Source organism: Hemitrygon akajei, chromosome 16 (assembly GCF_048418815.1).
Source record: "Hemitrygon akajei chromosome 16, sHemAka1.3, whole genome shotgun sequence".
Taxonomy (NCBI): domain Eukaryota; kingdom Metazoa; phylum Chordata; class Chondrichthyes; order Myliobatiformes; family Dasyatidae; genus Hemitrygon; species Hemitrygon akajei.
In genome coordinates this window covers 57,215,663-57,479,885 of record NC_133139.1, presented here as the reverse complement: position 1 = coordinate 57,479,885, position 264,223 = coordinate 57,215,663, and the positions used below count along the sequence as shown (strand labels likewise).

The 264,223-nt window shown below is 43.6% G+C and overlaps 2 protein-coding genes across 2 annotated transcripts; one reads left to right on the top strand and one right to left on the bottom strand.

The window, feature by feature from the left end:
* The first annotated feature begins 48,642 nt into the window (after positions 1-48,642).
* Positions 48,643-71,839, top strand: LOC140740071 (uncharacterized). Its single transcript, XM_073068937.1, has 3 exons — positions 48,643-48,691; positions 69,609-69,805; positions 71,123-71,839. The coding sequence occupies exons 2-3, from the start codon at positions 69,615-69,617 to the stop codon at positions 71,598-71,600; spliced, it is 669 nt and encodes a 222-aa protein (XP_072925038.1). The 5' UTR covers positions 48,643-48,691; positions 69,609-69,614; the 3' UTR covers positions 71,601-71,839.
* Positions 71,840-94,141: 22,302 nt separating this feature from the next.
* On the bottom strand, positions 94,142-255,359 carry LOC140740070 (adhesion G protein-coupled receptor E3-like). Its single transcript, XM_073068936.1, has 20 exons — positions 255,303-255,359; positions 182,661-182,750; positions 175,405-175,548; positions 174,721-174,867; positions 166,693-166,839; positions 164,999-165,148; positions 156,197-156,337; positions 155,666-155,733; positions 149,202-149,336; positions 143,238-143,415; positions 139,419-139,538; positions 138,155-138,327; positions 135,252-135,422; positions 127,501-127,704; positions 122,526-122,746; positions 110,045-110,111; positions 108,907-108,998; positions 106,667-106,835; positions 101,346-101,474; positions 94,142-95,315 (listed from the first exon to the last, which is right to left on the bottom strand). The coding sequence occupies exons 1-20, from the start codon at positions 255,325-255,327 to the stop codon at positions 95,283-95,285; spliced, it is 2,604 nt and encodes an 867-aa protein (XP_072925037.1). The 5' UTR covers positions 255,328-255,359; the 3' UTR covers positions 94,142-95,282.
* Between the last annotated feature and the right edge of the window lie 8,864 nt (positions 255,360-264,223).

The following is a 264,223-nucleotide window of genomic DNA, read 5'->3' as shown; positions in this document are numbered from 1 at the left end:
GCTACATGTAAATATCCAGGAGTCTCTTAAAAGACCCTTTCCTATCCGCCTCCACCACTGTCGCCAGCAGCCCATTCCACGCACTCACCACTCTCTGTGAAAAAGACTTAGGTTGATATCTTCTTTGTACCTGCTTCCAAGCACCTTAAAGCTGTGTCCTCTCCTGCTAGCCATTTCAGCCCTGGAAAAAAGCCTCTGACTATCCACATGATTAATGCCTCTCATCATCTTATATACCTTTATCAGGTCCCCTCTCATCCTCCACCGGTCCAAGGAGAAAAGGCTGATTTCACTCAACCTATTCTCATAAGGTATGCTCCCCAATCCAGGCAACACCCTTGTAAAACCCCTCTGCACCCTTTCTATGGTTTCCACATCCTTCTTGTAGTGAGGAGACCAGAACTGAGCACAGTACTCCAAGAGGGGTCTGACCAGGGTCCTATATTGTCATGGGGGGGGCATTGGGAACGGACCCACATGCAAGATACAGACACTGAAGTACCAGGGATAGGACTTGGTGTGTCAAGAAAGTAAGGGAATAAACGACGCTGGACAAGACACAGGCCCTGGATGAGTAGGTTACAGGGCCTGGGCAAGGACTTGACTAGGATAGCAGAACCAGGACAAGACGAGAACACAAAGCCATGGCTTGGACAGGACAAGGTGCTTGGACATGGCTAGGACTGGACGAGACCCCGAAGCCTTGACTTGGTCAAGGAAGAGACAGGAACATGAAACACAGAGCTGGGGTCCGTCCCAGGAAACAAGACATGGGGCTGGGTCTCATTACACAGCATGCAGAATATGACGAGACAGTTTCCAACACAAGGTAGCGGCAGATGGTTGGACCTACCTAGCGAAGGCAAGGACACAGAGATGGTTCCCAACACAAGGTAGCGGCAAATGGCTGGACCTACCTAGTGAAGGCGTGGACACAGAGGCAGTTCAAAACAACAAAAGACAGTGCCTTATCTTGCTCTGGTGGTTGAACTTGACAGCAGTGAAGGCAAGGCGCCAGGTGAGGCAAGACAAGGCTCCAGGCGAGGCATGGCAAAGCAAGGTTCCAGGCGAGGCAAGGAGAGGCAAGGCAAGGCTTCAGGCGAGGTGAGGCTCCAGACGAGGCGAGGCGAGGCAAGGCGAGGCGAGGCTCCAGGCGAGGCAAGGCGAGGCGAGGAGAGGCAAGGCGAGGCAAGGCAAGGCTCCAGGCGAGGCAAGGCGAGGCGAGGCTCCAGGCGAGGCTCCAGGCGAGGTGAGGAGAGGCGAGGCGAGGCTCCAGGCGAGGCTCCAGGCGAGGTGAGGAGAGGCGAGGCGAGGAGAGGCAAGGCTCCAGGCGAGGCGAGGCGAGGCAAGGCTCCAGGCGAGGCGAGGCAAGGCTCCAGGCGAGGCGAGGCGAGGCAAGGCTCCAGGCGAGGCGAGGCGAGGCAAGGCTCCAGGCGAGGCGAGGCGAGGCAAGGCGAGGCAAGGCTCCAGGCGAGGCGAGGCGAGGCAAGGCTCCAGGCAAGGCGAGGAGAGGCGAGGCGAGGCGAGGCGAGGCGAGGCGAGGCGAGGAGAGGCAAGGCGAGGAGAGGCAAGGCGAGGAGAGGCAAGGCTCCAGGCGAGGCGAGGAGAGGCAAGGCTAGGCAAGGCTCCAGGCGAGGAGAGGCAAGGAGAGGCAAGGAGAGGCAAGGCGAGGCAAGGCGAGGCAAGGCTCCAGGCGAGGCGAGGAGAGGCAAGGCTCCAGGCGAGGCGAGGAGAGGCAAGGCGAGGCAAGGCTCCAGGCGAGGCGAGGAGAGGCAAGGCGAGGCAAGGCTCCAGGCGAGGCGAGGAGAGGCAAGGCGAGGCAAGGCTCGAGGCGAGGAGAGGCAAGGCGAGGCAAGGAAAGGCTCCAGGCGAGGCGAGGAGAGGCAAGGCAAGGCTCCAGGCGAGGCGAGGAGAGGCAAGGCGAGGCAAGGCTCCAGGCGAGGCGAGGAGAGGCAAGGCGAGGCAAGGCTCCATGCGAGGCGAGGAGAGGCAAGGCGAGGCAAGGCTCCAGGCGAGGTGAGGAGAGGCAAGGCGAGGCAAGGCTCCAGGCGAGGTGAGGAGAGGCAAGGCAAGGCAAGGCAAGGCAAGGCTCCAGGTGAGGCAAGGAGAGGCAAGGCAAGGCTCCAGACGAGGCAAGGAGAGGCAAGGCGAGGCAAGGCTCCAGGCGAGGCAAGGCGAGGCGAGGCGAGGCGAGGCTAGGCTAGGCTAGGCTAGGCTAGGCTAAGCTAGGCTAGGCTAGGCTCCAGGGGGAAGGGATACAGACAGGAGGTTTGGACGGGAACAATCCAGCAGCCAGAGGCTGAATCCTGAAGCTATTTATGAAGCCAGCCCAAACAAGAATCAGCTGCCTCAACAAAAACTGGGGAAAACCAGAAAACCTGGAATAAGGAGCATGGACCGGACCATGAACCGGAATGTGGATTTCACGGACTGGGCCATGACATATATAGCTGTTACATTACCTTAAACTCAATCCGATGGTTCATGAAGGCCAATGCACCATATGCCTTCTTAACCACAGAGTCAACCTGCACAGCAGCTTTGAGTGTCCTATGGACTCGGACCCCAAGATCCCTCTGATCCTCCACACTGCCAAGAGTGTGCCATTAATACTATATTCTGCCATCATATTTGACCTACCAAAATGAACCACTTCACACTTATCTGAGTTTAACTCCATCTGCCACTTCTCAGCCAATTTTTGCATCCTATTGCTGTCTCTCTGCAACTTCTGACAGTCCTCCACACTATCTACAACACCCCCAACTTATGTGTCATCAGCAACTTTACTAAGCTATCCCTTCACTTCCTCATCCAGGTCATTTATAAAAATCATGAAGAGAAGGGGTCCCAGAACAGATCCCTCAGACACACCACTGGTCACCATCCTCCATGTAGAGTATGACCCATCTACGACCACTCTTTGCCTTCTGTGGGCAAGCCAGTTCTGCATCCACAAAGCAAGGTCCCTTTGGATAGCATGCCTCCTTACTTTCTCAATAAGCCTTGCATGGGGTACCTTATCAAATGCCTTGCTGAAATCCATATACACTACATCTACTGCTCTACCTTCATCAATGTGTTTAGTCACATCCTCAAAAAATTCAATCAGGCTCATAAGGCATGACCTGCCTTTGACAAAGCCATGGTGACTATTCCTAATCACATTATGCCTCTCCAAATGTTCATAAATCCTGTCTTTCAAGATGTTTTCCATCAACTTACCAATCACTGAAGTAAGACTCACTTGTCTATAATTTCCTTGGCTATCTCTACTCCATTTCTTGAATAAAGGAACACCATCTGCAACCCTCCAATCTTCCGGAACCTCTCCTGTCCCCATTGATAATACAAAGATCATTGCCTGAGGCTCAGCAATCTCTTCCCTTGCCTCCTACAGTAGCCTGGGGTACATCTCATCTGGTCCTGGAGACTTATCCAACTTGATGCTTTCCAAAAGCACCCACACATCTTCTTTCTTAATGTCTATTTGCTCAAGCTTTTCAATCCACTGTAAGTCATCCCTACAACTGCAAGATCCTTTTCTGTAGTAAATACTGAAGCAAAGTATTCATTAAGTATCTCTGCTATCTCCTCTGGTTCCATACACACTTTTCCTATTCTCTCACGTCTTCTTCACGCACTTGTAGAATGCCTTGGAGTTTTCCTTAATCTTGCTCGCCAAGGCCTTCTTATGGCCCCTTTTGGCTCTCCTAATTTCTTTCTTAAGCTCCTTCTTGCTAGCCTTATAATCTTCCAGAACTCTATCATTACCTAGTTTTTTTAACCTTTCTTAAGCTTTTCTTTCCTTCTTGACTAGATTTTGAACAGCCTTTGTATGCCATGGTTCCTGTACTCTACCATCCTTTCCCTATCTCATTGTAACGTACCTATGCAGAACGTCATGCAAATATCCCCTGAACATTTGCCACATTTCTGCTATACATTTCCCTGAGAACATCTATTCCCAATTTGTGCCTCCAAGTTTCTGCCTGAGAGCTTCATATTTCCCCTTACTCCTATTAAATGCTTTCCTAACAGACGTTCCTATCCCTCTCCAATGCCATGGGAAAGGAGATAGAATTGTGATCACTATCTCCAAAATGCTCTCCCACTGAGAGACCTGACATCTGACCAGGTTCATTTCCCAATGCCAGATCAAGAACAGCCTCTCCTCTTGTAGGCTTATCTATATATTGTGTCAGGAAACCTACCTGAACACACCTAACAAACTCCACCCCATCTAAACCCCTTGCTCTAGGAAGTTGCCAATCAATATTTGGGAAATTAAAATCTCCCACCATGACAACTCTGTTATTGTTACACCTTTCCAGAATCTGTCTCCCTATCTGCTCCCTTGATGTCCCTGTTACTATTGGATGGTCTATAAAAAACACTCAGTAGAGCTATTGACCCCTTCCTCTTCCTAACCTCCACACACAGAGACTCTGTAGACAATCCCTTGATTACTTCCCCTTTTTCTGCTGCCGTGATACTATCTCAGATCAGCAGTGCTATGCCCCACCTTTTTTGCCTCCCTCCCTGTCCTTTCTGAAACATCTAAAGCATGGCATTCGAAGTAACCGTTCCTGTCCCTGAGCCATCCAAGTCACTGTTATGGCCACAACGTCATAGCTCCAAGTACTGATCCACATTCTAAGCTCATCCACTTTGTTCATGATGCTTCTTGCATTAAAATAGACACATTTCAAACCAACGGTCTGAGCGTATCCCTTCTCTATCACCTGCCTATCGTCCCTCTTGCACTGTCTCCAAGCTTTCTCTATTTGTGAGCCAACAGCACCTTCCTCTTTCTCTTCAGTTTGGTTCCCACCCCCCCAAGCAATTCTAGTTTAAACTCTCCCTGATAGCCTTAGCAAACTTCCCTGCCTGGTTATTGGTCCCCCTTGTATTCAAGTGCAGGTCCTTTTTGTACCTGCCTCAAAAGAGGACCCAATAACCCAGAAATCAGAATCCCTGCCCCCTGCTCCAATCCCTCAGCCATGCATTTATCCTCCATCTCATTCTATTCCTAAACTCACTGTCGCATGGCACAGGCAGTAATCTTGAGATTACTACCCTTGTGGTCCTGTTTCTCAACTTCCTTCCTAACTCCCTGTAAGTCTGTTTTCAGGACCTCCTCCCTTTTCCTACCTATGTCGTTGGTACCAATATTAGGTACGTCCTCTTGCTGTTCATCTTCCCACTTCAGGGTATCGTGGACATGATCAGAAACATCCTGCACCCTGTCACCTGGGAGGCAAACTGCTATCCGTGTTTCTTTTCTGCGTCCACAGATTCACCTGCCTGACCCCCTAACTATAGAGTCCCCTATTACTGCTGCCTTCTTTTTTCCCCTACCCTTCTGAGCCGCAGGGCCAGACTCTTGTGCCAGAGGTGTGGCCACTCTTGCTTCCCCCAGGTAGGCCACTCCCCCCACCAACAGTACTCAAACAGGACTATTATTAAGGGGGACAGCCACAGGGGTACTCCCTAGTATCTGACTCTTGCCCTTCCCTTTCCTGACTGTTACTGTCTCTCGAGGGTTCATCAGATACGTGAAGGGGGGAGCTTGCTACAAAGGCAAAGGCTTGCTCTCCATATCGTACTGCCCAGGCTTGCATATCTGGATATCTAGGACACAATATCCATAGGCAACTCTGACCAACGGAGGCCTCAGACTGAGACCACATGCTAGCTCAGAGCAGAGCAATGCCATTGGTCATCCTTCCCTTTAACACAAGAGATTCTGCAAGTGGTAAAAATCCAGAGAAAGACACAGCAAATGTTAGAGAAACTCAGCAGATTAGGCAGCATTTATGGAGAGAAAAAAAAACAGTGAATGAATAAACAATGAACTCCCTTACTTCCTTTGACCACTGAGAGATCAACCTCAGTGACCAGTGAGCTTGTTCATCCAGACAGATTGTTGGTGCTAGATAGTGTGGTTTGAATATCTCAGAAACTGCTGGTCTTCTGCACAACAGTCTCTAGAGATTATAGAGAATGGCGTGAAAATAAAAAAAAATCCAGTGAGCTGCAGTTCTGTGGGTGAAGATAGCTTGTTAAAGAGGAAGGTCAGAAGAGTATGTTCAGACTGGTTCAAACTAACAGAAAAATTACAGTAATTCAAAAACCACGTGTTGCAACAGTGATGTGCAGAAGAGCACCTGTGAATGCATAACACGTTGAATCTTGAAGTGGATGGGCTGAAGCAGCAGAAGACCATGAACCTACACTAAATGGCCACTTTATTGGGTACAGGAGGTACCTAATAAAATGGCCACTAAGTGTATATTCTCTGTCCATGTTCTATATGCTGCATTCTGTGTTCTGGCATTAAACATAATCTCCTTTTTGTCTCCACTTACATAGGAACCTAGGGCTTGCTAACCTGCTACATTCCAAATCCACCCAGTTAGAGCATTAGAGGTTACGCAGTCAGGGATGATAGTGTTAGGTAGTAACATGGTCAGGGGTGAAGGGTCAGCTAGTAACAGGATCAGTGGTGAAGGCGTCAGGGGATGACAGGGTCAAGGGTGTCCCTGCACACGTACCAAGGATTCTGCTGACTGATTTCAGCCTCCAGGACACTGCAGTCTAGAACTTGGACTGTAACCCCGTACAGGAAGAACAGGTTCAACTGATGAGAGGGAACTCCACAGGTTGAGCAGTGTCTGTGGAGTTAAAACAATGGCTGACATTGTGCTGACGCAGTGTGCCATTATGAAATCAATCATTTCACTTCTTCTAGCTGTTCATTTCTCACTGGATCCCAAATCTGCTGCCTTTTGTGTCCCCATTCAGTAATGTTACTTGAAAGAAAGCAATACACTCAAAATCTGGGATTGGGAATAAAGGCTAAAACATGGGTGGGATGCAGCCTACACTACACTGTCCCATCCCATCCTCCTGGGGATGGCAAAGGAGGTCCTGGAAGTGGGTAGTGGAGAATTCCACTCAGGTGAACTACCTGGTCTTGGACCAAGTAACCATGGAGAGGGAAAACACGTTGACTAGGGGTACCATGGACATGTTCTTAGACCATTGGGCAGGGGATAAATGTCATCCTAGATCAGGAAGGGGACATTTTCATTTAATTTATTTTTGTCTTAGTGATTGTGTTAGTTACTGTTATTGTCTCTGTGTTTGTTGTAATATTGTAGAATGTAATTTGTAATAAATATATTTTTGTAAAAGAAAAGGGATTAGGACAGGGTGGGTTAGACCAATATAATGCTCCATCTATGCACTGAGAGTGAGTTTGAAAGTGTGGCTCTAACCTCAGGAGAGGACATGCTTATACTTCTCATACTTCATGGTTTTCTATGTTAGAATCTTAATTCAGTTTAACAAGTTGGACTGTGAACCTATACACACACACTAGGAATTGAAATCAGTCAGTTTCTTTGCATACAATGAGACAATGTTATCTGTTTCTGATAACCTGTTGTTGAACTATCTCAATATTTATGCCAAGCTGTGATAAGCAGCTCTCCATTTTCTCCATACTTTGTGACCTTCAGTCAGAAGGCAACTTCTCCAGAACCACACCACATCTTTTTTAAAGAAGTTTAAAGCACTTTACCAATATAAGCTGCATTTAATTGCCAAATTTCATTGCTGGTTTGTTAGTGACAATCATAAGAGAATGCAGATGTTGGAAATCTAGAACAGAATTAGGAGGTGCTGGAAACACTCAGCGGGTCAGCCCGCATCTGTGGAAGTGAAACAGAAGCAACATTTCAAGCTGAAGGCCTTTCATCGGAACTGTGGAAGGGAGAAAAAGGAAGTTGTTTCTGTCAGGCTAAAGCTGAGGTGATCATAGGTATGAGCTGTAAATCTGGTGATCTGATCAATGCATGAATGGTGGCATTTAGAGAATGAGAACATGGCCAAATGGACATAGACAAAATAAGACCCAAAAGACTGTAGATGCTGGAATCTGGAGCAAAGTAGTCCAGATGCAGAGTCTGATCCAAAACGTTAATTAGTTTTCAGCTATGACTCAGTTTGGGCTTTTTTCTGTCCTTGATTATTGTTTATTGGTGTCTGCACAGCTGGATTTAAATTGGTCATATGCTCAAAACTATATAAACTGACTAACCTTATCCAGTATCTACTAAGTCACCTCACTGCAGCACAGAGTGATGTATCCTTGAAACAATGAATGTGTAGCCTATAATACATTCTGAAAACCATGAGAGTCTTTTAATAGCAGGAAGTTGGCTCCAGCTCCACTTCCATAGGCAAGAAAAATGAAACTGGTAATCCTGTTACTGTTACTGAAGGTTATTCAGTAAAATAATGGCATTTCAGAGTGTCTTCTCAATTGTAATTATTTGGCAGTGGAATGTTGTACCCCAATATAGCATCCAAACAGTGGACTGTCAGCAGTGTAGCACTCCCCACTGCTACACTGCTGAACCTTTGGAGTTGGAGTTCAATTGGGTTGGAGAAATTACAAATGGCAGGCATAAACTTGTACCTTAAAGCTAAACAGGTTAAGAAAAAGAAAAATACGCCAAAGAATTTTTAAAAACTTTTTTAAATTTTTATTGAACACAAATAAAAACAGAAACACTAAACGTATGCTAACAAAGCCAGGGAATCACACATAAGCAGCAACAAATATATAACTATTAACTTTAAACATACAAACAAACAAGAAAATCCACTCTAAATACTGTTGGACAGAAGGAACTATATCTAAATGGAGTCACAAAACAGAAACATTTACAGAGATAACCCAAAATGTTGACAGATTTGTACAGTCTTTATAGCTTTTTGGTTATGGGAAGTTTTCAGAGTATTAACGTATAGTTTGAAGTCTGACGTAAAAATATAAATGAAAGTTTTTTATTGCTGTATTTGCATTTAGGGATATAAAATTTTGCTGTAAATTAACAAAAGATTTATGATAAAGAAATGATCCCTATGAGATTTGGTATTATTAGTAAACCCAAATAAGACATTTTCAAAACAAAAAGTAAAATCCACTTTAATATATTGATCTACAAATTGACAAACATCAATCCAAAATGCTTTAACATATTCACAATCCCAAAACAGATGAATTAAATCCCCTGGATTTAAACCACAAAAAGAACAGTTAGTTTCAATATCAGAATTAAACCTTTTCAAATATACATTGGTTGGATAATATCTATGTATAATTTTAAATAAAATTTCTTATATTTTATTCCTCAATGAAAATTTATAAAATAAGCCCCAAATTCTCCTCCACCTCAGATTCCCCAAGCGACTATTCCAAAAACTAACAGCCGTAGGAATAGAAGTAATGTCTTTTTGAAACAAACTTCTAATACCTTTATTTTTTTTTAAAGACGCAGGAAAACAAATCTTTCCTACAGCTGTACTGGATGGATCCAAGTTGGGTAATTCAACCACCAAATATAATGTATTTCTAAACAGCATAATTACACCAGAGGAAATTGCATCCATAACAACAGCAAATTCTTGTGGAGTCACAGGAAGTTCAAAGGTGGATAAAAACTCAGTGAGGGCAGAGGTGCGTGAAATACGGGAGATGCGATGGAGGGCAGAGTTGATAGTGGATGAAGGGAAGCCTCTTTCTTTAAAAAAGTAAGACATCTCCTTTGTCCTAGAATGAAAGGCCTCATCCTGAGAGCAGATGTGGCGGAGGCGGAGGAATTGAGAGAAAGGGATAGCATTTTTGCAGGAGACAGGGTGGGAGGAGGAATAGTCTAGGTAGCTGTGAGAGTCTGCCCTCACCCCATCCCCCTGCCAGCCCACCAGGGATAGAGTCCCCCTGGTCCTCACCTATCACCCTACCAGCCTACAGATCCAACGTATAATCCTCTGTAACTTCTGCCACCTCCTATGGGATCCCCTCACCAGACACATCTTCCCCTCCCCCCACTCTCAGCTTTTTGCCGGGATTGCTCCCTACGTGACTCCCTTGTCCATTCATCCCCCCCATCCCTCCCCACCGACCTCCCTCCAGGCACTTATCCTGAAGAAGTGCTACACCTGCCCCCACACTTCTTCCCTCACCACCATCCAAGCCCCAGACAGTCCTTTCAGGTGAGGCACCACTTCACCTGCGAGTCAACTGGAGTGATATATTGTATCCGGTGCTCCCGATGTGGCCATTTATACATTGGGGAGACCCGCCGCAGACTGGGAGACCATTTCGCTGAACACCGGCACTCAGTCCTCCAGCAGTGGCGGGATCTCCCTGTGGCCACACACTTCAATTCCACAGGCCACTCCCATTCCGATATGTCTGGGAGTGGTCACACTCCCAGTGGTCACACACTCCTCTACCGTCAAGATGAGGCCACACGCAGGTTGATGGAGCAATACCTTATCTCCGGCCTAGGTAGCCTCCTACCTGCCGGCATGAACATCCAACTCACAGACCTCCGTTGTTACCCCTGCCCCCCCTTACCCCATCCCTATCTATAATTTTAGTCTGGTTCTCTTTCTCTCTCTTTCCCCCCTCACTATAATCTCCCCCCAGCCCTACCTTTCTTTCTCTTTTATTTCCCTAATTCTCCACCTTCCCCCTAGCCCATTTCCCTTCAGCCTATCACTTCCCAGCTCTCTACTTCATCCCTCCCTCCACTTCTTATCCCCCTTCGACCATCCCATGTTACTTCACTCCTGATGAAGGGTTTTGGCCGGAAACATCGTCACTACCTCCTCCCATAGATGCTGTCTGGCCTGCTGAGTTGTGCCAGCATTTTGTGTGTTTATTGCTTGAATTAAGTAACTGTTTAACTAACAAAATATTATCAAACCAAACTTTATAAAGCAAAGAATTATTCTTATAAGTTATGTTGTGGTTATTCCAGATAAAGTAACTATGTGGAGAAAAATTGAGTTTATAAATCAAAGGCCAAGATAAAAGCATCTGTTTATGAAACTGAGAAAAACGGAGAGGAACCTTGTCTATTTTGTAATTACATAAAAGAAAAAATTTCAATCCACCAACCTGGGAAAAGACAAAAGAAGGAATACAATTCCATATAGAAGTAGGATTATGTAAAAATTGTTTAATCCAATTAATTTAAAAAGTATTTTTAAGACTGTCAAAATCAAGAAAATTTAGACCCCCCTTGTCATAACTATTCATGACAGCAGATTTTTTAATATAATGAACTTTGTTTTTCCATAAAAAGTTAAACAACATGGTGTCTATCAATTTACAGAGTTTTTTATTGACGTATAAGGGGAGAGCTATATATATAATCCTGGAAAGACCTTCTGCTTTACAAAGCAAAACCCGGCCTTTCAAAGATAAGTCCCTTTGAAGCCACTGGTTAAAATATGCCAAAGAATCACTCGAGGAAGATAATCAATCTGATAAAGTCAACACGTAATTAGTTCCTCAAATATATAGTACAGTTTGTAATTACTCGTGACTTATTTATTTTTAAAGTTGGTAATTATGGTATCATGTTTAGTATGAGTTCCCATGTCTATAAATTTAAACATGACCAAAGACTAGTAGAAATGGAACTGGAGCTGGAGCCATCTCCCTGATATTGAAATAAATAATAGCTTCTGATCAAAAACAAATTTTGCCCACAGAAACAAAGGTCAACAGCTCATTGATGAGGTCAGGTCCCCAGGGTAGGACCAACTGACTGAGGAAATACCCCAGTGTTTCATACCACTGCCTCAAGGGACACTGCACCTCCAGAAAATTGTTCAGACTGTATTGCAGGGGTTTTATCATTGCTTAGGGGCCTTGTGATAAACAAAAAAAAACCCTCCCAGAAATACCAGCAGAATTTACAAACCACTAAAACTGTCATCTATACTTGTTCATTTGCAAAGAGGAACTCCTTTTCTTGTATTCAGTTGTGGTAACCATTGTAGCATGAAGCTGCTGAGAACGTGCCCATACTTGGTTAAACAATACACCTTCATCTCAAGTATTGTCTCCAGTATGAAAAGAGGGTTTTAAAGATGTTGAGATGTTTGCATGTTCACAGCAACCTTAATGTTCAAAGTCCATGTAAATTTATTATCAGAGTACTTGTGTATATGTCACCATATACTAGCTTGCGATTCATTTTCTTACAGGCATTTACAGAAAATAAATGCATTAGAATTTATGAAAAACTATACATAAACAAAGACCGATAAACAACCAATTCAAAAGAAGGTAAATTGTGCAAATAAAATAAATAATACTGAGAACAGCAATCTTTGGAAGTGAGTCTAGGTTGTGGTTAATGAAGTTATCCACGTTAAGCTAATATCATGTTGTCACCAAACAGTGGAGACAACCAGAACTCCCCGTCTGGAAGTAGTGAAGAACTCCTAGGAAACTGGAGGTGATGGGGGAAGTGAGTCTGTCTTTAAACTCTTACACAGAGTAGTTTGAGAAGTTGGGTGTGATATTACAGTAATGTTAACACTGGTGACAAAGATGTGAAAGACACAGTTTTGAAGGAAGGAAGGAGGGAGAGTGAAGAGGTTTACAAAACGTGGGTAGAAGGCCTGGTTCCGGAGGACTGGAAGATTGGAAATGTCACTTCGCTATTTAAGAAGGGGGCAAGGAAGCAAAAAGGAAATTATAGATCTGTTAGCTTGATATCGGTGGTTGGGAGGTTGTTGGAGTCGATTGTCAAGGATGAGGTTACGGAGTACCTGGAGGCATATGACAAGATAGGCAGAACTCAGCATGGTTTCCTTAAAGGAAAATCCTGCCTGACAAACCTAGTGCAATTTTTTGAGGAAATTATAAGTAGGCTAGACAAGGGAGATGCAGTGGATGTTGTGTACTTGGATTTTCAGAAGACCTTTGACAAGGTGCCGCACATGAGGCTACTAAACAAGAAGAGAGCCCATGGAATTATGGGAAAGTTACATATGTGGATAGAACGTTGGTTGATTGGCAGAAAACAGAGAGTGGGAATAAAGGGATCCCATTCTGGTTGGCTGCTGGTTATCAGTGGTGTTCCACAGGGGCCCGTTTCTTTTTATGTTGTATATCAATGATTTGGATTACGGAATAGATGACTTTGTGGCTAAGCTTGCTGATGATACAAAGATAGGTGGAGGGGCCAGTAGTGCTGAGGAAACAGAGGGGAATGGGCAAAGAAGTGGCAAATGAATTACGATGTTGGAAAGTGTACGGTCATGCACTTTGGTAGAAAAAATAAATGGGCAGACTGTTATTTAAAGGGGGAGAGAATTCAAAGTTCTGAGATGCAACGGGACTTGGGAGTCCTCATGCAGGATACCCTTAAGGTTAATCTCCAGGTTGAGTCGGTGGTGAAGAAGGTGAATGCAATGTTGGCATTCATTTCTAGAGGAATAGAGTATAGGAGCAGGGATGTGACGCTGAGGCTCTATAAGGCGCTGGTAAGACCTCACTTGGAATACTGCGTGCAGTTTTGGGCTCCTTATTTAAGAAAGGATGTGCTGACATTGGAGAGGATTCAGAGAAGGTTCACTAGAATGATTCCGGGAATGAGAGGGTTAACATATGAGGAACGTTTGACCGCTCTTGGACTGTACTCCTTGGAGCTTAGAAGAATGAGGGGGGACCTCATAGAAACATTTTGAATGTTGAAAGGCATGGACACAGTGGATGTGGCAAAGTTGTTTCCCATGGTGGGGGAGGCTAATACGAGAGGACATGACTTGAGGATTGCAGGGTGCCCATTCAGAACAGAGATGTGAAAAAAAATTTTTAGCCAGAGGGTGGTGAATCTATGAATTTGTTGCCATGGACGGCACTGGAGGCCGGGTCATTGGGTGTATTTAAGGCAGAAATTGATAGGTATCTGAGTAGTCAGGGCATCAAAGGTTATGGTGAGAAGGAGGGGGAATGGGACTAAAGGGGAGATTGGATCAGCTCATGATGAAATGGCGGAGGAGACTTGATGGGCCGAATGGCCGACTTCTGCTCCTTTGTCTTATGGTCTTATGGAGAAGTAGGATATGGGTAGGAGCTCACTTGGGCTTGGGTTCTGGTAGATGTCACCCCTGGCCAACATCAGGCAGGCACTGGAGGAGCTGAGCACTGTGATTAGTAGTCACAACAACAGTACACCCTGACGTCTTCCCGATCACTGGAGGGGATTTCAACTGTGCCAGCTTGAAGCCTTTGCCCAACTACCACCAACATATCACCTGTGGAACCAGTGGCCAACACACTTGATCACTGTTACACCACCATCAAGAATGCTCACCATTCCATCCCACAGCCAGAGTTTGGCATGTTGCATCACTTGGCTGTACTTCTACTTCTGGTGTACAGGTAGAGACTGAGTACTGCAGCAGCAGCGGTGAGGACCACGAAAGTCTGGTCAAAGGAGGAGAAGTGCTTACTGGACTGCTTTGCATTGGTGGCTGGACAACATACAGGAATTTATCTTTGAATATGAATGAATATGCACAGTTGCCATTGACTTCATCATGATGTGTGTGCCTTTGAGAACATACAAGAAATACCAAACCCAAAAGCTGTGGGTAAACCCAGAGGTTCACAGCTTAGTGGGGGATAGATTTGTGGTGTTCAAGGCCGGTGCTGCAGAACTATACAAGAACCTATGGAAGACCATTTTATGAGTGAAAAAAACAATTCTTGTTGAAGTTAGAAACAGAATTGGATGCACAACAGCTTTGGCAGGGTTTGCAGGCACATCACAAGGTGAAACCTAACATTATCAATGGCTGTGATGTTTTATTCTTATGATAATGCTTTGGCGATTATAGAGACTTGGTTAAGAGAGGGACAGGAATGGGTGCTTAATGTCCCAGTGTTTTGATGTTTTAGAAAAGTTAGGGAAGGGGTAAAATAGTTAGGGGAGTTGCACTACCAATCAGGGACAATATCAATTGCACTCAGAGGGGACATAGTAGTCCACTAAGTCGATAGGGGTAGAACTACAAAACAAGAAAGGTGAATCACTGATGGGATTGTACTACAGACCCCTCAAGAGCCACCAGCACATTGAGGAACAAATATGCAGGCAGGTTAAAGAAAGGTGTAAAATCAAGAGTATTGTTATCGTGGGGGACTTAAGCTTCCCTAATATAAAGTGGGAATTTCTTAGTGCAAAAGGGGCAGAATTTATTGGATGCACCCAGGAGGGGTTCTTGAATGAATATGTAGATAGTCTAACAAGAGCAAGGGCTGTACTGGAACTGGTTTGATAATGAGCCATGTTAGGTGACTGACCTCTCAGTGGGTGAGCAGCTAGGGAACAGCAATAACAACTTCTTAAATTTTAATATATCTGTAGATAAGCATAAAATGGACTTTGCAGGAAAGTATTAAATTGGAAAAGAGTAAATTATGAGAGGATTAGGCAGAAACTAAGGAGAGTTAGAAACATAGAAAACACAAAGCACAATACAGGCCCTGCAGCCCACAAATCTGTGCCAAACATGTCCCTACCTTAGAACTACCTAGGCTTTACCCATAGCCCTCTATTTTTCTAAGCTCCATGTAGCCATCCAGGAGTCTCTTAAAATACCCTTTTGTTTCCACCTCCACCACCACCGCTGACAGCCCATTCCACATTCTCACCACTCTCTGCGTAAAAAAAGCTTACCCTGTCATCTCCTCTGTACCTACTTCCAAAAGTTGATTGGGAAGAGTTGTTTTTCAGTTTTTTTAAAGAGTGTTAAAGTGGTTATAGCCCCAGTTCCTGATAGGATATACCTCAGGATGTTGAGAAAAGCAAGAGAAGATATTTCTGGCATTCTCCATTAAGGAGAATGTGTTGATCCAGAATCAGCCTCTACAATCACCTGAGGATGCACCAATATACACCTCTTTAGGGGGACATCAAAGTTGACTAGAATGATTACTCTACCAGACTTTATATTTAGTGGAGTTGTTACCCCATGAACTTGTGCCCACCTTCATGCTCCTTTCTGGGATGTCGTATATCTCTCTCTCTCTCTTTTGTTCTCTCATATACCTTCTAGGAAAAGATACAGGAGTCTGGAAATCCAGATGTTTGGACTCAAGAACAGCTTCTACTCCACCTCAGTCAGACTCCTGAATCAGTCCCTTCTTTCACGTCTCCTTCCCGGTGAGGCTGCTACTTTTAAAATAATGTGAGGGAGAACCCATTGAAACCTACAGACGTTGAAAGGGTGGATGTGCAGAGGTTATTTCCTATGGTGGGGGTATCCAGAACTAGAGACTTTAGAACAGGGGTAAAAAGGAATTTTTTTAGCCAGAGAGTACTGCATCTGTGGAATGCTCTGCCACAGACTGAAGTGGAGGCCAAGTCCATGGGTATATTTAAGGCAGGTATATGGGGTTGAGTGGGATCTGGGATCAGCTATGAATGATGGAACAGACTTATGGGCTGAATGGCCTAATTCTGCTCCGATGTCTTATGGTCTTATGGTTCTCGAATTCTTAACTTTAACTTTAACTCAGTTACTGCAGGTGGATACAATAGGGACTTTTAAGAGGCTCCTGAACAGGTACATGGAGCTTAGAGAAATAGAGGGCTCTGGGTAACTCTAGGTAATTTCTAAAGTTCATGTTCAGCATAGCATTGTGGGCTGAAAGGCCTGTATTGTGCTGTAGGTTTTTCTATGTTTCTATTATTGCCACTTTAGTGTTTGTGATTACACTAAGTCAGACTTTTCTCTTTTTACAGCTTTTCTCTTTCTGCTGTATTATTTGTTGTATTTGAACAAATAATTTGATTTCATGCTGGTGTATATGATAGTAAACCGACTTAAATCTGAAACTGAATCTTGCAGTTTGGTTTAGCTTTGGGTTTCCACTGGGAACTTGTGCTGAGCAGATCTGGGTGGGGTAATGCTTGGGTTGAGCAAGACGTGAGCAGGCAATCATGTGAAAATTAACATGGGAAGTAACTTCTGTGGGAATGTGCTTTGCCTTGAATGCAGAAGAGGAGAGGGTACCATAGCAGGAGTCCGTGTGCAAAGAAATGTGCTTTCCATTGTAGCTCCCATTGTTGCCCTCAGCTCAGGGCCCCTTGGACCACTCCCTGTCACTCTCCTTCTCTACAGGTGTCACAGTAGCATTGCTGTTAGCACAACTCTGTAACAGCTTGGGGCATTGGAGTTTGGAGTTCATTTCTAACGTCATCTGTAAGGAGTCTGTATGTTATTTGCAAGGAGACTTCCATGTGGAATGGGTGGGTTTTCTCCAGTTACTCCCACAGTCCACAGACATACCGGCTGCTAGTTACTTAGTCATTGTAAATTGTCCCGTGATTAGTCTAGGGTTGAATCAGGTGTTCTGGGGTAGTGGCGCGCAGGGCAACAGGTGTCCACTCTGTGCTTGAAATAAAATTTATGAGACATTTTTTGCAGAATGTATTCCTTACAAGTTTCCTCTATGACCAAATTTTCCTTGCCTCTCTTAATATCTTCCCAAATGGTTAGTGTCAAATACTGTGGGATATTTTGCTATGCTTGGGAGGATTAACATAGAACAGAATACACAGACCACAGAATATAGAATTTAAAACAATGAATACAAAACTTGAAACTTAGAATAGTACAATAATAAATGCAGGGGATGGGGTGAGGGCAAACTCTCACAGCTACCTAGACTATTCCTCCTCCCACCCTGTCTCCTGCAAAAATGCTATCCCCTTCTCACAATTCCTCCGCCTCCACTGCAGCTGCTCTCAGGATGAGGCCTTTCATTCTAGGATAAAGGAGATTTCTCCCTTTTTTAAAGAAAGGGGCTTCCCTTCGTCCACTATCAACTCTGCCCTCCATCGCATCCCCCGTATTTCACGCACCTCTGCCTCACCCCATCCCCCTGCCAGCCCACCAGGGATAGAGCACCCTGGTCCTCATGTATCACCCTACCAGCCTACAGATCCAACGTATAATCCACCTCCTATGGGATCCCACCACCAGACACATCCTCCCCTCCCCCCCACTCTCAGCTTTCCGCAGGGATTGCGACTCCCTTGTCCATTCATCCCCTCCATCCCTCCCCACCAACCTCCCTCCAGGCACTTATCCCTGCAATTTAGAGCGGCCCTCTTTACTTTCTGTACACTCTCGACCATGCGTGCCCAATTCTGCACTAACTCTACTTAAATTATGCAAATGATATCACGATTGTGGGTTGTCTTCAAATAATGATGAGTTGGAGAACAGGAAGGAGCACTTAGTGACATGGTGTCATAACAACAACCTTTCTCTCATTGTTTGTCAAAAGAGGTAATGATTGACTTCAAGAAGGAAATGGTGCATTGAATTTCAATGCCATTTTTCAGCTCATCTTTCCCACCGGTCCAGATCCTGCAAGCTTTGACAGCCTTCCTTGCTGTCACAAATCTTGGTGTCATTCACAAATCATTAATACAGATAGAACATAGAACATAGAATAGTACAGTACAGTACAGGCCTTTTGGCCCACAATGTTGTGCTGACCCTTAAACACTGCCTCCCATATATCGCCCCACCTTAAATTCCTCCATATACCTGTCTAGTAGTCTCTTAAATTTCACTAGTGTATCTGCATCCACCATTGACTCAGGCTGTGCATTCCATGCACCAACCACTCTCTGAGTGAAAAATCTTTCTCTAATATCCCCCTTGAACTTCCCTCCCCTTACCTTAAAGCCATGTCCTCTTGTATCGAGCAGTGGTGCCCTGGGGAAGAGGTGCTGGCTGTCCACTCTATCTATTCTTCTTAATACCTTGTATAACTCTATCATGTCTCCTCTCATCATCCTTCTCTCCAAAGTGTAAAGCCCTAGCTCCCTTAATCTCTGATCATAATGCATACTCTCTAAACCAGGCAGCATCCTGGTAAATCTCCTCTATACCCTTTCCAGTGCTTCCACATCCTTCTTATAATGAGCTGACCAGAACCGGTCACAGTACTCCAAGTGTGGCCTAACCAGAGTTTTATAGAGCTGCATCATTACCTCGCGACTCTTAAACTCTATCCCTCGACTTATGAAAGCTAACACTCCATAAGCTTTCTTAACTATCCTATCTAACTGTGAGGCAACTTTCAGGGATCTGTGGACATGTACCCCCAGATCCCTCTGCTCCTCCACACACCCAAGTATCCTGCCATTTACTTTGTACTCTGCCTTGGAGTTTGTCCTTCCAAAGTGTATCACCTCACAATTCTCTGGGTTGAATTCCATCTGCCACTTCTCAGTCCACTTCTGCATCCTGTTGCACTCACTGTTAATGCACTCTATCTATAGAGGTATTTGGGATTTTCACTGCCTTGGTGAAGCAACTAGCATAATCAAAGACCCTACCTCCCTCTCTTTCACCCTTTCCCAATGGGAAGAAGCCTGAACACATGAACCACCGGCCTCATGAACAACGTTGACCTCACTGCTATAAGACTATTGAATGGTCTATGTAGGAGATGCGGGTGGGGGCAGCATCGGTAGTGGTGGAAGGGAAACCCTGTTCACTGAAGGAAGATATCTCAGATGTTCTAGGATGGAAAGCCTCATCCTGAGAATGTGTGACAGAGATGGAGAAACTGAGACATGGGAATAGTATTTTTACAAGTGACAGGGGAGGAGGGGTACAGTCAAGATAGCTGTGCGAGTCAGTAGGTTTATAAAAGGTTTCAATAGACAGTTTGTCAACAGAGATGGAGACAGAGAGACTGAGAAAGGGGGAAGAGGAAAGAAGAAAGAGGTATCAGAGATGGGCCAAGTAAATTGGAGGACATGGTGAAGTTGATGAAATTCATGAGAGCATGCATGCAGGAAGCAGCACCAATGCAGTTGTCACTGTAGGGTAGAACAAGTTTGGGAGCATTACCCAGAAGCTTGGAACACGGACTCTTCCATGAAGCCAACAAAAGAGCAAGCATAGCTGGGGCCCTTGAAGGTGCCCATTGCTACACCTTGGATTTGGAAAAAGTGGAAGAACCTGAAAGAGAAATTATTGAGGGTGAGAACTATTTCTGCCAGAGTAAAGTGGTGGTGAAGTGGAACTGGTTAGGTCTGTTGTCTAAAAAGAAGTAGAGAGCTTTAAGGCTTCTCTGATGTGACAATAGACAATAGACAATAGGTGTAGAAGTAGACCATTTGGCCCTTCAAGCCTGCACCGCCATTTTGAGATCATGGCTGATCATCTACTATCAATACCCGGTTCCTGCCTTGTCCCCATATCCCTTGATTCCCCTATCCATAAGATACCTATCTAGCTCCTTCTTGAAAGCATCCAGAGAATTGGCCTCCACTACCTTCCGAGGCAGTGCATTCCAGACCCCCACAACTCTCTGGGAGAAGAAGTTTTTCCTTAACTCTGTCCTAAATGATCTACCCCTTATTCTCAAACCATGCCCTCTGGTACTGGACTCTCCCAGCATCTGGAACATATTTCCTGCCTCTATCTTGTCCAATCCCTTAATAATCTTAAATGTTTCAATCAGATCCCCTCTCAATCTCCTTAATTCCAGCGTATACAAGCCCAGTCTCTCTAACCTCTCTGCGTAAGACAGTCCAGACATCCCAGGAATTAACCTCGTGAATCTACGCTGCACTTCCTCTACAGCCAGGATGTCCTTCCTTAACCCTGGAGACCAAAACTGTACACAATACTCCAGGTGTGGTCTCACCAGGGCCCTGTACAAATGCAAGAGGATTTCCTTGCTCTTGTACTCAATTCCCTTTGTAATAAAGGCCAACTTTCCATTAGCCTTCTTCACTGCCTGCTGCACTTGCTCATTCACCTTCAGTGACTGATGAACAAGGACTCCGAGATCTCTTTGTATTTCTCCCTTACCCAACTCTACACCGTTCAGATAATAATCTGCCTTCCTGTTCTTACTCCCAAAGTGGATAACCTCACACTTATTCACATTAAACGCCATCTGCCAAGTATCTGCCCACTCACCCAGCTTATCCAAGTCACCCTGAATTCTCCTAACATCCTCATCACATGTTACACTGCCACCCAGCTTAGTATCATCAGCAAATTTGCTGATGTTATTCTCAATGCCTTCATCTAAATCGTTGACGTAAATCGTAAACAGCTGTGGTCCCAATACCAAGCCCTGTGGCACCCCACTAGTCACCACCTGCCATTCCGAGAAACACCCATTCACCGCTACCCTTTGCTTTCTATCTGCCAACCAGTTTTCTATTCATGTCAATGTCTTCCCCCCAATGCCATGAGCTTTGATTTTACCCACCAATCTCCTGTGTGGGACCTTATCAAATGCCTTCTGAAAATCGAGGTACACTACATCCACTGGATCTCCCTTGTCTAACTTCCTGGTTACATCCTCGAAAAATTCCAACAGATTAGTCAAGCATGATTTACCCTTGGTAAATCCATACTGGCTCGGCCCAATCCTATCACTGCTATCTAGATATGCCACTATTTCATCTTTAATAATGGACTCTAGCATCTTCCCCACCACCAATGTCAGGCTGACAGGTCGGTAGTTCTCTGTTTTCTCCCTCCCTCCTTTCTTAAAAAGTGGGATAACATTAGCCATTCTCCAATCCTCAGGAACTGATCCTGAATCTGAGACAGATTTGTCAAGAAAGAAGCAGAGAGCAAAATTTTTCTGCACCCTCCCCAACTGCCCCCACATCCTTCCTGTGTTGGGGTGTCCAGAAATGTACACGATACTCCAAGTGTAGCTTTATACAACTGCACCCACACTCAGTGCCCTGCTCAATGAAGGCAAGCAGGATATAAGCTTCTACTATCCTACCTACTTATAGAATCATAGAGTCACATAGTCACACAGGCCCTTTTGCTCAACTGGTCCTTGCCGACCAAGATTTCTACCTAAGCTCATCTCGTTTGTCTGAGTTTGGCGCATATCTCTCTAACCCTTTCCTATTCATGTACTTGTCCAAGTACCTCTTACTGTTGTTAATGTGCTTGCTTTAACCACTTCCTCTGACAGCTCATTCCATATACATACTGACCATCTTTTGGGTGAAAAAGTTGCTTCTTTGCTTTCTTATTAAATCTCCTCCCTCTCCATAAAAGTATTTCCTTTAGTTTTTGCTTCCCAACTCTGGAAAAAATGCTGCACATCCACTTACAGGGAATTGTATGCTTGGACTTCCAAATTCTTCTGAACATCATAAAGATAAAATTCAAGCTATTGTTTTTGTAATGAGACAAAGGATTGTTGTGGATCATGGTGGATGGTGTACAGAGACTGGCTTGTGTGTGAGGAGTTTATGAATTTGTGCCCTTTCTCCCAGTCCTGGGGATAATATGTACATGGTTTCTCCCTGTTGGTGGAGAAACCCTTTTGTCCAGACATCACCATATCTCAATGGCCAGTGTAAAGGTTTTGTTGATGTGCCTCTCAGCATCTGTCACACTGGATTCCTTTCCAGGGTAAGATGAAGGGACACATGCTAGTCCTCATAGAGGGATCAGAAGTGGAGAGAGTGAACAGCTTCAAGTATCTGGGTGTTAAGATCTCTGAGGATCTAACCTGTAGTTATAAAGAAGGCAAGACAACAGCTATACTTTATTAGGAGTTTGAAGAGACTTCGCATGTCAACAAGTACACTCAAAAACTTCTATGGATGTATCGTGGAGAGCATTCTGAAAGGCTGCTCACTGTTTGGTATTGAGGGGCTACTGCACAGGACTGAAAGAAGCTGTAGAAGATTGTAAATCCAGTCAGCTCCATCTTGGGTACTAGCCTACAAATTACCCAGGACATCTTTAGGGAGCGGTGTCTCAGAAAGGCAGCATCCATTATTAAGGACCTCCAGCACCCAGAGCATGCTCTTTTCTCATTGTTACCATCAGGTAGGAGGTACAGAGGCCTGAAAGCACACACTCAGCGATTCAGGAACAGCTTCTTCCCTTCTGCCATCTGATTCCTAAATCGATATTGAATCTTTGGACACTACCTCACTTTTTTAATATACAGTATTTCTGTTTTTGCATGATTTTAAAATTTATTCACTATGCGTAATTGATTTACTTGTTTATTTATTATAATATTTTTTCTCTCTGCTAGATTATGTATTGCATTCAATTGCTGCTGCCAAGTTAACAAATTTCACGTCACATGCTGGTGATAATAAACTTGATTCTGCTTCTGATTCTGATTTTTCAAAAAGCTTCTAAGCAACTTTCCATTGGCTGCCCCCTCTGCTGCTCAGGACAATTCTCAGCCCAGGATATTCCTGGTCACTGTGTAATACTATACCATATTGTCGGGGTTAGGGGCACAGATTCAGTGCTATTGCTGTGTGATGGTGCATGGAGGACTGTCTCAGAGGAATGACTAACTCTGGACCACGTGGTGCACATCACAACCTCTGCTAAGTCCTTTAGAAAATTCCAATGTTACTCAGCCTGTTCTTGCATCTCTATTAAATTACTTCTTTATGCAACATGCATGAAAATAGGGTTCAGAAGGAAACACAAATCTCCACAAAGTATTTATCTGAGGTATACACTTATAGAAAAGAGTGGAAAGAAAAAACAAGCAAAAGGAAAGAACTATGTACAAGTAGGGAATGATTTTTTTTTACAACAGATTCATTGATTTGTGAGAATAAAATCAGGCCTATGAGGCATTATGTAGTTAAACCACTTTTCCCAGTATGAATCAAATTATTCTAGCTTATGATTAACAGATGCTGTTATCTTCTCCATTTTGTAAATGTCCATTGTAATTTCCATCCATGTATTTAAAGTTGGGCTCTCCTGTGATAACCATTTCCTAGTAAGAGTCTTTTTACCAGCCACCAACATTAAATATTTATCTCTTTTCAATCATTCTTGAGGTACATATCCAAAATATATGGTTTACTCTCTAAGGGTATTTCTCATTTAAAGATGTCTTGTAGGGCATTGTGTATCCCCTTCCAATAGTCTTTGATAACAGGGCAGTCCCAAAAAATATGATAATGATTTGCATTTTGATTTCCACAATTTCTCCAGCAAACAGGGAGGTTACTATCATAATGGAATTCTCTACTCCCTTTCTTGAATAATGGAACAACATCTGCAACCCTCCAATCCTCCGGAACCTCTCCCGTCCCCATTGATGATGCAAAGATCATCACCAGAGGCTGAGTAATCTCCTCCCTCACCTCCAACATCCCATCCAGTCCCGGTGACTTATCCAACTTGATGCTTTCCAAAAGCTCCAGCACATCCTCTTTCTTAATATCTACATGGTCAAGCTTTTCAGTCCTCTGTAAGTTATCCCTACAATCACCAAGATCCTTTTCCGTTGTGAATACTGAAGAAGTTGTCAATATTACAAGCCTAAATCCTGCATCAGGACTGATACAGGGTTCCAGTCCTGATACAGATTTTAACGTGAAACAGCAACAATTTCTTCCCTCCTACAAATGCTGCTCGACATGCTGAGTTCCTCCAGCAGATGATTTGTGTACTCAGAGAGGTCCGATCAACTGCAGTGAGTCAAAGCCGTCAACACTTCAGAATAATACTGAGGAATAAATAATTGTCAGTACTCAAAGTAGATTGTGCCTCATCTTGTCTTCATTAGTGCTGGATGGAGAAGATCCTGAGATGCAGGATTTATGAACATTTGGAGAGGCATTATATGATTAGGAATAGTCAGCATGGCTTTATCAAAGGCAGGCCATGCCTTATAAGCCTGATTGAATTTTTTGAGGATGTGACTAAACACATTGATGAAGATATAGCAGTAGATGTAATGTATATGGATTTCAGCAAGGCATTTGACAAGTTTTTTCTTTTGTGATATTTTTATTGATTTCTTATAAAAAAGAATACACAGGATGATATATATCATATATCAATTACAATATATGTGAATTACACTTATAGTCTCATTACCCCATATTCATGTAAATTAAATTGAATCGTAATATTGAAAAGTAATAATTTTACTAGACAAAAAAAATCTAAACCCACTACCAAGAAAAACTGTTCGGTAAAGAAAGAAAAATGGAAAAAAATCCTTATCATATAGTAAAACATATGTTTTTTATTCATAAAACATAAGTTTGAAATACTTCCTTACAGTATTTTTCAAGACTCAGACATGTCCAGAACATATGAATTAATAAACCCTCTCCATTATTACATCTATCACAATAGGGAGATATATCTGAATAAAAATGAGACAGCTTGTCTTTAGGCATGTAGGACTTTAGTAGGACTTTATTCCCTGGAGCATAGAAGAATGGGGGGAAACTTGATAGAGGCATATAAAATTATGATGGATATAGATAGAGTGAATGCAAGCAGGCTTTTTCCACTGAGGCTATAGGGGAGAAAAATAACCAGACCACATGGATTAAGGGTGAAGGGGGAAAAGTTTAAAGGGAACATGGGGGGGGGGGCTTCTTCACACAGAGAGTGGTGGGAGTGTGGAATGAGCTGCCAGATGAAGTGGTAAATGTGGGCTCACTTTTGATGGTGTAATGTTCTATGGTTCTATGTGGGCCCTATGGACCACTTTAAATTGTAGGAGGGAGTGATTTTGTCTAAAGGAACGTTTCTCATTCCCAAATACATACCATAAATATTAGATATTGATCCATTATGAGAGGGTTTCAAATTAAAAATTACATCTAATAAATTTTTATCAGGACTTTTAGGAAATGTATGTAATTGAGATTGCAGAAAGTCTCTAATTTGTAAATATTGAAAAAAGTGGGTTTTTGGTAAGCTATATTTAGTTGACAACTGTTCAAACGAAAACAGACTTCCTCCAACAAATAAATCCTGGAAGTATTTAATACTCAGTCTATCCCAATCTTTAAAAATTACATCAGTCATAGAAGGTTTAAAAAAAAGTTAGAAAATATGGAACTTGAAAGAGAAAATCTCAATAAACCAAAATATTTTCTAAATTTTACCCAAATCCTCAAAGTATGTTTAACTACAAAACTATCAGTTAATTTACTTAAAAATAAAGGAATTGAGGATCCGAGAAGAGAGATAATAGAAAATTTATTAACAGAGTTAGCTTCTAAAGAAACCCAAACCGGACAGTCCTCTCAGTTAATATAACCAAAACGTGGGATTCCATATATTGACTGCCCAGTAATAAAACCTAAAATTTGGTAAAGCTAAACCTCCATTCTTTTTAGCTTTTTGAAGATGAACTTTATTTAGTCGAGAGTGTTTATTTTTCCATATAAATGAAGATATGATAGAATCAAGAGAATCCAAAAAGGATTTAGGAATAAAAACGAGTAAGGCCTGAAAAAGGTATAAAAATTTAGGCAAGATATTCATTTTAATAGAATTAATTTGGCCAATCAACGATAATGACTATTTTGATAGTGCCCTTTTTACATAATTCAGCAAGGTAAAAAAAAATTCTTTAAATAAGTATTTATAATTCTTAGTAATTGTTACACCCAAATAAGTAAATTGGTTTTTTACCATTTTAAAAGGAAGGTTAGTATTAATTGATACCAAATTATTCAAAGGAAAAAATTCACTCTTATGAAAATTTAGATTATATCTTGAAAACTGACTAAAACAGGAGAGTAAGGAAAGAACGGAAGGTAATGAAGTCTCAACATTAGAAATATAAAGCAAAAGGTCATCAGCATAAAGCGAAACTTTGTGAGTAATACCTCTCCTTAAAACACCAGTGATATCATTAGATTCTCGGAAAGTAATAGTTAAGGGTCCTTAAGCCAGATCAAAAAGCAAAGGGCTTGTGGAGTTCCGCGTTGAAGTTTAAATGGTTTGGAATTCTGAGAGTTAGTAAGAACCCGAGCAGAGGGAGATAAATAAAGTAATTTAATCTATTGAATAAAACTGGGCCCAAATTTAAATTTTTCTAAGGTTTTAAATAAGTAATTCCATTCAACCTGATCGAAAGCCTTCTCAGCGTCTAAGGATATCACACATTCCGATATTTCTTTAGAAGGAGAATAAATAACATTAATAAACAATGAATATTAAAATGGGAATATCGATTTCTAATAAATCCAGTCTGATCGTCAAAAATAATAGATGGTAAAATGTTTTCAATCTTATGAACCAGAACTTTGGATAGGATTATAGTGTCAACATTAAGTAAGGAAATTGGTCTATATGATGAACATTCAGTTGGGTTCTTATTCTTTTTAAGAATTAGCGAAATAGAAACTTCATAAAAAGATTCTGGCAACCTACCCAACTTAAAGGAGTCCGAAAGGACTAAATATAAATGAGGTATAAGCAATGAGGAAAAAGCCTTATAAAGTTCTCTAGAAAAACCGTCAGAACCTGGCAAGGCTTATTGAGAAAGCAAGGAGGCGTGGAATCCAAGGGGACATTGTTTTGTAGATCCAGAACTGGCTTGCCCACAGAAGGCTACGAGTGGTTGTAGATGGGTCATATTCTGCATGGAGGTTGGTGACCAGTGGTGTGCCTCAGGGAACTGTTCTGGGACCTCTACTCTTCATGATTTTTATAAGTGACCTGGATGAGGAAGTGGAAGGATGGGTTAGTAAGTTTGCTGATGACACTAAGGTTGGGGGTGTTGTGGATAGTGAGGAGGGCTGTCAGAGGTTACAGCGGGACATTGATAGGATGCAAAATTGGGCTGAGAAGTGGCAGATGGAGTTCAACACAGATAATTGTGAGGTGGTTCAATTTGGTAGGTCAAATATGATAGCAAAATAGAATATTAACAGTAAGAATCTTGGCAGTGTGGAGAACATAGAACATAGAACATAGAATAGGACAACACATTACAGGCCCTTCGGCCCACAATGTGGTACTGACCCTTAAACCCTGCCTCCCATATATCGCCCCACCTTAAATTCCTCCATATACCTGTCTAGTAGTCTCTTAAACTTCACTAGTGTATCTGCCTCCACCATTGACTCAGGCTGTGCATTCCATACACCAACCACTCTCTGAGTGAAAAACCTTCCTCTAATATCCCCCTTGAACTTCCCTCCCCTTACTTTAAAGCCATGTTCTCTTGTATCGAGCAGTGGTGCCCTGGGGAATAGGCGCTGGCTGGCCACTCTGTCTATTCCTCTTAATATCTTGTACACTTCTATCATGTCTCCTTCTCTCCAAAGAGTAAAGCCTTAGCTCCCTTAATCTCTGACCATAATCCATACTCTCTAAACCAGGCAGCATCCTGGTAAATCTCCTCTGTACCCTTCTCAATGCTTCCACATCCTTCCTATAGTGAGGCGACCAGAACTGGACACAGTACTCCAAGTGTGGCCTAACTAGAGTTTTATAGAACTGCATCATTACATTGCGTCTCTTAAACTCTATCCCTCAACTTATGAAAGCTAACACCCCATAAGCTTTCTTAACTACCCTATCTACCTGTGAGGCAACTTTCAGGGATCTGTGGACATGTACCCCAAGATCCTTCTGCTCCTCCACACTACCAAGTATCCTGCCATTTACTTTGTACTCTGCCTTGTAGTTTGTCCTTCCAAAGTGTAGAACCTCACACTCTCTGGGTTGAGCTCCATCTGCCACTTCTCAGCCCACTTCTGCATCCTATCAATGTCTCTCTGCAATCTTCGACAATCCTCTACACTATCTACAACACCACCAACCTTTGTGTTGTCTGCAAACTTGCCAACCCACCCTTCTACCCCCACATCCAGGTTGTTAATAAAAATCATGAAAAGGAGAGGTCACAGAACAGATCCTTGTGGGACACCATTAGTCACAACCCTCCAATCTGAATGTACTTCCTCCACCACAAACCTCTGCCTTCTGCAGGCAAGTCAATGCTGAATCCACCTGGCCAAACTTCCCTGGATCCCATGCCTTCTGACTTTCTGAATAAGCCTACCGTGTGGAACCTTGTCAAATGCCTTACTAAAATCCATGTAGATCACATCCACTGCACTACCCTCATCTATATGCCTGGTCACCTCCTCAAAGAACTCTATCAGGCTTGTTAGGCATGATCTGCCCTTCACAAAGCCATGCTGACTGTCCCTGATCAGACCATGATTCTCTAAATGCCTACAGATCCTATCTCTAAGAATCTTTTCCAACAGCTTTCCCACCACAGACGTAAGGTTCACTGGTCTATAATTACCTGGACTATCCCTACTACCTTTTCTGAACAAGGGGACAACATTTTCCTCCCTCCAATCCTCTGGTACCATTCCCGTGGACAACAAGGACATAAATATCCTAGCCAGAGGTTCAGCAATCTCTTCCCTTGTCTCGTGGAGCAGCCTGGGGAATATTCCATCAGGTCCCGGGGACTTATCCGTCCTAATGTATTTTAACAACTCCAACACTTTCTTTCCCTTAATATCAACATGCTCCAGAACATCAACCTCACTCATATTGTCCTCACCATCATCAAGTTCCCTCTCAGTGGTGAATACCGAAGAGAAGTATTCATTGAGGACCTCACTCACTTCCACAGCCTCCAGGCACATCTTCCCACTTTTATCTCTAATTGGTCCTACCTTCACTCCTGTCATCCTTTTGTTCTTCACATAATTGAAGAATGCTCTGGGGTTTTCCTTTACCCTACTCACCAAGGCCTTCTCATGCTCCCTTCTTGCTCTCCTCAGCCCCTTCTTAAGCTCCTTTCTTGCAACCCTATATTCCTCAATAGACTCATCTGATCCTTGCTTCCTAAACCTCATGTATGCTGCCTTCTTCCACCTGACTAGATTTTCCACTTCACTTGTCACCCATGATTCCTTCACCCTACCATTCTTTATCTTCCTCACCGGGACAAATTTATCCCTAACATCCTGCAAGAGGTCCTTAAAAATTGACCACATGTCCATAGTATATTTCCCTACAAAAACATCATCCAATTCACACCTGCAAGTTCTAGCCTTATAGCCTCATAATTTGCCCTTCCCCAATTAAAAATTTTCCTGTCCTCTCTGATTCTATCCTTTTCCATGATAATACTAAAGGCCAGGGAGCGGTGATCACTTTCCCCCAGATGCTCACTCACTGAGAGATCTGTGACCCGACCCGGTTCATTACCTAATACTAGATCTAGTATGGCATTCCCCCAGTTGGCCTGTCAATATACTGTGACAGGAATCCATCCTGGACACACTTAACAAACTCTGCCCCATCTAAACCCTTGGAACTAATCAAGTGCCAATCAATATTAGGGAAGTTAAAGTCACCCATGATAACAACCCTGTTATTTCTGCACCTTTCCAAAATCTGCCTCCCAATCTGCTCCTCAGTATCTCTGCTGCTACCAGGGGGCCTATAGAATACCCCCAGTAGAGTAACTGCTCCCTTCCTGTTCCTGACTTCCACCCATACTGACTCAAAAGTACTGCTACATTACCCACCATTTATACAGCTGTAATGGTATCCCTGACCAGTAGTGCCACCCCTCCTCCCTTTTTTCCCCTGCTCTTTATCCCTTTTAAAGCACTGAAATCCAGGAATATTGAGAATCCATTCCTGCCCTGGTGTCAGCCAAGTCTCCGTAATGGCCACTACATCATAATTCCATGTATGTATCCAAGCTCTCAGTTCATCACCTTTGTTCCTGATGCTTCTTGCATTGAAGTACACACACTTTAGCCCTTCTACCTTACTACCTTTACACCCTTTATTCTGCTTCTCTTTCTTCAAAGACTCTCGATATGATCACAATATTGGAGTGGTTGGAGAAGCTGCAGAAGAAGGTGCTGCCAGCAGAAGTGGTGGATGTAGCTTTGATTTAATACTTAAGAGATGTTTTGAGGAGTAGATGGCTGGGAGGAGTATGGAGGGCTATGGTCCAGGTACAGGTCTACGGGACTAGACAAAATGGGCCAAAGAGCCTGTTGTTGTGTTGTAGTTGTCTACGATTCTTTAAAAGATGTCCATGGGCTGCTGGATTCTTCCTCCTGCAGTTAACATATCCCAGAGTTCTGAACCACACTTCCTGGGATCTGGCCAGTCTGTTGGGTATAAACAATCAAATTTGCTGTTTTGTATCACTGGAAGAGACTTCTGGGTCATGTCTGTGGAATTAGGAAAAAGCTTTGGGAGATTGCTTGGTAATAGGACCATACTTATCCCTTCCACTGATTCTGTGACTGTCTCACAATGTCCAACACTATGGTACCATGATTATCCCAGAAATCCTTCCTTCTGCTGCAGGCAGAGAGCAGAAAAACTGGTCCAATATACAACTATCACCTTGCCAATCATGAAGGACTGTGTATATCTATTCAATTTACCATCATTTTGTCTGTATCCTTTATCAGTGATGATTCAAGTTTAGATACTTCACTGAATCCACATGCTCAGGCTGTATACTTTTGATTCCAACTATCTTCTGAGTGAAAAAGTTTTTGCTCACATCCCTCCCTAAGACCCTTATCTCTTCCCTTACAAGTGTGCCCTCAAAATTCAGACTTTTCCAACTACTTATCATCCCTCTCTTACCCCTATTAGTTTCTACCCCATCAACACCTGCACTCCAAATAAACAATCCTGGCCTCTCCAATCTCTCCATGGAACTGAAACACTCTATCTTAGACAACACCGAGCAGAATCTGCACAGAGCAGAATCTCCAATACAGCCACACTCTTCCATAGCAGCTGAACATGACTCACAGAGTCCTTTAGTTGTAGTCTAACTCACACTGGGTAAAATTTTACCCTTCCTTCTACACATTGCATTACTGCCTCAATACTTCTCAGGACCTTACCATTTGCTGTGTTGGTCCTACCCATAGTTGACTTACCAAAGCACATTGTTCCACCCTTAGAACATAGCACAGTACAGCCCCTTTGCCCTAAGATGTTGTGCCAAACATCATCCTAATCCAAAATCAATCTAATTCTTCCCACCTGCATAGCCTTTCATTTTCCCATCATCTATGTGCCCACCTCAGAATTTCATAAATGCCTCTAATGTATCTGTCTCTTCTACCATCCCTGGCATGGTGTTCTATGTAACCACTACTCATAAGAACATAAGGAATAGGAGCAGGAGTAGGCCATCTGGTCCGTCGAGCCTGCTCCGCCATTCAATAAGATTATGGCTGATCTGACATTGGCTCATTTCCATCTACCTGCCTTTTCTCTATAACCCTTAATTCCCCTACTACGAAAAATCTATCCAACCTTGTCTTAAATATATTTACTGAGGTAGCCTCTTCTGCTTTATTGGACAGAGAATTCTGCAGATTCACTACTCTTTGGGAAAAGCAGTTCCTCCTCATTTCTGCCCTAAGTTTACTCCCTTGAATCTTGAGGCTATAACCCTAGTTCTAGTCTCACCTACCAGTGAAAACAACCTTCCTGCCTTGATCTTATCTATCCCTTTCATAATTTGATATGTTTGTATAAGATCTCCACTCATTCTTCTAAATCCTAGTGAGTACAGTCCAAGGCAACTCAATCTCTCCTCATAGTCAATGGAGGGTTATGGGCTGAGTGCAGGTCAGTGGGACTAGGTGAGAGAAAGCATTCGGCACGGACTAGAATGGCCGAGATGGCCTGTTTCCGTGCTGTAATTGTTACATGATTATATGGTTATAGTCTATCCCCCTCATCTCTGGAATCAACCTGGTGAACCTCTTCTGCACCACTGCCAAAGCCACTATATCCTTCCTCAAGTGAGGAGACCAGAAATGCACACAGTACTCTGATGCAGCCTCACCAGTGCCCATCCTGCTAACATAACCATCCTGCTCTTAAATTCAATCCTTCTAGCAATGAAGGCCAACATTCCATTTGCTTTCTTGATAGACTGCTACACCTGCAAACTAGCCTTTTGCGATTCATGCTCAAGCATTCCCAAGTTACTCTGCACAACAGCATGCTGCAATCTTTTACAATTTAAATAATAACCTGATCTTCACTTTTTCCTTCCAAAGTGGATGACCTTGCTTTTACTAACATTGTACTCCATCTGCCAGACCCTTGCCTACTCACTTAACCTACATATATATCTCTCTACAGACTCTCCGTTTCCTCTGCATAATTAACTTTTCCACTCAATTTAGTGTCAGCAGCAAACTTAGATACACTTAGATACACTATACTCGGTCCCCTCTTCCAGATCATTAATGAATACTGTAAACAGTTGTGTGCCCAGCACTGTCCTCTGTGGCATACTGCACATCACTAATTGCCAACCAGAGAAACACCCATGTTTCCCAACTCTCTGCTTTCTACTGGTTAACCAATCCTCTATCCATGTTAATACATCACTAACTCTATGCTTCCTTATCTTATAGATAAGTCTTTTATGTGGCACCTTATTGAATGCCTTCTAGAAATCCAAGTAAATAACGTCCATCTGTTCCCCTTTATCCACTGTGCTTGTTATGTCCTCAAAGAACTCCAGTATGTTTGTCAAACAAGACCTGCCTTGCTGAATCCATGCTGCATTTACCTGATGGATTCATTTCTTTCCAACTGCAGATGTTAAACTAACTCACCTATAATTTTTGCCTACATACTTTTTTGAACAGTCACATGACATACGCCTTCTTCCAATTCACCAGGACCTGCCCAGAGTCCAAAGAATTTTGATAAATTATCACCAAAGCCTCCACAATAATCTCTGCCATTTCTTTCAAAACGCTGAGATGCATTCCATCAGGACCAGGGTACTTGTCTGTTTTTAGGCCCACAAGTTTGCTTAGCACTACCTCTTTAGTGATAGCTATTGTATTGTGGTCCTCACCTCCCATTGTGTCCATAACATCTCTCTTTGGCATGTTAGATGTGTCCTCCACCATGAAAACTGACAGAAAATAGTCATTCAAAGCCTCAGCCATTACCCCATTACCCAATATCAATTCCCCATCCTCATCCTCCAAGGGACCTACAATCACTTTAGCCACCCTTTTCTACTTTATATAATTATAAAAAAATAACTATCCATTTTTATATTTTGTGCTAGTTTATTTTCATAATCTATCTTCCCTTTCTTTATTGCTCGCTTAGTGGTTCTTTGGTATTTTTTAAAGTTTTCCCAATCTTCCAGGTTTCCATTACTTTTTGTGACTTTGTACACATGCCTTCCTTTATTTCTTTAGTTATCCATGGCTGGCTCTCTCCACCCTTACTGTCCTTGCTTTTAATTGAAATATATTTTTGTTGAAAAGTATATTCCACTGTGAAAAGCACCGTGAAAAATCTCTTTGAAAGTCTTCCATAATCATCCCACCTGCGTTCCCAGTCTATCCTATCCAACTCCTCCCTCATCTTGTAGTCTCCCTTGATTAGGCATAATACACCAGTTTTAGATCAAACTATTGCACCCTCTATTAGTATGAGAAACTCAATCATACTGTGATTACTTTTTCCAAGATGATCCATAATACAAGATCGTTAATTTTTCCTGTCTCATTGCACAGGACGAGATCCAAGATAGCACATTCCCTCATAGGTTCAGTTACATGTTGTTCAAGAAAATGATCATGTATGTATTATATGAAATCCTCCTGAAGACTGCCTCAATCAACTTGATTCATCCAATCAATGTGCAAGTCAAAGTCCTCCATGATAACTGCTATTCCATTCTTACATTTTTGATTCATTGCCTGTGTTACTGTAATGTTATTATTCAGTGGCCGATAGACAACTCCCATCAGTGACTTTTTTCCCTTTAATATTCCTAATCACTACACAGCTGGATTCAAGATCCTTAGGTCTTATATTGTCTCTCATGATCACCCTGATCTCATCCTTAATTAGAAACACTACCCCACCTCCCTTGCCTTCCTGCCTTTGCTTCCATATTGCCTGATATTCTTGGATACTTAATTCCCAACCCTCTCCACCCTGCAACCATGTTTCTGTACTCTGTATAAAGAACTTACCTCTGATTTTCCCTCTATACTTTTCTTCAATCGTCTTAAAGTTATGCCCCCTTGTATTAGCCATTTTTACATTGGGCAAAAAGTCCCTGGCTAATCACTTGATCTATGCCTCTTATCATCTGGTACACCTCTATCAAGTCACCGCTCATTCCCATTCACTCTGAAGGGAAAAGCTCAATAATTTCCAGGACCTTAGTCCATAAGACCATAAGATATAGAAGCAGGAATTGGCCATTTGGCTCATCGAATCTGTTCCACTATTTCTTCATGGCTGATCCATTTTCTCTCTCAGCTCCAATTTTCTGCTTTTTCCCCATATTCCTTCATGTTCTGATTAATAACAAATCTATCAACCTCCACCTTAAATATACCTAATGACTTGGCCTCCACGTGTGACTGTGGCAACAGATTCCACAGATTTACCATTCTCTGGCTAAAGAAATTCCTCCTTATCTCCATTCTAAAAGGATGCCCCCCTATTCTGAGGCTGTGCCCTCTGGTCTTAGACTCCCCCACTATAGGAAACAACCTCTCTACATCCACTTATAACATTGGATAGGTTTCAATGAGGTCACCCCTCATTCATCTGAATTCCAGTGAGTAGAGGCCGAAGGTCATCAAACGCTCTTCATATGACAAGCCTTTCAATCCTGGTAGCATTTTTGTAAACCTCTCCAATGTCAGCATATCCTTTCTTAGATAAGGGGCCCAAAACTACTCACAATACTCCAAGTGAGACCTCACTATTTCTTTATAAAGTGTCAACATTACATCCTGGCTTTTATATTCTAGTCCTCTCAAAATGAATGCAAACAGCATATTTTCCTTCCTCACCACCAACACAACCTGCAAATTAACCTTAAGGGAATCCTGCACAAGGACTCCCAAGTTTCTTTACCATTTGTTGTGTTGGTCCTACCCTTATCAGTCCTCCCAAAGCACATTGCCTCATACCCATCAGGATTAAATTCCACTCACATTGTCCTGCCCATGTTACCCAGAGATCAACTTCACCCTGTGACCCACAATTGCCTTCCTTCCCATCAACAACACCACTGATTCTGTTTTGTATCTCACTCTACAGTTGACGGTAGCATAAGTAAGTTAGTGGGTCATGTTGCATCACTGTCAATCTGCTCAGCAAATCTGCATTGTGCAATCACCATTACATTCACTCTCTGATAAAGTGAATTGTGACACCAGAGTCAGAGAGGAAATGAGTTCAAAGGAAAAATGGGTTGAAAAATTGCAGATTGAATTTAATGTGGACAAGTGTGAGGTTTTGCACTTCAGTAGGACCACCCAGGGTAGGTCTTACACAGTGAACAGTAGAGCACTAAGATGTGTGTGAAAACAAAGGGATCTGGGAATACAGGTCCATAATTCATTGAAAGGGTAGATAGGGTCGTAAAGAAAGCTTTTGGCACTTTGGCCTTCATAAATCAATGCACTGAGTTCAGTAAATGGGATGTTATGTTGAAGTTGTATAAGGTGTTGGTTAGACCTAATTTGGAGTACTATGTGCAGTTTTGGCACCTACCTACAGGAAAGATGTAAACAAGTTTGAAAGAGTGCAGAGAAAATTTACAAGGATATTGCCGGGTGTGGAGGACTTGAGTTATAAGGAAAGATTGAATAGCTTAGAGCTGTATTCTTTAGAACATAGAAAATTTAAAGGAGATTTTATAGAGGTATACAAAATTATAGATAAATGCAAGCAGACTTTTTCCACTGAGGTTGGGTAGGACTACAACCAGAGGTCATGGGTTAAGGATGAAAGGTTAGAAATTTAAGGGGAACATGAGGGGAATCTTCTTCATTCAGAAGGCAGTGAGAGTGTGGAATGAGTGGTCCATGCGAGCTCGATTTCAATGTTTTAGAGAAGTTTGGATAAATACATGGATAATAGGGATATGAAGGATTATGGTCCCAGGGCAGGTCGATGTGAGGAGACAGTTTAAGTGGTTTTGGCGTGGACTAGATGGGTCAAAGGGCCTGTTTCTGTATTATGCTTCTCTAGGACTTTATGACTCTATGACCAAGAGACATTCAATAACAGCTGGCGAGCAATCACACTGAACATCGAACACAGCAGAACTAGGTTTGGAAAGCACTTTTCATATTATCATCAGGGTTGGTCTTTGCATGTTGTAGGTGTTAAATAAACGCCTTTCAGTTATTTATTTTTGGAAGCTTTGAGGTTGATATAAAAACCTAAGAACCATATTAGACAAGAACGTCAGATCAATTGTTGACTTAAGGTTAACAAACATCTGACAAAGATTGAGCAAGAGGTTAGTGGAATTTATAGCTGCAGTAAAGTAAGTGAAGTGATTATGGACAGATCATTACATAAGTGCATGAGACCTGAGAACAGGAGAGAACCTTTGGGTTCGCTCCAGCATTCATCAGGTTCATGACTGATCTCATGTTTCATGGCCATTTTCCTGTCTTGTCCCCTGCAAATATCCAGAAGTTATTTCTATTCTGAATGAACTCTGACCAAGCTGCAGGTAGAGAATTTCAAAGATTTACCAGCCTTTGACTGAAGGAATTTCTCCTAAAGAGCCCAACCCTTACTCTACAACTGGTTCTCAACTTGTCAGTGGAGGAAAACTGAAGCACCTTAAGAAAATTTAAGTTTCAATGAGTTCACTTCTGATTCTCTCAAAGCAGGTCTCAATCTCTCTGACAGCAAATCTGGCTCTCTTTCTTCAGCAAGCATATTCTTTCTTGGGTAAGGAGGCTAAAACTGGGCACAAGGTTCCAGGCTTGGTCTCATGCTGGCCCAGGTGCATCTTTCTTCCTGCACCAAAACAAAAGGCAATATGATATTAGGTCTTCTGAATTGCTTTCAATCTTGCAGTAGCTTTTTCACAGACACACCTCGGTTCTTGTGAACATCAGCATTATCTAATCTCTCACCATATAATTAAATACTGTGATATTCTGTTTCATGCATCCACACTTTGGTCAGGTCAGGAGTAATGTGTGCAGTGTGCAGTGTACAATATACAGATGGGCTTATGATATGATGTGATGGGAGACTACACCCAAGGAAATGTGGAACACTGGCCAAGTCTCAGGGGGCTCTTCATTTGTGATTGTGTTTGTTTCTGTCTTTGCTTTCTGCACTCATGTCTTGCTTTGCAAAGTATTTTTCTTCAATCTCATTCTTATGTATTCTAAGTTATGATTTTTTTTGCCTCTAATGTTGCTGCAAGTTTACCTGTGGCTCACCATACCTGTGCACATGATAATGAACTTGACTTGACCTGACTAAAATGTAGTTTCATGATGAAATTCAGCATCACCTTCAATGAGGCAGTGAGAAACGGAGTTCAAGATGGCATGACCCATAAGCTCTGCCCTCCTGTAGAATTCTGAGGAGCCTGTTGCTTACATTTACTGTGTGCTGCCAAATGAATTCCAAAAGAGAATAAGACATAGGAGCAAAATTAGGCCTTCTCCTCTGCCTCTTCATGGCTGATCCATTTTTCCCCTCAGTCCCAGTCTCCTGTCTTCTCCCCGTATCCCTTCATGCCCTGACCAATTTCAACTGACTGCAGAGATCCCATAGGATTGTCAGTAAATGACCAAATAAAATTCTCTCGTTGGTTGTGAAATGCCTTTAACAAAGGCTGACTGATTACAATAGTCTCTGTGTAACAGCAGAGACCAGAAAATCCTTTTCTTGCTCCCCAAGAGCTGAACCCTGTGTGTTCTCACCACCCTTCTGTAAAAACCTTGGATCATTCCAACAGGACAACACTCACGACAGCAGGTTACCCTCCCATGAGGGCAATACCATTAGTTTTAAGGCAAAACCTCACTTACATGGAAGATTTTAATTGTGATTTCCTTTTGGTTTAAGGCAAAGTTTCATAATGACCCGCCTGAAAAAGCAGATTCCAGCTCCCTGTATCTCTCCTTTTCTTGAGTGTTGGTACAGACTTTAAAACATTACTGAGTCAAAATTTCTGAGCTTGATTCCAAAACTCTGATGGTGTCTGGGATTAAAAAGTACTCAGGCACCTGTTCTCTCCTGTTGGACCAGGCCAACCATATGTTGACATGAACAGCTGGATATACGCGATGAACACTCAGCCAACTTCTCAGGTCTCTTATCTAACTCAGAAGTTTTTAATTATTAGCACTTCTTCAGTTAGAAGTTTTAAAAATTATATCTCTCTAGGCACTCAGATACCACAGAGGTTTAAGCATATGGCCCCCTCAAGAGTCTGATTGCTTGTATGATCAGGCAGTTGTCAGGAGGTACACGCTGTATTTGTACAATTTCTGATGAATCACCAACTTTCCTCTCCCACACAGTTACTGAAGTTTGGTTAACCACTCTTCCCTGGATATTGTTAAACTTATTACCTGCAGGAACTACAATGCTCCAGAAATCACCAACAAGTCACTACAGAAGCCTCTGACTTGAGACTACAAATCATGAATGATTGTTTGGGTCCTTGTCCAGGCACTGAGGTCAAGTTCGACTCAGTTAGTTCTGGTTTGAAGGTGTTCTACCCTAAACAGCATCACAGCAAGAAACGACCACATGGGCCAAGAAATCACATAATTCAGTCCACCATGTCCACCAGCAGAAAGCAGCTGATTGGGCAATTGAGGTCAGGTGACCAAGCAGTTTGAAAAGCTCAAACAAATAAATAGAGGGTTACCTCAAGCGGAGTGGCCTGTGGAAGGCGGCCAGTGAAGGAGTGGAGATTTGAGGCTTTGACTCGAGAGGCTTCAATGAGAAGAAGCGGAGGACGAGCTTCACTCCAAGTGAGGTAAGACCGAGTAAGTTCCTTTCAAAGGAGAAAGTTTCAAAAGTTGAGGCAAGTATTGGGTAGGTCATAGCAGCTGAGATCCTTTGTTCATCCTGCAGCATGTGGGAAATCAGGGATACTTCCAGTGTCCCTGATGACTATGTGTGCAGGAAGTGTGTCCAACTGCAGCTTCTGGCAGACTGCATTGAGCATCTGGAGCTGCGATTGGATTCATACTGGAGCATCCGTGATGCTGAGAAAGTCGTGAATAGCACGATCAGTGAGTTGGCCACACCGCAGGCAAAGGCTACACAGGCAGAAAGGGAAAGGGTGGCCACTAGACAGCATAGCAGTAGGCAGGTAGTGCAGGAGTCCCCTGAGGTCATCTCCTTCCTAAACAGATATACTGTTTTGGATACTGTTGGGGGAGATGTCTCATCAGGGGAAGGCAGCAGCAGCCGAGTTCATTGCACCATGGGTGGCTCTGTGGCACAGGAGGGAAGGAAAAGGAGTGGGAGAGCTATAGTGATAGGGGATTCGATTGTAAGGGGAATAGATAGGCTTTTCTGCGGCCGCAAACGAGACTCCAGGATGGTATGTTGCCTCCCTGGTGCAGGGGTCAAGGATGTCTCTGAGTGGCTGCAGGACATTCTGGAATGGGAGGGTGAACAGCCAGAGGTCGTGGTGCACATAGGTACCAACGATATAGGTAAAAAACGGGATGAGGTCCTACAAGGTGAATTTAGGGAGTTAGGAGATAAACTAAAAAGTAGGACCACAAAGGTAATAATCTCTGGATTACTACCAGTGCCACGTGCTAGTCGGAGTAGAAATAGAAGGATATTTCAGATGAATACGTAGCTTGAAAATTGGTGGAAGGGGGAGGGATTCAAATTTCTGGGGCATTGGAACCAGTTCTGGGGGAGGTGGGACCGGTATAAACAGGACGGTCTGCACCTGGGCTGGACTGGAACCAATGTCCTAGGGTTTGCTACTGCTGTTCAGGAGGCTTTAAACTAATGTGGCAGGGGGATTGGAACAAGTGCAGAGAGACAGAGGGGTGTAAAATGAGGGTAGAAGCAAAAAGTAGTAAGGTGAAAAGTAAAAGTGGCAGGCAGGCAAATCCAGGGCAAAAAGCAAAAAGAGCCACTTTTCAACATAATTGTATAAGGGCTAAGAGTGTTGTAAAAACAAGCCTGAAGGCTTTGTGTGTCAAAGCGAGGAGCATTCGTAACAAGGTGGATGAATTGAATATGCAGATAGTTATTAATGAATATGATATAGTTGGGATCACAGAGACGTGGCTCCAGGGTGACCAAGGATGGGAGCTCAACATCCAGGGATATTCAATATTCAGGAGGGATAGACAGGAAAGAAAAGGAGGTGGGGTAGCATTGCTGGTTAGAGAGGAGATTAACGCAATAGAAAGGAAGGACATTAGCCTGGAGGATGTGGAATCGATATGGGTAGAGCTGCATAGCACTAAGGGGCAGAAAACGCTGGTGGGAGTTGTGTACAGGCCACCTAACAGTAGTAGTGAGGTTGGGGATGGCATTAAACAGGAAATTAGAAATGCGTGCAATAAAGGAACAGTAGTTATAATGGGTGACTTCAATCTACATATAGATTGGGTGAACCAAATTGGTAAGGGTGCTGAGGAAGAGGATTTCTTGGAATGTATGCGGGGTGGGTTTCTGAACCAACATGTCGAGGAACCAACTAGAGAGCAGGCCATTCTAGATTGGGTATTGAGCAATGAGGAAGGGTTAGTTAGCAATCTTGTCGTGCGAGGCCCCTTGAGTAAGAGTGACCATAATATGGTGGAATTCTTCATTAAGATGGAGAGTGACATAGTTAATTCAGAAACAAAGGTTCTGAACTTAAAAAAGGGTAACTTTGAAGGTATGAGACATGAATTAGCTAAGATAGACTGGCAAATTATACTTAAAGAGTTGACGGTGGATATGCAATGGCAAGCATTTGAAGATCGCATGGATGAACTACAACAATTGTTCATCCCAGTTTGGCAAAAGAATAAACCAGGGAAGGTAGTGCACCCGTGGTTGACAAGGGAAATTAGGGATAGTATCATGTCCAAAGAAGAAACATATAAATTAGCAAAAAAAAAGCGGCACACCTGAGGACTGGGAGAAATTCAGAGACCAGCAGAGGAGGACAAAGGGCTTAATTAGGAAAGGGAAAAAAGATTATGAGAGAAAGCTGGCAGGGAACATAAAAACTGACTGTAAAAGCTTTTATAGATATGTGAAAAGAAAAAGATTGGTCATGACAAATGTAGGTCCCTTACAGTCAGAAACAGGTGAATTGATCATAGGGAACAAAGACATGGCAGACCAATTGAATAACTACTTTGGTTCTGTCTTCACTAAGGAGGACATAAATAATCTTCTGGAAATAGTAAGGGACCGAGGGTCTAGTGAGATGGAGGAACTGAGGGAAATACATGTTAGTAGGGAAGTGGTGTTAGGTAAATGGAAGGGATTAAAGGCAGATAAATCCCCAGGGCCAGATGGTCTGCATCCCAGAGTGCTCAAGGAAGTAGCCCAAGAAATAGTGGATGCATTACTGATAATTTTTCAAAACTCCTTAGATTCTGGATTAGTTCCTGAGGATTGGAGTATGGCTAATGTAACCCTACTTTTTAAAAAAGGAGGGAGAGAGAAACCGGGGAATTATAGACCGGTTAGTCTGACATCGGTGGTGGGGAAAATGCTCGAGTCGGTTATCAAAGATGTGATAACAGCACATTTGGAAAGAGGTGAAATCATTGGACAAAGTCAGCATGGATTTGTGAAAGGAAAATCATGTCTGATGAATCTTATAGAATTTTTTGAAGATGTAACTAGTAGAGTGGATAGGGGAGAGCCAGTGGATGTGGTATATTTAGATTTTCAAAAGGCTTTTGACAAGGTCCCACACAGGAGATTAGTGTGAAAACTTAAAGCACATGCTATTGGGGGTATGGTATTGATATGGATAGAGAATTGGTTGGCAGACAGGAAGCAAAGAGTGGGAGTAAATGGGACCTTTTCAGAATGGCAGGTAGTGACTAGTGGGGTACCGCAAGGCTCAGTGCTGGGACCCCAGTTGTTTACAATATATATTAATGATTTAGACGAGGGAATTAAATGCAGCATCTCCAAGTTTGCGGATGACACAAAGCTGGGTGGTGGTGTTAGCTGTGAGGAGGATGCTAAGAAGATGCAGGGTGACTTGGATAGGTTAGATGAGTGGGCAAATTCATGGTAGTTGCAATTTAATGTGGATAAATGTGAGGTTATCCACTTTGGTTGCAAGAACAGGAAAACAGATTATTATCTGAACGGTGGCCGATTAGGAAAAGGGGAGGTGCAACGAGACCTGGGTGTCATTGTACACCAGTCATTGAAGGTGGGCATGCAGGTACAGCAGGCGGTGAAAAAGGCTTAATGGTATGTTGGCATTCATAGCAAAAGGATTTGAGTACAGGAGCAGGGAGGTTCTACTGCAGATGTACAAGGCCTTGGTGAGACCGCATCTACAATATTTGGTCCCCTAATCTGAGGAAAGACATTCTTGCCATAGAGGGAGTACAGAGAAGGTTCACCAAATTGATTCCTGGGATGGCAGGACTTTCATATGAAGAAAGACTGGATCGACTAGGCTTATACTCATTGGAATTTAGAAGATTGAGGGGGGATCTTACTGAAACGTATAAAATTCTAAAGGGATTGGACAGGCTAGATGCAGGAAGATTGTTTCTGATGTTGGGGAAGTCCAGAACGAGGGGTCACAGTTTAAGGATAAAGGGGAAGCCTCTTATGGAAAATGAGGAAAATGAAGATGAGGAAAAACTTCTTCACACAGAAAGTGGTGAATCTGTGGAATTCTCTGCCACAGGAAACAGTTGAGGCCGGTTCATTGGCTATATTTAAGAGGAAGTTAGATATGGCCCTTGTGGCTAAAGGGATCAGGAGGTATGGAGAGAAAGCAGGTACAGGTTTCTGAGTTGGATGATCAGCCATCATCATACTGAATGGTGGTGCAGGCTCGAAGGGCCGAATGGCCTACTCCTGCACCTATTTTCTATGTTTTTATGTTTCTCTGTCAGTGCCAACCCTAATCCCATCTGCTTGTACATGATCCATATCACTCCATTCTCTGCTTGTTCTTGTGTCTGCTTCCACCACCTTCTCTGGCAGCCCACTTTATAAAATGTAACTCCGTAAATCTCCTTTAAACTTTCCCACTTCACCTTAAACATCTGCCCTCTGGTTTTTGAGAATTACTCCCTGTGAAACAGACACTGATCATTGAAAAATATGATAACCCCCTGAAAACATGCAATCCCCCTGATCCACTCTCTCAACCACCCCTCCCCAACCAATTCATGGAAATTCATGACCCCAGCCAGCTTCTAGAGCCAGAATGGAGAACAAGTCACAGAATCACAGAGAATAGAAACAGGCCCTTTGGCCCAACTGCTCCTTGTCTGCTGCAGCATCCTTCCAGCCAGATACAGCTGCTCGTGTTCTACCCTAATTATCCAAGCTCTTCCCCTCCATGTACCTCTCTAAATGTTGCTTAAATGTTCCAATTGCACCTGCCTCGACCTTTTCCTCTGGCAGCTCATTCCTGGTATTCAGTGTAAAGAAGTTACCTCTCAGGTCTCTTTAAATCTCTCCCCTCTATCCTGTATCGGTGTCTTCTAGTTTTGGAGTTTTGGAGTCCCCCAATCCTAGGGAAAAAGCTTCCATCTTATCCAAGGAAGAGTCTTGAACAAGAGCTGAGAATTTAAAATTGATGAGGTGAATCCCTAGAATTCTCTGTTCCTGGGTGTGTATGGCAGCTGGAACATTGGGTCTGAGGCTAGGGAAATATTTGATCAATTGGGAACAGAGGGGAGAATGGAAAGCTGGCACAAAAGAGGGGTTCAGGCTGGTGGAGATAATTGATCATCACCTTGAAGGCAGGGCAGGCTAGAAGGGGTGAGTGGCCTCCACCTGTTCCTATTTCCTTGTTTTCTTGACCCAGTTCCATGTGCTGACAACAACACACACAAAATACTGGTGGAACACAGCAGGCCAGGCAGCATCTATAGGGAGAAGCCCTGTCGACGTTTCGGGCTGAGACCCTTCGTCAGGACTAACCGAAAGGAAAGATAGTAAGAGATTTGAAAGTAGTGGGGGGCGGGGGAAATGCGAAATGATAGGAGGAGACTGGGGGGGGTGGGATGAAGCTAAGAGCTGGAAAGGTGATTGGCGAAAGTGATACAGAGCTGGAGAAGGGAAAGGATCATGAGACGGGAGGCCTCAGGAGAAAGAAAGGAGTGGGGGAACACCAGAGGGAGATGGAGAACAGGCAAACAACTAAATATGTCAGGGATGCAGTAAGAAGGGGAGGAGGGGCATTAACGGAAGTTAGAGAAGTCAATGTTCATGCCATCAGGTTGGAGGCTACCCAGCTGGTATATAAGGTGTTGTTCCTCCAACCTGAGTTTGGATTCATTTTGACAATAGAGGAGGCCATGGATAGACATATCAGAATGGGAATGGGAATGGGACGTGGAATTAAAATGTGTGGCCACTGGGAGATCCTGCTTTTTCTGGTGGACCGAGCGTAGGTGTTCAGCGAAACGGTCTCCCAGTCTGCGTCGGGTCTCACCAATATATAAAAGGCCACACCGGGAGCACCGGACGCAGTACACCACACCAGCCGACTCACAGGTGAAGTGTCGCCTCACCTGGAAGGACTGTCTGGGGCCCTGAATGGTGGTGAGGGAAGAAGTGTAAGGGCAGGTGTAGCACTTGTTCCATTTACAAGGATAAGTGCCAGGAGGGAGATCGGTGGGAAGGGATGGGGGGGACGAGTGGACAAGGGAGTCACATAGGGAGCGATCCCTGCGAAAAGCAGAAAGGTGGGGGGGGGGGGGGGAGGGGAGGGAAAGATGTGCTTGGTAGTGGGATCCCGTTGGAGGTGGCGGAAGTTACGGAGAATTATATGTTGGACCTGGAGGCTGGTGGGGTAGTAGGTAAGGACAAGGGGAACCCTATCCCGAGTGGGGTGGCGGGTGGATGGGGTGAGGGCAGATGTGTGGGAAATAGGAGAGAAGCATTTGGGAGCAGAGTTGATGGTGGATGAAGGGAAGCCCCTTTGTTTAAAAATGGAAGACATCTCCTTCATCCTGGAATGAAAAGCCTATGATATTGTGGCCATTACAGAGACTTGGATGGCTCAGGGTCAGAAATGGTTATTTAGAGTGCCAGGCTTTAGATGTTTCAGAAAGGACAGGGAGGGAGGCAAAAGAGATGGGGGCATGGAACTGTTGATCAGAAATAGTGTCACGGCTGCAGGAAAGGAGGAAGTCACTGAGGGATTGTCTCTGTGGATGGAAGTTAGAAACAAAAAGGAGTCAATAACTCTACTGAGTGTTTTCTATAGATCACCCAATAGTAGCAGGGACATCAAGGAGCAGATAGGCAGACAGATCCTGGAAAGGTGTAATAATAACAGGGTTGTCGTGGTGGGAGATTTTAATTTCCCAAATATTGGTTGGCATCTCCCTAGAGCAAGGTGTTTAGATGGGGTGGAGTTTGTTAGGTGTGTTCAGGAAGGTTTCTTGACAATATGTAGATATGCCCACAAGAGAAGAGGCTGTACTTGATCTGGTATTGGGAAATGAACCTGGTTAGGTGTCAGGTCTCTCACTGGGAGAGCATTTTGGAGATAGTGATCGCAACTCTATCTCCTTTAACATAGCATTGGAGAGGGATAGGAACAGATAAGTTAGGAAAGCGTTTAATTGGTGTAAAAGGAGATATTAAGCCGTCAGGCAGGAAATTGGAAGCACAAATTGGAAACCGATGTTCTAGGGAAATGTACAGCAGAAATGTGGCAAATAGTCAGGGGATATTTGCGTAGCGTTCTGCATAGGTACATTCCAATGAGACAGGGAAAATAGGGTAGTGTACAGGAACTTTGGTGTAAACAAGGCTGTTGAAAATCTAGTCAAGAAGAAAAGAAAAGCTTACAAAAGTTTCAAAAAAATAGGTAATGATAGAGATCTAGAAGATTATAAGGCTAGCAGGAAGGAGCTTAAAAATAGAATTAGGAGAGCCAGAAGGGGCCATGAGAAAGTCTTGATGAGCAGGATTAAGGAAAACCACAACGCATTCTACAAGTATATGAAGAGCAAGAGGATAAGACATGAGAGAATAAGACCAATTAAGTGTGACAGTGGAAAAGTGTGTATGGAACCAGAGGAGATAGCAGAGTTACTTAATGAATACTTTGCTTCAGTATTCACTACAGAAAAGGATCTTAGTGATTATAAGGATGAGTTAAAGCAGACTGAAAAGCTTGAGCATATAGACTTTAAGAAAGTGGATGTGCTGGAGATTTTGGAAAGCATCAAGTTGGATAAGTCTCCAGGACCGGATGAGATGTACCCCAGGCTACTGTGGGAGGCGAGGGAGGAGATTGCTGAGCCTCTGGCAATGACCTTTGCATCATCAATGGGGACAGGAGAGGTTCCGGAAGATTGGAGGGTTGCAGATGTTGTTCCTTCTTTCAAGAAAGGCAGTAGAGATAGCCCAGGAAATTATAGACCAGTGAGTCTTACCTTAGTGGTTTGTAAGTTGATGGAGAAGATCCTGAGAGGCAGGATTTCTGAATATTTGGAGAGGCATAATATGATTAGGAATAGTCGCAAGGCTTTGTCAAAGGCAGGTCATGCCTTACGAGCCTGATTGAAATTTTTTTGAGGATGTGACTAAACACATTGATGAAGGAAGAGCAGTAGATGTAGTGTATGTGGATTTCAGCAAGGCATTTGATAAGGTATCCCATGCAAAACTTATTGAGAAAGTAAAGAGGCATGGGATCCAAGGGACCTTGCTTTGTGGATCCAGAACTGGCTTGCCCACAGAAGGCAAAGAGTGGTTGTAGATGGGTCATATTCTGCATGGAGGTCGGTGACCAGTGGTGTGCCTTAGGGATCTGTTCTGGGACCCCTATTCTTTCTGATTTTTATAAATGACTTGAATGAGGAAGGGGAGGAATTGGTTAGTAAATTTGCTGATGACACAAAAGTTGGGGGTGTTGTGGATAGTGTGGAGGGCTGTTGGAGTTTACAGTGGGACATTGATAGGATGCAACCAGGTCTGAGGTACCTCAAGAGATCCAGTAAAGAAGAGTTGGTTAATTTCAGATGTCTATCTGCATCCTTCTCCTCTCACAGCCAGGAGGTTTGCTGTGCTCTTGATTGTCTTGTGATATCCTGCAGTACTAAATTTTAGTCATTTCCTCATTCTGGGCCTTTGGAGATGGATGCTGCTTTCTGGTGGGAGCGCTCCATGTAAATATGTGAGGTGACCGATATGGTTACAGGTGGAAGGGTACAGGCTTACTCTGTGGACTGGTATAGTCTTGATGGGCTGCATGGTCTTCTCTGTTGTATGGAACTATTCACCCTTTGTCCTGAGAACCAAGCATTGCCTCTCTCACTGGGGAAGTGAGTAAATACATCACCAGCTTGATCAACACGACAGCTTGTCGCAATCCGTGGCTTGTAGTGACTTTCATGTGAACTGGATCTGGGTTCTGCTTAGAACAAAATACAAAAACACTTCTCTATTTAACATAACTTTCCTACTTCCTGGAGCTGTATTTACTGTTTGTACATTTCTTCTTTTACTTGTGTTTTCATGTGTGGTCACTTGACAAATTTTAGAAATAAGAAACAGCTCAGCAGAGAAGGGGTAATGTTGCTTGAGATACTCAATTGCAACTGCACTGAAGAAGGAATTCTTTTCAGTTCCAGATACTCTGCTGAGTCATGTTTACATTGCAAGTCAAATAGATAATTCATAATTTATTGGTTTGTTGTTTTGCATTGCCATATGTACCAAGGTACAGTGAAAAGCTTGTCTTGCATACTGTTCATACAGATCAAATCATTATATAGTGTGACAAGATAAAACAATAACAATGCAAAAAAAGTGTTAGTTACAGAGAAAGCACAATGCAAATAAACCATAAAATGCAAGATCATAATGAAGTAGATTGTGAGGTCAAGAGTCCATTTGATTTACTATCCTAACTAATCACTTATATTAAATCACAAGATTCACACTTTGGACTTAAACACCTCCTGTATCAGGTGAGACTGGACTGCAGAGAAAAAACTCTTCTTGGCCTTCCAGCTGTTTACAGGTATTGATTATGTAAAGGGGGTTTCTTCTTTTTCTTTGTTACTGCGTATGTTAATCAAAATGGCTTCTTTGTTTTGTTAAAAGTAGGAATGCTTCTTTGTTATGAGAGAGAGGGCTGGGAGATTGTTTGGGTTAAAATTTACTGATAACAAGAATTGTATTCCTTTGTAAACCAATTGGGATTAATGTTGTTCTTTCTTCTGAGTCTGTAAGCTATTGTTGGCGGGCTTTTGGGGAGATCGGCGCGAGGGGATGAGAGAGAGAGGACGCGATGCTGTAAACTGGGCAAGGAACAGACCCTAGGCAGGGGTCCGAGGCCAGGAGGTACCCCGAGGAGAGGAGACAAAGATAGATGTGCTTGGTTGACCACTTCGGGTGGTCCTGAGCTGCGAGTCGAGGAGTTCGGAGGGTATCAAATGGTGGCCAGAAGACTTCAGTAATTGAGCTCCAACAGTTGTGCATGAAGTGGTTTGGACTTTGATGTTTAGCGCCTTTTCTTTATTTTCTTTTCCTTCATGTATACTGTATCATTATTAATTACTTAGTTATAGTAATTGTTATAAACTGTAATCATTTAATCGCATATGGTGTCCTGTCTGTTTTTTGGTGAGGCGGGGACATCGCACAGCGTCCACACAAGCTGATTACCCAGTTTGGCGGGGCTGAAAGCTGCTCCCCCTAGACGAGAATGAGCTGAGCGAGCCTGAGGAGTACCGGAAGGGATGTATTGTGGGGGCTCATCCGGGATTGCTTTCTGTGGAAGCTGTGTGATCGCCCTCTTTAAATTATGTCTGTGGTGAAGAGCTGGTGTGCCTTTGTGGGTGTGCGATTGCTGGTTATCGCTGCACGTGTGCTGGGTGGGCTGGCTGCTGTTGGTAGCCCGGAGATCGTTGTTCGAGTTCAGACTAGTGCTGACGAAATGGTGGTGGGACTATGGGTTGTTCATACTGTTAGGCGAGTGAGGAATGACATATTGGGATGTTTCAGCAGTGGTAGGCTCTGCCCGGTTGTGGGAATAATGTCCAGCGCTAAAGGGGCGGAGCGGACCTCTCAGTTGTTGGATGAGTGACAGTGCTTGGCTGAGGGAAAGCGACAGAGATTGGTTGAAAGTTTGAGTAGGCGGGCTGGTGGCATTGTTAGAACTGTCTGGTACAATTACCTCGGAGTGACAGCTGCCAGTTTGTTTTACAACTGTTATTAGAAGCAGTTACCCTTGATGACATTGAGGTCATTGGAAATTTGGGGTACCAGTGCTGATGATTATTCAGACGACGGTTATTGGTCAGAGAAAATGGAGTTCTCAGAGGCCAACGTGGGGGTGCGTGAGGTTCGTGGATCGTTAATGCTGATGTGTCCAGACACTGTTGAGACAGGAAGCGTTTCGGTTCTGGAGAGGGCCAATACCCTGCTGATGCACTTGGGGGCCTGCCTGGAGGAGGTGGCTGAGTGCTGTTTGGAGGCATTGTCGATGCACCCAGAGTTTCGAGCTGCTTGTGTGGATATTTGTAGCAGCATTGAGCCGGTACTGAATTTAAACAAGAGCCAGTGGTGGTACGGCCTGGGGGAAGAATCTGAGGGTGGGACCCTCTTAGTGGATGCTGTGAATATACCACAAGGGAGGGTAGTTGACCGCTGAAGACACCTCAGTGAGAGAGAGGTTGCAGCGACTAGCCCCTACAGCCGTGGGAGACATAGGCGTGTGTGTGGATTATATTTCGCTGAAGAGGCGCACTGTCAGTGACCAGAATACGGCCCTGAGGGCCAAAGAGGCAATGGCTTGTCTGAGTGGTGCGAAGTGCTTTAAGGTGCTGGATCTGAGGAGTGGATGTTGCCAGATCCCGATGAGTGGGGCCGACAAGGAGAAGATGGCCGTTATAAGTTCCCTAGGATTCTTCTGGTCCGAAAAGATGCCACAGGGCATATCTGGAGCCCTTGCATCCTTCCCGCGGGGCACGTGGAAGACCATGGGGGATGTGGAGGTGTTTGGAGTTTTGGCGTATGTGGATGATCTCCTGGTATTTGGATTTGCCTCGAGAGAATATGAAGTGAGGTTGTTGCAGGAGTGGCTGAGAACTACAGAGTTAAAGTGTTTTCTGGATATGTGCCAGGGCTGGCAAAGGTCGCAGCTCATGAGTGACTGTCTCTACGGAATCAAGTTTGAAATGAAGATGGAGAGACTGGAGAGAGTGATCTGGAACCAGTGGGAAGACTTACAAGTTGGAGAAAACGAAGAAAGTTGTCTGACTGAGGGCAACAGAAAACTGAGAGCCTGGAGAGGGGAGTTTGTGGAGGTGAAGCAATTGTGGACAAATCTCGGAAGAGGGAAGCGGAAGCTTGAAGGGAACCTGAAGATGACCATCGACAGTTCAAATGAAGTGCAAAGCCTGAAAGTTGATCTGGAAGAAGTCATGAGGAAGAAAAAGCTGAAGATAAGTGCAGTGAATACTGAACTGGAGCTGACCAATCTTTAACTGCTGCTTTTCAGGTCGGGGTGGAAGAAGCTGTTGGAGTAACTGCGTACCAGATTGAGTGAGTCAGAACTGCTGAGCCTGCTGAGCCTGTGGCGAGAGTTGGAGGGGCCAGAAGAGAAGCTGATATCTCGATTGCAGGAGGCTGAAGAGACTGCAGGAGCAGAGCAGCCCATGTGTTTCTGTTTGGAGAAGATCAAACAGCAGCTACCGATCGCAGAAATAAGGAAGGTCCACAGGTCCACAACCTGTAATGTTTGGATCTATTTCTTTTAGTGCAAAGACTCCCCTTAACACTAATTATTGACTGATAGCTTATGCATGCACATTGATTTGTTGCGTTCTCTGGAAAGTGAATATACATATTAACTTCACCCCTGAGTGTGTGCCTTTATTTATTTGATATGTATTTGTACAGACACAACAATACCAAGCTGTTTTCAGATTTCAAAGGGTTAAATTCTCCATACCCAGGATTGTTCCAGTAAAGTTTCTCTGAATCACATCCAAAGTAGGGAAGAGGGAGGAGGAATAGGAGGGGTAGGAGAGACATGGGGTATGAGGAAGAAGAAGAATCACAGAATATAAGTCCCATTACTCTAGCTCACCGCACACTCCCATGGCAGGATGTAACTGGTTAAGCACAAAGTCAGTCTCCATCTACATTGGTTCTTTAAGGAAAGGTTGTCCAGGTTGGACCCAATCTCTTTGGATTTTAAAAGAATATTGTCATGGTCTGGATCGGTTCCCCTTTAAATTTAGTTAGGTTGCGTTATGATCCGGACCATTGACTCTTTGTTCCCTTCTAATTCCGTTTCACATGTCCCTTGACCTTGGCAATTAAGGTGATCTACTCTTGACCTGAACCAGCAGCTTATAAGCCCCTGGCTTTAGCCGTTCGGGGCGAGAGTGTTAAGAAGCCTTCGCAAGTCGCAGCCGCTACAACAAGCCAGAGTTATCCAGCCCGCATCGGAGTACCAGCAATTCGCCTTCCTTCACCAGAGTGGGTCTGGGCAAGGTCAATCTGCCAGGGGTGAGTTGAAGGTGGAGTCCTGACTCGACGTTCATGCCCATTGTCCGTGTCTACCCCTCGAAGAGTCCCGGCTCGGTGCCTGAGTGGAAGGCGGTGTCCTGGCTCGATGTTCATGCCATTGTCATGCCCTCGAAGAAGAGTCCTGGTTCAGTGCCTGAGTTGAAGGCAGAGTTCCGGCTCGATGTTCATGCCCAGTGTCTGTGTCTATCCCCTTGAAGAAGAGTCCCGGCTCGATGCCTGATCTGAAGGAGGAGTCCTGGTTCAAGGTTCCTTGTCCTGTGTTTTGGTGTCTACGTTCCTGGCTGCGGCGATCCATGGTGTCCACGTTCCTGGCTGCGACGATCCAAGTTCCCTGTTCCCGGCTGCAGCGATCCATGGTTCCCAGTCTCCAAGTCCAAGGGCCATGGCAGTCCATGTTCCCACTATCCAAGTCATGGCCGCGGCGATCCCAGTTCCCAGTTTCCAAGTCCAAGGTCTGTGGCGATCCAAGTCTCTAGTCCCCTAGTCCAAGTTTCGTGTTCCTCTTTGTCCTCCTTGATTTCCCAGTTCTCTGTGTAGTGAGTAATAAATGCTGTTTTATTGAACCTAAGAAAGATGTGTTTGTGTCCTGCTTGTGGGTCCTCTCCCAGCACCCTTGTCCCCACCTTGTGACAAATATACCAAAATAATATTCTTATAGGATTGACCGGGTGAATGGCATGAGAAGTCTTCCCAAGTGGGAATATCCAAAATAAGGGATTTATTCCTAGAATAAAGGATCATCTCAGGTGAAATGGAATTTCTTCTATGGCAGTTGTGAATTTTTGGAAGTCTATATCCCAGAGGTAATGGAGAAGCAATCATGAGAACCTTCTCAACAGGTCTTTGATTTATGGGGAACAATTGTTATATGGCCAGGCATGAAGAGTGGTCAAGGCCATTGAGAGATCAGCTGCTGGCTTAAGGACTCATTGCCTTCCTGGTGAAGAGAGGAGAAAATGAGAGCAAAGATAAAGAGACACACATCACCACATTTGCAGGAATAATATCAACAGACTCTGTGTATGATAGTGAGGCTCAGTGGCTGCACAATGATGGCTGTTTGTGGTCCTATATTCGGGACTTGACTAAAGTTTAATACCACAGCATATCACAAGGCAATCAAGGGCAACTATCTCAGCTGTAAGAGGAGAGGGACATGGTCAGACAAGCAGACCTGTGAAATTAACCAATTCTTCCTCCCCAGACAACACACACAAAATGCTGGAGAAACTCAGCAGGTCAGGCAATATCTCTGGAGAAAAATCAACAGCTGACTTTTTGGGCCAGGACCCTTTCACTCCAGAGAAAACATGCTAGTTTGTCCAAATAGTCCTTCTAGCTCATGCCCGCTGATCCAGGCAAACCCTTAGTCAACATCAATGCAGTTAAGGGCTCTGCCATTAACTTTCAGTTTACATTTGACCTCCCAAAGTGCAATATCTCACAGATGTCCAGATTAAACTTAGTCTGCAATTTCTCAATGCTTATCTTTAACTGAACTATATCCTGCTGAATATCTTTGGGCAGCCCTCTAACTGTCTACAAATCTATCCATCTTTGTGTCATCTGCAAGTGTACTAACCAACCCATCTAAATTTTCATCCATGTCATTGATATATTGACAACATTGGTGGCATGGAGAGGGGAGACTTGCAGCTTGGGCAACTGCTGGCCTTCCAAAAAAAAAACCTTGCCTAGGCTTGCACCCTGGAAACTTTCCAAGGTCTATCCATGGTCTATCGAGACTAATGGAGGCCTACTACAAATCCATGGTCTATCAAGACTAACAGAGGCCTACTACTACATATATAACAAGCAACAGAGGTCCAAAGACCAATCCTCACAGAACCACAACTGGCCAGAATAACATCCTCACAACACTACCCATGCCAGTCTAATATATGCTCAGAGAGCAGTCAAGGTCAGAGCCAGGAATGTGCAGCAGAGTCAGGAGAATGTGAATAAAAGGTAGGGTGAAGGTTTGAGCAGTAGTTGAGCAGATGAGGTTACACAGGGAGGAAGAAGGTAATAGACAAGGATCAGTATGGACCAGAGCTCAGCTCCTAGAGGTGGTGGTGGATCCAAATATGATCATAAGATCATACGAGTCTTCTCCACCATTCCATCAGGGATGATTTATTATTCCTTTCTACCCCATTCTCCTGTCTTCTCCCTGTAATCTTTGATGCCCTGATTAATCAACCACCTATTAACCTCTGCCTTAAATATACCCTACGACTTGGTTTGCATAGCTATCCATGGCAATGAATTCACAGATTCACCACCTTCTGATTAAAGAGATATTTCCACATCTCTGTTCTAAATGGACATCCTTCAATTCCAAGGCTCTGGTCCTAGACTCCTCCACTACAGGAAACAACCTCTATCTAGGCCTTTCAATATTCGATAGATTTCAATGAGATCTCTCTCCATTCCTCTAAATTCCCGCAAGTACAGGCACAGAGCCATCAAATACTCCTCATATGTTAACCCTTTCATTCCTGGGATAATTCTCATGAACCTCCTCTAGATTCTCTTCAATGCCAGCTCATCCTTTCTGAGATAAGGGGCTCCAAACTGTTCACAATACTCCAAGTGCTGTCTGACCAATGTCTTATAAAGTCTCAGCATTACATTCTTGCTTTTGTACTCCAGTCCTTGCAAAACAAATGCAAACATTGTATTTTTCTTCCTTACCACCAACTCAACCTGTAAGCTAACCTTTAGGGAATCCTGCACAAGGACTCCCAAGTCCCTTTGCACCTCTGATTTTTGAATTTTCTCCTCTTTTAGAAAATAATCCACATCTTTATTCTTTCTACACAATATTCCATCTGCCACCTCTTTACCCATTCTCCCAATCTGTCTAAGTCCTTCTGCAGATTCTCTGCTTCCTCAACACTACTTGCTTCTCCATCTATCTTCATATCATTTGCAAACTTGGCTTCAGCCATAAATTCCTTCATCTAAATCATTGACATATAATGTGAAAAGAAGTGGTTCCCACACAGACCCCTGCACCACACTATTAGTTAACAGCTGCCAGACAGAAAAGGCCCCTTTTAATTCCACTCCTTATCTCCTGCCAGTCAGCTAATTTTTTAATCATGCTAATACCTTTCCTGTAATGTCATGGGGTCTTATCTTGTTAAGCAGCCTTATGTGGAGCACCTCGTCGAAGGCTTTCCGAAAATCGAAATGAACAACATCCACTGACACTCCTTTGTCAATTCTGCCTGTTATTTCCTCAAAGAGGTCCAACAGATTTGTCAGGTAAGATTTCCCCTTTAGAAAACCATGCTGACTTTGTCTTATTTTATTATATACCTTCAAGTACTGCGAACACTTATCCTTAAGAATGGACTCCAACATCCTTCCAACCACTAAAGTCAGATTAACTGATTTATAATTTTCTTTCTTCTACCTCCCTCCCCTTTTAAAGAGTGGAGTGACATTTGCAGTTTTCCAGTCCTTAGGAGCCATTCCAGAGCCTAATGATTCTTGAAAAATAATTTTTATTGCCTCCACAATCTCTTCAGCTACCTCTCTCAGATCCCTGGGGTGTAGTACATCTGATCCAGGTGACTAATCCACCAACAAATTTTTGGCTTCCCAAGCACCTTCTCCTTAGTAATAGCAATGAAATTCACTTCTGTCCCCTGAAATGCTTGCATTTTTGGCATTTTGCTAGTGTCTTCCACAGTGAAGACTGATACAAAGTACTTATTCAGTTTATCCACCATTTCTTTGTCCCTATTTCTATCTCTCCAGTGCCATTTCCCAGTGGTCAGATGTTCATTCTCATCTCTCGTTTACTCTTTATATATCTGAAAAAAACGCTTGTGTCTTCTTTTATATTATTGGTTAGCTTCATCTTTTTGCTCCTTATTGTTTTTCTAGGTTTTTAGCTTCTGTTGGTTTTTAAAAGCTTCCCAATCCTTCACCTTCCCATTAATTTTTGTTATATTATACACCTTTTCTTTTCCTTTTATGCTGTCTTTGGATAGCATTTATCCCTTTTATTCCTTTAGGATGTCTCTTTCCTGCACCTACCAAATTTCCCCCATAAACACACACCATTGCTGTTCCAACGTCAACCCTGCTAGTGGCCAGCTCTTTTCCCATGCCTCTGTAATTCTTTTTATTTCATTGTAATACTGATAGATTTGATTTTACCTTCTCCTTCTCAAACCGCAGGAAGAATTCTATCATATTATGATCACTGCCTCCTAAGAGTCCATAATTAAATCTGTGTAACTATACAACACCCAAACCAGAATTGACATTCCCCAGTGGGCATTGTCACTGGTTACAAGCTGCTTTAAAATCTACTTGTATATTGAAATCCTCCATGGTTATTGCATCATTGTCTTTTTTACATGCCTTTTCTATCTCCCATTGTGATTGCAGCCTGCATCCTGGCCTCTTCGGAGGCCTGTACATAACTCCTATCATGGTTTTTTACCCTTGCAGTTTTTTAACTCCACCCACAAGGATTCTACATTTTATGATCTTATGCCACCTCTTTCTAAGGATTTCATTTTACTCTTTACCAACAGAGCCACCCTTCCCCCTTTGCCTACCTGCCTGTTCTTTCAATACAATGTGTATCCTTGGATGTTAAACTTCCAACTATGATTTTCTTTCAACCATGACTCAAAGATATCCACAAGATCATACTTACCAATCTCTAACTATGCTACAAGATTATTTACCTTATTCCGCTGATAGAGGCATCTAAGAGGCTATTAGACATACATATCAGTAGGGAATGGAAGGAAAGATAGAAGATATTAGTTTAATTAGCTGTCATTAGATGAATTAGTTCAGTACACTGTGGGCAAAGGGCCTGCTTCTGTGCTGTATGCTTCTATATTCTTTGTTCTAATTTCCATTGTCCAGGATTCCACTAAAATCTCAGAACTGATCTATCTTTACCTTCTCATCTCTTTGGGGAGAGAATTTCAGATATCCTCAGCCCTCTGAGAGAAGAAACTGCTGCTCATCATCTTCAATGGGTGATCCCTTATCCTGAATTTAAATCCCTTTGTCCACTAGATGAAACATCATCTCAGTATCTACCCTGTCTAACCCTCTGAGAAAAACTGTACATTTCAATTAAACTGAATAAAATCCAGTAACAAGTAGCATTGCTACAAGAAAGCTGCATCCATCATCAAGGTCCCCACCATCCGGGCCATGCTGTCTTCTTGGGAAGAAAGTACAGGAGCCTTAGGTCCCATATCACCAAGTTCCAGTATGATGGTGGTACATTCGAATACAGCTGCCTCTTGGGGCCTAACCAAAGGTGCACTTTTCTTTTTAAAATGCATTTTATATGATTGTAAGACTCTAAGGCTATAAGACCATTCAGCTCATCGAATCTGCTCTGCCATTCCATCATGGCTGATCCTGGATTGTACTATATTCCAAGATCAATGAGTACCGCAGGTCTACTGCATCAGCGATCCATTCATTATTCAGTGCCACTGGCTGGGATGTCGAAGAAGCCAGCGGACAAGTCAGAGAAGGAGAAGCTGGCAGGCAGCTGGGAGACGGAGAAGCCGGTGGTCAGCCAGGAGAAGAAGACAGTGGGTGGTCAGGTGATAGAGAAGCCAAAGGGTGGCAGGGAGGAGAAGATGACGGACAGACCAGGAGAAAGAGAAGCTGGCGTTGGGCCAGGAGAAGGAGAAGCCGGCAGTTGGCTGGGAGAAGGAGATGCTGGCTGTCGGGTCAGAGAAGAAGAAGTTGGTGATTGGCCGGGGGGAGGGAAGCCAGTAGTCAGCTGGGAGAAGATGAAGCTGGCGGATGGGCCGGAGAAGGTTTGGAGGAACTGACCTGGATGTAAACTGTGCTGCTGCCAAAGATATCAGAGTCGGCATGTGAAAGCAGTGTGCAGTGTAACCATTAGTCCTGGATATTTCTTTTGTGATTGCAAGGCCCTGTTGGACATTGATAATGTGAGATGTTGCAGGCCTGTTTCCCTTGCTTGCTGGCAAGGGAGGCAATGAGTGGCAACAGTGTGGTTGTAATGAGAATAAAGCCTCATGCAGGCTTTCCTGGTCCTGCAGCCCAGGTGAGACAACACTGGAGGCAGTATCGTGTGGAGTCTGTGCTGAGTAGAGACTTTGCTTTTGCTTGTTTTTTTTGAGGAATAGAGAGCATGTCTGTAGGGTTAGTACTTTGCTCCGGGTGTATGATGTGGGAATCCTGGGAATCTTCCAGTTTTCCAGATGGCCACATCTGTGCCAGGTGCATCGAGATGCAGCTTCTGAGAGATCCTGTTAGGTGCGGCCCGATGACCTACAAATTATTAGGAAAAGTGAGCAGGAGATAGGTTGGAGCTACAGGAAGTTAGTCACCCCAAGGCTGCAGGAGTTAGCTAACTGTGTGACTGTCAGGGAAGGGAAGGGAAGAGCTCAGATAGTAGAGAGCATCCCTATGGCCACCCCCCTCAGTAATCGTTTTCTTGTTTTGGATGCTGTTGGGGTAGGGGGAGAATGACCTGACAGAGGACAACCTGATCGAGTCTCTGGCACTGAGCCTGGTTCTGTGGTGCAGAAGGGAAAGAGGAAGATGAGGACTACAGTAGTCATAGGGGAACAGTGAGGGGAACAGACAGGGGGTTCTGTCAGCCTGATAGAGCTACCCGCATGGTGTGTTGCCTCCCAGGTGCCAGGGTATGGGATGTCTCGGATCGGCTGCAGAGTATTCTGAAGGGAGAGGGTGAACAGCTAGAAGTCTTGGTACATGCTAGTACCAATGATATAGGTAGAAAAAAGGAGGAGGTCCTGAAGAGAATTCAGGGAGTTAGGTAGGAAGCTGAAAAGTAGGACCTCTGGGGTAGTAGTAGGATTACTGTCTGTGCCACATGCTAACAAGTGTAAGAATAGCCTGATCAGGGTTATTAATGCAGGGCTGAGAGACTGGTGTAAGAGGCAGGGCTTCAGATTCCTGGATCACTGGGGCATCTTCTGGGCATGACCTGTACAAAAAGGATGGGTTACACCTGAACCCAATGGGGTCTAATATCCTAGCAGGCAGGATTAATAGAGCTGTTAAACTAATTAGGAGGGGCGGGGGGATGGGAATTGGAGTGATAGGGCTGAGGGAGGGGAAAACAGAAATAAATCAAAGATAGAGTGCAACAGAGATGATAGAAAGGATGAGCAGGAGATGAAGCAGAATCACAGCCAGTGAGATGACTTACAGGGCAATAGAGGTGTCAGAAGTTAAAACAGAAAGCAACAAATACTGGACTGAAAGTGTTGTATTTGAATGCACACAGCATAAGAAATAAAATAAACTTTTATGGTTTCTTGAAAGGAAAATCCTGCTTGACAAACCCACTGCAATTTTTTTGAGGAAATTAAAAGCAGGGTAGACAAAGGAGATGTAGTGGAAGTGGTGTACTTGAATTTTCAGGAAGTCTTTGACAAGGTGCCACACATGAGGCTGCTTAGCAAGATAAGAGCCCATGGAATGACAGGGAAGTTACTAGCATGGGTGGAGCATTGGCTGATTGGCAGAAAACAGAGAGTGGGAATAAAAGGATCCTATTCTGGCTGGCTGCCAGTTACTAGCGGAGTTCCACAGGGGTCAGAGTTGGGACCGCTGCAGTTTATGATGTATGTCAATGATTTGGACTATGGGATTAATGGATTTGTGGCTAAATTTGCTAATGATACGAAGATAGATGGAGGAGTAGGTAGTGTTGAGGAAACAGAGTCTTCAGAGAGACTTAATTTAGGAGAATGGGCAAAGAAGTGGCAAATGAAATACAATGTTGGAAAGTGTATGGTCATGCACTTCGAAGGAAGAAATAAATGGACAGACTATAATTTAGATGCCGAGAGAGTTCAAAATGCAGAGATGCAAAGGGACTTGGGAGTCCTTGTGCAGGATACCCTAAAGGTTAACCTCTTGGTTGAGTTGGTGGTGAAGAAGGCAAGTGCAATGTTGGCATTCATTTCTAGAGGTATAGAATATAAGAGCAGGGATGTGATGTTGAGGCTCTGTAAGGCACCCATGAGACCACATGGGTATTGTTTGTTGGGTTGGGCTCCTTACTTTAGAAAGGATATACTGACATTGGAGAGGGTTCAGGGAAGATTCACAAGAATGATTCCAGGAATGGAAGGGTTACCATGTGAGGAATGTCTGGCAGCTCTTGGGCTGTATTCCTTGGAATTCAGGAGAATGAGGAGGGATCTCATAGAAACATTCCAAATGTTAAAAGGTCTGAACAGATTAGATATGGCAAAGTTATTTCCCATGGTAGGGGAGTCTAGGACAAGTGGGCATGACTTCAGGATTGAAGGATATCCATTTAGAACAGAGATACAGAAAATTTACTTTAGTCAGAGGGTGGTAAATCTGTGGAATTTGTTGCCATGAGCGGCTGTGGAGGCCAAGTCATTGGGTGTACTTAAGGCAAACTTCAACTTAAGGCAAATATCAACTCTCTGGTGATAGGTTCTTGATTAGCCAGGGATTCAAAGGGTATGGGGAGAAGGCAGAAGAGTGGGGATAACTGGAAGAAATGGATCGGCCCATGACTGAATAGCGGAGCAGACTCGATGTGCCAAATGGCCTACTTCTGTTCCTATATCTTGTGGCCTTATGGGAGGATTCTGGTCTCTCCTGACAGTGCTGCCCTCCAGTGTTCAACTGGTGGAAGGACAGGCTGGATTACTAGTAGCTATGCCGTCAAATTGCATGTCTCTCAGGGACTTAGATTTTACATGTTTTCTTGTGTGATGATATGTATGTGGACCCAGAGGAATGCTCTTGTTCAACTGTATCCATGTATGGTCTGAATGATAATTAAACTTGATTTGATTTGATTCAGGAACTGTTATTACCCTTCAGCCATCAGGCTCCTTGAACCAGTGTGGATAACTTCACCCAGCTCAATATTGAACAGATTCCATACCCTATAGATTCACTTACAAGAACTCCACAACTTTTGTTCTCAGTATCATTTATTCATTAGCTGTGATTTGTCTTCTTTTTGTATTTATGCAGTTTGTCTTTTACACGTTGGTTTTTGTCAGTTTTTGACTGTGTCCAGCATTTTGTGTGTGTTGCTTTGATGTGTGTAATTTTTCACTGATTCTACTATATTTCTATGTCCTACTGTGAATGCCTGCAAGAAAATGAAACTCAAGGTAGTATACGGTGACTTTGATAATAAATTTACTTTGAACTTTGTATTTGTGTAATGAGATGAGAAAAAACTTCTCAAATTTTCCTGGTAAAATAACTCTACCTCAAGAATGAACTAATGAACCACCTCTGAATCATCTGCACTGCAAGGACACTCTGCTTAAATGAGGAGACCAAAGCTGTATAGTCCAGGTATGGCCACACCAGCGTCACCCTATCACAGGTATGGCCACACCTTATCATAATGCTTCATCCCTCCGAAAAGGCTGGAAGTCCATTTCCCTCCTTCACTCCACTCACTGTACCTGCTCACCAAGATTCTGTGCCAGGGCTGGGGCACAACTCTCTGGTGATTACAGCATTGAAACAATGTTCTATGGTGTTTCTGTGAGCTGAAACCACCAAACGGAAGGGAACAGATTCAATAGTAACTGTCAAAATGATTTGGAGAAAGATTTGGCCCACAGGACAGGTTGGAATAGGAGTAATTGGGTAATCAATCGACAATTAGTCAAATGGATGTTTCTATTTCACCATGATCAGCTACTATGTGATTGTGAAAAGATGATTTAACCAACAGGAACTGGTGACTGGGAGAGATAACATCACTCCATTCTAGTTTAAGAGCTTATTGGATGTGTGGATGTGGTTTAATTATTTATGTACTTATTGAGATACAATGTGGAAAAGGCTTTTCCGGCCCCTGAGCCGCACCACCCAGCAACCTTCTAGACCAATCACAAGGTAATTTACTATGACCAATTAACCTACTAGAATGTGGGTGGAAACCTGAGAACCCGGAGGAAACCCATACATTCCATGGGCTTGACGTACAGACACCTTCCAGGTGACACTGGATTTGAACTCTAGAAGATTATAAGGCTAGCAGGAAGGGGCTTAAGAATGAAATTAGGAGAGCCAGAAGGGCCATGAGAAGGCCTTGGCAGACAGGATTAAGGAAAACCCCAAGGCATTCTACAAGTATGTGAAGAGCAAGAGGATAAGACGTGAGAGAACAGGACCAATCAAGTGTGACAGTGCAAAAGTGAGTATGGAATTGAAGGAAATAGCGGAGGTACTTAATGAATACTTTGTTTCAGTATTCACTATGGGAAATGATCTTAGCAATTGTAGTGATGACTTGCAGTGGATTGAAAAGCTTGAGCATCTAGATATTAAGGAAGAGGATGTGATGGAGCTTTTGGAAAGCATCAAGTTGGTTAAGTCACCAGGACCGGATGAGATGTACCCCAGGCTACTGTGGGAAGTGAGAGAGGAGATTGCTGAGCGTCTGGCAATGATCTTTGCATCATCAATGAGGACAAGAGAGGTTTCAGAGGATTGGAGGGTTGCAGATGTTGTTCCTTTATTTAAGAAAGGGAGTAGGGATAGCCCAGGAAATTATAGGCCAGTGAATCTTACTTCAGTGGTTGGCAAGTTGATGGAGGAGATCCCGAGAGGCAGGATTTATGAACATTTGGAGAGGTATAATATGATTAGGAATAGTCAGTATGGCTTTGTCAAAGGCAGGTAGTACCTTACGAGCCTGATTGAATTTTTTGAAGATGTGGCTAAACACATTGATGAATGTAGAGCCGTAAATGTACTGTACATGGATTTTAGCAAGGCATTTGATAAGGTACCTCATGCAAGGCTTATTGAGAAAGTAAGGAGGCATAGGATCCAAGGGCAAATTGCTTTGTGGATCCAGAACTGGCTTGCCCATAGAAGGCAAAGAGTGGTTGTAGACGGGCCATATTCTGCATGGAGGTCGGTGACCAGTGGTGTGCCTCAGGGATCTGTTCTGGGACCCCTGCTCTTTGTGATTTTTATAAATGACCTGGATGAGGAAGTGGAAGGATGGGTTAGTAAATTTGATGATGACACAAAGGTTGGAGGTGTTGTGGATAGTGTGGAGGGCAGTTAGAAGTTACAACGGGTTATCGATAGGATGCAAAACAGAGCTGAGAGGTGGCAGATGGAGTTCAACCCAGATAAGTGTGAAGTAGTTCATTTTGATAGGTTAAATATGATGGCAGAATATAGCATTAATGGTAAGACTCTTGGCAGTATGAAGGATCAGAGTGATCTTGGGGTCCAAGTCCATAGGACACTCAAACCTTCTACGCAGGTTGACTCTGTGGTTAAGAAGGCATATGGTGCATTGGCCTTCATCAATCGTGGGATTGAGTTTAAGTGCTGAGAGGTAATGTTGCAGCTATTATATAGGACCCTGGTCAGACCCCACTTGGAGTACTGTGCTCAATTCTGGTCGCCTCACTACAGGAAAGACATGGAAACCATAGAAAGGGTGCAGAGGAGATTTACAAGGATGTTGCCTGGATTGTGGAGCGTGCCTTATGAGAATAGGTTGAGTAAAATCGGCCTGTTCTCCTTGGAGTGATGCAGGATGAAAGGTGAACTGACAGAGGTGTACAAGATAATGAAAGGCATTGATTGTGTGGCTAGTCAGAGGCTTTTCCCCAGGGCTGAAATGGCTAGCACGAGAGGACATAGTTTTAAGGGGCTTGGAAGTAGGCACAGAGGAGATGTCAGGGGTAAGTTTTTTACACAGAGAGTGGTGTGTGGAATGGGCTGCTGGCGGCGGTGGCGGAGGTGGAAATGATAGGGTCTTTTAAGAGATTCCTGGATGCCTACATGAAGCGTAGAAAAATAGAGGGCTATGGGTAAAGCCTAGGTTGTTCTAATATAGGGAACACAAAGTACACTGCAGATGCTGCGGTCAAATCAAGACGTACAAAAATGCTGGATGAACTCAGCAGGTCGGGCAGCATCCATTGAATGGATGCTGCCCGACCTGCTGAGTTCATCCAGCTTTTTTGTATGTCTAATATAGGGACATGTTCGGCACAGTTTGAGGGCTGAAGGGCCTGTATTGTGCTGTATGTTTTCTATGTTTCTATGTACGAACTCCAATCTTCAACATTGCAAGTTGTAATAGCATTGTGCGAAGTGCTATGTGACCGTGGTGTGGTTTGCAAACTCAAGACTATAAATGAGTTTATTAGTGAAATAGGCCACACTAACCCTAGCATACAGTTCCTGCTAGACTGTATTGTACTCCATGGCTAGATCTTTCCCCTTCAATGTTCCTTGCCCAGAGACACATGGTGACTATGTAAACACTGGGGTTTGCAAGAGAAAACCGTTGCTGGCAGGGCCAGATTTCATTCTCAACACTGGCTCCTCACTGTCCTCAGGAAGTGCTGGTGAGCTACCTTTGCAAATTGCTGCATTCTCCTTGGTGATGGTGAACTCACAGAACCTCTGGGCTGGATTTCTTGGGGACAGTTATCTGGGTTACACTGGGGAGGTTTTCCAGGCTGGATTAATGAGGAATTTGTATTTGAAGTGTCACTGGTTAATCTGTTCCATATCTTACAATACTTAATATTAATTTGTAATTTATGTGTGATTCATCTGTAGATTTTATCCTTATCTTCACAAGTTATCATGTGTTATGTGTGTTATGTGCTTTACACCCTGGTTCGAAGAAACGCTCTCTTGTTTCTATATACATTATATGGCTATATATGTTATATACCCTGTAATAATATAGTTAAATGACAATGAACTTGATTTGACTTTGGCTTTAAGGGCCTCTGGGCTAGATTATTGGAGGAGTTGTCTCTGGACTGACTTTCTGGGGTGAGTTCTCTGGATTTGGATAGTGGGAGTCGTCTCTGGATTAGAGCACTGTGGAGAGATTTGGGTTTGGACACTGGGTTACACTGATATCTGTTCCATTTCATCACAACGGTGACCCTTCCACTAATTCTGATCTCAGTGCGTGATGCTTCAGTGTTTCAATGCTCCCTTCATGGCGTAAATTGGGTTCCTGTTCATACCGCCATTTTCTGCATGTTTGTACATATCTGAAAAGCCAGCTCAGAAAATCTGAAGGTGTTGTTTCTATCATTGAGCAGATCTATCTATAGCCACTGAGCAACCAGTCAGGTCTGTGTAAACAACAACTTTCATGGCATATGCCAGTGACAATAAACCCGATTCTGATTCTGAAGTACATGGCCTAATTCCAAGAATATGTGAGTCATGTGATTGGCTGCTGTGTAACATTGCAGCTGCTGTTCTAATCCAGTGACCTCTCTGTTAGCACTGCCCATAACTGCTACACCATAAAAATGTAGTTACAAAGAATGTAACAACAAAGTACAGGCTTTTCAGACCACAATATTGTGCTGACCTTTTAACCTACTTGAAGAGCAAACTAACACTTCCCTTTCACATAGTCTTTTGATATATTCCTATCTAAGAGTCCCTTAAATGTCCCTAATGTAGCTGTCTCCACCACAGGGCATAACATGCATCCATCACTCTCTGTGAAAGAACCTACATCTTACATCATCCTTACACTTTCCTCCAATCACCTTAAAATTTATCCCCTCTTGTATATGCCATTTCCACCCAGGGAAAAAGTCTCAGACTGTCTACTTGACCGATGCCTCTCATCAGCTTGTAAACTTCCATAAAATCACCTCTCATCCTTCTTCACTTCAATGAGAAAACCCCTAGCTCACTCAACCTTTCCTCTTAGAACATGATTTCGATTCCAGGCAGCATCCTGGTAAACCTCCTCTCTAAATCCTTCACATTCTTCCCAAAATGAGACAACCAGAACTGAGCACAAGACTACAAGTGTGGTCTAATCATTTCTCTGATATATTAATGGGAGGGTTTTGTAGGCTGACTGTCCATTGTTATTCATGGTTCCTGTTCTGACTGCATTGTCTCTGACAATGTCTCCCTCCTCCTTAACAAGGGTCTGGGTTTGGAGATGTGTGCATCACTGGGAGAGCTGGTGCCAGGATTCTCAGAAATATAGAAACATAGAAAACCTACAGCACAATACAGGCCCTTCGGCCCACAAAGTTGTGCCGAACATGTCCCTACCTTAGAAATTACTAGGCTTACCCATAGCCCTTTATTTTTCTAAGCTCTATGTACCTATCCAAAAGTCTCTTAAGAGACCTTATCGTATCCACCTCCACCACCGTTGCTGGCAGCCCATTCCACACACTCACCACACTCTGAGTAAAAAACTTACCCCTGACATCTCCTCTGTACCTACTCAAGATTCAAGATTCAAGATTCAAAAACTTATTGTCATTCTAACCGTACATCAGCTCTGCAGGGCAGAATGAGACAGTGTTTCCCAGGAGCAGTGCAATCATAACATAACAAACGCAACACTAAATAATAAACATAACAATAAATAGTCAAACACAACAGCCACATGTCAGTTAAAAACAAGTTATAAGTGTCCAGTGCAAGTTAAAAGTGTCCAAAGCAGAGTCAGGTAGAGCAGCTATTTAGCAGTCTGACTGCCTGTGGGAGGAAGCTGTTTAGTAGCCTTGTGGTTTTAGTTTTGATGCTCCTGTAACGTTTACCTGATAGCAGAAGAACAAACAGTTCATGGAGAGGGTGTGAGGGGTCTTTAATGATGTACCGTGTCTTCTGAAGACATCGACTCTGAAAGAGGTCTTTGACAGTGTGGTAAACTATGTGTACCTGTCTGGACACGCCCCTCTGCTGACTGCTCCTGTGGCTTCTCCCACAGACCCCTGTATAAAGGCGTTTGGAGGCACTGCTCCTCCCTCAGTCTCCAAGATGTTGTGGTCACATTTGCAGCTAATAAAAGCCTATCTTTTGCCTCCCATCTCCGAGAGTTATTGATGGTGCATCAATTTTATTAGCTGCAATTTTAAACCATGGAGAGCATTTTCCGACCGGACCGGTTGGACATTGATCCTCAAGCTCCTGAAGCAGCTATTGCCTTTGAACTCTGGCTTGCATGCTTCCAATCGTACCTGGAAGAGATTCCTGTGACTGAGCCTGCTATCATGCACAAAGTTCTGCTCTCCAGGGTCACTCCGTGGGTATACTCCCTTATCAGAGACCTGCTGACCTACCAAGGGGCACTGGACACCCTCAAAAGACGGTACCTGTGGCTGGTGAACACCGTCTACGCAAGACATCACTTAGTGATGCGGCGGCAGCAGGTCGGCGGGTCGAGCGCTGAGTTTCTCCGGGCCCTACAGACACTCGTGCGGGCCTGCGACTGCAGGGGACTGACGGCGGAACAGCATGCGGAGCTCCTGGTACGAGACACCTTCGTTACGGGAATCAGGTCAGTGTACGTGCGCCAGCGGCTGCTGGAAAACGTCGATCTTACCTTACATTTGGCGATCGAGCTGGCCGATACGCTGGAGGCTGCTTTGCACAATGCTGACGCTGTCCAGCCACGCAATATCCTGGTCGCTGCAGACCCCGCCACCCGCCGGCAAATCGACCACAGCTGCTGCCACTCGTGAGTCCGTGAACTCCCCGCCACCCTCCGGCGAATCGACCACAGCCGCTGCCACTCGCGAGTCCGTGAACTCCCCGCCACCCTCCGGCGAATCGACCACAGCCGCTGCCACTCGCGAGTCCGTGAACTCCCCGCCACCCTCCGGCGAATCGACCACAGCCGCTGCCACTCGCGAGTCCGTGAACTCCCCGCCACCCTCCGGCGAATCGACCACAGCCGCTGCCACTCGCGAGTCCGTGAACTCCCCGCCACCCTCCGGCGAATCGACCACAGCCGCTGCCACTCGCGAGTCCGTGAACTCCCCGCCACCCTCCGGCGAATCGACCACAGCCGCTGCCACTCGCGAGTCCGTGAACTCCCCGCCACCCTCCGGCGAATCGACCACAGCCGCTGCCACTCGCGAGTCCGTGAACTCCCCGCCACCCTCCGGCGAATCGACCACAGCCGCTGCCACTCGCGAGTCCGTGAACTCCCCGCCACCCTCCGGCGAATCGACCACAGCCGCTGCCACTCGCGAGTCCGTGAACTCCCCGCCACCCTCCGGCGAATCGACCACAGCCGCTGCCACTCGTGAGTCCGTGAACTCCCCGCAATCGACCACGGCTCCTGCCAGCCGCAAGTCCGTGCAGTGTTACTTCTGCGGACTCGAAAAGCACCCCCAAAAACGCTGCCCGGCCGGAGAAGCGACCTGCTCCAGCTGCGGAAAGAAGGGCCACTTTGCCAAGGCCTGTAAGTCTAAACCACGAGCGGGGTTGAGCAGCGCCGCATGCGAGGCATGGGGGTCACCATCTTGCCTGCCCACCGCATGCGAGGCATGGGGGCGGCCATCTTTGTTGGCGCCACCTCGCCCCGCCTCCGACCCACGGGTGCTTACCAGGAACCAAAATGGCGATTCAACTCTGGCCTCCGTAACCTTCGACCAAAGTGCTCCACACCAGCTCGCAAGGTCAATGATGGACATCCTGGTGGAGGGGCACAGGACTAGCTGCCTGTTTGACCCGGGCAGCACTGAGAGTTTTATTCACCCGGACACCGTGCAACGCTGTGGACTCGTGACACGGCCGGTAAGCCAGAGGGTCACCATGGCTTCTGGGTCGCATTCCACAGACATCCGGGGGGGGGGGGGGGGGTGGGTTGTGTTGCAACATTGGTGGTGAAGGGCACAAAATATCGGAACTTTGCGTTACTGGTCATGCCTCAACTGTGTGCCCCTGTGCTATTGGGGCTCGACTTCCAGGGCCACCTGAAAAGTGTGACAATGAAGTATGATGGGCCCCTCCCACCAATCACTGTCAGAAATCCTCAGTTTTGTGGGACTTCATCAAATACCCCGCTACTTATCACGCACACACACCGACCCACACATCCCACCCAACACCATGCCAACAGCTGCGCTACTGACACCACTTGCAGCCTCTCCACCCTCAAGATCCCTCCCCCACCGCTGTTCGCCAACCTGTCCCCCGACTGTAAACCTGTGGCAACCAAAAGCAGGAGGTACAGCGCGGGGGACAGGGCCTTCATTCAGTCGGAGGTGCAGCGGCTGCTCAGGGAGGGGATCATTGAGCCAAGCACAAGTCCTTGGAGGGCCCAGGTGGTCATTATTCAGACCGGGCAGAAAAGTGGGATGGCCATGGACTATAGCCAGACCATCAATAGGTTCACGCAGCTTGACGCGTACCCACTACCCCGCATCGCGGATATGGTCAACCAGATAGCTCAGTACAAGGTGTACTCAACCATAGACCTGAAATCCGCTTACCATCAGCTCCCCATCCGCCCGGAGGACCGCCCCTACACCGCCTTCGAGGCGGGCGGCAGGCTCTATCACTTCCTGCACGTCCCCTTCGGTGTCACGAATGGTGTCTCTGTCTTTCAGAGGGAAATGGACCGGATGGTGGACCAATGCCAACTGAAGACCACATTCCCATATTTGGATAACATCACCATCTGCGGTCACGACTGGCAGGATCACGACACCAACCTCCAGCGATTTTTCCAAGCGGCCAAAACTCTTAACCTCACCTATAATAGGGACAAGTGTGTGTTCGGAACCACCCGACTTGCTATCCTTGGGTATGTCATGGAGAACGGGGTCATTGGCCCTGATCCCGACCATATGTGCTCCCTATTGGAATTCCCTCTCCCCACCACCCTCAGAGCCCTCAAACGGTGCCTGGGCTTCTTTTCCTATTACGCCCAGTGGGTCCCCCACTACGCAGACAAGGCCCGGCCCCTGGTCAAGTCCACCGCATTTCCCCTCTCAGCCGAGGCCCGCGCGGCCTTCAGCCGCATTAAAGGGGACATTGCCAAAGCAACGATGCATGCGGTGGATGAGACCATTCCCTTCCAAGTAGAGAGCGACACCTCCGATTTCGTGCTCGCTGCTACCCTCAATCAGGCAGGCAGGCCAGTAGCATTCTTTTCTCGTACCCTTCAAGGCCCTGAAATTCGGCACTCCGCGGTGGAGAAAGAAGCCCAGGCCATAGTGGAAGCTATTAGGCACTGGAGGCACTATCTCGTTGGCAGAAGGTTCACCTTGCTGACCGACCAGCGCTCAGTTGCGTTCATGTTCAGCAACCAACAGCGGGGCAAAATCAAAAATGATAAAATTTTGCGGTGGAGAATAGAACTCTCCACCTACAACTATGATATCCTGTACCGGCCTGGAAGGCTCAATGAGCTCCCTGATGCCCTATCCCGGAGAGCGTGTGCCAGCGCACAGCTCGACCAGCTATACGCCCTCCATGCACATCTTTACCACCAGGGGGTCACCCGATTTTACCATTTCGTGAAAGCCCGGAACCTGCCTTACTCCCTTGAGGAAATCAGGACGATGACCAGGGACTGCCAAGTCTGTGCTGAGTGCAAACCGCACTTCTACCGTCCTGAAAAGGCACAACTTATCAAGGCCACCCGTCCCTTTGAGCGACTGAGTGTCGACTTTAAGGGCCCCCTTCCCTTCACCAACCGCAATGTCTACTTTCTCAACGTCATCGATGAGTACTCACGGTTCCCCTTTGCCATCCCCTGCCCTGATACCACTGCCACGTCCATCATAAAAGCCCTGCGCCAGTTCTTCACTCTGTTCGGATACCCCTGCCATATCCACAATGATAGAGGGTCCTCGTTTATGAGTGACGAGCTGCGCCAGTACCTGCTGGCTAGGGGTATTGCTACTAGTAGGACCACAAGCTATAATCCCCGGGGGAATGGACAGGTGGAAAGGGAGAATGCCACTGTGTGGAAGGCCACACTCTTAGCCCTTAGGTCAAAGGGATTGCCAGTCTCTCGATGGCAGGAGGTCCTCCCTGAGGCACTCCACTCCATCCACTCCCTGTTATGTACATCCACCAATGCCACCCCTCATGAGTGACTCTTTTCTTTTCCCAGGAAGTCTGCCACTGGGACCACCCTACCGGCTTGGCTGACGTCCCCAGGGCCAGTGCTGCTCCAGAAACATGCGAGGAGCAATAAATACTCTCCGATGGTCGAGAGGGTTCACCTACTTCATGCGAACCCCCAGTATGCCTACGTGGTCTTACCTGATGGGCGGGAGGACACGGTCTCCGTCCGCGATCTGGCACCCGTAGGAGCACCAGACCCCTACCCCGAACACTCCACGGTGACTATGAACCCCGTACCCACCGATGTGTGTATATATATATACATATACCCACGAGACCCCGCGCACACTCCCCTCTCAGCCGAGACACCAAGCACACCAAGCCCTACACAGACTCCTCACGACACTCCCATACTGGGCGCCAGGCACACGCATGAGGGATCACTGACGCCTAATGGGCTGGCACCTCAAGTCAGGCTGGAGCCAGCACAACCACCATCACCGGTGCTACGTAGATCGCAGTGACAGACTCGACTGCCTGATAAACTTAACCTTTAAATATACTTGTGAGAAACTTCGCCCGTGGGGACTCTCTTTTAAAACAAAGGTGGGGTGAATGTGGTAAACTATGTGTATACCTGTCTGGACACGCCCCTCTGCTGACTGCTCCTGTGGCTCCTCCCACAGACCCCTATATAAAGGTGATTGGAGGCACTGCTCCTCCCTCAGTCTCCAAGATGTTGTGGTCATGTTTGTAGCTAATAAAAGCCTATCTTTTGCCTCCCGTCTCCAAGAGTTATTGATGGTGCATCAGACAGAAGGTAGAGAGACCCCAATAACCTTCTCTGCTCCCCTAACCACCCTCTGCAAGGCTTTTTTGTTGGCGGCACTGCAGCTGGAGTACCTGGTTGTGATGCAAAAGGTCAGCACACTCTCAACCACTCCTCTGTAGAATGTAATTAAGATGTTAGTGGGGAGTGATGCTTGTTTAAGCTTCCTCAAAAAGTGCAATCTCTGCTGGGCTTGTTTCACAATCCCAGTGGTGTTCCTGGACCAGGGGAGATTGTCCGAGATCTGCGCCTCAAGGAACTTGATGTTTTCCTCTCTCTCCACTGTGGAGCCGCTGATGCTGAGGGGTGTGTGCTCAGGCTGAGACCATCTGAAATCGACGATCATCTCCTTGGTTTTGGTGACATTAAGCATCAAGTTGTTGTCACTGCACCAGCTCTCTAGGTGTTTAACCTCCTCCCTGTACATTGTTTCATCATTTTTGCTGATGAGCCCCACCACTGTGATATCATCAGCAAATTTAATGATCAGGTTCTCCTTGAATCTGGCTGCACAGTTATGTGTTAGCAGTGTAAATAGCAATGGGCTAAGCACACAGCCTTCTGGGGATCCAGTGCTCAGTGTGATGGAGACAGAGATGTTCCTGCCAACATGGACTGACTGTGGTCTCTCTGTCAAGAAATCCAGAATCCAGTGACACATGGACAAGCAGCAACAGTTTCTCCACTAGTCTCTGCGGGATGATGGTATTGAACGCTGAACTAAAATCAATGTACAGGATTCTGGCATAAGTGTCTTTGTTGTCCAAGTGAGAGAGAACTGTGTGCAGTGTGGCGGATATTGCGTCCTCCGTAGAGTGACTTGGACAATAAGCAAACTGTAGAGGATCCAGCGATGAGGGGAGGCTGGCTGTGATATGATGCTTGACAAGCTGTTCAAAACATTTCATCACTATGGGGGTCAGGGCAATGGGACGGTAATCATTCAGACAGGCTACAACTGATTTCTTTGCTACAGGGATGATTGTGGAGGTTTTGAAGCATCTGGGGACAATGGCTCTCAGGATCTTCTCCATCAACTTACCAACCTCTGAGGTAAGACTCACCAGTCTATAATTTCCTGGGCTATCTCTACTCCCTTTCTTGAATAAAGGATCAACATTCGTAACCCTCCAATCCTCCGGAACCTCTCCTGCCCCCATTGATGATGCAAAGATCATCGCCAGAGGATCAGCAATCTCCTCTCTCACCTCCCACAGTAGCTTGGGATACATCTCATCTGGTGTTGGCGACTTATCCAACTTGATTCTTTCCAAAAGCTCCAGCACTTCCTCTTTCTTAATATCTACATGCTCAAGCTTTTCAGTCTGTTGCAAGTCATCACTACTATCACTAAGATCTTTTTCCATAGTGAATACTGAAGCTAAGTATTCATTAAGTATCTCTGCTATTTCCTCCGGTTCCATACACACTTCTGTACTGTCACACTTGATTGGTCCTATTCTTTCACGTCTTATCCTCCTGCTCTTCACATACTTGTAGAATGCCTTTTGGTTTTCCTTAATACTGCCCACCAAGGCCTTCTCATGGCCCCTTCTGGCTCTCCTAATTTCCTTCTTAAGCTCCTTTCCGTTAGCCTTATAATCTTCTAGATCTCTAACATTATCTAGCTCTCTGATCCTTTTGTAAGCTTTTCTTTTCTTCTTGACTAGATTTATTACAGCCTTTGTACACCACGATTCCTGTACCCTATCATAACTTCCCTGTCTCATTGGAGCATGCCTATGCAGAACTCCAGACAAAGATCCCTTGAACATTTGCCATATTTCTTCCGTACTTTTCCCTGTTTCCAATTTAAGCTTCCAATTTCCTGCCTGATAGCCTCATAATTCTCCTTATTCCAATTAAACACTTTTCTAACTTGTCACTTCCAATCTCTCTCCAATGCTATTGTAAAGGAGATAGAATTATGATTACTATCTCCAAAATGCTCTCCCACTGAGAGATCTGACACCTGACCAGGTTCATTTCCCAATACTAAATCAAGTACAGTCTCTCCTCTTGTAGGCTTATCTACATATTGTGTCAAGTAACCTCCCTGAACACACCTAACAAACTCCACCCCATCTAAACCTCTTGCTCTGGGGAGATGCCAATCGATATTTGGGAAATTAAAATCTCCCATCACGACAACTCTGTTATTATTACACCTTTCCAGGATCTGTTTCCTTATCTGCTTCTCAATTTCCCTGTTACTATTGGGCAGCCTATAAAAACCCCCAGTAAAGTTATTGACCCCTTCCTGTTCCTAACCTCTACCCACAGAGACTCTGTAGACAACCCCTCCATGGTGTCCACCTTTTCTGCAGTCGTGACACTATCTCTGATCAACAGTGCCACGCCCCCACCTGTCTTGCCTCCCTCCCTGTCCTTTCTGAAACATCTGAAACCTGGCACTTGAAGTAACCATTCCTGTCCCTGAGCCATCCAAGTCTCTGTAATTCTTGAATGGGGATCTGCCGAATATCAAGGGCTCGTCTCAGGAATGTCTGAGTGGTGAATCAGCCCTCATTTATCCCACCTGAGTAAGGAACATGGCAAAAGTGGGAATGCAATATTCACATGCAAACTCTAGGAACATGCATAAATTGGGGTAGGGTGAGTTGGAATTTTTGGATGGGCTAGAATGGGATGGGATAGGACAGGATGGGTCTGAGTGGGATTGGGTGGGATGAGACCAGGGTAGTGTCAGACAGAAAAGGGTAGGACAGGTTGTGATGGGGTGGGATGGAGTGAGATGGGTTGGAGGTGGACAGGAAGGGAAGGGACAGTACAGGACATGGTGGGGTGGGTTGGGGTGTGAGTCAGATGAGTTGAAACCAAGACAGCTGGGACATGGTGGGATGTCAGACGAGGTGGAGTGGGCTGGGATGGAGTTGATATGGATAGGAAGGGATGGGACAGGACCTGATGGGATGTCAGGGATGGATTTCCCTTCTGTTTACATGTCAGACTCTCTCCTCCTCAGCTGTTGGTTGCAATAAAGTGTTTGGTGATGGAAACATTTCCATTCTTCTTCAATGGTGCGGTTTTTTTCTCTGTGATGTGAATTTTGGTTTCCTTTAATCCACCTCCTCGCACCACTAATGCAGCCATCCTCAAACCATGAGGCAGGTCGTGACAAAGATGTTACTTAGAATGATGCTGATCAGTTAACCACAAAGAGCTCAGCAATGACCGATATTGCATTCTGGTGAATATTGAGGTCACAAAGCATGGGCCTTTTGTTTGCAGAACAATCATCTGAAAAGCATCTTAATTTTCATTAAAATCCCGAAAATATCAAGATAGGCAGAATTAAAGGTTTTAGCCTCTGAGCTGTTGGTAACAAATGCACCTGCTGAATTGATATCCTTTGATTTGTTCTGCACATTTCACTTGTGATGAGCAACCCTCTTCTCCAGCCCCCTCTGCTCACAATCTCCTGGTAAGAGGCAGAAAGAGTGATGTGCAAACTGCACCCAAAGAGCATTCAGTCCCTGTGTTAGTACCAACCGTCCATCAAGCTTTGCCCCTCACAGATATTCACCCAGATGAAGGCAAAGTCCAGCACCCATTGTGGACACCCTGAATTTCTCCTTGAAGCAGTTCCCACTACTGATGTCACTTGAGGTACAGGTGCAGCACTGAAGAAGTCATTTTGTCCATGGATCCTTAATCCCACTTCTCACCAATGGGTCTGTAGGCCAAAGCTCATCACACACATGCAGTTGCTCCTATTTAAAGGTGAGAAGGGTGTATCTCTCTGTCACCCTTTCAAGTAGTGAGTTACAGACCCCTACCCCTACCACCCTCTGGGTGAAACCATAATACAGGCAGTCCATCATAGGAAATGCCTGCTCTACCATTGAGCAGTTCTACAAGGAGGGCTGTCTCAAGAAGGCAGCATCCATTATCAAGGACCTCCCATTATCCAGGATATACTCTCTTCTTGCTGCTGCCATTGGGAAGGAGGTACGGGAGTTTTAGGTCCCATGCCACCAGGTTCACGAACAGTTATTACACTTCAACTATCAGCTCCTGAATCAATGTGGATGACTTCACTCACCTCAACACTGAAATGATTTCACAACTGGTGAGCTCATTTTCAAGGACTCTACAACTCATGCTCTCAGAGTATTATTTATTTATTATTATTATTTTGTATTTGCATGTTTTTTGTCTTTTGGATGTTTGTCAGTCTTTGTGTGTAATTTTTCATAGATTCCATTGTATTTCTATGTAATACTATGAATGCCTGCAAGAGAATGAATCTCAGGGTAGTATATGGTGGCATATACATACTTTGATAACAATCTTACATTGAACTTTGAACTTCAAATGGCGAGAACTTACATAGCTGTGAGAAGCATGGATGGGGATGCCTGACTGTGGTAATTTAACTGAAGTTGGCATTAAATTTGGATAAATGTGAATTGTTGCATTTTTGGGAAGACAAATAAGGTTTAGGAATTTCACATAGGGGCCTGGGGAGCATTGTAGAACACAGGGACCTAGTGAGACAAGTAGCTGGTTCCCAAAAGTGGTGCCGCTGATATACAAGGATACAGTTCTACAAGACATTGGTGAGGCTACTGTATTTAGTATTTAGAACGGGTGAACCCAAACACAGGACACTGGCACAGAGATAGAGTTAGGATGCAGATGAGGGTGCGAGCATGGCTGGAGCTGAATGGCAAACTGGAGGGTGAACAGAAAAGTAGGAGGCAGGCAAAACTTATCTTGGCATGGGGTGTAGCTGGAGCTGAATGGCAAATAGGAGGCAAACGGCAGGCAATCCTTATCTTGACCCGGAAAGACAGATTTACACAGGTAAATTTACTTCGGTACTGAAGTAAAACTTAGAATACACAGTCCTAAGTGGCCGGGAATATGAATTACCACACTGGCTAAAACAATGATCTAGTGATGAGAGGATGCAAAGCTGGGATATTTATGCTGCAGGTTTAGGTGAGAATCAGCTGTGCTGTAATCAAAGGGAATTAGGAGAATATGAGGAACTAATGGTTGGGACCGTGACAATAACCACCGCCCCTCAATGGGAGCCACCAGGCGAATCACCAGGCTTGCCTGGATTGTTATGATGGAAGTCTCGGATGAGGGAAGGGTCTAAGACAGTGGTTCCCAACCTTTTTTTGGCCATGCCCCACCTAATCACCTCTAAAATCCTGATGCCCCCTGTGGTGATATATAATTCTTATTATTCAAAAAGTGAACTCCTATTCACCTGGAGGAAGCCTAAAAGACCATTAACTTGGTTTAAACAAGCTTCCAAAGAACATGGCATTCATGAAAGAGAAAAATAAAAGAACCAAAGGACTGTTAAAGTTCTGAGGAAGAAATTACTAAGAAATTGTAAAAAAAAGAACATTAAGTGATATTAAAATAATAATAATAATAAATAAATAAAACAATGCTGATTTGTTTCTACAGCATACAAAGACAGATGCACTGTTTAAAAGAGATGACGCAATGTACACACCTTCACACCACCAAGAACTGGAAGCTATTGCAAAAAGCAGCATTGGCGCGACCTCGTACGAGTTTCTTACGCATTTGGACTTGTTCATTCGTTCCTTCCTACATCAGTCAATTCATTAATTTAATTATGAAAGCCATTTGATGGTTGTAATGATGGTGATACACTATATATACAGTACATATGCAATTACACATGTACATACACACAAGTATTTTTATGTATGCATACTGTATATACACATATGTATTAACTCGCACACACACTCATACTCACACAGACTTACTAGAAAAAATTCACTGTTAATAACTCATTCTCGAATTGCCCCCCTTAAAAATCAAATTACCCCCCTGTGGGGCGTACGCCCCACGTTGGGAACCACTGGTCTAAGATGAAGGAGTAGGGGATCCAGTTGCGCTCCTCAGGACCGTATCCCTCCCAATCGACCAGGTTTTGGAGATGCCTGCCGTGGCGGTCCACATTCAGTATTCACCGGACGGTGTAAGCTGGGTAATTGTCGAAGACCCGGGCAGGTGGCTTTGGCGGAGATGGGCCTGAACTGAAGGCAGACAGACAGACAGACATACTTTATTGATCCTGAGGGAAATTGGGTTCAAGGCACAGCAATGTCGTCTTCGTGGGCAGGAAACAGAGGGGTTGATAGCCTAGAGAACATTCAAAAGGTGACATTCCGGTAGCGGCACTGACCAGGGAGTTGTGGGCATGTTCAACCCAAGTGAGATGGGTGTTCTAGGACGACGGGTTACTGGCAGAAATGCAGAGCAATGCTGCTTCCAAATCCTGATTTTCTCACTCTGTTTGACCGTTAGTCTATGGATGGAAACGGAAGACAGACTTACTGAAGCTCCAAGGGCTTGACAGAAGGATTTCCAGACTTGGGAGATGAATTGGGGCCCCGGTCAGAAACAATGTTGGAAGAAATTCCATGAAGAGGGAAGACGTGTTGAACAAGGAGGTCGACTGTTTCACGGGCTGTAGGGAGTTTGGGAAGGGCTATGAAGTACATGGCTTTGGAAACATGGTCCACCAAGGTGAGTATAGCTGTGTAACCATGTGAAGGGGGTAGTCCAGTGACGAAATCCAGTGCAATGTGGGACCCAGGGTGGCCAGGAACAGCTAGCAGGTGGCTGATGGGAGGCTTTTCCGTGGGCACACACAGTACAGGCAGAGACGAAGGAGCGTCAGTATCCATGGTGGGCAACCAAAAATGTCACTTCAAAAGAGACAGTGTTCGACTGATTCCAGGATGGCAGGTGAACTGGGAAGTATGCCCCCACTGGAGAACCTAAGAACAGACCGAGTCAGGCACGAAGAGGTGACTGGGGGGTGGGGGTGGGGGGGTCCATCGCCTGGGTCAGGTTGAGTCCGTTGGGCCTCTTTGACTATGGATTTGATCTCCCAGGTGAGGGCAGCCACAATACAGGATGGTGGAAGGATGGTATCAGGATTGGAAGAGCCTTCCTCGGAGACATACTGATCAGAGAGACAGCATCTGTCCTACCAGGACAGTAGGTGAGGATGAAATTAAAGAGGCCAAAAAACAGTGCCCAACGGGCTTGGTGGGAGTTAAGGTGTTCAACTGTCTGAATGTATGCCAGGTTCTTATGTTCTGTCCAGATGATGAATGAGTGCTCTGCTCGCTCAAGCCAGTGCCTCCACTTCTTGGAGGCAAGTTTGATGGGTAACCAGTTCCCAACATTGTAGTTCCGTTCAGCAGAGGGGATAGACGGCGAGAGAAGAAGGTGCAGGGATGGAGATTTTGGTCTGGGACGGAGCGTTGAGAGAGGACCGCTGCAACCCCAGAGTCGGAGGTGTATACTTCCACAATGAACTGGCGAGATGGGTCAGGTTGGGCCAGGAGATGAAACACCTCTTTAGCTCAGGGAAGGCTAAGTCTGCTTCAGTGGAAGGGGGTGGCAGGAGAGGTGAGCTGAGTAAGGGGTGCTGCCACCCGGCTGTAATCCCTGATGAAGCAATGGTAGAAATTGGCAAATCCCAGAAATCGCTGGAGCTGTTTAAGTGTCTTGGGTTTGGGCCACTCTGCCACCGCCTGATCTTTTCAGGATCCGCCCTTACCTGCCTGCTCTCAATGATGTACCCCAGGAAACTGACAGAATGGGCATGGAATTCGCACTTCTCTGCCGTAACAAATAACTTGTTCTCCAAAAGCCTCTGAAGAACCTGGCGGACATGGTGGGTGTGCTCCTGGAGATTACGGGAGAAGATTAGGATATCGTCCAGATAAACAAAAACAAAATGGTTAAAAAAAATCCCTAAGGACGTCGTTGACCAGAGCCTGGAACACCGCGGGAGCATTGGTCAGGCTGAAAGGCATCACCTGGTATTCAAAATGACTGTGGGGGTTGTTAAAAGCTGTCTTCCATTCATCTCCCTCCCGTATCCTGACCAGGTGATAGGCACTCTGCTTGTCCAATTTAGAGAAAACTGTGGCTCCATGTAGGGGCTTGAATGCTGAGTTGATTAGGGGCAGGTGATACTTATTCTTTATGGTAGTGTTGTTTAGGCCACGGTACTTGATGCAAGGGCATAGTGAGTCGTCTTTCTTCCCCACAAAGAAGAAACCAGTACCGGTTTCCATTAAGCTGGATAGAGTGCAGAGACTTATGAGGATGTTGACAAGACTTCAGGGACTGAGCTTTGGAGAGTTAAAAAAAAACAAATTATTTTTTCATTTCACTTCATTTGAATGTAGGAGAATTAGGAATGATCTTTTACAGATGCATAAAATGATGAAGACATAGATAATATGATTGGTCACTGTTTTTTTGCCCCCCAGGATTGGGAATGAAAAACTAGAAGACATAAGTTCAGGTTGAAGGGGAAGAGTAGGAAGCTGAGGGGCAACTTTTTCACCCTGTGCATGGTCAGTATATGGAATGAGCTGCCGTAGAAACATCAGGTACATTAAAAGTGGTACTTCTGTAAGTGCCAACTGATAACCAGTATTTTATGGTTCTTAGTTTTCCCTTTCAATATTTTTATTAACTTCTACAAAGAAGAATGCAGAGTACAAGAAGATATATGTCAAAAAAAGGATAAAATATTATCAAATACATTATACTTAAGTCACACTTAGAATCTTATTAACCTATATTCATGTAAATTGAATTAAATAGTAATATTGAAATGTGATAATTTTATTATACAAAGAAGAACTAAGAATGGCTCTTAGTTTTAAATTGGTTAGAAAATCACTCAGAGCAAACACAGACTTCAACCTTCACAGACCTGCTTGTAATATCTAACCAACGAGCACCTCACAAATAACTTCTTATTTGGAAATGATCTCTAGTCCAGCATTTTACCTGGAGCATTATTGTGTCTATTTTAAAATACCGAAAACCAAGCAACTCCAGTTCAAAAAATGGAGAATGTAGAGCAGATTCAGAAAATGGCTGCCTCCTTTCCTTTGACTTGTTCTTGACCCATTCGAGTTTGACGTTTTCTTCCATATTTTACGTTTGTAATTCCACCATGTCCAACATTCCGAAGACCACTCATCAGACATTTCTGAATCCAAAATCAACATGAGAACAAACACGAGGAAATCTGCAGATGCTGGAAATTCAAACAACACACACAAAATGCTGGTGGAACACAGCAGGCCAGGCAGCATCTATAGGAAGAAGTAGAGTCGATGTTTTGGACCGAAGGGTCTTGGCCCGAAACGTCGACAGCGCTTCTCCCTATAGATGCTGCCTGGCCTGCTGTGTTCCATCAGCATTTTATGTGTGTTGTTGTTTCAACATGAGAACCATGTTGAAATGCTAAAACTTACTATATTTGGGACAATGAACCCAAATGAGGAACTTCTATTTAAGAGTATATCTGAACATGATGTGGAACATGATATAATTTTTCACCTTCATCCCTGGTATCATCCTTTACCCATGAACACAGATACAACGTGAAGTTATTTTGTCACCCAGTTGATCAGAGGACAATATGAAAGAAACTGATATTTGTGCCATCAACGTGATCAGGAAACTGAAAGCACCTACAACTACTGAAGCAGTGCTGAAGTGTGGTCATTACATTGTGGGTATCGTTGGCTACCTTGTGAATTTCAGGTGGGACAATTATTTTCTGTCTGCAGCTGAAGTCTTGTAACTCATTCAATTGTGTAGCCATGCAGATGGGGAAGTGGAGAGTTTGCCTGAGCCAGAACATCTGCAAGTTGCGAAGCTTGAACCTTTGAAAAAAGAGCCAAGTTTGAGGTATACATAACTTAAGCTTCACACTTCACACCTAGCCAATGATGAAAAGGACTGGACAAATGGTGCAGAGTTTGCTTGTTCACTTTGCAAAGCAACAACCAGCAAAACCCACAAGAAAGGAAATCAGTGTTTATGATTAGATCTAGACCAGAGGAAGAGGTTAAAGAAATTGCAAATAATTCAGAATCATCAATTTTATATCACTCTAATTAGGTCAGATTGTGTTTTAAAGTGAAAGAACAAAGGTCCATTTGAGTTTGATTTCAAAGTTTAAGAGAAGTTTGGATAGGTATATGGATAATAGGGCTATAGAGGGCTATGGTCCAGGTGCGAGTCAATGGGAGTGGGCAGTTTTAATGGTTTCAGCCTGGACTAGATGGGCCAGAGGGCCTGTATCTGTGCTGTACTTCTCTATGACTCTATGAGTATGTTAATGTCAGAATCAGAATCAGATTTATTATTACTGACATTTGTTGTTTTGTTGCAGAACTGCAGTGCAAGGCTTAAAAATACTATGCTAAAATAAAAATATAAAAAAATAAATTAGTTGTGCAAAAAGAGAGCAAAATGCGAGATAGTGTTTATGGTTCATTCAGAAATCGAATGGTGGAGGAGAAGAAACTGTTCCTAAAACATTGAGTGTTTGTCTTCAGGCTTCCGCATCACCTCCCTGATGAAAAAGTCATGTCCTGAATGGTAAGGGCTGTTAATGATGGAGCTGGCTTCTTGAGACATTCATTGAGTTTTGCAGACATCATCAATGGTGGGGAGGCTAGTTGACTGAAACCCCATCATGGGTGGATGTTTAACTAAGCAGAAAATACCCTGCTCCTCCACGGTGGCCTAGTCTAAATAATCTTTCTCCAGTCTGCCCTGCTTGTCCATGTCAGATGTGTGATCAAGGGGTGGACTGAGTTGGCAGCTGCACCTGAGGTTTCTCTGTAGATTTTCACCAGGCTGTGGCAGGCAGAAGCAGAAATCAGAAGTGCATCACCAACAGGATGAGGGTCGTTGTTCATCCCTCACTGTTGTAAGATTCAGGAGTCTGAAAAACACTGGTGGGTCCTGCTGTGCTGGAAATCAAGATCGACTCATGAAATGGAAACCATCACTTGATCAGTGTTTATCTTTCATCTGTGCTGAGGTCTTGGAGGAAGTAACTGATTTTGTAGATACTGTTAGATGAGCTTTAATCAGACTGCTTCAATGCCACCTTTATAGATAACAATTTTAAATGAAAGGGGTAGCACAGTTATTTTCATGAAAACCTTAATATCCAACATTGTACATGTCAGTCAAGAGAGTAAGTGTGTACCTTTACTGAAGCTGGTGAGACTTTTGTCAATTATTAGGAGACAGGTGGACACTCCACCCTTTGAGTTCACAGTGGTCTCAGCAGCACAGATCCACAGGTCCCAGGGCTTTAGATGCTGATTTGGGAATGTTGTAAGTCAGTCACCAATCTGTTACATTGACTTTTGTAACTCCAGCTCAACCGATGTCTCACACTGAGACTGGCAGCACAGAGCAGTGATTGTCTACATTTCCAGCTCCCATTAGGACATTTCCCTTCTTGTTTTCTAGAATATTTTCATCCTCCTTCACAGCTTTGTACTACAGTAAAAATTTTCATCCGATTGTATCTGTTAATTGTTTTTGAGAGTAGATGAAGCCTAAAGAAGTTTTAAACAAAAAAGTGGGAGACCAAGATTGAGTCTTCTGGTGACTCTTACTTTCCCAGGGAGATCACATTGTTATTCCATGCCTGTCCAAAGGGGATGGGTACTGTGCATGACTGGGAGTGAGGGATTTGGTCCTTGCTGTCCTGCAACTACCTCTGATCATCTTGTCCAGACTAACAAACATACAAAAGGCGGATGAGCAGAAAGACCAAAATGAGTTAGCCTACTGCTCTACTCTCTCCACACCCATGATTGTTAGGCTAGGCCTAGCTCAAATGCATTCTATAAATTTGCTGATGATACAATCATTGTTTGCAGAATCTCAGATGGTGGTGATAAATACCAGCTAGTTGAGTGATGTTGCAGCAATAATCTTAGAAGGATCAAAGAGCTGATTGTGGACTTCAGAAAGGACAGAATGAGGGAACACAAATCAATCCTCATAGAGGTATCAGAAGTGGAGAGAGTGAGTACTTTCAATCTCCTGGGTGTTGATATCTCTGAAACCTAACCTGATCGCCACACATTGATGCAGCTATAAAGAAGGCAAGACAGCGGCTATATTTCATTAGAAGTTTGGAGAGATTTGTTTTGTCACCTAAAAGACTTGAAAATTTTTATAGATGTACAGTGGAGAGCGTTCTGACTGGATGCATCACTATCTGATTGGTGGGGTGGGGGGGGGGCTATTGCACAGCATTGAAGTAAGTTACACAAAGTTGCCATTAAGGACCTCCACCACCATTACCATCAGGAAGGAGGTACAGAAGCATGAAGGCACACAGTTGTTGATTCAGGAACAGCATCTTCCTCTTTGCTATCTGATTCCTAAATAGACATTGAACCCATGAACACCACCTCACAACTTTTAAAAAAATAATTTCTATTTTTGCACTACTTGTTTTAACTCAACTATTTAATATACATACAGTATATATACTTACTATAATTCAGTTTTTACTGTATTTATCATATACTGCTGATGCTAAGTTAACAAATTTTGCAACATATGCCTGTTTCTGAGTTAACAGAGGAGCAAGTATTTCTTGGCTAGACTTTTCACTGTTGGAGTGCAGGTTAAGAATGAAAGTAGGAGAGCCAGAAGGGGCCATCAGAAGGACTTGTCAAGCAGGATTAAGGAAAACCCTAAGGCATTCTACAAGTATGTGAAGAGCAAAGGGATAAAATGTGAGAGAATAGGACCAATCAAGTGTGACAGTGGAAACGTGTATATGGAAGCAGAGGAGATAGCAGAGATACTTAATGAATACTTGGCTAAAGTATTCACTATGGAAAAGGATCTTAGCGATTGTACGAATGACTTAAAGCGAATTGAAAAGCTTGAGCATATAGACATTAAGAAAGAGAATGTGCCAGAGCAAATTGGATAATTCTCCAGGACTGGTTGAGATGTACCCCAGGCTACTGTGGGAGGCGAGGGAGGAGATTACTGAGCCTCTAGCGATGATCTTTGCATCATCAATGGGGACGGGAGATATTCCGGAGGATTGGAGGGTTGCAGATGTTATTCCCTTATTCAAGAAAGGGAGTAGAGATAGCCCAGAAAATTATAGACCAGTGATTCTTACTTCAGTGGTTGGTTAGTTGATGGAAAAGTTCCTGAGAGGCAGGATTTATGAACATTTGGCGAGGCATAATATGATTAGGAATATTCAGCATGGCTTTGTCAAAGGCAGGTTGTGCCTTATGAGCCTGATTGAAATTTTTGAGGATGTGACTAAACATATTGATGAGGGTAGAGCAGTAGATGTAGTGAATATGGATTTTAGCAAGGCATTTGATAAGGCACCCATTCAAGGCTTATTGAGAAAGTAAGGAGGCATGGGAACTAAGGGGATCTTGATTTGTGGATCCAGAATTGGCTTGCTCACAGGGAACCAAGGGGACCTTGCTTTGTGGATCCAGAATTGGCTGGTTCACAGAAGGCAAAGTGTGTTTGTAGACAGGACATATTCTGCATGGAGGTTGGTGACCAGTGGTGTGCCTTAGGAATCTGTTCTGGGACCCCCCCCTACTCTTCGTGATTTTTATAAATGACCTGGTTGAGGAAATAGAGGGATGGGTTAGTAAATTTGCTGATGACACAAAGTTTGGGAGTGTTGTGGACAGTGTGGAGGGCTGTCAGAGATTACGGTGAGACATTGATATGATACAAAACTGGGCTGAGAAGTGGCAGATGGAGTTCAACTCAGATAAGTGTGAGGTGGTTCATTTTGGCAGATCAAATATGATGACAGAATATAATTTTAATGGTAAGACTCTTGGCAGTGTGGAGGATCAGAGAGATCTCGGGGTCTGAGTCCATAGGACACTCAAAGCTGCTGTGCAGGTTGACTCTGCAGTTAAGAAGACTTATGATGCATCAGCCTTCATCAACCATGGGACTGAGTTTAAGAACCAAGAGGTAATGTTACAGCCATATAGGGCCCTGGTCAGACCCTACTTGGAGTACTGTGCTCAGTTCTAGTCATCTCACTACAAGAAGGATGTGCAAACTATAGAAAGGGTGCAGGGGAGATTTGCAGGGATGTTGGGGATTGGTGATTGGATTGGATTGGGGAGCATGCCTGATGTGAATAGGTTGAGTGAACTTGGACTTTTCTCCTTGAAGTGGAGGAGGATGAGAGGTGACCTGACAGATGTATAAGATGATGAGAGGCATTGATCATGTGGATAGTCAGAGGCTTTTTCCCAGTGCTGAAATGGTTAACACGAGAGGGCACAGTTTTAAGGTGCTTGGAAGCAGGTACAGAGGAGATGTCAGGGGTAAGTTTTTTATGCAGAGAGTGGTGAGTGCATGGAATGGGCTGCTGACGACGCTGGTGGAAGCGGATACCATAGGGTCTTTTAAGAGGCTCCTGGATAGGTACATGAACCTTAGAAAAATAGAGGGCTATGGGTAATCCTAGATAATTTCTAAAGTAAGCACATGTTCGGCACAGCATTGTGGGCCAAAGGGCCTGTATTGTGCTGTAGGTTTTCTATGTTATGCTTAAAGAAAGACCACACACACACACACTATTTCAGAGTTTATTACTTTCTGTGCAAGTTGGAGTTACCTATTTCCTCTGGGAGTTCCTCTGCTGTCAGAAATGAGCCAGGTGTTTTCAATGTCACTAGCAAGTCCCTGCTTTTGCTTGTTAAACCAAACCCCAGGGATAGGTTAGGGACAGGGATGTACTTAATCATGGCTTCTGTTTCAGGTATGGACAGGGAATACAGGCAGCCCCTTGGGGGAGATAGGCCAGGCAAGAGGTCAATGGCGCAATCATATGGACAATGAGGCGGTAGGAAAGCAGCCCGGGACTTGCTGAACACAGCCTTGAGGTCCATGTATTCAAGAGGGACGGCACTGAGGTTCAGAAATTCCTCAGGGGGTATCTGGGCTTGGAGACAAGGGCATCTGAACATGGCAGAGACAGTGGGAGTGACAGAATGGGCTCCAGCCTACAAATCTTGTGACTGAGCCACTCAATGTGGGGGCTGTGTTTAACTAACCAGGGATGGCCCAGGACAATGGGAGCTTGAGGAGAGTCAGTGACATAAAGTGTTAACTGTTCATGATGGTTGCTGGATAAACTGAGACTCACTCGTGATGTGGGTGATGTTAGCTAGTCTCTGACCATTCAAGGTGTTGGCCATTAATGGTGACTGGAGAGCAGATGTGGGTAATCCCCACTGGGAAGCCAATCTGGAATCGATAAAACACCCCTCCGCACCAGAATCGACCAAAACGGAGACTGCTCGCCGTTGGATGCCCCACTCCATGGAAGCAGGTATGAGAGTGAGTGGTGTCAAGGAAGGATGGACAGATCACACTCACCAGTACTCTGCATTCTATTGGTGAGCGCTTGGCTTTTGCTGGGCCGGTGGAGACGAAGTGGTCTGTTTGGTCACAATACAGACAGGACCAGGTGCTGATTCTCCTTTGTCTTTCAGTAGGCATCATGCGGGTACAGTCAACCTTCATAGCTTTGGGCTCTGGAACAGGAATTGTAGATGGGGGCAAACAGCAGGGCAATGTAGACTGATGAGGAGCTTGGAACTCACCCAGTGCCCTCAGGGACCCTCTGGAACCCCTCCCTCTGCAGCACTGCTGAAGGCGAATGTCAATACAGATGGCCAAATCCACCAGGGCTTCAAAGGTGGCAGGAAGGTCCTGGGTGACCAGCTTATCTCTGATGTCTTCGGAGAGGGCATTCAGGAAGGTGTTGTACTGTCCCTCTGAGTTCCAGCCACTGAAGGTGGCTAGGGTCCGGAACTTGAATATAGATATGTGCCCCTGGTGCATGTGCAGCATTTCACAGGCAGCCTCTCTCCCATGTTTGGAGTGATTTAATTCTTTTCTCATCTCCTCAGAAAATAACAAAAAACTGATGCAGAAAGGTGAGCCTGCCTCCCAGATGGCTGTTCCCCATTCTTTCACCCAACCTGACAGTTGAGTGATGATGTAGGCCACCTTGGCTTGATCAGTCAGAAATGTTGTTGGTTGTAATTCAAAAATGAGGGTGCACTGGGAAAGAAAAGAGCGGCAGGTACCGGGCTCACCTGAGTACTTTTCTGGAGGAGGCAGACGGGGCTCTTGGACAGGAGGAGCATGTGAGGACGTGGAGGGTGGGGCAGAAGATGCAGTCACAAAATGTTGATGGGCACTCTGGGACAGTTGGAGAGACTGAGTCTGGGCCACAAGATCGGCTACATTGGCAGAAAGCGACTCCACTGCCCTGAACACGGAGTCCAGCTGGTTCTGCTGTCTCCCCAGCATCACTCCCTGTTGTTCCAGGCAGCTCTCAGATGACGGGGGTCTGCTGGATCCATGGCTAGATTACACTGTCACTGGAGCACTGATCCAATCGCAGACCCAGTACTGTACATACTGTGATATTAATTGAGTAACAAATCCAAAGGTGCAAACAAAGTTGGCATCAAAGTTCAGGCAGAGATCAAACCATCCAGAGAAATCCAAAAATAGAATTGGGAAACAGGTAGAGTTGATATTCAGACAGACAGGGTACAGATACGAATGCTGGAAAGGCTCAGAAAAATTCACTGGCACAATCTGGCAACAAACATGTAAAAACACAGGATTAAAATGCACTGAGCAATAAACAGAGAGGCAGATGACAGGTGGAGCACAATGAGACAGAAGTGGCAGCAAAACAGGTAATAATGAGAAACAGGTGAGAGACGGAGTACTCACTAATAAAGGGGTCGGAGTAGAGCAGGAGTGGGGACAGGAGCACATGGGGTATGAAAACAAACAAGAGCACATGGCAATACAAAACCACAGACTGACAGCTAGGGGGAAAACACACAAAAAGACAAAGTTCAACTGCAGGTACTGACAGTACCCCTGCCCCCACAGATGCCTCCTGGTGTCACAACACGTACAGCTGGGTGCTAGTGATGAGAGAGGGGTCCAGGTTGTTACAGGCAGGGACCCAGCACCTCTCCTCAGGACCATAGCCTTCCCAGTCCACAAAGTACCAGAGGCCACGGCTCCAGCGACGAATATCCAGCAGTTGACGCACTGTGAACGCACTGCCCCATCGATGAACCGTGGAGGTGGGGGGGGGGGGGGGGTTGGGGACAGGACACGGGGTGGCTCTTGATGCGGGACACATGGAAGGTGGGATTAATGTGGCAGAGAGAGGAGAGGAGCCTGAGGAGGAGGTGTATTGACATACTCAAATGTTACTTAATTATTAAATGCACAACAATTATTATTTCTTTTTGTATTTGCACAATTTTTTTTTTCAGCACACTAGTTGAACACTCAAGTTGGGTGGTCTTTCATTGATTCTATAAGGTTATTATTTCTATAGATTTATTGAGTATGCCTACAAAAATGAATCTCAGGGTAGTATAAATGCACTTTGATAATAAATTTACTTTGAACGTTGGACCTTCTTCACCACCCTAACTACCTCTAGCTTTGGATCTTTCTGTTCTGCCAGAGACTCCAAGGCCCAACCATTAACTGTAAAAGCCCTGCTCTTATTTAACAATGCAACAGCTCACACTTATCTGAATTAAATTCTATCTGCTATTACTGTGCCCACACCCCCAGTTCATATAGATCTAGTTGGAATCCGATATTATCTTTTTTTGTGATGACAGGTGCTGGTTCGAGGACAGAGTATCTAATCTGATCTCCTGACATCCTTGTTACTGTTCAGACACCCATATATAACTCCCATTGGTGTCTCTTTAACTCTACCAGTAAGGAATCTACATCTTCAAATCCATTGTCATCTCATTCTAAGGATATGATTTGATTTTTTTTTTACCAACAGAGCCCTACCTTTTGAAAAAATGTGTATCTATGTCTTCTTTCAGCCATGACTCAGTGACACCCACAATGTCATACTTGCCATTCCTTTAACTGCACTGCAAGATCACCTACCTTATTCTGTGTACTGTGTGCATTCAAATGTAACACATTTGGTCATGTATTCATCACCCTTTTCAATTTTGTCTCCATGTTGCAGTTCAACTCAACCCACTGACTGCAATTTTGCCCCATTATCTGCTTGTCCTTATAGTCCCATTACACGCTACATCTTCTTGTATACTAATTGGCTCACCCTCAGCCCTATCACTCAAGGGCTGCCAAATTAGTTTAAACCCTCCAACGGCTCTAGCAAACGTACCTGCAAGAATATTGATCCCCCTTGAGTTCATCTGTAACATATCCTTTTAGTACAGGTCATACCATCTAGGAAAATTTCTCAATGATCCAGAAATCTGAAACCCTGTCCCTTGCACCAATTCATCAGCCATTCATTCATCTGCCAAATCATCCTATTCTTACCCTCACTGATGCATTGCACGGCTCATAATTCATAGATTACTATCTTTGAATTCCCTATGTTCTCCTTTCAGGATCTCATCCCTTTTTCTACCTACTGTATGTCATTGGTACTAATTGGTACTCATCAGCTCCATTTAGAACGCTGTGGGCCCCATCCAAGCATCCCTGACCTTGGGACCTGAGAGACAACATAGCATCTGGGTGTCTCTTTCACTCCCACAGAATCTTCTGTCTGCTCCTCTAATTATAGAATTCCCTATCACTACTGCACTTCTCCCCTCTTCTCTTCTGAGCCACAGAACCACACTTAGTGCCAGAGACTCTGTCACTGTGGCTTCCCCTGGTTGGTCATCCCTCTCAACAGTATCTAAAGTGGTATACATTATTGAGTGGACAACAACAGGGGTACTCTTCACTGGCTCCCTTTCCCTCTCCTGATGGTCACCAGGTACCTGCCTCCTGTAACTTAGGGTCGACTACCTCTCTGTAGCTCCTATCTATCACTTACTCAATCTGCCCTATGAGCTAACATGATTGCTAGGAACTGCAGCTCAAAGCACTTCATGCATCTGCAGTTATCAGGGGGGCTGGAGTCCCAAACTCTCACATGCTACTAACCCTGTATCAAGTCTCAGTTCACTAGTTAGGTACTAATTGGCAGAGAGAAAATAACTTACTAGAAACTTACTTTAGAGCTTCCCTCCGACTGTTCTCATTGAAGTCTGCTAAGCTAAAGCCTCCTGCTCTAACCCTGGCCAATGGATTTAAAGTTACTGACACTTTCCGTCTCCAATCCCCCAATGAGGACTGACTCATGAACTTCAGCTTCTTCCTCCTATAGTTGATAATCAGCTCTTTGGTTTTGCTATCATTAAGTGAAAGGTTGTTATTGTAACACCAGTCAACCAGATTTTCAATCTCCCTCCAATATGCTAATTTTTCACCATCTTTAATATGCCCAACAGGTTCTGTTTTGTTCTGTTTTGTTCTGTTTTGCCGTAGGAGACTCATCAGCAAACATAAATACAGAATTAGGGCTATGCTTTGCAATACAGTCATAGATATACAGGAAGCTAGATACTGTACAGTCATCAAGGATGGAGTGACTAATGTGTAAAACACTGATATAGGTCTGTACAGGTTCAATGATCAAACATGAATCACTTTTCTTTCCTACTTTTTAAATAACTTCTAACAATGTCACCCTGTTCTGTTTTGAATAATTACTGGAGTTGGCCTCATTTGTAACTTATTTTATTCTGAACGGCAATCTCAACAAACTCTAACAGATTGAGGATTTCCTTTCTAATATTATCCTTACACCTAACTCATGGTGCTCACTGTTCACCATTCACCATTCAATGTATGTCCCTTTAATAATCAGAACAGAGCAAAATAATCTGGTTTATAGATCCTTCAATACTTCAATTTGTCTTTAACTTTCACAGCTGGGTCTGCCTTTTCAGAAGTGCACCATTCTCAGCTCTCAGTCCCATGGTTTTAGAAGTGGTTTCAGTGGAACCCAGACAACAAGAGCAGCACCTGGTGATGTGAGATGGTGGGTCTGAGTAACTGAAGGAAGTTGCACCTGAGCTGAGGCACAGCTCTCACACACCCACCCTTTGCTCTCCCCCACCCCTGCTAGGCAAGGTTACAACTGAGTTCCCTGAGAAATGTTATTTGGTGCTTTTGTTCATTAGAGTTGGTTTAACACCAGTATAAACTTCATAGCACAAACAGCCAAGGCAGGAAATCCCACTGCAGATGTATAACACAGATCTTCCTGTTCTCTATCCTGCTGGCCTTGCTGCCCCTCCACAACCCATGTGAACTTTACAGCAATGGTTGGGATGTTGTTGGAGATTCTGCTGGATAGGATTTATGTTGACTTTGACAGATGGGGCTGATTAGAACACAGCATAGTTTTGAGCAGGAGAGATCATTCCACAAATCTGAATGATTTTTTTGGAGGAGGAAACAAAGGATGAAGGCAGGACAGTAGATGTTGTCTATATGGAGCTCCCTGATCTGGAATTCCCTCCTTGAATTTCCTTGCCTCATTCTCTTCCTTTAAGGTATTTCTACAAACCCTGCTCTTTGAAAAGCTTTTGGTCACTGAGTGTGGGTATGTTGCAGCTATCTCACCTCAATACTTGATATACCTTCCTCCAGTTTTGGTAACTTCTTTTCTTGGTTAGAATTGGAACCAGCTATTTCTGCTATCATCTACCCTTGCCAGTAGCTGACGTTTTCTCTGTAAGTCACCCTGAACAATTGTTGTGTCCACAGTCCTGCAATAAAAATGCAATACACACAGATAGAAAACCACCCTGAGTCATTAATCCATTTGTCCAGACTATATTCGGTCTGCAACAGAGACCTCACCTGCTTACAGCTACTCCCTTTGACCTAAGCATCTCTCCCTCTGCTGTTTCTGTAACCACCTCCCAGATTTGACAAAGGGCCTTCACCTTATGGAATAACTTGGCACATCTTACAATTTAAAAGATTCTTCGAAGCTTGCTGTGTCTGCACTGACTCAACCTTTTTGCATGTATGAGAGGTTGGAAAGATCCCTTCATATTTTATAATTCTGGCATAGGTTTGTACTAACTATTGCCTAGATAAATGGTGTTGGAAACATTATTCAATGTTATGATTAACTACAATGCACTTTGAAAGCATTTTGTACATAGTATGGCTTACCTGAAGCCACAAAATCCCCCATTTCCAAGAATGAAATGGGGTTAGTTGGATTTTGACCTCAGCAGTGTTTACCTTCAATTCATACGTAGATCAAGGGTTTCTCTCAAGTAAAGTTCACACTTCATGTCCTCACTTGTGGGAATATGGACCTCAGCAGAGAGGGCAGCATTCATTGCTTACCTCTAACTGCCCTTGAAAAGCTGGGGTTGAGTATTCAATCACGTTCCTTATAGTGCCTTGTGGAAAGATCTGGGGATTCACTCACCCCAGGATACCCAGTCTCTGTCTTGTAGCCACCATATGTGTGTGTAATTGTCCAGTGAATTTCTAATTTAAAAAATCACTGGCCTTTCCAATGTGATCCGAAGAGTAAGATGTTGGCAAGTCTCTATGTGTGAGTAGGTGTCTGGGTGGGAGAGAGGAAAGGGGCTTGTTTTTTGTTGCTCTGTTGTAATTGCTGTTGTTTCTTGCTTTGTTCTGCTGAACATTGTGGAAATACCATATTGGCTATTGAGTGTGTTGATTGTTAATGCAAATGACATATTTCACTGTATATGATAAATAAATGAATCTGAAAGGCCCTCGTGATATCTGTAGATTGTGATGGTCTCAGCAAAAGTAAAACAGGCAAGCAAGTACTGCAAGTCAAGCAATGGTTGCACTTTACAGGGGTTTACACACCTGAAATCTCATGCCTGAAGCAGCAATGAGTGACAGTGCAGTTGGGACAGGATACACTTCACCCTGACACCTGCTGATGTGGCTCTAACAAACTTCCTCAGCAAGCAAAGCAAAATTCTCACCAGTGGTCTGAAGCTCTGAACTTTCAATTTACTTTAGGGAAGGGTATTAAGAGTAATCTCGGACCAAGAGCTCTATTGCTCTCTGTGCAGAGAGTGGATATCATTGGAAAGGCCAGTGATTTCCCTAACTGACCCAAAGGTGAGTGGGCTTTAGGGCCATTTCAAAGGGTCTGTAGGCACCACACAGCTGATTGACCCTCGCAAGCGAGGTTAGGTGGTGTTCTGCAACAACCTGTCTGTTTGGAGTCACGAACCTGTGATTCTGTATTTACTTTCATCTTTATATTCTGCTGATTTCCGTTGACAATTATCACAGCTGTATATGATTTTAGTTATTTTAAATGTCCCTGATATTCACAGAGATTTCAAAGACAGTAAAATTTAAATATATTTTGAAATTTTTAAAATTAAAAAAAACTTGAAGCTCATAATTAAGTTACTCATTACACTAAAGAGAACTCATTAATGAAAACCATCACCTTTCCTTATCTCCTGACCAGTGCAACTGGGGTTCAGATCCTGCACCATATTCCAGCACAACAGTGTGACTGTGGGAAACTTAACTCTATCCTCAGTCCTCATCAAGTCTCATTGTAAACCCCTTCTCCCTCACTCCCACAACCAACCCCACCCACCACTGGCCCATTCTCCTGGATCCTGAACCTGACAGTCTGGGAAGTTGGGAAGAATGTTGGGTGTGTTCCATTAGTGAATCCTGAGCATGCCTGATTCCTAATTACTAATAGTTAAAAAATGTGATTAACTACATATTTAATCAGTTTTATTAATTCAACTAGGGTGGGCTTTGAACACATTTACACCAGGATCATGGACCCATTTTGTTTGTGCATGGCTGGAGGTGTCCAGCTACAGCTCCATAAGGAGGAGAGGACTTCTAGTGATGGGTCTGGGTGTTATTGTCAAATCTGAGTACTCCTTATGTCCAATCTGTGGGGGAGACTACCTCCCGAGGACTAGGCCAGATCTGCCCTTGACCTTTCAGCACTAGATACTGGCATGAGCTTTAATTAATCTCCAGGTATTGTCATCACTGCAAAGAAAATAGCTGATCTCCACAATGGCCAGAGCATGTTGTACTGGTTCAGCTTTGGATGCAAAGTTGCAATAAGCAGTGCCAGAAACTAAACACAAAAGGTCTGGACAACATTGGTAAAACTGCCTTCAACAGCACAGAACTTGTTGGGTTCAAGCAATTAGGTGTTGTTGATTTTTTTTGGAAGAGCCATTAACTTTCTGTTGGTCTTGAACTGTTACAGTACAGCATTTGACTGTCTGTGACACAGGGGAACAGCAGCAGAACGTCCTTGAGGAAAATACTTTAAGGCACAGTGGAAACATCTCCAGATTTGAACTAACACCTTCTTATCATTCAGAACTGCCTCAAGCCATATTGCAGTTCATCCAGAAAGCCCAGAACTGAGTCCAGTGTGTGTCTGCAATGCTCCTGGCCATTAGGAACAAACATAAAACAGAGTCTCTGGCAGCTTCCAGCCGAGGTTCCTCATGGTGGTCTGTGCAGATTCTTCCATTCACACAATGATCACAATGTCCTGTCCTGGCAGAAGATTGTCAGTTTAGCTCTCTGTGGCAAGGTTATTGTTTGGCTTCTGAAACAAGTGAGAGAGAGTTTTAGAAGTTAGAGAACACTGAAGGTTTTCAGCTCAAACTCTTTTTTATCCTTGTTTCAAATTCGAATCTTAATCACAACCAGAACAGCAAGAGCTGTGATCACTGGGGGAATGGGTGTTTGGGGTGTGGAATATGATGGGTGCAGGTGAGGGAGGTGGGATATGAGGGATGTGGAACATTTGGGGGGTGGGGTATTGTGGGTGGAGGGGTATGAAGGATTGGGTATCAGAAAGAAGGGTGTGGGGATTGAGGGAGGTTGGATATGAAGGCCAAGGGTGAGTGGTGCTGCAGGGGAGTAGGGGTGTGAGGGGTGTTAGGGACTGGGTATCAGAGTATAGGATGTGGGGTGTGGGGTTAGGATATGAGGAGTGGGGTGGACTGTAGAGAGGTTGGCAATCTTTACTCAGGTATAGAACTGGGATTCACACCAAGTCCACAAAGTGTGAAGATTCCCAACGTGCTGGCACACTGCAGAGACAGTGTAGCTCACTGAGGTGGAATTGCCAGTGTTCCAGGAACAAAAAGAACCACATACAACATTCAAACTAGCTACAGCCACAATAAAATCACTGTGAGACCATTCAGCCCATGAATTCTGTCAGCACTGGCTCCCTAGCCCTGCAGATCACAGCACCTCAGGACACACCAGCACTGTTTCAATGAGGAAGGGTTTCAATCTCCCCAACTCTCAGGTAGTGAGTTCCAGACCCCCATCCCAACCTTCCCCTTCCAATGCAAATATCTTTTCATTTCCTTCTACTCACTACAATAAAATCCAAAAATGTTGGAAATGCTCATCAGATCGGGCAGCGACTACGGAGTGATAATCAAAGTTAGTGTGCCAGGTAGCAGGCATCACATGTTGATTTTATCATTTATACCCAGTATTTTATCATTTATTTGATAGTTTCAACGTGCTTCACTTTAAATGCTCACCACTACTGGAAACAGGTCAGTACATGGTACACACTTTGCTGATAGTCAAGGAGCCCCATGATCCAGGCCATGCTCTCTTCTTGCTCCTGCCATCGTGAAAGAGGTACAGGAGCCTCAGGTTCAGGAATAGTTATTATCCCTCAATCATTAGGCTCTTGAACTGGAGGGGATAACTTCACTTACCCTAACACTGAACTAATTCCACAACCAACTCTTTCACATTCCAGGACTCTACAACTCAAGTTTTTGATATTTCACAGTTTGTTGTCTTTTGCACATTGATTGTTTGTTAATCATTGTTGCATGCAGTTCTTCATTGACTCTGTTGAGTTTCTTTGTTTTTACTGTGAATGCCCTCAAGAAAATGAATCCCAGGGTAGTATATGAGGACCTATATGTGCTTTGATAATAATTTTACTTTGAACTTTGAACTTTGATTTTTCTTAAATTTAGAGATACAGCCCTTATCTTTCTCTGTCCTAAGTATACCTCATGATTTAGCTTCAACCTGCCTATAGAAGTCCCAGGGATTCACTACTCTTGAAGAGGAGAAATTTTTCTACCAGTTTTAAATGGCCCCGCTCTTGTAGCTTATGCTTCCGTCATGGAAACTACATGCCTTTTAAACACCAAGAGATGGGTATTACTCTCTGAGTATCTGTGGGCATACTTTCCAGTGTCCCTTTCTGATCAAAAGTCCTTGTAATCCATGATCCAGAGCTCAGGAGGAAATCAACTGCACCCTCCTCAGAGGGAAAACAGTGTAAACCATGAATCAAGCACCATCGCTGCTCTGTATGACAGAGTTACACAATACAGAAACATGCCCTGTGGTCCATTTCATCCTCAGACGGGTGTGGTATAGACCATGACTCAAACCCTGTCACTGTTCAGTCTTTCAGAGTTACATAGAACAGAAACATGCTCCTTGGCCCATCTGGTCCATGCTGACCAAAGTATCTTTCTGAGCTGGAGCAATGTGCCTGCATTTGGCCTGTATCCCTCTAAACCTTTCCTGTTCGTCTACCTGTCCAACTGTCTTTTAAACATTGTCATTTTCCTCTGGCAGCTCATTCCCTGATGACTGCATGGGTGCATCTCCCAATAAATGCCATGGTTCTGGTTCTGGTGACAAAGCTCGCATTCAGTGAAATCAAACCCACGCAAGTACCATGCTGTGTATATTCCTTTTGTTTGTTGCATACCCCAAGTACCTCATACCAAATTCATGTAGAAAACCTCATCTCCAACCTGCCTCAGCCATTTGCGTGCATTGGATGTGCCAAGAACAGTACACAGGACTGTGGGAATATGAACATGATTCATGACTGTGGAAATACTGCATGTCTTCAGATGAGAGCCACTTCCTTGGTCTTGAGGGGATTTCTGGCACTGTAGTTACTCACCAGCCAGAGTTCCAACCAGGAGCAGTACGACATGAGCAGAAGTAAACTCAACATACAACTCACATCTGTCCAGTAGATGTCACTAACACACTAAGAACCACTAGGAATATCAGGTTAATACCCGGCATTCAGAATTGGGGTCCTGGCATTAGATAGGGATTCACTCCTGGAGAAAGGTTCTGATCCAGGTGTGAACTGGTATGGCCAATCTCCAATCTCCTACTAGCAGATCCCTGGTGTGCATCCACATCCCTGAATGGCAGTCAAGTAGCAAAACCTTTTGCGTTTCTGTAGCACTTTTCACGCCAATAAAACAGTTTTGCAGTACTGCCACCATAGTGAGAGAAATGTGCTGTCACTTCACAAGCAGCAAGATATTGGCTCAAGCAGCTTTTCCAAATATTACATAGTACATTGGGTAGGACAAAGAAGTGGAACAATGACATGGGTAGGAAGAGTGTAGAGGTGCTTCAATGAGTTCAGGGAGTTAGGTAGAAAGTTAAAGGGCAGGGCCTCCAGGGTTGTGATCTCAGGATTACTACTCGTGACACGTGCTAGTGAGGCCAGAACTAGGAAGATTATACAGCTTAATTTGTGTTTAAGGAGTTTGTGTAGGAGGGAGGACATAAGATTTTTGGATTATTGGGGTCTCTTCCAGGGAAGGTAAGACCTATACAGGAGGGGATGTCTGACACTACAGTTACTCACCAGCCAGAGTTCCAACCAGGGCAGTATGACACAAGCATGATGATCTTTGCATCATCAATAGGGATGGGAGAGCTTCCAGAGGATTGGAGGGTTGCAGATGTTGTTCCTTTGTTCAAGGAAGGGAGTAGAGATAGCCCAGGAAATTATAGACCGGTGAGTCTTACCTCAGTGGTTTGTAAGTTGATGGAGAAGATCCTGAGAGGCAGGATTTATGAACATATGGAGAGGTATAATATGATTAGGAATAGTCAGCATGGCTTTATCAAGGGCAGGTCATGCCTTATGAGCCTGATCAAATTTTTTGAGGATGTGACTAAACACATTGATGAAGGAAGAGTAGTAGATGTAGTGTATATGGATTTCAGCAAGGCATTTGATAAGGTGCCCCATGAGAAAATATCCAAAAGTCTCTTAAAAGACCCTATCGTATCCGCCTCTACCACCGTTGCCAGCAGCCCATTCCACCTGTGTCCTCTTCTGGTAACTATTTCAGCCCTGAGAAAAAGCCTCTGACTATCAAGGGCTTATTGAGAAAGTAAGGAGGCATGGGATCCAAGGGGACATTTCTTTGTAGATCCAGAACTGGCTTGCCCACAGAAGGCAAAGAGTGGTTGTAGATGGGTCATATTCTGTATGGAGGTCGGTCACCAGTGGATTGCTTTAGGGATCTGTTCTGGGACCCTTATTCTTCATGATTTTTATAAATGATCTGGATGAGGAAGTGGAGGGATGGGTTAGTAAGTTTGCTGATGACAGAAAGGTTGGAGGTGTTGTGGATAGTGTAGAGGGTTGTCAGAGATTACAGCGGGACATTGATAGGATGCAAAACTGGGCTGAGAAGTGGGAGATGGAGTTGAACCCAGAAGTGGTCCATTTTGGTAGGTCAAATATGATGGCAGAATATAGTATTAATGTTAAGACTCTTGGCAGTGTGGAGGATCAAAAGGTTCTTGGGGTCCAAGTCCATAGGACGCTCAAAGCAGCTGCACAGGCTGACTCTATGATTAAGAAGGCATACGGTGTATTGGCCTTCATTAATTGTGGAATTGAATTTAGGAGCTGAGAGGTAATGTTACAGCTATATAGGTCCCTGGTCAGACCCCACTTGGAGTACTGTGCTCAGTTCTGGTCACCTCACTACAGGAAGGATGTGGAAGCCATAGAAAGGGTGCAGAGGAGGTTTACAAGGATGTTGCCTGGATTGGGGAGCATGCCTTATGAGAATAGGTTGAGTGAACTTGGCCTTTTCTCCTTGGAGCGACTGAGGATGAGAGGTGACCTGATAGAGATGTATAAGATGGTGAGAGACATTGATCGTGTGGATAGTCAGAGGCTTTTTCTCAGGGCTGAAATGGTTGCCACAAGAGGACACAGGTGGAATGGGCTGCTGGCAACGGTGGTGGAGGTGGATATGATAGGGTCTTTTAAGAGACTTTTGGATAGGTACATGGAGCTTAGAAAAGTAGAGGGCTATATGTAAGCCTAGTAATTTCTAAGATAGGGACATGTTCAGCACAACTTTGTGGGCTGAAGGGCCTGTATTGTGCTGTAGGTTTTCTATGCTTCTATGTTTTGGCGCTTGGCCAAGTGGTTAAGGCGTTGGTCTAGTGAGCTAAGGGTCGCTAGTTCGAGCCTCAGCTAAGGCAGCCCGAGCAAGGCATGTAACCACACATTGCTCTGTGATGACTGCCGGTCTCCCATACAACCCTGCCCAGGCCTGCGCCCTGGAAACTTTCCAAGGTGCAAATCCATGGTCACTTGAGACTAATGGATGCTTATTATGTTTCTAAACTCAACATACCGCTCACATCTTTCCAGTAGGTGTCATTGAAACGCTAAGAACCACTAGGAATGTCAGGTTAACTCCTGAACTGGAAGGGGACTAATATCCTAGCAGGAAGGTTTGTTAATGCTGCACAGTGGGGTTTAAACTACAGTTGCAGAGGATCGGAACCAGAGTGCCAGGACAGCTAGTGGAAAGGATGTGGAGGCAGAAGTTGGTAATACCTTAGACAAAGTTAAGAATCAAAAGGTTGAGCATGGTGCAACTGGTATCCTAAGCTGTGTGTATTTTAATGCAGGAAGTATCATAGGAAAGGTGGATAACAGTGCTGAGATGAGGTCTACATAGAGCATTGTGTAGTGAGGAACGGCTGTTGATAGGGCAAAATTGCAGTCAACAGGATAAATTGCAACGTAAAAGACAGACTAAACTGAAAAGGGTGTGGACAGCACAGACAAGGCTAATATCCCACAACTTACCTATGTTAAGAAAGAGAATTTGTTTACTTATTTAGAGATACACATGAAATAGGCCCTTCTAGTTTTTGAACCATGTTGTCAGTAGCAACCAATTTAGCCCTAGGCTAATCATAGGAGAAATTACAATCAGCAATTAACCTATTCACCATTCATATTTAGAATGTGTGAGGAAACCAGAGCACCCGGAGAAAATTCTCACATTCCACTGGGAGGACGTACAGACTCCTACAGAGGATGCCGGGACTGAACTCTGAACTCCGACACCGCGAGATGTAATAGCATTGTGCTAACTGCTCTGTCACCATGGCAATCCTGCTGGAGCTTTTTTAAAACGTTAGGATAAACATTGCTAAGAATTTGTTTTATTTTCATCTGGCAATACAGATGTAATTGAGCACATCACCTAACATCAGCACCCCAGAACCTCCGTCTGTCCCTCTCCACAGCATCAGCCCAAACTCAGGAGTAGGAAACTGAACATTCAATTTTCTACTCAGAGACCAGAAGACCATAAGACAAAGGAGCAGAGACCATGGCAAGGCTAACACTGAGGACTGGTTTGGAATACAGTTGAACAATGACCCATGGTGCAGAACTCAGAGAAACCCTCCAGTACCTTCAGGGCAGGAAGTGCTGTGCGGGTCCTTGCCTTAAACATATAGTGTAGACCTGCCATGTTAGAACCAAGAAACTGACCTGCTTGGCGGAGAGGTGTCTCTGTTGCAAACTGGTCATTGGCAAGGTGGAACTGGCTGCAAACTCTGAGTACCACGGGCCCGTTAGGCTGAGGTTTCCGTTGAAACACTTCCTGTATTCCTCCCTCACCTTTAAAATCAAAATACAAAGTATTGTACATATACTGTCAAAAGGTCAGGATTTGCATTTTCCTTCCTTCCTTGTGTTTAGTTATGTGTCTGAAACAATGTGGGGGGTTAGTTCACAACGGAGACCATAACAAGGAGGACATTCAGCCTGTGTACTGACTTTCCAGAACTTCCCAATCATACTTTATCCAAACTTTAGGCTTTTACCTTTTTAGTTATGATTTAACCTGTTTCAGAGACTCTGTGGGCCAGCATAGACTTGACAGGCAGAATATCTGCAGTTACTGTCAGAAGGAAATGTGAAAACAAGCAGAAGGGTGTGGATCAAAAGGTTGATCATATCAGGAAAATGCAGCCTTGGCAACTGCAGAACAGGGAAGGGAAAAGGTTTGGGGATACTGCAAATAAATTCCTGGGAGAGGCACGAATGATGAATTTCGCTGGTGCAGAAGGGGAGGGAGTGGGCAGAGTAAGGAAAGGGGTGAGGGGCAACTGGCAGAACAGAGCAAGGGAAGCTGAGAAAAAGGGATTGGACAATTCAGACAAACTAGGCCCTGGTCTTCAGATGAGTTCATCAGATATAGATAGAGTGTTGGGAAGTGTATGGTCATGCAGTTTGGTAGGAGGCATAGAGTAATTCTAAATGTGAAGAACATTCAGAAATCAGAGGTGCATTAGGACTTGGGGTCCATGTGCAGGATTTCCTAAAGGTGAACTTCCAGGTTGAGTCAGTGGTATGGAAGGTGAATTAAATATTAGAATTCATTTTGAGAACACTAGAATAAAAAAAAAACAAAGAAATAGTGCTGAACTTTATAAGACATTGGTCAGATGCACCTAGAGAATTGTGAGCAGTTTTGGGCCCCTTATGTCAGAAACAATTTGCTGGCATTGAAGAGAGTCCAGAGGAGGTTCATGAGGAAGATTTCATGAATGAAAGGGTTAATGCATGAGAAAAGTGTTTCATTTCTCTTTGTCTAAACTTGCTGGAGTTTAGACAATGGGGGGGGGGGAGATGTCATTGAAACCTATTGATTATTGAAGGGCCTAGATAAAGTGGATTGAAGAGGATGTTTCCTATAGTGGGTGAGTCCAGGACCAGAAGGCACAGCTTCAGAACAAAAGGACGCCCCTTTAGAATAGAAATGGGAAGGAATTACTTTAGCCAGAGGGTGATGAATTTGTAGAATTCATTGTCACAGATGACTATGGAGGCTAAGACATTGGATATATTTAAAGTGGAGGTTGATAGTTTCTTGATTAGTAAGGGCATCAAAGGTCAGGAGAGAAGGCAGGAGAATGGGCTTTAGGGGGATAACAAATCAGTCTTGATGGAATGGTAGAGTAGATCCGATGGGCCAAATGGCCGAATTCCACTCCTATTGTCTTATAGCCATATGCATCATGACCAGGTTTGGAATAACTCAAACATGACAACCATGGCCAATGGATGGAGGTAGAGGAAACCAAAGAAATATTGCTTGTTGTTTATTCTGATACATATCTTTTAAAATCAATTTGATACTTTGATAAAAAAAATACTTTGAACTTTGAACTATATGCAGTAAAGTCATGGTAGAAGGGGACAGTACAAGGGAGTTAGAGTAACGGGCTTGTGATGCGTGGGTGTTAAAATGAAGGCAGGAGGGTGTTGATGTTAAAGTGAGGGTGTGGGGTGAGTTGGCAATACAATGATGGTGTGGGGTGAGTTGGTATTACAGTGATGGTGTGGAGTGAGTCGGTGTCGCAGGGAGGGTGTGGGGTGGGTCGGTATTACAGTGAGGGTACCAGGTTAATCGGTGTTACTGTGAGGGTGTGGGGTGTGTCAGCATTGCATTGAGGACGTTGGTATTACAGTGCGGGTGTGGGGTAAGTCAGCCTTACAGTGAAGGTCTATGTTGAGGCATTATTACAGTAGAGGAGGGGTGAGTCGGTATTACAATGAGAGAGTTGGGTGAGTAGGTATTACAGTGAGGGTGTAGGGTAAATTGATATTACAGTGCAGGTCTGTGGTGAGGCATTATTACAGTGAGGATGTGGGGTGTGACCATATTACAGTGAAGAGTAGAGTGAGTTGGAATTAACGTGAGGGTGTGGGGTGAGTCAGTTTTACAGTGCATGTGTGGGGTAAATTGGTATTACAGAGAGGCTCTGTGGTGAGGTGTTATTACAGTGAGGGTGTTGGGTGAGTTGGGATTACAAGGAGTTTGTGGGGTGAGTCAGTATTACAGTGCGTGTGTGGGGTAAGTCAGTATTACAGTGAGGGTGTGGGGTGAGTCGGGATTACAGGGGGAGTTTGTGGGGTGAGTTGGAATTACAGTGAAAGGGGGGTTAGTCAGTATTATAGTGAGGGGGTTGGATGATTCGGTATTACAGCGCAGGTGTGGGGTAGGTCAGTATTACGGTGAGCGTCTGTGGTGAGGTGTTATTACAGCGCAGGTGTGGGGTAGGTCAGTATTACGGTGAGCGTCTGTGGTGAGGTGTTATTACAGTGAGGGTGTTGGGTGTGACCATATTTCATTGAGGAGTGGCGTGAGTTGGAATTACTGTGCTGGTGTGGGTGAGATAGTATTATAGGGAGTGTGTGGAGTGATTCACAGTTACAGTGAAGGAGGGGTTGAGTTCGTGTTATAGTGAGTGTGTGGGGTGGGTCGGTATTACAGTGAGGGTACCAGGTTAATCGGTGTTACTGTGAGGGTGTGGGGTGGGTCGGTATTACAGTGAGGGTACCAGGTTAATCGGTGTTACTGTGAGGGTGTGGGGTGGGTCGGTATTACAGTGAGGGTACCAGGTTAATCGGTGTTACTGTGAGGGTGTGGGGTGGGTCGGTATTACAGTGAGGGTACCAGGTTAATCGGTGTTATTGTGAGGGTGTGGGGTGTGTCAGCATTGCATTGAGGACGTTGGTATTACAGTGCGAGTGTGGGGTAAGTCAGCCTTACAGTGAAGGTCTATGTTGAGGCATTATTACAGTAGAGGAGGGGAGAGTCAGTATTACAGTGAGAGAGTTGGTGAGTAGGTATTACAGTGAGGGTGTAGGGTAAATTGGTATTACAGTGCAGGTCTGTGGTGAGGCATTATTACAGTGAGGATGTGGGGTGTGACCATATTACAGTGAAGAGTAGAGTGAGTTGGAATTAACGTGAGGGTGTGGGGTGAGTCAGTTTTACAGTGCATGTGTGGGGTAAATTGGTATTACAGAGAGGCTCTGTGGTGAGGTGTTATTACAGTGAGGGTGTGGGGTGAGTTGGGATTACAAGGAGTTTGTGGGGTGAGTCGGAATTATAGTGAAGGGGGTGAGTCAGTATTACAGTGCGTGTGTGGGGTGAGTCAGTATTACAGTGAGGGTGTGGGGTGAGTTGGGATTACAAGGAGTTTGTGGGGTGAGTCGGAATTATAGTGAAGGGGGTGAGTCAGTATTACAGTGCGTGTGTGGGGTGAGTCAGTATTACAGTGAGGGTGTGGGGTGAGTTGGGATTACAAGGAGTTTGTGGGGTGAGTCGGGATTACAGGGGGAGTTTGTGGGGTGAGTTGGAATTACAGTGAAAGGGGGGTTAGTCAGTATTATAGTGAGGGGGTTGGGTGATTCGGTATTACAGCGCAGGTGTGGGGTAGGTCAGTATTACGGTGAGCGTCTGTGGTGAGGTGTTATTACAGTGAGGGTGTTGGGTGTGACCATATTTCATTGAGGAGTGGCATGAGTTGGAATTACTGTGCTGGTGTGGGTGAGATAGTATTATAGGGAGTGTGTGGAGTGATTCACAGTTACAGTGAAGGAGGGGTTGAGTTCGTGTTATAGTGAGTGTGTGGGGTGGGTCAGTATTACAGTGCGGGTGTGGGGTGGGTCAGTATTACAGTGTGGGTGTGGGGTGGGTCAGTATTACAGTGCGGGTGTGGGGTGGGTCGGTATTACAGTGAGGGTGCGGGATGGGTCGGTATTAGAATGAGGGTGTGGGGTGAGTCTGTATTACAGTGCGGGTGTGGGGTGGGTCGGTATTACAGTGAGGGTGCGGGATGGGTCGGTATTAGAATGAGGGTGTGGGGTGGGTCGGTATTACAGTGCGGGTGTGGGGTGAGTCTGTATTACAGTGAGGGTGTGGGGTGATTTGGTATTACAGTGCGGGTGTGGGGTGAGTCTGTATTACAGTGAGGGTGTGGGGTGATTTGGTATTACAGTGCAGGTGTGGGGTGGGTCGGTATTACAGTGAGGGTGTGGGGTGATTTGGTATTACAGTGCGGGTGTGGGGTGAGTCTGTATTACAGTGAGGGTGTGGGGTGATTTGGTATTACAGTGCGGGTGTGGGGTGAGTCTGTATTACAGTGAGGGTGTGGGGTGATTTGGTATTACAGTGCGGGTGTGGGGTGGGTCGGTATTACAGTGAGGGTGTGGGGTGATTTAGTATTACAGTGCGGGTGTGGGGTGGGTCAGTATTACAGTGCGGGTGTGGGGTGGGTCGGTATTAGAATGAGGGTGTGGGGTGGGTCGGTATTACAGTGCGGGTGTGGGGTGGGTCGGTACTACAGTGAGGGTGTGGGGTGGGTCGGTATTACAGTGAGGGTGTGGGGTGGGTCGGTATTACAGTGAGGATGGGGGTGATTCTGTGTTACAGTGAGGATGGGGGGTGATGCTATATTACAGTGGACATGGGGTTGTGTCGGTATTTAGTGATGAGGGGGGTGTGTCGGTATTACAGCGAGGATTGGGGTTGTTCGGTATTACAGGGAGGACGCGGGCATGATTCTGTATTACCGCGAGGATGGGGGTTGGGTCAGTATTAAGTGGGGGGTGTGTGTCAGTATTACAGTGAAGATGGGGTGATTCTGTGAGGATGTGAGGATGGGGGTAGGTTGGTATTACAGTGAGGATGGGGTGTGATTCAGTATCACAGTGAGGATAGGGGTTGGGTCGGTATTACAGTGAAGATGTGGGGTGATTCAGTATTACAATGAGTATGGGGCGTGATGCAATATTACAGTGAGGATGGGGGGTGATTCGTTATTACAGTCAGGATGGGGGGTGATTTGGTATTACAGTCAGGATGGGGCATGATTCTGTTTTACAGTGTGGATGGTGGTGATTTGTTTTACATTGAGGAAGTGGGATGGGTCAGTATTACAGTGAGGATCAGGTGTGGGTCAGTATTACAGTGTGTACACAAAGTATGTGAATGCCTGGGTGTATATAGCCCATACCTGTTTGTTCAGGAGGCAATGCAGGATAAAGATGAACATTCCTTGAAAGCTGTTGATAATGGCGAATATATAAGCCATGGCAATCGTTTCCTTTCGAAAATGAAAAATCCCAAATATCCACGTGCATCCCAGGAGGATCAGCTGAGCGAATGCTGCCAGCGTGAATGATCTGGTCGCATGTAGGGAAAGGAAAATGTTCGTGAATGAGCCTGTCTGAAGCACACCATGGAGTACCAGAGAGTTAACTGTAGAGCCGATAAGCAGCAATGTAGGCCTTGTGGTTAGTGGACTCAGGTGTTTTCCAACATTGCATCTTGGAATCTAAGCAGCAAATATGATAGGGCTGTAGGCGTGCCTGGTCGTCTGCAGATGGGGACCTTGGCAGGAGGTGTTTCACAGGGCAGCACTGTGTCATTGATTTCTGAGCAGGTTCTCTGTCTTTTCTGTGTTGGGAGTAGTCAGTGTACCATGCCTACATGGAGTGTGAGAGGCTGCAGCCCCTGTGCAAGTATCTGATGGGGATGCTTCTCAAGTTCTGGCTGCACTTCCACCCCATGCTCCTGGCTTTGCGGGGTGTGTGGTTTGGTTGCTCAGAAGATATCCTAAGTGGGCTTTCTCTTGGGCCTGGCCAAGATGGCCATTCACGAGTCCAGGCAGTGAGCTGTCAAGGGCTCTGCCTGTGCTGAATGCCTGCCCCTCTTCCGGAGCTATATCTGTGTGAGGATTTCCTTTAGAGGGAACAGGTTATCATTATGTGTTCAGTGGGGGATTTCTGGGAGTAGTGTCCCCACTCCACAGTAAAATGAGTGCATTACAAATGCCAATAACTATATTTTAATTTGAATTTAGTAACTGTATTGTAACACCTAACTTTTACAGGTCTTTTGCATTTGAATTAATTTTTGTATGTTTATAAAATAAACAAAAGCGTGCACCTGACCGAACTAAGGGCATCAAAAACAGGAGAAAATCTGCAGATGCTGGAAGTCCAAGCAATACACACAAAATGCTGCAGGAACTCAGCAGACCAGACAGCATCTATGGGAAAGAGTAAACAGTTGATGTTTTAGGCTGAGACCCTTCGTCAGGACTAAGGACATGTCTGATAGGGCTAAGGGCATACCTGACAGGGCAACAATATGCTTCACAGGGCTAAGGACGTCTGACAGGTCTAACGACATGTCTCACAGGGCTAAGAGTGTATCTGACAGAGTCAGTGGTGTGCCTTACAGGGCATGTCTAACGACATGTCTGACAGGGTTAACAGCTCCAGGAGAGAGAGGGACACTGATGACCTGGAAAAGAATTTAGCTCAGTAACAGACAACAGAGGTTGCTTCCCCAAATAGAGGAGGATGAATCAGAGTCTGTAATCAGTATTGGGCCCATCACTTTTATTGATCCAAATTAATGACCAAAGCTCGGGGTGCTTGACATAATTTCTAACAAGGTTTGGGAGTGCAGTGATAGATTGCAGCAGGCTATAAACCCACTGGTGGAATGGACATATGCAGCAGACAACATTAAGCGCAATGCTATGTGAGCTGATACATTTTAGTAAGAACAATAACAAAAGGCAGTAGTGAGTAAAGGATAGTGTTGTAAGGGATTTCAAGTGAGCATGGACCTGGGATTGTTTTATGTACAGGTCAGTGAAAATGATTATTCTGGGTTGTATCAACAAATACAAAGGTAGGGAATTTATGCTAAATCTTTATAAAACATCTTGGCCAGGCCCAAGAGAAAGCCCACTAGGATATCTTCTGAGCAACCAAACCACACACCCCGCGAACTGTTACAGCTTCAACTCGAGTACTGTGTTCAATGACAGTCACTGCATTATTGGAAGGATTTGAAAGCATTGGAGAGAGTTCTGAATAAACTTACAGGATCAATGAGGGAGGACATGACAGGTATAGATCAGAGGGACTGGGATTATTATCTGGACAATATGAAGTGAAAAACTGTCCCTGTCGTTGGAGGATCATGGATTAGGGGGTCACAAAAGAGATGAACATTAAGCCATTTGCGGGTAGAATCTGACCACACTGCCTGCTGTATCACTGGAGGCAGGCTTCACTACAACCTTCAAGAAGGAATTAGATACAGTACATGTTGAGGAAAAATATACAAGGTTACAGAGATAAGACCAGGGATGAAACTTTCAAGTTGCTGTGTTTGCAAGTTAAATGGCCTCTGATTTTACAAGAGAATGCAATGTTCCCTGCTGGAATGTCATACCTAATCTTCTTCAGTGCAGGCTTATTTTTCTTCAGAGTTGACATCCTCTTTGCCAGTTTACCCAGAGTTATGCAATAAAACACGATGTTGATCTGAAGATGGAGAGGTTTTGTTACATTCAATCTGAGATGATATCAGACATTTGAAGTACAGTATCAGGATCCTGGGGCACACTGTGCAAACATTTAATGTCTCCCAGACCAGATACACTGCAGACAAGACAAAGCTTGGCTTCCCATATTTGGTGCAGCTTAACACCGATTGGAAGGAGTGTTCATTTTGCATGTGTAGACTTGCACTGTTTGTCAACAAACTTTTCCATGCATGAAATTTTAATTCTTTCAGAAATATTGCACTGCTCTCAACTAACACCAGTCTAATTATTATGGGGTACAATTTGCACGTATATTTCAATTATCACAATATTGAGGAAAGGAGTAGTTATATCTTGCCTTTTCCAAGTCTATGATGCAGCTTCTCCTTACACATCAGATTGATGAATTAGATCCTGCAACAGGACAAACACTGGAAAGTGCTAGGGCACTTTAGCTAGACTTATCCATGCTGAATTTCAATTCTTAATAGCAATTATCATCCATCATCTTTCATTCTCACTCCATTCCCCTATCCCCTTGAAATGCATTTAACAACTGTATTTGCTATAATAAACACATGACAAAAATATCACAAAGACTGTTAACATGCTGAACAACCAAAGCCTATAATTCTGCCTTTTTTTCATTTATTTAGCACACTAGCTTGATCTGATCTGAATTTTGTTGTCAGTGGGAAGTACCTCGCCACACCTGTCCCAAACACTAAGTAGAACAGGAACAAAACAGAAATAGGAACACTCCATCACATGTAATCTGGATGGATCATCAATGGTGAAACACAATATGGAACAGGAAAAGTGCTCCTGTTTTCAGAACTCACCAGTGAATATGCTGCTTGATCCAGAGAACCCCCACAACCCTTTTCCTGGTAAGTTACACCACACTCAAATACTCACATTCCTAGTTGAAATATTTTCTCAGTTCTACTCATTTTTCACTTATGATTCTGATGAATCCAACATCTCAATACCATATAACTTCACTATTCCCCAAAGGCATATGGTGCCCCACAGGGTCCTCACCAGGATAATGGCACACACTGGCCCCAGGAAACTCCATAGGAAGTGTTTTTCCAGAGAGAGCCAGCAACTGCAAGTGGAAGGAAACAGATAGTTAGCAGGTACTTCTCCAGAGAGCCAGGTCACACTGTGGAGAGTTCATTAGGAAAGTGTCTGTATATACTGAATGGTAAAATAGGCATAAGGGGCTGAGTAACTTGTGGATTTTTTGTAGCTATGCAACCATACCTGAAGTTATGGTGTCAAGGTTTACCTGTGCTTCTGGTAGCTGAGGGGAAGGATCTAGATGCACTCAAAACTTCATCTCCCAACAAGGACACAAAGACCGGTCAGATGCCTGACTTTTAGAGAGCGGTGAATCAGACTAGGAATCTACTCAGTTCCCACCATTCCATTCTACAGTGAGAAACCAACTACTCAGCTCCACTGCCAGATTTAGTCTGTTTGCCATGACTTCCAGCAGAAACACACCACTGAAAAGAAGAGATTCTGGAGGATAGTAGGAGGTGAATGACCTTACCGTGGCTAAGGAGGGCATTAAATTGGAAAACATACAGAAGTTGATAACAGTGATGAACCTAAAGGCTGGCAGAGATGCAAAATCAACAGAAGAGGACTAAAAAGTAATGAAGGCAAATATAAATTTGAAGGGCAAAGAAAAAACATAGAAACTGACAGTAACACACACAAAATGCTGGAGGAACTGAGCAGGCCAGGCAGCATCTATGGAAAAGAGTACAGTCGACGTTTTGGGCCAAGACTCTGCTCAGGATATTTACTCCATATCTCTCTGTGTCCTGTTCATATGTGTAAATGCCTCATAAATCTTGTTCCCATCTCTGACTCCACCACTTCCTCTAGCAGCTCATTCCAGACACCAAACACTCTTTGTAAAGAAATTAGTCCTTTGTTTCCCTCTGAACCATTCAAGACATTCTTCTTCACATTGCTATCATCAGGAAGGAGGTACAGGAATTTGAAGTCCACGCTAAAAGTTTTAAGAACAGCTACATCCTAGAGGAGATTTACCAGGATGCTGTATGGATTACAGAGTATGTATTATGAGGAATGGTTGAGAAAGCTAGGGCTTTTCTCTTTGGAGCGAAGGAAGATGAGAGGTGACTTGATAGAGATGTGTAAAATGATAAGAGGGATTAAGAGGGACATAGAGGCTTTTTTCCCAGTTTCCCAGGGTAGAAATGGCAAATATGAGAGGGAAAAATATTTAAGATGATTGGAGGAAAGTGTAGGGAGATGTCAGAGGCAACTTGTTTAACACAGAGAGTGCTGGGTGCATGGAACACCCTGCCAGGACTGGTGGTGGAGGAAGATTCAGTAAGAGCATTTAAGAAACTCTTAGTTAGGCAGATGGAAGATAGAAGAATGAAAGGCTATGTGGGAGGTACAGGTTAGATTGATATTGGAGTAGATTAATGGGTAAACACAACATCATGGGTCAAAGGGTCTGTTGCTGTTCTAATTTTAAAAGCAGTTCAAGGTAGCTGATTGTAAATAAAATAGTTCAGAACATGCTGAGGCCACATCTGCTGCTAAAAGTAAAACACAGATAAACAATGATCAAAGTACCAGTTTTGAATGAATTGAAAAACAGCCAAGTTGTATTTATAGTCTTCAGTTAGAACACAATATGCAAAGTCACACAATGGCAGAAAGGACATATAGGCAATTTAATAAATGCACAAAAGATTGACCCTAACCCTAAAATTAAATATGATTTTCATCACCAGGAAAGATCATTCTGGGGCTATGTCAGGGGATGGCCTGATGTCAGGGCTGATTAGGGCCTAGCTTCAAATATGAGTGTCATTGGAGGAAGCATCTCACAATCTGTGAGTGAGGTAATCACAGCATAAAATCACAGCTAAATCCAATGAGGAATTCAGTAAAAATATTATATAGAGAGGAAAGAGAGTCACTCACATCCCAACCCCCCACAGCTCCTTTGCCACATCGGAAATGACAAAGACACAAAGACAAAAGGAAAATGATGATGTGGTGAGTGAAGAGGTTGTTGGGAGGAAGCGTGTCTTGAGGCTAAATCACAGAACATATTCTGGAATGAGTTGGACATATTCAGACTCCTGAGTGCCTGGAGCCATGTAGAACAGACAGGAAGTGAAGCCAAGGCCAAGATCTCATCAGCCTCTAATTGAGGAGATGGTAGAGCAGAATTGAGTGGTGCTGGGGCTAACTCCAACTCTTGATTGTCATACTATTAGCAACATCAGTAATGGTCTCTCAGCCTGACTGTGTGCTTAACATGCAACATTTCTACCTAATATAAATGGAACAACACAAATCAGCACACAGCTGAGAGATGAGTGAGCTGGGTTTGCTACATCTGGATGAACAACCCACAAGCACAGGTCACACATTTGTGTTAGGGTGACATATCTTGGCACAGGAATAGCCAAGGAACTGGAGACTTGTGCACTCATGGCCGTGTAGTTCACTTACAACCTGCTAGAAAGGAGGTGCTGACAGCAAGAGCAAATATGCGAGCCATTGACCCCTTCTAACCCCAAGTAGTTTCTCCCTCAGGTTTTGACATCTGAAAACTCTGACATTATGCTCTATGCCTTTTCTCTCACTGATATTGCAGATGGTTGGTTACAAGGATATTGGACCCTTTGGGTTCAGGTGTAAAATCTCCTTTTTGTACAGGTTGTAACTTCCCCAAAAGTGATCCCAATGATCTAGAAATCATCTGAAACCCTGCCCCCTGCACCAATTCCTTAGCCATGCATTCATCTGCCGTACTAGCCTATCCTTATTCTTACTGGCATGTGGAAATAGTAATCCAGAGATGAATAAATGGATGTTCTGCTTTGTAGCTTTCTACCTAACTCCCTATATTCTCTCTTCAGCATTTCCTCCCTTTTCTTACATGTAGGACGTTGTTGGTACCAATATGTACAATGACTTCTGGCAGCTCACCCTCTCCCTTTAGAATGCTTTGGACCCAGCCCAAGACACCCTGACCCTGGCATTTGGGAGTCAAAATATCTGGATTTCCTTTCAGGTCCACCGAATCTCCTGTTGACTCCTCTTACTATGGACTTCTCTCTCAGTACTGCACTCCTCTTTTCCACCCTTCCCTCTGAGCCACAGAGTCAGGGAATCTCCTACACTCTACGGATTGAAGTCCTAAGCTATTTGACCTTTCCCTATAACTCGGGTCCTAAAAATCCTGGTGAAATCCTTGTAAATTCCCTCTGCACTCTTTTAATCTTATTGATATCTTCCCTTTAGTTCGATAAGCAAAAATACACACAATACTCCAACTTAAATCTCGCTATAGAAACATAGAAAACCTACAACACAATACAGGCCCTTTGGCCCACAAGGTTGTGCCAAACATGTCCCTACCTTAGAAATTACTAGGCTTACTATTACATAGCCCTCTATTTTTCTAAGCTCTATGTACCTATCCAAAAGTCTCTTAAAAGAACCTATCGTATCCGCCTCCACCACCGTTGCTGTCAGCCCATTCCACACACTCACCACTCTCTGTGTAAAAAACTTACCACTGACATCTCCTCTGTACCTACTCCCCAGCACCTTAAACCTGTGTCCTCTTGTGGAAACCATTTCAGCCCTGGAAAAAAACCTCTGACTATCCATATGATCAATGCCTCTCATCACCTTGTACACCTCTATCAGGTCACCTCTCATCCTCTGTCGCTCCAAGAAAAAAAGAGAGTTCACTCAATCTATTCTCATAAGGCATGCTCCCTAATCCAGGCAACATCCTTGTAAACCTCCTCTGCACTCTTTCAATGGTTTCCATATCCTTCCTGTAGAGAGGCGACCAGAACTGAGCACAGTACTCCAAGTGGGGTCTGACCAGGGTCCTATATAGCTGTAACATTACCTCTCAGCTCCTAAATTCAATTCCATGATTGATGAAGGCCAATACACCGTACACGTTCTTAATCACAGAATCAACCTGCACAGCTGCTTTGAACGTCCTATGGACCTTGACCCCAAGATCCCTCTGATCCTGCACACTGCCAAGAGTCTTACCATTAATACTATATTCTGTCATCATATTTGACCTACCAAAATGAACCACTTCACACTTATCTGGGTTGAACTCCATCTCCCACTTCTCAGCCCAGTTTTGCATCCTATCAATGTCCCTCCACAACCTCTGACAGCCTTCCACACTATCCACAACACCTCTAACATTTGTGTCATCATCAAACTTACTAACCCATCTTTCCACTTCCTCATCCAGGTCATTTATAAAAATCACAAAGAGTAGGGGTCCCAGAACAGATCCCTGAGGCACTCCACTGGTGACCCGACTTTCATGCAGAACATGACCCGTCTACAACCACTCTTCGCTTTCTGTGGGCAAACCAGTTTTGGATCCACAAAGCAAAGTCCTCTTGGATCCCATGCCTCCTTACTTTCTCAATAAGCCTTGCTTGGGGTACTTTATCAAATGCCTTGCTGAAGGGGACTTCTGGTTATGGCGCTGTGTTGAGCAGACGTGTGTCAGAGCCCCTATGAAAAGTTTTGAAATTACACAACTAAACAACTTTGAAATACCTGAACAGTTCCAGTTTGATCTGATTGGAAATCGAAGGAAAGCCAAAATGCCACCGAAGGCAACAAAGCAAACGCAAAAGTCTCCGAAATTGGGCTCCTCTTGTAGCTACGCGGTGCAGACCATCGACAATACCGGCGAGGAAGAGGCTTTAACAGGTCAAAGCCAAATCCTAAATGCCATTCAAGTAATGAAGGATGACTTTGTGTTGAGATTTGAAGGGCTACTGAGTGCAACACAAGGAATACAAGTGGATTTGAAAGCTGTTACAGGAGGACATCCTGACGAAGGGTCTCGGCCCGAAACGTCGACAGTGCTTCTCCCTATAGGTGCTGCCTGGCCTGCTGTGTTCCACCAGCATTTTGTGTGTGTTGTTGTTTTACTACTTTGAAAGCAGCTTTGTTAGTGCTTAAACTGGACGATTTGGAAAACTGTAGCCGCCGTTCGAACCTTCGCTTGGTGGGACTTCCAGAGAGGGCGGAAGGGTCGAATATGGTCTATTTTTTGGAAAAATGGATTCCCGAGGTTCTGGGTGCTGAAAACTTCCCTGGGCCCTTGCTAATTGAGAGAGCACACAGAATAGGCAGGGCAAACAAAACTGAAACAAAGTTGGTCAAGTGACCCAGGGTAGTGATAATGAAATTTTTAAACTACACCGATAAAATTCGGGTTATGAAGGCAGCCAGACTGAAAGAATCTGTACTTTTCAATAATCAAAGAATCAGGTTTTTCCCGAACGTCTCTGCCGAATTACTTAAGCGAAGGCGTGTATTCGACTCGGTGAAGAAAGAGTTGGTCTCGTTCTCGATTTTGGACTTACGATATGGTCTGATTTATCCTGCTACACTGCTGGTAACTCATAAAAGAAAACGCTACACCTTTGACAATGCACTGGCAGCAGATAAATTTGTGCAGGAGTTGAAGAACTATAACTTGGAGGCTGCAGACAAATAAGACAATATAGCAGGTTTCTCTTTAACTTTTTGCTTAAATAGGCATGTTCATAGTGCCTAAGGGACATAAATGAAAGCTAACGAATATTAGCGGTGTGTTTATCAATGCATTATTTAGGCTAATGAATTTGCATCGGTTCTCACCTTCTACAGTGGCAATGTAACTATGATGAAGTTAAATCTGATAAAGTCTCTTGGTATAATATAGTTATAAGATTTTCTACTACTGATAGCGCTGCTGACCTGGTTGCTGGTTATGCTGTTCCTCAACATGATAACATGGGAGGACCAGTTAAGCTCCATAATTAGGCCCTCCCTCAGGGCCGTCAGGAAGCTTTCATTATGGGGTGGGTAGGTGTATTTCAGTTTGGGAAATACACTCAGTTATGTTCACATTTTTTTGTTTACTTTTCAGGGTTTTTAAAAAATTTTTCTTTTTTGTCACGTTGTTATCCCAGTTAGCAGTCATTCTAAACCAATTCAGCTCAACATGATTGAAATTATAACTAATAGTCTATGTCCTGTGGACTTCAGTTTACCTCTTGGAATGTAAGAGGATTAAATAAACTTGTCAAGTTAAAGCAAGTAATGAGAAGGATAAGACAGTTAAAAGCCAAAATAGTTTTTTTGCAGGAGACCCATTTAACCCCTGAAGATATAATTAGAGTAGGGAAGAGATGGCCGGGACAGGTTTTTTCAGCATCTTTTAACTCACACTCAAGGGGGGTAATTACCCTTATACATAAGTTGGTGCTTTTTCACCTTGTTAATGTTACTGAAGATCAATCTGGCAGATACCTTATTATTCAATGTGAAATTTTCTCAACCAGGCTTAATTTGGTCAATGTATATGGGAAAAATGATGACAATCCAGCTTTTTTCAGACACCTGTTTTTATCATTAGCTGCTCTGCCAGGCTACCTTATTATAGGTGGTGATTTTAATTGTGCACTTCAACCTGAACTAGACAGATCTAAGGGGAAAGATACCTCTCACAATCAAACAAGAAAAGAGTTATTGCAATGTGTTAAAGACTTTAATTTAGTTGATGTGTGGAGAAGGAAGTACCCAGATAAACTAGCTTTTTCTTGCTATTCTAGCACTTGCCAGACCTTTTCCAGAATTGATTATTACTTAGTTTCAGCTACCTTAATATCTACAATTTCAAGCTGCTGGTATGACAGCATATTAATTTCAAATCATGCTCCAGTTTCATTTACTTGGAACCAGCCTAACGCTTTACATTATCCCCAAGGTTGCGGCTTCAAAATATATGGCTTAGGGATCCAGAATTTATAAAGTTCATTGGAGAACAGATAGACTACTATTTTGGAATTAATACGGACCAGACATCTGCAGCTATAAGATGGGAAGCCTTTAAAGCTTTTCTTAGAGGTCAGATGATTAGCTTCACCAGCTTTGAGGAGAGATCTTTTAGATTTGAAATAGAACAGCTCGAGAAAAGAATAAAAGAGACTGAATCTGAAATTTTTCAAAATCCCTCTCAGCAGCTATTTGCAGAACTTAACAAACTGAGAGCTAGATATAATGTATTGTCCATTGATAAGGCAACAAAAAGTTTGATGAGATTGAAGCAATCCTATTATGAGCAGGGTGAAAAGGCTAGTAAACTCTTGGCCTGGCGTATCAAACAGATACAGACAGAAAGGACAATAAACTCCCTACAATCAGATGAGGGGGTGACAACTGCTGACCCAAAAGAAATAAATAATATCTTTTTGCGATTTTACCAAAATTTGTATACATCAGAATATTTGGATTCAACTCCACAAGTACAAAAGGAATTTCTGGATTTGCTAGAATTTACACCCCTGGATGAAACGTCCTTGACCTCACTGGAGTATAACTTAGAGGATAAAGAATTGTCTGAAGCCATAACTAGTATGAAGGGAGGGAAAAGTCCTGGGTCTGATGGCATTCCGATTGAAATATATAAAATCTTTAAAACTAAATTAATACCACCTCTGTTTGATATATATTAGGAGTCATTTGATACTGGATCCCTTCCCCCCTCTCTTAACATGGCAGTAATTACACTACTACTAAAACCTGGAAAATCACCGTCCCTATGTGGATCTTATAGACCAATTTCACTTCTGAATAATGATCTCAAAATTCTTTGTAAGGTATTAGCTAGGAGGCTGGAGCCACTCTTGCCGAAGATGGTCCACCCTGACCAAAATGGTTTTGTTAAGGGAAGACAGGGCTTCCACAACATCTGAAGAGTGTTTAATATACTCTACGAAAAGTCTGGAAGCTCTGATAGTGCTATTCTGTCCCTGGATGCCGAGAAAGCTTTTGACAGAGTGGAATGGCAATATTTGTTTAAAGTTTTAGAAAGATTCGGTATAGGGGGAAATTTTTACGATGGATACAGCTTCTTTATTCTAACCCACAGGCTGAAATTTTAACTAATGGGCTTTTTTCGGCATCTTTCAAACTCCAAAGGGGAACAAGACAGGGCTGTCCCCTATCTCCCCTCCTGTTTATCCTGGCCATTGAGCTGCTTGCTATGGCAATTCGAAAAGAGGCTACAATAGGAGGAATAACTATAGGAGATATAGAACATCACATAGCCCTGTACGCGGATGACGTAATTTTGTTTTGTTCTAACTTGAAACAAACATTACTTGCCTTAAATGACGCGATAAGTACTTTTGGTACTTTTGCAGGCTACAAAATAAACAACAATAAATCTGTAATATTATTCATGGATAAAGATGAGAGACTCAATCCCTCATTCCAAACTCCATTCATGGTGTCAGTACAGGGTTTTACTTATTTGGGTGTTAAAATCACTCCTACTATTGATGAAATTATCCCAACTAATTATAATCCTCTCACAGACTCAGTTATTCAACTTATAAACAGATGGTCGAAATTGTCCATATCTCTGATTGGATGCATAAACATTCTAAAAATGTCAATTTAACCGAAGTTCCTGTACCTTTTTCAATCTATCCCACTTTCTCCTCCATCATCTTTCTTTTATTTATTAAAGAAAGTTTTTTCTAACTTTATCTGGAATAATAGGCGTTCAAGACTCAGGCTTTCCCTATTATATTTGCCGTATGATAGAGGCGGCCAACAGCTACCAAATCTTATATGGTATTTTTGGGCGGCCCAAATTAGAGCAGGAATGTTCTACTTTGTTAAGGATCACCCCCCTACTTGGATCTCAATGGAATCCCAGTCGATCAATATCCCTCTAGATCTTTATTTGTATTCAGCAGATAAGAAAAAACTGATTAAGCAAACTAAAAATCCTTTTTTAAAATATACAATGATGATCTGGCATGATGCTGTTGCATATTTGGGAGAGACATCACAGTTGTCCCAGTTTACCCCCATCTTTGGTAATGACGGCTTTAGGCCCGGCAGAGCAGACCCTGGTTTTAAAACTTGGTCGACCCGAGGCATAGTAAAGGTGTCTGATCTTTATAAAGGCAATACATTTATGTCATTTGAAGAACTCAAGGCCACATATGGAATTCCAACAAAACACTTCTTTAAATACCTTCAGTTGCAAAGTTTTATTATGTCCAGGCAAGGCAACAGTTTGAAATTCCCTCCTTTATCTACCCTAGAAGACATTACTCTGAACTTATCTGAAGCTAGGGGACATGTTTGTGTATTATACAATTTATTTGCAAGCAAATGCAAAGAGTCATCGAACAACATACTTCAAGCATGGAGAATTGATTTGAATGAGAATCTATCTCAAAAAGAATGGTCAGAAGCTTGTTCCTTAGCTCAAACCCAATCAGTGAACACTCACTCTAAATTATTACAATATAAATGGATAACCAGACAGTACATTACTCCAGTCAGATTGCATCATTTTAACCCCAACATTCCAAACACTTGCATTAAATGTAACCATCAAAAGGGGTCTTTTTTCATTGTATGTGGGAGTGCCCCTGGATAATCTGTTTCTGGAAGAAGGTACTGGATTTGATTGGTCAGATTATTGAGAAAAAGGTGGCCCTCAATCCTAAATAATGTATTCTGAATATTTATCCAAATGACTTTGTAACCTCCAAAAATGTAAGGTCTCTGCTTAACATTTGTTTTTTGGAAGCTAAACGCTGCATAGCCTATTCATGGAAGAAACCATCAACCAGTGGACTCTCACAATGGTTGAAAGGAATGACTTCTTATCTTGCTCTGGAAAAGATAAGCTACATTACAAAAAACAAACTTGACAAATTTTGAGAAATATGGAACATTTTCTACAAGTTCCTGGAAAATAATGTTCAAGATGATGAAAGTAATGAACTGAATTGACTGCCTTTTTTTTCACGGTGGGATGGTTGCGTCTTTTTTTTGATATATTTTTTTCTCTGTTTTGTTTTTCAATATTTTTTTTCTTCTTAAATTTTGTTATATTTTCAACTTATGAATGATATATATTGTGTTTTTTTCTTTTTATTCCTTAAAAACAATAAAGAAATGTTTAAAAAAATGCCTTGCTGAAATCCATATACACTACATCTACTGCTCTTCCTTCGTCAATGTGTTTAGTCACATCCTCAAAAAATTCAGTCAGGTTCGTAAGGCACGACCTGCCTAGGATAGATAAAGGGGGTGTAGTGGACGTTGTATAGTTGGACTTTCAGAAGGCCTTTGATAAGGTGCTACACATGAGGCTACTTACCAGGTTAAGAGCCCATGGTATTACAGGAAATTACTAACATGGTTAGAGCATTAGCTGATTGGTAGGAGGCAGTGAGTGGGAATAAAAGGATACTTTTCTGGTTGGCTGCCAGGGACTAGTGGTGTTACACAGAGGTCAGTGTGGGGACTGCTTCTTTTTATGCTGCATACCAATAATTTAGATGATGGACTAGATGGCTTTGTTGTCAAGTTTGCAGGTGATACGAAGATTGGTGGAGGGGCAGACAGGGTTGAGGAAAGAAGTAGGATGCAGAAGGACTGAGACAGATTAAGAGAATGGGTAAGAAAGTGGCAAATGAAATACAATGTTGGTCATGCATGCATGGTCATGCACTTTAGTAGTAGAAAATAAAACTATTTTCTAAATGGGGAGAAAATCCGGGAATCTGAGATGCAGAGGGACCTGGGAGTCCTTGTGTAGAACATCCTGAAGGTTAACTTGCAGGTTGAGTAGGTAGTGAGGAAGGCAAATGCCATGTTAGCATTCATTTCAAGAGGTCTAGAATACAAGAGCAAGGATGTGATACTGAGGCTTTATAAGGTACTGGTGAGGCCTCATCTTGAGTATTGTGAACAGTTTTGGGCTCCTCGTCTTAGAAGAGATATGCTGGCATTGGAGAGGGTCCAGAGGAAATTTGCAGGGATGATTCCAGGAATGAAAGGTTTATCATACGAGGAATGTTTGATGGCTCTGGGTCTGTTCTCACTAGAATTCAGAAGGATGAGGGAGGACCTCATTGAAACCTTTTAAAAATTGAAAGGCCTAGACACAGTAGATGTGGAAAGGATGTTTCCCAAGGTGGGAGAGTCTAGTAACAAGAGGGCATGACTTCAAGATAGAGGGGCACCCTTTCGAAACAGAGATGCAGAGAAATTTCTTTAGCCAAATGGTGGTGAATTTGTGGAATTTGTTGCCACATGCAGGTGTGAAAGTCAGGTTGTTTGGTGTATTTAAGGCAGAGATTGATAGGTTTTTGATTGGACATGGCATCAAAAGTTACTGGGAGAAGGCCAAGAACTGGGGTTGAGGAGGAGAAGTAAAAAGGATCAGCTATGAGTGAATGGTGGAGCAGATTCAATGGGCCAGATGGCCTAATTCTGCTCCTATGTCTTATGGTCTTTTGATGGAAGATGATGTGCTGTCCCTCAGGTTCTTTCCCCCTTGAATTCTACAACTTCTGATAACTTAAATTTGTTTGGTATCAGTTGCCTGTCTGTGATATTGACTCACCTTGTTTGTGGTTTTCCTCTCTCATGTGGAGGATGTACCCAGCCAGATCTGCCAGGCACAACCACATACTCGGCATTTTGCAATTCTTTTCCAACCCTTCTTTCTCTGCTATAACTCTGGGCCTGCTGCCACTTGCAAGGGGCTTGCTCTGGACTGGAAATATTGACATACACATTTTGCATCCATGGGATATTGTTTGCCCCACTGTCTCCTCCCAATGTTTTGTTATTTATTCCAGATTCCAGCATCTGCTTTTGTCTTCACATAACTGTGTTTACAGTTTATCCCCATGGTCACCCTTGCTTTCCTCTTTTTTCCCTACCCCCACCCTCCCATTACACACTGCTCCTTCCTCCTTCATGAAATGTTGCCTCGTCCCATATCTGCTGAGGATTCCAGCATCTCCTGTTATTATATATTTCCAGCATTAGCAATGATTTTGATTTTCACATACATTTGTTACCTGTATAGTAATGTTTTAAAAGCTAGACACTGCTCATTTATTGTCACCCTTTCTAACGCAGTTTCACATTGTACCAGTGTGTAATGAACATTGATCAGCTTGGCCTGATCATTTACTTTGTACCTTCCCCCTCACTGGTGAACTGCTCAAGTGAATCACTGCAATCCCAGAGGGAGTATGGCAGCCCTATGTGTACTCAAATTACATGAACTGTGACATATCATTAAGCAGCATAACTGGATCATATGATCTCAGGAACTAATGCCACATGGTGTATGGAGACAAGCTGATGTCCTATCTAAAGTCAGCCCACCAACACCATTTGTCCTCAGCACTACATGGGCTAGCCTCAACTTCTGACACAGCTTGCTGCTGTGAGACTTGCCTCAGGTCAGTGTGCTGACAGCACAGAGCTCTGACAGCTGCCTGCTGACATCTGACATACGCAAGGGACTGCTTAAGGAAATAAAACTGGGTGGGGCTGGTGCCTGGGAGGAGAGAGGTAGGACTAGTGCACTTGTAAATACTGTTGCTCAGCCCTACATCAGGGCTATGGTACTCACTATTTGGGTGTCCCATAGCCCTTCCTGAACACAGCAGCCGAGATTCCAACGATGAGAAGTGGAAGGCCATAGCCAACTGGGAACATATGGCGTTTCCCCAGACAGCCCGTGTGAAAAACCTTCACCACCATGAGGTAGAGCTGGATGCCTTCCAGACACATCCAGGCGAACACAGTCAGGAAGAAGTAATGCAGAAACCCAGCGATGACAGCACAAACAACCTGGAAGGCAGAGTGTCACATTACTGGAACGTCCTGAACGCGGAGTGATAGTGTGAACAGAGCACTGGAAAGTCCTGAATACAGAGAGTCACTGTGAGTGGAAAGTCCTGAATACAGAGAGTCACTGTGAGTGGGAAGTCCTGAATGCAGAGAGTCACTGTTAGTGGGAAGTCCTGAATGCAGAGGGTCACTGTGAGTGAGAAGTCCTGAATGCAGAGAGTCACTGTGAGTGGGAAGTCCTGAATACAGAGCGTCACGGTGAGTGGGAAGTCCTGAATGCAGAGAGTCACTGTGAGTGGGAAGTCCTGAATGCAGAGGGTCACTGTGAGTGGGAAGTCCTGAATGCAGAGAGTCACTGTGAGTGGGAAGTCCTGAATACAGAGAGTCACGGTGAGTGGGAAGTCCTAAATACAGAGAGTCACTGTGAGTGGGAAGTCCTGAATGCAGAGAGTCACTGTGAGTGGGAAGTCCTGAATACAGAGAGTTACTGTGAGTGGAAAGTCCTGAATGCAGAGAGTCACTGGGAGTGGGAAGTCCTGAAATCAGAGAGTCACTGTGAGTGGGAAGTCCTGAATGCAGAGCGTCAGGGTGAGTGGGAAGTCCTGAATGCAGAGGGTCACTGTGAGTGGGAAGTCCTGAATGCAGAGAGTCACTGTGAGTGGGAAGTCCTGAATGCAGAGAGTCACTGTGAGTGGGAAGTCCTGAATGCAGAGGGTCACTGTGAGTGGGAAGTCCTGAATGCAGAGAGCCACTGTGAGTGGGAAGTCCTGAATACAGAGAGTCACGGTGAGTGGGAAGTCCTAAATACAGAGAGTCACTGTGAGTGGGAAGTCCTGAATACAGAGCGTCACTGTGAGTGGGAAGTCCTGAATGCAGAGCGTCACTGTGAGTGGGAAGTCCTGAATGCAGAGAGTCACTGTGAGTGGGAAGTCCTGAATACAGAGAGTTACTGTGAGTGGAAAGTCCTGAATGCAGAGAGTCACTGTGAGTGGGAAGTCCTGAATGCAGAGAGTCACTGTGAGTGGGAAGTCCTGAATACAGAGAGTCTCTGTGAGTGGGAAGTCCAGAATGCAGAGAGTCACTGTGAGTGGGAAGTCCTGAATGCAGAGAGTCACTGTGAGTGGGAAGTCCTGAATGCAGAGAGTCACTGTGAGTGGAAAGTCCTGAATGCAGAGAGTCACTGTGAGTGGGAAGTCCTGAATGCAGAGAGTCACTGTGAGTGGAAAGTCCTGAATGCAGAGAGTCACTGTGAGTGGGAAGTCCTGAATACAGAGAGTCGTTGTGAGTGGAAAGTCCTGAATTTTTCCTACACTCTTTCCAGTTTAACGGGATTCTTTCTATAACTGGGTACAGTTTCATCAATGACTTTCACAGTTGCAACATCATGTTTCAACTCCTGTACTCATAGGTCTGACTAATGAAGGCTGTGTGCATACATCTACTGATGCCTCTGGACACATCTTCAGTGATGTTCCTGGAATTATCGGGTGTTTCAGGTCTTTCAACATCATACATCCACCTTCAGATGACCCAGCCGGGGCTGATCAGACTTCAGCTTGTGTCCAGATGGCTAGCTACACATGACTCCATGGCTCCCCTCTCTTGAGCCACAGCCACCTTGAGGCCCTCTCTGCCGCATCGGTGGTACTGCGGATGGCTCTCCTTGTCTCCCTCCCTCAATTCTCAAATTGCTGTAGGCTCTGGCTAAGGAATGGGCTGTGAATCCCCTACAACCAACTTCCACTGGGAGACACCTCACTCTCCATCCAACCTGCTGGCAGTTGCTGACCAGTCCTGCGTACTTCGATAGCTTCCTTTCAAAGGCCTCTTCCAAGTGATCTTCCCATGGGACTGTCAGCTCCAGCATCACCACCTGCTTCGTACACTCAGACACAAGGACAATGTCTGGTCGCAGGGTGGCGGCTGCGATATGGTCAGGGAACCTCAGCTGCATTTCAAGGTCCACCAACAGCTGCCAGTCTCTTGCGGAAGTCAGGATACCTGCCGATGTTCTTTTGGTGGGTATTGGTTGCTCCCCAGCTCTGACAAAGGCAATGGCCTGCTTGGAGGGTCGGGACCACTTCGCCCACTCCACTCCTGCGCTGATGGGTTCAACGATGGTCTTCAGGACCTGATCATGCCTCCATCGGTACCGTCCCTCACCAAGTGCCTTGTGCAGCTGCTGAGGATGTGCTCCAGGGTTCCTCACTTGGAACACAGAGGGCACGCTGAGGACTCTGCCTTGCCCCATGTGTGCAGGTTTGATGGGCTTGGAAGCACATCGTACACCGCCTGGATGAGAAATTGGATGCGGTGTGGCTTGGCTTTCCAAAGCTCAGCCCAGGTCACTTTCCTCTCCACCACATTATCCCATCTTGTCCAAGCTCCCTGTTGCTTCATTCCCACCAACTTGCAGATTCCCCTCTCCTCCACTGTTGTGCTCACTTCCTCCTGAACCAGATAGCGCCTTTCCTTCCCCCTGATGGTGTCCATTTGGGGAGTTGGAAAGGATCCTAGCCCAGCTCTGCCTCATGTAACCACTCCCACCAGCCTCCTGTGACACAGCCTTTCCTCTGCGTCCTGTACAGCTTCCTCTGCCCTCCACTTCCTGCCAGTCCTCAGTTGGATCCCTGCTCTAGCCACCTTTGGATCACTTGAGTCCCTGTACTGTATCACTTCTCTGGCTCTTGTAACTTTGAATTCCTCCTCCAGGGATTTGAAGGGCAGTTGCAGTTTATTGTGGTGTCCATAAGAGTGCGATGCTGCTCAGGCTCCTTGGCAGCCCCAGCCATCTTCTGACATGCTTGCTGACCCTCCTCTCTAAGGTTTCGGCTGTCGAGATCGGAATTGCATAGACGAGGAGAGGCCACAGGATCCTGGGAAGAATGCCATGCTGATACACCCAGGCTTTGAACTTCCCAGGTAGGCCAGACTTGTCCACAGATTTCAGCCAGCCATCCAACTCGGTGCAGGTTGCCTGAATGGATGCCGCGTCCCTTAAAGAGCTGTCAAAAACCTTACATAAGCTCTTGACTGGCTTTTCTGTGATGGTTGGGAAGGCTGAACCTGCAATGCTGAACTGGAACTTGTTTTCCACCTTGCCTTTCCTCAGCACCATTGATCTTGATTTGGCTGGTTTGAAACTTACCAAAGGCCTTCTTCACCCTATCGCCATGTGATGCCACTTTCAGTAAATGATTGATCTGCATCCTTTGCTCTCTTAGTTCTGCAGTACTCTGTAAGACCCTACCATTTACTGTGAAAAACTTGCTCTAGTTTAATGTGCCAATTTGCAGCACTTCTCCAAGTTAAATTCCATCTGCCATTCCTTGGTCATTTCCCCAGTTAATCTAGATCTTGTAATCTTTTCCACCATTTACTACACCAACAATTTTGGTGTTATCCACCAAATGTGTCATTTAGCACTGTTAACATTATCATTCAAATCATTAATATTGATGACAAACACTAAACCCAGCACTGAGCCCTGGGGTATTCCATTGGTCAAATCTGAAAAACAACCCTTCACTACCATCACATCTCCATCAACCAAGCCAATTTTATCCTCACCTTAGGAGGACGATGGTGCCTAACAGCGACTCCTTTGCTTGCATCTTCGGAAACAGCTTTATTTCTGTCTTTAATATCTCTATTTTTCCCTTTCAGAGTTCTTTTGAAGACCCTAACCTGGAGATACACTCTGACTTCAGTTCTTTCCGGGAACGGGACCCGCTCTAAAGGTCTCATGACTGGCTGTTATTCAATTTACCAACTACACAGCCTAGAAGACCAGCATGCCTTCAGGGTTCCAGGATTTCATGGGTTTGGAGGCAGGCAAACTGGAGGTCAGTGTCTCCGCAAGGAAATTGGTGTGTCGTGAGAGTTGGATGATCGAAAGGAACAAGCTGGCTGCTGGCTTTGTGCCCAAAGACCTGAGTTCATTGGGCACAGAGTTCAGAAAAAGTGATGCAACAGACTTTTAACATAGTAAATCACCGAGTTGTTTTTGATATGTTACCCTCTCGCTGTGAAATGTGGACACTTCTTTTTCCTTTATTAGGGAGAGAGAGAGCCTTTAGTATATTGAATTATCGGGTGAATGGGTAGTCCTTAAGGTACTGCAAGTCTGTGTCTTTATTGATGTTTTGCTAAACACTTGAGTGCTCGGTGGGAGGCGCTGACGTTTTTTTTGCTGGTGGTGGAGGGGGGATCGTTGTTTTGCTGCTGCTTATGCATGGGGGGGAGGTGGGGTGTCTTTGAGGTTCTAACATTTAACTGTCATTCATTCTTTGGGGCACTCCTTTGTTTTTGTGGGTGGTTGCAAAGAAAAAGAATTTCAGCATTTATATTGTATACATTTCTCTGACATTAAATGTGCCTTTGAAACCTTGGAATCTCAGGTAATATAAATATCCAGATCATGGAACCTTGTCAAAGGCCTTGCTAAAATCCACTTAGACAATGTCTAGCATTTTGCCTTATCAGTATTCTTCAAAAAATTCTAAGATGTGAAAGCCATGCTGACTAAACCTTACCAGACCTTGCCTTTCTAAATGCAGGCAGATCTATCCCTGGGAACCCTTTACCAACACTACGGTTTGTTTCTGTAGTTCCTTGGATGGTTCTTGCAACATCTGCCTAGTCTTTGCTCAGGAACTCCATCTTGCCATTGCAGTGACATTTGTTCTGACACTGGCATTTTATTCATACACCATACAACTCAAGTGAGATGTTGAGGCAGTGCATTGGCTTACCTTGTTACTGGTCTGAGAAATGCCAATGAGGAACAAGAGTTCCGCCAGGAACAAGCACAGGCACAAGTGGGTGTGGATGGTAGTCCGAGTGCCTTGAATTGCCCGACACACCAAGAAGGTGACAAATGAAATGAAAAGGCACACCAGTGAGATACTGATTCCAATGTATGAAATCAGGTTCAGGTTCAGGAGGTGCCAGGGATCCTGAAGGAACAGTAGGTGAAAATGTTAACCACTGATGATTAAAACTTAACATTAAAACAAAATAGATAATAGAAACCTGAAATAAAAACAGAAAATACTGGCACAGCAGGTCAGGAAACACACGTGAAGAGAGATGAAGTTTCAGGATGAAGACTTCTTGTCAGAATAATTCTGAACAAGCTTCTTTGACCTAACACGGATTCCTTTGTATGTAGGTAGTCTGATCTGTGTGCGTTTCCAGCAATTTTTTCTATAAAAATAGCAAAGGCTGGAATTACTTACAGGTTAGGCTGCACCTTTGGGAAAAGAGCCAGGTTTAATGGTTCAGACTGAAGACCTTGCATCAGAACTGCCTCTTTTTCAAGAGCAGTCCTTGATCTAACTTTGTTCTCTTCTTACTCCTGGTCAGACCTGCTGAGTGCTTCCAACATTTTGTGCTTTTTATTTCAGATTTTCAGCATCTGATCTCTAGATTTTTATTAACAGTAGGAAGCTTGGCAAAAAGCTCTTTGGCCCATTGAGTCCATGTCAGCCATTAGCTACTCAACACTAATCTCATTTTATTTTATTCTATTCACATTCCTATCAACTTCCTCCAGCTTATCTGCTGAGGTGGTCTATGTGCCTACGTCAGTAACTACTGGTGTGTCAACACCTCGGTAGTAACGGCCCAATGCTCACCTCATATGGAGCTTTTAATGGTAAAATGCCAGCCTTTCTACTTACTGAGGGAGCTCAGTGCCATAGTGATTATTACTGCTTACATCACCCCCAATGCTAGCGCTGGGGCAACACTATGGAACCATCTGCAAACTCAAAGCCGCTCACCCCATATTGCTAGTGACTTCAATAAAAACAGCTCTGCCAAAGTTCTACCAGCATGTCAACTTCACAACCAGAGGAGAGAGTATACCTGGTTTATACCAATGGTTATGGATCCTACAAGGCTGTGCCCTGCCCTCACCTCAGATACCTATCCATTTTGCTAATCCCTGCATGCAGACCACTGTTTAAATGAATCAAACCAGTTCACAGGAGGTCAGGACGTGACCAGATTGTGCCACCTCAGTGCTGCAGGACTGCTTTGAAAGCACGGACTGGTGCATATTAAGGGATGCAGCTGCCTACGATCATCACATAAGCATTGATGAGAGTGGTTAAATAGGGATGTGCATTGAGGAAATTACCACTGAGGACATTATACTGCTATGGCAGACCAGAAACTATGGCTGACTGCAAAGGTTCATGCATTGGCTTAGGGATTAGGATGTTGCTTTCAGAGCAGGGGGGACAGGATGATTCTAAAGTCAGCAAGAGCCATGCTCTCGCATGCCATCAGGATTGCAAAGCATGAAAAAACACAGAAAATCCACAGACCCTTTGTGATACCAGGGGCATCTGGCAAATGCATGTGTGGTGAACTACATATACCTGTCTGGACTGCTCCTGTGGCTCCTCCCACTGACCCCTGTATAAAGGCGATTGAGGCCTGAGCCCGGCCTCATTCTCCAGCATGTAGTGTTGTTCATTCTTCCAGTCAATAAAAGCCGATATCTCGCTTCTTATGTCTCAGAGTGAGTTATTGATGGTGTATCAGCATGTCAATAGAAAGTGACACCTTCCTTCCTGCCTTCAATGCACAATTTGATTAATTGAATGATGTAACATTGAGGAAAGTCCCTCGTCCTGAGGAACAGGCATCCTGTCTGGACATAGCCGAAGTGAGGAGGATCCTAGCCAGGGTAAACACACACAAAGCTGCAGAGCCAGCCAACATACCTGGTCAGATGCTGAGGGACTGTGAAGCATAGCTAACGGAGTCTTATCAGATATCTTTAATATCTCTCCAAAACAATCCACTGTTCCTGCCCAAGAGAGTGACAGTAACTGGTCCAAAGAATTACTGCCCAGTGACACTCACTTAAACAATCACAAAGGGTTTTTAGCAGCTGTAAAGGATCATATTAAGTCCCACCTTCCATCTACATTGGATCCTTTCCAGTGCACCTACCGCTCAAATTAATCCTCTGAGGATACCATAGCCTCGGCTCTCCACTCTGTCCTGCCTCATACACGATCCAGGATGCTGTTCACCTACTTCAGCTTGGCATTTAACATGATCATTCCTCAGAGGTTGCTCAGTAAACTGTTCTCATTGGGATTCAACATCCCTCTCTTTAACTGGATAATTGACTTCTTGATGGAAAATCCCCAGTCAGTTCAAGATGACAGCATCATAGAACCATAGAACATTACAGCACAGAAACAGGCCTTTTGGCCCTTCTTGGCTGTGCCGAACCATTTTTCTGCCTAGTCCCACTGATCTGCACCTGGGCCATATCCCTCCAAACCCCTCTCATCCATATACCTGTCCAGGATTTTCTTAAATGTCAAAAGTGAGCCCGCATTCACCACTTCATCTGGCAGCTCATTCCACACTCCCACCAATCTCTGCGTAAAGAAGCCCCCCAATGTTCCTTTAAACTTTTCCCCCTTCACCCTTAACCCATGAACTCTGGTTTTTTTCTCCCCTGGCCTCAGTGGAAAAAGCCTGCTTGCATTCACTCTATCTATACCCATTATAATTTTATACACCTCTATGAAATTACCCCTCATTCTTCTATGCTCCAGGGAGTAAAGTCCTATTCAACCTTTCTCTGTAACTCAGTTTCTCAAGTCCAGGCAACATCCTTGTAAACCTTCTCTGCACCCTTTCAACCTTATTAATATCCTTCCTGTAATTAGGTGACCAAAACTGCACACAATACTCCAAATTTGGTCTCACCAATGTCTTATACAACCTCACCATTACATTCCAACTCTTATACTCAGTACTTTGATTTATAAAGGCCAATGTACCAAAAGCTCTCCTTACAACCCTATCTACTTGTGACACCACTTTTAGGAAATTATGTACCTGTACTCCCAGATCCCTCTGTTCTACTGCACTCCTCAGTGTCCTACCATTTACCTTGTATGTTCTACCTTGGTTTGACCTTCCGAAGTGCAATACCTCACACTTCTCCGCATTAAACTCCATCTGCCATTTTTCAGCCCATTCCTCCAACTGGTCCAAATCCCTCTGCAAGCTTTGAAAACCTTCCTCACTGTCCACTACACCTCCAATCTTTGTATCATCAGCAAATTTACTGATCCAATTTGTCACATTATCATCCAGATCATTGATATAGATGACAAGTAACAATGAACCCAGCACTGATCCCTGTGGCACACCACTAGTCACAGGCCTCCACTCAGAGTAGCAATCCTCCACTACCACTCTCTGGCTTCTTCCATTGAGCCAATGTCTAATCCAATTTACTACCTCACCATGTATACCTAGCGACTGAATCTTCCTAACTAACCTCCCATGCAGGACCTTGTCAAAGGCCTTACTGAAGTCCATGTATACAACATCCACTGCCTTCTCTTCATCCACTTTCCTGGTAACTTCCTCGAAAAACTCTAATAGATTGGTTAAACATGACCTACCATGCACAAAGCCATGCTGACTTTTTCTAATAAGTCCCTGTCTATCCAAATACTTGTAGATCCTATCTATTAGTACTCCTTCCAATAATTTACCTACTACCGATGTCAAACTTACCGGCCTATAATTTCCTGGCTTACTTTCGAAGCCTTTTTTAAACAACGGAACTACATGAGCTATCCTCCAATCCTCCGGCACCTGACCCGTGGATATCGACATTTTAAATATTTCTGCCAAGGCCCCTGCAATTTCAACACTAGTCTCCTTCAAGGTCTGAGGGAATACCCTGTCAGGTCCTGGGGATTTATCTACTCTGATTTGCCTCAAGACAGCAAGCACCTCCTCCTCTTCAATCTGTATAAGTTCCATGACCTTCCTACTTGATTGCCTTGTTTCCATAGACTCCATTCCTATTTCCTTAGTAAATACAGATGCAAAAAACCCGTTTAATATCTTTCCCATTTCTTTTGGTTCCATACATAGCCGACCACTCTGATCTTCATAGGACCAATTTTATCCCTTACTATCCTTTTGCTCTTAACATACCTGTAGAAACTCTTAGGATTATCCTTCACCCTGACTGCCAAAGCAACCTCATGTCTTCTTTTAGCCCTCCTGATTTCTTTCTTAAGTATTTTCTTACTCTTTTTATACTCCTCAAGCATCTTATTTCCTCCCTGTTGCCTATACATGTAATACATCTCTCTCTTCTTCTTTATCAGAGTTCCAATATCCCTCGAGAACCAAGGTTCCTTATTCCTATTCATTTTGCCTTTAACCCTGACAGGACCATATAGACTCTGCACTCTCAAAATTTCTCCTTTGAAGGCCTCCCACTTACCAATCACATCTTTGCCAGAGAACAACCTGTCCCAATCTACGCTTTTTAGAACCTTTCTCATTTCTTCAAATTTGGCCTTTTTCCAGTTTAGAACTTCAACCAGAGGACCAGATCTATCTTTATCCATGATCAAGTTGAAACTAATGACGTTATGACCACTAGAACCAAAGCGTTCCCCTACACACACTTCCATCACCTGCCCTAACTCATTTTCTAATAGGAGATCTAATATTGCATCCTTCCTATTTGGTACATCTGTATATTGATTTAGAAAACTTTCCTGAACACATTTCACAAACTCTAACCCATCTAGACCTTTAACAGTATGGCAGTCCCAATCAATGTTGGAAAATTAAAATCCCCTACAATCACAACATTCTGTCTCCTGCAGTTGTCTGCTATCTCTCTGCAGATTTGCTCCTCCAATTCTCGCTGACTATTGGGTGGTCTATAATACAACCCTATTAATGTGGTCATACCTTTCTTGTTTCTCAGCTCCACCCATATGGCCTCAGTAGACAAGCCCTCTAATCTGTCCTGCCGAAGCACTGCTGTAATATTTTCCCTGACTAGCAAAGCCACCCCCCCCCCCCCCACCCTTCATCCCTCTGCCTCTATCACGTCTGAAGCATCGGAACCCTGGAACATTGAGCTGCCAGTCCTGTCCCTCCTGTAGCCAAGTTTCAGTAATGGCTACAATGTCATAATTCCACGTGTCAATCCAGGCCCTCAGCTCTTCTGCCTTTCCCACAATACTCCTCACATTGAAATATACACACCTCAGAAGATTATTACCACCACACACAACCTTACTATTTGTGACTTTGCATGAACTACTAACATCATTTATTTTTACCCCCATTCCACTATCTACTCTGGCACTCTGGTTCCCATCCCCCTGCAAACCTAGTTTAAACCCTCCCCAATAACACTAGCATCAATAACACTATCACCAACCATCATGTTGAGAATTGGTTCTCCCCAGGGCTCTGTGCTCATCTGACTCTTGGCTCACAACTGCACTGCCAGATCCAGCTTATAGGGCATCATCACGTTTTCCGATGATACTACTGAGGTTGGTCTCATCAGAAACAATGATGAGTTAGCATACAGAGGTAAGTAGGAGAGGATTGTCAAATGGTGTACGATCAACAACCTAAGTCTCAAAGTGGAAAAACAAAAGATATGATTGTGGAATTCAAGAAGGCACATGTTGGCCACTCTCAATTGCACATCAATGGCTCTGGCCTGGACAGAGTGAAGAGCACGATGTTTCTTGGTGTGCGCATAATGGATGATTTAACCTGGACCCATAACACCTCCTCACTAGACAAGAAGGCACAGCTGTATCTACACATTCAGAGGAGACTGAAGCATGTAAGGTGTCCTCGTCCCCATTCTATCAACTTTCGACATGAGCACTTTTGAGTGTGGCTTGGTCTGGCTGCAATGTAGAAGCTGCAAGGCATCAGACCTACAGAGGACAGTAAAACTGCTAAGAGGATCATTGGGGTCTCCCTCACCTCTATTTGTTATACTTACTGGAAATGTTGAGGGTGAAGAGTACAAAGCATTGTTGAGGATCTCTACCACCCATCCCACAATCTCTTTGATGCACTACCATCAGGAAGGAAGTACAGAAGCATCAGAATGGGTAACAGCTGTGAGACTATTGAATATCTTGACACCACTGAGGTCTTTTCACATGGGCAGTGAGCTGTTTACTGTTTACTGTGCCATTTACCTATGCTGTGCACTGCATGCATTTTGAATTGTATTTTAGTGACCTATTTATGGTAATACTTTGGTTTATGTACTGTATATGTGTTATGTGGGCACACTGTGGTCTGGAGAAACATTGTTTCATTCATTTGTATACATGTAAAGTCAGAGGACAGTAAATGTGCACTTAAATTTGAACTTCAATCACTGACCTACAAGCTTGGGGCAATTTACAGCAGCCAGTTAACCCATCAAACCACTTGCCATTGATATGTGTGAGGTGTTACGCCTGTGCCCCCTCCTTTTTGAGAATCGCAAGATCGCTATTAATGCAGGTCAGGAGACCCAGGAAATGAGAGAGAGATGTTTGGAATGTCTTGGCCCCTCGGCGATACAAAGCTACGGGAAACGGCCATTGTCTCTTGGAGACGGAATTGTGTATTGAGTACGGTGCTATTTATTTGAAGCCCTCAGGGAATGACCAAAAGTGGGCTGGTTGAGGGAAGGCATCCCTCCACCTTGATTGACATCTGAGACCCTGTGAGTCAGGATAAAAGAGGGTCTGGGGGAACAGCCCCTTCAGACGCACCAGAAGAAACGCTAGAAATCCTGTAACAGCATAATAGTGAAAGCCGGTGGAAAGTCCACGTGCGTCCTTTTCCATTTGCCTCGGAATTGGTGGGCCTTGCCACGGAAGAACGGCTTTAGCTACCACAAAGGAGAAATCAGCCCCAACGACTCTCGAAGGATTGACATCATAAAAGGAATGGGCAAGTTTTAAACTCTCTCTCTTGACTCCAACCTGCAGCCTGCAGCTTGAATGAACTTGAGTGACTTTTATATTTCCATCGGACAATACATTATCCCCTAGACAATGATAGAGCTATTTCTTATTGATTATTATTATACCCGCACTTTTAGATTTAGTATTGACGATGTATACTATCTGTATGTTTGCATCAATGTTATTTTTGTGTATTTTTATCAATAAATACTGTTAAAAATAGTACCGTCAGACTTCAACGGACCTCTCGATCTTTGCTGGTAAGTGACCCAGTTACGGGGTACGTAACAGAGGAAACCAGCATGTGGAAATCCAGGGTAATATATCCAGGTCTGGAATTGACAGAAAGTTAGGTGACCAAGTGGGCACATGAAGAGGAGGATATGGGCAGGAGAAATGAATTGGTATGGATTCAGCAGATGCATGTGATGTGGAAAATATGAGGTCATTCACTTCAGTAAACAAAACTACTATGCCACTCGATATTCAAGGTTGGACTAAGAGGCCGGGGCAGGAGACGGGTGCAGAGGACCAGTTGGCTCAGTTGTTCACTGAATGAGTTGATTCAAGGAGTTAAATGGTGGGAATACTTCTAACGTTTATTTTTGCTTAGATACTAAATAAGTATCAACACTTGAGGACAATCTGCAGGCAGCTTTATTCCCATTGGTGGTGCATGGACCTCTCCACTTGGATGCAGTGCATTGTACCTCTGTTTCGTAGAGTGCCATCAACACAGCGAAGCTGGTTAGGTGTTTACACTGGCATATGGTGTGTGTGGTGTTAGCCTTCAACAGAGCGCAGTCTTGATGTGACCAGTGGCTCCGACCCACTGTGTGGTTTAAGGCGATACATAGCACCTGAACTTGGGGTTTCTTCGCCTGGAGAAGGAGACAACAACAAACATTACTGACTGGTTTCGGCCAACAGAGAACTTCAGCACTTTTCCACACTTATAAGAAAACAGGAAATGATAATGGATTGGGTTATTATCATCTCAGATACAAAGACACAGCGAAAAAATATAGTGCATCTCTCACCAAACAAATAAAAACACACTGGAGCTCCCTCCACACAGTGAAAAACACACTGTAATTCCCTCCACACAGTGAAAACTACTGCAACTTCCTCCACACAGTGAAAAACACTGTAACTCCCTCCACACAGTGAAAACTACTGCAACTCCCTCCACACAGTGAAAAACACACTGTAACTCCTTCCACACAGTGAAAAACACACTGTAACTCCCTCCACACAGTGAAAACTACTGTAACTCCCTCCACATAGTGAAAACTACTGCAACTCCCTCCACACAGTGAAAACTACTGCAACTCCCTCCACACAGTGAAAAACACACTGTAACTCCCTCCACACAGTGAAAAACACTGTAACTCCCTCCACACAGTGAAAACTACTGCAACTCCCTCCACACAGTGAAAAACACACTGTAACTCCCTCCACACAGTGAAAAACACACTGTAACTCCCTCCACACAGTGAAAACTACTGTAACTCCCTCCACATAGTGAAAACTACTGCAACTCCCTCCACACAGTGAAAAACACACTGTAACTCCCTCCACACAGTGAAAAACACTGTAACTCCCTCCACACAGTGAAAAACACACTGTAACTCCCTCCACACAGTGAAAAACACACTGTAACTCCCTCCACAAAGTGAAAAACACTGTAACTCCCTCCACACAGTGAAAATCACTGGAACTCCCTCCACACAGTGAAAAACACTGGAACTCCCTCCACGCAGTGAAAAACACACTGTAACTCCCTCTACACAGTGAAAAACATATTGTATCTCCCTCCACACAGTGAAAACACATTGTAACTCCCTCCACACAGTGAAAAGCACACTGTAACTCCCTCCACACAGTGAAAAAAACTGGAACTCCCTCCACACAGTAAAAAACACACTGGAACTCCCTCCACACAGTGAAAAACACTGCAACTCCCTCCACAGTGCAAAGCACGCTTCAACTCCCTCCACACAGTGAAAAACACACTGTAACTCCCTCCACACAGTGAAAAACACACTGTAACTCCCTCCACACAGTGAAAACTACTGTAACTCCCTCCACATAGTGAAAACTACTGCAACTCCCTCCACACAGTGAAAAACACACTGTAACTCCCTCCACACAGTGAAAAACACACTGTAACTCCCTCCACACAGTGAAAAACACTGTAACTCCCTCCACAGTGCAAAGCACGCTTCAACTCCCTCCACACAGTGAAAAACACACTGTAATTCCCTCTACACAGTGAAAACACACTGTAACTCCCTCTACACAGTGAAAAACACACTGTAAATCCCTCCACACAGTGAAAAACACAGTGTATCTTCCCCCACTGCATCTTCCATCATTTAGATTCAGATTTCTGGATAACTGAGACCTCTTCTGGTGCAGGTGGGGTCTCTACAAAAGGGATAAGTTGTACTTGACTCTGAGGGGGACTAATATTCTTGTGGGCGAATTTACTAGAGCTGTTGTCAAAGTCAGCATGGTGTCTGTAAAGGGAAATCTTGCAGGTGGAATACCATTTTGGGATAATGGTATAAAGAACAATAGTACAGAGTATTATCTAACTGGGGAGAAGTTTCAAACATCAGAGGTACAGAGGGACTTAAGAGTCTTCGTGCAAGGCTCCCAGAAGGTTAATTTACAGGTTGTGGCTGTGTACAGAAGGCAAATGTAATGTTGGCATTTATTTCAAGGGGAATAGAATAAAAAAGCAAGGAGATAACGCTGAGCCTTTATAAGACACTAGTCAGACTGCACTGAGAGCATTGTCAAGAGTTTTGGGCCCCATTTCTCAGAAAGGATTGTGCTGTCATTGGATAGAGTCCACAGGAGGTTTACGAGGATGATTTTGTGAATGAAGCGTTAACATATGAGGAGTATTTGGCAGTTTTGGGCCTGTACTCACTGGAATTAAGGAGAATGCATGGGGATCTCATTGAAACCTACCGAATGTTGAAAGGACTAGACTGGGTGGATGTGGAGAAGATGCTTCCTATAGTCAGGGTTATTCAGATTTAGAGCGGACAGCCTCAAAATTGAGGGGTGCCCCTTTAGAACAGAGGGAAGGAGGTAAGAGAGTAGTAAACCTGTGGAATGCTCTGCCACAGACTACAGTGGAGGCTAAGCCTGCGTGTATACTTAAGGCAGAAGTTGATAGTTTCCTGATTGGTTAGGACATCAAAGGATATAGCAAGAAGGCAGGTGTATGGGGTTGAGTGGGATCTGGGATCAGCTATGATGGAATGGCAGAGCAGACTTGATGGGCTGAATGGCCGAGTTCTGTTCCTAAGTCTTATAGTCTTATGCAGTGATGTTACAGATCCAACTATGCAGCCACTGTTCTGCACCCAGTTCTTCTGTATCTCCCACCTCTCTGCATCTCTCAATGCTACACAGATTGTGCTGTGTCTCCACCAGGCTGTGACAGTACTATGCACTATGTGGTGACTGTGCTACACTATAACTGCACCTTCTGACACTCAGTGCAGGGTGCAGAATGCAACCTGAGGATCTTCTGGGAGGTCCTGACCTGTGATAAGTTCCTTGGCACGGCACTTGCTTGGGAAACTTCACTGACCTTTTTGTTCTGGAAGGTAATGTTGATAGGTTGGTCCAGTGCCTGATTGCTCTGATGGGTTGATGTTGCAGTCAGGACATGTGAGTTAAGCAGCAGTTCTTCCCCATGATTCACAGAGCTATTCAACACAACATCCATCTGGGAGAAGGCAATTAAAGCTACACCGACAACATCTGCCAAGAGAAACCCCGTAGTTTAGAACTGGGCACCACAGCAGACTGGAATTCTCAGCCTCCTCAGCCAGGGAAACCCACTGGACAGCATATGTCTCAGCCTCTTTTGCCACAGGAACCTACAGCCGCAGGGAAGCAGAGGTCTAAAGTTCCTTTGTACCACTGAGATGGTGCTGATTTGTCTCAGGGAATGTTTAAACATGTCAGAGCCATGATTTCACTGAGAGAGGGGACATAATTTCCAGTATTTTAATCAACATTGATTTCTGCATCAATAAGACCCTTTGGCCCACAATGTTGTGCTGAACCAATTAAATTAATAATCAAACGACCAACCTAACTAATCTCTTCTGCCTACACAATGTTTATATCCTTTCATTTTCTTCACATTAATGTGCCTATCTAAATGTCTTTTAAAAATCTCAAATGTACCAGCCTCTATCATTACCCCAGGCAATGCATTTCAGGCCAGCAGTTTCTGTGTAAAAAGCTTGCCCCTCACAAGTCCTTTGAAATTACTCCATCTCACCTTAAACGCATAACCTCTGATATGAGACATTTCAACCCTGAGAAAAATATATTGTCTGTCTACACTATCTATGCTTCTAATAATCTTATAAACCTCTATCAGATCTGCCCTCAGCCTCTGCCGCTCCAGAGAAAACAATCCAAGTTTGTTCAACCTCTAATCCAGACAGCATCCTGGTAATCCTCTTCTGCATCCTTGTCCAAAACCTCAAGATTCTTCATATAATGCCTGACCAGAACTCTATGCAATACTTCAGATGTGGCCTAACTAGAATTTTATAAAGCTACGACATAACTTCATGACTTTTGAATTCAGTGCTTCAACTAATAAAGGCCTTCCTAACCACCCTATCAACATGTCTAGCCACTTATAGGGAACTATAAATTTTGACCCCAAGATCCCTCTGCTCATCAACACTGTTAAGGGTCTTGCCATCTTGACATCTCTTTGTCAACGTTGGCTCTGTCTGAGGAATGAGGGAAGCTGATGATAAAGGTTGTTCTCAATGTCACCTGTCTTAGCTGTGCATCATACTGTGAGCAGCAGTTGATGTGGGTCTTACCAGGGTCTCCTCTGTCAGTGACTGACTGCCAGTGAATATCCAGCTGGTTCCCTTTTGCTGACAGTGTCACCGTTTCTGCAGCTGAAACATTGCGATTCCGCAGAACTTCCATTTCAACTTCTGGTGAGACAGAGAGAATAGATGATAAAGATGGGGAGAAAACACAGAATGAGGTGCGACGCCGTAGACACCAATCGAGGCCAGGGACATAGTGGCATGACACTGAGCTTCACATGCATTCGGGTTCTTTCTTGTCTGGGATCATCCACTTTTTATGCTGGTGTTTGAGACAAATAATGTTAATTCAGTCACGTATTCCAGCTTTCCTCACCTCTGAATTGGCCCTCGGGAAACATGAATTAGTTGCTAAGTATTTTTTGACCTGTGGAGACCTGATTGGGTGTGAAATTAAAGCATAATCTGTTCTCATCACATAGGTCCCAACACAGTATGTCTCTATCACCTTGGCCCCTCAGTCAGGGCTCTCTGTCCCCTTTCACCCTGACCCCACAGTCAGGGTTCCCTGTCCCCTTTCACCCTGACCCCACAGTCAGGGCTCCCTGTCCCCTTTCACCTTGACCACACAGTCAGGGCTCTCTGTCTCCTTTCACCCCACAATCAGGGTTCCCTGTCCCCTTTCACCCTGACCCCACAGTCAGGGCTCTCTGTCTCCTTTCACCCTGACCCCACAGTCAAGGCTCTCTGTCCCCTTTCACCCCACAGACAGGGCTCCCTGTCCTCTTTCACCTTGACCACACAGTCAGGGCTCTCTGTCCCCTTTCACCCCACAGTCAGGGCTCTCTGTCCCCTTTCACCCCACAGTCAGGGCTCCCTGTCCTCTTTCACCTTGACCACACAGTCAGGGCTCTCTGTCCCCTTTCACCCCACAGTCAGGGCTCCTTGTCCCCTTTCACCCCACAGTCTGGGCTTTCTGTCCCCTTTCACCCCACAGTCAGGGCTTTCTGTCCCGTTTCACCTTGACCACACAGTCAGGGCTCTCTGTCCCCTTTCACCCTGACCCCACAGTCAGGGCTCTCTGTCCCCTTTCACCTTGACCACACAGTCAGGGCTCTCTGTCCCCTTTCACCCCACAGTCAGGGCTCTCTGTCCCCTTTCACCTTGACCACACAGTCAGGGCTCTCTGTCTCCTTTCACCCCACAGTCAGGGCTCCCTGTCCCCTTTCACCCCACAGTCTGGGCTCCCTGTCCCCTTTCACCCTGACCCCACAGTCAGGGCTCTCTGTCCCCTTTCACCCTGACCCCACAGTCAGGGCTCCCTGTCCTCTTTCACCTTGACCACACAGTCAGGGCTCCCTGTCCCCTTTCACCCCACAGTCAGGGCTCCTTGCCCCCTTTCATCCCACAGTCAGGGCTCTCTGTCCCCTTTCACCCCACAGTCAGGGCTTTCTGTCCCCTTTCACCTTGACCACACAGTCAGGACTCTCTGTCTCCTTTCACCCCACAGTCAGGGCTCCCTGTCCCCTTTCACCCCACAGTCAGGGCTCCCTGTCCTCTTTCACCTTGACCACACAGTCAGGGCTCCCTGTCCCCTTTCACCCAACAGTCAGGGCTCTCTGTCCCCTTTCATCCCACAGTCAGGGCTCTCTGTCTCCTTTCACCCCACAGTCAGGGCTCTCTGTCCCCTTTCACCACACAGTCAGGGCTCTCTGTCTCCTTTCACCCTGACCCCACAGTCAGGGCTCCCTGTCCCCTTTCACCTTGACCACACAGTCAGGGCTCTCTGTCCCCTTTCACCCCACAGTCAGGGCTTTCTGTCCCGTTTCACCTTGACCCCACAGTCAGGGCTCCCTGTCCCCTTTCACCTTGACCACACAGTCAGGGCTCTCTGTCCCCTTTCACCCCACAGTCAGGGCTCCTTGTCCCCTTTCACCCCACAGTCTGGGCTTTCTGTCCCCTTTCACCCCACAGTCAGGGCTTTCTGTCCCATTTCACCTTGACCACACAGTCAGGGCTCTCTGTCTCCTTTCACCCTGACCCCACAGTCAGGGCTCCCTGTCCCCTTTCACCCTGACCCCACAGTCAGGGCTCTCTGTCCCCTTTCACCCCACAGTCAGGGCTCCCTGTCCCCTTTCACCTTGACCACACAGTCAGGGCTCTCTGTCCCCTTTCACCCCACAGTTAGGGCTCCCTGTCCCCTTTCACCCTGACCACACAGTCAGGGCTCTCTGTCCCCTTTCACCCCACAGTCAGGGCTCCCTGTCCCCTTTCACCTTGACCACACAGTCAGGGCTCCCTGTCCCCTTTCACCTTGACCACACAGTCAGGGCTCTCTGTCCCCTTTCACCCCACAGTCAGGGCTTTCTGTCCCGTTTCACCTTGACCCCACAGTCAGGGCTCCCTGTCCCCTTTCACCTTGACCACACAGTCAGGGCTCTCTGTCCCCTTTCACCCCACAGTCAGGGCTCCTTGTCCCCTTTCACCCCACAGTCTGGGCTTTCTGTCCCCTTTCACCCCACAGTCAGGGCTTTCTGTCCCGTTTCACCTTGACCACACAGTCAGGGCTCTCTGTCTCCTTTCACCCTGACCCCACAGTCAGGGCTCCCTGTCCCCTTTCACCCTGACCCCACAGTCAGGGCTCTCTGTCCCCTTTCACCCCACAGTCAGGGCTCCCTGTCCCCTTTCACCTTGACCACACAGTCAGGGCTCTCTGTCCCCTTTCACCCCACAGTCAGGGCTCCCTGTCCTCTTTCACCTTGACCACACAGTCAGGGCTCTCTGTCCCCTTTCACCCCACAGTTAGGGCTCCCTGTCCCCTTTCACCCTGACCACACAGTCAGGGCTCTCTGTCCCCTTTCACCCCACAGTCAGGGCTCCCTGTCCCCTTTCACCTTGACCACACAGTCAGGGCTCTCTGTCCCCTTTCACCCCACAGTCAGGGCTCCCTGTCCTCTTTCACCTTGACCACACAGTCAGGGCTCTCTGTCCCCTTTCACCCCACAGTCAGGGCTCCATGTCCTCTTTCACCTTGACCACACAGTCAGGGCTCCCTGTCCTCTTTCACCTTGACCACACAGTCAGGGCTCCCTGTCCTCTTTCACCTTGACCACACAGTCAGGGCTCCCTGTCCCCTTTCACCCCACAGTCAGGGCTCTCTGTCCCCTTTCATCCCACAGTCAGGGCTCTCTGTCTCCTTTCACCCCACAGACAGGGCTCTCTGTCCCCTTTCACCACACAGTCAGGGCTCTCTGTCTCCTTTCACCCTGACCCCACAGTCAGGGCTCCCTGTCCCCTTTCACCTTGACCACACAGTCAGGGCTCTCTGTCCCCTTTCACCCCACAGTCAGGGCTCCCTGTCCTCTTTCACCTTGACCACACAGTCAGGGCTCTCTGTCCCCTTTCACCCCACAGTCAGGGCTTTCTGTCCCGTTTCACCTTGACCACACAGTCAGGGTTCCCTGTCCCCTTTCACCCTGACCCCACAGTCAGGGCTTTCTGTCCCCTTTCACACCACAGTCTGGGCTCCCTGTCCCCTTTCACCCTGACCCCACAGTCAGGGTTCTCTGATCTCTTACATCCTGCCCCACAATCAGGGCTCTCTGTCTCTTTTCACCTTGGCCCCACACCTTGGCTGTCTGTTCCCCTTCATCTTTAATCTTGGCCTCATGGTCAGGACTTCCTGACCATTTCAACACTGGCCCCATGATCAGGGCTCTCTGACCCCTTTCATTCTGACCCCATGGTTAGAGCTCTCTGTCCCTTTTCATCCTGGCCACATGGTCAGGGCCTTCTGTCCCCTTTCACTGTGGCTTCAATGTCTGGGCTCTGAGGTGGTATACTCTATTCTCCTACTTTGTTTACCTATGTTGCCGAAGGACATGTTCCTCTTTTCATGATCCATCAGTGTGAAAACCACAGCCATCACTGACTTCTCCAGCAATTGCAGAGATAAGGCCAGCATTTCCTGTTGTGCACGAGATTCCATTTTCTCCAACAGTGAACTGTTTCCCAGGAGCTGGTTTGTGATCTTTGAGATACTCTATGGGATTTAAACAAACTGATCAGTTCTTTCTGTACCTTCTAAGATTTATTCACTCACCAAGTTCTGCCACCTTTCCTCATGGTGACTCACCTTTCAGCCTCAGGACCATTCTGTGAATCTCTGTTGAAGCGAAGTGCAACTGAAGTGAAGTTCCTATCCTTCCACATTCAATCCAACATTCCTAGCCTACCACATTCAATCCAACATTTCTCTTCTCGCTTTCACTGATGTCCCAGCTAATTAGCTGATGGTATTGACCTCAGACCTCAAATACCTCAATTATCTTCCTTCTCCTTTGAGATCTACAGTCTCAATTCACCAACATATAGCATCTAGTCAATGTTATTTTGCAAAGGAAAAATGTTGTTTTGCAATGTTATTTTACAATTTGAGCAACTTTCTCCTTCGGTCATAGCATCACCATTGAATCCTCACAACCAGTGAGCAGATGGTTGTGGGTTACTAACCAAAAGTAATTGACATCTGGTTGTGTAACAACAAATAAAAATAGAACACAGACCCTGATATTTTTGGTGCCAGGAATGTGACAGATATCTGACTTCAAAACAGTGGGGCTTTAGCTTTGTGCTGCACTCAGACTTCAGGGCCTTGTCCCACTTTAGGCACAGCACACTAACCATGCTTTCTACCTAGTGCACTGAGAGATGAGGTTGAAATATTTAACATGAAATATTAAACCTCTTTTCTTAGGAGTGCAAAGTTTCTGTGATCAGCAGCCCATGGTACAAGTCTAAAGTTCTGGGGAGATCTACTCAGTGTCATGCTCAGGATTTGTTCTTTACAAAGATTAATTACGGTGGTCTTAGTAGGATTTTGCTCTGTAGGGTGGGATGCAAAACAGCAGTGATTACATTTGGAAACACTCTAACAGCTGTGACAGGCTGAGGGACATCCTGAGGTGGTAAAGATGTTATTGGAAACACAGCCATGGCTCCAGTAAATGCTTTGAACTCACCCCTCACTGGCTGCTGACTGATGGAGTCTGTGGTGTATGAGGATCCTGTGCACAGGCACGATCTCCCCTCTCAGTCCCCAGTCTTGATGGAGCCAAGGGTCCCTGGCAATCAGAGCTTGTGGAAAAGACTGTTTTAACAGTTTTAACCTCATGAAGTGGTTGATCCTGTTCGACATTCCATTGGAAGCAGGATTAGAATTTTGATGAAGTTCAGTGGCATTAGTACTTGAGCTCACATACAGGAATGAATGAGGTGCAGGAGCTTTAGGTCTCACATCACCAGGTTCAAGAACAGTTATTACCCTTTAACTATTAGGCTGTAGAACCAGTGTGGATAACTTTGCTTGCCTTAACTCTGAGCTGATTCCACAACCTACAGACTCACTTTCAAGGACTCAGCAACTCATCACCTCAGTATTATTTACTATTATTTGTTTTTATTTGTATTTTAATGGTTTGACTTCATTTGCACAGTAGTTGTTTGTCAGTCCTTGTGCGTAGTTTTTCATTGATTCTATTGTATTTCTTTGTTGTACTGTGAATATCCGCAAGACAATGAATCTCATAGGGTGACATCTGCATACTTTGATAATAAATTTACTTTGAACTTTGAAAGCTGATGAATGGAATGACCCGAGGGACTTGTGGAATTATTAGAGATAAACATTGTGCAGAGGCGAGAGGGTCACTAATAAAGCTAAATTGAAAACTGCAGGAAATCTGAAATTAAAAACAGTAAATGCAGGAATTGTTCAAGCTAGGCAGCTTCAACACAGTTAGGATTTCAATTCCTAAATCCTCCATTAGAGGTGCGAAAGAAGTAAAATAAGTAAGTTTTAGAGAAAATGGGAAGAGAGAAATTGGACAAAGAGATTATCTCCACTAGGGCGAGGACAGGCTAAAAGGGTATTTAGTGAGTGAGTTGATATGCATGGGTAGAGAGAGCAAACAAGGATCAGAAGATATAAGATGAGTGCAATTTGAGAGTGAAAACACAAACAAGAAGACCCAGGATGCTGTAAAATGGAGAGATATGGGATGTGTGCAGCAGGACAGTCAGGCTATGCTGGTGCAAAGAGAAAACCTGACCCATATTGGATGAACATAGGTAGTGTTTGATCATAAGACCATAGAATATTATCCAGTACTCATCCAGTGAGGCCACCTGGTAGAACTCAGGAATAAGAAAGATGTAATCATTATGATGGGATTATGTTATAAACTCTCCAATAGGCAGGGACAGATATGCAGTCAGATCATACCAAGCTGTCAAAACAAGGTTGTTGAGTGGGTGATTTTAACTTCCCCAGTGGCAAAGACTCCGTAGTACCAGGTGTTTAAATGAGGCAAAATTCAAAGTTCGAAGTAAATTTTTACAACACTGAGGTTCATTTTATCGTATACTTAATAAATCCATAATAGAATAAATGAAAGACTGCACTAGGCATTCAACCAGTGTGCAAATACAAACAAAAGTAAGAATAATAATAAATAAAAAGCAATAAATAGCAAGAACATGAGATGAAGAGTCCTTGAAAATGGGAACATCTCCTTTGGTTTGAGTCTGATGGTTGAAGGGTAACAACTGTTCCTGACTCTGGTGGTGTCCTTCTTGAATCACCTGTACCTTCTTCCAGATGCAGTGAGAAGAGAGCATGATCTAGGTGGTGGGGGTTCTTGATGATAGATGCTACTTTCCTGCAACAATGCTCTTTTAAAGGTGCTCAATGGTGGGGAGGGCTTTGCCCATGATGGACTGGGCCATATCCACTACTATTCATAGGATTTTCTGTTCAAGTACTTTGGTGCTTCCATACCAGGCTGTGATGCAGTCCGTCAATATAGTCTCCACAAATCTATAGAAGTTTGTCAAAAGTATAGTTGTCATGTCGAATCTTTGCAAACTCCTACGGAAGTAGAGGTGCTGCTATGCTTTCTTCATAATTGCACTTATGTGCTTGGCCCAGGGCAGGTCCTCTGAAATGATAACACCAAGGAATTTAAATTTGCTGACCCTGTCCAGCTTCTATCCTCTGATAAGGACTGGCTCATGGACCTCTGGTTTCTTCCTTCTGAAGTTAATTATCAGCTCCTTAGTGTTGGAAGAGGTTGTTGTTGTGGCACCATTCAGACAAACTTTTAGTCTCCCTCTTATATGCTGATTTGACCTTCAACAATGGTGTCATCGGAGCCACATAGTCAGAAGTGTAAAACGAGTAGAGCAGGGGGCTAAGCACATAGCCTTGTGGTGCACCTGTGCTGATGGAGATTGTGGAGGAGATGTTGCTATCAATCCATATAACCATATAATAGTTACAGCACGGAAACAGGCCATCTTGGCCCTTCTAGACTGTGCCGAACACTTACTCTCACCTAGTCCCACCAACCTGCACTCAGCCCATAACCCTCCATTCCTTTCCTGTCCATATACCTATACAATTTTACTTTAAATGACAATATCGAACCTGTCTCTACCACTTCTACTGGAAGCTCGTTCCACACAGCTACCACTCTCTGAGTAAAGAAATTCCCCCTCGTGTTACTATGTTTTATGTTACCCCTAAACTTTTGCCCCATAACTCTCAACTCATGTCCTCTTGTTTGAACCTCCCCTACTCTCAATGGAAAAAGCCTATCCATGTCAACTCTATCTATCCCCCTCATAATTTTAAATACCTCTATCAAGTCCCCCTCAACCTTCTATGCTTCAAAGAATACTGTACTCTCTCTATTTTGTTGACATCTTTCCTATAATTCGGTGACCAGAACTGCACACAATACTCCAAATTTGGCCTTACCAATGCCTTGTACAATTTTAACATTACATCCCAACTCTTATACTCAATGCTCTGATTTTCAAAGGCCAGCATACCAAAAGCTTTCCTCACCACATGAGATTCCACCTTCAGGGATTCCACCATTATTCCTAGATCACTCTGTTCTACTGCATTCTTCAATGCCCTACCATGTATGTCCTATTTTGATTAGTCCTACCAAAATGTAGCGCCTCACACTTATCAGCATTAAACTCTATGTGCCATCTTTCAGCCCACTCTTCTAACTGACTTAAATCTCTCTGCAAGCTTTGAAAACCTATTTCATTATCCACAACGCCACCTATCTTAGTATCATCTGCATACTTACTAATCCAATTTACCACCCCATCATCCAGATCATTAATGTATATGACAAACAACTTTGGACCCAGTACAGATCCCTGAGGCACACCACTAATCCAAACTGACTGAAGTCTGCAGGTGAGAAATCAAGGATCCAATTGCATAATGAGGTATTGAGGCCAATGTCTTGAAGCTTATTGATTAGTTTTGAAGGGATGATGGTAATGAATGCCAAGCTGTAGTAGATAAAGAGCATCCTGATGTATGTATCTTTGCTGTCCAGATGTTTCAGGATAGAGTGAAAAGCCAATAGGATGGCATCTGCTGTGGACCTGTTGCTTTGGTAGACAGATTGGAGTGGATCCAAATCTCTTCTCAGGCAGTTGATATGTTTCATCACCAAACTCTCAAAACACTTCAACACTGCATGATTGTCATTGGGGGAGGTTACCATGTTCTTTTTAGGAGCTGGTTAAAGTGAAGCCTACTTGAAGCAGATGGGTACTTCAGACTGCTGAAGCAAGAGGTTAGAGATTTCACTCTCGCCTCTCTTTTACACTTTATGTATCCGAAGAAACTTTTGGTATCCTCTTTAATATTATTGGCTTGCTTACTTTTGTATTCCATCTTTTCCTTCTTAATGACATTTTTAGTTGCCTTCTGTTGGTATTGCTGCTCTACTGTCATCCCTGCCAGTGTTCTTTTCCATTCATTTCTGGCCAACTCCTCTCTCATGCCTTTGTAATTACCCTTACTCCACTATAATACTGATACACGTGACTTTAATGTCTCTTTCTCAAAATTCAGGGTGAATTTGATCATATTATGATCACTTTCCCCTAAGGGTTATTTTACCTGAAGCTCTCTAATTAAATCCGGATCAATGCACAACACCCAATCCAGAATAACTGATCCCCTAGTGGGCTCAGCCATGAACTGTTCCAAAAAGCCATCTTGTTGGCATTCCAGAAACAGCCCCTCCTGGAATCCAGACCAATCTACCTGCATATCAAAGTTCTCCATGACCATTTGTAACATTGCCTTTCTGGCATGCATTTTCTACCTCCCATTGTAATTTGTGGATCACATCCTTACTACAGTTTGGGAGGGGTGGTGGTCTGCACATAACTCCCATCAAGGTCCATTTACCCTTGAAGTTCCTTAGCTCTATCCACAATGATTAAACACCTCTTTCTAATTACTTGCTTTCATTTTTTACTAACAGAGCAATGCCACTCCATGTGCCTTCCTGCCTGTCGATACAATGTGTATCCTTGACTATTAAGCTCCCAGCTATAATCTTCTTTCAGCCACAATTCAGTGATGCCTACAACATCATATATGCCAATCTGTAACTGTTCTACAAGTCCATCTACCTTATTCCATATACTGCACACATTCAAAAATAACACATTCAGTCCTGCATTCACCCTTTTCAATTTTGTCCACCCTTTTACATTGCAACTTGTCCTGTTGACTGCAATTTTGACTGTCATCAGCCTCTCCTTGCTGGGAATCTCACTACAGATTGCCTTTGTTTGTAAAACTAACTAACTCATCCTCAGTACTAACACTCTGGTTCCTATCTCTGTGGGCTGGTTTGAATAGATTACCTCCCCCTGTATTACATATACAATCTAATACATAATGGTGACCAGGTTTCATTGATGCATTGGCATACTTCTCACCTGGAGATGCTGCTCAGGGTCAAAACTCTCGTTGTTGTGTAACATTTCACACACATTGTGGTTATGGAGAATGTTTATGATCCTGCAAACTGGATTGACTGCTTCCTGCCTTGTGTCAGGTCTGGAATCACCCACCTGCAGAGAAAAGTTTGACATGTCACCCATCTTCCACAGGTTTTGGCTACTTGTGACATACAACAGCATTATTGGCAGCAGCATTATACAGGTACTACATTTCTGTCATGTTCCAACGTGCTTCAAGGCCGCCACCGTCGTCCCCGTGCCGAAGAAGTCTTCAGTGTCCTGCCTAAATGACTACCGTCCCGTTGCACTTACATCCATTATCATGAAGTGTTTCAAGAGGCTCGTCATGAGGCATATCAAGACCCTGCTGCCCCCCTCACTGGACCCCCTGCAGTTTGTGTACCGTCCCAACCGCTCAACAGATGATGCCATTGCCATCACCTGGCCCTAACCCACCTGGACAAAAAAGACACATACGTTTGGATGCTGTTCATAGATTTCAGTTCAGCATTCAACACAATCATCCCTCAGAAACTGATTGGAAAGCTGAGCCTACTGGGCCTGAACACCTCCCTCTGCAACTGGATACTAGACTTCCTGACTGGGAGACATCAGTCAGTCCGGATCGGGAGCAGCATCTCCAAAACCATCACACTGAGCACGGGAGCCCCCCAGGGCTGTGTGCTCAGTCCACTGCTGATCACTCTGCTGACCCACTACTGTGCTGCAACACACAGCTCGAACCATATCATCAAGTTCATCAATGACACGACTGTGGTGGGTCTCATCAGCAAGAACGATGAGTCAGCTCACAGAGGGGAGGTGCAGTGGCTAACAGACTGGTGCAGAGCCAACAACCTGTCTCTTAATGTAAACAAAACAAAAGAGATGGTTCTTGACTTCAGGAGGGTACAGAGCGACCACTCCCCGCTGAACATCAACTGCTCCTCAGTAGAGATCGTAAAGAGCACCAAATTTCTTGCTATTCACCTGTCAGAGAATCTCACCTGGTCCCTCAACACCAGCTCCATAGCAAAGAAAACCCAACAGCGTCTCTACTTTCTGCGAAGGCTGAGAAAAGTCCATCTCCCACCCCCATCCTCATCACATTCTACAGGGGTTGTATTGAGAGCATCCTGAGCAGCTGCATCACTGCCTGGTTCAGAAATTGCACCATCTCGGATCGCAAGACCCTGCAGCGGATAGTGAGGTCAGCTGAGAAGATCATCGGGGTCTCTCTTCCCGCCATCACGGACATTTACACTACACACTGCATCCGCAAAGGAAACAGCATTATGAAGGACCCCATGCACCCCTCATACAATCTCTTCTCCCTCCTGCCGTCTGGGAAAAGGCTCTGAAGCATTCGGGCTCTCATGGCCAGACTATGTAACAGTTTCTTCCCACAAGCTATCAGACTCCTCAATATCCGAAGCCTGGACCTTGCCCTATTGTCCTGTTTATTATTTATTGTAATGCCTGCACTGTTTTTGTGCACTTTATATAGTCCTGTGTAGGTCTGTAGTCTAGTGTAGCTTTCTCTGTGTTGTTTTTTTTACATAGTTCAGTCTAGCTTTTGTACTGTGTACTGTGTCATGTAACACCATGGTCCTGAAAAAATATGTACTGTACCAGCAGTTATGGTCGAAATGATAATAAAAGTGACGACTTGACTTGAGTTGATGTGTAATGGTGAAGATCCCTGCAGCAGATGGAAGAATCAGGGGGTTTGCAAAGTATGAATGTTGAGAGGGTCAGAGTCAGACCTACATCTTTCCATTCAATCATTTTATTGTGGAAATGATATCCAATGGTTTGTTGATGCTAAGGTGGGGTAGTACTGGTAGGATGAGGTGGTGGACAGGAGAGAAGAGATGGGTGGGAGGCGGTAATACTGCTATGAGGAGCAAGTAGGAAAGGAGACCAGATGAAATGTTTTGGAAAGACATTTGTGGAGGAAGAAATGAAGGAAGATTTTGGTCATGCACTTTGGTAGAAGGAATAAAGGCATAGACTATTTTCTAAAAGGGGAGAATATTCAGAAGTTAGAGGTGCAAAGGGACTTGGGAGTCCTCGTGAAGGATTCCCTAAAGGTTAACCTACAGGTTGAGTCAGTGATAATTAAGGCAAATGCAATGTCAGCATTCACTTCAAGAGGACTAGAGTATAAAGGTAAAGGTGTAATGCTGAGGCTTTATAAGGCATTAGTCAGATTGCACTTGGAGTATTGTAAGCAGTTTTGGGTCCCTTATCTATGGAAAGATGTGCTGGCATTGGAGAAGATCCAGATGAGGTTCATGAGAATAATTCCACAAATGAAAGGGTTAATGTACCAGAAGTGTTGATGGCTCTTGGCTTGTATTCACTGGAGCTTAGAAGAATGAGGGGGGATCTCATTGAAACCTTTCAAATATTGAAAGACCTACATAGAGAGATGATGTGGAGAGGATGTTTCATATAACGGGAGTCTTGGACCAGAGGGCACAGTATCAGAATAGAAGGCCATCCATTCAGAATAGAGGATGTTTTTTTTTAGCCAGAGGGTGGTGAGACTGTGGAATTCATTGCCACAGACAGCTGTGGAAGCCGGATCATTGGGTATAATTAAAGTGGAAGTCAATAGTTTCTTGATTAGTCAGGGTGTCAAATATTATGGGGAGAAGGTAAAAGAATGGGGTTGAGGGAGATAATAAATCAGCCATGATGAAATGGCAGATCAGATTTGATGGGCTGAATGGTCTACTTCTGCTCCTTTGTCTTATGGTTTTATGAGTTTCTGACAGGTTTCTGGACAACATTAATACATGAATTTGGTTGTGTTTACTCTCAATAGGCAGAGAAGCTAGTTGACAAAAGTTTAATAAAAATCCTGCATAAAATGAGCTTCTTTGTACATGCTAGAACTTTCTGCAGTTAAAGTTTCCTGATTAAACAGTGTTCTTCTGTGAAAAGCCAAATATTATGAGAGAACATGAGCTCCCATGGCCATGCAGACTATCAACTACTTATCATACTATTTCCAATTACTAGCACTTGACCTGTGGACTTGTGTTCCCATGCATCTGAAGTGCCTACCCAGAAACTTGTTAAATGTGAGAGCCTCATCCTCCAATTCCCTTCAGGCAGTGTATTCCAGGTCTCAAACACCCTCTTTTAGTTAAACCTTCAAATCATTTACCCCTTACATGAGATCTACATCTTGTAGTTTCGTATCGCAGCTGTAGGGAAAAGTTTCTGCCCTTTTACCTGATGCTCCTCAATGGTATATATCTATCTGGCTCTCTCTTAAATAAAAACAAACTCAGTTTCTTCAATGTCACCTCTGAACTGGGACACTCCAGCCCAGGCTACCTTCACGATCTGTCCTGCCTCCTTTGGGGAATCTTTGGATTTGTTCCACAAGACCCTATATTTAGGTCCTATCCTTATTAGAACTTAAATAGAGCACTGTCATAAGAAAGCAGCATCCATCATCAAAGATCCTCACCATCCAGGGCATACCTTCTTCTCACTACTACCATCAGGCAAGAGGTGCAGAAGCCTTCAATTCCACAACACCAGGTTCAGATACGGTTATTACCCTTCAACCATCAGGCTCCAGAAGCAGTGTGGATAACTTCTCGTACCACTACTCTGAATTAATTCTATGACCTACAGACTCACTTTTAAAGACTCTCTACAATTCATGTTCTCAGTATTATTTTTATTTGTCTTCTTTTGGACATTTGTTATTTGGTCATCTCTGTCTGTTTATGTATAGTTTCCTTAAAATACTATTATATTTATTTATTCTTGGGATTACCTGTAAGAAATTGAATCGAAGGTAGTATGGCAACATACAGTTTATGTACTTTGATAATAAATTTGCTTTGTTATTTTCTAATGCTCTGTCCATCTTATAACTAATCATTTTGTGTCATTCTAAGTATTTATCTAAATGTCATACTATTGTATCCAAATATCTTCCTATTAATGACACTATTTCCACGTCATTTGCAGACTTACTGAAAATAATTTTTCCATTTACATTCACGTCTGAACAGTAAAACACCCCTGGCCACAAGCTTCCCGACAAACTTCCCTCCACTCTCACCACCACTCTTGTTACCAATTTTGGATCCAATTTGCCATGAGTTCCAGCATTTTGGATCAGCCTGCCATGGGGATTTTATCAAAGGCCTTACTGACATCCATGTGGATTAGATCAACATCACTGGCCTCATCAATATATCCTGTTAAACTTTTTGAAAAATTTCGTCAAACTTATCAGGCTGAATCTGTTCCCAACAAATACATGATGACAAGCTTTGATTAATCCTGGTCTTTTCAAGTGAATATGAATTCTGAACATTGCAATGTTTTCCAAGATATTCCCTACCTTCTTGGGATTGCTTAACACTGCCAGACATTTACCACTCAGCCACTGGCTGATGACGGGAAGCCAATCAACATGGAACTTGAATCCCAAGGGCTCTTCTTCTATTAACATTGATGACCCAGTTGGCCTTTGAGAGAGCAAATAGCCTTTGGTGCAACTTTCACTGCCTATGCCACACACCACCTGATGGATAGCCTTGAAAGCAGCTTTTACTGCCTGTTGGGTGTTTGGATACTGGCCTGCTTCCTGAACTTATCAATCACGCGGGACTCAGTCACCCTTTTCAGTGCAGCTCAAACCAGACAGTACACAAAGAAAATGCCAAACAGCAGTGCTGGGTTTCTGCAACAGGTTGGTGTACTCAGACCATGTGGTGAACTACATATACCTGTCTGGACATGCCCCCCCCCCCCACCCCACTGACTGCTCCTGTGGCTCCTCCCACAGACCCTGGTATAAAGGCGATTGGAGGCACAGCCCCTTCCTCAGTCTCCAGGATGTTGTGTGGTGGTCACTTGCTGCTTGTGCTTTCTTCCAGCCAATAAAAGCCTACCTTAACCCATGTCTCAGAGTTATTGATGGTGCATCAGACCAGTTACATTGTAACTCAGTGTACACTGAGTGAGAGCTCAAGGGTATTCATCCAAAACACATCCAGAAAATTATAGTATTCATGCTGCAATACTTAGATGTAGATTTTACAATTTCACACTAATACATCAGTAATCTATTTTTCTTTGTATCTTTTGAACTTCAGGTTATTTTTCGAATAAACAAGTCCTACACCATGGAAGCAGTCCTTTAGGCCCAACTCATCTATGCTGACTGTGTTGCCCAATGAGCTAGTCCCATCTACCTGTGCTTGGGCACCAGACAGAGTTACCTATTGCTGCTGGACATTTATATCTCTCCATTCTCACAGGTGCTGGTTGCTATAATTTATCGTTTTGTCTTTCTGTTGTGGACTTTGTTTATCCAATGATCAATGATTCTGTATTTAGTCTGAATTCCAACCTCCTTTGTTTATTTCTGCTCCAGCTGGCTACGTCTTCCTATCACTTTCCTCACTTTGCCCTCCCAATGTGATTGATTAATTACCTCCCCTATTGATCTATTTTTCATAATCCTTTTCCACTGCTCTTAAGCTGAACATTTCAAAGTTCAAAGTAAATTCATTATCAGAGTACATACATGTCACTGCATACAACCCTGAGATTCTTTTTCTGAGGGGTATACTTATCAAGACTATAGAACAGTAACTGTAAACTGTTACATTAGGAACTGTTAAACAAACTGTGCAAATGCAGATATGATTAAATAGCAATAAATAACAATACAGAAGAGACCTTAAATGAGTGTAGCAATCCCCTTTTGTTCAAGAGCCTGATGGTTCAAGGGTAGTAACTATTCTAGAACCAGTGGTGTGAGTCCTGAGGCACCCGTACTTTCTACCTGATGTCAGCAATCACAGACCATATTACAGACTTTCTCAATTTTCTGTTTTCACTGTCTTTCCTTGACAACTCTCCTGCCACTCTCCATGTTTGGGAATGTGTCACTACAGTTGAGTCTTCCACTACCTGTGCTGCAGGGATCATCTGGATAAATGCCTCAGTGCTCAGGATTTTGAGGCTTTGAAGAAATGACAATAGATCTCTCAGTCAGGGTGGTGCAAGGTTTGGATGGAGCCTTGGACTGGTTGGTAATGCCATGTATCTGTAGTCTTTATTTTTCTATTTGGTAGTAACTGTCAGTTGTGGAAGAGCTCGACGAGTTTCAGCAATGCACCGCACAGTGGCACAGACTGCTGTAATGTTTTGCAGATGGAGGGAGGGAATGGCTGAGAACTGGAAGAGACTGAGGGAGGAAAGTGATATCGTTTATTAAGCAATTACTGCTGCTCTCCTTCTATGAGGAAAACCAAAGGGCTGCTTGGAGACTCAGTCCCATCACAACAGTAGCATACTTTCTCCTTCTCAGGGTGAATGAGAGAAAGGATAAATGACACTGTTAACGTTAAGTGGTTCAAAATAAAGAACAGTTTTAAAACCTATTAGCCTACCTCTACCGATCCCATATTCACGGTTACAGGTGAACATTTGTGAGCAACAGCATCTGGGCAGTCAAATTCTAGAGAGAAGCACAGCAAAGTGAGAATGTTTGCAGTTCTCTGCAATCAAAATATTCATAACAAAAATTTCACACCCCAAAATGGTAAAATGTCATTAGAATTGATTCTGAGGCAGTGGTGCATTTAATAAAGGTAACATAATAATCTGAGGAACAAAAAGGCAAGTAATATTGCGGAGAATGAACTCATAGACTGAGAGAGAGGTGGTTTCTAGATCAGAGAGCTGAGGAAACAACTGGGGATAGGCTACTGTGAAATGACAGCAACCTTCAACAGGCCTGATGACAAGGAATATTTCAGAACCAGCCAAGGAGGAATAGGGCACTGTTCAGGGAAGGAAGGTAGAATACAACAGTTGTATAGCAAGACAGATGAAGCAGAGTCAAAAATATGCTACTTGCTTTACAAAAGGCAAAAGAGCATCCAGGTTAATGTAGGAGGAGTGAATTGTGAAGTGCTTACCAATGCAAACATCTCCGTGCTGCAGTCTACTGCCTCCTGATGATGAAATGAAGCCAGGGTTGCAGATGCAGGTATAACTTCCCGCCGTGTTGTAGCAGGTTGCATTGGAGCCACATGGTTTCAAATGGCATTCATCAACATCTGTAGCAAAGAGATGAAGCTGATCACACATGGATCTTCAGCACACTGAGCCACTGGGCACCTAACAAACAACTCCACAAACATAGGAATCTGTTTAAATCTCAATCTCTGCTTTCAACATCTGTTTCCTTATTTTTTGACAGATCTATTTTGCATCTTGGAAGAGGCTGAATCAGCAACAGTCTTGTAGTAAATTGGGTAAAATGCAGTTTTCAAAGCCCAACCAGGTGGGAAAAACAGTGGCAGAACTCATTCCAAACTTTTCATTGAAGTACTATTGTAGTATTGAAGGAGTTCTTCACTATGAGAGGTGCAGTACTAAAGGAGGGTCACACTGTGGGAGGCGTACTTCCAAGGGAGCTACTCACTGTGGGAGGGCAGTACTAACGGAGAATCACACGATGAGAGAGGCAATACTAAAGGAGGGTTACACTGAGGTAGGGATGGTATAGAGAGAGAGTCGCACTGTGGGAGGGGTGTCACTGAGGGAGTGTCACCCTACCACAGGAAGGACCAGTGATCCTTGTCATCCAAGACTTGGGAATGCATTGCCTCTGAGAACATCACTTAAAGCAGGACTGGAGGGAACAATGCGATTCCCAGTGCACTCTTGGGGAAGGAGTCATGAACCTAAAACCTCCTCTTCCTCCTCTCAAATTCCAAGACAAGTTTGTCTGCTGTTGCTCTCTGTTCTGATGCGCCAACCCTCTCAGCCTCCACAATGGTACTCCTCCAAGGAAGTGTGGAGAAATGACTCAGTCTCTCATGCAGAAGTTGCATCCTGTCCAGTCTGAGGACACTTTGCAGGGCACCCTGCAGAAGAACCAATTGCTGAGTGGAACCAGACATTTCTGGAAAGCATACTGAGGACACAGCAGATGGAATGTAATGTGGAAAAGTTTGAGATCATTCATAAAAAAAAACAGAAGGATGGAGGGTTTATAAATGGTGAGAGTCTGAAATGCTACGTTGACTATACCTCTTACACCCTCTCTCATGTAAATATGCCTTTCTTTTTTTTCAGTTCCTTTGTCTCTGCCTCATCTGTTTCAAGGATGAGGCTTTCCTTTCAGGACTTCAGAGCAGCCCTCCAAAGTACAGGGTTTCCTTTCCCCCACATGCCATGCTGCCTGCACCTGCATCACCTCCATTTCCTGAACAACCACCCCCAACTCATCTTTGAACCACCTTAACAGAGATCAAGTTTCTCTTGTCCTCACTTACCATGCTCTGAGCCTCTGGATCTGGCACCTCATTCTCCATAACATGTGATATCTTCAATGGGGTTCTACCACCAAGCACATCTTTACCTCCTCATCTTCACTTCCCACGGGGATTGTGCCTCTATGATTCCCTTCTCCATTCATCCCATCCCAGTAAGCTTCCTCCTGGCATATTCACCTGCAAATGGAAGAAGTGTTGTACCTTCCCATTCATTTCCTCTCTCAATTCCATTCAGGGCCCTAAACATTCCTTCCAAGTGAGCAACACTTCACTTGAGGCCTTTGGGACTAACTACTTATTTTGGTTCTCCCAATGTGACCTCTTTGACACCGTTGAAACCTGAAATAGACTGAGGGGACTATTTGTCGAGAACCTTTGCTACGTTTGCAAAAATCAGGATTTCCTGGTGGCCAACCATTTTAATTCCAATCCCCATTCCAATTCAGTGGTGGGCAGGTGGAACAGGTCAAAAGCTTTAAGTTCCTCGGTATGAATATCACAAATGACCTGACTTGGTCTAACCAAGCAGAGTCCACTGCCAAGAAGGCCCACCAGCACCTTTACTTCCTAAGAAAGCTGAAGAAATTTGGCCTGTCCCCTAAAACCCTAACTAACTTTTATAGGTGCACCATAGAAAGCATTCCTCTAGGGTGCATCACAACCTGGTATGGAAGTTGTCCTGTCCAAGACCGGAAGAAGCTGAAGAAGACAGTGAACATAGCCCAGCACATCACACAAACCAATCTTCCATCCTTGGACTCACTTTACACCACGTGCTGTTGGAGCAGTGCTGCCAGGATAATCAAGGACACGACCCACCCAGCCAACACACTTTTTGTCCCTCTTCCCTCTGGGAGAAGGTTCAGGAGCCTGAAGATTCGTACGGCCAGATTTGGGAACAGCTTCTTTCCAACTGTGATAAGACTGCTGAATGGATCCTGACTTGAATCTGGGCCGTACCTTCCAAATATCCGGACCTAACTTGCACTACCTTACTTTCCCTTTTCTATTTTCTAATTATGATTTATAATTTAAATTTTTTATTGTATTTACTTGGATTTGTACTTAGGGAGCACGAAGCGCAGAATTAAATGTGATGATTGTACGCTCTAGTATCATCTGTTTGGTGACAATAAAGTAAAGTAAAGAAAAATTCCCACATGGCAATCCATGGCCTCCTCTGCAGCCAAGATGAGGCTACCCTCACGATGGAGGAGCAACACCTCATATTCTGTCTGGGTAGCTTCCAACCTGATGGCATGTACCTCAGTTACTCTAACTCCTGTTAATTTTATCCCTTCCTCTTCTTGTATTCCACACTCTGGCTCCCCTCTTACCTCTTCTCTTTGCTTCAGCATTTCATCAATTCCTTGTGGTGCCCCACCCCATTCCCTTTCTTCCATGGTCCACTCTCTTTACATCTCAGATTCTTTATTCTTCAGCTTTTCTGCCTTTCAACTCCCAGCTTCTTAGTTCATCCCCTTCCCCCACCTACCTGGCTTCATCTACCACCTTTGGGCTTGTACTCCTTTCCCTTTCCCCACCTTTAAAAAAAAATTTTTTTTAAATTAGTTTTTCTATACATTTTACAAATTAAAAACCCCAAATCCCAATGAGGAACATTAATACAGTGCAAAATTAAGCATACAATGACAATATGCTGCAAAGGAAGAGAATTTGACAAAAAAACACCTAAATTGAAGACAAGTAAACTTAGTATCCTCCCCAAGCCCCACAACACAAAAAAAAAACAACTCCAGACCAACCACAACACAATATAGAGAGTATAAATCAGGACAATCAAACTCCCAGACTGTGACTACACTTAGCAACAGAGGATAATAATGCCTACTACCAGAAAAAAAAGGGAGCTGAAAGCAAGGGACCCAGAAGGAAAAAAAACCCTAGTCAAGAGGAAGGTTATGAAAGTACTCGATGAAAGGTCCCCAGACCTTATGGAACTTTAGATCCGAATTAAGAACTGAATAATGAATTTTTTCGAGGTCCAAGCAGGCCATAATGTCGTTAAGCCATTGAGCATGAGTGGGCGGGGCAACATCTCTCCATCTAAGGAGGATCAAGCGTCTAGCCAGGAGAGAGGCAAAGGATAATATTCGGCATTTGGTCGGACTCAGATATAAATCTGTCTCGCCCCAGAAACCAAACAAAGCAATTAAGGGGTTTGGTTCTAGGTGCTGATTCAGAATACACGATAACGTAGTGAAGACATCTTTCCAAAATTTCTCCAAGCTAGGACAGAACCAGTACATATGGATGAGAGAGGCCACGCCCCTCTTGCATTTATCACAGAGCGGACTAATGTTAGGGTAGAATCGAGATAGTTTAGATTTAGACATATGGGCTCTATGAACAATCTTAAACTGTAAAAGGCAATGGCGAGCACAAAGAGAGGTTGAGTTAACCGATTTGAGAATCAAGTCCCAGCTCTCATCGGATAAGGAAGTATTTAAATCCTGCTCCCAGGCCATTTTAATTTTATCCACAGGGGCCCATCGTAAGGCTGCTAATTTATCTCGATCCCCACCTTCTTATTAAGGCTTCTTCCCATTTCCTTTCCAGTCCCAAGGAAAGATCTCGGCCCGAAACATCAACTGTTTATTCATTTCTATAAGTGCTGCCTGACCTGTTGAATTCCTGCAGCATTTTGTATATGAAAGTCTTAAATGTGTTGTTGTTTGGAGGGAGTTGGAGTCCCTGTACATGAATCAATACAAACAAGCACCTTTATCAAGACACCGTTCTTTTACTACAGCTCTGTGTTTAACACCATCATTCCTACAGTCTTGATCGATAAGTTGTGGGAACCTGGGTCTCTGTACCTCCCTCTGCAGTTGGATTTTTGACTTCCTCTCCGGAAGACCACAACCTGGGTGGATTGGTAATAATACCTCCTCCTTGTTGACGATTAACACTGGCATACCTCAGGGATGTGCTGCTGCTCTGCTCTCTCTATAGCTATGACTGTGTGGATAGGTATAGCTCAAATGCCATCTATAAATTTGCCATTGATACAACCATTGTTGTCAGAATCTTAGATGGGCGTACAAGAGCAAGATATACCAGCTGGCTGAGTGGTGTCGCAGCAACAACCTTGCAGTCAACATCAGTAAGAGCTGATTGTAGACTTCAGAAAGGGTAGACAAGGGAATATGAACCAATCCTCATAGAGAGATCAGATGTGAAGAGAATGAGCAATTTCAAGTTCCTGGGTGTCAAGATCTCTGAGGATCTAACTTTGTCCCAACGTATTGATGCAGCTATAAAGAAAGCAAGGCAGCGGCCATATTTCATTAAGAGTTTGAAGAGATTTGGTTTGTCACCTAAAACTCTCAAAAATTTCTACAAATGTACTGTGTCTGGTATGGTGGGCTGAGATGAAGGGGTCTACTGAACAGGATTGAAAGAAGCTACAGAAAGTTGTAAAATTACCGTAGTCAGTTCTTCCTCTTTTTTTTTGGGCACTAGCTCCTCAAGGAGCGATGCCTCAGGAAAGCGATGCCCATCATTCAGGTCCCTCATCACCCAGGGCATGCCCTCTGCTCATTGTTACCATCAGGTAGGAGGTACAGAAGCCTAAAGGCACACACTCAGCGTTTCTTCCCCTCTGCTACCCGATTTCTAAATGGACATTGAATCTATGAACACTACCTCATTTTTATTATTTCTGTTTTTGCATTATTTTAACTTAACTATTTTATATATATATAATTTTTTACTATAATTGACCTACTTATTTTTTCTATATTATCATGTATTGCATTGTACTGCTCTGTGAAGGTAACAAACTTCATGGCACATCCTGATTCCAGTTCTGACCACTGCATGTCAAGTGCAAGAAAGAGTCAGTAATTCAGAGAAGAAACACTGTGTTAGCCATTATTGCAAGGAGGTTTCAATACAGAAGTAAAGGTGCCTTACTTCAATTACAGAAGACCTGGAATATTTTGTACAAGTAGTCCTCCAAGTGAGACAGAGTACAATGAAGATCTACCCTACCCTCTCCTGGGACGTATGCTTGAAGAGGTTGAATGAAATGGGTCGACATTTCATTGGGAAGAGCCTCGATTCAATCCTGACCTCTGATGTTGTATGTGTTGGGGGGTGGGGAGTCATTTTCTCCCTGTGACCGTGAGGACGTCCCAGGGAGCCAGACTGACTTTCATATCCCAGATACATGCTGGCCACTGTGGAAGGAGAATCATGGGGTGTTGAGGGGTTTGGGAGAGAGAATAGACAATAGACTACAAACAAGACTTACGGATTGTCTCGAGTAGGATTGATGGGATTGCCTCAAGTGGTGTATAAGCTTAGGGTGCAAACCCTCCTCCTTCAATGTTGTGGCAAAAATGAGAAACACGATGAAATCAGAGGGTTAAATAGAATGAGGGGGCTCTCACTGAAACATACAACATTTTTATAGTCCAACAAATTAGATGCTGCAGTGATATTTCTCCTCATTTCCTGTCTAGAAACGGATCACTGTCTCAAAGTGCAGTTTTCATCAATCCAGATTTTCAACACTGTGTCCAAAATTCAATTGGATATTGCTACATTGACACAATATTATGCAACCAACAACTTGTTAGATAATCTTTCCACACAGGATTCATCTGAAGGAGATCTTTAGCTGACATCAGTTTCTAAAGCAGCATTTTTCACCATTGCGTGCTGTCTCTGTCATTTAAAACACCCTGTGAGGTTGTGGGGAGAGTTGTCGATTATTTTGCAACAGCGCACATCAGCTGTGGTTGCACGCTGCTCCTGAGTCAGGAGGCTGTGGTTTTGAGTTCCACAAGCACTTGTGCTGTGGGGCGAGTTGCTGCTCTTTGCACAAGATGCAAACATGCTGCCCACAGTGTTCTGACAATTAAGAACTATATAAACCAGAAACATGAAATAAAAACAGAAAGCACTGGAAACACTCAGCACATCAGACATCATCTGTGGAGTGAGAAACAGGGTTAAGGTTTTAGGTCAAAGAAACTTTGTAAGAACTGTGAAAGAGAACAACGAGTTAGTTTTACGCTGACAGGAGTGTGGAGGACAGATGGAGACACTTTTGCCAGTATTTTGTTGCAGTTATGTAAATCTTATTAATGAAGTGTTATATGTTCCCATTTCCCTTGAAGATGGAATCATCAAGTCACCTCTCATATTTCCATTTCTCTGGAGGATGAATAGAGATTTGATAGATATGTACAAGATGATTAGAGGCACAGATGGAGTAGACAGAGACTTTTTCCCAGGATGGAAATGGTGCATAATACGAGGGTGCATAATTTTAAGGTGACTGGAAGAAAATATAAAGGGGATTTCAGAGGTCAGTTCTTTACACAAAGAGTGGTGAGTGCATGTAATGTCGTGTCATGGATGGTGGTAGTGGCAAATAGATTAGGGGCATTTAAGAAACTTAAACAGGTACTTGGATGATAGGAAAATAGAGGGTTATGTGCTGTGTAGGAGGAAGGGATTAGATTGATCTCAGAATAGATTAAAAAGTTGGCATAACATTGTGGGCCGAAGAGCCTGCACTATGCTGTAATGTTTTGTGTTCCTGCTTGCGAGCAGCTGCTGGTTACAAATGAGCAATCTGGCAATTTCCAAGGCAATTGGACATTAACTGCACCCACAGAAAGGAAGGTTGGTTAAGTTCAGCAGACACCAGTGGAAACCAGAAAAGTGTTCACAGGCTGTGTGTGTCACACTCACGATCACTGAGATCAGATTTCTTTTGATAATTTAGATTAACTTCATGAACTAAGTCAGTTCTGTAATCAGATGAGAACTGATACACGGGGGTCATAGAACAAAGTACAAAGTACAGGCCCTTCGGCACACTACATTGTGCCGATCCTTTAGCCTACTCTAAGATCAATTTAACCCTTCATTTTTCTATCATCCAAGTGTCTATCTAAGATTCTCTTATATGTCCCTAATACATCTGCCTTTCCCGGCAGTGCATTCCATGCATCCTCCACTATCTGTATAAAAAAAACTTACCTCTGGCATCCCCATTATTCTACACACCAATCACCTTAAAATGATGCCCCCTTATATTAGCCATTTCTACTCTGGGAAAAGATCTCTGGTTGTTCACTCTATCAATGACTCTTATCTGGTCAGTTGTCCAGATCTCCAGAACCGTTTCCACATCACAACGACCCACAGAACCCAGTGTTTCAAACTGACTGTGGCATGAGCTCCCCCAACCCCTCAGCCACTCACCATTGACCAGCCAGAGTCTACAACCTAACAGCATTTGTTAGAATTTCATAGGCAGTCTGTAGGATCTCGCTGTGGATAGCCTGGGTACCCAGATGTCATACGTATTAACAGTCAGCGTGTTCTCAACTGCACCTTACCCTGAGTTGCTCTGAAGGCACAGAAAATGCTTCTGAAATGCATTTCTCCACAGTCAGCCTAACTCTGGGAATCTAAAGCACAGCCGAGTGAGATGAGGCAAGAATTGAAGGAAAGAAAAAGTCAAAAGACATAAAGAAAAAAAGTGCTGCTTGGCATCACTGGTAGTAGTTGGTTGGATGCAGGGCAGATTGTAAGTGTTAGTCAGTGCAGGAAATAGGCTGGACTGTCAGAGTATTGCATTCAGGTCTGCTCACCGCATTATTCAAGATTCAAGTTTGCTTAATGGCATTTCCTGTACATATTATGAGTATAAAGGAGAATGGAATAATTGATACTCCAGATCTGATGCAGCATAAAAATACACAAAAGATACAATAATAGTAAAAAACACAATAAATATGAATAAATAAAATAGCTTGCTGAATTTGCATAGAATGATTGTATACTCATAAAGAGTACATAAGGTGACTGGAATGGAATTATAAAGTAGTGGTGGAGTTAGTAGGTGGAGGTGTTGATCAGCCTTACTGCTTGGGGAAAGTAATTGTTTTTGAGTCTGGTGTGGATGCTATGTAGCCTCCTCCCTGATGGAAGTGGAACAAACAGTCCATAATCAGGGTGGATCCTTCATGATGTCACTGGTCCTTTTCCAACATTTTTCTGTATATATGTCCTTGATGGTGAGTATGCTGGTAGTGGTGATTATAGGAAGGATGTAGAGGTTTTGGAGAGGGTGCAGAAGAGATTCACCAGGGTACTGCCTGGAATAGAGGGTATGTGCTGTAAGGAGAGGTCAGAAAAACTTGAGAGTTGTTTTCTCTGGAGCGGCAGAGGCTGAGGGGAATTCTCATAGATGTTTAGGCTGCCATTTTTGGTCTGATTAGACACCAGACAACAAGAACATAAAATATCGGCAACACTAGCATCTGGTTATAGTTAAGAGTTGGCGATGCACTTTATTGAAGGACAGATACAGTTCTGATCAAGTTGTCTTCATTTTTCACAATACTTTTCCATTGCACTGTTCATCAGCACCTGCAATGAGACACTTACCTTCACATCGACTCCCATAGCCGGTAAAATTTCTTTCTCCGGATGGCTGAACAAACCCTTTCTGACAGAGACAGTAAAAGCTTCCCTTGGCGTTGTAACAGTTGGCGTGTTTGCCACAAATTGTTGGACTGGTGTAACATTCATTATAATCTGCAGCAACAAACAGAAACAGGAAGCAACCTTCAAAAGCCACTTTCATTGAATAGTTTATTGTGTATGACTGTTGGGTGGATGTGATTTCAACATGTCAAACATTGAACAGTTTATTGAGTATTACTGTTGGAGAGGCTGAAATGACAATATGTCAAACATTGAATAGTTTATTGTGTATGACTGTTGGGTGGATGTGATTTCAACATGTCAAACATTGAACAGTTTATTGAGTATTACTGTTGGAGAGGCTGAGATGACAATATGTCAAACATTGAACAGTTTATTGGGTATGACTATTGGGTGTCAAACAGAAGGTTCCAGACAATGGCAGGAATATACTAGGAAGTCTAGCCAGTATAGATCCCTGCTACCAAAGCCACAAGCACACTACCATCCTAGTTAGCAGAAGATACTCGACAGGTTAGTGCGGGCGGAACACAGTTTGGGTCTGCAGGGGTCAGAGTGGGACACGGTGGTCTGTCAGTGTGGGACACAGCATAAGTTGTGAAACAGGTTTGAACAAAGGTGTTCACAGGGGTTGGTGTAGGGACTGCTTCTTTTCAGGTTATATGCCATAATTTGGATGATGGAGTTGATGGCTTTGTGGCCAATTTTCAGACAATACAAAGATAGTGGAGGGACAGGTAGTGTTGAGGAAGCAGGGATTGGTCAGAAGGACTTACACATATTAGAATGAATAAAGAATTTGAAAATGGAATACAATGTAGGGAAGTGTATAGTCATGTGCTTCAGTAGACTGAATAAAAGCATAGACTATTTTCTAAATAGGGAGCAAATTCAGAAAACAGAGGTGTAATGGGACTGGAGAGTCCTTGTGCAGGATTCCCTAAAGGTGAACTTGAAGGTGAATCAATGGTAAAGAAGTCAAATGTGTTCATTTTGATAGTCTAGAATATAAAAGCAAAGATATAATGCTGAGGTTTTAGAAGGTGTTGGTCAGACCACTCTTGGAGTATTGTGAGCAGTTTGTGTCCCTTACTTAAGAAAAGCTGTGCTGGCATTTGACATGGTCCAGAGGAGGTTCCTGAAAATGATACTGGAAATAAAAGGATTGACTTCTGATAGCTCAGCCACATCTGCCCACAACGTCTGAATACATTCCCAAACATTTCCGTCTTGTGCCATCCCCAACAATTAATCATGAATGTGCAGAGGGAAGGGCTGTGAGTCAATAAGGGTTTGCCAGAACAGTTGGTCATGACCCATGATAACCCATGGCCATCTGTTTTGGCAAACCACTATTGAGTCACAGCCCTTCCCTTTGCACATTCAAAGAGTTGAGAAGCAGAAGTTGTTGAAGCTGAGGTGATGGTTGTGGAATCACCTCGAACATCAGGCTGAAGTGATTGCAGGATGGGTGATGGAGAATGCAGACTTCTGCCATGGAGCTAGATGCCCAAATTACTTCACAATTGAAAAGATTGGAAGAAAAATTGGGTGATGGGGGGGAAAGTCCCCTAACAGAAGGTGACCCCACATTGTGACTGAGTAGGCAGAAGTCAGTTTACAGCTGCACTCACCTTTACAGATAGACTGAGACTGATCAGTGAACTCGTGATCACCAGATTCAGAGTAAAATCCTTTATCACAAACACAGTAAAAGCTTCCATTGGTGTTATGACAGACGGCGTTGTCCCCACAGGGATTAGAAAGACATTCATCCTTATCTGCAACACACAAACAACAATAACCAGAATGGGGGAATAGGTTACCTGATTAAAAGTAAAAGAAAGATGAGAGTGGATATAGGACCGCTAGAAAATGAGGCAGGGGAAATAATAAGGGGGGCAAAGAGATGACTGATGAAGTAAATGAGTATTTTGCATCAGTCTTCTTTGTAGAAGACACTAGCAGCATGCCAGATGTTGTAGTGTGTGAGGGAGGAGAAATGAGTGCAGTTACTATTACAAGAGAGAAGGAGCTCAAAAAGCTGAAAGACCTAAAGGTACATAAGTCACCCAGACCAGAGGAACTGCACACTGGGATTCTGAAAGAGGTAGTGTTAGAGATTGTTGTGGCATTAGAGATAATCTTTCAAAAGTCATTGGACTTCGGCATGATGACTGGAAAAATACAAAAAATATCACTCCACTCTATAAGAAAGAAGGAAGGCAGCAGAAAGGAAATTATAGACCAGTTAGCCTGACCTCAGTGGCTGGGAAGAATTTCGAGTAAATTGTTCAGGATGAGGTGATGGAGTACTTGGTGACGCAGGACAAGATAGTGTAAAGTCAGCATGGTTTCCTTCAGGAAAATCCTGCCTGATGGAATTCTTTGAGGAGATTACAAGTAGGATAGATAAAGGGGATTCAGTGGATGTTGTATATTTAGACTTTCAGAAGGCCTTTGACAAAGTGCCACATATGTGGCTGCTTACCAAGTTAAGAGCCCAACGTATTACAGGAAAGTTACTAACATGGTAAGAGCATTGTGTGATAGGTAGGAGGCAGCAAGTGGATCCTTTTCTGATTGGCTGCCAGTGACTAGTGATGTTCCGTAGGGGTCAGTTTTGGGACCACTTCTTTTTATGCTGTATATAAATGATTTAGATGATGGAATAGATGTCTTTGTTGCCAAGTTTGCAGTAGCTATGAAGATTAGTGGAGGGACAAGTAGTGTTGAGGAAACAGGTAGGATGCAGAAGGACTTATACAGATTAGGAGAATGGGCAAGAAAGTTGCAAATGAGATGCAATGTTGGAAAACACACAGTCAGGCACTTTGGTAGTAGATATAAATGTATGGACTATTTTCTAAATGGGGAGAAAATCCGGGAAACTGAGATGCAGAGGGACTTGGGAATCCTTGTGCAGAACACCCTGAAGGCTAGCTTTCAGGCTGAGTTGATGGTGAGGAAGACAAATGCCATGTTAGCATTAATTTCAAGAGGTCTAGAATACAAGAGCAAGGATGTGATGCTGAGGCTTTATAAGACACTGACGAGGTTTCACCCTGAGTATTGTGAACAGTTTTTGAGCCCCTCATCTTAGAAAAGATGTGCTGGCATTGGAGAGGGTCCAGAGGAGGTTCACAAGGATGATTTCAGGAATGAAAGGTTTATCATACGAGGAATGTTTGATGGCTTTGAGTCTGTACTCACTGGAAATCAGAAGGATTAGGGGGGAACTCACTGAAACTTTTCGAAAATTGAAAGACGGAGGCAGAGTAGATATGGAAAGGATGTTTCTCATGGCGGGAGAGTCTAGGACAAGAGGACACAGCCTCAGGATAGAGAGCCTTCCTTTCAAAACAGAGATGCAGAGATATTTCTTTAGCCAAAGGGTGGTGAATTTGTGAAATTTGTTGCCACATGCAGCTGTGGAGGCCAGGTTATTAGTTATTTAAGGCAGAGGTTGATAGGTTCCTGATTGGACATGGCTTCAAAGCTTATAGGGAGAAGGCTGGGAACTGGTGTTGAGGAGGAGAGAGAAAAAAGGATCAGCCATGATTGAATGGCAGAGCAGACTCGATGGAACAGATGGCCTCATTCTGCTCCTATGTCTTATGGTCTTAGGATTTCAATCCTTGCCATTCTAAGTGCAACCTTGCACTTCTGGTTAAAATTCTTCATGCTTCATGAATAACATTCTTCATGAATATTAAACTTCAGTAAAAATGAGGGTGTATTCTTAATTAAACCAATAATTGGCAAACTACTACTGAATTGTACCATTAAAGTGACTCCACAATTGGAGTATCGTGAGCAGCTTTGGTCTTAGTTTCTAAGAAAGGACATGCTGGCCTTGAAGAGTGTGCTGAGGAGGTCCATGAGAATGATCCCAGGAACAGGAAGGTTAACATATGAGGAACATTTGATGACTCTGGAAATTTAGAAGAATAAGAGGGCATCTTATTGAAACCTACCAGATATTGAAAAGCCTAGATAGAGTGACAGTGGGGAGGATGTTTCCTAAAGTGTGAAATCTAGGTCTAGAGGGAGCAGCCTCAGAATAGTATGATGTCCCTTTAGAATAGAGATGAGGAGTATTTTTTTTAACCAGAGGACAGTGTATCTATGGAATTCAATGCTATCAGTAGTTGTGGAGGCCAAGTTGTTGGGTATACTTAAAGTGAAGTTTGATAGGTTCTTAATTAGTGAGGGCAGAAGGCTGGAGAATGGGATTGAGAGGTATAATAAATCAGACATGATTAAATGGTAAAACAAACTCAATGGACTGAATTGATTAATTCTGTTCCTATATCTCATGGTCTTATGGTCTTTCAAATACGAAATTGAATGAAAACTCAAAACTCTTTAATGTCAAAAATTATGAAAGCTGTTAAAATAAATTAAAAATTGTCAACCATTATGGCCATTTTGATTACTTAACTGCATAAATTTAACTTGTGTTAGAATTAACATTGTCAAATAACAACAGTCAGCAGTATTGACAGTGGTTAGACATAAATGACATCAGTAAAGCTTTTCAAGATGGTGAAAATGTAAGGAATGAAGAGTAAAGGCCAATAATGTGAACATCCTTGCTGATGACAAACTGGGAGGAAAACAGCTGGAAAGATGCAGGGCTAAAGATGAAGGTATCGTGCCAAAGATTTCAGAACAGATGGGATTTGAAAACTCACACTGCTGGTGCAGGTAACCAAGCAGACAGCACTAGGCACTCGTTATGAAGACTCTGGTCCAGCTTTGGCTGAAGTGAGGCTGAAGGCAGTCAGGGAAGACATGCAGAGATTTAACTCAAATAATATTTCTATTGTGGTTAAAGATAAAAAGATGCAGAACAGCCATGAGATCCTGATTCCTCAGTCTGAACACCTTCAACGCATTTCCACCTGAAAATGTTAGACAATCTGAATATGTTGGACAATCTCCATATTTAGCTAATTCACATTTCCTGCCTGTACCAGAACTGGTCACTTCTACTTGTTTGTAATTTTGGCTCAGATTTTCCTGGACAGGCCCCAAGATGCTGCATGTACCATCCTCAATACTGCCTGCATCTATTCATCACCAATTTACAAGAGATTTACAAGGATGTTGCCTGGTTTGGGGAGTATGCCTTATGAGAATAGAACTATAGAACCATAGAACATTACAGCACAGAAACAGGCCTTTTGGCCCTTCTTGGCTGTGCCGAACCATCTTTCTGCCTAATCCCACTGACCTGCACCTGGGCCATATCCCTCCAAACCCCTCTCATCCATATACCTGTCCAAGATTTTCTTAAATGTCAAAAGTGAGCCCGCATTCACCACTTCATCTGGCAGCTCATTCCACACTCCCACCACTCTCTGTGTGAAGAAGCCCCTCCTTAATGTTCCCTTTAAACTTTTCCCCCTTAACCCATGACCTCTGTTTTTTTTCTCCCCTAGCCTCAGTGGAAAAAGCCTGCTTGCATTCACTCTATCTATACCCATCATAATTTTATACACCTCTATTAAATCATCCCTCATTCTCCTACGCTCCAGGGAAAAAAGTCCTAACCCAATCAACCTTTCTCTGTAACTCAGTTTCTCAAGTCCCGGCAACATCCTTGTAAACCTTCTCTGCACTCTTTCAACCTTATTAATATCCTTCTTGTAATTAGGTGACCAAAACTGCACACAATACTCCAAATTCGGTCTCACCAATGTCTTATACAACCTCACCATTACATTCCAACTCTTATACTCAATACTTTGATTTATAAAGGCCAATGTACCAAAAGCTCTCTTTATGACCCTATCTACTTGTTACGCCACTTTTAGGCAATTATGTATCTGCACTCCCCGATCCCTCTGTTCTATGGCACTTCTCAGTGTCCTACCATTTACCTTGTATGTTCTACCTTGTTTTGACCTTCCGAAGTGCAATACCTCTCACTTCTCCGCATTAAACTCCATCTGCCATTTTTCAGCCCATTCCTCCAACTGGTCCAAATCCCTCTGCAAGCTTTGAAAACCTTCCTCACTGTCCACTACACCTCCAATCTTTGTATCATCAGCAAATTTGCTGATCCAATTTGTCACATTATCATCCAGATCATTGATATAGATGACAAATAACAATGGACCCAGCACTGATCCCTGTGGCACACCACTAGTCACAGGCCTCCACTCAGAGTAGCAATCCTCCACTACCACTCTCTGGCTTCATCCATTGAGCCAATGTCTAATCCAATTTACTACCTCTCCATGTATACCTAGTGACTGAATCTTCCTAACTAACCTTCCATGTGGGACCTTGTCAAAGGCCTTACTGAAGTCCATGTATACAACATCCACTGCCTTCTCTTCATCCACTTTCCTGGTAACTTCCTCAAAAAACTCTAATAGATTGGTTAAACATGACCTACCATGCACTAAGCCATGCTGACTTTTTCTAAAAAGTCCCTGTCTATCCAAATACTTGTAGATCCTATCTATTAGTATTCCTTCCAATAATTTACCTACAACCGATGTCAAACTTACTGGCCTATAATTTCCCGGCTTACTTTTTGAGCCTTTTTTAAACAATGGAACTACATAAGCTATCCTCCAATCCTCCGGCACCAGACCTGTGGATATCGACATTTTAAATATTTCTGCCTGGCCCCTGCAATTTCAACTCTAGTCTCCTTCAAGGTCCAAGGGAATATCCTGTCAGGTCCTGGGGATTTATCCACTCTGATTTCCTCAAGACAGCAAGCACCCCCTCCTCTTTAATCCGTATAAGTTCCATGACCTCCCTACTTGTTTGCCTTGTTTCCATAGACTCCATTCCAGTTTCTTTAGTAAATACAGATGCAAAAAACCCATTTAATATCTTTCCCATTTGTTTTGGTTCCATGCATAGCCGACCACTCTGATCTTCAAGAGGACCAATTTTATCCCTTATAATCCTTTTACTCTGAACATACCTATAGAAGCTCTTAGGATTATCCTTCACCCTGACTGCCAAAGCAACCTCATGTCTTCTTTTAGCCCTCCTGATTTCTTTCTTAAGTATTTTCTTACTCTTTTTATACTCCTCAAACATCTTATTTCCTCCCTGTTGCCTATACATGTTATACATCTCTCTCTTCTTCTTTATCAGAGTTCCAATATCCCTCGAGAACCAAGGTTCCTTATTCTTATTCATTTTACCTTTAACCCTGACAGGAATATACAGACTCTGCACTCTCAAAATTTCTCCTTTGAAGGCCTCCCACTTACCAATCACATCTTTGCAGAGAACAACCTGTCTCAATCTTTTTAGAACCTTTCTCATTTCTTCAAATTTGGCCTTTTTCCAGTTTAGAACTTCAACCAGAGGACCAGATCTATCTTTATCCATGATCAAGTTTAAACTAATGATGTTATGACCACTAGAACCAAAGTGTTCCCCTACACACACTTCCATCACCTGCCCTAACTCATTTTCTAATATTGCATCCTTCCTATTTGGTACATCTGTATATTAATTTAGAAAACTTTCCTGAACACATTTTACATACTCTAACCCATCTAGACCTTTAACAGTATGGGAGTCCCAATCAACGTGTGGAAAATTAAAATCCCTTACAATCACAACGTTTTGTCTCCTGCAGTTGTCTGTTATCTCTCTGCAGATTTGCTCCTCCAATTCTCACTGACTATTGGGTGGTCTATAATGCAACCCTATTAATGTGGTCATACCTTTCTTGTTTCTCAGCTCCACCCATATGTCCTCAGTAGACAAGCCCTCTAATCTGTCCTGCCGAAGCACTGCTGTAATATTTCCCCTGATTAGCAAATAGGTTGAGTGAACTCAGCCTTTTCTCCTTGGAGCAACAGAGGATGAAAAGTGACCTGATAGAGATGTATAAGATAGAACTCTACAGCACAGTATAGGCCCTTCAGCTCTCCATGTTGTGCTGACCCATATAATCCTTAAAAAAAGTTCTAAACCCACACTACCCCATAACCCTCCATTTTTCTTTCATCCATGTGCCTGTCCAAGAGGCTCTTAAATACCCCTAATGTTTTAGCCTCCACCACCATCCCTGGCAAGTCATTCCAGGCACTCACAACCCTCTGTGTAAAAAACTTACCCCTGATATCTCCCCTAAACTTCCCTCCCTTAATTTTGTACATATGCCCTCTGGTGTTTGCTATTAGTGCCCTGGGAAACAGGTACTGACTATCCACCCTATCTATGCCTCTCATAATCTTGTAGACCTCTATCAAGTCCCCTCTTATTCTTCTATGCTCCAAAGCAAAAAGTCCCAGCTCTGCTAACCTTGCTCAATATGACTTGTTCTCCAATCCAGGCAACATCCTGGTAAATCTCCTCTGCACCCTCTCCATAGCTTCCACATCCTTCCTATAATGAAGTGACCAGAAATGAACACAATACTCTAAGTGCGGTACTCTAAGATGATGAGAGGCATTGATCGTGTGGATAGTCAGAGGCTTTTTCCCAGGGCTGAAATGGTTGCCACAAGAGGACACAGGTTTAAGGTGCTGGGGAGTAGGTACAGAAGAGATGTCAGGGGTAAGTTTTTTACTCAGAGAGTGTTGAGTGCGTGGAATGGGCTGCCGGCAACGGTGGTGGAGGTGGATACGATAGTGCCATACAGAAAAAAAGTACGATAAATTACAGTAAAAAACAAATGGTGCAAAAGAGGACTATTTTATTATTTATTTTATTTAGAGATACAGTGCAGAACAGACCCTTCAGGCCCAACAAGCTGCACCACCCAGGAACTATCTGTTTAACAATAGCCTAATCACAGGACAATTTACAATGGCCAATTAACTTCTTGGGAGGAAACCAGAGCACCCAGAAGAAACTCATGTGGTTCACAGGAATAATGTACAAACTCCGTACAGTTGGCACTGGAATTGAACACAAAATGTGGTAATGCCCTGAGCTGTAATAGACAAGTTTAGAAAATTTTCTCTTTGCTATTTTCATTGCTATTCTTCTGTTGTCATTCCACAGATACAGTTCTAATATGGTTAGATGTACAGGCGTCTTACCTTATGTGGCTGCCTTGGGTTAACCTGCTTATAACTTCATCTTTATGGCCAGAAAAATCTATCATCCCAAATCCAACTAAGTCTGTCCAGTTAACTGGATTACTGTCTAATGATAAATAAACTGCACACACCTGTTCTTGCATCTTCAATCACTCAATCGATTGGAAGCAATGGCAATATTCACGTTTTGCCTAAGAAAAGGGTCTTCTCTGGGGAGTATGAGCAAAGAAACTGATTGAGTGTGGGGAGGAGATTGGCCAGTGAGCTGTGTCTTAGCCAGCATCTTGAAGGAGAAAGAGGTGGGGAGGAGAGTGACTCATTCTATATCATTTATGAAGGTCAGACTGAGCTGGACAATCTTACAACAAGCTTTAAAGATAGAATTTCTCAGGGAAGGGTGTAGATAGCAGATACCACAGAGGGGAGAGTGGTGAGGTGAGGAAATAAGCACTCCTGAGGTGGAACCATCACATTCCAGATGAGTTGAGATAAAACTGGTGAGATTTACTGAACAAATGCAGCAAGTAAGATCCAAAAAGCTGATAAAAAAGGCAAACAGTCAGGAAGCAGAGGACAAAGAGAAAAGTACTCCATGAGACTGATGGCCAAAGGTGCATTTGCACTCACCTCTACAGTAGGACTCAGTGAAGCCAGCAAATTTGTAATTTCCAGAATTCGAGTAAAATCCTTTACTACAAGTGCAGTAGAAACTGCCCTGAGTGTTGTGGCAGGCAGCATTGGGCCCACATGGGCTAGAGAGACATTCGTTTGCATCTGCAGAATAAAGGAGATAAACTGGGAGAGCTGCTGGTGCTACAGTCGGTACTGGCCCTTCATACTCCTGAGCAAATGATAGGTAGTAAATGACAAACTTGCCTGGCAAATGATAAAGTGTTACTAGAGTACTATAAGGCCTTGCCTTATGATCCAGAAAGTAATAATTTCAAATCCACCCAGGAATCTAAACTTCATTTAATAAATATTAAAATAAAACATTGATGGTGTGAAACAGTGAGATTATCATCAAACCCTGCAATTCACCAGAGGAATTCATTGTCCTTCTTTATCTGTCATATTAAGACCCACACTCAGGTGAAGGGTCAGTACGAAGGGCAGCTGATGCTGGTTTCCTCAGAAACATACATCCTGAGACTGAAGATAACCTACCTGCTACCCTCCTTCCCAGCTGATCTATGTTAGCTCAGGGCTCCAAGGAACTCATACTTCATGCTCTGCCATGGCTTGCTATATCACAGTTTTAGCACAGTTCCTACCTGACCAAGAAACAGTGAGGTTGGTAATTCGACTTACCTACACAGAAGGTCACTGTCTCGTTATTGATCTTCTGATCGGATACCACATCAAATCCTTCATTGCAGTTACAGCGAAAGCTTCCTTCTGTGTTTTTGCAGACTTCAAAGGGGCCACATGGGATAGCCAGGCACTCATCCTCATCTGGAACAGAGACACAATCTCATGAGCTGGGGGTCAGGCTGCTGTGATCTTGTATATCTAGTTCTCATATACACAGCAATTAAGTTGTAACCTAACCATAATGAATGTGCTTGCTTGATGATTGAGTTTAGTAGATCAAATACAGAAATTCAAAGCTAGATATAGACTAAAGCCACATAGGGCATTCAGCTCACTGTGTCCACCCACCCCATCACATACCCATCTAACCACAACCTATATACCAGCATTTGGTGCATTCTTTCCTCTGCCTTGCTGATACTTACAAGGTACTTTCTGAATACTGTGAAAGAACTTGTCTCCACCACCTTGCTTGCACTGGTGCAGGTGCAAATTGATGGGACTAGGTTGAATAATAGTTTGTCACTGAATAGGTTGATTGAAGGGCATATTTCTCTGCTGTAGTGCTCTAAGACACCTTCTTTGGTAGCACTATCCAGACTGCAAGCAGGATTCTGAGTGAAAGGATTTCTTTCTCATATCTTCTCCAATTCCTCTCCTTGAACCTATGCCCTCTGATTTTAGTCATCTCCATTACTGCACCAAGTTTTTCATTATTCATTCTATTTGCTCAACACTCTACAAGTTCTCACTCAGATGAATCCAATCTGATTCACTGATATCCTTTACGGAGGGAAATCTGCTCCTTCTAGGGCAAACATTTCCATTCTACACCATTCATTCCGAACTATACAACTGCATTTGGTAGGTGTACACTTGTTAACAGGGAATTAGCAGCGGACCAATCGATTCACAGAGAGAACTTCACATGGGTCAGGGAGGAAAGTTTAAAACAGGAGCATGTTTTGCAGGACTTAGTACATTAATGGCAGGCCAATCAATTTGCAGAGAGAGAGAGAGAGAGAGCCTCGCACACTCAAGGAGAAGAGCTTAAAAAGAAACATTGCATGGGGCTCAGTGCATTAACGGTGGACCAATTGATTCACAGTTAATTAGCAGGAGCAAATAAAAGTAAAGCAGGGTCAAAGCAGAATGGCCATTGTGTGAGTGGACCATTGTAGGAGTGGGAACTTGAGCCTTAGGCTCATGAGGCTTCGGTGAGGAGGCACAAGTAAGTAGCAGGTAAGGCTTTTGTAGTGGTTGAATAAAATGTCACTAAATTACAACTAATTAAATAAAGGGATGATGCAAGATCAGGTGATGTGCTGAGGCTGCATGATGTGGGAACTGGTGGACCCCATTGTGGTTCCTGGTATCAAATTCTGTCTGTGGTCAAGGACAAGAGGGTGTGACTGCAAGTGAAGCAGGTAGTGAGATCCAAGAGACAGTACTGGAGAAGCCTCAGCCCTTGAGCTTGTCCAACAGGTCTGAGATTCTTGCTCCCTGTGAGGATGAGAGTGTGGGCTATAGGAAGGATGAACAACCTAACTGTTGCACCATAGTTCAGGGAGCCATTCAAGAGGGGGGAGAGAAGAGAAATGAAGTGGTAGTCAGGGATAGTATAGTCAAGGGAATAGACAGAGTTCTCTGATGTGAGTATAGAAGCATCGTGGAGGCTATGTGCCTGCATGGTGCCCGAGTTCAGGACATCATAACTGACTTGTTGAGGAATTTGCAGTGAGAGGGGAAAGATCCAATGGTCATGGCCCATGTGGGTACCAACAACAAAGGTAAAAGGTGGAAAGAGGTTCTGCTGAGGGAATTTGAACAGCTAGGGACTAAATTAAAAAGCAGAACCAAAAAGGTGATAATCTCTGGATTTCTATCTGAGCCACATGCAGACTGGCCTAGGGTCAAGAAGATTAGAGAGTTAAATGCATGGCTAGAGGATTGGTGTGGGAGAAGTGGGTTTGAATTAATGGGAAATTGGCACCAGTATTGTGAAAGGAGTGAGCTGTACCAAAGGGATGGGCTCCACCTGAACCGTGATAGGACCTGGATCCTGGCAAATTGCACAACTAGGGCTGTGGATAGGGCTTTAATTTAAATTGTAGGGGAGTGGGTTCAACAAATTGGAGAACTATGGATAAGGTAAAAGAGAAAAGTGTGGATAAGATAAAGTAAAAGCATAAGATGAAAAAGAGAAAATTAAGAGTGGAGTGAAGAAAAGTCAAGTGGAAAAGAGAAAGAGATCACAAGAATTTAAAAACACAATGAGTGTAAGGGCACTTTATCTGGATGCCCGTAGTATTCGAAACAAGGTCAGTGAACTTGTGGCACAAATCTGTACAAAGGTGTATGATTTAGTGGCCATTACAGAAATGTGGCTGCAGGGTGGAGAGGTTTGGGAATTAAATATCTAAGGATATCCGGTAATACGGAAGGATAGGCAGGAAGGTAAGGAAGGTGGGGCAGCGCTCTAAATTAAAGATAAGATCAGGGTGATCGTGAGAGAAAATATAAGATTTAAGGAGCAGAATGTTGAATCCATCTGGATAGAGATTAGGAATAGTAAAAGGAAAAAAATCACTGGTGGGAGTTGTCTATCAGCCATGAAATAATAACATTACAGTGGCACAGGCTATAAACAGAGAAATATCTGTGGCATGTAAGAATGGAATATCAGTTACGGGACTTTAACTTGCACGTAGATTGGGTGGATCAAGTTGGCTGAGGCGGTCTTGAGGAGCACTTCATAGAATGTACCTGTGATGGCTTTCTTGGACAGCATGTTCCTGAACCTACAAGGGAATATGTTATTTTAGATCTGGTCCTGTGCAATGAAACAGGTATAATTAGTGATCTCGTAGTTATGGATCCTTTTGGAAAGAGTGATCACAGTGTGATTGAGTTTCTCATATGAATGAAGGGTGCAATAGTTTGATCTAAAACCAATGTATTATGCCTATACAATGGAGAGTACCATGGGATGAAGGAGGATTTGGCTAGTGCAGATTGGGAACATGGGCTATATGGTGGGACAGTTGAAGAACAGTGGTAGACTTTCAAAGAGGTTTTTCATGTGGCTCGACAAAAGTATATTCCAGTTAGAAGCAAAACAGTAAGGACGGGGAGAGCCAGCCTTAGATAACTAAGGAAATAAAAGAAGGCATTAAACTAAAAGCTTGTGCGTACAAAGTTGCCAAGTATAGTGGGAAACTGGAAGATTGGGAAAACTTTAAAAAGCAACAAAGAATCACTAAGTGAGTAATAAAGAAAAGGGAAGATAGATTATGAAAATAAACTAGCACAGAAGTCTAAAAATGGATAGTATAAGTTTATTTAATTATATAAAGCAGAAAATGGTGGCTAAAGTGAATGTAGGCCCCTTGGAGGATGAGAAGAGGGAATTGATATAGGGTAATGAGGAAATGGCCGAGGCTTTGCATAACTATTTTGTGTCAATCTTCACAGTGGAGGACACAACTAACATGTCAAAGAGAGATGTTATGAATGCAGTGGGAGGTGAGGACCTTGGTACAATAGATATCACTAAAGACATAATGCTGAGCAAACTTCAAGATCTGAAGATAGACAAGTCCCTTGATCCTGATGGAATGCATCCAAGGGTACTGAAAGAAATGGCAGAAGTTATAGTAGAGGCTTTGGTGATAATTTACCAAAATTCTCTGGACTCTGGGCAGGTCCCGATGGATTGGAACTCAGCAAACGTCATACTACTGTTCAAAAAAGGATGTAGGCAAAAGGCAGGTAACTATAGGCCAGCTAGATTGACATCTGTAGTTGGGAAAATGCTTGAAGCTATCATTAAAGAAGAAATAGAGAGGAATCTGGGAAGAATTGGATCCATCAGGCAGGCACAGCACGGATTCAGCAAAGACAGGTCCTGTTTGACAAACTAACTGGAGTTCTTTGAGGATATAACGAGTGCAGTGGATAGAGGGGACATTATTTATGTAGATTTCCAGAAGGGGTTTGATAAGGTGCCACATAAAAGGCTTACTCATAGGATAAGGATGCATAGAGTTGGAGGTGATGAATTAGCATGCATAGAGGACTGGTTAACTAATAGAAAGCAGAGAGTTGATATACATGGGTGTTACTCTGGTTGGCAATCAATGGTGAGTGCTGTGCCGCAGAGGTCAGTGCTGTCCCTGCAATTGTTCATGATATATACTAATGATCTGGATGTGGGGACCAAGTGTAGTATATTTAAGTCTGCTGATGGCACTAAATTGAGTGGAAAAGCAAATTGGGCAGAAGATATGGACAGTCACCTCAGGTCAGATTTGACAAGGTACCCCATGCAAGGTTTATTGAAGAGGTAAGGAGGCTTGGGATCCAAGGGGATATTGCTTTGTGGATCCAGAACTGGCTTGCCCACAGAAGGCAAAGAATGGTTGTAGAGGTTGGTGACCTGTAGTGTGCCTCTGGGATCTGTTCTGCGATCCCGACTCCTCGTGATTTTTATAAATGACCTGGATGAAGAATTGGAGGGATGAGTTAGTAAATTTGCTGATGACACAAAGGTTGAAGGTGTTGTAGATAGTGTAGAGGGCTGTCAGAGGTTACAGTGGGACATTGATAGGATGCAAAAATGGGCTGAGAAGTGACAGATGGAGTTCAACCCAGATAAGTGTGAGGTGGTTCATTTTGGTAGGTCAAATGTGATGATAGAATATAGTATTAATGGTAAGACTCCTGGCAGTGTGGAGAATCAGAGGGATCTTGAGGTCTGAGTCCATAGGACACTCAAAGCTGCTAACGCAGGTTGACTCTGTGGTTAAGAAGGCATACGATGTATTGGCCTTCATCAATCGTCGGATTGAGTTTAAGTGTGAGAGGTAATGTTGCAGCTATATAGGACCCTGGTCAGACCCCACTTGGAGTACTGTGCTCAATTCTGGTCGCCTCACTATAGGAAGGATGTGGAAACCATAGAAAGGGTGCAGAGCAGATTTACAAGGATGTTGCCTGGATTGGGGAGTATGCCTCATGAGAATAGGTTGAGTGAACTTGGCCTTTTATCCTTGGAGCAACGGAGGATGAGAGGTGACCTGATAGTGGTGTATAAGATGATGAGAGGCATTGATCATGTGGATAGTCAGAGGCATTTTCCCAGGGCTGAAATGGCTAGCATGAGAGGACACAGTTTTACAGTGCTTGGAAGTAGGTACAGAGGAGATGTCAGGGGTAAGTTCTTTTACTCAGAGATTGGTGAGTGTGTGGAATAGGCTGCCGGCGACGCTGGTGGAGGCGGATATGATAGGATCATTTAAGAAACTCCTGGAAGGTACATGGAGCTCAGTAAAGTAGAAGGCTATGGGTAACCCTAGGTAATTTCTGAGGGAAGGACATGTTCAGCACAACTTTGTGGGCCAAATGGCCTGTATTGTGCTGTGGGTTTTCTATGTTAGTCTGCAAAGAGATATAGATAGGTTAATTGAGTGGGCAAGGGTCTGGCAGATAGAGTATAATGTTGGTAAATGCGAGCTCATCCACTTTGGAAAGAAAAATGGAAGATCAGATTATTTTTTAAATGGTAATAAATTGCAGCATGCTGCTATGCTGTGGGACTTTGGAGTGTTTGTGTATGATTTACAAAATGCATGTTTGCAAGTAAGAACATACAAATATCAGAAATAGGAGCAGGAGTAGGCCATCTGGCCTGTTGAGCCTACTCTGCCATTCAGTAAGTCCATAACGGATCTGGCATGGTCTCATCTCCACCTACCTGCCTTTTCCCCATAACCCTTAATTACCTGACAATACAAATATCTATCCAACCTTGTTTTAAATACATTTACTGAGGTTGCCTCCACTGCTTCATTGGGCAGAGAGTTTCACAGGTTCATCACTCTTTGGGAAAAGCAGTTCCTCATCTCTGTCTTTAAGAGCAGGGAGGTTATGCTGCAACTCTACAGGGTACTAGTGAGGCCACAGCTGGAGTACTGCATGCATTTCTGGTCTCCTTACTTAAGGAAGGATACACTAGTTTGGAGGCGGTGCAGAGGAGCTTCATCAGGTTGATTCCAGTTAGACCATGAGTCGCCTGGGACTGTACTCTCTGGAATTTAGAAGAATAAGGGGAGATCTTATGGAAACATATAAAATTAAATGCGATAGATAAGATAGAGGCAGTAAAGTTGTTTCCACTGGTAGGTGAGACTAGAAATAGGGACATAGCCTCAGGATTCAGGGAGTAGATTTAGGATGGAGATAAGGAGGAACTGCTTTTCTCAGAGAGTGGTGAATCTGTGGAATTCTCTACCCAATGAAGAAGTGGATCCTTCCTCTGTACATATATTTAAGACAAGGTTAGATAAATTTTGGCATGGTAGGGTTATGGGAAAAGTCAGGTAGGTGGAGATGAGTCCATGGCCAGATCAGCCATGATCTTATATGGTGGAGCCAGGCTCGATGGGCCAGATGACCTACTCCTGCTCCTATTTCTTAGGTCCTTATGTTCTTATGGAATGGTTTCCATACATTAGCTTTGTCAAAGGCCTTTAACTATTTACTGGGTTTACCCAAAGTCTCCTTCCTATAAAAACTAAGCATAATCTTCCTTACATTTTTCTTTATAACTCATTTCAACCCTGTTCATGGCCGTCATTTTCCTGTCTCTTTTCAGAGTTCCTATTCTGCTCTCCTAATGCCACTTGTGTCTTTACTCTCCTTTGGTACAGGAATAGTGGGATGATTGACACAGGAATTCAAATACTCTGGTGGATTTAATGAGATTAGCACATATTGTTTTCCCAGGAAGCACCTAATTCTAGATGTTAGCAATGATCAAGTTTGCAAATAACTGTCTATGGCAGAGACAACAGGTGGTGGATTCAGGACAGCTGGATGGTTGAAGAGACAAATCTCTTATCTAACATCCATCACATCTAGCCTGACCCACTTCTGGCGCCAATATCGTTTGCCTGTTTTCATGAGATGAGCAGAAACCATCTTTTGGTCAATCAGAGATGCATTAGATTAGAACCGTGAACAGAGAGAACACCATATAATTGTGGCTCTGGTGTTAAAGAGCAGTCTGGCTAATTTCTATTATATTTATTTTGAATTAAAAGTTAAAGTCCAGATCTCAGCTCAAACAAGGTTAACAACAAGTTAACAAAAATAGGACAAGGGGACGTAGACTTCAAATCTAAAACATGAATATTAAACAGAACAAAGTTAAGTTTTAGGATATCATATATCTTAAAATGCTTATAACTCACCAACACATGTCCCATTTTCATGTAGTGTGTATCCCTGTGGACACTTCAAACAAGTGACATATTGATTCCAAGTGGAACCAACATAAAGCACTAGAGAGCAAAATAAACAATCAGAAATGAATGAGGATTATTGCAAACTTTTCTTAATTGTGTTATTTGAGAATAAACTTCTCTTAAATCAGTCACTGAAGCCAAAATTGCAAGCAGGTTAAGATGGGAAGTAGATGGAATGTAAACGTTGATGTGGACCTGGTGGGTTTGCTGCTACACATGCCAGATAATTAATTACCAATTAAATGCAACTCCTACAAAGGAAAAGCCAATAATAAAATGCAGAATATACTGTTACAGTTACGGAGAAAGTTCAGTGATCGAAAGATCAAGAGTTCACATTTATCATACAAAAGGTCAGTTCAATTGACAAAAATTAAATCTTGTTAAAGGTGATCTCATGGAATCCATGAGCCACATTTCTATTCTCCCAGAAACTTAATCTGGTCACCCATACCAGTAAACTCAATTTCTCCTGAACCTTTCAGCATTGGTATCTTAATGTCTTTACTCCTTTAATAAGGTTATTGATCTGAAATGTTTTTCGGCAGGGAAACTGCTCAAACTGCTGAGCATTTCCTGCCTTGGTTGCAGACTTTTTTTTTTGCTTCTTTATTAGTTCTACAATGTTTGCCTTCAGCTGACAGAAGGAACCACATAAGACAACTTGTCAACCAAGAGACCTTGTGGAGGTAATTCTGCTTGATGTCCCAGGATGTCCTATAATGTCTCATAATCAATAACAGGATCACATCCCAATAAAACAGGTGTTCCCAATCTTTTATATGCCATGGACCAATACCATTAAGCCAAGGGTCGGTATTGAATAGAGAAACATCTGTGATTTATGACTAACACCAGTGACAAAATGAACCTCCATATATAAAAATAGCATCTCTGAGAAATCTTACCACATTTTGGTCTAGACATGTGTCTGAGTTTCTTTTTAATAGTATTATCACCTGCGACCTGGGATGGGACGTGTGCTGGTGTCATTTCCTTTGTTCAGTTTTGAATGCCTGTCCCTAGTTTGTTTGGTTCCTCTGATACACATTAGCTAATGTGAACGATGCTGAGGGGGGTCTCATAGACCTCACACTGCATACTAATCATAAGACAGAAATTAGATGAAAGAGTCCTTTAAAAAAGTATCTGAGGAGTGAAAAACAGTGTCAGTGCTTCAGGTCAAAGACCCTTCACTGGGAACAGGAGAATTCTAAGCTGCAATGAGAGAGGAATGGAAAGGATAGAGGTATATAAGAATGATGAGAGGCATTGATCATGTGGATAGTCAGAGGCTTTTTCCCCAGGGCTGAAATGGTTGCCACAAGAGGACACAGGTTTAAGGTGCTGGGGAGTAGGTACAGAGGAGATGTCAAGGGTAAGTTTTTTACTCAGAGAGTGGTGAGTGTGTGGAATGGACTGCTGGCAATGGTGGTGGAGGCAGATACGATAGGTTCTTTTAAGAGACTTTTGGATAGGTACATGGAGCTTAGAAAAGTACAGGGCTATGGGTAAGCTTAGTAATTTCGAAGGTAGGGACATGTTCGGAACAACTTTATGGGCCAAAGGGCCTGTATTGTGCTGTAGGTTTTCTATGTTTCTAATATTTTAGACAAGGTGAGGTCAGAGTTGTCCAACTTACTCCAGAGTTATAGGAGCTGCCTGATTAATGGACTGAGGGAATTAGAAAGCGAGAGAAAGAAAAGGTCAGTATTAAAGCTGAGAAGTGCATGCTAGAGCTGTTACCTAAACCTGTAACCAAATGGAGAATGCAGGAAATGGCCAACAGGTCAGGCAGTGCTTGAGGAGAGATAAAAATGACTAATATCACAGATGGATAACTGACTACTTTTGATTTCAAAAGTCAGACGATTTCAAATTGTTGGATTCAGTCAAGTCCTCTGTGCTTCCCTAACCCCCATTCCTAGCTGGCCGGTGCCTCAGTCACTATACTTGGGAAATGGGGGACTATATCGCCAAACACTCCCACACGTGTCTGTGGAAGGGAGGTCACTGGTGCTAGGTGGCAGGCAGGACTTGGACCAGATAACGGTGTCCTGGCTACACCCCAGTACTCGGGGCTGGTGGAAATCAGATCAGGGAGGGAAGTGACCAGCTACCTCAGACCAGCATCCAGCAGTTGTCTTCAGCTACTTGGCATAGGGCTGCAGTGGGAATAGCCAAGCGGAGGTGGAGAGAAACAGTCCTCTCAGCCCACCAAGCCCCTCGCCACCCTTTGTACATCTGGCTGAGGGAGCCCAGTGAGAGGCAAAGCCCTGGAAGGAAGGAATTAAATATAACCATCAACACTGGAGAAACTATCAGACAAACGAGTGGGGCCAAGGGCTGATGCGTCCGTGTTGAGCAGCTACCATCAGAGGGCCACATAAAAAGTGGTCACTGAGACACAACTTTCAAAAATCCATACATCCTGCAGAAATTCCAGGGAACTGGAAAACTGCCAGAGTGAAACCCCGATTCAGGCTGGGAGGGAGGAATAAAGAGGAATGAGGAATGGGTGGGTGTAACACAGTTGTTTCCAAACTTTTTTGGGCTTACTGTCCCCTTGGCTCTCAGATCACATCCCAGGCACCCCCTCCTTTTCCAGTCATTGCTTAAACACTAAAAAAAAATAGGAACTGCAAAATTCAAAGCAGTGACAAATAAATGCAAACATTATTCAAATATATTTAAAACTACTATTAAAATTATTTTAATGAATTACAGTAAAACAATTTTCATCAACAAGAGCAGACATTAGTAGTCCAACTATTCACTACTTCATTGCTTTTTTATCTTTCAATGAGATGGATGGACTTGGTGCAGAATCAGAATCAGAATCACAATCTGATTTATTATCACCGGCATGTGACGTGAAATTTGTTAACTTAGCAGCAGCAGTTCAATGTAATACATAATCTAGCAGAGAGAGAAAATAAATAAATAAAATAAAACATAACAATAAATAAATAAACAAGTAAATAAATTACACATATTGAATAGATTATTTAAAAATGTGCAAAAATAAAAATACTGTATATTAAAAAAGTGAGGTGGTGTCCAAAGCTTCAAACTCCATTTAGGAATCGGATGGCAGAAGGGAAGAAGCTGTTCCTGAATCACTGAGTGTGTGCCTTCAGGCTTCTGTATCTCTTATCTGATAGTAACAGTGAGAAAAGTGCATGCCCTGGGTGCTGGAGGTCTTTAATAATGGACCCTGCCTTTCTGAGACACCGCTTCCTAAAGATGTCCTGGGTACTTTGTAGGCTAGTGCCCAAGATGGAGCTGACTTGATTTATAACCTTTTGCAGCTTCTTTCAGTCCTGTGCAGTAGCCCTTCCAGACCAGACAGACAGACAGACAGACAGACAGATTGATCCCGAGGGGAAATTGGGTTTCGTTACAGCCGCACCAACCAAGAATAGTGAAGAAATATAGCAATATAAAACCATAAATAATTAAATAATAATAATAAGTTAATCATGCCAAGTGGAAATAAGTCCACGACCAGCCTATTATGTTAACCATTTACGTTAACGATTTGGATGAAGGCGTAGAAAATAACATCAGCAAATTTGCTGATGATACTAAGCTGGGTGGCAGTGTGACATGTGATGAGGATGTTAGGAGAATTCAGGGTGACTTGGATAGGCTGGGTGAATGGGCAGATACTTGGCAGATGGCGTTTAATGTGAATAAGTGTGAGGTTATCCACTTTGGGAGTAAGAACAGGAAGGCAGATTATTATCTGAACGGTATAGAGTTGGGTATGGGAGTAATACAAAGAGATCTCGGAGTCCTTGTTCATCAGTCACTGAAGGTGAATGAGCAAGTGCAGCAGGCAGTGAAGAAGGCTAATGGAATGTTGGCCTTTATTACAAAGGGAATTGAGTACAAGAGCAAGGAAATCCTCTTGCATTTGTACAGAGCCCTGGTGAGACCACACCTGGAGTATTGTGTATAGTTTTGGTCTCCAGGGTTAAGGAAGGATATCCTGGCTGTAGAGGAAGTGCAGCGTAGATTCACGAGGTTAATTCCTGGGATGTCTGGACTGTCTTATGCAGAGAGGTTAGAGAGACTGGGCTTGTACATGCTGGAATTAAGGAGATTGAGAGGGGATCTGATTGAAACATATAAGATTATTAAGGGATTGGACAAGATAGAGGCAGGAAATATGTTCCAGATGCTGGGAGAGTCCAGTACCAGAGGGCATGGTTTGAGAATAAGGGGTAGGTCATTTAGGGCAGAGTTAAGGAAAAACTTCTTCTCCCAGAGAGTTGTGGGGGTCTGGAATGCACTGCCTCGGAAGGTAGTGGAGGCCAATTCTCTGGATGCTTTCAAGAAGGAGCTAGATAGGTATCTTATGGATAGGGGAATCAAGGGATATGGGGTCAAGGCAGGAACTGGGTATTGATAGTAATTGATCAGCCATGATCTCAGAATGGCGGTGCAGGCTCGAAGGGCCGAATGGTCTACTTCTGCACCTATTGTCTATTGGCTCAAGGTGTCTGGCACTCCGAGGGAGGAGTTGTAAAATTTGATGGCCACAGGTAGGAATGACTTCCTATGATGCTCAGTGTTACATCTCGGTGGAATGAATCTCTGGCTGAATGTACTCCTGTGCCTAACCAGTACATTATGGAGTGGATGGGAGTCATTGTCCAAGATGGCATGCAACTTGGACAGCATCCTCTTTTCAGACACCACCATCAAAGAGTCCAGTTCCACCCCCACAACATCACTGGCCTTACGAATGAGTTTGTTGATTCTGCTGGTGTCTGCTACCCTCAGCCTGCTGCCCCAGCACACAACAGCAAACATGATAGCACTGGCCACCACAGCCTCGTAGAATGTCCTCAGCATCTTCCGGCAGATGTTGAAGGACCTCAGTCTCCTCAGGAAATAGAGATGGCTCTGATCCTTCTGGTAGACAGCCTCAGTGTTCTTTGACCAGTCCAATATATTGTCAATTCGTATCCCCAGGTATTTGTAATCCTCCACCATATCCACACTGACCCCTTGGATGGAAACAGGGGTCACCGGTGCCTTAGCCCTCCTCAGATCCACCACCAGCTCCTTAGTCTTTTTAGCTTAGTTTAGCTAAGGCTTAATCCTTAACCTGTCAGAATGCTCTCTATGGTGCAACTATAGAAGTTTTTGAGCATATTTGTTGACATGCCAAATCTCTTCAAACTCCTAATAAAGTATAGCCACTGTCTTGCCTTCTTTATGACCACATCAATATGTTGGGACCAGGTTAGATCCTCAGAAATCTTGACACCCAGGAACTTGAAGCTGCTCACCCTCTCTACTTCTGATCCCTCTATAAGGATTGGTATGTGATCCTTCATCTTACCCTTCCTGAAGTCCACAATCAGCTCTTTTGTCTTACTGATGTTGTAGCTGTGGCACCATTCCACTAGTTGGCATATCTCAGCCCTGTATACTCTCTCATCACCACCTGAGATTCTATCAACAATGATTGTATTGTCAGCAAATTTGTAGATGGTATTTGAGCTATGCCTAGCCACACAGTCATGTGTATTCAGAGAGTAGAGCAGTAAGCTAAGCACAGTGTTGAGGTGCGCCAGTGTTGATCGTCAGTAAAGAGGATATGTTATCACCAATCAACACAGACTGTGATCTTCCAGTTAGGAAGTTGAGGATCCAATTACAGAGGGAGGTACAGAGGCCCAGGTTTTGCAACTTCGCAATCATGATTGTGGAAATGATGGTATTAACTGCTGAACTATAGTCGATGAACAGCAACCTGACGTAGGTGTTTGTGTTGTCTAAGTGGTCTAAAGCCATGTGAAGAGCCATGGAGATTGCATGGATATTGTGATGATAGGTAAATTGTAATGGGTCCAGGTCCTTGCTGAGGCAGTTCAGTCTAGTCATAACCAACCTCTCAAAGCATTTCATCACTGTTGATGTGAGTGCTACTGGGTGATAGTCGTTAAGGCAGCCCACATTATTCTTCTTTAGCACTGGTGTAATTGTTGCCTTTTTAAAGCGAGTGGGAACTTCTGCCTGTAGTGATATCAGTTTCTCAACATCAGGCTGAATGCCACTCCGAAGGAGTCTCAGACCCTCTCGTTCAGTAATTTTCAGTGTTTTGAAAGAAGTTTGGTGCTCTATTCAATATGATATGAGAGCAATAAAGAAATTCTTGACATTTTTTCCACTGTGCAGGATAGTGATCAGAGATTTCTTTCTGCAACACTTCAGGGGAAGGGGAGACTTGTACAAGAGAGACATATTGCTCCTGAGCTGGAGTGGAACCAATACCCTGGTGTTTGCTGCTGATACTCAGGAGAGTTTAAACTAGTTTTGCAGAGGGCTGGGAATGGTTCCCTTGGTCAGTCAGGGAAGAATTGCACTGGAAGGTAGCTGTCAGGAAAAGTATTGAAAGGGAAAATAAAAATAACAGGTCTGATAGGCAGATAGCTTTAAGTGTGTATATTTTAATGCTAGGAGTATTATGGGTAAAGGTGATGAACTTAGAACATAGATCAGAACATGGAACTACAGTGTTGTAGCCATTACTGAAACTTGGTTGAGAGAGGGGCCGGAATGAGTGATTAATGTATTGGGTTTTCATAGGTTTAGAAAAGATAGAGAAGGAGGTATAAAAGGGTTTGGAGTTGCACTACTAATCAGCGACAATATCACAACTTCACTCTGAGGAGAAATAATGGAGTGGTCAGACACTGAGCCCATTTGTGTGGAACTCAGGAATAGGAAGGGTGCAATCGCACTGATGGGATTGTACAACAGACCCCCTAATAGGTACTGGGATGTTGAAGAACAGATATGTAATCAGATTTAGGAAATGTATAAAAATAATAGGGTTGTTGTCACCGGGGATTTCAACTTCCTAGATACAAACTGGGACCTTCTTAGTGCAAGGGCTTTAGATGGAGTTGAATTTGTTAAGTATATCCAGGAAGGCTTCTTAAATCAATATGTGGATTGTTCAACAAAAGGAAGAGTCACACTGGACCTGGGGTTGAGTATTGAACCTGGCTGGGTGACTGACCTTTCAGTGGGTGAACAGTTAGGGAACTCCTTACCTTTCAGGATAGCTATAGATAAGGATTGGTATGGTCCTTGTGGGAGAGCTTTAAATTGGAGCAGGACAAATTGTGAGGGTATTAGGCAGGAACTAAGAAGCATCAATTGGGTACAACTTTTCTCTGACAAGTCCACATCAGACATGTGGAAGGTGTTTAAAGATCAATTGCACAGGGTACAGGAAAGGTATGTTCCTGTTAGAAGGAAGGATGGGGATAGAAAGATAAGAGAACCTTGAGTGCCCAGAGAGGTGATGAATTTAGTCAAGAAGAAAAAGGAAAAGTACATAAAGCTTTAGAAGTCAGGATCAAATGAAGCACTCAAAGACCATAAAGAAGCCAGAAAAGAACTAAAGAAGGGAATTAGGAAACCCAGGAGAGGGCCATGACAAGTCATTGGCAAGTAGCACTAAGGTCAACCTGAAGGCATTCTATATACAGGTATACATCAAGAGCAAGAGGACAACTAGGGAGAGGGTAGGATGTCTTAGGCATAAAGAGGGAAGCATTTGCTTGGATCCAGATAATGCGAGTGAGGTATGTATGAGTACTTTGCTTCAGTATTTAACAAGAAAAAGGATATGAAGGCCCAGGAGATCAGTGTTGAGTGTATAACTACGTTAGGCCATTCAGAGTTCAAGGAGGAGGTAGTGTTGGTCCTCCTAATGAGTATTAAGGTGAGTATGTCCCCAGGGCCTGATGGGATTTACCCCACATTATTGAAGGAGAGCAACTGATAAATTGCTAGGAAGTTGACCAGCACCTCTGTGCCCTTTCTATCCATAGGCAGGGTCCCAGAGGACTGGCGAGTGGTGAATGTTGTATCTCTATTTAAGAAGGGAACAAAAATAAAACTATAGACCAGCGAGTCTCACATCTGTTGCAGGGAAATTGCTGGAAAAATTCTCATGGATAGGATATATGAGTATTTAGAAACACATATCCTAATTAGGGAGAGCCAGCATGGCTTTGTATGTGGCAGGTCATGCCTTACCATTTGATTGAGCTTTTTGACAAGGTGACAAGAGAGATTTATGACGGTAAGGTAGTGGATTTTGTCAACATGGATTTTAGTAAGGTGTTTGATGAAGTTCCTCATGGGAGGCCAACCCAGAAGATTAAAATGCATGGAATCTGTGGTGAATTGGCTGTTTGGATTCAGAACTGGCTTGCACAGAGAAGACAGAGAGTAATGGTTGAAGGGACCTATTCAAGTTGGATGTTTGTAATTAGTGGTGTTCCAAAGGGATCTGTGCTGGGACTTCAGCTGTTTGTGATGTGTATAAATAACCTGGATGAAAATGTAGATGGATGGGTTAATATGATTGCAGATGATACCATGATTGGTGGAATTGTGTATAGACAATAGACAATAGGTGTAGAAGTAGACCATTCGGCCCTTCGAGCCTGCACCGCCATTCTGAGATCATGGCTGATCATCTACATCAATACCCGGTTCCTGCCTTGTACCCATATCCCTTGATTCTCCTATCCATAAGATACCTATCTAGCTCCTTCTTGAAAGCATCCAGAGAACTGGACTCTACTGCCTTCCGAGACAGTGCATTCCACACCCCCACAACTCTCTGGGAGAAGAAGTTTTTCCTTAACTCTGTCCTAAATGACCTACCCCTTATTCTTAAACCATGCCCTCTGGTACTGGACTCTCCCAGCATCTGGAACATATTTCCTGCCTCTATCTTGTCCAATCCCTTAATAATCTTATATGTTGCAATCAGATCCCCTCTCAATCTCCTTAATTCCAGCATGTACAAGCCCAGTTTCTCTAACCTCTCTGCGTAAGACAGTCTGGACATCCCAGAAATTAACCTTGTGAATCTACGCTGCACTTCCTCTACAGCCAGGATGTCCTTCCTTAACCCTGGAGACCAAAACTGTACACAATACTCCAGATGTAGTCTCACCAGGGCTCTGTACAAATGCAAGAGGATTTCCTTGCTCTTGTACTCAATTCCCTTTGTAATAAAGGCCAACGTTCCATTAGCCTTCTTCACTGCCTGCTGCACTTGCTCATTCACCTTCAGTGACTGATGAACTAGGACTCCTAGATCTCTTTGTATTTCTCCCTTACCTAACTCTACACCGTTCAGATAATAATCTGCCTTCCTGTTCTTACTCCCAAAGTGGATAACCTCACACTTATTCACATTAAACGTCATCTGCCAAGTATCTGCCCACTCACCCAGCCTATTCAAGTCACCCTGAATTCTCCTAACATCCTCATCACATGTCACACTGCCACCCAGCTTAGTATCATCAGCAAACTTGCTGATGTTATTCTCAATGCCTTCATCTAAGTCGTTGATGTAAATCGTAAACAGCTGTGGTCCCAATACTGAGCCCTGTGGCACCCCACTAGTCACCACCTGCCATTCTGAGAAACACCCATTCACCGCTACCCTTTGCTTTCTATCTGCCAACCAGTTTTCTATCCATGTTAATATCTTCCCCCCAATGCCATGAGCTCTGATTTTACCCACCAATCTCCTATGTGGGACCTTATTAAATGCCTTCTGAAAATCGAGGTACACTACATCCACTGGATCTCCCTTGTCTAACTTCCTGGTTACATCCTCGAAAAACTCCAACAGATTAGTCAAGCATGATTTGCTCTTGGTAAATCCATGCTGGCTCAGCCCAATCCTATCACTGCTATCTAGATATGCCACTATTTCATCTTTAATAATGGACTCTAGCATCTTTCCCACTACTGATGTTAGGCTGACAGGACGACAGTTCTCTGTTTTCTCCCTCCCTCCTTTCTTAAAAAGTGGGATAAAATTAGCCATTCTCCAATCCTCAGGAACTGATCCTGAATCTAAGGAACATTGGAAAATGATTACCAATGCATCTGCAATTTCCAGAGCCACCTCCTTTAGTACCCTAGGATGCAGACCATCTGGACTTGGAGATTTGTTAGCCTTCAGTCAGATCAGTCTACTCACACCGTTTCCTTCCTAATGTCAAACTGTTTCATTTCCTCTGTTACCCTATGTCCTTGGTCCATCCATACATCTGGGAGATTGCTTGTGTCTTCCCTAGTGAAGACAGATCTGAAGTACTTATTAAATTCTTCTGCCATTTCTCTGTTTCCCATAACAATTTCACCCAATTCATTCTTCAAAGGCCCAACATTGTTCTTAACTATCTTCTTTCTCTTCACATACCTAAAAAAGCTTTTGCTATCCTCCTTTATATTCCTGGCTAGCTTGCATTCGTACCTAATTTTTTCCCCCTGTATTGCCTTTTTAGTTAAGTTCTGTTGTTCCTTAAAAATTTCCCAATCATCTGTCTTCCCACTCACCTTAGCTCTGTCATACTTTTTTTTTTAATGCTATGCAATCACTGACTTCCTTTGTCAACCACTGTGGCCCCTTTCCCCCCTTTGAATCCTTCCTTCTCCGGGGGATGAACTGATTTTGCACCTTGTATAGTGTAGAAGACTGGCAAGGAATACAGCACAATACAGAAAATTTGCAGATATGGGCTGAGAAATGGTAGATGGAGTTTTTGTGGATGCCTGGAATGGGCTGCCTGGTATGGTAATAGAGGCTTTTAATAGACATTTGGATAGGCACATGGATATAAGGAGGATAGCGGGATATAGATATGGTGTAGGCAGGAGGGATTAGTGTTTGTGTGGTTTTGATTTGATTTTTAGCTGGTTTGGCATGACATTGTGTGTTAATGACCTGTTCCTCTGCCATACTCTTCTATAACCAGAAGTCTTGATATGATTTTTCTGAATCTTGTCTTCAGCTGAAAGTCATTTTGTAGATTAACTCTTCCTCCATCCTGTTAATTCCTCATTAGAAGTTCACAGGAGTGGATTTATTACCCGATCTGGATCGAGGGAAGATCCTGAAATCTCTCTGACATGTCTTTACACAGCTCACCCAAGTGGGCACAGTATACATGAAAATCATCATCTGGTATTCCTTCTTTCTCTTCCAACTCATAGAGGCTCAGCAATTGAAAAGCTCGCAACAGCAAATGTTGCACTTAAAGAAGGTTGCTTTGGATGCAAATGTGGAGACGACTGATTGGACTTCGATAAAATTCACTGTGTTTCTTTGACATTGAAGGATGATTTAATTAAACTTTGTGAATAATTCCCACAAATAAGCAATGTCTTGCTGAATATTCCTGAGTTGATTAGTAAGTAAAGCATTTGAGTCTTCAAAGAACATTACCACAGTTTCAAAAAGCATTAAAGCACCTCAGGCATTTTCCTTCTGAGAGTCATCTGACTTCTGTGTGCAACAGCAAGCAATCAAACTGTTCATCATTCTCAATAGAAAGCTCTGAAAATAGTTGAGAATTGAGAATGTGAAACTTGATTTATTTACCATTGTGATTAACAATAATTAATGATTTGTGCAGCCAGTCACTTAGGTTTTTTGCAACAAGACATCTGTGAATTACACAGTGAATGGTAAATATGGTACAGCTTTTTTCAAGAACATAATAACCTGTGGCATCCTGTATTTGATAGCCACACCTGTTGCACAATCCAGAATATTGATGAGAAAATGTCCTTCTCTTTGAAAAGTTGCTCAATAGCCTGAAATATTGACTCTGCCTCTTTATATCTGTTTCTTGTCCCTTTGAAAATAGCAACTCTTAAACCATTCTTTTGTCTTTTATTAAGCAAACATAACCAAGAAGCAAAGATTCATTGCTGGGAAAAGTTGACTCAACCAAACACAGAGCAAATTCTGTTGTCCTAAGTATATTTCACAATATGTCTTCCATGTTCTCAGATATTTCAGCAGAATAGATTTAATTATTTGGTTGGATGACTTATGCAAAACCTTCTTACTGCTGGCAGAATCATTTCTCTCTAATATTCTATTGTATGGAGTTTTCTATATTCAGCAATGAGCACTGAAATGTTGTATGAAGAAACATTTTTGTTGTGCAGTGCTGGTAAATATGTTTTGAAGTGATTTCCGTTTCTAAATGTTTTCAAGAAGTGAATGAAAATAAGCCAAGTTCATATTTGCTTTATCAGAGTGTATTCTCTTCAAATGTTCAAGGAGCATGGATGGTTTCATTGCCTCTCTTGAAAATATCTTTTCACATAACAGACACATTGGCTGCTGTTAGTTGCTTGGTGTTGGTATAAATCTTTATTTCAGATACTGTCTGCTCTGATTTTTTATTTGGTTTGTTATGGATTAATGACCATGGTCTATCACCTATTGTTTGTCCAACCTCTAGTACCACGATCAATAAAGGGAAAATTGATGATGTCAACATAGCTCAGGCAAAATCTGACTCTTTGTCTGAAAGTACCTAAAGTGGGATACAGAAATCATGTTTGGGCTGTGGGCTAGGGAAATGTAGTCAAGATGGATTCTGAAGGGGCAGATTCTGAAGTTTAACATATTGAATGCCAAACCCTTATTCACAGAAATTGTGCCACAGTGTGATTAGAATATGGGAGTCATACTAGCTAACACTGTACTACAGTAGTGAATGACAATACTGTGGAGAGGCTGGCCTGGAAATAACATGATTTTTTCAGTCCAGATTTCTATGATATGCCAGATACAGAAGTTTCACATTGCCTTTCAACTATAACATGCCTTGAGTAAAATACAAGAGAACAATGGGTTAGAAAGACATGAGGTGATTATGTGATCATTGTAATTAATTATGAGGCACAGAGTTTCAAATGCTTATAATAAGCAATTCATTTCTCAAATTAAGCTTGTAATCCCTCAGACACCCCCTTGCTACCGAGTGCACCCTGCATCACTCCCCTTTATCTTTATTGCCCCCAGGGTTTGACATTGCCTTCTTTGGGAACTCTAATATCTCTTGTAAAACAAATATGAAATTATTAAGGAAGTAATCATGTCATTTTGGAAAATGGTTATCTGATATATCAGAGTACATATAAATACATGAACGAAAGTAGTATTTGACAAATTTCTCAGGGATTTTGCAGGAAAATTCCTCCAGAGTGGATATTTGGGACTTCCAGAATTCATTTAACAAAAATTCTCACAAAAGGTTAAGGCATAATCTCAGAGCCCATGGTGTTGGAGGTCACATATTCAGATAGGTAGAACAATGGCTAGCTAGCAAGAAACAGCAGGTTGGGATAAGGGTATAATTTTTCGGGTTGGTAACCTACAACTAATGGGTAACCACAGATGCAGTGCTGGGACCACAACTGTGTATTGAGTTTATTATCATGTGCCCAATTCAGTGAGTTAAGGTACAGTGAAAAACTTACAGTAACATAGGATCAGACAACATACAAAGTATGAAGTGCAGTATGTACAAACTATACTTCAGTTATACCATATAACCAGATATAACCATATAACAATTACAGCACAGAAACAGGCCATCTCGGCCCTTCTAGTCCGTGCCGAACTGTCACCTAGTCCCACTGACCTGCACTCAGCTCATAACCCTCCATTCCTTTCCTGTCCATATACCTATCCAATTATTTTAAATGACAATATCGAACCTGCCTCTACCACTTCCACTGGAAGCTTGTTCCACACAGCTACCACTTTCTGAGTAAAGTTCCCCCTCGTGTTACCCCTAAAATTTGCCCCTTAACTCTCAACTCATGTCCTCTTGTTTGAATCTCCCCTACTCTCAATGGAAAAAACCTATCCACGTCAACTCTATCTATCCCCCTCATAATTTTAAGTCCCCCAAATCCCCCCTTGACCTTCTAGGCTCTAAAGAATAAAGACCTAACTTGTTCAACCTTTCTCTGTAACTTAGGTGCTGAAACCCAGGTAACATTCTAGTAAATCTCCTCTGTACTCTCTTTATTTTGTTGACATCTTTCCTATAATTCGGTGACCAGAACTGTACACAATACTCCAAATTTGGCCTTACCAATGCCTTGTACAATTTTAACATTACATCCCAACTCCTATACTCAATGCTCTGATTTATAAAGGTCAGCATACCAAAAGCTTTCTTCACCACCCTATCCACATGAGATTCAACCTTCAGGGAACTATGCACTATTATTCCTAGATCACTCTGTTCTAATGCATTCCTCAATGCCCTACCATTTACCATGTATGTCCTATTTTGATTGGTCCTACCAAAATGTAGCACCTCACATTTATCAGCATTAAACTCCATCTGCCATTTTTCAGCCCACTCTTCTACCTGGCCTAAATCTCTCTGCAAGCTTTGAAAACCTACTTCATTATCCACAACGCCACCTATCTTACTATTATCTGCATAGTTACTAATCCAATTTACCACCCCATCATCCAGATCATTAATGTATATGACAAACAACATTGAACCCAGTACAGATCCCTGAGACACACCACTAGTCACCGGCCTCCAACCTGACAAACAGTTATCCACCACTACTCTCTGGCATCTGCCATCCAGCCACCATTGAATCCTTTTTACTGCTTCAATATTAATACCTAACGATTGAACCTTCTTAACTAACGTTCCGTGTTGAACCTTGTCAAAGGCCTTAATGAAGTCCATATAGACAACATCCACTGATTTACCCTTGTCAACTTTCCTAGTAACCTCTTCAAAAAATTCAATAAGATTTGTCAAACATGACCTTCCACGCACAAATCCATGTTGACTGTTCCAGATAATTATATATACCATCACAAAGAATACTTCCATTAATTTACCCACCACTGATGTCAAACTTACAGGCTGATAACTGCTAGGTTTACTCTTAGAACCCTTTTTAAACAATGGAACCACATGAGCAATACACCAGCCCTCTGGCACCATCCCCATTTCTAATGACATTTGAAATATTTTTGTCAGAGCCCCTGCTATTTCTACACTAACTTTCCTCAAGATCCTAGGGAATATCCAGTCAGGATCTGGAGACTTATCCACTTTTATATTCTTTAAAAGTGCCAGAACTTCCTCTTCTTTAATCATCATAGTTTCCATAACTACCCTACTTGTTTCCCTTACCTTACACAATTCAACATCCTTCTCCTTAGTGAATACCGAAGAAAAGAAATTGTTGAAAATCTTCCCCATCTCTTTTGGCTCCACACATAGCTGTCCACTCTGATTCTCTAAGGGACCAATTTTATCCCTCACTATCATTTTGCTATTAATATAACTGTAGAAACCCTTTGGATTTATTTTCACCTTATTTGCCAAACCAACCTCATATCTTCTTTTACCTTTTCTAATTTCTTTCTTAAGATTCTTTTTACATTGTTATATTCCTCGAGCACCTCATTTACTCCATGCTGCCTATATTTATTGTATATCTCTTTCTTTTTCCAAACCAAGGTTCCAATATCCCTTGAAAACCATGCCTCTCTCAAACTTTTAACCTTTCCTTTCAACCTAACAGGAACATAAAGATACTGTACCCTCAAAATTTCACCTTTAAGTGACCTCCATTTCTCTGTTACATCCTTCCCATAAAACAAATTGTCCCAATCCACTCCTTCAAAATCCTTTTGCATCTCCTCAAAGTTAGCCTTTCTCCAATCAAAAATCTCAACCCTGGGTCCAGTTCTATCCTTCTCCATAATTATATTAAAACTAATGGCATTGTGATCACTGGACCCGAAGTGCTCCCAACACATACCTCCGTCACCTGACCTATCTCATTCCCTAACAGAAGATCCAACACTGTCCCTTCTCTAGTTGGTAACTCTATATATTGCTACAAAAAACTATCCTGCACACATTTTACAAGCTCCAAACCATCCAGCCCTTTTATAGAATGGGCTTCCCAGTCCACGTGTGGAAAATTAAAATCTTCCACAATCATAGCCTAGTGCTTACTACAAATATCTGCTATCTCCTTACAAATTTGCTCCTCCAATTCTTGCTCCCCATTAGGTGGTCTATAATACACCCCTATAAGTGTTATTACACCTTTCCCATTTCTTAATTCCACCCAAATAGTCTCCCTAGACGAGCTCTCTAATCTATCCTGCCGGAACACCGCTGTAATATTTTCTCAGACAAGCAATGTAACATCTCCCCCTCTTGCTGCTCCAATTCTATCACACCTGAAGCAACAAAATCCAGGAATATTTAGTTGCTAATCAAACTGTTCCTGCAACCATGTTTCACTAATAGCTACAACATCATAATTCTCCATCTCTTACTCTCTGTTTATCCCTAATGGTGCAAACAACTTTATTATTTTTTTCTTCCTTCTCCCCTACATCTTTGGTCTGAGCATTCCCCTTCTCTATCACCTGCCTATCCTCCCTCACACTGTCTACTAGTTTTCTCTATTTGTGAGCTAACCTCCTCTCTCCTAGTCTTTTCAATTTGATTCCCACCCCCCCCCCCCCAACCATTCTAGTTTAAATTCTCCCCAGTAGCCTTAGCAAATCTACCTGCCAGGATATTGGTCCCCCTAGGATTCAAGTGCAACCCATCCTTTTTGTACAGGTCACACCTGCCCCAAAAGAAGTCCCAATGATCCAGAAACTTGAATCCCTGCCCCCTGCTCCAATCCCTCAACCACGCATTTATCCTCCACTTCATTCCATTCCTACTCTCACTGTCGCGTGGCACAGGCAGTAATCTCAAGATTACTACCTTTGCGGTCCTTCTTCTCAACTCCTTTCCTAACTCCCTATATTCTCCTTTCAGGACCTCTTCCCTTTTCCTACCTATGTCATTGATAACCTCTGGCTCCTCACCCTCCCACTTCAGGATATCTTGGACGCGATCAGAAACATCCCAGACCCTGGCACCAGGGAGGCAAACTACTATCCGGGTCTCCTGACTGCATCCACAGAATCACCTGTCTGATCCCCTAAGTATCGAGTCCCCTGCTACTACTGCCTTCCTCTTCCTTTCCCTACCCTTCTGAGCTACAGGGCCAGCCTCTGTGCTGGAGGCATTTCCACTGTTGCTTCCCCCAGGTAGGCTGTCACCCCCAACAGTACTCAAACAGGACTACTTATTGTCAAAGGGTACAGCCACTGGGGTACTCTCTAGCACCTGACTCTTCCCCTTCCCCCGTGACCCACTTGTCTGCCTCCTGTGGCCCTGGTGTGACCACCTGCCTGTAACTTCTCTCTATCAACTCCTCACTCTCCCTATACAAAATAGCAAAACCAATTTTAATAGATGGGAAGTTGAGTTGGGGCAGAATATAAACAGTTAACAGAGAGATATTGATGGGTTTGGTGAGTAGGCATAGAGTTATCAAATGCAGTACTATCTGTAAAAAATGTGAAGTTGTCAAGTAAGAAAGAAGAACAAGACCATTGTTTAAATGGAGAAACAGTGCAGAAAGTTATGAGTCTTTGGAATTCCTTACCACAGAGAGGTTGGGCAGAGTCCTTGGGTATATTTAAAGTTGAGATACATTACAAATCAAAAGGAATTGGGGGTTATGAGGAAGTAGAATGCCAATCAGCCATAAACCTATTGAATAGCAAAACGAGCTCAAGGGGGCTGAACAACATACACTTATTCCTACTTTTATGTGCTTAAGCTTGCCTTGTCTACAACCATTCATACAATTTGTATTTATTTCCTTGAAACCCCAGACTAGAAATTAAATATGTATCACTTCAATAAATGATGATTAACTTTTAAGGGCACCAAGCTGTGGTGTGAAAATCCCCTTTTAAGTTGGTGGTATTACTCAGAAAAGCTCAGTATGTAGTTTCACTGATGATGCATGGGCAAACTGCAGTCATAATGCAACCACAGTGCTGTAGATGGATGAACAGATGGCCGACTTTCAGAAAAGCGCACTGATGCTTGGAAAACTCAACACTGTACAGCATTGCAAAACTAGTTATGCCTCTCCTGTGTGATCCAGCCCAACACTTGGTCCACAATGAAATTTACATGGAAATAGGCCCCTCAACTCAATTAGTCCATGCTGACCAAGATGCCGATCTAAGTTAATCCCATTTGCCTGTGTTTGTCCATTTCCCACTCAACCTTTCCAATCCATAAACCTACAAATGTTTATAAATGTAATTGACTCTCCCCCTACCATTTCCTCTGGAAGCTTGTTTCATATACCCACCCATCTGAGTGAAAAGCTTACCACTGAGATCTCCTTTGAATTGTTTCCTTCTCATATACGGGGGGCATTTAATACAATTGCTTTACAACATTGGGGATCACTAATTAGGTTTCAATTCCTGCTGCTGTCTGTAAAGAGTTTGTATGTTCTCTCTGTGACCCACATGAGTTTCTTTTGGGTTCCCCAGTTTCCTCCCACATTCCAAAGACATATAGGTTAGGCATATTGAGGTGAGGGCATGCGATATTTGTGTCCATAAGACCATAAGACATAGGTGCAGAATTAGGCCATTCAGCTTATTAATTCTGCTCCACCATTCAATCATGTCTGATCTTTTCTCCCCCTCCTCAGTCCCACTCCCTCTCCTTCTCCCTCTAACATTTGACGCTGTGCCTAATCGAGAATCTATCAAGCTCTGTCTTAAGTGCACCCAATGACCTGGCCTCCACATTAGCCTGTGGTAATACATTCCACAAATTCACCACCCTCTGGCTAAAGAAATTTCTCCGCATCTCTGTTTTAAATGTACGCTCCTCTATACTGAGGCTGTGCCAGCTTTTCCTACTATGGGAAACTCCCCCACCATGGGAAACATCCTTTCTACATCTACTCTGTCTAGGCTTTTCAACATGCAAAAGGTTTTAATGAGATCCCCCCTCATCTTTCAAAATTCCAGCAAGTACAGACCCAGAGCTATCAAACTTTCCTTGTATGATAATCCTTTAATTCCCGGAATCATCCTTATGAATCTCCTTTGAAACCTCTCCAATGCCAGCACTTCTTTTCTTCGATGAGAAGCCCAAACCTGTTCACAACACTCAAGATGAAGCCTCACCAGTGCCTTATAAAGCCTCAGCATCACATCCCTGCTCTTGTATTCTAGACCTATTGAAATGAATGCTAACATTGCATTCGCCTTCCTCACCATGGACTCCAAGTTAACCTAAGTCTAAGTCTAACTGCAAGTTAACCTTTACGGTGTTCTGAACAGGGACACCCAAGTCCCTTTGCATTTCTGATTTTGCGATTTTCTCCCTAATTAAGAAATAGTCTGCACATTTATTTCTCTTACCAAAGTGCTTAGCTATGAAGTTTCCAAGATTGTATTTAATTTGCCAATCTCTTGCCCATCCTCCTAATTTGTCCAAGTCCTTCTGCATCCTACCTGTTTCCTCAACACTACCTGCCCCTCCCCCAACAAAGCTATCTATTCCATCATCCAAGTCATTGATATACAGCATAAAAAGATGTGGTCCAAGCTCCGACTCCTGTGGAACACCACTAGGGACAGGCAGCCAACCAGACAAGGATCCTTGTATTGTAACACTTGCAGTCTGTCCCTAGCAGATCCTTGGACTGAGTTGTCTTTATCACAAAATGGTGCATTTCACTGTATGTTTGGATGTTTCAATGCACATGTGGCAATAAAGTTAATTTTTAATCTTTCTCACCTTAAACCTAGGCTCTCTGCCTTTGTAAAAAGACTGTGGCTGTCAATTTCAGATTTATTTTCAATGATATATCAATGTTATAAATCTTTATTGGTTGACCCCTCAGCCTCATTCAGTGAGAATTAGTAATCTGCATCATTAGCACAGTTGTGTGTAATGTATGCAACAAGTTGCAGTGTGTGAGATTTACAAATGAACAAACCCAGGGCTGTACCATGTGTGTTGCCTATTCTACTTTCAGCTGACTTCTCTTCCATACTCAGCTCAGCACTCACATTCCAAACAGCAAAATCTGAAACCTATGACGAACAAAACTGAACACAGCACTTTCAAGGGCCAGTCTGCTGCCATTCCATTGCATACAAGTGGTACCGATAAAGAATGTAAGAGAGAAGAGAAGGGGTCAGTCATACAGAGCCTTGAGCCTGCTCTGCCATTCAGTAAGGCTGTGACTGACTTGAACTTGGCCTCAACTCCACTTTCCTGCCTGTTCTCATAACTAATTGTTAGCCAGTCTCGGACTTGAATTTGTTCGGTGATGAAGTCTCCGCAGTTCTGGGGTAAGGAGTTTGAAAGACATATAGTCATAGAGTAAAACAGTATAGATACAGGCCTTCAGCCCAACCATTCTATGCTGACCAAACTCCCATCTAACTAGTCTCTATTTCTTGCCTTCAGCCCATATCCCTCCAAGCTCCACCCCTCCATGTGTAAGTGCTTCTTAAATAATGTTTTTATACTTGGCTCAACCACTTTCTCTGACAGCTTGTCCATATATTCACCACCTCTGCTTGAAAAAGTTAACTCTTCAGTCCTTTTTAAATCTTTCCCTTTTCACCCTAAACATATTCCCCATAACTTTGGACTTTCCTACCTAGGAAAAAGACTATTAACAGCCATCTATCTAGGCCTCTTATAATTTTAAACATTTTTGACTTTATGACACAGGAAGAGATTAAATTCCTCTTCGGCTCAATCTTACATGCCCCGTCTCTTCTTCCAAACCTGTCTCTTAGTTCTAGATTATCCCATGGGGGGAAACTTTCTCCCAGCAGCTACTCCATTGAGCCTTTTCAGAATGATGTGTTTCAATAAGATCACTTCATATTCTTGTAAACTCCAGAGAATATAATAGCCCTATCCTGCTCAATGTTTCCTCTTAACACAGCACTGACAATTTCAGTTAATGTACTAGATACACAGAGAGTATAGTAGCAGCAGCCTGTACTGGCCTTTGCTTGTTAACCTAACATCACTGTTAGGAATCTTGGCCCCATATAGTTGAGTGAGGCAGACTGTGAAGCTAAGTACACACTAGAATTCCCAAGCAGACTGTAAGGCTTGGATAGGTTATAAGTCCTGTTAGACTATAAAGTTTTGACTGACTATGGGTATGAATGCATTGTAAAACCCAAGCAGGTTAGATGTACATGGCAGTAACAAGGATTCATGCCAAAACTTTGCTTGGCTGAGATTGTGGGGCTGAAGGGGAGCAACATTCTGCATTTTAATCCACATGTCCCAAGGATCTTTCTCCTCTGTATTTTTAATAATATCGGCTTGTCTTACAGTTCAGTTCTCAGTCTCACAGGAACAGCCAACTGGAAGTTCAGCACTATCATGTTCATTGGGTTCAAATTCAAACAAACTGGAGCAGTCAAAGTCAAAGTAAATTTAGACCATAAAATCATAAGTTATAGGAGCAGAATTAGGCCATTTGGCCCATTGAGTCTGCTCCATCATTTCATCATAGCTGATCCAATTTTCCTCTCAATTGCAATCACCTGCCTTCTCCCCAGATCCCTTCATGCCCTGACCAAACAAGAATCCATAAACCTCTGTCTTAAATATACATAAAAGACTTGGCCTCCACAACTGACTGTGTCAAAAAATTCCACAGTTTCACCACTCTCTGGCTAAAGAAATTCCTCCTCACCTCTATTCTAAAAGGATGCTGCTCTATTTTGAGACTGTATCCTTTGATCTTAGACTCTAACACCATAGGAAACATCCTCTCCACATCCACTCTATTAAAGCCTTTCACCATTTGATAGGTTTCAATGAGGTCACCCCTCATTCTTCTGAATTATAGTGAATACAGGCCCAAAGCCATCAAATGCTCTTCATGTGATAAACATTCGATACTGGAATCATTTTCATAAACCTTCTTTGAACCCTCTCCAGTTTCAGCACATCCTTGCTAAGATAAGGAGCCCATAACTGCTCACAATACTCCAAGTGAGGTCTCACCAGTGCTTTAAAAAGTCTCAACCTTGCTTATATATTCTGGTCTTCTTGAAATGAATCCTAACATCACGTTTGCCTTCCGTACCACAGACTCAACTTGCAATTTAATCTTTAGGAAATCCTGCATGAGGACTCCCAAGTCCCTTTACTCCTCAGTTGTTTGTATTTTCTCTCCATTTAGAAAATATTCAACCCTCTCATTTCTTCTACAAAGTGCATGACTATATAGTTCCTGGCACTGTATTCCATCTGCCATTTTTTTCCCATTTTCTGGATCTGTCTAAGTCCTTCTGTAGCCTCTCTAATTCCTCAGACCTACCTGCCCCTCCACCTATCTTCATATTTTCTGCAAACTTTGCCACAAAGCCATCAATTCCATCATCCAATCCGAACAGGAGAAAATCTGCAGATTCTGGAAATCCAAGCCCCACACTCAAAATGCTGGAGGAACCCAGCAGGGCAGGCAGCATCCATGGAAAAGCGTAAAGTCAACATTCCAGGCCGAGACCCTTCAGCAGAACAGGAGAAAAAGAAACTAGCATTATAATGCTTCCTCTGGTCTACGTGCACTGGTCCACTAGATGTGTATTATAACGAGGGCTCCTGCTCACCAGGCTTTAGATTGCCTGTGTCTCTTTCTTCTCTGCACTTACCTAATGTGTCTAAGTCCTTCTATAGCCTCTTTTCTTCCTCAAACCTACCTGCCCCTCCACCTATCTTCACATTGTCTGCAAACTTTGCAAAAAAGCTATCAATTCCATCATCCAGATTATTGACATATAACATAAAAAGAATCAGTCCTAACCCAGACCCCTGTGGAACACCTCTAGTCACCAGCAGTCAACCAGAAAGGCCCCCTTTATTCCCACTCTTTGCCTCCTGCCAATCAGCCATTGTTTTATCCATACTAGAATCTTTCCTGTAATACCATGGGCTTGTAGCTTGCTAAGCAGCCTCATGTGTGGCACTTCGTCAAATGCCTTCTGCTAAATCCAAGTACATAACATCCACCAATTCTCATTTATCTATCCTGCTTGTTATTTCTTCAAAGAATTCCAAAATATTTGTCAGGCAAGATTTTTCCTTGAGGGAACCATGCTAACTAAAGCCTATTTTATCATTACATCCAAGTACGCTGAGACCTCATCCTTAATAATCGACTCCAACATCTTCCCAACCACTGACGTCAGACTAAGTAGCCCACAGTTTCTTTTATTCTGCCTCTCTCCATTCTCGGAGAGTGGAGTGAGATTTACAATTTTCCAGTCTTCCTGAATCTAGTGATTTTTGAAAGATCATTACTAATGTGTCCACAATCTCTACAGCCACCACTTTCAGAAATCTGGTGTGTACTCCATCTGGGCCAGGTGACTTACCTATCTTCAGAAGTTTTAGTTTCCCAAGAACCTTCACTATTGCGATAGTGACTGCATACTTTATTACCCCTGACACCTGGAACTTCTACCATATTGCTAGTGCCTTCCACAGTGAAGACTGATGCAAAATGCGAATTCAGTTCATCCACCATTTCCTTGTCCTCTATTACTACTTCTCCAGCATCATGTTCCAGTGCTCTAATATCTACTCTTGCCTCTCTTTTGCATGTTATGTATCTGAAGAATCTTTCGGGATCCTCTTTCATATTATTGGTTAGCTGACTTTCATATTCCATCTTTATCTTCTTAATGAACATCTTAGTTGCCTTCTGTTGGTTATTTAAAGCTTCCCAATCCTCTAACTTCCCACTAATTTTTGCTCTATTATATGCCCTCTCTTTGCCTTTCATGTTGGCTTTGACTTCTCTTGTCAGCCACAGTTGTGTCATCTTCCGTTTAGAAATTTTTTTCTTTCTTTTTTTTCTCTCGGTACATTGGGGTGTGGACGGTCTTCATTTGCCTTAATGGGTTCTGCTGGGTTTCTTTGTTTTTGTAGCTGCTTCTAAGAAGGTGAATATCAAGCTTGTATAAAGTATTCATGTTTTGATAATTAATATACTTTGCCCTGACTTTGATTTTGAACACTTCTTCTATATACAGGATGTATATATCCTGTCTCTTTCAAACTGCTTCCAGAAATACCAGCCATTGCTGCTCTGCCGTCCTGCCCAGTGTTCTTTTCCAATCAATTCTGGTCAATTCCTCTCTCGTGCCTCTTTAATTTCCTTTACTCCACTGTTATGCTTATACATCTGACTTTAGCTTCTCCTTCAGGGTAAATTTGATCAAATTGTGATCACTGGATTAATCTATTATCAAAGTATGTATATGCCACCATATATGAGATTCATTTTTTGTAGGCATTTGCAAGAAAATAAAGAAATACAATAATATTTCCAAGCCCAGGCCACTACCTCTTTATGTAGCATTTATATGAATCCTTCTCAATTCTCCTCCTTGAACTGGTTTCATTTCTCTATTTCTGTCTCACTTGTGACAAAAGATGTCACACTGACTGTTTTTTTTATCGTGGGGACTGTGTTCAGTAGGTGCCAGCCTTTGTCTAATTTACCTATACATGGAAAGATAATTGTAAAGCACCTGCTTTCCCATTGCACTACACTACCAAGAAGAGCTGGTGATCCACAGCTGTTGCTTTAGCATTGTTGTTATTTTGCTGTGCTGGGCACTAAGGAAGTCATTTGCAAATGACAATATGAAATGCCACTGGTACCTGTGGTTAGTTGGGTATTCTTGTGACATGCAAAGTTATGAAGTAAGCAAGTGTGATAAGAATATAAGATAACTTCCGTCCAACCAGTCTAGTTTAACATTAAGGTTCATATACTGGACTCAGCTGTATGGAGGATTTTAGCATCATTGACTAGATCTGTCAGCAACTTAAGTTGTTTTCAGAACTGACTGGTTATGTCCACTGTCATGGAATCATAGGGGATCTTTGTTGCAAAGGGAGACCACTTGGCCCATCATGTCTGTGCTAGTCAAAAAAGAACCATGAAGCCTAATCGCAGGAATTAGGTCTGTAGCCCTTAAGGTCATATGCCCACCCAAGACTGTTCAAGTATGCTGAGAATTTTAGCTAGTAAGTTTAAGACCCTGTCATGCTCCTTTGTGATCCCTAATCAAAGCACAAGAAGACCTCCTTATTTACTATATATACTTCCATAATTTATTCTTTTCAACCTAGACTTCTCTCAGCATCCATTTTTCCATATTCAGTCCTTTCCACGTTTCTGATCGAGTGAGTCTTTTTAAGTCTACACTATCTCTGTTCAACCACAACCTTTACGTAATGTGGCGACCAGAACAGTATGCTGTGGTCTAACCAGTGTTGTATCAGTGATTCTGCTTTCACTACTCTCTCCTGCACTGTGTTCCATGTATCTACCACTCTCTGCGTGAAAAAGACTCCTCATATATCCACTCTAAATCTCATTCTCCTTTTCTAAATTCCATATTAACTAGTCTTACCTCCCTGTGATATGGAGAAATGTCTGCATAGATTGAACTGCAGTTTACCTTCATGAATTTAAGTACCTACCTCATGTCCCCTCTTAATCACTTTACTGCAGGGAGAACAGACACTGCCTCTCCAGTTTTTCTGCATAATTGAACTGCCCCAAAACAGGCAACATCATGGTGAATCTCCTCCAAACCCTCTCCAATTTGGTCATACCCTTTCTATACCTGGTTGACAAGAACATCGTGAAGTTCTCCAGCTAGAATTTGACCAAGGTTTCATAAATTTGAAGCATCCTTCCTATTTCTGTTTTCAAGGCCTGACTAACAAAGGCCTGTATCCCACACACCTTCCTATCTTTGCCATCCATCTGTGATGCTACTTTCTAGGATTGATGGGCTTATAGTGTAAAGATACTCTGTTCCTCAAAATCCTCTTAGAGTCAATATTCAGCATTATGTCCTCGCCTCATTTAGTGTTTTCAAAATGTGTCACCTTACATTTGTCTGGATTAAATTATACCTGTCAATTTTTAGCCCATTCCACTAACACCTTGATATATCTCTGCGGATTAAGACTAGCTTCTATTCTATCATCAACTCATCAATCTTCACATCATTCAAGAACTTACTGGTATTACCTCCAGTCCATGTCATTCATGTATTTTACAAACCACAGGTGTCTCAGTATAGATCCTTGTGGGAATGGGGAATGGTGAAGTGGGGGTGGGGGGCATTACCGGAAGTTCAGGAAATTGATATTCATGCCATCAGGTTGGAGGCTACCCAGACGGAATATAAGGTGTTGTTCCTCCAACCTGAGTGTCGCCTCATTATGACAGTAGAGGAGGCCATGGGTTAACATATCAGAATGGGAATGGGAAATGGAATTAAACTGGGTGGCCACTGAGAGATCTTCCATTTTAATTTCACTTCCCATTTCCATTCTGATATGTCGATCTCCCAGTGGCACTCCTTTTAATTGCACTTCCTATTTCTATTCCGATATGTTATACTCCCAGTGGATCCCTATTTTGATTCTTCTTTCCATTCCCATTCCATTATGTCAATCCATGGCCTCTTCTACTGTCGCAATGAGGCCACACTCAGATTGGAGGAACAGCACTTTATATTCCAGTATTCCATCTGGGCAGTCTTCAACCTGATGGCATGAAAATTGATTTCTCAAATTTCTGGTAACAACCCCCCCACCTTCACCATGTTGGACCCTTTTCCCTCTCTCAACCTTATTTCCTTGCCTGCCCATTGCCTCCCTCTGGTTTTTCTCCCCCTTTTCTTTCTTCCATGGCCTTCTGTCCTCTCCTTTCCTATCTTCTGTCCCTTCTCCAGTCCTGTATCTCTTTCACCATTTAACTTCCCAGCTCTTTATCTTTCTCTTCCCAGGCTCACCTATTACCTTGTGTTTCTTCCACCTCTCCACCACCCCCCCCCCCCACCTTTTAAATCCACTCCTCATCTTTTTTTTTCTCCAGTCCTACTGATGAGTCCTGACCCGAAAGAGTCCCGGCCATATAACAATTACAGCACGGAAACAGGCCAGCTCAGCCCTTCTAGTCCATGCCGAATGCTTACTCTCACCTAGTCCCACTGACCCGCACTCAGCCCATAACCCTTCATTCCTTTCACGTCCATATACCTATCCAATTTTTTTCTAAATGACAATATTGAATCTGTCTCTACCACTTCTACTGGAAGCTTGTTCCACACAGCTACCACTCTCTGAGTAAAGAAATTCCCCCTCGTGTTACCCTTAAACTTTTGCCCCCTAACTCTCAAATCATGTCCTCTTGTTTGAATCTCCCCTACTCTCAATGGAAAAAGCCCATCCACATCAACTCTATCTATCCCCCTCATAATTTTAAATACCTCTATCAAGTCCCCCAATCAACCTTCTATGCTCCAAAGAATAAAGACCTAACTTGTTCAACCTTTCCCTGTAACTTAGGTGCTGAAACCCAGGTAACATTCTAGTATATAAATAAGATTCTAGTAACATTCTTGTAAATAAAGCCCTGAAGAGTTCTTCCAGCATTTTGTGTGTGTTGCTTGGATTTCAAGCATCTGCAGATTTTCTCTTGTTTATGGTGGCAGTATGTGTGGTGTTACTTGCTGGCTGCCCTAAACATATCCTTAGGTTGTGTTAGAGTCAGAACAGAAATGGGTGCTTTGATTCATCTAGTCCATGCTGAACTATTAATCTGCATAGTCCAGACCTGCACTTGGACCAGAGCCCTGCATGTCCCTCTCATCCATGTACCTATCCAAATTTCTCTTGAATGTTGAAATTGAACCTGCATTCACCACTTCCATTGACAATTCATTCCACACTCTCACTGCCCTCTGAGTGAAGAAATTCCACCTCTTGTTCCCATAAACATTTCATCTTTTTACATTTAACCCCTGACTTCTAGCTCTAGTTTCAGCCAACCTCAATGGGAAAAGCCTGTTTACATTTACCCTACCTATATCTCTCAATATTTTGTACACATCTGTCAAATCTCCCCTCATTCTCTTACACTTTAGGGAAAAAAGTCATAACTATTCAATCTTTCCCTGTGACTCAGGTCCTCGATTTCTGGCAGCATCCTTGTAAATTTTCTCTGCACTCTTTTAATCTTATTGATATCTTTCCTGTATGTAGGTGATCAGAACTGCAGACAATATTCCAAATTAGTCCTCACCAATGTCTCAAACAACTTCAAAATAACATCCCAATTCCTGCACTCCATACTTAAATTTATGAAGGCCAATGTGCCAAAAGCTTCCTTTACAACCATATCCTCCTGTGATATTAATTTCAAGGAATTATGGATCTGTATTCCCAGATCAGTTTGTACTATGAAACTCCTCAGTGCCCTACCCATCACCATACAAGTCCTATCTTGACTTATCCACCAAAGCACAACACCTCACATTTGTCTGGATTAAATTCTATCTGCCGTTTTTAAGTCTTATTTTCCAGCTGGTCCAGATACCACTACAAGCTTTGACAGCCACCATGCCCCAAATCTTGGTGTCATTGCAAATTTGCTGATCCTGTTTACCTCATTTTCTTCCAGATCGGTGATATAGATGACAAACAACAATGGACCCAGCACCGATCCCTGTGACATACCACTAGTCACAGGCTGTAGTCAGAGAGGCAAATATTTACTACCATTGTCTGGCTTCTTTCACAAAGCCAATGTCTAATCCAATTTACTGCATTATCCTGAATGCCAAGCAATGAAACCTTCTTGACCAACCTCCCATATGGAACCTTGTCGAAGGCCTTGCTAAAATCCACTGCCTTGCCTTCATCAACTTTCCTCTTAACTTCCTCTAAAAACATTATAATATTCGTTAGATGCTACCTTTCACACACAAAACCATATTGGTTATTCCTGTCAATCCAAATACTTATATAACTGGTCGCTTAGAATACTCTCCAACAACATTCCTACTACTGATGTCAGGCTCACCGGTCTATAATTTCCCGAATTATTCTTAGAACCTTTCTTAAACAACACAACAATATTAGCTATCCTCCAATCCTCTGGCACCTCACCTGTTGCTAAGGGCATTTTAAATATCTGTTCTAGAGCCCTTGCACTAGCCTCCCACAAGGTCCACGGAAGCAACTTGTCAAACCTTAACGATTTATCTCCTCTAAATTGCCCCAAGACAGCAAACACTATATATGGTCCATGACTTCCACTGCTGCTATATCTCACTTCTATATACTCTGTGTCCATCTCCCAAGTAAATATAGATGCAAAAAGGAGTTTAAAATCTCACCCAGCTGTTTTGGCTCTATGCATAGATGAACATAGATGAACTTAAAGAGAACCAATATTGTCTCTTGCTATCCTTTTGCTCTTAATATATCTGTGATTCTAGTGATTCTCTTTCTCCTTGTCTGCTAGAGCAACCTCATGCCTTCTTTTAGTCCTTATTTCCTACTTAAGTTTTCTCTTGCATTTCTTATACTTCTCAAATTTCTCATTTGTTCCTTCCTGCTTGTATCTGCTATGTACCTCCTTCTTCTTACCTCTCCAAAACCAGTTTCCTACACCTGTTATCCTTGCCTTTTAATCTGACAGGAACATATAAGCTCTGTGCTCTTAAATTTTCACCTCTGAAGACCTCCCACTAACCAAGCACACCTTTGCCAAAAAAACAAATAGGTTAATGCAAATGACCTATTTCACTATGTTTCAATGTATATGTGATAAATAAAGCTGAATCTGAATTTGTGTACCTCCCGCTTACCATGGAGATTTGCATTAAAGTATTCATCTAGTTCACCGAATTCTCTAACTACAAATTCTGTTAGCTTTGAATTCTGATGAAATCTATTTCCTGTGACTCTTTTAGCATTCTTAATTTCCTATTTAAACACCTCCCTACATTTTTAAAACTTATGTCAAGCCTTTGTCATTAGCTCCCTATTTGCTTCCTTTTTTATCCAACCTACAACGTCCCTCGATATCGCTTGTTACCCCTGGCTTTTTCCACTACAGAAAATATTTGCCTTCAATTCTCATTAATTCTTCTTTGAAGGCTCTCCACTGTGCAGATGTAAAAGTATCGAAGATGCTCCTGATCTGCATTTGCCAGCTCCTCCCTTGTGTTGATAAAATTGGCCTCACCTCAGTTTAAGACCAGTGTGTGATACCCACCACCCCACCACCCCCGTGCAATACCTTCCCTCCAGTGTGATAACACCTAGTGCGATACCCACCCCTCGTGCAATACCTTCCCTCCAGTGTAATAACACCTAGTGCGATACTCACCCCTCGTGCAATACCTTTCCTCCAGCTTGATAACACCTAGTGCGATACCCACCCTAACCTCAACCTCCTGTGCAATACCTTTCCTCCAGTGTGATAACACCTTGAGCGATACTCACCACCCTACCGCCCTGTCCAATACCTTCCCTGCAGTATAACACCTAGTGTGTTACCCACCACCCTCTGTGCAGAAACTTTCCTCCAGTGCAATAACACCTAGTGTGCTACCCACTCACCCCAACCCCTGTGCAATACTTTCCTTCCAGTGAGATACCCAGCTCTACCCCCCTCCCCATGCAAAACCTTCCCTCCAGGCAATACTCCTATTTTACTGGCATCTCTCAGATAGCTGCCTGCATACCTGTTTACCTGTTCCTCTATCTCCTGTTGAATGTTGGAAGGTCTGTATTATATCCCAGTAAAGTTATCACATCGTCTTCTAATCTCTACTCATATGACCTAATTTGAGGAGTCTTCTAGGAAATCCTTTTACAGTATTGACCAAACACAGGCAAATAGGACAAGTTTAGATGAGCATGTTTAATTGATCTAATTAGCTTAGAAGTAGGTAATGGAGGCAGCAGTTAGGGCAAACGAATGCTCCGTTTGCAGTACGTGGGAAGTCAGGTCAAGCACAATTGTCCCTGATGATTACACCCGTAAAAGGTGCATCCAGCTGCAGCTCCTGACAAACCATGTTAGGGAACTGGAGCTGGAGCTGGATGAACTTCAGAACATTTGGGAGGCAGAGGCAGAAATAAACAGGAGTTACAGGGAGATAGTCACCCCTAAGAGTCAGGAGACAGGTAGCTGGGTGACTGTCAGGAGAGGGAAGGGGAATAGACAGAATGAGCAGAGCACCCCTGTGACTGTTCCCATCAACGATAAGTATACCATTTTGGATACTGTTGATGGGGACAACCTACCAGGGACAAGATACAGTGCTTGTGTTTCTGGCACTGAGACTGGACCCTCAGCTCAGAAGGGAAGGAGGGAAAAGAGGAGAGCAGTAGTGATAGGGGATTCGATAGTTTGGGGGACAGATAAGAGGTTCTGTGGAAAAGATTGAGAATCCTGGATGGTCTGTTGCCTCCCTGGTGCCAGGGTCCACGATATCTTGGATCGAGTTCTCAGTACTCTCAAGAAGGAGGGTGAGCAGCCGGATATCGTGGTCCATGTAGGGACCAATGACGTGAGTAGGAAGAGTTGAGGAGGTCCTGAAAGGTGAGCTTAGGGAGTTAGGTGCCAAGTTAAAGGACAGAACCTCCAGGATAGCAATCTCAGGATTGCTACCAGTGCCACGCGCAGGTGGGTTTAGAAATAGTAAGATAGTGCAGATCAACACATGGCTGAAGATATGGTGCAAGAGGGAGGGCTTCAGATTTATAGATAATTGGGCAGTTTTCCAGGGAAGGTGGGACCTGGGATGGTTTACATCTGAACTGGAAGGGGAGAAATATTCTTGCAGGTAGGTTTGCTAGAGAGGGTCCAGTGGATACTATTAGATACAAGGGGGGAGGGGAAACAGAGTGTAGGAACAGATGTATGGGAGAAGGGAGAAAAAGAAGATAGTAAAGTTGTTTGCACCATTAGAGATAAACAGAGAGTAAGAGGTGGAAATTTCTTAAACGCATTTATTTTAATGCTAGGAGCATTGTAAGAAAGGTGGATGAGCTTAGAGCATGGGTTGATACCTGGAAATATGATGTTGTAGCTATTAGTGAAACATGGTTGCAGGAGGGGTGTGATTGGCAACTAAATATTCCTGGATTTCATTGCTTCAGGTGTGATAGAATCAGAGGGACAAGAGGGGGAGGTGTTGCACTGCTTGTCAGAGAAAATATTACAGCGGTGCTCTGGCAGGATAGATTAGAGGGAGTGGAAATTGGAGGAGCAAATTTGTAAGGAGATAGCAGATATTTATACAAACTTTGTAGTAAGCACAGGGTTGTGAATGTGGGAGATTTTAATTTACCACACATAGACTGGGAAGCCCATACTGTAAAAGGGCTGGATGGTTTGGAGTTTGTAAAATGTGTGCAGGATAGTTTTTTGCAGCAATACACAGAGATACCAACCAGAGAAGGGGCAGTGTTGGATCTCCTGTTAGGGAATGAAATAGGTCAGGTGACAGAGATATGTGTTGGGGAGCACTTCGGGTCCAGTGATCACAATGCCATTAGTTTCAATATAACTATGGAGAAGGATAGGACCGGAGCCAGGGTTGAGATTTTTGATTGGAGAAAGGCTAACTTTGAGGCGATTTAGAAGGAGTGGATTGGGACAATTTATTTTATGGGAAGGATGTAATAGAGAAATGGAGGTCATTTAAAGGTGAAATTTTGAGGGTACGGTATCCTTATGTTCCTGTTATGTTGAAAGGAAAGGTTAAAAGTTTGAGAGAGGCATGGTTTTTAAGGGATATTGGAAACTTGGTTCGGAAAAAGAGAGATATCTACAATAAATATAGGAAGCATGGAGTAAATGAGGTACTCGAGGAATATAAAGAATGTAAAAAGCATCTTAAGAAAGAAATTAGAAAAGCTAAAAGAAGATAAGAGGATGCTTTGGCAAGTAAGGTGAAAATAAATCCAAAGGATTATATTAATAGCAAAAGGATAGTGAGGGATAAAATTGGTCACTTAGAGAATCAGATTGGACAGCTATGTGTGGAGCCAAAAGAGATGGGGGAGATATTGAACAATTTCTTTTCTTCAGTATTCACTAAGGAGAAGGATATTGAATTGTGTAAGGTAAGGGAAACAAGTAGGGAAGTTATGGAAACTATGACGATTAAAGAGGAGGAAGCACTGGTGCTTTTAAAGAATATAAAAGTGGATAAATCTCCAGATCCTGACAGGATATTCCCTACAACCTTGAGGGAAGTTAGTGTAGAAATAGCAGGGCCTCTGACAGAAATATTTCAAATGCCATTAGAAACGGGGATGGTGCCGAAGGACTGGTGTATTGCTCATGTGGTTCCATTGTTTAAAAAGGGTTCTAAGAGTAAACCTAGCAATTATCGACCTGTAAGTTTGACGTCAGTGGTGAGTAAATTAATGGAAAGTATTCTTAGAGATGGTATATATAATTATCTGGATAGACAGGGTCTGATTAGGAACAGTCAACATGGATTTGTGCGTGGAAGGTTATGTTTGACAAATCTTATTGAATTTTTTGAAGAGGTTACTAAGAAAGTTGATGAGGGTAAGGCAGTGGATGTTGTCTATATGGACTTCAGTAAGGTCTTTGACAAGGTTCCACATGGAAGGTTAGTTAGGAAGGTTCAATTGTTGGGTATTAATATTGAAGTAGTAAAATGGATTCAACAGTGGCTGGATGGGAGATGCCAGAGAGTAGTGGTGGATAACTGTTTGTCAGGTTGGAGGCCGGTGACTAGTGGTGTGCCTCAGGGATCTGTACTGGGTCCAATGTAGTTTGTCATATACATTAATGATCTGGATGATGGGGTGGTAAATTGGATTAGTAACTATGCAGATGATACTAAGATAAGTGGGGTTGTGGATAATGAAGTAGGTTTTCAAAGCTTGCAGAGAGATTTAGGCCAGTTAGAAGAGTGGGCTGAAAGATGGCAGATGGAGTTTAATGCTGATAAGTTTGAGGTGCTACATTTTGGAAGGACTAATCAAAATAGGACATACATGGTAAATGGTAGGGCATTGAGGAATGCAGTAGAACAGAGTGATCTAGGAATAATGGTGCATAGTTCCCTGAGGATGGAATCTCATGTGGATAGGGTGGTGAAGGAAGCTTTTGGTATGCTGGCCTTTATAAATCAGAGCATTGAGTATAGGAGTTGGGATGTGATGTTAAAATTGTACAAGGCATTGGTAAGTCCAAATTTGGAGTATTGTGTACAGTTCTGGTCACCAAATTATAGGAAAGATGTCAACAAAATAGAGAGAGTACAGAGAAGATTTACTAGAATGTTACCTGGGTTTCAGCACCTAAGTTACAGAGAAAGGTTGAACAAATTACGTCTTTATTCTTTGGAGCATAGAAGGTTGAGGGGGGACTTGATAGAGGTATTTAAAATTATGAGGGGGATAAATAGAGTTGACGTGGATAGGGTTTTTCCATTGAGAGTAGGGGAGATTCAAACAAGAGGGCATGAGTTGAGACTTAAGAGGTAAAAGTTTAGGAGTAACATGAGGGGGAACTTCTTTACTTCGAGAGTGGTAGCTGTGTGGAACGAGCTTCCAGTAGAAGTGGTAGGTAGAGGCAGGTTTGATCTTGTCATTCAAAAAAAATTGGATAGGTATATGGACAGGAAAGGAATGGAGGGTTATGTGCTGAGTGCTGGTCGGTGGGACTAGGTGAGAGTAAGTGTTTGGCACGGATTAGAAGGGCCGAGATGGCCTGTTTCTGTGCTGTAATTGTTACATGGTTATATGTTGGTTGATACTTTGTTTAGCCACTTATAACCATATAACCATATAACAATCACAGCACGGAAACAGGCCATTCCGGCCCTCCTAGTCCATGCCGAACTCTTAATCTCACCTAGTCCCACCTACCCGCACTCAGCCCATAACCCTCCACTCCTTTCCTGTCCATATACCTATCCAATTTTACCTTAAATGACACAACTGAACTGGCCTCTACTACTTCTACAGGAAGCTCATTCCACACAGCTATCACTCTCTGAGTAAAGAAATACCCCCTCGTGTTTCCCTTAAACTTTTGCCCCCTAACTCTCAAATCATGTCCTCTCGTTTGAATCTCCCCTACTCTCAATGGAAACAGTCTATTCACGTCAACTCTATCTATCCCTCTCAACATTTTAAATACCTCGATCAAATCCCCCCTCAACCTTCTACGTTCCAATGAATAGAGACCTAACTTGTTCAACCTTTCTCTATAACTTAAGTGCTGAAACCCAGGTAACATCCTAGTAAATCGTCTCTGCACTCTCTCTAATTTATTGATATCTTTCCTATAATTCGGTGACCAGAACTGTACACAATATTCCAAATTTGGCCTTACCAATGCCTTGTACAATTTTAACATTACATCCCAACTTCTGTACTCAATGCTCTGATTTATAAAGGCCAGCGTTCCAAAAGCCTTCTTCACCACCCTATCTACATGAGACTCCACCTTCAGGGAACTATGCACTGTTATTCCTAGATCTCTCTGTTCCACTGCATTCCTCAATGCCCTACCATTTACCCTGTATGTTCTATTTGGATTATTCCTGCCAAAATGTAGAACCTCACACTTCTCAGCATTAAACTCCATCTGCCAACGTTCAGCCCATTCTTCTAACCGGCATAAATCTCCCTGCAAGCTTTGAAAACCCACCTCATTATCCACAACACCTCCTACCTTAGTATCATCAGCATACTTACTAATCCAATTTACCACCCCATCATCCAGATCATTTATGCATATTACAAACAACATTGGGCCCAAAACAGATCCCTGAGCCACCCCGCTAGTCACCGGCCTCTATCCCAATAAACAATTATCCACCACTACTCTCTGGCATCTCCCATCTAGCCACTGTTGAATCCATTTTATTACTCCAGCATTAATACCTAATGACTGAACCTTCTTAACTAACCTTCCATGTGGAACTTTGTCAAAGGCCTTGCTGAAGTCCATATAGACTACATCCACTGCCTTACCCTCGTCAACATTCCTCGTAACTACTTCAAAAAATTCAATAAGGTTTGTCAAACATGACCTTCCACGCACAAATCCATGCTGGCTACTCCTAATCAGATCCTGTCTATCCAGATAATTATAAATACTATCTCTAAGAATACTTTCCATTAATTTACCCACCACTGATGTCAAACTGACAGGTCTATAATTGCCAGGCTTACTTCTAGAACCCTTTTTAAACAATGGAACCACATGAGCAATACGCCAATCCTCCGGCACAATCCCCGTTTCTAATGACATCTGAAAGATCTCCGTCAGAGCTCCTGCTATCTCTACACAAACTTCCCTCAAGGTCCTGGGGAATATCCGGTCAGGACCCGGAGATTTATCCACTTTTAAATTTCTTAAAAGCGCCAGTACTTCCACCTCTTTAATTGTCATAGGTTCCATAACTTCCTTACTTGTTTCCCACACCTTACACCATTCAATATCCTTCTCCTTAGTGAATACCGAAGAGAAGAAATCGTTCAAAATCTCTCCCATCTCCCTCGGCTCCACACATAGCTGACCACCCTGATTCTCTAAGGGACCAATTTTATCCCTCACTATCCTCTTGCTTTTAATATAACTGTAGAAGCCTTTCGGATTTACTTCCACCTTATTTGCCAAACCAAACTCGTAACTTCTTTTAGCTTTTCTAATCTCTTTCTTAAGTTTCCTTTTACATTCTTTATATTCCTCGAGCAATTCCTTTACTCCATGCTGCCTATATCTATTGTAGACATCCCTCTTTTTTCGAACCAAGTTTCTAATATCCCTTGAAAACCATGGCGCTTTCAAACCTTTAACCTTACCTTTCAACCGAACAGGAACATAAAGATTCTATACCCTCATAATTTCACCCTTAAATGACCTCCATTTCTCTATTACATCCTTCCCATAAAACAACTTGACCCAATCCACTCTCTCTAAATCCCTGCGCATCTCCTCAAAGTTAGCCTTTCTCCAATCAAAAATCTCAACTCTAGGTCCAGTCCTGTCCTTCTCCATAATTATATTGAAGCTAATGCTATTGTGATCACTGGACCCGAAGTGCTCCCCAACACATACATCTGTCAGCTGACCTATCGCATTCCCTAACAGGAGATCCAACACTGCCCCATCTCTAGTCGGTACTTCTATGTATTGTTGCAAAAAGCTATCCTGCACACATTTCACAAACTCTAAACCATCCAGCCCTTTTACAGAATGAGCTTCCCAATCTATGTGTGGAAAATTAAAATCTCCCACAATCACCACCTTGTGTTTACTACAAATATCTGCTATCTCCTTACACATTTGCTCTTCCAACTCACGCTCCCCATTAGGTGGCCTATAATACACTCCTATCAGTGTTACTACACCTTTCCCATTCCTCAATTCCACCCAAATAGCCTCCCTAGAGGAGCTCTGTAATCTATCCTTCCAAAGCACCGCCATAAGATTTTCTTGGACAAGCAATGCAACACCTCCTCCTCTGGCCCCTCCTACTCTATCACACCTGAAACAACTAAATCCAGGAGTATTTAGTTGCCAATCACACCCTTCCTGCAACCATGTTTCACTAATAGCTACAACATCATAATTCCAGGTATCAATCCACACTTTAAGCTCATCCACCTTTCTTACAATGCTTCTAGCATTAAAATAGATACATTTAAGATACTCTCCACCTCCTCCTCTCTTTTCATCCCTAGCAATGCATTCAAATTTATTATCCTTTTCTTTCTTCTCCCCTATGAATCCAATTTGTCACTGGTTGAGTGCTAGGGAATTTTCTTTTCTTAGAAACTTAGAAAACCTACAGCACAGTACAATCCCTTTGGTCTACAACATTGTGCCAAACACATACTTACTTAGAAATTACCTAGTGTTACCCGTAGTCCTCTATCTTTCTAAGCTCCATGTACCTATTCAGGAGTCTCTTAAACTATCCTTTCGTATCTTCCTCCATCACCGTTGCTGGCAGTCCATTCCACGCACTCACCACTTTGAATAAAAAACTTACCCCTGACATCTCCTCTGTACCTACTTCCAAGCACCTTAAAACTGTGCCCTCTTGTTCACTCTTCCCTCATAAAATGTAGGTTTATATTCCTTCTCAGAATTGTTTGGTATACATCTTGGAATTGTGTGGTCTGTCATTATCTGGTCTATTTTTGTCTTTATTTAAACAACAAGCCTTCCACTCCTGGAGCCAGGGAGCATTGAGGCTAGTTCCATTTGCTTATGTTTGGCTCATATCCCTCTATAACTCTTTCCTATCCATGTATGTATCAAAGGTCTTTCAAATGTTGTTATTGTACCTGTCTCAACTATTTCCACTGGCAGCTCTTCCCAAATACTCACCACGCTCTGTGCGAAGATGCTCCTCAGGTCCCTTTTAAATCTTTCCTCTCAAGCCTGTGCCTTCCAGTTTTTGGTTCCCTTTCCCTAGGAACAAGACTGTGTGAATTCACCCTAACGTTGTCCTTCATAATTTTATGCATATCTGTGATGTTGTGCAGTCACTCAGTGATAAAACCAGTGGAACAAGTGAGGCAACTCAGCATCCTGGATTCACAGCTCTACAAGATCACTGCAGCTCTCCTTACACTGGAATTTCTTGTTGATACTGTGTACTGTCCTTTCTTCACCCTCATGTTACAGCTGACAAAGTCTACCTTATGGGCTTAGATTTCACTGCATGACTCTACTCTGTCTGTACTCAGAACTAAATATCATTCACGGAACTTGGTGCATGCAGGGATCTCTCCACCTGTCCTTTCATCTGTCCAGAAATCCTCCAGCATGCAATCTGTTTAGGTGTGGGATGCAACATGCTGAAGTGTGCAATTCGCAAGACACATAGCCTCTGGAATTGACCACAGTATTACCCATTGCTCAAGGTCCAAAACGCAAAGCTTGTGTTCATCTAGCTGACAATACTTCTCTCCCATTTCCCCTTCAACTGATGTCCTTGAGTTCTTGAATCCCCAAGCCTGGGAATAAGACTGTGTGCTTCCACCCTCTCTGTGCCCCTCTTAGCAGAGGGTGGTGAAGCTCACTGAAGTGATTTTGGCTTGTGACTCTTTAAATCAAAAGTTACTGGAATATTATCCTCTCACAACTTCTGATGCTATGATTGCACTTGAAAATGGTGGAGAAGTAGAAACACCAGGATAATCAAACCAACTAGCCTGTTCTCCTGACATCTTGCAGGTCAGGTTTACACAGCTGCGCTGACCTCATGAAATACAGTAACTTCCCACTTCTGTAGGAATTCAATCAATATTTTAACACTGCAAATTGTGTCCAAAGAGTGCAGTGTCTATTGACCTGAGTCAGTGTGGGAGTAGTTTAATTTTAAATAGGTAAATATTTAATTCAGTTTAATTGTAAATTTTCATAAGCTTGTAGTTTGTATTTGCAAAGATAAACAGTGGTATAAAGTGATAAACATTGGGGGCAGTGACCTGCCACGTAATCAGATAACCAGTTAGAACTGAAAGTGGCATCTCAGGTATACAGGATGGTAAAGAAAGCTTTTGGCGTACTAGCCTTCATCACTAAGAATTGAGTGTTTTCTTGTGTGCTGTTTTGGTCATCCCTCCACAGGAATTAAGTTGGAAAGAATGCAGAGGGGTTTTACAAAGGATGTTGCCAGGACTCGAGGGCCAGGTTTACAGAGAGGGATTGATCAAGTTGGGACTTTATTCATTGGAGTGGAAGAGAGTGAGGGATGATATTATAGAGGTGTGTAAAATCGTGAAAAGTATAGCTAGGGTGAATACACATATTCTATTTCCCAAGAACTAGAGGACATACACTCAATGGCCACCTTATTGTAAAACTTGTAAACTTTCTCGTTAATGCAAATATCTAACCAGCTAATCATGTGCCAGCACTTCAATACATAAAAGCATGCAGACATGATCAAAAGCAGGGGATTTCAAACTTTTTTATGCCATAGACCAATACCATTGAGCAAGGCATCCATGAACCCTGATCAAGAGGTTCAGTTGTTTTTCAGACCGAACAACATTATGGAAAAGAAACATGATCTAAGTGACTTTGATTGTGAAATAACTGTTGGTCCTAAACTAGGTGGTTTGAACATCTCAGATGCTACTGATTTTCTGGGGTTTTCATGCACAACAATCTCTAGAATTTACAGAGAATGATGTGAAAAGCAAAACAAAAACATCTAGTGAATGCCAGTTCTGTGGATGAAATGCCTCATTAATGAGAGAGGTCAGAGGTGAATAGCCAGACTGGTTCAAGCTGACAGGAAGACGACAGTAATTCAAATAACCATGCACTGTAATAGAAGTATACAGAAGAGCATGCCTGAATGCTCAACACGTCAAACCTTGAAGTGGATAGACTTCAGCTGCAGAAGACCACAAACATACACTTTATTAGGTGCAGGAGATACCTAATAAAGTGGCCACTATGTTCAAGTTTACGGTGAAATCGGGATCTGAGGGGTAACATTCTCACTCAGAAAATGTCAGTATATGTAATGAGCTGACAGAAAAAGAGATTGAAGCTAGTACATTGACAAAATTTAAAAGGCACTTGGACAGGTATTATGAAAAGGAAAGATATAGAGGGATATGGGCTAAATACAGGCACGATAAACATTCAGCACAGGCTAGATGGGCTAACAAGCTTGTTTCTGTGCTGTAGTGCTCTGTGTCTAAACGGGCAGCCTAGATTGGAATTTTGATCAGCATGGACCAGTTGGACCAAAGGGCCTGTTTTCATGGTATCTGCCTCTAACTGGTTAACATAAGTCAGCTGACTGAGAACCAGTGGACCCTGGGAATAACCATCCCTGGATTTTAGCAGTGTGCAGTGCCTGCTGAGTTCATACTGTGGTGAAATAAGGTCAATGTAGTAACTAAGTGAAATTATTTACACAAGCAAGTTATATTTGGACAGATAAAAGGGTATAATGTATTGAAGCTGTAATACTTGGAGCCGAAAGAAACCATTGTGAGACATGTCACATTTTACACTAAGTATCTGCACCTTGAAGTTTGATTCAAAGTCAATGAAATGGATTCTGAGATTTGGGTGCTATAACACCAAAGAAGGATGTGGAAGTACCTAAATACTTTATTCCATGGGGCAGTCACACTCTTTACTGTAGAACTGATCAATCAAGAGAGACTGGAGACCGTGTGGCTATGAGTAAGGTAGTAATGGGCTTGTGTTGGAGAAACTGCAGCAACAGTTCTGTAACTTTTACAGCCTGTGTGGACCACTGTTGAAACTGTAAGGTGGACGAGAAAACTGACCATAGGTTGATCAGGAGTGCAGAGGAAAAGAGTGGTAAAGGGACATTATAATTTAGGGGGAGATGGTTTAAATTAAATAGTGGGGAGCGGGAGGGTTCTGGTGAAGGGATGTTCAGAGAACTATTGAGAAAAGACAAGTCATAATTCAGTACAGAAAATTGGGTGAGATAGGACACAGTTCAGAAACATGCCTCCAGAGTGCAGAAAAATTGAAAACTCTTTACACAAACATACGTATCATTAGTGACGGTAGATGAATTAATGACGTAAATGGAAATAAATGAATTCAATGTAATAGTTATTATGGGTAAAAGTGCACATAATACTCTAAATTTATTTGTTTGTTTCTTGTTTTTCCAAATGTCTCTCAGAATCCCCTCCAGTAACTCTCCCACTACTGATATTCACTGGCCTACAGTTCCTTCATTTGTCTTTGCAGCCCATCTTAAGTTAAGGCACAACATTTTATCCTCCAGTTTAATGGGACCATATCCATGGCTAACAAAGATACAAAAATCATTGCCAGAGCCTTAGTAATTTTTTCTCTTACTTTCCAAGGTCACATATGGTCACACCCCTGGGGTTTATTCACCTTTGTGCCCCTCAACACCACCAGCACCTTCTCTTTTGTTATGTCAAGATGTTTTTGCACATCACTATTTTCTTCCCTGAATTCCATAGCCTCCACGATCATCTCCACGACAGATACAAATGAGAATCATTTAAAACCTTGTCCACTTCCTGTGGCTCCACCCATTGACAACCTTGCTTATTCTTAAGGGAAGCTATTCTCCACATAGTTACCCTTTTGCCCTTAATATACCTATTGTTTCTTCAAGGATTTTCTTTTGCCTTCAACTGCCAAGTGTATCTCAGGTTTTTGGCTTCCTGATTTCTTTAACTTTACTCCTACATCCTTCATACACCACGAGAAATCTGTTTGATCCTGGATTCCCATCCTTGAATGTCTTGCTTTTGTCTGTATATTCCATGTACTGCTGCAAATCTTTGGAATTCCAAACAATTACAGTAACTATGGTTTTACTGCCAACAGTTACTGCTGCTTGAGAGGCAAAAGATCCCACAAGCAAACATTAAGGAAAGATGGTTTCTTCACCTTTTGGGTATAATGAAACTAAGTTCTCATTCATAAAGATACTCTGACCAATGCTTTGAGATGATTAATAGTGCTTAAAATTCACGCTGGCTTTATGTCTGTTGCAGCCTTAGCAGGCTTCACTGGATCAAAGATTTGTCAGCAGTTAATTCAAGATGTCCAACTCTATGTGGGATGTGGGAAGTCTGGGTGATGTCCAGTTTCCCAGATAAACACCAAGCTGCAGCTCCTGAGAGAATGTGCTAAGGAATTGAAGCTGCAGCTCGGTGACCAGGAAAATGAGGAGGTAATAGACAGGAGCTACAGGGAGGTACTTAACCCTAGGTGACTGTCAGGAGAAGGAGGAGAAATACAATGCCAGTGCAGAGTACACCTGTGGCTGTTCCCCTCAATAATAAGTATACAACTTTAGATACTATTGAAGGATATGATCTACTGGGGGTGGAGGGGAGCAGTGACCGGGTCTCTGGCACTAAGTCTGGTGCTGTGGCTCAGAACAGCAGAGAGGTGAAGAGGACTGCAGTGTGGATTGGAGATTCTTTACTCAGAGGAACAGAGACGAGGTTCTATGGGTATGAGAGAGATATCTGGATGGTATGTTGCCTCCTTGGTGCCAGGATCAGGGATGTCTCAGATTCTGTCCATGACATTCTGAAGAGTAAGGGTGAGCAGCCAGAAGTATTAGCACCACTGACATAGGTAGACAAGGTGAGGAGGTCCTGAAGAGAGATTTTAGGAACCTAGGTAGAAAGCTGAGAAATAGGGCCTCCAGGGTAGTAATCTCTAGATTGTTGCCTGTGCCACGTGCCAGTGGGGCTAAGAGTAGGATGATTTGGCAGGTGAAGCTGAAGCTGAGGAACTGGTGCAGGAGGTAGGAGTTCAGATTTATGATTATCAGGATCTCTTCTATGACCTGAACAAAAGGGATGGGTTACACCTGAACCAGAGTGATAGTGCTCAAGATGAGGTAGTTGGCTTACAAACAGAGGCAATGTGCAGTGAGACTCTTAGTATGGAGAGGCTGATAATAGGGCAAAATTGCAGCTAACAGGATGAGTTGCAATCTAAAAGGTGTACAAAATTGAAAAGGGTGAATACTGAACTGAAGGTGTTTTATGACTGTTGAATGTAATGTAGTATATGATATAATGTTAATGAACTTGTAGTACAATTACAGGTTGGCATGTACGATGTTGTAGAAATCACTGAATTATGGCTGAAAGAAAATTATAGCACATTGTATCGAAAGGGCAGGCAGGAAGGTGTGGGGTGGGGGTGGTGTGGCTCTGTTGGTAAAAAATGAAATTAAATCACTAAAAAGAGGTGACTTAGGGTTGGGTGATGTTGAATCATTGTGGATAGAGCTAAGAAACTTCCAAGGTAAGAAGTTCCTGTGGGAGATATCTATAGATCTCCAGACAATAGTAAGGATGTAGTCTACAAATTACGTTATGAGATAGAAAATGCATACCAAAAGGACATTGTTACAATAGTTATGGGGTCTTTGTATATGCAGGTAACCATATAACATATAACCATATAACAATCACAGCACGGAAACAGGCCATTCCGGCCCTCCTAGTCCGTGCCGAACTTATTAGGGATAGGGAAATCAGGTTTGTACTAGATTTCAAGAGGAGGAACTTCTAGAAAGCCTACAGGATGGCTTTTTAGAGCAGCTTGTGGTTGAGGCCACTCGGGGATCAGTTAATCTAGATTGGATGTTGTGCAATGAACCAGAATTGATTAGAGAGCTTAAGGTAAAGGAATTTTTAGGGTGATTATAATATGATTGAATTCACTCTGAAATTTGAGAAGAAGAAGCTGAAGTTAGATGTACCACTATTACAGTGGAGTAAAGGGAATTACAGAGGCATGAGACAGGAGTTAGCCTGAATTGATTGGGAAAAAACATTGGCAGGGATGTTGCTAAGACAGCAATAGCTGGAATATATCGAAGCAATTCGGAAGTCACAAGATATACACAGCCCAAAGAGGAAGAGGTATTCTAAAGGCAAGATGACACAATCATGGCTAACAAGGAAAGTCAAAGCCAACATAAAAGGCAAAGAGCAAAAATAATGCAAAAACTAATGGGAAGTTAGAGGATTGGGAAGCCTTTAAATACTAACATAAGGCAACTAAAGAAAACATTAAGAAGATAAAGATGGAATACCTAAGTAAGCTAGCCAATAATATTCAAGAGGATACCAAAAGTTTCTTCAGATACATAAAGTGTAAAAGAGATGTGAGAGTGAATATTGGACTGCTGGAAAACAATGCTGGAAATGTAACAGTGGGGTTAGGGAAATGTTGGATGATCTGAATAAGTATTTTGGATCGGTCTTCACTGTGGAAGACACTGGCAGTTCCAGGCGTCAGGAGTCATGAAGAGTGTGAAGTTACTATTACTAGGGCGAAAGTTCTTGGGAAACTGGAAGGTCTGAAGGTAAGTAAATCACCTAGACCAGATGTTGTAACCCCAGGGTTCTGAAAGAGGTTGAAGAGGGGATTGTGGAAGCATTGGTAATGATCTCTCAAGAATCACTAAATTCTGAAATGGTTCAGGAAGACTGGAAAATTGCAAATGTCTCCAAGAAAGGAGTGAAGTGGAAGAAAAGGAATTTTATGCCAGTTAGACTGACCTTTGTGGTTGGGAAGATGTTGGAATTGATTTTTAAGGATGTGGTTTTTGGGGTACTTGAAGGCACATGATAAAATAGGCTGTTATCAGCATGATTTCCTCCAGGTAAAATCTTGCCAAACAAATCTGATGGAATTCTTTGAATAAATGACAAGCAGGATAGTCAAAAGAGAATCAGATGACGTTGTGTGCTTGGATTTTCAGAAAGTCTTTGACAAGGTGCCAAACGTGAGGCTGCTTTAACAAGCTATGAGCCCATGCTATTCCAAGAAAGATTCTAGCATGGATAAAGCAACAGCTGATTGGCAGGAGACAAAAACTGGGAATAAAGTGAGCCTTTTCTGGTAGGCTCCCAGTGACTAATGGTGTTCTACAGGGTTCTATGTTGTTGACCGATCCTTTTCATACTATACGTCAATAATTTGGATGATGGAATTAATGGCTTTTTTGCAAACTTTGCAGACAATGTGATGAGGTGGAGGGGTGGGTAGTTTTGAGTAAGTAGAAAGGCAACAGAAGAATTTAGACAGATTAGGAGAATGGGCAAAGAAATTGTAGATGGAATACAGTGTAGGGTAATGCACTTTGATAGAAGAAATGAAAGGGTTGACTATTTTGTAACTGGAGAGAAAATACAAAAACTTGAGGTGCAGAGAGACTTGGGAGTCCCTGTGCAGAATTCCCTGCAGGTTAATTTGCAGGTTGAGTCTGTGGTGAAGAAGGCAAATGCATTGTTGGCATTCATTTCAAGAGAACTAGAATATAAAAGCAAGGATGTAATATAGAGACTTTATAAAGCATTGGTGAGGCCTCACTTGGAGTGTTCTTATCATAGAAAGGATTTGCTGAAACTGGAAAGGGTTCAAAGAAGAATCATGAAAATGATTCCAGGATTGAATGGCTTGTCATATGAAGAACGTTTCACTGGTGTTCAGAAGAATGGTGGGTGACCTAATTGAAACCTATCAAATGATGAAAGGCCTTGATAGAGTGGATGTGGAGAGGATGTTTCCTATGGTGGGAGTGTCTAAGACCAGAGGACACAGCCTCAGAATAGAGGAGCATCCTTTTAGAATGGAAATGAGGAGGAATTTCTTTAACCAGAGAGCGATGAATCTGTGGAATTTGTTGCCACAGGCAGCTGTGGAAGCTAAGTCTTTATGTACAATATATTTGAAACAGAGGTTGATAGATTCTTGTTTTGTTATGGCATGAAGGGATATGGAGACAAGACAGGAGACTGAGGCTGAGGAAAAATGGATCAGCCATGATGAAATGGCAGAGCAGATCTGATGGACGAAATGGCCTATTTCTGCTCCTATATCTTATGGCCTTAACAAGGTTTGTAAGCAGATGGATATTGCAGTCCAAGTCTATAACTCCCTAAAAGTGGCTATGTATATGGATCAGTTGGTAAAGAGGCATGCTTGCCTTTATTAAACAAGGCTCTCAGACAGTACTGAATGTGCAGGGATTGGAGTGATATAGACTTTGTGTAGGCAGAAGACTTTACTTTAGTTGGGCATATGATTACTAATTTAACTAATTTGCCAAACATGGTGAGCTGTAGGTCCTGTTCGTATGCTGTGCTGTTCTCTATTCTAAATGAAACTGTGGGGACTTCATTAGATAATCACAGTCTCCCTGTTAAATTTGGCTATATTCAATTATTATTGCCAGTTTAAACAACTCCATTATTTGTAGCTGAACTTCAAGTTGTTTGGAGCTTCCATTTAGGAGTCCTCTGACTCTATCTCTCTTTCGTCTTTCAACATGCTCTTTAAAATTTGTTCAAACTCTCTCTTTTTGTGATTCAATGGTTAACCATTCTTGACCATTGATTACAGTTGTATAAAGTATGTTCTGATCAAAGAAGTTGTCTAAATATAAATTGTTGAAAACAATCATGAGTTCTCCATAAAACAGTCACTGGGATTCCATTAGATATTGCTCATTGTGTGCAAGATAATGTAGAATTCTCTCCCTTATTTTTCAGCATTATTACAAATAGGAGCCACCTTGGTGTGATTAAGTTCTGGGTCAGCAGCTGGAGTTCTGGACCATTGATCTGTACACAGAATCTCTGTGGCAGCTGGGGATTGAATCCATCTAAACACATCTAGTAATTTAGAGCTGAATTGGTTTCAGATGACCATGAAGCCGGTTACTCAGGTCCTAATTGTATTCCTGTGTTTTTTATAAAAAAGTTATTTTTGATAAAACTTTATAGTATGTTTAAGTGGCTCTGAGTTAAGGTTGAGAAGCATTAATAGTTTTTCCATGCCTGAAGTTACAGAGTGATTTCTTCACTTGACTGTCTTGATTTGGTCTTCTTAGCTCTTCATATTTCACAGATTCCCATGGGAAACAAGACTTGTTCCTGTCTGTTCAACAGTTCATTACCACAGGAAGGCCTCTGATTTATTGATGTTCCTGACAACATACTACAGGAATATATCAGCCATTGTATTGTCTGTTTTCTTTTTGACTCTGCTTCCTTTCCGACATTGTCATTTTTGTTCCCTTGTTTGTTATTCATTGCTCTTTTAGCTTTTATCACTTTACACCAACTCTGTTGGGCATGAAACTTAACACAGGAAACAAAAGGAGCAGGACATTCTGTCCCTTTAGCCTAACATGCTACTCAGTTACATCAGGGTTGAATCTGCTCCACAGGAATTAGCTCCATCCCCTTTGACATCCTCACTCAACAAGCATCCTCCCATCAGAAACTTGACAGTTCTTGTTGTTCTGCTGATCTCTACCATTTTCAGAACACTTCCAGCTTTCCACTGCTCTTCAGGACTTTAGAACCTCATTCTAATCCAATGTAGCCTAACTCTAATTTGAAATGAATGTGCTGTAATCCCAGCACATTCCCAGCAGAGGAAATAGTTACTCTGTTTCTACCCAATAGAATCCTGTCAAACACTGAAATACTTTGAAAATCTACATTTTCTAAAGATGAATGCAAAATGTGGAATAAAACAGAGAAGTGACAAAACTTGAAATTCCATATTTGAGAAAAATTGACATTTTTTTCTTAAGAACTCTCTCCCTTGGAGAAGAATCTAATCCAAGACCATGTCAATTGTATTATGTTAATTAAATAAATCCCAAGGAACAATTTATGGAAAATTAGAGCATGTTTTTGCTGAAAATCTTTGAGATTGTGGCTTTCCTTTGGGACAAGGAAGTGGAGAAGATGTTTCCTATGGTGGAGATATCCAGAACTAGAGGATAATCTTAAAATTGAGGGGTGACCTTTTAGAACATAGGAAGGGTGAATTTTTTTAGCCAGAGAGTAGTAAATCTGTGGAATGCTCTGCCACAGACTGCGGTGGAGGCCAAGTCCTTGGGTATATTTAAAGCGGAAATTGATCATTTCCTGATTGGTCAGGGCATCAAATGATATGGCTAGAAAGCAGATGGATGGGGTTGAGTGGGATCCGGGATCAGCCAGGATGGAATGGCAAAGCAGGCTCAATGGCTGAATGGCCTAATTCTGCTCCGATGTTTTATGGTCTTAATGTCTAATTAGTTGGAGAAAGAGAATCAGAATCACAATTAATATCACAAAAATTTATATCAGCTCCCTGGGTAGACCATTTGTTGGGCTCCTTGATGAATTCACTCCTTTAGGTGGATAGTGGGTTAAATCCCAGGTCCTGATGGGATTTACTCCAAGTTATTGAAAGAGACGAGACAAGATTGCTAGGCCCCTCACCTGTATCTTCATGTCCTGTCCAGCCAAAGGCGAGGTTCCAGAGTACTGGCGAGTAGCTAAAGTTGTACCTCTAATTAAGAAGGGATCAAAGGAACTATAGACAGGTGAGTCTCACCAATTGTAGAGAAATTGCTGGAGAAAATTCTCAGGGAGAGGATATATGAGCATTTGGAAACCCATGTCCTAATTAGGGAGAGCCAACATGGCTTTGTGCATGGCAGGTCATGCCTTAACAATCTGATTGAACTTTTTAACAAGGTGATTGATGTGGGTAGGGCAGTGGATGTTGTCTGCATGGATTTTAGTAGGGTGTTTGACAAAGTCTCTTATTTGAGCTGAAGGTCTGTAATTAGTAGTGTTCCACAGGGATCTGTGCTGGGATCTCTACTGTTTGTAATACATATAAATGACCTGGATGAAAATGTAGATGGGTTGGTTAGTAAATTTGAGGATGATACCAAGATTGGTGGAGTGGTGGATAGTGCAGAAGACCAGCAGTTGCAGATATGGGCTGAGAAATGGCAGATGGGGTTTAACCCAGATAAATATGAAGTGCTGCTCCTCGGTAAGGCAAATGCAAGGAGAAAGTATGCTGTTAAGGTCAGGGTTGATAAGATGGTTAAGAAGGCTTATTGACTGCTTGCTTTTATTAGTCCTGGCACTGAGTTCAAAATTTATATTGCAATTTTATAAATCTCTGGTTAGGCCACATCTGGAATATTGTGTGCAGTTCTGGTCACGCAGCTATAGGAAGGACGATGTGGCTTTGGAGGGGGTGTAGAAGGTTTTTCAGGATTCTGCCTGGTTTAGGGGCATGTGCTATCATGAGAGGCTGGATAAACTTGGGTTGCTTTCTCTGGAGCTTCTGAGGTTGAGGGAAGATCTGATGGAGGTTTACAAGATTATGACAGGCATTGATAGAGCGGACAGAGAGTATCTGTTTCGCAGGGTTGAAACGTCTAATACCAGAAGACATGCATTGAAGGTGAGAAGGGGTTAAGTTCAAGGGGGATGTGAGTGGTAAGTTTTTTAAGCAGAGTGTCATGGATGCCTGGAAAGCACTGCCTGGTATGGTGGTAGAGGCAAATATATTGGAGGCTTTTAAGTGACATTTGTATAGGCTAACAGAAATAAGGAAGGTGGGGGATATGGACATGGTATAAGTAGTAGGAATTAGTGTTAGGGTGTTTTGATTTGCTTTTTAGCTGATTTGGCACAATATTGTGGGCTGAATGGCCTGTTCCTGTGCTGTACTCTTCTATGTTCTATGGACTTCAGTAAGGCCTTTGACAAGGTCCTGCTTGGGAGGTTAGTTAGGAAGATTCAGTCGCTAGGTATACATGATGAGGTAGTAAATTGGATTAGACATTGGCTCAATGGGAGAAGTCAGAGAGTGGTAGTGGAGGATTGCTTCTGAGAGGAGGCCTGTGACTAGTGGTGTGCCACAGGGATCAGTGCTGGGTCCATTGTTATTTGTCATGTATATCAATAATCTGGATGATAATGTGGTAAATTGGATCAGCAAATTTGCTGATGTTACAAAGATTGAAGGTGTAGTGGACAGCGAGGAAGGTTTCCAAAGCTTGCGGAGGGATTTGAACCAGCTGGAAAAATGGGCTGACAAATGGCAGATGGAGTTTAATGTAGACAAGTGTGAGGTATTGCACTTTGGAAGGAAAAACCAAGGTAGAACATACAAGGTAAATAATAGGGCACTGAGGAGTGCAACAGAACAGAGGGATCTGTGAATACAGATACAAAATTCCCTAAAAGTGGCATCACAGGTAGATAGGGTTGTAAAGAGAGCTTTTGGTATATTGGCCTTTATAAATCAAAGTACTGAGTATAAGAGTTGGGGTGTTATGGTGAGGTTGTATAAGGCATTGGTGAGGCTGAATTTGGAGTATTGTGTGCAGTTTTGGTCATCGAATTACAGGAAGGATATTAATAAGGTTGAAAGAGTGCAGAGAAGATTTACAAGGATGTTGCCGGAACTTGAGAAACTGAGTTACAGAGAAAGGTTGAATAGGTTAGGACTTTATTCCCTGTAGCGTAGTAGAATGAGGGGAGATTTGATAGAAGTATGTAAAATTATGATGGGTACAGATAGAGTGAATGCAAGTAGGCTTTTTCCACTGAGGCTAGGGGAGAAAAAAAACAGATGACATGGGTTAAAGGTGAAGGGGGAGAGTGGTGGGAGCTGCCAGATGAAGTTGTAAATGCAAGCTCACTTTTAACATTTAAGAAAAACTTGGACAGGTACATGGATGAGAGTTGTATGGAGGAATATGGTCCAGGTGCAGGTCAGTAGGACCAGGCAGAAAAATGGTTTGGCACAGCCAAGAAGGGTCAAAAGGCCTGTTTCTGTGCTGTAATGTTCTAGGGTTCTATGGTTAAGTGCCACTAACCACCTGCATTGCTTTTTTTTTCAGCTCAGTTCTGTTCTGCTCTTACTGTTAGTATTTTTCATGGTTATTTAGTATCTTCAGGTTTTTGATTTAATTCCCAGATCATTAGCTATAGATTGGGAGTAATTTTGTGGAAGTACAATTCCACAGAAGACAGGGAGTGGGAATAAACTTGAGTGCATTACTGGAACACTGTGATCAGTAACTCCCCATGGACTCCAGGAGCCAGGCCAACATAAACAGGAAGAACTTCAGACCCTGACATATTATGTTTCATTTATTAAAGCTTCAGCTTGGAATGGAGCCAATACCAATAATGTTTGACTTCTTTACAATTCAGTTGACAATTTTGCAATTAAGCCATTTGCTTACAAGTCAGGACTTCAAAAACTTGTAGCACAAACAATCTACAGGAGGAACACAATAATTTGAACAGCATCTGTGGGGTTTCGACCTGAAATGGTGACAATTCCTGTCTTCCAATAGTTGTTGCTGTACCCGCTGAGTTCCTCCAGCAGATTGTTTATTGCTCCAAATTCCAGCTTCTGCAGTCTCTTGTGTCTTCATGAATTTATTTTTAACTCTGTGCACATAATCCAGCTGAGGGATTTTTCTACAGTGCAGATCTGTTTCTCAATTGGGCATAAAAATTCCCATTGCATCATTTTCATTAGAGGTTCTCAGACATGTCCTGGCCAGTGTTTAACCTTTGTTTAGTTTGTTGCTGTTTCTTACATCTTGACATGTGTAAATTGACTGAAGCATTTCTCATATTAATAATAGTGCCTATACTAACATATGGTGATACTTTGGGCTGGAATGATATATAATTACAGGTCCTCTCACATAGTTTGGTTGACCCTCCTGACTGGCATCACACGTTAACCTGTCAGAGACGACTATAGCTTTCTTGCTCTGCAGCTGTTCAGTACATTCAGGACAGTGGTCCAAACACAGATACAGCTAACTCCAGTGGTCAAATATACAGACTCTATACAGCCCAGCCCAGTCTGATTCTCATACATGCTCCCTGCAGGAAGTCTTTGTCTGGGCAGCGGGTGGGGAAAGCAGTACTTGCTTAGATTTTCATGTTGGCATGTGGGAATATAAGACATATGAGCAGAATTAAGCTATTTGGACATTGAGGCTGCTCCACCATTCCATCATGGCTCATGTATTTTCCTTGTCAACCCATTCTCCTGCCTTCTCCCTGAAATTATTGATGCCCTTTCTAATCAACCTCTGCTTTATATATACCCAATGGCTTGTCCTCCACAGTCATCTGTGACAATAAATTCCACAAATTCACCACCCATTGGCTAAAGAAATTCCTCATCTCTAATTGGACATCTCTCTATTCTGAGATTGTGCCCTCAGGTCCTAGGAAGCATCCTTTACACATCCACTCTATCCAGGCTTTTCATAGATACATAGAAAACCTACAGCACAATACAGGCCTTTCGGCCATAATGCAGTGCTGAACATGTCCTTACTTTAGAAATTACCTAGGGTTACCAATAGCCCTTTCAATATTTGATAGGTTTCAATGAGAACCCCTCATTCTTCTAAACTCCAGGAAGTACAGTCATCAAATGTTCCTCATATGTTAATCCTTCCATTCCTGGGGTCATTCTTGTGAATATTCTCTGGACCCTCTCCAATGCCAGCACATCTTCTTTTAGATAAGGAGTCCAAAATTGCTCAGAATACTCCAAATATGGTCTGAACAATGCCTTATAAAGTCTCAATTATAGCCCACTGCAATAAATGGACAAAAGGGAAGATGGACAACGGGGAACAATAGGGACAATAGGGAAACAATTGTGAAGAGCAAGTCTTCTGAGAAGTTTCAGAATCTGGAAAATGTTTTTGAAGCATAATGACTATTGCAACAAACAGGAACATAGCATTATTCCTGCTCAGCTGCCAAGAATGACCAAGCCCAGGAAAACTCTTCTATTCCTTCAACTGTGGTTCCTTCAAGCTGGATATAACTTTTCATTATATAGTCGTTTAAAATTCCTTAACAACAGACATTAATCATTTTAATGATTACCATGTTAAGATGACGGTTGAGATGGCGCTACCGAAATTTGGCAATCAAAGAAATAGGATTTCTGACTAAAAACATCACTAAACATACTTTTTCTGTGGGAAATTGTATTAAGTTATTACCACAAACAGTGAAGGGGTGAGTGATGGTGAGGTGAGTCGGGGGATGATCAGAGATGGTGTGTTGCAGAATCATTGCTGTTGGAGTTTTGATGCCCATACAGCCAGCCCGGGAGTGAGGTTGGATTACTCTGGGTGTCGAAAAGAGATGTTTGGGCTCCGGCAAAGAAGCTTTGATGCTTATTCAACTGGCCTGGGTATGAGATTGGATCTCGCTGGGTGCTGAGCTGGTCTGAAGAACATGAGAGCTGCTTCAGGCTGGGTGACTAAATCTGGCCCAGAGTGAGTCACTGGGCAGTGTGGTCCAGGCCCAGAGCCTTTTGCAGCAGCAGTGCCTGGGTCCTAGTGTGAGGTACGATAAACTGTTTTAGGCTATTTAAATGCCGGCCCAGATCGGAGGCGAGAGCTGATTTCACTCGTTCTCTGCAAACTTCACTCCTCTCTCCAGGGTGCTGGAGCCTTTCGCTGTTTCATTGTTGGGTCAATTTAAATGCTGGCCCAGACAGATGCTGGCCCAGACAGGGTGTCGGTCAGGACAACAGCCAATTTCGCTAGTTCTCCGTAATGGTCATCTCCATGGCACTGAGGTTATGAAGTCTGCCCTGGTTGCTGTGCTTCATTCCTGCTAATATGATGAACTGATAAGCGAGGCTTTGGGCCTACTCCAGAGTGCTCTGGGGTTCGGATCTGAGGATTCAATGTTCGTTTGGAATGCTGTTGTTCACTTCAATTGTTTGCATGATTTGTCTCTTTTTTCTCTCTTTTGTGCATCAAGCATTGGTCTTAGATTTTTGTTTTTATTCTTTTTTTTCTTTAAATGTACTCTTTTGGGTTTCTTGCTTTGTGGCTACCCATGAGCAAGCACAACTCAATGTTATATAATTTGTATATTCTTTGATAATAAATGAATTTTGAACCTTAATATAGATTGGAAATTTTGTTCAGTTATGAACTGTGCAAATTACTGTTGTGCATTTGACCTCTTAAGGTGTCCAATCAAAGTCAATATCCCAAAACTTCATTCATATCCAGAGTATAATTCTAGTCTTCTTCGATTGTCCATCGCAATCCAATGACGACGTCCACTCCTTTAACAGTGAGATATTTGATGACTATACAGTCCTATCCTGGACCCACAAGTTCTATTGCAGGTGGGACATGTATATGTGGTAGTGGCTGCATTTCTCCTGGCTCTCTTCTGCTGTCTTCTGGTTGTTCTTTCCATCTCCAGAATACGAACCCCGTCCCTACACAGCTAAGTGTTACGGTCAGCAGCAACATCCTCCAGGTCCTCGGGTCTGATCTTGCTCTTCCTTAAAGCATTCTTCATCTGATCCTTTTTGCGCTTCTTCGGCTATGATGTAGCTGGCTGTATAACACTCTGCGGGGTAGCCGACATGGGGACATCCTTATCACTTGCCCCAGTCACTGCAGCTGACGCTGGGTGATCATGGCCTCAATACTTCTGCAGTTGGTCTTTACAAGTATTTCAGAGTGAGGCACCCCCTCACACCAAGTAATTCCCAGGATGCACTGAAGGCAGCTTATGTGGAAGCGCTCCAAGGACTTGATGTGATGGCTGTAGGTTACCCAAGCTTCACAGCCATAAAGGATGGTGGTGACACAGACCGTTTGGTATACGGCGACCTTTGTGGAGGGACGAAGGCTCCTGTTCTGAAAGACTCTACGCCGAAGTCTCCCAAAGGCGGCTGATGCCTGTTTAATGCGGCTCTGGATGTCATTGTCAATGCTGCCATCCTCAGAGAGAATGTTCCCCAGATATTTGAAAGATGGCACTATTGACGGCTTTTCATCACCAACAGTGAAGGCAGGTAGGGTGGCTGGGATATCAGTACTCCATTGGCAAACCACTTCTGTCTTGGTGGTATTGACAGTCAGCCCCATCCTGCTGTACGCTCTCACCGCCACAGCAAGGACAGTCTGAAGATCCTCCAGAGTATGGGCCACAAGAGCACAGTCATCTGCATACTGCAGCTCCAGGACCCGTTCTCTACAGAGTTTGGTGGGTGCATGGAGCCTCCTGATGTTAAAGATGTTGCCATCTAATCTGACGTTCACTGCCACACTGCTGCTATCCTCAATCTTGTTGTGGAGAAGCTTGGTAACACACAAGAGGAAGATGTTAAAGAGCACTGGAGCTAGCACACCCGCCTCACCCCTGTGCGTACAAGGAAGGGCTCGGACTCTTGTCCTCCTATGGTCACCCGAGCAGTCATCCCATCATGGAACTGACGGAGGATGTTAACAAATTTATTGGGACAGCCCAATAAATTGGGCTAAGGAGAACATCCCATAAGAGCTCTTTTGCATAGTTTCAAATGCTTTGGAGAGGTTGAAAAAGGCCATAAACAGGTCTTGATGTTGCTCCCGGCACTTTTCCTGAAGCTGCCGGGCTGTGAAGATCATGTCGATCGTGCTCCTGTTCTTCCTAAATCCGCACTGTGATTCAGGCAGCATTGACTCGGTGATGTTGCTGATGTGCCTCTGAAGCATTACCTTAGCCAGGACCTTTCCAGCAACAGAAAGGAGTGATATGCCCCTATTATTGCCGCTGATGGCCTTGTCACCCTTGTTCTTATAAATGACAATGATGTTTGCATTTCTCCATTGCTGTGGGATGTTCTTGTCAGTCCAGGTGTTGGTGATGTACTGGTAGAGGGTGTGCTTACACATGTACCCTCCATTCATCAGTAACTCAGCAGGGATATTGTCAGTGCCAGGGGACTTATTGTTCTTAAGGGAATGGACAGCTGATAGAACCTCCTGGAAGGTTGGTGGTAGACTGAGGTCATGGATAGGAAGAAGTTCAGGCAGTTCGTCTAGGATGGTGGGATCTGCGTCAGAATCCTGATATTAATCAGGGTGTTAAAATGCTCAGCCCACCTCAGCAGAATGGTATTCTGATTCTTCAGAAGTGTTTGACCATCTGCTGTTTTCAGGGGAGTAACGCATTGATTTATTGGACCATAGATGGTTTTGACAGTATAGTAAAAATTATGCACGTCATTATTATTGGCAAAGGACTGGATTTTATGGGGCTTTTCAGTCCACCACTCATTTTGTATGGCCGGATTGCCTTTTGCACTTTCCTCCGAGCTGCCTGCCCATGCTGCCTGATGCTGATGGATGAAGGGTTATCTAAAGTTGCCCAGTGTGCTTTGTGCATGTCCTTAAGCAAGTTGTGGATGGTATCTGAGTTATCGTCAAACCAGTCTTGATGGTTTCTGCTCTTATGGCCGATGGATTGGGCTGCTGCCTCATAGAGCGCAGAGCTGATATAGGTCCACTGTTGTTCCATGGCTTTTTCCTGAACTCAGACAAGGTTCCAGCTCCCTTAGTTTCTCAGCTAGGATGCGTTGAAACTCACCTTTTGCTTCTGTGTTTCTCAGGCGGTTGCAATTTAGTCGCTTTTTATTGGGTTTTTGCAGCCGCAAGGGGGGACGAACTTTCATATGGAGCTTGGCCACAATCATACGATGGTCAGTCCAGCACTCTGCACCTCTTATGGCATGGGTGATGAGAACATCCTTGATGTCACTACATCTCACAATGATGAAGTTGATCATGTGCCAATGTTTAGAGCGAGGGTGCATCCACGAGGTCTTATATTTTGCCTTCTGCTGGAAGATGGTGTTGGTTATGGTAAGGTTATGCTCAGAGCAAAGTGTAAGTAGCCTCATGTCATTTGCATTGACCTTGCCAATACCATGCCTACCTAGCACTCCATTCCATATCTTGTTGTTCTGTCTCACCCTCACGTTGAAGTCCCCAAGCAAAAGGATCTTATCATTCTTAGGGATCCGGCAAAGAACTTCATCCAATGTCTGATAAAAGCATTCCTTGGCCTCATTCTCATGTCCACCTGGGGGGAAACCTTTCTAGAAGGTGTAACCCATCCCTTCCTCTGTTAACAAGTCTTCATCCAGTAGGCTGGTCTCACTCAGGGCAGCAATGTTGATGTTGTAGTGCCTCAGCTCAGCAGCGATCAAGGCTGTTCTCCGGTGAGGTTTGTCAAAGATGCCATACGAGTCCAGGAGAGTCTTTACATTCCACGTTGCCAGTTTTAAGTTGTATTGTTTCTTATTTCGACTGCATTAGTGGATCAGCCCGATAGGCGTGGTAACCTATCCAGGTGAGTGATTGAATGGGCAATTTTTAGGTCACCTTTTCTAGGCCCTTCCCCAATTGGGGTGAGCAGTGCGGTCCCTAAGTAGGGCTGCTCAGTCGCACAAGAGTCTGCCGAAAACAGTTGCCACTCTGTCCCAGCTGCTAGCGACCAAATACCCTGTGCCGCTGCCATGCAGGGTTCTGACTAGAAGCTTCCAGTCCATTTGAACCTGTTCCCATTGCCAGGCGTCCCATCACCATCAGACTTCAACCATATGTAAGGTCTAGGTATTATTCACCGTGTTCAGAGGTGGAGACGCACGCAAGGAAGATATTAAAGTGCCACAGGGGGTGCGCCATCCTCAGTAGCACTATCTTCACCATGAGGTAAATCCTGGTGGCAAGGGTGAACCCAGGACAACCAGTCCCACATCTTGGCTGCAGGAGGCTGCCGGGTCCTTGGTCCTTGGTTAAGGCCTGTCTATTGCGCGCCACCAGCACATTGCTTTTCTGTCAGTGTGTGCTCTCTTAGCCTTGTCTCAACAGACTTACCACAAGTCAGTGGGGCTATTTACCCATAGCTGGGACAGTGGTTGACGGGCACCAGGGCGTATCCACACAGTGGTGGGCTTGCACGCTGCATCTCTGGGGCCCACTGATGCTCTGAGATCCCCTGTAGTTTAGCCTGGGACCATAAGATACTCAGTTTCTGCATGTAGCCCTGAGGAGGCACTGCAGAAGTCTTGGTGGTGGAGAGGCTCTGTGGTGGTTGTGATAATTCTAGTACCATCATACCAGTCAGCATCATGGGAACCTACTTAATCTCTTAACTGTGTGTTAGTTATTTACAAGAGCGGTCTAACTGGGCACAACCCTCCCCACCACCGAGGACATCTTCAAGAGGTGGTTTCCAGCATTAAGGACCCTTATCATCTGAGACTTCAGACTCCTCATTACTGCCATCGAGGAGGAGGGACTGGTGCCTGAAGACTCATACTTAATGACTTAGTTACAACATTTTTCCCCCGCCATCAGATTTCAGAATAGTCCATGAATTTGACTTCTTTTGCATTACTAATTTGTAATTCATACATTTTTATGTCTTTGCTGCTGCAGACAACAAATTTTACATCATATTTTGTGATAATAAACCTGATTCTGATTGTGAATATAGCCATTCTCTTTTTCTAACTTTGACAACTAAGTAGACATTGAGACCATAAGACATAAGAGCAGAATTTGGCTATTCAGCCCATCGGGTTTGCTCTGCCATCCTATCATGGCTGATCCCAGATCCCACTCAGCCCCATACATTTGCTTTCTTGCCATCATTTGATTTCATGACTGATCAAGAAGTGATCAACTTCTGCCTTAAATATACCCATGGACTTGGCCTCCACTGCAATTTGTGGCAGAGCATTCCACAGATCCTGGGTACCATCATAATCTTGGGCACTGTTTGTATAGAGTTTAAAGTCACATACTCATACAGTGCAGAAACAGGCCCTTCAGTCCATTGAGACAGCACTGACTATCAACTACCTTTATATCAATCCTACATTAATCCCATTTTATGCCCCCCACATACACATTACAGTGGCATGCAAAAGCTTGGGCACCCCTGGTCAAAATTTCTGTTACTGTGAATAGTTAAGTGAGTAGAAGGTGAACTGATCTCCAAAAGTCATAAAATTAAAGACGAAACATTCTTTTCTACACTTTACGCAAGATTAGTGTATTATTTTTGTTTTGTACAATTTTAGAGTGAAAAAAGAGGAAAGGAGCACCATGCAAAAGTGTAGGCACCTCAAGAGATTTGAGCTCTCAGATAACTTTTATCAAGGTCTCAGACCTTAATTAGCTTGTTAGGGCTGTGGCTTATTCACAGACATCATTAGGAAAGGCCAAGTGATGCAAATTTTAAAGCTTTATAAATACCCTGACTCCTCAAACCTTGTCCCAACGATCAGCAGCCATGGGCTCCTCTAAGCAGCTGCCTAGCACCCTGAAAATTAAAATAAATGGTACACACAAAGCAGGAGAAGGCTTTAAGAAGATAGCAAAGCGTTTTCAGGTAGCCGTTTCCTCAGTTCATAATGTAATTAAGAAATGGCAGTTAACAGGAATGGTGGAGGTCAAGTTGAGGTCTGGAAGACCAAGAAAACTTTCCAAGAGAACTGCTCATAGGATTGCTAGAAAGGCAAATCAAAACCCCCGTTTGACTGCAAAAGACCTTCAGGAAGATTTAGCAGACTCTGGAGTGGTGGTGCACTGTTCCACTGTGCAGTGACACCTGCACAAATATGAACTTCATGGAAGAGTCATCAGAAGAAAACCTTTCCTGTGTCCTCACCACAAAATTCAGCATCAGAAGTTTGCAAAGGAACATCTAAACAAGCCTGATGCATTTTGGAAACAAGTCCAGTGGACTGATGCAGTTTGATGCACCATCAATAACTCTTGGAGACGTGAGGCGAGATATAGGTTTTATTGGCTGGAAGAAAGAACAAGCAGCAAGTGACCATCACACAACATCCTGGAGACTGAGGAAGGGGCTGTGCCTCCAATCACCTTTATACCGGGGTCTGTGGGAGGAGCCACAGGAGCAGTCAGCGGGGGGGCGTGTCCAGACAGGTACATGTAGTTCACCACATTCACCCCCCCTTTGTTTTAAAAGAGAGTCCCCATGGGGCGAAGTTTCTTACAAGTATATTTACAGGTTAAGTCTATCAGGTGGTCGAATCTGTCGATGCGATCTACGTAGCACCAGCTGTGATTGCACAGGTGCCAGTGGTGATTGCACCGGAGACGGTGGTTGTGCTGGTTCCGGCCTAACTGGAGGTGTCAGCCCACTAGGCGTCAGTGATCCCTCATGCGTGTGCGAGGCGCCTGGTATATGCGTGTGCGAGCCGCCCGGTATGGGAGTGTCGTGAGGAGTCTGTGGAGGGCTTGGTGTGCACGGTGTCACCTCGGGTACAGGGTTCATAGTTACCATGGAGTGTTTGGGGTAGTGGTCTGCTGTTCCTGCAGGAGCCAGGTCGCGGACGGAGACCGTGTCCTCCCGCCCATCAGACCATGTAGGCATACTGGGGGTTCGCATAAAGTAGGTGAACTCTCTCGACCAGCGGGGAGTATTTATTGCTCCACGCATGTTTCTGGAGCAGCACTGGCCCTGGGGATGTCAGCCAAGCTGGTAGGGTGGTCCCAGTGGCAGACTTCCTGGGAAAAGAAAAGAGGCGCTCATGAGGGGTGGCATTGGTGGACCTACATAACAGAGAGCGGATAGAGTGTAGTGCCTCGGGGAGGACCTCCTGCCATCGAGAGACCGGCAACCCCTTTGACTTAAGGGCTAAAAGTGTGGCCTTCCACACTGTGGCATTCTCCCTCTCCACCTGTCCATTTCCCCGGGGATTATAGCTCGTGGTCCTACTAGTAGCAATGCCCCTAGCCAGCAGGTACTGGCGCAGCTAGTCACTCATAAAGGAGGACCCTCTATCACTGTGGATATAGCAGGGATATCCGAACAGAGTGAAGAGCTGGTGCAGGGCCTTTATGACGGACGTGGCAGTGGTGTCGGGGCAGGGGATGGCAAAGGGGAACCGCGAGTACTCGTCGATAATGTTGAGAAAGTAGACATTGCGGTCGGTGGAGGGAAGGGGGCCCTTAAAGTCAACACTCAGTCGCTCAAAGGGGCGGGTGGCCTTGATAAGTTGCGCCTTTTCAGGATGGTAGAAGTGCAGTTTGCACTCAGCGCAGACTTGGCAGCCCCTGGTCATTGTCCTGATTTCCTCAAGGGAGTACGGCAAGTTCCGGGCTTTCACGAAATGGTAAAATCGGGTGACCCCCGGGTGGCAAAGACCTGCATGGAGGGCGTATAGCTGGTCGAGCTGCGCGCTGGCACACGCTCCCTGGGACAGGGCATCAGGGGGCTCATTGAGCCTTCCAGGCCGGTACAGGATATCATAATTGTAGGTGGAGAGTTCTATTCTCCACCGCAAAATTTTATCATTTTTGATTTTGCCCCGCTGTTGGTTGTTGAACATGAATGCAGCTGAGCGTTGGTTGGTCAGCAAGGTGAACCTTTTGCCGGCAAGATAGTGCCTCCAGTGCCTAATAGCTTCCACTATGGCCTGGGCTTCTTTCTTCCACTCCGCGGAGTGCCGAATTTCAGGGCCTTGAAGGGTACGAGAGAAGAATGCTACTGGCTTGCCTGCCTGATTGAGGGTAGCAGCCAGCGCGAAGTCAGAGGCGTCACTCTCTACTTGGAAGGGAATGGTCTCGTCCACCGCATGCATCGTTGCTTTGGCAATGTCCCCTTTAATGCGGCTGAAGGCCGCGCGGGCCTCGGCAGAGAGGGAAAAAGAGCTGGACTTGATCAGGGGGTGGGACTTATCTGCGTAATGGGGGACCCATTGGGCGTTGTGCTGTCTTTATGGCAGTTATTTAGTTTATAATATTTTCGCTTAGTAATTCGTTTGTTAGCATTTTTTAGTTAAAGTTAGGATTGTTTAAGTAAATTCATTTGTCTGTAATATATCGTGGCTGCGATGACGTCACATCTGATTTCGCCGCGTCTTGTGGGAAAATACCGGTTTGGGATAAACGTAAGGGTGGGGGGCGCTCACATGTGGCACCACAGCGTGAGCAGTTTTCTCTCTGCGCACCAGAGACACAGTGAAAGCAATGCTGTAAGTCATGAGATAATCGATATGTTGAATTAAAATGTTAACGCTGATTCTGTTAAAAGTAACAACGGTCAATAAGGTTTATGTTTTCGTTAGTTAAAGAGTCAAGATAGTTTGTGTTGAAGTGTATTTAAAGCAGTCAATGGAGCAGGTAGATTCTGACTGTATGCTGCACTTTAATGTAATGTAGTTATTGTAGTTTTACCTTTGCAAGTATTCACAATGTAAATGTGATATTTAGAAGGAAACAAACACTGTACCAATCTTGGATTGTTTTATCAACAGTTTTCACCATGTGAAGAGTGAACAGTAAATGGTTAATCTTACTGCGACCTTGTTTTCATTGACTACGGTTTAACTCGACGTTTATTTCGGCGTTCCGTTACATCCGAGCGAGAACGTTACAGGCGTAATAGGAAGAGAAGCCCAGGCACCGTCTGAGGGCTCTGAGGGTGGTGGGAAGAGGGAGTTCTAACAGGGGGCACATACAGTCTGGATCAGGGCCAATGACCCCATTCTCCACGACATACCCAAGGATAGCGAGTCGGGTGGTTCTGAACACACACTTGTCCCTGTTATAAGTAAGGTTCAGGGCTTTGGCCACTTGGAAAAATCATTGGAGGTTGGTGTTGTGATCCGGCCAGTCGTGACCATAGATGGTGATGTTATCCAGATAGGGAAATGTGGCCTTCAGTTGGCACTGGTCCACCATCCGGTCCATTTCCCTCTGGAAGACAGAGACACCATTCGTGACTCCGAAGGGGACATGCAGGAAGTGATAGAGCCTGCCGCCTGCCTCGAAGGCGGTTTAGGGGCAGTCCTCTGGGCGGATGGGGAGCTGGTGGTAAGCAGATTTCAGATCTATGGTCGAGTACACCTTGTACTGAGCTATCTGGTTGACCATATCCGCGATGCGGGGTAGGGGGTACGTGTCAAGCTGCGTGAACCTATTGATGGTCTGGCTATAGTCCACGACCATCCTATTTTTATGCCCGGTCCGAACAACAACTACCTGGGCCCTCCAAGGACTTGTGCTTGGCTCAATGATCCCCTCCCTGAGCAGCCGCTGCACCTCTGACTGAATGAAGGCCCTATCCCCCGCACTGTACCTCCTGCTTTTAGTTGCCACAGGTTTACAGTCGGGGGTCAGGTTGGCGAACAGCGGTGGGGGAGGGATCTTGAGGGTGGAGAGGCTGCAAGTGGTGTCAGTAGCGCAGCTGTCGGCATGGTGCTGGGTGGGATGTGCGGGTCGGTGTGTGTGTGTGGTCAGTAGTGGGGTATATGATGAAGTCTCACAAAACTGAGGATTCCTGACAGTGAGTGGTGGGAGGGGCCCGTCATATGCCAAAGTCACACTTTCGAGGTGGCTCTGGAAGTCCAGCCCCAATAGCACAGGCGCGCACAGTTGAGGCATGACCAGTAGTGCAAAGTCCCAATATTCTGTGCCCTGCACCACCAATGTCGCTACACAACCCCCCCGGATGTCTGTGGAATGCGACCCAGAAGCCATGGTGACCCTCTGGCTTACCGGCCGTGTCACGAGTCCACAGCGTTGCACCGTGTCCGGGTGAATAAAACTCTCAGTGCTGCCCGTGTCAAACAGACAGCTAGTCCTGTGCCCCTCCACCAGGATGTCCATCATTGACATTGCAAGCTGGTGTGGGACGCTTTGGTCGAGGGTTACGGAGGCCAGAGTTGAATCGCCGTCTTGGTGCCCGGTAAGCACCCGTGGGTCATGGGTGGGGCGAGGTGGTACCGACAAAGATGGCCGCCCCCATGTCTCGCAAGAGGCAGGCAGGCAAAATGGCGGCGACCAAGATGGCCACCCCCATGTCTCGCACAAGGCGGGCAGGTAAGATGGAGGCCCCCATGCCTCACACGTGGCGCTGCCCGACCCTGTTCGTGGTTCAGACTTACAGACCTTGGTGAAATGGCCCTTCTTTCCGCAGCTGGAGCAGGTAGCTTCTCAGGCTGGGCAGCGTTTTCGGGGGTGCTTTTCGAGTCCGCAGAAGTAACACTGCGCGGACTTGCGACTGGCAGCAGCTGTGGTTGGTTTCAGGGAGCTCGTGGACTCGCAACTGGCAGCAGCATAGGTCGATTCGCTCGTGGGTGGCGGGGTCTGCAGCGTCCATGGGACCGGAGGGAGATCGCGCGGCTGGACAGCATCAGCGTTGTGCAGAGCAGCCTCCAGCGTGTCGGCCAGCTCGATCGCCGAGCATAAGGTAAGATCGGCGTTTTCCAGCAGCCGCTGGCGCACGTACACTGACCTGATCCCTGTAACGAAGGCGTCTCGTACCAGGAGCTCCGCATGCTGTTCCGCCGTCAATCCCTTGCAGTCACAGGCCCACACGAGTGTCTGTAGGGCTCAGAAAAACTCCCCGCTCAACTCGCCGGTCCGCTGCCGCCGCGTCACTAAGCGATGTCTTGCGTAGACGGTGTTCACCGGCCACAGGTTCTGTCTTTTGAGGGCGTCCAGTGCCCCTTGGTAGGTCGGCAGTTTCCTGATAAGGGAGAATACTTTCGGGCTGACCCTGGAAAGGAGGATTTTGTGCATTGTGGCATGCTCAGTCACAGGAATCACTTCCAAGTATGATTGGAAGCATGCAAGCCAGAGTTCAAAGGCAAGAGCTGCTTCTGGAGCTTGAGGGTCCAAGTCTAATTTTTCCGGACGTAAAATACTCTCCATGTTTTAAAACTTCCAGCCAATAAAATTGATGCACCATCAATAACTCTCGGAGACATGAGGCGAGATATAGGCTTTTATTGGCTGGAAGAAAGAACAAGCAGCAAGTGACCACCACACAACATCCTGGAGACTGAGGAAGGAGCAGTGTCTCCAATCGCCTTTATACCGGGGTCTGTGGGAGGAGCCACAGGAGCAGTCAGCGGGTGGGGGGGGGGGGGGGCGTGTCCAGACAGGTATATGTAGTTCACCACACAGTTAAAATAGAACTTTTTGGCCGCAACGAGCAAAGGTATGTTTGGAGTAAAAAGGGTGCAGAATTTCATGAAAAGAACACCTCTCCAACTGTTAAGCATGGGGATGGATCGATCATGCTTTGGGCTTGTGTTGCAGCCAGTGACATGGAGAAAATTTCACTGGTAGAAGGAAGAATGAATTCAATTAAATACCAGCAAATTCTGAAAGCAAACATCACACCGTCTGTAAAAAAAAACTGAAGATGAAAAGAGAATGGCTTCTCAACAAGTTAATGATCCTAAACACACCTCAAAATCCACAATGGACTACCTCAAGAGGTGCAAGCTGAAGGTTTTGCCATGGCTCTCACAATCTCCTGACCTAAACATCACCGAAAATCTGTGAATAGGCCTCAAAAGAGCAAGACGGCCCAAGAATCTAACAGAAGTAGAAGCCTTTTGCAAGGAAGAACTGAAAGACTCTTAGCTAGCTACAGAAAATGTTTACAAGCTGTGATACTTGCCAAAGAGGGTGTTACTAAGTATGCATGCATCCCACGCAGGAAGCCCAAACTTCTGCTTCAGGCCCTTTTCCTTTTTTGTTATTTTGAAACTGTAGAAGATGGAAATAAAAAAGTAATCTTGCTTAAATATTAAAGAAATGTGTCATCTTTAACTTTATGCCTTTTGGAAATCTGGTCATCTTTACAGAAACCGTCAACAGATTGTCAACTACTAACCCAGATCTCGGGAAAAGCAGGGCCCCATTCAGGAGGCTGATGACGCGCTGCAACCAAACCCGTCAGGAAGCTGCAGGGCTGACAAGCCTCCTTCACCTGAGGAAAACCATAATGGAGGCTCCAAAGCTGCTCTCACAGAAGAAATCTATCCTAATCGGAACATGGAGTGTGAGATCGCTTTGGGAGACAGGTAGGTGCGCACAGGCAGTGAAGGAAATGGACCGATACCACCTCACACTCCTGGGCATGTGCAAAGCAAGGTGGAATACTTTTGGTGAGACCAAACTGCAGACGGGAGAAACTCTGCTCTATTCTGGCAAGGAAAAAGAGGAAGACCCGCATGAGGCTGGTGTGGCCCTGATGTTGTCCAAAGAAGCAGCCAGAAGTTTGATAGAATGGGAACCAGTGTCTGACCGTATCGTCACAGCCAGGTTCGAGTCCAGATTCCAGAAGGTATCCATTATCCTGTGCTACGCCCCAACTAACAACGCAGAGGAAGAAGAAAAAGATCTCTTCTACACCCAGCTTCAAGCAGTAGTTGGAAAGGTATCTAAACAAGATATGTTGATCGTCATGGGAGATCTGAATGCCAAAGTAGGCAGCGATAACACTGGCAGGGAGAGAGAGATGGGCCAGAATGGTTTGGGGAATATGAATGAAAATGGAGAACTCCTTACCGACTTCTGTGCCTTCAATGAACTGACCATTGGAGGTACCCTCTTTCCCCACCGACGCTGCCACAAGATAACCTGGGTCTCGCCTGACCATCAAACAGAGAACCAGACTGATCACGTCATAGTCCGCCAGCGCTGGAGAAGTTCATTGCAAGATATGAGAGCCAAAAGAGGAGCAGATATTGGATCTGACCACCATTTGGTTGTTGCAAAGCTGAATGTGAAGCTATCAGCCAAGAAGAAGCAACAGAACACGCGAATAAAGTTTGATGTTAGAAAACAACAGACAGAAGAGAACAAGAAAGATTTCCACATTGCCTTGCAAAACTGCTTTGGGGCTCTTCAAGTAGAGGAACAAGATGAGAGAACAGCAGAACACGCCCGGATTACCTTCAAGCAGGCCACTGTAGGAGCCTGCGAAGAAGTACTGGGAAGACCACCAGTCAACAGTAAACCTTGGATCAGGGACAAGACATGGCAGAAGGTGGAGGAGAGGAAAAAGCTCAAACAGGAGTTGAATCAGGCCAGACCCCGGCAACAGAAACAAATCACCGCCAACAGGTACAGTGTGATGGCCAAGGAGGTGAAGAAACAGCTCAGAAAGGACTAGAGGTCCTTTCAATGAAATAGCAGAGCAAGCAGAAACAGCAGCCAGTAAAGGGGACCTCAAGGCACTCTACATGACAATTAAACTTTTGAGAGGGAAGAAAAGCAATTTCAACAGACCTGTTAGAGACAAGACAGGCCATCTGCTCACTTCGGTTGAAGATCAGCTGGCGAGATGGAAGGAACACTTCCAGGAAGTATTGAATAGACCACCACCACAGAACCCATCTGACCTGGAGCCTGGAGACACACTCAACATCAATATAGGTGAAATCACCAAGCAAGAAATTCGAAAAGCCCTGAAAAGCCTGAAGAACGGCAAGGCTGCTGGAGAAGACAACATTCCTGCAGAAGCATTGAAAGAAGGTGGAGAGGTTATGGTGGACCATTTGCATATACTGCTGAATTTGATATGGAGAACAGGAGAGATCCCATCAGATTGGAAGAAGGGCCTCCTTGTGAAGCTGCCAAAATCTGGAGATCTTTCACTGTGTGGCAAGTGGAGGGGGATCACCTTGTTGTCCATTCCTAGCAAAGTTCTCACCAGGGTCATCTTGGAGCGGATGAAAGACGCCATTGACCAGAGACTTAGAGATGAGCAGGCAGGGTTCAGGAAACAGAGATCATGCATTGACCAGATAGCTACACTTAGAGTCATTGTGGAGCAGACAATAGAATGGCAAACTCCACTATATGTGTGTTTTATTGATTTTGAGAAGGCATTTGACAGCCTGGACAGAAAGTCAATGTGGAGCATCTTACGACACTACGGTGAACCAGAAGAGATGGTGAATATCATCAAACAGCTTTATGATGGATTCTCATGCAGGGTCATCCACGATGGGAGACTGTCCGAAGAGTTCCTGGTCACTACTGGAGTCAGACAGGGATGCCTGCTGTTGCGTCTACTTTTTCTTGTGGTACTCGACTGGGCTACAAGAACAGCCTATGCTGGCTCAGAGAGAGGCATCCAGTGGACGTTAACAGGGAAATTGGAAGACCTGGCATTTGCAGATGATCTCGCTCTTCTCTCACACCGGCTTCAAGATATGCAGAAGAAAGTAGATTCCTTGGGTGAGACCTCACAGTGAGTAGGCCTTAAGATCAGTCAGGAGAAGACCAAAGTTCTACGCATTAATAACAAACAAGAGGAGCCATTACGGATTGAAGGACAAATAGTTGAAGATGTAGACAAATTCACCTACCTCGGAAGCAAAATCAGTAAATCAGGAGGTACAGATGAGGACATCAGAGCAAGGATCGGAAAAGCCCAACATGCCTTCACAACCCTGCGACCCGTTCGGAGATCTACGGCCATCTCTGTCAAAACCAAGCTCCGTATATTCAGCTCCAATGTGAAAGCCATCCTGCTACATGAATCCGAAACATGGAGAATCACTAACACCAGCTGCAACAAGATCCAGACCTTTCTCAACAAATGCCTCCGGCGGATCCTCCGCCTCAAGTGGTACGACAGAGTGTCAAACCTAGACCTATGGAAGAGAGCAAACCAAGAGCCCATTGTATTCCAGATAAGGAGGAGGAAGTGGAGATGGGTTGGCCACACCTTGAGGAAGAGCCAGTCGAATGTCACTCGACAATCACTCGAATGGAATCCACAAGGGAAGAGAAGAAGAGGTTGCCCAAAGCAAACCTGGAGACGTAGGCTTTTGGATGAGCTGAAAGCCGCCGGCCAAACTTGGGAGACTGCAAAAACATCTGCTAGAGATCGCAGGAAGTGGAGGACTTTCGTTGAGGCCCTATGCTCCATAAGGAGCAGAAAGGATTAAAGAAGACTCGCTTATATGCGTTACTCGCTTAGCTATTCACAGTAACAGAAATTTTGACTTTTGCATGCCACTGTAAAAGCCCCAAGATTCTACCTTCCACCTATACACCAGGGGTAAATTACATTGAAATGTAGACAAAAACTGGAGAATCCTAGGGGAAATCTATGTTGTCATGGGGAGAATGTGCAAACACCCCCAAGGTCAGGATTTTACCCAGGTGAATGGAGATATGAGGCCATCAAGTTTTAGCTGCTGATAATGTTTTATCCATAAAGATTCAGGGATGTTTACAAAAGAATTTGCTTTTCCTATCGATGACATGTACATTCAATGGTAATTGTACAAATCTCTAATGACAAAAGAGAAGCACTTAGTGGCTTTATTACTGTCTGCTTTACAAGGACACAGAGAGGGGAGCCAACAGTGAGGAGAGATGGTCTTAAAGTGCATGTGAAAAAATAAATATGTGGTTCAGGGAGTAAATAAATGCCACATTTTGGGAGTACCACATGTTGAAGATAGGATTAACACTAAAGGACAAGACCAATATAGTGATTGGGAACAACAAATGAGGAAAAGTGCAGTGCTCAGGGTAGTGAGTAGACAGTCAGGGTCAGCTCAAAGTCTAGCTAGTGACTGGGATTCAATTCCCACCACTGTCTGTAAGATGTTTGTACATTCTCTCCATGGCCGTTTTGCCCCAACACTTTACAGACTGTATTGCTGTTGATGCAAATATTTGAATGCACATGTGACATAAGACTAGTCTTTTATCTTGTTATGCTAGCAAACAAGTTATGTGTCATGTTTGCCTTTGTTAGTTAGTGTGATAAAGAGTTAGTTTTCTAATGGCATAGAAGGCCATTTGACCCATTGAGTATATGTTACCTCTCAGAGTAGTTGTATCAATCCCATCCTCTCTCTTATCCCTGTGACTTTCTTTCTTACATGTCCATTACTCCGATTCTTCCAGCACCATCTACAACTGGGTAAATTACGAGGGGTGATTGATAAGTTCATGGCCTAAGGTAGAAGAAGTCAATTTTAGAAAACCTAGCACATTTATTTTTCCTACATTTACACACTTAGTCCAGCGGTCATGGAGCACACGGATCCCTTCTTTGTAGACGTCGCTGTCTTAGACTTCCAGAAGTGGTCCACAGCATGGGGTGATTGATAAGTTAATGGCCTAAGGTAGAAGGAGATGAGTTATTAACTTCAAACTTTCTGCATTTTCATTCAGAGTTGAAGTGCACGTGCATGTAACTGTAGCTGTATAACGGTTCTCCTTCTACCTTAGGCCATGAACTTATCAATCACCCCTGCTGTGGACCTCCTGGAGGTCCAAGACGCTCTTGTTACATGCATGTGCAGTTCAGCTCTTCGAGTGATAATGCAAAACACACAAAATGCTGCCTTGCCTGCTGCATTCCAACAGCATTTTGTGTGTATTGCTTGAATTTCCAGCATCTGCAGATTTCCTTGTGTTTGAGTGATTATGCAGAAAGTTTACGTTAATAACTCATCTCATTCTATCATAGGCCACAAACTTTTCAATCTCCCCTGCTGTGGACCACTTTTACAAAGAAGGGATCCATATGCTCCACTACTGCTGGACTAAGTGTGTACATGTAGGAGGGGACTATGTTGAAAAATAAATGTGCTAGGTTTTCTGAACTTGATTCCTTCTACCTTAGGCCATGAACTTATCAATCACTCCTCGTACACTGGCAAATTCACCTGGAAATCAGCACATCATTGGGAATGCAGTAGGAAAGTGAAAAATGTGGAAATTGCACCCAGGACCTCAGGGCAGCATGTATTCTGGAATAATGAGGCAGTGAGTTATCTGCACTACCCACCGCAACAACTGTGTCTCAGAATGATTAACTAATGCAGCTAAGCAACCACACCAGCACTGACCCCTCTCCCTGCATTATTGATATGACAACCAAAATCTAGGACCGTGAAAACAGGACAGAACTTGACCAAATGATTGTTGGAAACTAGCCTTTGTAGGCTCATTTGCCCATTGACCTGGATGGAAAGAAATATGGGGAATTATCTGTTGTGGGTGAATGTTTCAGAGAGCTCTATGGTCAAAGTCAATTCTACAATGGAGCTTTGGTTAAAGTTTGGCAGAAGCTTGTTCTATTTGATGGCACATGTCGTTGTTTCTGTCGGATTCAGAGACCAGCTCAGCCTGCGGTTCCTGTTGTAGACAGTAAGTGGTGTTTTTCTATAAGAAATACTGAGAAACCAGCAAGTTCAGAGTGAGAGGGAACAACATGCCACACAGTCATGGCATGTTGATCATTACAGTTCCAACAATTCTTTGTCTCTTCTTCCTCCTCTCTTTCCCTTGTGAAGGTACTAACATGCTGGGATGAGACTGCACTCACAGAAATAGAGCTTTAGGTTACTCATTCATGAGATGTGAGTGTCATTGGATACATCAGACCAATGGAATGCCTTGTGTAGAATGTTGTCAGCCTTCTCCAAAGCTGGAGCTGGACTGGTCCATAACAATGTTGATCTGTACCCATGGATCATGTTTGTGTGAGTCATGAGTGAACCACTGCCTGAGAAGACCCACCATCTTGTATGTAAGTCCTTGTGAGGCTCCCACTTAATGAGAGCTCACAGCTGAGAAGTCCTTCCCATTGACTACTCCATGATCCCAGATAACGGACAGGCATTTCATCTGATAGAGTCTTTCCTAGCACTGAGATAGTGACAGGGAGGCCATTAAACCAATTGGAGTGATCCAATTGTTTCAGGTTTGTGCTCACCTGACTGAGATAGAGTGGATATTGGATTTTGGATATCTAGTAATTTGATGTTATTTGTGTGGATGTATGGATTCATTGATCTATCTGTCAGCTCACAGTTGTCATAGGTATTTGTACTAGCTCTCTTCAGCTTGCCTGGGTTTCTTGGGGCTGTAGAGCCTTCACAGGAAATCCCTGCAGTCATTATTCTTGTCAGTTTAAGATCACCAGAACCCATATCACTTACTGATGTGTAGTTTGTATCTGCAAACCTTATGTGAGATTATTGCCCAAAAGTTTAGTTTTTGGTAGCTAGTTGTCTCAGTAAGCTGTAAGTCACCACATGTAATCTATGTCGGTAGCTACTCTGAAGTGCCCTTCTGAATATCAGTGGATGTACTGAAATGGAGCATAACGCCTGTAAAATATTTACCACAGAACCTTCTGATATAGAAGCAGCCCCATTCTGAAAAAGCTGTTCAATTAACTCCTTCCCTTTTCTTTCTCTTCAGCTCTTGTTTTTTCCTTGTATTAATATCCTTCTGGAATCCATTTCCACCATTTTTTCAACATAGAATATAGAACGTAGAATGTAGAACATAGTACAACACAGTACAGCCCTTCATCCCATAACGCTGCGCTACATAATCCTACTCCACAATCAATTTAACCCTTCCCTCCTACACAAACTATTTTCGTACATGCTTATGCTTATCTATGAGTCTATTAAATGTCCCCTTTGTATCAGCAATGAATTTCAGTTATTGAATTCCAGATCTTAACAAGTTGCTGTATTCAACCAAAGGAAGTCTCTGCCACTGCACCCAAGTTCTGTTGTCAACTATCCTGAACTTGTGTAGCCCAGTTATTGACCCTCTACCACTGGAAACTTTCTCCCTATCTAGAATATCAAAATGTATGTGCTGTCTGAGCAATAACTCAGCTGGTCCAATTTACAAACAAGTTGCTGTTTCTTTAAATGCTTATCTATCTGAAAGAAATTCAATATATTTTCAAATCAGAGCAGTTGTTAATGTGTGAAATAGTGAATCAACTTTGATGTGGTAATTACCATATATATATTAACACAGAAAAGAAGCAAATAAAGAATTAAGACGCTCAGTGGAACTTGCCTTATTAAAGTAAAGGTTGAAAATAGGAAAAAATTCTATTCTTCAAAATTGGCAGTAGATTATAGTAAATCTTACTGGTAGTCAAATAAATATCAGTTAAGTGTACTTACCCAGAAAGAACCACCCGTATGCCATGTTGTGCGCAGTATGTTCAGAGTAATCTGCTGTAAAACTGCACTGAATGTGAATGAATCTCACCACATCCTCTTGCTATAACTATGACAAAACCAGGAAGCTACTTGTAACAAGGACAGAGCCTGAAGATATTTTTAAAATCATCCTTTGAATCATGGCTTGTGGTCAAGTAATGAATAATCAATATGATATCATTCTGGATACTCTCTGCCAACATTAAGGATTAATGATCAGTTTGTAGAAGGGGATGAAGAGTCTACAGTTGGTCCAGCTGTGTATATACTGCAGTGCCCAGAGCACTGGCTCTAAACGACTGACTTGTCTGATAAAACTAACAAGTGATGTTTTCATGTGTAATTGAGTTTGTGTTTTTGATGACATCGTGATTGGATTATGAGAATTTTAAACAATTTTGCATTCAGCTGCTGACTAATGGATCTCATCTTTCAGCTCTGGAGGGAAACTGAACTTGTTAGTTACCCAAGTACAGGACATCCACTATTACAGAGAACCTTCAACGAAACCCTCTCCTCAAAGACTGACAGGCAGGGTACGACGGTGTACTTGCATTCAGTATAGTTTCTATCCTCAAACACTGTTGACCCTTTTCATGAGTTAGGTTAAAGTAATCCCTCGCAAAGGATTTATAAACACCTACTCAGGCGAAGCAAATTGTTTAATAACTGATGGGACATGAGCAAGATGTTTGACATTAAAATTGCAATATAAACCAGCACAGGAGATTCTGCACATGCTGGAAATCCAGAGCAATACACACAAAATACTAGTGGAACTCAACAGGTTGGGCAGCATCTATGGAAATGAATAACCAGTTGACATATTGAGCTAAAATATCTACTGTTTATTGATTTCCATAGCTTGACCTGCTGAGTTCTTCCAGTATTTATGCAAATCAATGATTGACAGAGATATTTTCTGTGGAAAAAATCTTCCCCGTATTCTGGTTAACCTTGTGCACAGTTCAAGATGAGCTGGGTACTCCCAGTACACTACTGAGGGAGTACTGTACTGTCTTGAACAAGGTTCCCATTGATCAGAAATGGAAATAGAAACATAGAAAAACTACAGCACAATCCAGGCCCTTCGGCCCACAAAGCTGTGCTGAACATGTCCTTAGCAGAGAAATTACCTAGGGTTACCCATATTTTTTTGAGCACCATACCTGTCCAGGAGTCTCTTAAAAGACCCTATGGTATCTGCCTCCACCACCGTTGCCGGCAGCCCTTTCCATGCATTCACCACTCTGCATAAAAAAACTTACCCCTGGCATCTCCTTTGTACCTACTTCCAAGCACCTTGAAACTGTGCCCTCTCCTGCTAGCCATTTTAGCCCTGGGAAAAAGCCTCTGACTATCCACACGATCAATGCCTCTCATCCTCCGTCGCCCCAAGGGAAAAAGGCTGAGTTCTCTCAACCTATTCTCAAAGCATGCTCCCCAATTCAGGCTACATCGTTGTAAATCTTCTTTGCACCCTTTCTATGGTTTCCACATCTTTCCTATAGTGAGGGGATCAGAATTGAGCACAGTAGTCCAAGTGGAGTCTGACCAGGGTCCTATTTAGCTGCAACATTACCTCTCGACTCCTAAACTCAATCCCACGATTGATGAAGGCCAATGCACCATATGCCTTCTTAACCATAGAGTCAACTGGCTCAGCAGCTTTGTTCTATGGACTCGGATGCCAAGATCCCTCTGATCCTCCACACTGCCAAGAGTCTTACCATTATTACTATATTCTGCCATCATATTTGACCTACAAAAATGAACCACTTCACACTTATCTGGGTTAAACTCCATCTGCCACTTCTCAGCCCATTTTTGCATCTTAGCAATGTCCTGCTGTAACCTCTGACAGCCCTCCACAGCATCCACAACACCTCCAACCTTCATGTCATCAGCAAATTTACTAACCCACCCCTCCACTTCCTCATCCAGGTCATTTATAAAAATCACAAGGAGAAGGGGTGCCAGAAGTGGAGTGACTGTCTACACAATGTGACTTCTAGAGCAGATCAGAGGCTGGGAATCCTGTGATGTGTAACTCACCTCCTATACCCCCAAATATATCTACAAGGCTACAAGTCTTCCCACGACTACAAGGCTTGTGTCAGAGTAGGAAAGAATGGTCTCTACTTGCCTGGGTGAGTGCAGCTTCAATAACACAAGGAGCTTGATTGACACCACACAGGACACAACTGATCACTCGACAGGCTCCCCATCCACAACTGTTCACTCACTCCATCACTAATGCAGAGTAGCAGCAGTCTATCTCATCTACAGGATGCACTGCAGCAACTCACCAAGACCCCTAATCAGGGACAATATCACAGCTGCATTCAGGGGAGACTTAATGGAGGGGTCAGTCACTGAGTCCATTTGCATAGAACTCAGGAACAGAAAGGGTGCATTGATGGGATTGACCTACAGTCCCCCTAATAGCCACTGGGACATTGAGGAACAGATTAAGGAAATGTGTAAAAATAATAAGGGATTGTCATGGGGGATTTCAGTTTCTCTAATATAAACTTGAACTTTCTTAGTGTAAGGGGTTTAGATGATGCAGAATTTATTAAGTATATCCAGGAAGCTTCTTAAATTAATATGTGGACAGTCCAACGAAAGAAGGGGCCATGCTGGACCTGGTAATGAGCCTGGCCAGGTGACTGACCTTTCAGTGGCAGGGCAGTTGAGGAACAGTGACCACAACTTCTTATCTTTCAGAATAGGTATAGATAAGGATTGGTATGGTCCTTGTGGGAGAGTTTTAAATTAGAGTAGGCCAAATTATGAGGACATTAGGCAGAAACTAGGAAGCATCAATTTCTCGGTTAAGTCCACATCAGACATGTAGAAGGTGTTTAAAGGACAATTACACAGAGTACAAAAAGGTATGTTCCTGTTAGAAGGAATGGCAGGGACAGAAAGATAAGAGAATCTTAGATGTCCAGAGAGGTGGTGAATTTAGTCAAAACGAAAACGTAAAAGCATGTGAAGCTTTGGAAATCAGGATCGAACAAAGCACATGAGGAGTATAAAGAAGCAAGAAAAGAACTAAAGAAGGGAATTCGGAAAGCCAGGAGGGACCATGAACAGTCCTTGGCAAATAGGATTAAGGTGAATCCTAAGACATTCTATACATGCATCAAGAGCAAGAGGATAACTAGGGAGAGGGTGGGACTACCCAAGGATAAAGGAGGGGAAATTTGCTTGGATGCAAAGAATGTGAGTGAGATACTTAGTGAGTACTTTGTTTCAGTATTTACCAAAGAAAAGGATATGAAGGACCAAGAGATCAGTGTTGAGTATATAAATACATTAGAATGTTTTGGTGGTCAAGCCGGAGGAAGTGTTAAGCCTCCTAAATGAGTATTAGGGTACATAAGTACCTCGGGCCTGATGGGATTTACCCCAGGTTATTGAAGGAGGCAAGAGACGAGATTACTGGGCCCTTGACCAGTATCTTTGTGTCCTCTTTAGCCACAGGCAAGGTCCTGGAGGACTGGTGAGTGCCTAACATTGAACCTCTATTTAAGAAGGGAGCAAGGAGGAATCCTGGTATTTAAAGACCAGCATAAATAGGGAAATTGCTGGAAAAAAATTCTTTGGGATGAGATATATGAGCATTTGGAAATGCATGGCCTAATTAGGGAGAACCAATATTGCGTTGTGGAAGGCAGGTTGTGTCTTACCAACTTGATTGGGATTTTTGACAACATGATAAGAGAGATTGATGAGGGTAGGGCAGTGGATGTTGCCTACATGGATTTTAGTGAAGTGTTTGACAAAGTCCTTCATGGGAGGCTAATCCAGAAGATTAAGATGCATGGGGTCTGGGGTGAATTGATTGTTTGAATTCAGAACTGGATTGTGGATAGAAGTCAGAGGGTGGTGGTTGAAGGGACTTACTTAAACTGGAGGTCTGTAATTTGTGGTGTTCCACAGGGATCTATGCTGGGATCTCTGCTGTTTGTGATGTACATAAATGACCTGGATGAAAATGTAGATGGATGGGTTAATATGATTGCAGATGATACCATGATTGCTGGAGTGGTGTGTAGTGTAGAAAACTGGCAAAGCACAATATAAGTAATTTGCAGATATGAACTGAGAAATGGCAGATTGAGTTTAACCCAGATAAATGTGAGGTGTTGCAATTTGGTAGGGCAAATGCAAGGTGACAGTACACTGTTAGCTACAAGAAGTTAGCAACAGTGTTGCTGAGCAGAAAGGTCATTAAAACCTTAAGACTAAAATACATGACCAATCAAGAATCTATCATCCCCTGCCTTAAGTATACATATAGACCTGGTCTCCACAGCTGCCTGTGGCAAAGAATTCCACATATTCACCACCATAGAACCATAGAACATTACAGCACAGAAACAGGCCTTTTGGCCCTTCTTGGCTGTGCCAAACTGTTTTTCTGCCTAGTCCCACTGACCTGCACCTGGACCATATCCCTCCATACACCTCTCATCCATGTACCTGTCCAAGTTTTTCTTAAATGTTAAAAGTGAGCTCGCATTTGCCACTTCATCTGGCAGCTCATTCAACACTCCCACCACTCTCTGTGTGAAGAAGCCCCTCCTAATGTTCCCTTTAATCTTTTCCCCCTTCACCCTTAACCCATGTCCTCTGGTTTTTTTCCTCCCCTAGCCTCAGTGGAAAAAGCCTGCTTGCATTCACTCTATCTATACCCATCATTAGCCCCCTGACTAAAGAAATTCCTCCTCTTCTTCATTCCAAAGGGCACCCCTCTATACTAAGGCTGTGTCTTCTGGTCTTAGGCTCTCCCACCACAGGAAACAATCTCTCCATATTTACTCTATCAAGACCTATCACCATTTGATAGGTTCCGATGATGTCACCCCTCATAGTTCTGAATTCTAGTGAATACAGGCCCAGAGCTATCTAACACTCTTCATATGATGTTGTTTAATCCTGGAAGTATTTTTGTGAGCATCCTTTGAAGCCTCTCCAGTTTCAGCACATCCTTTCCTAGATAAGGGACACAAAACTGCTCACAATACTCCAAGTGAGGCATCTCCAGTGCTTTATAAAGTCTTGAAATTTCATTCTTACTTTTATATTCTAGTCCTCTTGAAATTAATGCTAACATTGCATTTCCCTTTCTCACCACGGACTCAACCTGCAAATTTAAGGAATCCTGCAGAAGAACTCCCAATTCCGCGTGCACCTCAGTTCTTGTATTTTCTCCCCGTTTAGAAAGTACTCAACCTTTTCATTTCTTCTATTAAAGTGCATGACCAGACACTTCCCAACACTATATTCTATCTGTCATTTCTTTGCCCATTCTCTTCATCTGTCTAAGTCCTTTTGTAGCCTCTCTACTCCCTCAAAACTACATGCTCCTTCACCTATCTTCACATCATCTGCAAACTTTGCAACAAAACCATTAATTCCATCATCCAAATTATTAACATATAATGTAAAATGAATCAATCCCTACACAGACCCCTGTGGAACACAACTAGACACTGGCTGCCAACTAGACAAGGCTTCCTTTACTCCCACTCTTGGCCTCCTGTCAATCAGTCATTGCTTTATCCATGCTAGGGTCTTCCCTGTAATACAATGGTTTCATAGCTTGTTAAGCAGCATCATGTGTGGCACCTTATAAAAGGCCTTCTGAACCTCTAAATACATAACATCAACCTTTGTCTATCCTGCTTGTTATTTCTTCAAATAATTCCAACAGATTTGTCAGGCAATATTTTCGAGTAAACCATGCTGAATATGGCCTATTTTATCATGTGCCTCCAAGTACCCTGAAAACACATCCTTAACAATTGACTTCAACATCTTCCCAACTACTGAGGTCAGACTAATTGGACTATAATTTCCTTTCTCCTGTCTCTCTCCCATATTGAAGAGTGGAGTGACATTTGCTATTTTCCAGTTGTCCTGAACCATTCCAGAATTTAGTCATTCTCAGAAGATCATTACCAATGTCTCCACAATTTCATCTGCCACCTCTTTCAGAATTCTGGGGTGTACACCATCTGGTCCAGGTGACTTATCTACCTTCAGAGCTTATAGTTTCCCAAGAACCTTTTTCCTAGTAATGGTAACTTCACACACTTCACACACTTCACGATTCCACCATGCTTCCACAGTGAAGACTAATTCAAAATACTTATTCAGTTCATCTGCCATTTCATTGTCCCCCATCACTACCTCTCCAGCATCATTTTCCAGTGGTCTATTATCCATTCTTACCTCTCTTTTACACATTATAGAAACATAGAAACATTGAAAACCTACAGAACAATTCAGGCACTTCAGCCCACAATGCTGTGCCAAACATGCATTTACATTTTGAAATTACCTAGGGTTACCAATAGCCATCTATTTTTCTAAGCTCATGTACCTATCTAGGAGTCTCTTAAAAGACCCTATCTGCCTCCACCACCGTTGCCGGCAGCCCATTCCACACACTCACCACTCACTGTGTAAAAAACTTACCCCTGACATCTCCCCTGTACCTACTTCCAAGCACCTTAAAACTGTGCCCTCTCATGTTAGCCACTTCAGCCCTGGGAAAAAGCCTCTGACTATCTACATGATCAATGCCTTTCATCATCTTATACCCATCTATCAAGTCACCTCTCATCCTCTGCCGCTCCAAGGAGAAAAGGCCGAGTTCACTCAACCTATTCTCATAAGGCATGCTCCCCAATCCAGGCAACATCCTTGTTAATCTCCTCTACATCCTTTCTATATTTTCCACATCCTTCCTGACCAGAACTCAAAGTGGGGTCTGACCAGGGTCCTACTGTATATAGCTGTAACATGAAATTATGTATCTGAAAAATCTTCTGGTATCCTTTTTAATATAATTGGCTAGCTTACTTTCAAGTTCCATGTTTACCTTCTTAATGCTTTTTTTGTTGCCTTCTGTTGGTTTTTGAAAGTTTCCCAATCCTCTAACTTCCCATTTATTTCCGCTCTATAATATGTCCTCTCTTTGGCTTATATGTTGGCTTTGACTTCTCTTGTCAACTATGGTTGTGTCATCTTGCCTTTAGAATACTTCTTCCTCTTTGAGATGTATATATCCATAATTATATTATGTATAATTGCTTTCTGAACTCTGCCATCATCCCTGACAGCATTCTTTTCCAATCAATTCTGGACAACTTTTCTGTCATGTTTCTGTAATTCCATTTACTCCACTGCAATACTGATACATCTGACTTTAGCTTCTCCTTATCAAAATTCAGGGTGAATGTGATTATATTATGATCACTGGCCTCTAAGGGTTCTTTTACCATAAGCTCTTTAATCAATTCTGGTTCATGCACAACGCACAATCCAGAATAGCTGATATCCTAGTAGGCTCAAACACTAACTGCTCTAAAAAGACATCTCGTAGGCACTCTAGAAATTCCTCCTTTTGGAATGCAACACAAACCTAATTTTCTCAATCTACCTGCATATTTAAATCCCCCATCATTATTGTATCATTGCCTGTTTGGCTTGCATTTACTATTTCCTATTGCAATTTGTAGACCACGTCATTACTACTCCTTAGGGGTCTGAATACAACTTCCATTAGGGTCTTTTCACCCTTCAGTTTATTAGCTTTATCCACAGTGATTCAACACCTTCTGACTCTATATCACCTCTTTCTAATGATTTGATTTAATCTTTTACCAACAGAGCAATGCCATCCCCTTTGCCTTCCTGCCTGTCCTTTCAATACGATTTGTATCCTTGGACGTTAAGCTCCCCGTTAAACATAGAAACATAGATACATAGAAAACCTACAGCACAATACTGCACAAAGTTGTGCCAAACTTGTCCCTACCTTAGAAATTACTAGGCTTACCCATAGCCCTCTATTTTTCTAAGCTCCATGTATCTATCCAAAAGTCTCTTAAAAGACCTTATCGTATCCACCTCCACCACCGTTGCTGGCAGCCCATTCCACGCACTCACCTCTCCCTGAGTAAAAAACATAATGACAACCCTGACATCTCCTCTGTACCTACTCCCCAGCACCTTAAACCTGTGTCCTCTTGTGGCAACCATTTCAGCCCTGGGAAAAAGCCTCTGACTATCCACACGATCAATGCCTCTCATCATCTTATACAACTCTATCAGGTCACCTCTCATCCTCCATCGTTCCAAGGAGAAAAGGCCGAATTCACTCAACCTATTCTCATAAGGCACGCTCCCTAATCCAGGCAACATCCTTGTAAATCTCCTCTGCACCCTTTCTGTGGCTTCCACATCCTTCCTGTACTGAGGCGACCAGAACTGAGCACAGTACTCTAAGTGGGGTCTGACCAGGGTCCTATACAGCAGCAACATTACCTCTCGGCTCCTAAACTCAATCCCACAATTGATGAAGGCCAGTACACCATATGCCTTCTTAACCACAGAGTCAACTTACACAGCTGCTTTGAGCATCCTATGGACTCGGACCCCAGGATCGCTCTGATCATCCACACTGCCAAGAGTCTTACCATTAATACTATATTCTGCCATCATATTCGACCTACCAAAATGAACCACTTCACACTTATCTGGGTTGAACTCTATCTGCCACTTCTCAGCCCAGTTTTGCTTCCTATCAATGTCCCGTTGTAACCTCTGACAGCCCTCCACACTATCCACAACACCTCCAACCTTTGTGTCATCAGCAATCTTACTAACCCATCCCTCCACTTCCTCATCCAGATCATTTATAAAAATCACGAAGACAGCCACGATTCAGTGATGCCTACAATCATACATCCCAATCTGTAACTGTGCTATGTCTACCTTATTCTGTATACAGTGTGCATTCAAATATAACAAGTTCAGTTCTGTATTCACACTTCTCTATTTTGTTCACCTTTTATGTT

Excerpts from the sequence above, each read along its gene's own strand:
- LOC140740071 (XM_073068937.1), top strand. The coding sequence starts at position 69,615 with ATGGACCGGATGGTGGACCAATGCCAACTGAAGACCACATTCCCATAT. Across the intron at positions 69,806-71,122 it reads ACCCGACTTGCTATCCTTGG|GAAGTCTGCCACTGGGACCA; the intron begins GTATGTCATGGA and ends TTCTTTTCCCAG.
- LOC140740070 (XM_073068936.1), bottom strand. The coding sequence starts at position 255,327 with ATGGCATACGGGTGGTTCTTTCTGG. Across the intron at positions 127,705-135,251 it reads TGGCACTCTACGAAACAGAG|GATCCCTGGCACCTCCTGAA; the intron begins GTACAATGCACT and ends CTGTTCCTTCAG. Across the intron at positions 122,747-127,500 it reads TTTCTCAGACCAGTAACAAG|GTTGTTTGTGCTGTCATCGC; the intron begins GTAAGCCAATGC and ends TCTGCCTTCCAG.